Raw genomic sequence first — 287,097 nt, 5'->3', positions numbered from 1 at the left:
CACTGTGGACGACGGCGTCTCTTTACAGAAGGGCAGGCTGCTGGAGGGAACTTCCAACAAGCAGCTCTCATCCAGGATTGCTGGGTTCAGAGGAATGTGCATTTTAGGGTTTGGAGAAGACAGTTTGCACGGCGAGATTGTGGACCACGTTGCAATTACTTTTGAGGGGGTCAAGGTGGTCTTGTTCGGGGTCATCACCACTAACGAACTCTCTCCACCACTAGTATCCTTCCGAGGAGTGCCCACGGGCCAGCAGTGAGCATCCCCAATAGACACGCTGTTCTCCAGCAGGTCCGACCCCTGTAATAGGCACTTGAAGATCTCCCCCATCTGAGAGTCTGTGACTAAGTTAAAAGTCAAGCTAGATGCCTGCTGTTCAGTGAGGATTTCAAAGTCTGATTTATCCTGGACTGAGCTGTGGGACAGCCGGCGAACAAAGGTAGCCGATTTCTCTCCTGAGGAGGAATTCTTAGAATGGGAGAGAGCAGTCTTAGATGGAGAGTGAGAAGATGGCAAATCATGTGCTTCTGATGGCTGGTCATCTTCCTCCCTGTTCATTTTAAGGTTTTTTCCCCTACTGCCCAAGCCAGTCCTGTGTGGTGTGATAGTGGGAGGCTTGACTTTGTTCTGCACCCCTGACACATCCACCAAATCAACCTCAGCAGCCTTCTTCTTTAGCGTTGGCACCGTAGTCACAGGAGGTTTAGCTGCCACCTTGGAAACCTTTTTTTCTTTATTTCTCTCTACTTTGTTCTCGGTCTTAGAAAAATGCCTTACTTCTGCTGGATTACACAGACTTGTCAATGCTGTCTGGATTTCCCTGAACAAAAATTCAAACTGTTCTTCAACAAAAGTCCATAGCTTCTTCTTCAGGCTAGGTGACTGCTGTTCAAAAATGCGATTGACAATGCCATTATTTGAGATCTTACTCATAGTGACAGAAATTATGCGATTAAGTTTGGGTTTCAGAATGCTTTCTAGGCTGCAAAATTTGCTGAAGCTAACATTATTCACAAAGTCTGTAAAAGAACAGAGAGACATGTCAATAATGCTGGAGAATAACTTCTTTGGAAGATTCTTATGAAATTTCATGTACTTTTTTCTCAAATGGGTCTGAATCAACTTTAACATATCCATTACATCAGATATGGAGGAAGGATCGGTTTTGGGCAAAAGAGGCAGAACAGTTTTGTGCTTCTTATTTGAACTGGGGCTGTTATTAGGTGTGGAAGTCGTTTTGTTTTTCATTCCAGAATGGCCTTGTGAAATCGCTGCAGCCTTCTGGGCTTGTTTCTTGGCAAGTCTTGGAGACTTTGGGCTGGGCTGCATTTTACTGGCAGTCACAGTCTGGGTTTTTCGAAGCTGAGGACTGGGAATCACTGGGGGCTCCTCCTCCTCACTGTCACTCACGATTTCTCCCTCCTCCAGTTCGTTATCATCTTCGGAACGGGAAGAAGGTGAGGGCAGCGTCTGATTAGAGTCCGCGGGCGGGAATTGTGTAGAGCTGCAGTGAGGTTTCTCGTTCTCCTTATTCACATCCATTCTCCTCACTCCAGTTAATGATGAAAAGTCTTCTAAAGAAAAAAAATGTATATAAATATCAAGAAAGTGCCTGACTATATGACTAAATGTATAGCATTTTTATAATACATTCCTCAAAGCAAACACTCACAATAAACTGAATATCTAGCCAAACATTAGCACATTTATTATTATTTCTTTACATTAAAAAAATGTTACAGCACATAAAGCCTTCCTCCACTTGTGGGACATCACACATTTTAAAACAAATGGGACAACAGAACTGCATTTTAAAATTGACTGCAAATTTAATTGTAACTGAGTAATGTTGCTCATGCAGAGGAATGCATAATTATGCTCATTCATTATTTAACACCATATTCAATGTCTTTATTACATGTTTTAAATAATGCCATCTGACCAAGTCCACACAAAGCATCAGTCTTCCCATTGCTTGCAATATTACAGAGATGGCACATTTTGGCTGACAGGACATCTATATTTCCCTGACAGTGAACCTTTTCACTTTGATGCTCGGGCACCCACTGTCTGCCTGTTGAGCTGCACGTTAAGTGTGTTCCACCGACTGATGCGCAAGCCCAACTTGCAGGGTGATAAGGGGCAGCTGACGTCAAGTGCTTTGGAGGATGCAGCAATAAATAAGATTGGCAATTCCAAATTGTGAAAGAAGGGGGGAAAAGATTTTATAAAGGTTTTAATGCATACAGATTTACTTCATGTTTGCCTACTTTTCAAAAGCAAAACATTAAGAGCTTGCCCTTCAGTTTAATTTTAACAGACTACTGCAAAATCCGTATTTCCGAAACAACATTCATAAATAAAACGTGGCCCCTACCTTTGCTCAGACTTCTGACATGTTGGGCATTCCCAGAACAGTGAGGCAGGTTCTTCTTCACCGGTCGGATGGGGCTAGTGAGAGGGCTGATGGCTTCTGGAATGAGCTGGATGTTCTTCAGGGTCAGCATCATCGAGTCCTCGTCATGGGCAAGTGGAACCGAACTTGAAGGCTCTGTCCTGTTGTTCCATTCTTCATCTTCAGTGGAATCTGGCTCTGAAATGCAGCAATCCGGGGCAACCTGAAGAGACCCACTGCGGCCCTGCTCAGACTGCACAGTCTCGTCCCTGAACGTACTGCTCACCTTGGGCATCTCAGCGCTTTGTGGTGTTGTCAGGTTCCGGTTTGTCACAGATTTTTCAATATATTTTTCGGCCTCTGTGCTGGAAATCACTACTGTTTCCACAATACTAGGGACAACACTGTCGGTACTCTGAGAAACCACCTCTATACTAACAGTGCTAGACACAGCATCTGTGGACACATCACAAGCTTCTTCACCAGTTCGGTCACCCCTAGGATGCGTATTGACAGGAACAGAGGTGGCTGCATCTTGGCTAATGGACTCGGGCAGGACAGCAAGCCGAATCTTCTGGCACTCCAATTGGGCATTGTTGCCACTGTCAGGAGAACAATTTGCCACACAGACAATAGCTGGATCATGGGCCACAGACTCTACAGATTTAACTGACGGGGATTCACACTCCAAAGAGGTTCTCCCTTCACTGTTCGAGCTGCACATGTGGATGTCATCTGTCATTTGTACCGTGTGAACCACAGAAGCCCCAGTAAGGCCTTCTGTAGCACAATTTAGAGACTCTGTCAGCAGAGCTGTCATTACATCACCATCAACCATTTCTGATGTAGAGCCAGACCCCTGGCTGTCAATGGGCTCCTGTGATGCGGTAAGTTTGGAGCGCTGATCTACAGAGGCAGTTGGCAATTTACGGTCAGCACTTTGAAGGACTGTATTTTCATCTACAATGCTTTCTGAATCGCATTTTGTCTTCATGCTAGAAATGTGTGTCTTAATTAGACCTTCCTCCTTGCCCCGTTCATTTTCCTTTTCAACATTGTTAAGCTCTAGTCCTGGGAGTGGCCCTTGACCTTTTTCTGCCTCACAGATTTCAGAACTGTTTGCTGCTGGTGCTTCAAAAACCTCGTCCATTTCTTTAGAAATTTCATTACTGTCCAACTCATCGATCACACAAAATTCCTCTTCTAAATGAAACTGGCTGGTCTCCTCATGTGGACCTTCCGGAATATCTTCATACTGGCCACTTTCTTGTTCCTTGCATTCTGAGGACAGCCTTGATTTTTTAACTGGGGACAAAGTAAGATTGAGTGTTTCCATGAAACTTAACTTTCTATTTCGATTGCCTTCTTCAGGGAGGATTTTATCACCTGCTTCATGCCCTACTGAAGATTCTGGTTCCACACCATTATTCACTGGCACCTTAGCCAGGACTAGTGCAAGGTGTTGGGCCTGACCTTTTCTGGCCTCCTGACCTTTTTTGACCAGGTCACTGCAGTCAGCGGAAGTAGTTAAAGTGTTAGGAGTGGTTTGCGTGCCATTCTTTGAACAGACATTGCTCTGTAATACTTTGTCCTTTATCTCCTCAACTTTTCTGTTACTGTCCCTCAGCCTTTTATCGGTGTCTTTTCCTTTATTTCTCTCACAATCCGTGTTCTTATCTGTTACATAGCCTTTTCTTTCTCTGTTACAATTCCGCTCCTCTCGACTCCTCTCCTCTTTTCTGCAATGTTCTCTCATGGGACTTCCTGACCCCTTGTGGCTGGAAGCACTTGACTTGTTTGTGAGCCTGCCCTGGTCAGAGATGGAGTGCTTTCCTTCTCTGCCAAAGGACATAAGGGCATTTTGTTCACCCCTGTCCCGGCTATGACTGTGCCTGCTCTTGTGACTGCTGATCTTGGCTGGTGGCTCCATGTCTCTGGACCTGCTCTCTCGTCTGCTGCTCTTGGCTGATGGCTCCACTTCTCCGGACCTGCTCTCTCGACTGCTGCTCCTGGCTGATGGCTCCACTTCTCCGGACCTGCTCTCTCGACTGATGCCCTTAGCAGGTGGCTCTATGTCTCTGGACCTCATTTTTTGTGAGTGAGAACTGGAGGCTGTGCGGTATGAACCGCCTGTTGTTGGACTATGGTTCCTCTGATGTGGAGGGCTTTTGCCCCTCTCCAAATTCCTGTGAAGCTCTGAGTACGAGGCCTGGTGTCTGGCTCGGCTGGAGTTCATGCAATCCTTTTCAGACTGCTTGCTTTCTTTGCCAGACTTCTCCCTACTGTTCAATTTCTTTTCTTTGCTGGCATCCAAGGCACCACGATGGTCTTGGTGGTCCCCTACCTCAGAACGCTGGGACTTTCTGCTTTTGTCCAGGGAATTGACAGTTTGCATTCTAAAACCTTTAGGTTTGTCATTATTCTCCAGATATGATTTGCAAGTTTGCTGGATCAGACCCTTTTGTTTGGGAGTTTGTAGAATATTAGGATCTCTGTCGCTACTGGTAATATCTGAATCACTGAGACTATCAGGAACCCCAGAGTCAGTTCTTGTGGATCTTGAATTTTCAGAAGAGGCAGTTGTCACAAGAGAAGTAACCAGGGGTTCAGGGTGCAAGCTGACACTTCTGGCCTCTGTGTGAGGTTTAGGAAGTCCCTTTGGAACACCGTTCACCCTTGAGCGTTGATTTTCGGGCCGTGCAGCTGGATTATGGGTTGGCGCAGAATTCTGGCTGGAATCTTGGTTCCTCTGGAAATTATTCTGTGATCGAGTGAAAGATGGACAATATCCACCCCTTCCACCTCTGAAAATTGAAAAATAAAAACGTAAGTCCTCATTTACTTTGAATTAAAATCAATAACAGCTGTAGAAAACAAAAAATGTCAGCACTAAAATGCAGAACATAGAAATGCAAACGAAGTGCAGATCCATGGGGCACATTTTTAAAAATGGTTCATGCACATTTCATAAACATGTGTTAAAAAGAAACAAAAAAAACTTGCCTTTGAGTAAGCCTGCTTATCTCGTCATCCTTCCGCAAAATCTCCATCCGGGCAGTTTTAAAGAGAGCACATATGTTCTTCTTGAGACACATATTTTGTGTCTGCAAACTTGTGTTCTTGAAAGAAAACAAACAAAAATAAAACACACAGCAGGCCTAAAGAAAGTGCAAATTCATGAAACTCATTATGATGTCAGTTTCATATGAGAACGGATACATGAACAAGAGATCATTGGAAAGGGACGTACAATTATACAACGGCAATGGGCAGCTAGGATCAGAAACAGCTCAATGAACAATTTCAGGCTAATGGTTTCGTAAGAAATTCTGAAGCGTGGCAAACAAAGCTTGCTGTATTAGCCTCAACACACACACTCAGTGGATGCCCTTGGGAAATTTGGTTGTTCCAATGGCATAAGGAGCTCAAGACAAACATCATGTGACCCATACCAAAATTATTAGTAACTTTAATAACAGTGCACAAATTGGATTCTTAAGATAATTTGATGCTTTTCACCAGTTGTCACTGGAAAATAAGGAATTCTTTTTTTAAAATTTAATTCACTAAATGTTGAAATAAAGAATCAAAGACACACCTGCAGTTGAATTTGCTCTAGCTTTTGCAGCAATTCTTTCACATGGTTTTGTGCTGCATCCAATTTGGTCTTAAGCTGCAAATTAAAAGGGTTATATCCAGAGTTAAACCATAACCTCAATTAAATGGCACATAACCTAGCAACTTTCTATAACAAAATTATTTTTAATGCTCAAATACTCAATGAAAGCGAACATGTACAGAACCATTTATTTATAAGACATGAATGGTCAAATTAGATGAATGGGTCAGAAGTAATGTTACCACTAGCAAGGAAAATGCTAATATCACAAATAGGGGTGTCAGAAAATATTGATACACGTGAGTATCGCGATATTATGTTTTGTGATACTGTATCCATTCTCAAAAACGCTGTATCGATTTTTAATTAATAGTTTACATGCAAAGATTCCTGGCAGACAGTGGTTCATTTTGTGTTGTGTTTAAACCCCCGACCGCTAGACAGCAGTGTTGTAATCTATCTTCAGCCATTCCACTCTTATTCAGATTTTATGCATATGGTGGTGTGTTCTTTATACTATGACAGTTTTCCTAAAATTAGATTTAAAACATCGTAATATATCGCCTTGCTTACAGTATCGCAATATATTGAATCGTAAACCCTGTATCATGATACGTATCGCATCGCCAGATTCTTGCCAATACACAGCCCTAATCACAAACCTCATTGCAAGTAGCTTCTTTTTCCTGCTGCTCCTCTTTGATTATTTCTTCATATAAATCCATAGAATCTTTTAGTCTTCTAGGTGAGAAGGGTGTGCAAGATTTCTCTGAAACACAAAATAAAGCCTCAGTAGCCACTTCTTATTTGACCTGCAATATTAATTCTTGCTATCTTCCCTTTTTCTTGTGGGGGAATGGGAATGTACCCATTCTGTAACCCAATTACTCAGAAGAGAAGACGATGAATAAACTAGCACCATTGATCCATTGTTGGATTCAAATTAACCTGGTCAAGACCACAGTAATCTCACCCACATTTCTCCACACAATACTATACAACATTCACCTGCAGTTTGGCTGATCCTGGGACTGTTGTCCAGGCCAGAGTAAATATCCACCGAATCATCATCGTGGGCCACAGGAGATTCTGAAAGAGAAAATACTTGTGGGCTTTGCTTCATTTTCACCTGTTTCCATACTTGAATGTTAGTCCCGCCTATCACCAATGACTCTAGATCTTCAGTCCATTCCTCAGTGCAGCCATGGTGTGAAAATATACCACATCATACAGCAGAAAGATTGCCAATAATTTAATGTAATTTTATAGTACCTATTTTTCATGCCAGGTATTGCCATTACCACAGAACATTTCTATCCAAGGCATGGAAATTTGTTCAAGGAAACATTTCTTGAGAACATACACAAAAGTGAGTAAAGATTAAATGCTTAATGCCAACAGCATAAAGTAAAATAATTGTTTTTGAAATATGGCCACATCCGGTTCTACCCTAGAGCATGTACGTCAACTTGCTAGCTAACTGAGACATACAGAGGTAGATGTGATTATATTTTTAAATGAATAAGTTGACTTCATCAAGAAAATATGCAAAACAAACTAAATCAAAACTGACACCTCTCCCTCCTTTGTATTAAGTATTTATCACAGAAAGTGGTTCCTACTCACCCAAATGTCCAGAGCCAAGATCCCCATACATATGGTCCAAAAAGCCTTGCTCCATCTTACTCAGCACTCAAAAACAACCTTCCCAAAGTAGCTTCATTAGGAAAAACTGAAAATTGGTAGTCAGTGTTAGCCAGAAAGTGTTTGTTAGCTAGCTAGTCGTCACACCATACAAGTTCTGAAACTGAAGCTTTACAACACAAGATGATTGACCGCTAACTATAACTGATAGCATAAAGATAATGCCCACAGAATCACACAAAAATCATCAAATGCTATTTAGCTAGCCCTAGTGAAGTTAGGAAGATATGCCCAACCACACAGCATTATTAGCCAGCATGCTAGTTTTCTGTGGACAACTGAAGACATAACAAATCGAAAGGCAGACAGACATCTGGCTACTAATCCATATCAGATCAGACACTGCAAGTTACAACTTCCCTGCACTACCGACAGCAAGGGAGTTTGTTAGCCAGAAGATAAACAGAAGGCAGACAGAAGATAAACCTCGTCTTACCGGTTCTCGAACTCCATGTTGACAGTGTCCAATATAAGCTAAAACCAGCTAGCACATACTTCCTAAGGCCTAGCGTAATATAGTAAATAATGTGGTCTCCTTCCAATTCACATCAAGTAGCTAACGTTAATTTTAACAAAGCAAAGGTTGCACTAAAAGCACACGTATCAGCACATTACTTACCGTGTATGGTTAGGTCGGTCGTTCTGAACAATTATCCAACTCACTATCTAGGTTGTTCCCTTTCACCAAACTAGCAAAGAGACGCGCCAAGCCACCAGGACCTTCCCCAAAACAGGAAATAACGACATTTTCCCGCGGTCTCTGTGAGCGTAATGGTACTTCCGGAATTTTGATCATGCATCCACAATGAGGTTCCTGTTTGCAAGATTATACAATTTAAGATACACACAATGAACGGACCGTTTTAGAAAGCGAACTGTATAGCTGCATCATTGCTAATTGGAATCGACAGTCTATACGTGTTCGTAAAAAAACAAGCCATTATTGTGTAGACAGTTCATGAAGCATAGCTACATGCTGTCTCAGACTGAACATTACTACCAGCTATCTTGTATTTTCCTCAATTAAACTCCCTATTTTCAAGTAACTACATTGATTTCAAAGTTTGGGAAGCTAATTTAGTAGATAACACGCGTAAAATATCCACATGTAAATACGGAAAAAGGTTTTAAATGACTCCCAAGTCAAACAATTGTGTAATTTAAACTTTACCTAAAAGTAATGCAATTTGATTTTCATGTTAAAAATTAAACACATTATGCATGTACACTCTGAGAACCTCAGAATATCAGAAATGATTCAGCAGACATATGAACGGGTATCTATTTTTTATTATAACTATAAGGTAAGAACAGCAACGTAAGCATCTCCTAGAAAACTCAAGACTAGCGACACCGCTCACCGACCCGGAAGTGTTTCACTCATACCCACATGTGGACTGGTTGGGGTTTTAATAGTGACGGGAACGTGCTTGCTATGTTGTGATACAACCTAGAAAGGAAAGCTTTCATAGAAAGGGATGAAACCTGCGATCCCAACAACATAGTATATTACTGATAAGTACATACATAGCACAATTCAGGAATTTAGAAGGGAGCGATCTTGCTAAAACAACTAGATGGAAAATTTAGAACTGAATCTGTCATCACTGGGTATAATTGCCAGACATGTTGAAAAAAGTCGCAACGAACTGAGCAAGTATTTGGCTAAACAGGTAAGATTTGTTGAGCTATACTTTTCATTCATCGTACTAGTATTGGTGTAGAATGGTTTCGTCTTCTTTCGAAAGCAAGCAAGATTGCCAGCTGAAATATCTTATTACCTGTACAGTTGAACACGTATAATCGCATGCACAGTCCTGTTTGTTGCTAGAGCTCCTTAACTGGGAATATCTTGTCTCATAGTAAATGTATATTTCTGCCAGAGCAAACCTTTAAAATGGCAGAGAACACAACGGTTTTTCCTCAAGTGCTGTTGAGGTTAAAGTTAGCTACCTAAAGTATTTTTGTCAGAATGACAGGCCTTAACTGATAACTGACAAAGATGTATTGAAAAATTGTTGGGGAAAAACCTCCTTGGCTAAGGATTTGATACTCTTGACATATTATAGCTGTTTTTGGTGATTTCCAGGCCTATGTTCAGCATGTGAGGATTGTGGTGGACTGGAACTGAATTTGTTTTCTATCCCCTAACAGAAGCTAACTAACTTTTTAATTTTTGTCCCTCTTTAACGTATGGATGACCGTTTTTGTGTAGATATGGAGTCAACAGGATCGGCAGGCCATCCTCTCCTGTCTTGCTGAGCTGCTGTTGGAGAAAGACTACACCCTCCTGATCGCCCGTCACCTCAGGCCCCTGGTGCTGGACTTGCTGGAGAGAAACGCAGAGAGGATAAAAGCAGACAGTAGAATAAACCATGACCTTCATGAACGGCTATGCGTGGCTCTTAGCAAGCTCCTGAACATCAGCCCAGATGCACGGGTGTAAGTTCCAAGCCCCTCATGCATTCCGCACTGTTCCCTGGATCACAGTGCTGATTAGTTTGTTAACATTATAGATCAGAGCTGTCTGGTCCTGTTCCTGGAGATTTTGCCATCCTGTAAGTTTTCATTTCAACCCTAAGTTGGCACACATGATTGTGCTAATTAGCAGCTCAATAACACCTTAAGCTGTTGAATGAGGTGTGCTTTGTTAGGGTTGGAGTGAAAATCTACAGGACAGTAGAGCTCCAAGAAAAGGGTTGCCCTGTTATAGACACTTTATTTAAGAAATGGTGCTGTCTACAGAAGAGAGTCAGGGACAGTGTTTAATGGATATTACGTATTTTTAAATCAGTATTGTTAGGACCATTGACCAGTGTCTGAAAAACACTTTTGCTGATTCATTTTTGAATAATGATACTGGTGACTTTTTTTTCTTGTTAAACCTGATATTCAGATATACATGTTGAACGATAATTATGGAGTATACTCTATAATTAGTTTAGGTGCTATCTAACGGCCTCCTTATTTAACAGTTTGTTTGCCAAGGTTAAATCACGTCAATATTTAAATAATATTTGTGTTCTTTTTTTGTGGCTCTGACCTTCAGGTTTGCGTCGGAGTACTTCCGCAATGCCCCTCCGGCATTCCAGAGGCTTTTCTTCACCAGCGCCGAGGCTTCGTCCGTCCAGTATGGGCCCAGGCGCATGAAGCTGCGGGACCTGATGGGGGCCACCCTCCGCTTCCTGCGCAGCGACTGCGCCAAGTTCCGGGAGCTGTGGGACTGGAGCGCCTGCGTGTCCCAGCTGCTCACCAGCGACGTCATGGTCCGATGGTGAGCCAGCGTCTCCCCGCTCGCAGGCCACCAGGCTTCCTCCGGCCGAAGCTCGGCTCTCACAGTCAGAAGCCGAAAAGCCGGTAATGTTGTTTCGTTTTTTTTGTTTTTTCCCCTTTCAGGTACACGGCTCATTGTCTGGCACTGGTGTCTCACATGACGGACAATCAGAAAACCATCTTCCTGAGAAAAGTGCTGTCGAGTGAGGAGATCCTGCATCTTAAAATAAAGTATGTTTCTTGTTTCACTGGAAATTTTGTGTGAAAACGCATATGATGTTGCAATTTGATTTTGGTGTTTTCCCAATTCTACTAGCAATTTATACCATGTATTGCATCAACTTACTGCCTAATTCTTTTCCTGTATATGCAGTTGACCAGTTAACTTGACGTTAGTTAACTGCATATTAACTCTGGAAGTAATAACCTTTTGTGATGTGTTGAATCTTCAGGTCTCTTGAGGAAGAACAGCTGTTAGAAGTAGAAAAGGCTCTGGTGTTGGCCAATCAGGGCTCTGTGATGTGGCGTCAGGACAAGTGCAACAAGTTCACCAGGGGTCAGGTGGTGTCGGAGGACCTGTCCCAGAATGTTGTTGCGGTCTGTGGAGTGGTTTTGCCCAAGAAGATGCTCAAGCAGCAAGAGCCAGTAAGATGAAAGGATCAAATTAAATATGATCGTAGGACATGTTGTTTAAACAGTATGTGTAACTGGAAGTCCATTGTTCAAATTTGAACCATTCTGTCTGACTATAGTGCATCTCAAAGGATCTGGTGTTGGTGGACTCAACATGCCAGAACCTGCGTAGGCTGGCATTGGCTGTGTCATCTCAGAAGGCTGTGCTTCTGGAGGGGCCAATCGGATGTGGAAAGACTGCTCTGGTGGAGTATCTTGCTGCTGTGACAGGGCACGTGAAACCTCCAGAAATGTTGAAGGTTCAACTTGGTGACCAGACGGACAGCAAGGTAACAGGCAATGGTTTCATATTTATGATACTCTAAACATGTTATAATGTTCCATGTTTTCTGTGTAAACAGCATTTACAGGCTTTAAGAAGCATTTCTGATGATTTTCTGTGTCTGTTTAATGAAACCGAATTGTACCAGAATATTTATAATCTAGTTTGTGGAACTGTTGTTCAAAGACCCAGCATTTATCTTGTTTTATAGGTCCATAAATTTGACCTCTTAAAGGCAAAGACAAGATTTATTTACATCTAAATGAGCACTCTCTGTGAGGAGATTCAAACATCATCCTGCCACTCAGAACATGTATCATTCACTCCTGTTCTAAGTGCTCTCGTGCATCCCTTTTAATTAATATAATTAAATGTCATTTCAGATGTTGCTCGGGATGTATCGCTGTACAGACATTCCTGGGAAGTTTGTTTGGCAGCCTGGTACACTGACACAGGCTGTTTCCCGGGGTCACTGGATCCTGCTGGAAGATATTGACCATGCACCTTTAGATGTGGTGAGGATCTTCGCAACCAAAAAAAAACCTTTGAAATTGCCTTGGATTCTTCATAAGCAATTTTTAAAACTATGTTGATGATCTTTTAAGCACAGGCTGTGGAAGTATTTAGTACACAATAAATTCAGGAGCTGTGATGAATGTGAATCCAACAGGAATGCGTGGTAGGACTTACTGAGGTTTTTCCATGTTGCAGATATCTGTGTTGCTTCCTTTAATGGAGAACAGAAAGTTGATCATCCCGGGCCGGGAAGACTGTATTGAAGTGGCTCCAGGCTTTCAGTTCTTTGCCACAAGAAGGTGCGAGCATGAGAAGGATCTGAATGACAAATGACCGGTGCTCCACACTGGTGAAACATCTAAGCAGTCCCAAAATGCCTTGAGCCTTTGTACAATGTTGTGTGTGTAATGTGACATGTCTTATGCTTACCATGAAGGCTGCATGCAATGAGTATGCACATTGTTTTGTGCACAGAATGTTATAGATAATATCTGGCCTGAAATATAAATTATAAATTTGTCGAATACAGCTGCACACAAGCATACATCCTGTTTGTCGTCTACAGTTTTATTTCCTTCAGATTATTATGGTTTTAAAGCTACTATATGTAGTTTATTGTCTGTAGATTATAAGGTCTGTTAATTAAACTGTTTTGTTGCGTTTGTGTGCTGTACTGTACTTTCCTGTTCTTTCTTTACAGTGGGTCACTGATTAAGTTAAGTTGAACCAACAAAAATATTGAAAGTAATAATTAACATGTTTGCTGTGACATGGTGTCTTTGGTGTTTTAAGGTTGTTCTCCAGTGGTGGAGGCTGGTATAGGCCACAGAACACCCACGCCAATCTTTTGGACAAGTACTGGACCAAGCTGCAAATGGGAAACATGACCAGAGAGGAACTGAAGGAGGTGAGCCCACCAAGGGTTGCCCCCCAAAAAGGAACAAACCCAGAGCAGTGCCCTTGAGGTGTAATGTAATTGGCTCACTCTCACAGACTGATTTATGAGCGCTTGGGTTTCATTTTCTAGGTACTGCTAAAGAAGTATCCGAACCTAGCCGTGGTGGTGGAGCGTCTGCTTGACATCTACTGCCATCTGACGGGAGACAAACACCAGGCGACGGAGCTGGGCCTGCAGCGTAACCAAGGAAACCCGCAACAGCCCGAGGTGCACAGGGCGGAAGACGGGGCTGCAGGGCTGGAAGGGAGAGGGCTGTCCCTGAGGTAAGAACTCCGATCACTGGCACAGTGGGGGAAGGAACGTTACAAACCCTTTGCTGATTCACCAGTTAATCTTTTCATCTCGGCTCTGATGACAAACAGTCGTTGGCCATCAGCCTGGTATGTTGATTTGAAAGGAAACGGTGCCAAGGAGAATAAGTGTTTGGGATTAATATGTTCAGATTTCTATCACTCTTTATGACTCTTGGCAGCCTTTTGTATGTGTTTCTTCCATTGGTGAAATGACACAGCGACACCATCAGTATTTCATGCTGGGTCAAATAGGAGATGGAGTGCACTGCACACAATCACAGGGGTTAATATAAAACCTTGCCAATTTGCACCCACCCTCAGGCTTTTAATTAGCTTTCCAGTGGACGCTGGTAAAGTCAATGCTGAATTGATTGTACTGTACTCTGTTCCATGTCACATCAGGACAGCCATATTAGATAAAGCACAGGTCTGTGCCTACCAACTTGTGGAGGACCACTCTATGCGGTTAATGTACAGTCTGTCCTTTTGGGCGACTCATGAAGGTAGTACAACCGTTTTGTAGGCAAAGTTGCCCCATGGACCAAAAGTAATTGGCCACTGCTATTATGTGTTGCTGCCACTGGAACTGGCTCACTTGTCTTTATTGATGACTTGACTGCTGATGGCATGAAGTGAAGTATTTGTGTTTATTGTTTCATTTCAAATCCAATGTGCCGGAGTGGAGAGTCTCTGTCCAAATGCTTACAGACTGCGCTATACGTACACATGCATGCTCACACACACACACACACACCTGTAATGAATCATTCATAAGTTTCATTTTCTAAAAGCTGTCAGTCTGTGGCACTGTTTCCGTTCATCATTACAGAGAAGCCTTTTTATTATTTTTCTCCAAAGTGCAGAGCGGATTGTCTGTAATTACCTGTCTGGCTTCCTGCCATCATGAGTGAGCTTTGTGCTATTTCCAAACAGGGACTTACTGAAGTGGTGCGAGAGGATCACAAACAACTTCAGCAGCACTTCCTCCGCCACGGCGCACAACGTCTTCCTGGAGGTGAGGGTTGCCCGCGGGTGCAGCATCTGCTCCGTGCCTCTGTTTATCCAGTTAAAGGGAGGCTCCCGTTTTATCTCAAAATCATTGAGATCCACTGCCCGTTTCAATCAGGGCTGTTGGTGCGACTGTTTGCTCTCAATGAGGTCAGATTTCCCCTTCCACTTACAGTGCTGAGTGATTCGACCTTTCGGTGTTGGACACCTATGACTCTTTTTGTTTTTGGGGTAAAATATGTGTTTGTGCGTAATTATAAGGTGCTCGTGTTGACTTTAAGGCCCTGGATTGCTTCACCGCCATGCTGTCCAGTACAGAGAGCAGGCTGAGGATGGCGGAGGCTATCGGGAGCAGGCTGAACATCTCCAAAGAGAAGGTAGCTAACAGGCTGCAGTATATCTGAGTTGCTGTGGAGGAAGAAGCTGACCGGTAGCGGGTGCTAACGGGTGTGGTCTCTCTCTCTCCCTAAGGCCCAGCACTTCTGCCAGATGTACCTGCCCTGCATCGCCATGACGGAGACGGAGGCCACCGTGGGCAGGGCCAGCCTCAGCCGGAGACAGAACGAGGCAGTCCGGATCTGCACGTAAGCCCCCCTGCGACACACGCGTCCCTGGCTCTGAGCCAAAAATCGCTCGTGAGGCGATAGGCTTCCTGCCGGTGAACTGAATAAATATTTCATGGATCCTAAGCGGCTCACTGCCACTGAAAAGCACGAAACGTGCTTACGGGCTGTTTTTAAAAAAAAAAAAAAACGAGTATTGACCTTCAATTTTCAAAGGGTCAAAGGTTAACAGAACTTTTTTTTTTTTTAAGTACTTGTCATTACACTGAGGTAGAAGTAGAAATTGTGTGGTTCGAAAAAAGAGACTTATAGGGTTTACTTGAAATGAATCATTGAAAGAAAACCTAAAAGCATTGTTGAAGGTGGATAAAGTTTTAATGTTGTTGTAGTTGGCTGTTGTAGTCTGTGTTTTCGTAACGGGGGGCATGAGCGATGATGCGGCCTGTACCTCACACCGTCGCGTCTGTGTTCAGAGAGAGGCAGACGTTCGCGGCCACGCGGCCCTCCTCGGTGCTCCTGGAGCAGCTGGCCGTGTGTGTGAACAAGGGCGAGCCCATTCTGCTGGTGGGGGAGACGGGCACGGGAAAGACCTCCACCGTCCAGCACCTGGCCGGTCTCACAGGTGAGCGGCGAGCGAAACGCAGCGAAGCCGCGGCGCGTGCGGGTCGGTATCTCCCGCTGACCTCCCCTTCCCCATGTCCTCTCCGCAGGACACAGGCTGCGGGTGGTGAACATGAACCAGCAGAGCGACACGGCCGACCTCCTGGGAGGGTGAGTGGAGGGGAGGCCGTTTCCAGTCCGTCGAGCAGCGCAGATCTTTCGGCCCCAGAGAGCGAAATTAATTAAAAATGTCAATTAAGGACGTGCATAATAAGTACACAGCAAATGGATTGAAAACAAGTAACAGACATTGCGAATTTTGCCTCACAGTCATTGTTTAATTTGGAGAATACAAATGCGATTAGCGTTGAGGAAGAACAACCAATTTGACACAGCTGTCCAAATACTTTTGCATTTAACTGTATATATCCACTGGGGAAAAAGTACGTGCCATCATCTCCATTTAAAATGTCCCGTGTACCATCCGTTCATCTGTGCACACAACCAACTTCCATACAAAACAATCGATGCTGTGTCCTTCCCTTTAGCGATGCTCTTATTAAACTGTCTGTCCAGGAATATTGATATTTTACACCCCAGGTGAGTCTAGCTTTGTTAACCCCTTCTTCTTATGGTGAGGGAATCCACTGGAAGTATCTGTTGGTTTTGTGAACGTTGTTCCTTTCTTACTTTGACCACAGATAGGCAGTCCACTGGAAAGTAGCAGCTTGTTTTGTGAGAGGTGTTCCTTTCTTACCTTGACCGCAGGTATAAACCCGTGGATCACAAGCTGATCCTCCTGCCCCTCCGCGAGGCCTTCGAGGACCTGTTCTCCCAGACCTACTCCCGCAAGCAGAACGAGACCTTCCTGGGCCACGTGCAGACCTGCTTCAGGGGCAAGCGCTGGCAGGACCTTCTCAAGCTAATGGACCACGTGTGCAAGTCAGCCCTCACCAAGGAGCTGCAGAAGAAGCCCAACGGTACCGGACCCAACAATGTCTCTTCTCTCGACCATCTCATCTGTTGTGACGCAATATTTTTGTGGATTTTTTAAATGAATTATCTCTCTCTTTCTCTCGCTCTCCCTAAATCTCTCTCTCTCTCTCTCTCAAATTCAAATTCATATTGCTTTAGGGGAGGAAATACATATGTAAATATTACCAGAACATACAGAAGTCAATTAAAATGCATTTGTTTAGCATAATAATAATGAAAATGATTATGCACAAAACAAAAACAACACAATAACAATATGAATGTTGATAAGTATGAAAAATCTGTCTCTCTCTCTTTCTGTAGCAGCCTTTCTGAAAGAGCAGTGGGAGGCTCTGACCCTCAGACTGAGTCAGACCCAGCAGCAGATCAGAGCCAGTGAATCGGCGCTGGTCTTTGCCTTTGTGGAGGTAGGGAAAACCCCTGGTCCCTATTTCTGTGTCACCCCTGCGCCACGCTTTTAGCAGACCACGTGACTGACAGTGCGTTTATTCAAGGGAACGCTGGCGCAAGCAGTGAAGAGAGGGGAGTGGATTCTACTGGACGAGATCAACCTGGCCGCGGCCGAGACGCTGGAGTGCCTTAGCGGCCTCCTGGAGGGTACCGCCGGGTCCCTGGTGCTGCTGGACCGAGGAGACACAGGTCAGGCTCCCCGAGCGGACCGCAGTGACTCGACAACCTTCTGATGCCATTCAGTCGTATGGCAGCATTCTGCTGAGACTTCTCTTGTGTCTACAAGGTTCTTTCAGGATGAACGGGATGTTTAACTAAAGTAAATGCGGCATTTGTTTGCTCTTGTTGACTGTTGTCTCCTCCTTCTGTGTGCAGAGCCTCTCGTTCGTCACCCAGACTTCCGCCTGTTTGCCTGTATGAACCCAGCCACCGACGTGGGGAAGAGGAACCTGCCGCTGGGCATCAGGAACCGGTGAGTGCAGCTGCCTGGGCTACCAGGAGGGGGCAACGGTGCCGGATCTCCTCTCACGGTGGCGATCGCATCAAGTCCGCCCTGACATAGGAGTATGGGATTATCAGGGAACAATCAAACACTGCAGTGGCCTTTGAAAACTGTGGGTCTGTGGCTTGAGCTACGCAGTAAATAATTGACTGGAAAGTAATTATCCATCCTTAAGTGAGTTTGCCTCTAAATTAAACTGGAACCAATGAAGAATTGCTTGGTCGTTGGCATATCTTGTGTATGAAACTCTGTTTGAGAGGCATGTCAAGCACAGCTTAAGGCCAGGGCAGCGGTCCATCTCTCCTGCTGTGACCCTTATGAACTTCAGCGACTGTGGTTTCAAGAGATCTCCATGTGTTGTGGTCCCCAGGTTCACAGAGCTGTACGTGGAGGAGCTGGAAAACGAAGCCGACCTGAGGATCCTGGTGGCAGACTATCTGAGAGGCTTGAATATCCACAAGAGCTCTGTCAACGGGATAATAAGGTGAAGACTCTGTCTCCCCTTACTGCACTAGTGTGCTTTCTGTGTAAGCTAGGAGATTCAGCAAGACTTTCTGCTGCTTATTTTAGCTTTGCTTTATTTTTGTTTAACCTTTGTTCTCTTGCAGCTTCTACCTGTCTGTCCGCAAGGAGGCCCGGTCTCGGCTAACGGACGGAACCGGACACAAGCCACACTACAGCCTGCGGACCCTGTGCAGAGCCCTGAAGTACGCTGCCGCCAACCCCTGCCGCAGCGTCCAGCGGTCACTTTATGAGGTAGGCTACAGAAACCAGGGCTCCTCACAGGAGGCCAGTTTAAAGTCAGTGTTGTGCTGCTCAGTGTAGTGTTCCATAGATAGACAGTTTTGTGTAATTTCCGCTTTTGGCCGATTTATTTTCAGGGCTTTTGCCTGAGTTTTCTCACCCAGCTGGACCGAAGCTCCCACCCAGTAGTCCAGAAGCTCGTTTGTCAGTACATCTTGGAGGGAAACGTCAAATGTGTAAAGCAGGTATGTGGCTTTGATGCACTTGGCAAAGTGTAGTGCTGAAGCCGCCCCCGTCCTCCATTTTCCCTAGAATTCAAACTATTGCTTTGATTGGTCAACTCAATGATTGGTCTCTCTCTTCACTCCAGCCCCTTCCGGAGCCCCTAGGCCGCCCCTGTGTTCACATGGAGGGGTACTGGGTCTCCCAGGGGGAGATGGAGCCGGCTGTTGACCACAGTTACATCCTCACCCAGTCCGTGAAGCTCAACCTCCGTGATCTGGCCCGAGTGGTGTCCGCAGGGTAGGAAAAGGGTCTCCATCCATCCCTTTATCGCTGGGGTTTTCTCATTGGTCGACCGTCGCGTGCTTTGTCACCTCGCCGTCGCTCATCGTTCGTGTCTCTCTGCGGCAGTCGGGTCAACAGTTTATGGATTTTTACATTGTCACCGTTGCCGTTAACTATGAGTACGCCCATCAATAGTCCCAAATAAGTGGTCAATTGATCTTTGCCCTTTGTAATGAGGTGAACTCAGGGTGTTTGAGTGATAACTCTGGGTAATGAGCGATTTATTGAGTCTTCTTTCTGGCAGTCCTGCTTTTTGGTGACCTGCTGCCATTGGTTCCCCCCTCCAGGAACCACCCGGTGCTGATCCAAGGGGAGACGTCTGTTGGGAAGACCAGCCTGATCCGGTGGCTGGCAGCAGCCTCAGGAAACCAGTGCGTGAGGATCAACAACCACGAGCACACGGACATTCAGGAGTACATCGGCTGCTATGCTTCCGACAGCTCGGGGAAGCTGGGCTTCAGAGAAGGTGGCTGCTGCTTGCTTTCTGTTCTGCATTGGTCTCTACAGGCCTCGGTTGTTTGGTAGCCTCTAAAGGTGTAAATGTGTAGCTGTTGGGGAGCAAAAGCAAGTTTTTTGCCATAAAATTTTAAAATCTTTATTTCGCCCCATTTTCCAGGTTTATTCTTACCTCCAGAGTTCAGTCAGAACACTTTTTCAGTTGGAGCCTCCTCATTTTTGAGCTTCTTGCCTGTGGAGATAAAGTCCTGCTGTACTTACTCCACTTTTACGAAATCTCTAGAAATATGGTTGAGATCAATTTGGCGCTGTCATCATTATAACTGTCAGTCTTCTGTTTTCATACTCTATTTAGTCTAAATTCCATGTTCACAATTTAATTCACTATTGATAAAGTATGTGGATGACCTGACAAGGGAATACCAATGGAGATTAACTCTTGAGCTAAATATACATTTATGTGATTGCTGATATGTAGAGTGTTGTGTATTGTCCCTTTTAAGTAAATGAATAAATAATTAAATACCAACCTGGCAAGTGTAGTTAACAGGTACACATGCTGATTTTTGGGGGCATATTTGCCAATATTTGCCAACTAGTCGCATCAATTCAGTGTCTTGAGATCACTCCAGGTCTGGGTTCTGAGACCTGGATGATACTGAATGAACTGTGTTTCCTCTGGTAGGCGTTCTCATCGACGCCATGCGCAAAGGGTACTGGATCATCCTGGACGAGCTGAACCTGGCTCCCACTGACGTTCTGGAGGCCCTCAACAGACTGCTAGACGACAACAGAGAGCTCTTTATCGCCGAGACACAGGAAGTGGTCAAAGCTCACCCGAGATTCATGCTCTTTGCCACCCAGAATCCACCTGGTCTCTACGGAGGCAGAAAGGTATCTCTTATCCTCTTGAGTGGATAGTCTGAACCACCACAACAATCATGAATACCCAGATTAAATCAATGGTGGAAAATCAGGTCATACAGGGGAATCACACTATTGTGACACCGCACTGGGAAGATTTTTGCAAGAGCAGGGTTCACAGAGCTCTGTTCGTGGCCCGCAGGTGCTATCCAGAGCCTTCCGGAACCGCTTCGTGGAGCTGCACTTTGATGAGCTCCCCAGTGCAGAGCTGGAGCTCATTCTGCACAAGAGATGCAGCCTGCCCCCCTCCTACTGCACCAAGCTGGTCAAGGTCATGCAGGAGCTGCAAGTAAGTCCCGCCCCTTTATGACTCATACTGAAATCAGTCAGTCTAGCTGTTCGTCATTTTAACTTGCTTTTCCATTTACGCATACAAACTGTTTGTGTGTTTCGCAGTCACTGCGTAGGGGATCCACAGTGTTTGCTGGAAAGCATGGCTTCATAACCCTGAGAGACCTTTTCCGCTGGGCTGAGCGGTATCGGTTAGAGGAGCAGACGGACTCCTCCCACGATTGGCTGCAACACCTGGCCGACGACGGTGAGAACCAACTGGGCGATGGGACTTGGTCAAAGCCATAAGCTTACCTCTTCTCATATTTTAGCCATTCAGAGAGACTGGATGGAATGCAGTCTGTGAGCACAGAGAGACTGTATAAAAAGCACTTAATGCAAAGTTTATAACCAGATGAATAGTGATTGGAAAATAACTTGGTGTAGTTGTACACTAGGGATCTGATGCAGTTGATTTACTGTGCAAATAACCAGTGTGTTGACAGTTAGGCCCCCATGTGCTCCTCTCTGGCAGGCTACATGCTGCTGGTGGGCCGGGTGCGGAAGGAGGAGGAGGCGGCCACTATTCAGACCATCCTGGAGAAGCACTTCAAGAGGAAGGTCAACCCCGAGGCCCTGTTCTCCGAGGAACGTCTCGCCAAGCAGTTCAGTGAGTGAGCCCGCAGACTTCCGCTTGCTTTTTTTAACCTCGGCCTGGTTTTTTAAACACAAATAAGTCAGAGACAAGTCCAAAATAGAAAAAGCAGAAGCTTATGCAGGCAGTCATTGAAATGAGGTCCTTGACTTCAGCCTGGTTGTTATCAGTGCTGTGAGAAAGTGAATGCGTAATGAAAGTGTATTGATTGTACAGTAGATGGATATAGGTATCTGCAGTGCTGCCCAGCTGATTGATGGATGTCTCATACTGCAATTCGATATGATATAGGCATCTTCAATACTGTTCTGGTTTCTCTCCATCAAATGTAGTACCTTCTATAGATTGGCAGCATTTAACATGGTATCAATTGGTAGTCTGTGAGCTTAGTTCAATGCAGTCACTCTGTTGCCACAAGCCTCTATGACATCACCCTGGAATCGTGTGCATTATGTGATCGACAGGTCCCTTGTTTGCATGAATTTGATTGACAGGTCCTTTCGTGGAGAGCATGGACGACATGCCTGAGGAGTTCCGCCACGTGGTGTGGACGCAGAGCATGAGGAGGCTGGCGGTGCTGGTGGGACGGGCGCTGCGTTTCGGGGAGCCGGTCCTGCTGGTGGGAGACACCGGGTAAAGTTCTCCCCCATTCCTACTCTGACCCTGCCAGCATGGGGCATTCGTGGTGCAAATCTGGAGAAAGTGTAATCGACATTAACAGCGCTGTCATCCGCACAGGTGTGGCAAAACCACGATCTGCCAGTTATTTGCTGCCCTGGCGGGGCAGCAGTTCTTCTCCGTGAACTGCCACCTGCACATGGAGACGTCGGACTTCCTTGGGGGGCTGCGTCCCGTCAGACACAGGGGGACAGAAGAGGTACCTCACTTCTGCATCAGCTGGGGACCTCAGCAGGCATCTAGGGTTTTGGCAAACAGGGACTAAAAGCATTTATATATTAGCATTGTCGAGACCACCAACTCAAGTGAACATCTACGTTATATGTTCATTATCTGACTTTCTCCAGAGAATGTATAATTCATTTAAATATCCAGTTAGATACACAGGTTAAATGTTGTAGTTTACATTTGTAGAAGGCCCATTAAAATCCATTATGTGACTAAAATGTCAATAGCAAATAGTGAAATAGTGGACATGAAAAGGTCTCTGTTTTAGTAACCAGCTTTACTGAGGAAATTATACAGTGCAGTTTGCATGGATTTATGAAACTTCTGTCACGGTTTTACTCAGGCGGATTTTGAAGATGGGCGTCTGTTTGAGTGGCACGATGGCCCACTGGTGTTGGCAATGAAAGAGGAGGGCATTTTCCTGATGGATGAGATCTCGCTGGCAGACGACTCTGTGCTAGAGAGGCTCAACAGGTATGCATGTACACACTCACAGCTCTTATACAAATGTACACACACACACATGCACACACACACACACACACACACCAGCAGGCCCTCACACAGCACCCATTACACTCATAAACACCTGCAGGTAATACTATAGATACTTCTGTGTATTTTTGTCCAAGACTAATACCTGTAATACTGTATAATGTAATGGACTAAGGAACTAAGGTTGCTGCTCTAGGGAACATAGCTTTGTGTGCCTTCCTGACCTTTGACCTTGCTGTCTCTCTGCCATAGCGTCCTGGAAACGGAGAAGTCCTTGGTGCTGGCGGAGAAAGGCAGCGGGGAAGACGACGACGTGGAGCTCATCACCGCCGGCCCAAGCTTCCGTCTCCTGGCCACCATGAACCCGGGCGGGGACTTTGGGAAGAAAGAGGTGAGCATCGGTCCCACAGTGGAGCGCTACTTCTGTGCTGTTTGTGTAGTAAGGGTGGTTCTTGTGCTCCGCTGGGCCGAAACGGGTAACTGACTGGTGATTGTGTGTCCCCAGCTGTCGCCCGCGCTCAGGAACAGGTTCACTGAGATCTGGTGTCCCCAGAACAACGGCCGCAGTGACCTGCTGAAGATTATCCAGCACAACCTGAGACCTGGACTGTCCTTCGACCACCAGGACCACCAAGGTCTTTATCTCCTTATTTCGGTTTATAGCTAGAGCTTTAAGCTACTCTCACTGTATTTCTTTCTTTCTCTCTCTCACTTTATTTCTCTCTCTCTGTATGTGTGTGTATGTACATAGGTGTTTCACAGTTTACAGATGCACTAGATTGTGGCCTTCAACAAAGGCTGCGTTAGCTAAACTTACTTCCCCTAACCATTGTGGTGTGTACTGACCTTCAGTTTGGTTCTCCAGATCTATGATACCGTGTATCATTTTTATTAGCGTGCTATAATTTTACAAGAGTAGGTCGTTTGTCTTCGTGTTCATCTTTTTCCACGTGTCTGGGTAATCTGTGAGGTTGCATGTCAGCTCTCAGTCAGGACTGTATCAGTTCAGTCCACAACCACTGTTTTCCCTCCACTGGACACAGGCAGAGACATTGCTGAGCTCATGCTGGACTTCATCGACTGGCTGACCAGTGAGGACTTTGGGAATCGGTGCATCCTGAGCGTGCGGGACATCCTGTCGTGGGTGCACTTCATGAACCTGGTGTGCGAGCGGGACGAGGGGTCTCTCATGATGATGGAGGACGAAGAGGACGAGGAGGAGGAAGAGTGGGACCTCAGGCTGGACACAGTGACGGCTTTTGTGCATGCAGCCTGCCTGGTGTACGTCGATGGAATCGGCTCGGGTGAGTGAGCAAGCGTCCACATCAAGCATTCAGACTTTATTTTTTAAATTTCAAAATCAGTGAACCAACTGCTCCACTGTAAATTTTTTATTTATTACAGAAGTACCAGTACATTTTGCTGTATGTAATAATGATGAATATTCAGTGGGCTCAACTGCTTAAATTTGTTGATTGATTGTAGGATGAGAATGATTGACTGGAGATGGATGAACTCTCAGATGAATTATATTTCCTCAGCAGTGGCATAACGTTGTAATGGTTGTGCCTTCTTCTTGATTTCTCCACGCGGGGTGACAGGCACGACTGCGTCTGCAGCAGAAGTCTCCATTTTTGCTCGTCAGGAATGTCTGAGTTTCCTCAAGAAGAAACTGAGCAGAATCACCCACCTGGACGAGGAGATGATGGATGCCTTCAGGATATATGACACCAGCATGCCCAGGGAGCCACAGTGGGGGGAGGACTACTTTGGCATCGAACCTTTTTACATCCTGACAGGTGAGATGTCTACCTCAGCGAAATTTCAGATGTGACAGTTCTGCCTCAGTTTACATTGCAATGGAATTTCATGTGACAGAGGTTTACTGTTAAGCTGTCTAAAATGTATTCTCTCTGTTTTAGAGGATTTTTAAGCTATACTTTGCTCTACTGCACTAAACATGGTCCGCTATTTACGAGTACAATGCAACTTCATTATCACTTTATGAAATAAGTTTTGGAGGTGCAATTGGGTGGCGCTCTTTTTTTCTCGACAGGCCTTGAGTGTGAGGCCCAGAACCTGTCGGACTACGCCCTGGCAGCGGGCACCACAGCGGTGAATGCCCAGCGGCTCCTCCGTGCCCTGAAGCTTCAGCGGCCCGTGCTGCTGGAAGGGTCGCCCGGCGTGGGCAAGACCAGCCTGGTAGCCGCCTTGGCCAAAGCATCTGGCAACCACCTGGTCAGGATAAATCTCTCTGAGCAGACGGTACGTCTCCTATGAAAAGATTGTGGAACCACCTCCTGCTACACTGTGCTCATAAGAAGAGTGTTTGAATTTAGGGAAAACCAGACGTAAAATGGCTTATCTCAATATTCATATTACTACACCTTTTTCTCCTGGCAGGATGTGACTGACCTGTTTGGGACAGACCTACCGGTGGAAGGGGGGAAGGGGGGAGAGTTTTCATGGCGTGATGGGCCTCTTTTGGCTGGACTGAAGGCTGGCCACTGGATTGTCCTGGATGAGGTTGTTAATGTCATTTGTTAGCATGTTGTCTTGTGTACGTCTGTGGTTATACAGTTGAATTTAGCCTCTACGTCCACATGGGGAGGCTAAGAGGAAGGGTCTTGAATTAATGGTCTTGAATTAATATAATAGAATAAATTTAATTTGAATGCATTTCAGCTTCTACTCTGTGTTTGATGTACTCTCCCAGTACAGGGTTTGTTGCTTTGGTTTTGTCTTATTGCCGGTCCCTTAGAGGTTGGGGTTAAAACTTTGGTTTTAATGTGTTCACACCTGCAGTTGAATCTGGCCTCTCAGTCGGTGCTGGAGGGGTTGAATGCCTGCTTCGACCATCGAGCGGAGATCTACATCCCTGAGTTGGGCATGAGTTTCCAAGTGCAGCACGAGAAGACCAAGATCTTCGGGTGCCAGAACCCCTTCACCCAGGGCGGGGGTCGCAAGGGCCTTCCCAAGTCCTTCCTCAACAGGTTCACTCAGGTGGGGGAGGACAATGGCTTTTCAGTGTAATTCAGAGTACAGCTGTAGCTTCATCTTTACTCAGGAGTCTTGGTTTTGCGTTCCTCAGGTGTATGTGGACCAGCTCACATGCGAAGATATGGAATTCATTGCAGACTCCATTTTCCCTGCCATAGATGACCATATCATCTGTAAGATGGTGCAGTTCAACAACCAGGTAGGTAGAGCTTGCTCTTAGTTTGTTATTTACTTGACCCTTGCTAATGATCTCCCTAGAGAGGGTGGAGCTCTCGAGACACAATAAGCAGAGGACTTCCTACTCCCCTCAGCTAACTGAGTCTGTTTACCTGCCACTTATCAGCTTGTTGAGGAAGTGATCATGGAAAGAAGGTGGGGCCAGAAAGGAGGCCCCTGGGAGTTCAACCTGCGCGACATGTTCCGCTGGTGTCAGCTGATGCAGGTCGACCAATCCCCAGGGTTCTACAACCCGGGTCAGCATGTCGGCTTGGTGTATGCTGACCGAATGAGGACTGAGGCGGACAAGGCCCAGGTACCACCACGTCCAGCTGTCATGTCGATCACAAGACCTAAAAAAAACAGAGATAATAATTTATTTCCCTTTATTGTGCTGTGTCCTGTCAGTTAATCATGTAAAACTTCTTTTTTTTTATCTTCAGGTGTTGGCTGTGTTTAGGAAAGTGTTCGGTGAGGACTTTGAACCTTACACTGGATCTCGGCAGTTTCACATCACCCCTCTCAACCTACAGGTCAGTCAACTTAGAATTTTACAGTTTAGCATTTCATATTGGTTCCTAAATAAGATGCAATTAAAATGGACATACCATACAATCACACAGTGTAAATGGAACAGCATTGAACTTGCTAAATAGTACAGTGAGTGTTGTATGCTTTATTTTTCTCTCTCTTTCCCGCCCCCATTGCCCACAGGTGGGGTACTCGGTCCTTCCTCGTAGCGGGAGCCCCCCCGTGGCCCTGGACCCCCCGCTCTCGTTGACCCACCAGGCGCTGCGTCCGCTGGAGTCCCTGATGAAGTGCGTGGAGATGAGTTGGATGGCGGTGCTGGTGGGGCCCACCGCCAGCGGGAAGACCAGCCTGGTGCACCTCCTGGCCCTGCTAACCGGGCACCGCCTCAGGGTCATGGCCATGAACAGCGCCATGGATACCACCGAGCTTCTGGGAGGCTTCGAGCAGGTAATCACATGACGACTCAACCGTTTGAACTTGCCCTTTTGAACTTTGATATGAATTTACTGTTTGAAAACAGTGGAACTCTTGCCCATTTGTCGCTGTTTAAAAATATCATTGTACCTTGATTCTGAGTCAACCATGTCAATTGTGCTTGATTTTTTTTCCCCCTCAAATTTTTTGGACAGTTCGGAGTATTTTTAAAATGATATTGAGCATGGTTCTGGACCTTGTTCCTTTTCCAGGTGGACATCATGAGGCCATGGAAGCAGGTTATTGAGAGCGTGGACTACATGGTTGCTATGGTGACCCGACGAGGCTTGATGTCACTGGACGGAGCGCTCCAGGACACAGAGTTCCTGTTGAGAAACTGGAGCGTGTTCCAGAAGTGGCTGAAGGAGGAGGAGCGGGAGAGACCGGAAGGAGGGGTCAGCTTTGAGGCCGTCAACAAGTTGGAGGTCATCCTTGTCCTGCTTCAGAAACTCAACACCAAACTTAAGGTGTTCACAGGTAAACTGAACATCAAACACAAGGCGTTTTTAGGTACAAGTAGCCTCAACATCGAACTTCAATTGTTGTTTATAATAATAAGAAAAAGACTAAACTCTAAACACTTTGTCATGTTTGTTTGTATTCATTGTTTGTTTTATATTAGCTAAATATTGTGGTGATTAATAAGTTTCCTGGTGTTGTATCGGCTCTTATCTGAATTGTGTCCTGCAGACATGTCCAAGTTGCAGCTGGACTTCACACAGCTGAAAGAGAAGCATGCCCAGCTCCAGGATGGGTGGAGCCACGGTGGATTTGAGTGGCTGGACGGGATGCTGGTGCAGGCCCTGCAGGCCGGAGACTGGCTCCTCATGGACAACGCAAACTTCTGCAGGTGGGGGACAGCGTTGACCATCACGTCACTTCAGCGTTAAACCTGACCTGTGTTTGCCATACCAGCCAAAACCAGCCAGATGAACAAAATCACAGCACATAGTCCGAGAAGGGCTCAGGAGATCAAGGAGAGCTTGTATTGTTTGGCTGACTGGTGTATATATAATACATTTAGTCTTATGTGCATTTTTTTTCTTCAGTTGTCATGAGAAACATTATACTCATGCAGGTCCTTCGGTACAGTCGTGCGCATAGTGAGTGTGGGTGGCTTACAGTGTGTTCCATTCCTTTCCTCTTTCTCTGAAGTCCCTCTGTGCTGGACCGCCTGAACGCCCTGCTGGAGCCCGGAGGGACGCTTACCATCGGCGAGCGAGGGGTCATCGACGGCACGACCCCCAACATCACCCCGCACCCCAACTTCAGGTGGGCCCTTCCTGCCCTGACCACAACTCTGTTAGGAACATCTAAACGCTGGAAGTCCAAAACAATCCGAGGACATCCTTTTCATCCCGATACTGCTCCCGTTTTCCAGATTGTTCCTCACCATGGATCCCGTCCATGGCGAGATCTCCAGGGCCATGCGGAACCGGGGGGTGGAGATTTACGTCCCGGGGGAGCACGAGGGGACGTGTTGGGACGCCCTGGACCTGAAGACCCTGCTCCACACGGCGGGGGTGACGGGGGACTGCGTGTGCGACCTGCTGTCTGCCATTCACTCTGACATCAAAGCCAGCATCTGGGGTAAGGACCTCTAACGAGGGTGGACCTAACTGGCTACAAATACTGGCTGTTTTCATATTCAACAGAGCTAACAGGCTAAAACTAGTTATGAAGACAAACCAAGGAGGGAAAATGGAAATTAAGAAACAGTCTTGTGCATTTTGGTGGCTAGTGTGTCCTAAATGGCCTTGTTTCTCTGCAGATTCTCCAGTGTCCTCAGTATCATCGCTTCTTCACGTCGCTGCTCTGCTGTCAGGCCAGCTGGAGAGGGGGGTGGACCTGCCCAGCGCCCTGCAGCAAGCCTGCAGCGAGGTGTACTGTCTCAGCCAGCGCACTGCCGCCAGCCAGAAGGTACCTGCAAAAGGGATCTCCAGCACCCTTATCCCCACTGTGTACCTTTAGTCTTTAAAACATCAGTGTCAATGCTTCTTTCAACACTGGGGCCATTCCATATAACTATAGCACTACTTATATGTGTATCTGTAATCAACTTTTACTGATGCTGATGTTTCTTCACGTATTGATTGAGATTGGAATTCAGGGTTGTGTTTATCATGTGTCCATGGGGATATGAAAACCACGCCTCCATTCTATTCTGTGTTTGCAGGAAGCTCGCCAGATCCTCGAGAGGCACCTCTCCACGCTGGACTCTGCAGACTGGGGGAGCGAGCTGCTGTGCGCGGGGGTGTGGCCCGAAAGGGTCCCGTCCGCCCTGGTCTCCACCGAAGACTCCTGCTTCTCCATGGTCCTGCGGGACAGCCAGATCCTCTCCTACTGCCTCAACACCCTCAGCCTGGAGGGCAAGAGGTGAGTGGGAGGTCAAGGGCCAAGCTAACCGCTACGCTAACGCTAGAAAGGCTCAGGGAAGGGTGGTGGAACAGGTTCACCATCAGAAAGCACTCACTGGTACATTTTTGATGATGGCGAATGGCTAACGTGTTTTGTGGTTTGTGTTCAGGAGCCGACCGCTGACCCTGGGTGACCTCCAGAGGGCGCTGCAGGGCGGAGCGTCGCTTGAAGGTCACCTGTTTTCCGGGGGCAGCACAAAGGAAGGAGCCAGCGACGCTCTCCGCCTGCTCCCCACAGCCGTGAGGCTGCTGACTGAGAGGGCCTCCTACAGCGACTGGGTCCTCAGAACCAGCTGGCTGTCTCACCTGGCCAAGAGCTACAAACATGCACCAGGTCACCTTCCCTTTCTTCTTCTCTTCTTTAACCAGTATTTTGCTTGATTATTTGCATATATATATGAAATCCTTCGAAAGTGGTCTGTTCCATTTAGTGTTTATACAGAACCCATTTTGGGATTGTTGGTGCATATTGCTGACCAGAGGTGCATCTCCAATACTTATTTACTTTACTTCACTTCTTAAGGTGTAAAAATAATTTTGAGCCCCAGTTTCATCTACGTGCTCTCACTGATAATTGTATCCATCTGTATGTGAATGGCCAGAGGTGCCGTTGAATGAACAGATGAATGCGCATTTACATGTGTGCTGAGGTTGAGGCTTAGGTTAGCTCTCTTTCTCACAGACGCGGTGCTGGTGCACCTTGAGGCTGGCACCAGGGCCCTGAAGGCTGTGTTCAGCAGCAAGCTCAGTGTGAAGGGGAAGAACCTGACGGAGCTGCTGCAGCCGCACAGCACAGGTAACCACGCCCATTTTGTCGTTCCTCGGCACCACGGCCTGTATGCGATTCATAAGCCTCGACCGTAGGCTGAACCTTCCTGAAGGGGTTGTCTTGTCGCTGAAACCATCATCGGTGTTCACTTCTGTGTTCCGTTGGCAGATGACTATAGGATTCTGGTGGACATGCGGTGGAACAAACAGTACCTGGACATCCTGGCCAACACCTGCAGCTTTGAGGATGAGGAGAGGTACATGGAGTTCATGGAGGCTTTGAATGCCGTCGCAAACAGGTGGGTGTCTGCGCAGTTCTGAGGACTGCGGAAGGTTTCCATGGAAATTGCTTGAAGTTACTTGAATTTGCTTTAACGCACACTCTCCCTATGGCAGAATATCGCTACTGATGGACAGAGAAGAGCAGACCACCGTGGGCTGCGCGGCTGTGAAGATGGCGGCGCATAACAGTGCCCTGAGGCTGGCCACTGCCTTCTCTAAAGGTGCCCAACCACAGCTTGCCACTAGGGGCACACTACTGGGTTTAATGAGTGGTCACTAAATGGGTGAATAAGTTATAATTATAGTCATATAATTATACACAGGGACTATGGACATGGGTCACCTGCCGCACCCGGTGCTGGTCCACCTGCGCTCATTCTTCGACATGTGGGACTCCTTCGTGCTGCAGGCTGTGCAGACGGGCCAGCCCTACATCTCGGACCACCTCATGTTCGAGGTCAGGCTCTTTCCTTTCTTTTACTATGTTTCGTATCGCTGTGCCAGTTCCCACGCGGTTTTGAATGTACACACCTGTATGTACTGGGGCTGGTCCAGGCATTGATTCCCACTTGAAGGTCCAGGCATGGATTTCCAATAACATCCTCGTAATCTTCATCGCCAAGCTGCTTCTGAAGTTCTGAATATTCAGGGAAGATTGTTATTTATTAAACATGTATTTAACTGGGTTGTCCCAGTGATTTATGATTGACATCTTGTCCAAGTTAGCAAAAGGGTTACATTACATTTCATTTCATTTCAAACTGTGCCTAAGACAATACACTTTGTAATTTTAAAAGATCACACTAAATCATCTGAAGCAGTAACACTAAATACAGCATAATATACTGTAAAATTAATTTCCAACAAATTAGTTCTAACAGTCAATTTTTACTCTCAGCTCTGATCCAGCACCTAAAGAGCAAGTGCATCCATTGATTATGCAGCCACTTAACCATTAGGTCTGAACTGAATTGAATTTGACATGAATGCACCGTGTGCTCCAATGACATTCCAACCTCTTCCTGCCCCCCCAGATCCTGCAGCTTCTGCGATGGCGGGACCGTTTCTGGGACGTCTGTAACTCGCAGGCCCCGGACACCCGGGGGGTGTCGGTCCTCTCCCTGCACTGGCATTGGGTGCAGAAGCACCTCATATACAGACTGCCCCAGCTGCTGCTAGGAGACGGGAACTACGAGTACGTCACCCGCGCCCGAGGGCTATTCCTGCTTCTGACGTCTTTGTGTGCTTGAAGTGCTTATTGAGAACAAACGCAGGTTTTCACTCGTTTCCAATTAGCATTAGCCTTGAGGGATATAGGGGTATGTAGCGATATCCAAATATGAATATATTAGCTCAGGGGTATATAATAATGAGATTTTGTGTCAAAAGTCTTTGATCGTGCATCAGTCACTAGCAAAGCTGCAAGTTCTATGCATTCTTTTAGGCACTGAGGGTGGATAAAAGCCTTATAGCCCTCTTGTGTTAATATCCTTTCTGTGTTCTACTTTGTGCATATGCATTGAGTGACTGGGTCTGACTCTGAGGAGTTCTAATCCTGTGTTTCCATGGCAGTGGTCAGCAGGAGCTCCAGGCCGTCTCCACTGGTATCCAGAGCACCCTGTCCAGCTCTTCCTTCGTAGCGTCTGATCTGAAGGCTGTGCAGAAGGCTCTGGGAAAGCCGCTTCCATTTAAGGTAATGAGACGGCCTTCTGCTAGTGGACCGACCGTCTGCTGCGTTATCTCAGAAGCGCGGCTGACCCTCGTGAACGTCTGTCTCTCCTGCCCCACCAGCTGCAGTCCGTGGCCGAATGTGCTTCCCGGCTGAGGGTCCTGAGCGGGGCGCTAGACGTGACCAACCTCCGGCTGGACTGCACCTTGTCCCTGTGGAGGCAAGAGGTCCTCCGGATTCAGGGTGCTGCTCTGGGGATGGAGACCAAGGAAAGTCTGCTGGGAGCCTGGGGCCTTGTCCTGCAAGCCAACCACCAGCTGGAGCCAATGAACACGGGTATGTGAATATGTGGTCTCTAAATCCAAGCCATGATCAGTAAGCGATAAAGAATTAAAAAGCAGAGTTCACCTTAACGCTTGCTAAGCAGTGTCGAGTAATGCAAAGTGAAACGAAAGTTCAAAAGATGTTCTTTAGTTTCTTTAGTGCATTCAGTCATTCAGAAGAGAACCAAGGACCTTAGAATAGATACTGTTCATTTGGCTTATCCCTGTAGGTGATTAATAAACCTGCCATAAGACTACACTGTTCTCTTGGGATAGTTCATAACCTCATGAAACTCAACTGTGGTTGTGTTGTGATTAGCTTTTTACCTAATGACTCTTTGTTGTGGTTGTGTTGCGGTGTCTAACGGAACTCTGTGGTGGTCCTAGGTGTTTTGGAAAGGCTTGTTTCCTGTGTGGAGGAGCAGCAGGGTCACATGGTCTCCTGCGGCCTGCTGGAGCCTGACTCTGCGGTCTCGTTCTGCGGGGGGGACCCCGGGGACAGGCCCGTGCCTGGCCGGGACGCCCTGCTGAAACTGGGCCGCCGGGCGCAGCTGTGGCCCCTGCTGGAGGAGCTGGCTCTGCTGAACCATCTGAGGCTCACCGCCGACACGCTGCAGCTCTCAGCCCCGCACGGGTACGAAGGCCACGCCCACCCGCATGGTCCGCTGGCTTCCGTTGTCACTTAATCAATCAATCAAAGCGGTGGATTGCACCCTTAGCTCCCCTCACCAGGTTTCTTGGGTCTCAAACTACTGCTAATTTTATGGTGATTACAAAAGCCAGCGGAGACTGCAGCTTTCCAGCACCAGTGTTGAAAACTCATGTTCTAACTAAAAAGCTAACGTCTAGTTGAGCATGGTACTAAATGTTATGTCCAGTTAAACAAAAATTTTTAAAACCCTAAAAAGTATAGCTAACTGTAATCACACTTAATTATGAGCAGTACGTCCAGAGCTTGCTGTGACATTTATTCCACAATCTTTTGTTGGGTAGGAACAGCATTATTTAGTTCTGTCTGTTGCATTACACATTCTTTTGTGATTAAAAATGATTCACTTTTCACAGTTTCAGTCTGTTTTTAGCGTGCTGTGTTCTCTGGCTGGACTCTCATGTGTCCCTTCTCTCTCTCCCCAGGGAGAGACACCCCGAGGGGAGCCTGCGGAGGTCTCTGTCACAGCACCACCGCTTCTGTCTGCACTCCACCCCCATGAACGTCCGACAGCTCCAGGCCCTCTGGTACCTCCTGAGCAGCGAGAGGGTCAGTGGCTATCCTTCTCATTCTTATGCTGTTTAACTGTTCATTGTTTTTGTCACTTGCACATCTGCCCATGTTTGTTCGCTACACAATCACTTTCTTAGCAGCCATTTTTTAAATATTTGGGTTTGCAATTGTCTAATCTTCATTAGAAAAACCCTCACTCAAGGATACAGGAGAAGCAGTTCACCTGAGAGTACAATCATTTGGTCCAATGCCCGCTGGTTCGTCATATCCTGGCACTACAAGCATATTGAATTTTATATGTATGTTGTTAATGCTTATAGTCGCTGTGCTTCTAATGTCTGTAATTTAATTGACCTCCCAGCCAGCGGAGGAGCTGCAGTTTGTCTGGTGTGACCTGCTGTCCGAAGCCCTGGCAGCATTCTGGAGTGCCAGCGTGACCTCTGACCCCGAGCGCTGGCTGAAGTGGAACCCCCTGTGCCCTGAAGCGCCGAAGACCCAGCGGTCGCTGCTTGGCCCTGCAGACACGGTATGTGAACATGAGACTAGCATAGGTTATTTAAATGTCAAGGAGATAAAAGGCCCCAGGATGATGTATCTGACAGTCTGTGAATGAGGTAAAGACAACAGGTGGGCATGTTTTTTCTAATGAGTTCAGAAAATGCTGATTCAGCTGAGAACAACTGTATTTTTGTTTGTGTGTGTGTATGTGTGTATGTGTGTGTGTGTGTGCGTTCTTTTTAATTTGTCTGTGGAAGGACCAGTGGTTTTTGCGTGCGTTTGTGTAAATTCATGTGTTTGGGGTTGTCTCTGAGTATGAAAACATGAGCATGTCAGTGTGTGTGTCTCTCTTGCAGGGACCCGGTATGGTGAATCGGGCAGTGTGGTCCAGGTGTGTGATGGAGGTGCTGAGCAGTAATGAGGTGGGGGGGCGCTGGGACCCCGCTGGGGAGGCTCTGCTCTCCTCCTCGCGTGTCACTCTGGGGGAGTGGAGGGAGAGGACCAAACAGCTACAGGACCTCAGCGCCATTCTGTGGGACAACATGGCCATGCCTGCCCTGGCTGACTTCAGGTACGCTTCCTGAAAAACTCTGATGTTTCCAGCTTAAAAGGGATATTCTCACTAATACACGTACATGCACACACATACACACACAAACACACACCTACACACGCCACAGGTGTGTCTTGCTTTGAAATTATCCTGATAAAGGAAGGGTTATTTTGTGAATACTTTCAATGCATTATATAGATTCAATGCTACTGACAAATATGGAAAAGTATCACTTTTTTTAACTCACTACAGTACTCAAAACGTGAATACTAGAATAATAGAAACAAAAATTGTACATGAAAACAATTAGAAATAGACCAAAATGAGTCTAAATGAGGTGGCTGTGATATGTCCATAGTAGGTCCTTTAGAGAATAGTCCTCAGTGGACCTGCGCAGTAGCCTGTGTGTCGCTTCGTTGCAGGAGCACAGACCTGCGTCTGCAGGGCGTGGTGCTGCGCAGGCAGCTGCAGGCGCTGTCCGAGCTGCTCCCCCCGGGCCAGCAGGAGAGCTACGGCGAGAGCTGCGAGGCCCTGACCGGCGGCGGGGGGGGCGACGCCCCAGCGGCCGCCGCCGCCCGGGAGGTCCAGGTGGCGCTTGGCGACGGGCTGCCCGCCCACCTGCTGCCCGAAGGCTTTGTCCCCATGGCGACCACCTGCCTGCAGCAGTACGTGCAGAACCGCGACCGCGAGGAGGTGCAGCTGGCCCGGTCCGGCGTGTTCTGGGTCAACATGGGCCTGCTGCAGATCCAGGTGTGGAGCCCCCAGACCATCTTCGACCCGGCGGTGAAGCGAGCCTACAAACTGACCTACGCCCAGGAGGAGGTAGGTCATATTCCTGCCAAATGTGTCACATGACACTTCATTCTTTGCATCATTTCATGCACCTCTGAATTTACTGCGGGTTTTTATACTGTTGTTAAATTAAATATAATTCCAATAACAACATTGTGTTCCAGTGAGTAAAATCTGTATCTTTCAGTATCATGGCCACTTAGGTTGTCCTATCCATGTTCTCTCTATAACATTAAACCTGCACGCAGTTGCCACCTAGTGCTCATAGAAGGAAGTACGTGGTTGTGACTGGTTTTTTTGTGTATTCAGCTGGCCCTGCTGCAGGAGGAGTGGAAGGGGCGGAGTCTGTCTTCTCAGCTGCTGACGGGGGCGGAGCTGGAAGAAAGCAGCACCACTGATGGCTTCCAGCATCCTCGCATCAGGTGTGCGCCCTCGGAAAGCTGAATTACTATTGGTGCTTAAACTGTTCATGCTGAAACTGTACAGCATAAACTGTGTTTATATTATTAATGTTATTGCTTAGTACAAAACAGCCCTACCTTTCTAAACTTAGCGACTGTGAATTGAACGTTGCCAGGTGCACATCTATAGACCCGCCTCTCTCCCGTCGTCTTGGTTACAGGTACCTGTGGATCCGCATGCAGCAGGTGAAGGAGCAGATCGCCGAGCTGTCCCGGAAGCAGGCGTGCCGGCCCAGCGACCCGCAGTACGAGCGGCTCTACCAGGACCTGCAGCACTACCTGGGCAGCATAGGGCAGCCGGCCGCCGTCAAGGGCCTGCTCTCCCACCTGCTGAAGGCCCTCCCCGGGCCCGGCGCCAAATCCAGGTCGGGGATCCAGGGCCTGCTGAAGGAGGAGGCCGTGTGGCAGGCCTCGCAGCACCGCTTCGCGCAGCGGCTGGCGGAGGAGTACCCGCTGTACCCGGACGTGGTGGGGCCCCTGCGGACGGCCATCCTCCAGCTGCGCCACGGCATGAGGCTGGTGGCGTCCCAGCTGTCCGCCTCCCTGGCCTCCCTGGCCGGGTTCCCCAGGCTGGTCTCCTGCCTGCTGGCCTTCCCCACCCACGCGCCCGGCCTGCCCTCCTACCTGGCCCGCGCGGACCACCTCTGCTCCCGGCCCTGCCTGGACGTCCTGCGGGGCCTCAGGAAGCAGCTCCCTCAGGAGGAGCCCGACGGGGCGGTCCCCGAGCCCTCCAAGATGCTCCTCCTCGCCCTCCTCTACGTGAAGTGCCACGCCCTGTCCACGGGGCAGCTGGGACAGGACGCCCTCCAGCTCTTCAGGCACATCTGTCAGGTGGGCAGCTCCTTCATGCTTCGTTTACCGTGTTTCTGTTCCCCATTCATTTAATACACTTCATCTCAAATGCTACCCATTTTGGCATACAGTTGGCATAGACACGGTGTCCACGGTGATGGACGCCTTTGTATGCCAAGTGCTCAGGTGTATGCACATACGCTACTTGATATATTTGAATTCTTCGAATAAAATAGGCTTTTTAGGCCCAAAGAGGGTTTTCTGTGACAGCTGCTCAGGAGGTTTCCGGAAAATGAACCCATCTGCCTGACAGACGGACATGTCATTTTCTTTATGAACTGCCAGTTTCAGTGCTTTGGATATATGGGCATGGGTTCTCATGTGGTTTTGTGGTTCTTGATTAAGACAAAATGTCTGTGTGAGTTCTGAGGAGCAATCTTGAGGGAGAGCTGAACACTGGTGTTTGTCTGTTGGTGGATAGTGATATAATGGTGTTTAGGGCTGACAGTAGGGGTGGTAGCATAGATGGGATTTGTGGGTGTGGAGTGCGAGCCGATTGGCCTAATCTGTGGGGGTGTCGCTCAGGCGCTGGTGAACGAGTGGGACGAGCAGGAGCGGCGAGCGCAGGAGAGAGAGCGGCAGGAGGCCAGCCTGTACCGGAGCCGCAGCCGACAGCACGGGACGGGCCTGAGCGAGGAGGAGCAGGAGGAGAGGGACTTCAGACGCAGCTTCCCCCAATACGACAAGGTGCTGTCACACTACACCCCCCTCACACGCCCTCTCATTAGAGTATGACACTATGAAACGCCTCGACAAGGCAGCTCCTCTATACTCCAGTGTAACAAACTGGGACAAACTAAAAAAAATAGTATGCTGAAGCATTCCTGAAGTCGACTATTTTTTACTGAAGAACACTTGAAGAGTAATTAAAGTTTCTATCAAGTATACTTAGCATACTATTTCTGTCACATGGGGCTAACTCATATCATGATCCTCTGTTCCACAGCAATACAGGACACTGTAGCTTAATAATTCCATTAAGAGTAATTAATAACTTGCCATTATTCTAAATGTAGCAATGTTCACTTCATGCTTAATGAAAGTCAGGATGCCGCAGTAATGACCTTTGACCCCCGTCTCTGTCATCAGGACTTTGCTGACGTGACCTCCGAGCCCAGCCTGGAGCAGCCGGCGGCCGTGGGGGCCGCGGGGGAGGAGCCGGAGGCGGAGCCTGGGGAGGGCGGCTCACTGTCCCTGGCCTGCATGCACACAGTGGTGCAGGTCCACCAGCACCTCTGTCTGGGATTCTCCCGGTCGCTGTGGTACCATGGCAGCACTCCGGCCAATCACAGCAAAGATCACATAAGCGCACTGGTCTCATCCTATCAGATAACGGCTCCAGTGATAAAACGCTTCTATCACCTCCTGGGTATGTTTAAGTTTTCCCCTGTTACAATGATAGCTCTTTTATTTGAGTAATTGAGGCGATGTGAAGGACTATAAAATTTACTTTATTAGTGTAATTGGGCCTTTATCCAGGCTCAATTACTCTAGTGTGGATTATGGCAGCTGTAAAGGGAAGGTTACAGTGGGGTAATGAACCTCTCTTTGCCTTTTTCAGATCTGGGGTTGTAAATGCTAATGCCACCTAAATGCTAACTAAAACATTGACTCTGTGAGCGTTACCCCCTCTTCCCCTCAGATTCGGAGATGGACCAGCAGCTGGCGGGCACCCAGCTCTTCCTCAGTACCCTGCTGCAGAACACGGTTCGGGGCGGGGGGGCCCCGGACGCCCCGCGCCTGCAGAGCGACGGGCCCTACGACTTCTACCAGAACCCCAACATGAGCGAGGCCCGGCAGTGCTTGCCCGTCCTGGAGCAGCTGGGCGTGGCCGTGAGGCGGAGGCTGGAGGAGTGGCCTGATCACCCCGCCCTCACGCAGGTAAGAGAGGGCAGACGACGCACGACTCCTAGGGGATGGCCCTCCGGCTGACAAACAGAGTACTGAATGATCGGATTATTGAGCGCATAGACACTGGAGTAATAGGTGGCTGTTCATTATTTTGGTTGGTGTGTTATAAATTATGCATGCTTCATTCAGTGTTAAGCAGTTAAGCAGCAGGGAGTGCTAAGTAGTTGCAGATTGAGGAGTGTGTCTACCTGCTCTCTCACACATGTGCCTCACTGTGTGTGTGGGTGTGTGTTTGTGCGTGTGTGTGTTCCAGCTCACCGTGGTGATGGAGCGAATTCTGGCCTTCGGTCTCTCCAGCCCTCTGGCCAAGTTCCTCAACGGCTTGGAGATCCTTTTGAGCAAAGCACAGGTGAGGCCCACCTGTCCCTCTGCCACCACCCACCCTTCCCCCCTCGCCCACAGTTCTCACACACAGAGCCCTCTCTGTGTCACTCCTCCCCTAAACGGCTCCTTCTCTGGCCCGTCCACCACCTATCCCATCACCCCACACGCCCCCGACCTCCCCGTCTGAAGCATACCTCTGACACTGCTGTTCCGCTGCCTCAGGACTGGGAAAGCAACGCCAGCCGCTCCGTGTCTCTGAGGAAGGAGCTCGAACCCGTCACCCAGCTCATCATCCAGTGGCGCAAGCTGGAGCTCAAGTAAGAGCCACGACTGATTCTACCAAATCTCAATCTTTCCAAATATCAATATTTTCTTATTTCCCATTAATACTATATGACTGGAACATACATTCCAAAACAGATGACAACTAGCCGTATTAAGGGATTCATTGAACAGCGTGTGGCAAAGCGTCTGAGTGACTACACTCTCGTTGAGGTATTCCTAAGGTAAGCACTCCTACTAATTGTTTACATTGCTAATTGATTTGCCCTCTCTCTTGCAGCTGTTGGTCCAGCAGTCTGGACAATGTCCTGAAGCACCACACGGACAAGTCTATTAAACACTGGTTCTCCATCTACCAGCTGATTGAGAGACACCTGCAGGAGCACAACCCAGACACCATGACAGGCAATCTCCTCTTGTTTTACTATTCATATAACTGTGGAATGTCCTGGCCTAGCACTCCTAGAGAAACCTGATAACCCACGCAACATTGTTTTCTTTTTTAAATAAATGATTTTTTAAAATACAAATGAATTTGTTCATTTTAAGCACTTTGGGCAAACTTCAGCTGCTGCCAACCATGCTTTGAGCTGCATGTGTGACCGCGATGTCTGTGCTCTCCAGCAGAGGGCGATGTGGAGGACCTACCTCTGTCCTCCGTGTCCTCTACACTACAGGCCTTCATGGAGGGCTCCACCCTGGGAGAATTCCCCACCCGTCTGACCATGCTGCTCACATTCCACTGCCACCTGCTGCTGGCTCCCACAGCGGAAGGACGAGGTTGGCACCGACATCACTTCCTGTCTATCACCGCACAATAACACGCTTCCATGAAGTCTATCCTGCATGCGTTTTCTGAAGCATATTGAAGTTCTAAGGGGTTTTTTCTCCTTGTACAGCCTCTCTCTGCAGCCTCCTGTGGAATTTGTACAAGTACTACTCTCAGTTCTCAGAGAGCGTTCAGACTAAAATCACCCAGCTTCGACAGCCCATTGAGAAAGAACTCAAGGTAGGGGATCTTCAGCAGGGCGTTGAGTTTGCTGATGGACACGATTGCCTTTCTCCATTTCTTGAATTTTATATTTGCACATTTAAGTTGTATTTGTGAATATAATTCAGATTCACTCCCAAGAGTAGTTGTAACGTTCCTCTAAAAAAGCTGTTTGGAAGTAAATCACCGTCAGTCCCTCAGTCGTAGTGCTGGTGTAACTGGCTTGGTTAACTTTGTGTCTTTTTGCAGGACTTTGTGAAAATCTCTCGCTGGAACGATGTCAGTTTCTGGTCCATAAAGCAGTCCGTTGAAAAGACCCACAGGTGAGTTGACCTCAGGAAAACCAGTACGAGCATATCGACAACAAGTAAGCAAAAATGACTTACTCATAATGAGTAACTGTTCCACGTGTGCTCCTGACCCTTTCAGAACCCTCTTTAAGTTTGTGAAGAAGTTTGAGGCAGCCCTGAGCACCCCCTGTGCCCCTGCTCTGGTGGAGCAGGGCAGCAATGCCAGCCTGGACAGCGTGGATCCCCGCCCGGAGGAGACGCCTCTCCATAGAGTGCACCGTGCGCTGCAGAGCGCCCTCCCAGGGAGGGGCAGAGATCTGCAGGTATAGTCCTCACATAGGAAAATGCTAAAGGCTAAAGGCTAAGGAAGAACTGGTTCACTAGGATCACTGAAGGGAAATATTTTTGTAACTTTAAATTACCTGATTTAGCATGCTTCGCACTGACTTGCTACCGAGCCTTGATCTGATTTGTGAAGATGATCAAAGAAACTGAAACAGTAATTTGATAACTTGCTGAAGAAGCATAAAAGAGAGGTTTGTTTCCTTGCTCGAAGGTCCCCTCTAGGCAGTGCTTTGATAATGTTGGTGTGTGTGTGTGTGTGTTTCTGTGTATGTATGTCAGGTGGACGACCAACAGGAGGTCCCATCAGGGTTGGAGCCCTTGTCCCTGCAGGGCCGTCTGTCCTTCCTCACCAGGAGGATGAGGAAGATGTGTGTGCAACTGGTGAAGAAGGGCCCACTGCCTGAACTGTCTGAGGATCTGGACGAGTTCACTTGTAAGAAACAAGAGCTCTTTTTATTCCAGTTGGGAATTCCTGGATACATAATGAATGAATAATATGTTGTGTGGGAAACCTACGCACAAACTGCAATCAAAGAGTTCTAACTTGTTCTCATTTTTTTCCCCAAGCTGAAATCATCAAAAATGTTCAGGAACTCCAGAGCCTCACCATCAACCAATCAGCAGAGAAGGAGAAGCAGAAGTCAGAGGTCAAGCACATCCTCCAGCAGAAGCAGCGTGCCCTCTCTGACCTCTTCAAGATGCTCGCCCAGATCGGTGAGTTTTGGTAAAAAATCTTCACCGGTGCATGAACACTGCACTTCAGGAATCTGAATCTCATTGTCACAGTTCATCAGTTCATTCCTCTAATGACTGTGTGCTGGAGCACTTTCAAGAGTATTGGAACATGTAGAAAAGGGCTGGCTTTGGGGAAATTTCCAAAGAACCGTGTGCCTGTGGTGTGGATCTTATTACATGGCACTACACTCGATTGGTCGTGTCACTTCAGCACATAGGGGCTGTATGACAGTGATGTGGTGTTCCTGTACAGGTCTCTCGTACCGTAAAGGCCTGACCTGGATCCGAACGGCCGACCCCGAGGAGACGCTGTGTCTGCAACCGCTGGACCTGACCACCGCCCTGTCTGCGGTCCGAACCGAGGACGGGACAGAATCCGCGTAAGGGACAATCACTGTCTGACATAATCTATTTAACCCTAACTCTAATGTATCCAAATGATAGGCAGAGTTTGCGTGAGTATAGAATTTATTCATGTGGTTCCAGTAGTGCTTTTACCATTTTTCATTCTGGACAGTTATAAAAACATCATTAAAAAAATCATACTGTTTGAATATTTTTTAATATTTTTGGGCAATTGCCTAGATTTAAAAAATAAATAAATCTGTATGTAGGCTGTGATTGAAATGAAATTGACAGTATAACTAATCATCTGATTAATAATTAATTGTATGCATATCCTTTAAACATCATTGGAGAAACAGTTAGAGATTCGGCACTAATCCGATTGGAGTGGGAACCCCGGTTTAAAGTGCGTGTGCGTTCCCGTGGTTACAGGCTGTTTTCCGAAATGGCGGCGGCGTGGGACGGGTGTCAGAAGTACTTCTACAGGTCCTGGGCCCGGCGGTCAGCTCTGCAGACCGCACTCCAGACCGCTGCCAAGGTGACCGTTTGTACAATAAGCATGTGTGTTGTGTGACTGCATTCGATCCTGTGTTTGTGTGCGGTAGAACATGGTTGGGGCATAGTTAATTGTAGTTCTGTGTTGTATTCTCAGGTGCCTGCGTGTGGTAGAGTGCGATATTTCTGGGAGGATAGGTCTCTGTGTGTGTCACATTGTAAGAGTGAGGTGACCGTGTGTATTGTAGTCTCTAGGACTGTTTTTTATTGATATCTTTAGAAATCTGTGTTGTGTGCACTAGTCAGTACTGTGTGTGAGTGTCAGTACTCTGTGTGTCAGTACTGTGTGTTAGTGTCAGTACTCTGTGTGTCAGTACTGTGTGTTTTGTGTTTCAGGAGGTGGGCCTGGGGAACGTGGAGCGCTGTAGAGGCTTCTCCTCCCACCTCTTCAAGCTGCTGCTGAGACAGAGGAGGCACCTGGCCAAGCTCACAGAGCAGTGGGTCCAGCTCAGGTACGGCACTACCCCCCACTTCCATACACTCAGAGGGGAACTCTGTGCCCCCAGAGGCTGCCTAACACCACACCGTCTCTGCATTACCCCAAAACAGGAGGCTGATCCGCTGCATACAGGACGTTCAGTCCCACCTGGGTGGAGCCGGGGAGGGCGTGGCCACCCTGCCTCCCCAGGAGGCCCTGCTGGGCTGGACGGACAGGGCGGGGACGCTGGTCACCCAGTGCGCCGAGGCCCTGGAGCAGCTGTCCTGGGTGCTGCGGTGCCGTCCTGAGGGGGACGTCCCAGCCGAGGGGGCGGAGCGAGCGGAGGGGGCGGAGCCCACGCTCAGACACCCCACCCCCCTGGACCCGCAGTGCCAGCCGGCCGCGTGCCGGACGAGGTGGGGAGACCCGGGCTGGGCCCAGCTGACCCAGAGGGTGGCGGCGACGCTGACCCAAACCCAGGCCCTGAAGACGGAGCTGGACGGCCTCACGGCCATGTCTGGCCAGAAGACCCTGCAGACCTGGTGAGCCAATGGCCTGCATCACAAAGAATTAGCTTCAGCAATTTAGCATTGCTAATTCTCTTTAGAAAATCCCACCTACAAAATAATTGTTTTGTATTGATTTTGATAAATAATATATAGCACTTTTTGTGCCTTTCAGCTCAAGATGTTTAGCATTGATAAAGCTCGAAACAAAAGCCAGGAGAAGAGTTAAAATTGCAATTATAACAACTAGACTGAAAGGTTAAATAAAATTTAATTGCTTACATTGCAGTACAATACTTAGATTTAGCCAGTTGATACACGTTGAGATTAAAACTGTCCAGGAAGCCAGCATATAGAAGTGTAAAACACTCTAAATTAATATACGGCAATATATCAGGTAATGGATCAGTACTGCTACACACAACATGCAATCCAGTCTGTTGTCTAAAGTACAGAGATCGGACCTTGATTTTATTTTCTGTCTTGAACCCGGCCCTTCCCCCCCCCCCTCCTCTGCAGGACCCACTTCCGGGCGTGCAGCTCTGTCCTGGACCGGCTGGGCGCAGTCTCCGCCCTGATGCTGGAGGTAGAGCGCTTCTTCACCCCTCCCGCGCTGGCGGGGGCAGCAGGCGGCCACGCCCAGCCCGCCCTGGTCCGCAGCCTCCGGTACGTCCGGGGCGAGGTGGAGGCCAGCCTGGCGGAGTTCGGCACCTGGAAGAGAGAGACGCTCTCTCTGAGCCATGCCCGCAAAGGTGAGGGGGAGGGGCCACACGCACAGGGACTTACACACGCCCCTTACTGCAAGTTCATTCAAAAGGGCTGACTATGACGCAGCAGCATGTGGACCAGGCCATAGCAAACTGCTCGCTATCTGTTCCACATTGGAAGATATTTGGCCTGTATCCTGATTCAAGTCTTCATAAATATTCAAGTGTTCATAAATATATTGAAGCATACAACTTTACGAGTTAAGAAAAGAAAACACTCACAAAAATGTAAAAAAAAATTCTATTCCTCCTCTCAGATTTACCTAAGGACTTCTCCTCCGAGTTCTCTGCTCAGCTGGACAAGACGATCAACAGCGTGCTCTGTGCAGTACAGAGCCTGGTGAAGAGGAGGGACGGGCCCGAGGAGGAAGAGCAGGAGCAGTCAGCAGAGTCTAAGCCGGGTAAGGAACGCATTAGCGACAGGGTCGTGACTGTACTGGAGCCCGTGCCTCTCTTTCTGCATATCCACCGTTTGTGAACCCGCTCTCGTGTCTGACCCCTGCCATAGGGAGCCAGGAGGAGCCTGAGGACCTGCTGAAGACTGGTCACCTGACCAAGCTGCTGGAGGAGGAGCTGGGCGCGGAGGTGTCGTCGCTCTCTCTGCAGGAGGTCAGCGGGTCGCTGGAGCAGCTGCTGGAGAGTCTCCGAGCGCAGAGGGAGACCTGCTCCCCTCAGCAGATCCAGGTACAACATGGCAACCCGCCATCACCAGACTGTCAGAAGGGCCAGTGGAGGCTGTATGTATGTGTTTGCATCCAGGCAATGAACAGTAATGATCAGGGTCACAGGTTCATCAGGGTCACAGCTGATAGTAGTAGTCAAAACATTACAATACAGGCATTTAGCAGACGCTCTTACACAACTTTTACATAGCATTTACACTGCATCCATTTATACAGCTGGATATATACTGAAGCAATGCAGGTTAAGTACCTTGCACAAGGGTACAACCCATTATACTACACTGCTGCCCACAAAATCTCTGTTCCTAGATAAGAGACATAATACCAATAATAAATTTATTCAGTTAAACATGTGACATTGTCCTTATGTTACCATGACGGCATTGTCCTTTTATTATCCTGATGTCCTGACATTTGGCGCGATTGTTATTATTTGACGTTGCCCTGAGGACGTGACTCCGCCCATCACACGTGTCCTGTTCCCTCCCTGCAGGAGCTGGGTGGGGCCTGCCGGTCCCTGGTGCGTCTGCAGCCCATGCTGGGCGTGTACTCTGAGCTGGTGCGCTACTATGTGGCCGTGTCCCTGGGGGCCCACAGGAGCACGGGGAAGATGCTGTCTGTCCTGGCCAGCGTCTTCACAGAGCTGGCGCAGAAGGTAGGGCACTGCTGCCATCACCTCACACTGCTTCACTCTGATAAGCCCTGTTTACTGCAGCTAGTCAATCACAAGTGGAGAAGGACAGTGAAGTGATTTGGTGAGGGGTTGACATCATTCAGCATTCTCCTTTTTGTGGTTACTGGAAGCCCAAGACATATTTTTTGATTTTTTCAGTTTTCTTTATTTGGATATCCTATGGTTACAGCTTTTAAAATATTATTCCTCATCTTGTGAGTCTTCACAGTGTTGCTGTTTTCACAGGAAGTGACATCCCAGCCTCTGCTGTTTTTGTGGCACATACAACATTCCCCTGACACTCTCCCACGTCCTGTTTCCTGTTCCAGGGCTTCTGTCTGCCTCAGGAGCTCATGGAGGGCGGCGACGGCGAGGGCGCCACGCAGTTCCATGACTACGAGGGCGGCGGAATCGGAGAGGGCGAGGGGAGCAAAGACGTCAGCGACAAGATCGAGAACGAAGAGCAGGTGGGGCCCAATGGACGCTCAGAACGAGGCCTACGGGTTGACACAATGCGCTCCCATTTTCCTGCAGGCCGTGACCTAGTCCAGTGACGCTGGAGACTATATTACTTTACATTACAGTCACTATTTGTTTAGCAGATGCCTTTATTTAGCATGACTGACACAGCTTAGATTTGTACATGGGATCCACTATCCAGTTTTACAGTTGTCTTCCCCAAGAGTACGGTTGCAGTATCCTATTTCGGATTAGAGCCTGCAGGTGGAGGTAGGTCCCTAACCCTCATACTGCCTTTCCTGTATCTGAGCTTCTGATCTACGGTCTCTCCCAGGTGGAGGACACCTTCCAGGAAGGGCAGGAGAAGAAGGAGGAGGAGGAGGACAAGAGAGACGTCAAAGAGGAGGACAACGCCATCGAGATGTCGGAGGACTTTGACGGGAAGATGCACGACGGGGACAGGGAGCCCGGTTGGTCCATTTCTTAGTTCCATGAAAACCCCTCAACCAATGACGGTTTACAGTTTCTGATTTACATGCGTAGACTGGCGTTATTTGTTAAAGCCACTTCTGCACATTCACAGGGGAGGACGATGAGGAAGAATCCGACAAAGAGGATGAGGAGCTAGACAAGAAGATGGGCGACCTGGGCGAGGGTCAGACCGACAAGCTGGACGAGAGATTGTGGGGGGACGAAGACGACGAGGACAACGACCTCGAAGGCAGCGACAAGGAGGAGGAGTCGGGCCAAGGAATGGATGAGGTAAACCTATCTGAACTGGAGTTAATTTCCTTAAGGTCCTAGAAATTGAGAAAAGGGGACACTGTGAGAATTCATAATGCGGTGGATGGTTTTCAGGGGGAGTCGGAGCTGGTGGCCAAGGACGACAATCTGGGCGCAGGAGACCCCAACAAAGACGACAAGAAGAGGCAGAATAAAGACGAAGAGCAGGAAGAGGCCGAGGAGGGGAAGGAGAAGATCAACGAGCAGCTCGATGAGGTGCTGAGCTTTGTGCCCAAAACTGGGTTTGATATGCTGCATTAAGCATGTATGATATGGGGAAGGTGCTTCAGTAGAGTTACTGTTACTGTTACTGTTTTAGACCTCATTAACCGATGGAAGCAGGAGCCATATTTAAAAAGTATTTTTTTCTAAACACTTATATAATTTTCTAAGCTGCTTTGGATAAGAGCTTGAACTAAGTGATTGTAGTGTTATGTAATATGATATTAATTTCTTATTATAATTAGAAATGTTTAACTGAATTGTATCTGCAGGTGTGTGTTTGTGCAACAGGAACAATGGTGTGGTTAACTGCTGTGTTTTTGCCGTTTAGCGAGAGTTCGATGAGAACGAGGTGGACCCCTACCACGGCCAGCAGGACAAGAAGCCCGACCCTGAGGCAATAGACCTGCCGGAGGAACTCAAACTGGACCAGGAGGACGAGCAGGCCGGGGAAGAGGAAGGAGAGGGTGAGGGAAAATGGAGAAAGAGGGATGATTAGGAACGAGGAGGAGATTTGGGGTGGGTGGCTGAAAGGTAATGAGGCTGGAGGAAGATGATGATGATTATGAACATTTTGGTAGGCATTTATAAAAAATGTGCTGTGCATTTCAAAATATACTGTGAACGTAAGTTGCCTAATGGTAATTTTCTTCTTGGCTTGGTGCCCCAGAGGAAAATCCATTCGACATAGGGGAGAAGGCCATGGAGGTGGAGGACAAAGATGGAGGCGAAAAGGAGGGAGAGGAGGAGGGGGTGGAGGAGGTGGGAGAGGACCAGCAGGACGGCCAAGGTGAAGAACAGGACCCGGAGAAGGAGAAAGACGAGGAGGATGGAGGAGAACAGGAGGAGAAGGAGAACAACCAGCTAGAAACCGAAGACACAGCTGACAAAGACGAGCCCATGGAGGGCGAACAGGATGAACAGGACCAGGGTCACGAGGCTGGAAAAGAAGAAGACAGAGCCATTCCAACAGAGGAAGGCCTGCAGCCCAAGGTCTGTCCTGTTCTCATGCTACAACCACTAATACCGCCCACTGAGAAGAAATTAAAGCACACTTACTACTCAAAGACAAAATCATTCCAGTGTTCATGTTGGCTTTCTTCTCACTCTTAAATCGGTAGAACAGCACCTGTTAAAATCCTGAGACGGTTCCACCACTTTTCATCTGTGGAATCAATGAGTCCACATAAAGGTTTAATGCAGATCCCATTTCGCTGGTCTTCCTCCAGGAGGAGGATGAGGAAGGGGCGGGAGAGGACGAAGATCAGCCGGAGCCAATGGAGAGGAAGGAGCACGGTACGGACGGTCAGACGGGGGAGGAGAACATGCAGAGCGACACCGCCGTGGAGCTGGCTGGGTCCGCCTCAGAGAGAGACCAGGCTAAGGAGGTAGCGCCACTCTCCACACATGCCCCATCTCTCCCTCAGTGACACACTGTATTAGCATACAGAACTTAGCACGGATGCACTGAAGCTGGTGCTCTGGTTGCATTCTCTATAATGCACATGATATAGACACACTTTTTGTATTTGTATTTTAGTTTGTATTCCAGGTGCACTCCTCAGTAACGTAGTATGGTATGGATGCTTCTAGATGATATTCTCTGGTGTGTGTGTTTGTATGTAATGACGATGTAGCTACGTTAGTATGGTACTCTTGGTGTGATTCTCAGTGTTGTTGCTGTACTGAATTGGTATTGTTGGTCATGCTTTGGGCATCTTAGATAAGCTTTGTGTTTTGTGCCATTCAGGAGCATGGGAGCGGGGCAGCAGATGCCAGCCAATCAGAAGGGCACGAGTCTAAGCTGATGGCCCGAGTCTCCCTGCCGAGGCAGAGCCAGGGCAAGACGCAGGTAAGAGCCATCGCCGGTTACCACGGGAACGGCGCGAGCCACCAGGCCGCGAGCCGACGTGCGCTCACTCTCCGCCCCGGTCTTTTCAGAGCTTCAAGCGGAAGCCCGGCCAGGCGGACAACGAGCGGTCGACGGGCGACCGGAACGAGCGCGTCAGCAAGCGGCTGCGCACGGTGGAGAGCGGGGAGGACCGGCGGCAGGACCGCGACCAGGCCGACGCCCGGCAGGAGTCCGACCTGTACGAGCACATCAGGGAGGGGGATCAGGCCTACGACGCCCAGACATACGGTGAGCCCCAAAAAACGAGCCTCTGAGCAGGACCGTGGGCTCACGGGACCAGCCCAGCACTGCAGAATCTAGAACATTCTGGAATATGAGCCTAAATGGGCCTAAATATGACCTTTTCTTCTCCTCCACTTTCTTATATTTTTAATCTGTTAAAAGGCAAACTGTTAAACAGATGATTTTGGATTTATGGGACCAGCACTTCCCTTACTGGGTCTGGATATTTGTGCTGTGCTGTGCTGCGCTGTACTGTGCTATGCTGAGCTGTGCTCATTTTGTTCTTTATAAAATTGCTTGTCACAATTTTGTGCAATCATCACCAAAAATAGATGACTTGGGGAGACTTTGTGGCGCAGTGCGTAGGTACTGTACTGTACTGACTTAGGTACTGTACTGTGATTCCATCTCTTTCTCTGCTTTCCTCATCTGAATGCAAAAAAATACACAAGGGGAGAAAGCTAGTCTCCTTAACCACAAATAAATGAATAAACATGGATGACTGGCACAACATGGTGTGAGCATGTGCTGAGCTCCAGTATCGTCTGCTGACAGACGCTGCCAGTGCGGACCAACAGAAGGCTGCAGGGGCCCAGCAGGACGAAGATCAAGAGGAGGATGATGACGACATTGCTATGGACGCACAGGACGAAGAAGAGGACCTTGAGGCTGTGGACGCCAAGGAGCTGAAGCCAGAGCAGTTGGACTCCGCTAAATCCAAACAGAAAGGTAACCCATCATTAGAAAACCCAAACATTCAGAAATGCACCCCTATGCACGTGTGAGTGAGTTTTGGGCAGAGGTGGAAAATCCAGGGGTCAGAAAGTCAAAGTCCTGCCATGTGTTTCTTCCACCCATGAACCCGTTTGACCTCCTGGTTGAAGACTTGTGCAAATTAGTATATCCAAGTGATTGAAAGAAAATACTGAGGAGGACTTTTACTTTCTGAACTCTGAATTTTCCACCTATAATTTTGGGTGCAGAGTACTTGAGTGCGTATGTGCATACAGCGATTTCACAAACTTAATTTCCCAGGCCTGGAGAGAACAGAGCTGGAGCCTCAGAGACTGGGGGATGAAGATGAAGATGAGGACGAGGAGGAGAGGTCAGTGGGCAGGCGGGATAAGGGAGAAGATCGTCCTGAGAGGAGCTGGGAGTCCACCGTCCACACGGTACCTGAGCTGCTGATGGACACGCAGCAGGTAACCTTCCTGTGACTCTTCACACGCTGGACACCATGTCCTAAACTCTGAAACCTTTACCTGTCTACTGGTTCAATGAATAGGGGCTTAGAATGCCTGTCCTGATAGCATAATCTTTCGATATCAGTACTAAGGACTTTTAAAGGGGTATAAAACTTTTCTCCATTACCTCGGTGCTCAGCACCCTGGTGATGGATGGTGGGTGATGGATGGTGAGTCATTGGTCCTTCAGCTCGCTGTCCTCTGTTTCAGCCTCTGCCCAGAGACCCAGAGGAGCTGAGGAAGGAGCTGGAGCTGCAGCTGGAGGCCTGGCAGAGACAGACTCCCGGGGGACAGGAGGAGGTAAACCGCAACGTCATGGCAACACCAGCTTACTGCACAGGTGCTGGTAGTCAGTGTTAAAGAGCATTCAAACAGTCCTGAAGTAGCTGTTTATCAACTAACAGGCTTTGGATGCCATTCAAAATTTCACTGGGAAAAACTGTCACCAACCTACCCAGAAATGGAGGCTAATTGGACAGTTAGCCTAGCTAAAGGTGCAATCTGTGGATACAACACTATTTAATGCTCCCTAGATACATTATAGCTGCACCACAGACGATGTTTTGACCATTTCTCTTTTTATGAGCCATTTCCTCCTTGTACTGACTTTGGATGTGCGTATCACATGCGCTAATACAAAGAGTGTGAGAGCCCCACCAGCCTCCAGAGTGCATGTGATAGGCTGTGAGCCTCGCAGGACCGCTCCCTCTGTCTGACCTCTGACCTCTGACCCCAGGAGAGCGCAGCGGCCGCCATGTGGCAGCAGTACCAGCTGCTGACCTCGCCCCTGTCCCAGCAGCTGTGCGAGCAGCTCCGCCTCATCCTGGAGCCCACCCGGGCCTCCAAGCTCAAGTGAGCCCCGCCTTTCCCGCGAACTGCACACAGGATTCATACTGTTCACATGAGTGTATACGCTTTGGATTTACAAGTCCCTGAAATGTTACATAGATCAGTAGATCAGAATTCAGGGGATTCATACTGTTCACATGAGTGTCTACACTTTGGATTTCCAAGTCCCTGAATGTTACATAGATCAATAGCTCTTTCTTTCTATCACTCTTATTTAAGCTATATCCGTTCTATTCCAGTGTTGATAAATACTAAGGACATTGTGCCAAATTATCTCATATAATTCACTTTAGATGTGGTTGAGCCTGATCAGCTTTGGACTGAATATCTCTTGTGTTACCGTTATTGATTTTACTGCTGCTTGCGGTTGTCCTTTGCACTTGGTGTTGGTGGTTTGTTATTTGCAGCTGGTGTTGTTTTCCATAATGGCTTCGTTGGGGAAAAAAAGCATCTCCCAAAAGAATAAATGACACGTTGATTTGGTCAGTGGTGTGCCGCACGTCCGGTGATTATGTGGGGCCATGGCCGGGGTCATATATTTCCCGCGTCCCCACAGGGGCGACTTCCGCACCGGGAAGAGGCTGAACATGCGCAAGGTCATTCCCTACATCGCCAGCCAGTTCCGCAAGGACAAGATCTGGCTGAGGAGAACCAAACCCAGCAAGCGGGACTACCAGATCTGCCTGGCCGTGGATGACTCGTCCAGTATGATTGACAACCATTCAAAACAGGTATTTAACCTTTTTGACTTCAGTTTGGGACATGCCTATGAAGGACAAGTGTGAAAAATAGTGAAAATGCTGCCTTCAAATGGAAGACTGTCCCATAGGTCTTTGCGAATAAAACTGGGCAGTTAATATCTACAAACTAAGTGTTTGTAGATATTAACTGAATTGATCAAACACATGAACTGTTCAATGAAGTCAGAAATGCAGGGCTGGAGAACCCTGCTATATGGTGTTACACTGCATCCTGGATGGGATCCAATCAACTTGTGAAGTCAGTGGAGACAACTAATCTGCCTTATTTCTGTCTCTTGTGTGGAACAGATGGCTTTTGAGTCCCTGTCCGTCATCGTCAACGCTCTCACTCTTCTGGAGGTGGGGCAGGTGTCCGTGTGCAGGTGAGTGCCAAAGGACGGGAATCTCTAGGTGTCGTGGAAATGCAGGTAACAAATCAGTGAGCGAGCTAACAAAAGGGGGCGGGGCTTCTTTCCACCAGCTTTGGAGAGACTGTGCAGCTGCTACACCCCTTCCATCAGCAGTTCAATGACCAATCAGGAGCCAGAATACTGAGGCTGTGTCAGTTCCAGCAGAAGAAAACCAGAATAGCTCAGGTAATACTTTCTTTTCTTTTATGACCTGTTTTTTCATGTTTTTCATGTAACATTTCACAATTTCTACAAGTCTCAATATTTGTGTTCATATGACATTGTATAACAAGCAAGAGACACAGCATTCTGGTTGGGTGTCTAGTTCCTTGACTCCTCCTCTTCAAAACCATCTTAAAGGGCAGCACCTGTAATATTCAAGCCTTAACCCCAACTCTTTTGTGTCTTCTTCTCTTGCAGTTTTTGGAGAGCTCAGCCAACATGTTCGTTGCAGCTCGGCATCAGTCCTACGGCTCCAGCAGTTCAGGTGAGATGTGGGAAGGGTGAGGTGCTCTACGTCTAACTATAAAAGAATACAGTGAACAGGTCCCCTTGGCTCTACAGTGAACCAGCGTAGCGGAACTGCACACAAACTGTATTGTGTCTTACGGTGTTTACTCATGGGATCCGTGCCCTCCTTGTACCACCGATGCCCAACAAACAGGCCTTTTGGAGTTTCTGCGAGAGGTCAGGGAGTCGAAAGCTGAGGGAACAGTACCCCATTGAAAGCCAGTGGGGTTTGTGAATGGGGCGAAAGTAAAAAACTCCCTCTTTATAGCGTTGAAGCAGGAACCATAGAGTTCAGCGGGTATCAGGTCTCAGTCCCCCAGGCTCCTCGGCCTCCCCCCGCTGGCTGTCACCTGACGCGCGGGCTGGGAGAGCCGTCGGACGTCTGCGAAACCCGACCCCCCTTCTCTTTCTCCCGTCCGCAGAAACGGCGCAGCTGCTGCTCGTCGTGTCCGACGGGAGGGGGCTGTTCCTGGAGGGCAAGGAGCGCGTGACGGCCGCGGTGCAGGCGGCCCGACGCGCCAACGTCTTCGTCATCTTCGTGGTGCTCGACAACCCCAACTCAAGGGTGAGAACGCACAGGATAGAACATTGACCTGATATCGAACTTAGCATCGTTCATTGTATTGTTTTTTTTTTTTTTTTTCTTTCATTAAACTTCAGCGAATGAATTTGTGAATCATTGCATTTATATAGCACTTTTCCAGATGGTCAAAGTGCTTTACAGTGATGTGGTGGAACTCACCTCAACCACTACCAATGTATAGCACCCAACTAGGTGATCCACGGCAGCCATTTTGCGCCAGAACGCTTACCACACGTCAGCTGAGGTGGAGAGGGAGAAACATTGCGATTGTTTGCCACAGTTTCCCACACCGATAACCATACTATTCACACGGCTCATATTATATATTGTGCTACAGGACTCCATCCTGGACATCAAAGTGCCCATATTCAAGGGACCGGGAGAGATGCCAGAGATCCGCTCCTACATGGAGGAGTTTCCCTTCCCCTTCTACATCATCCTGCGGGACGTCAACACGCTTCCCGAAACCCTGAGCGACGCCCTGAGGCAGTGGTTCGAGCTCGTCACGGCGACGGACCAGTAGGACCGAAACGGGACCGCACAGGACTGAAACGGAACCGCACAGGACCGCACAACGTCACTCTGCTGCTAAGCCCTCCGGACAACGGAGGCTTCCGGAAAAGACCGGCCTCTCACTGTACATGTGCCTTTTTTCTTTCTAGCGTTTTATTAGTCATCGCAATTTGATAGCGACTTCCCGCGTCCTCCTCGTCTTCGAGAAGACGCGTTTCGTGTACGGTGTTTAAAAAAAAAGAAAGGAAGGAAAGAGGAAATAAATAAATAAACTGAAACTTGCATGTCTGAGCAGAGTGAAAAATGTGATCCGTTAAATGTGATGTCATCTCATCTCAGGGCTGGAAAGCAGCCCTGTGAGATCGGAACTGTTTGAATACCTCCTCCCCTGCAGTATTTCGTACATATTAGCAATCTTTTTAAAATGTAAAGTAGCTATTATGTTATGTACACATCCCATCTAAAGGTGAACTTAGATTACCTGCCAATAGAAGGATTTCCTGTTGTCGTTCAATTCAATTTTTTGCACAGCTATTTGCTGATATGACCCTTTTACCATGTTTGTGTGGCAAAGTTGCATGTTGCTATGGTCTTGATCCATTTAAACAGATTCAAAAAACGTGCCTTGAATAAAAGTGACGACTCATCATTTTCTGTAATCTGAAATTCTTAGCCCGATCAAAATTTTTTTTTTTTTGCATCGCTTATTTTGCCATGGAAAAAAATCAATATTTGCTGGACATTGAAGGCAATACCAAATAGACAAGTAAACATTAACAGGTCCCTATTGGAAGTCACACATGTATGATTCTCAGTATTGTTGGTTATTATTTTTAGAAAGTTGGATTGTCTGATGAGTTTTGTATTGTGAATACATGAATGGCTGTAACTTGCATTGGTAAAAGGATAGATAAGCATGGTAATTTGTTTCAAACACCTTTATGAAATGTACCCATGAATCCTGATGAAATGTAGATAAATGTTAAGAATAAAATCATTTTTGAATAGTGTTCTCGGAGTGCTGTCTTAATTGTTCCCAATCGAATCATAGCCCCAGGTTAAATTGGTCTGTTGCTAACCCTGTGCCGAAAAGTCGAAGCAAATTGCGCATGTCCACTTTTCCACCCCACTCCACAAGAGGGCGGTGTACCATTGTTAGTATGTGTGATGTTTAATATGTGACGCCAGTGAACTCTGTGACACAAGGTTAAATGATAGAGCTAGCAGACACGTTAAGTATTCTGTTGGGTAGGCTATCTAACGTTAGCTAGCTAATGCTATTTTTGGATGGCCTCCTCAAGGATACCCCCTGTAACATTAAGTCTCAAACAGGTAATTTAAACAGTACATTATTTATTTTAGTCAATGAAATGGGATACTTTAACTCAGTACAGCTAACTTAGCTTTATACCACTGGTAACCAACCCTGTTCCTGGAGATCTATCGTCCTGTAGGTTTTGATTTCAACTCTAATTCAACTAATTTTGTGTATCTGATTATACTAATACGCAGCTCAGTGAGATCTCTCGCTGTTGAATGAGTTGTGTTTTGTTAGGGCTGGAGTGAAATCCTACGGGATGTTAGATCTCCAGGTACAGGGTTGGCTACCACTGCTTTAGGTTGTATCGTTAGCTCCCTAGTTGACGAAAGACATGAGCTGACCAAATCGCTGGCAGGGATAAGTTATGTCGGATGTATCAGTAAGTTCGCTAGCTACCATTTTACTAGACGGCTAACATAGCTAAGCTAATATAATGTATACAATGATTTCAGTTTCTGCAGCGGCAGAAAGTGTTGGGACTGTACAGAACCATGCTGAGGACCATACGACAAGTGCCACACGAGCAAGATCGCAAATACCTGAGGGACTGGGCAAGAGAGGAGTTCAAGAGAAATAAAGGAGCCACAGATCAGGTATCATTATCTTAGGTACTTTCGCTTTACACAGAACGGCTAATGTTAGCGAAACAAAATACAAGGTCCTCTCTGTTGATGACTGCTTCTATAAATAATTGTAACGTTAATTGGTGGCAGTATTGCCATCTTCAGTGCGTTAGAATTAATTCAGATTGGAAAATATTAATTCAGGCTTGCACCAGCGTTTTTGTATCAGGATTTCGAGCATGCCATGTATCTACTACAGGTTACGAGTGACTTGTACGATGTGTACAGCTGTTATAGGTTTTCTGTGCGTTTGAATGTGGGGTTTTCTTAATGTCCACAGGATGCCATTCGCATGATGGTCACACAGGCAAACATGCACCTTCAGGATCTACAGAAATCTCTAGCGCTGGCCAGAAGCTAGCAACACTAACGGAGGGACTGAGAATCATCATCTCTTTTTGGGACTGGGGCCGTGTTGATGTCAAAATAACATTGAAGTTTTGGGACTCATTGGATTGGACTTTTCTTGCCCTGCATCCTAGACAAACTAGCATAACCCTTTAAGGGGTAAAACTTGTAGTTGAATGCACTTTAATTTACAAGCCTTTGTTGTTGCCTGTTCCTTATGGTAGCAAGCCTAGTTGTGTGCAGGACATGTTTTAGAAACTACGTAGGAAGTGAGAAAGGAGATTACAGCAAGTGAAACTGGTTGTTTCAAAATGCGTATTTTATTAAGACATCATGGGGTTATCTGTTTGTGGTTTTACACAATAAATTATACTTAATTTACAACCATGACCTGTTGTTTTCATACACAAAATGTTGACCATGTTGTGAGCTCAGCAAGCTTTTGACACAATATAAAGGTGAATCTGGTGATGAAAGCAGATGTTTAAAGGTGGCATCGTTTTGCCAAGAGATGTTTTAATGGCATGCCTATGTATTCTCAATTTTAGTCTCGCTAGTACTGTATATCAAATATTTTGAGAAATTTGGAGAATACAATTTAAAATATCTAATATTTTCATACAGAATGTGGATTCTTCATTGTGTAAACCATATGAATGACAGGTCTGTGTGCCAAATGAATTATATATGATAGTACAGCTATGGTCTTGTGGACATTTGCCACTGGAATGACAGCTTTACTGTAATGTTCTCCCTTTAAACTAACGTTCATGTAACATGGTTAAAACTTAAGTGGTAATGGCTGACTCTTACCTAATAGGCACTGCTCTGTATGAGATTGTGTGTGGTTGTATGCATTGACAGCTGGCAGAGACACTAACGTGGTTATTCGACACAGATCAATAATATAAAAGCAAACTGATGTTTTTTCCAGCCATTTATGCGTGCATCAGGATTTGCATCACCATGGCTAAATCGTATTTGTTAATATACACTGATAGTACACAGTTTCTAAAATTTCACCAAAAAAAAAAATCACAATATTGACACATAGCCAAAAGTAAGCCTTTAAATATTCTAAAACCTCTAGCAACATTGTCTTCTCACAAGTCCTTGGAGTCTCAAAGTTTAAAAAGGAGGCAATAATGTATAATTACTTCAGAAAAAGGCAGTGCATAGCTGTGAACATTATAAGTAATCTGGAAGTGTAGAAATGTTTTGAGAAAGTAACAGAATAAGGTACAAAAACATTAAATGAGGATGGATTTGGGCATTAACAGTGAAAGTGGCTGGTTGACCCTCGTGACAGTGAAACTTTCAGACATATTTCTTAACTGAGCAAACATTGCCAAAAACATTTTGGTGAATACACAGGGTAAAGGCCTGTCATAAAAAACAGTAATGTGAGGTGGAAGCAGGAGCTCCAGAGGAGGGAAAAATATGAAATGTTCTTTTGAATGTAATTACATGAGAATGGATTGTAATGGTCTTTTTTGCTTACAGTAGATGAACATCTTTTTTTATAATGCTCTGTTGCATACGTGATGACAGATATCTTGTTCTGATGGTGTAAACTAAACAGGAGTCCTCTGGCTAACTGGTTAACCAAGGATATCACTCCTGATTGTACTCTAGCTCATCCTGTAAACAGCTGCCCATTTGACCTCGCATATAACATATTTACACATACACATACTTCTGTACACAATCTGTACAAGCTTAAAAAACTGTTACAGAATAAGTTGTAATGGCAAGTAGACGGTGGGCTGGTATCACAAAGCAGGATTGCCGAGTTAGCTGGATAACTCCAGTGAGTAAAACCTGGAACAGCTCTTTTTTACTTCAGTCCATGTTCCAGATTTGAGAGGGTTCCAGTTTTTACTCTACTGAAAGAAAAACAGTAGTGTTTTTACCCTACTGAAGTAGTGTAGCTGCGAGCTAGTGTAGCTACTTCAGTGATCCTGCTTCGTGATACAGGCCCCAGCTTGTTAGCGCTGCCTGTGTTAGCTCTCCTCGTGCACACCGGTCCTGAGCAGCTGCAGCTGGGCCTCCAGGTAGCTGATCCGCTCCAGCAGCGCCGCCCGGTCCTGCTGGGCCTTCTGGTCCGCCTGCCACCGGGCCTCCTGGATCTTCCTCTCGTACCAGCGCTCCATCTGCGTGGAGACGGCCTCGAAGAAGTACTGCGTCACCTCCACCGCGTGCATGGCGTTCCGCTCCTGGGCGAAGGAGGGCTCCGCCGGCCGGTCCGCGAACACCTCCAGAGTGCGGGGGGCGCCCCCCTGCTGCCTGTCCCGCCTGCCCTTAGTCCTGCCCTGAGGCTGCTTTTTCTGGTGCCTGGCCCTGTCCCTCTCCCGACCGCGCTCGCGTTCGCGGTCTCTGTCCCGGTCGCGGTCGAGCCTGCCCCCGCAGCGCCTCTCCGTGGCGGGAGACAGGCTGCTGGCCCTGCTGGCTCTGCTTGTCCGACCCCGCCCCTGCCCCATCCCCGGGTCCAACAGGTCCATCCCCTGCAGTTCCTGGTCCAGGCTCCGGAGGTCAGCGAAGGCTTGCGCGCGGTCTTTGGGACGCACGACCAGTGGAGATGCCGGCAGGGACTTGGGAGGAGGGGTGGAGTGTTCTGGCACAATATGTCTGTCGTCTACATGGAAAACAACCCAACAAACAAGTGTAATGCACTGCGAAACAATATATGTAGTAATACATATGTAATACATTGCATATAATTAACATATTATAACGTACAGGAAGTTATCACATAGTACAAGAGTGCACCAAGGGCCATGTGGTGGGGCAGAATCTCATGAGAAAGGTGAACATGGACTGATTATGTCTTGTTTTAATCACAATCCAGATTGTGCCTAAGAGCATACATGACCTCACAATGACCTTGTTTGTGCGATTATGTAATATTTTACGTTAGTTACATAACACCGAAGGCGCACGGCCACAGACGGCTCTGCGTTTACGCACTCGCATGTGAAACGGTCCAGAATGGTGGTCGCGCGGCACGCCTACCTGGAGAGCTGTCCACCTGGACCACGAAGTAATGCTGGCCCGGGGCCTCCGCAGCAGGGGCCCCGTTGGCCGGGCCAGCGGGGGCCAGGGACGAGGCGCTCCCTGCGGAGAGAGGCGTGGGCAGCGCGGCCAGGCGCTCGAGGCTCCCCTCCGGGGCCACCTCGGTCCCATGCGGGGCCTGGCCTGGCTTGGGGTGCCGGCCGTCCCCGGTGAAACGCACCTCAATGTTTTGGATCTTGGACAAGCACCAGTTTTTCAGGTCGTTCACCACCGAGGCCTGCTTGAAGGACCAAGAAAGAGGGGAGAGGTTTAGCACCTAGCGGAACACAGAACAGCCTCAAATTGCACTCTTCCTACATGAATCATGAACATGAATTCAACAAAAATTTCAGTAGTGAAATCCTATGCTCTGTCTTTATAAATGTTACTCTGAATACCAATATAGTGTGCACAATGAATAATCTAGAGTATTCCTGTTACCAGACCTGGGTCAAATACATATTTGTTTTGAATTCAAATACTTTTCTACACTTTACTGATCTTGTCTAGTGTATTGGAACCAATGAAATACTCAATAGATCAATAGAGAACAGAAAAGTATTTGAATCCTAAACAAATACGTATTGGATCCAGGTCTGCCTGCTACCATACTGAATGTGCCCTGCTTTCTTTCAGATTAGAAATGATAATATAAATCTAGTGTTTTTTGGTCGCCTTGTACGAAACGCACGCATTTACTCAGTGGCTGTAACGTTACGGCTCACATTGACCTGTGTGAAGTGTCTGGTCCAGCGAAGGGGGATGCTGAGCAACAGTGCCGTGCGTTACCTGTCTCTTTTCTCCCTCCAGCCGCTCCAGCATGGCCCTCTGGTCGATTCGGTGGAGGCACTCGGTCCTCTCCGCCGACACCCTCTCCACCGTGATTTTATCCAGGGCTTTGATCTGGTGAAACCAGAGCAGTGTTAACACATCCAGAGCTCATTGGAACGACTTGTTTTAAAGCACTCCCTTGATTTAATGCAACAACCACTGCAAAATTGTAACCAAAGTGGCTTCATATTTTCAGATTCAGTCTGTTAAATTAGCATTTGCAATAGGCTTAAAACGAGTATGTAGCTCACATTCTTCTCTAATGTAAAAGTTGAGGCACCTGCACTGATGAATGAGACCTGTGCCGGAGACAGCGCCGTAGGTGTAGTAGTAACCGAGGTGACGAAAGGAGACTTTGTGTGTTTATTGACCGTACCTGATGCTTGCTCTTGCGGTCAAGCTCCCCCAGTTTGCTGTTCATCCTCTCCTGGACCGTGTGAATCTCCGACCGCATCTCCTCCTTGGTGGCCTCCAGCTGGTTCTCCAGCTTGGAGATGAGGGGCTCGCAGCGACAGCCGTTCAGCGGAGCCTGTGACAGGCGAGGGTTCACGTGAGAGGGGGGCACAAAGACACAACCACAGCGTCACCGCGCGGTCCGCCGTACGGTCACGGTCTACCCTGCGGTGACAGCCAGTGCTCACAGTCCATGCTCACCTGCATGATCTTGCCGTTCTTCCCGCGGTACAGCGTGTACAGCTGATAGGCCTTGTAGCAGTGAGGAGGTTGGGCCGGGGGAGCCGGCTGGGCGGAATTGTGCTGCTTGCCCTTCTTCCTGTGGGCGGCCTCACTGTGCTTGTTCTCTCTCTGGCACAGGGGTTCCGAGAGCGAGGGCTGCGATGACATCACAAAGTGGCACGTGACATCACTCCACCACGGCTGGTCAGTTCCATTTAAGTGCAGTCAATAAATGCATAAAACTCCCATACTGTGTTCTAAGGTGGTCTAATAATTGATTGAATTTCAATCCTGACAGAATGAAAATGAAATTTACCACAAGTTTGCTCCACCAGTAATCAAACTACATCAAGCCAATATCGGCTGTGAAATGAGACAGCTCCTTGATAGATAGCTATAAAGCTAAATCAATGGCTCGGTGACCTGATGTCCTCAACAACAGAGCACATCACCAGAGATGCTCGTGTGTTTTACCTTCTCCTTGTGTTTCTTCCTGTTCTTCTTGGCGGGGCTCTTTCCCGTGTTCTCCACAGGCTCTCTCGCGCGTTCGCCCTGTCTGCGGGCCACGTAGTCACTGCTGTGGGTGTCATCGGCCGCAGACACGCTCTCCTGTTGGAAACGCCCGCGGAAAATTCAGCCACATAAAAAAGAAAAATACAGTGATACATAATTACATATATTGCATATACTGCAAATGTGCACATTAGCCAATACACGGAGAAGTGTATTAATGTTATGTATTTTACTTCAATATACTGTAGTAAATTCCATTTCCATCAGGGGGTCACACTGAGTTTATTTTTCGTGTTCTGGCTGGGTCAGGTGACCCTGGAGGCTGATGCCTTACCTTGCTGGGCAGCATTTCGTCCCTGGGTACGGACTGCGCCCGACCCTCGGCTTTCCACTTGTCCCGTCGCTCCCTCACACTCCTGCCCCGGGTGAAGCTCTGAACCTGGTTAACGCGGGAAGAGGCACAAATGCATAATCCATGCCGTAAAACATGGCCGCCATTCTCGGTGGCTTAGAGTTTCCAGTTTAAAGATTAGCTTGACCAAAAATTCCTGACTGGCAGCCCCTTTAAAATATGGTTACTAGCATGCAAAACTCTGGACTAGTATCGTAAAACTAGAAATGGCAATAAAAACACTGCTGACAGTCCAGTACGGACCTGAGGGGCTTTAGCTAGGAGCAGAGCAACTTCAGGATTGTTGTGTTCTCTAGCCTGGTCCAGCGCAGTCTGACCAGCCTGTAAATGCACACACACATGCACACACAAAAACACAGTCATATGAGCAAGACAACCCTAAATCTTATTTGAAATGACATACAAAATCAAACACTACAAGCAGAATCTTCCTGTCCGAAACACTAGGCAGTCAACACAGCACAGCAGACACACAGACAACACATATATATCGCATAATTTCACAAACTCTATTTCATAGTTTGATTGAATAACTTTCAGTTAACATTTTGCCAAGACATATCCGTTCCACCTTTAGAGCTAAGAAATTTGGCACATTATAGAATGACAATGAGAAATATATAAACTGCCAACAGCCCTGATAAGCTGGCACAGGGTCTGTTTGTATTCCCGTCAATAATTAATCTCAGCAGTAGAGGAGAAAAAGGCTGATACTAGCCTCGCATGGTTTTAAAGGACTGTGTGATTCAGGACTGAATCACAAAGGTTTTCATGATTTGAGACATGTCAGCTCTTCAGCAAACAGGAGAAAGGACTGTAATGGACAGAAGACCAAAGCCTTAGCCATACTGCTAAATGTCAGCAGTACAGCTCCTCAGAACAAACTGAAATAAGCTCAAATGTAGCATACGCGCTGAGCCAAACTGCCAGGGGCACAGACTCTCCATCCAAGCGTGACTACAGCCGAACGCTAAACTTTAACAATCCAACCGCGGGCACTCACACTGTTCTTGACAGAGCTGTCAGTGCCAGCCTCCAGGAGGAGTCTGACCGTTTTCTTGTGGTTCAGGGAAGCAGCGATGTGGAGGGGCGTGTCTCCAGCCTATTCGAAACAACATCCAGCGTCCAATTACTGTTATTAGGGTCAGTCTTATCTGCGGTTTCATAATGTTGGTTTGTATAAACTTCAAAGGAACATGTTTAACCTGATAATGACAACAGTAATAGGTGATAATCAGTGTAAGTTAATAGACAGTTATGAAAACACTGATGTCAGCCTCATCATTTACATTTGCTTGTTTCTCCTGACTGAATGTGACTGAATATGAAATCACTTCACTGTTTTTTGAGTGAAAACAATTTTAAGCAAATTTAGAAGAATATAATTCCTGCTACTAATCATTTATAGAATATATAGAAAATAAATTTTCTACCAATAACATACATGCATATGAAGTCACATATTCCAAGCTAGGAATTATATTTGACCAAAATATTAAAAAATAATGCAGTAAAATTGTCCGTCTGGAATATATAATTGCGAAGATGCATTCTTTCAAATATATTTTGTTTATTTTTTTATATATATGAAATGTTTGTGCACATCAACTGGTTTTATATGGGTCTGGACACCACAATAAGGGCAGAGTGAATGGCACCATGTGGCAGCCATGTTCACTGACCTGATTCTTCTCATTGACAGAGCAGAAGGCGCCCAGGAGGATCCGGATCATGGCCACATGATTGTAGCGGGAGGCGACGTGCAAGCAGGTATCGCCCACCTAAAACAAACAAGTCACTATCACTGCTTGGACCAGCATCAGCGGCGACCCCGTCTATTGCGCTATACTGGAAACAAGACAAAACAGAGCCACCCGGGCCTCATTCCTTCTAGAGCATTCTTTTAACACTGTCAGCTTGAACAACAGGGAACCTTACACTACTGAGGAGCACCGGACCGAGGAGTATAATTAGATGCTTAATACTTAATCCTAATTGCCACTTGTTACCCTGGTGCGTCTTACAGAAAAGGGAAAGTCCTCAGCTGGTAGTTTAAACACCTGACCTTCCCTGGGAGCTGTGAAAATTCAATTTTTGCATGCTGGGTTGGCAGCATATCAATGTCAAGGATGTCCTGCTGCAGAATGAGCTTATGACAAGTTGTCCTGAGGCAGAGTTACAGATTTGTTTGTGGATTCCATTTACTATGGGCTTATGTTTACAGGAAAATTCATAAATGGAGTACGTGTACATTGCTTATCTGAATCATAATAACTGTACAAACACCAACTTGTATCAACATAGAACATCAATTACTGTATCTTTGAAATATCCTGTAATGTATATTTGGTAAAATGGATGTAGGGGAAACTCACATTATTCTTGCTGTCCGGCCTGGACCCCCCAAGCAGGAGCAGTCGTACGCTTTGAGCATGCCCATTCTGACAGGCCAGGTGGAGGGCGGTGTTACCCGCCTGACAGGGGGAGAGAATGGCAGTTATGACACTCCAAGAGTCACACATAAAGAGCTTAACTCAACACGTCAGCCCCACTGCTCTCCTTCTGCTCATGGGGCCTTTAGGTTCTGGGGTGCATTTTTGGTCACATGTATAATAAAATACACAGAAAAAGTACAGAGAAGAGTAAGAAGAGTCATTCTTATGTCCCAGGTCTTGACCAGCCACCTTATGAATACAGACACAATGTACTTTACATTGGTCTGAATAATATTAAGATATGCTGTTGTGTATAAATGACATTTAAATATTTATCATTTTTAAATACATGAATCAGATAAATTAAATCAGTTGCTGTATTTCGCAATATCATCTGTCAGCAGGTGCACAGCTGGTTATTATAAGCCAATTTCTCTCTGACACCAGAAAGACACACTTGGTAAATAAACTGTCAAGATACTGCTGCATGAGGAGGAGCTCTGTGGTTAAAAGTTGCTTTGTGCCAAGGGTGCGGCTGCGGCACTGGCAGGCACTGTCCTCCTCTGCCAGCCAGCTTCACTCTTCTCACACACCTGTAGCCAATCAGCTCGCTTAAGGGGCGGGATAAAAGGCAAAAGGTGGAGCACCTGACAAAAAGTGGTCTGTGTGCACTGTCTGAGGAGAAGCTATGGGAATGATCTTGGAAGGTTTGACAACCTGTCCTGCGTGAAGGCCTTTATTTTGAAACTGACCATGAGTAAGTCATCTCTTTTTTCTTGTATTATGTTCACATTCATTTAAGTTGGAAAGTCTCTTTTAGTGGCCTGGGATCTAGAGAGAACCCTGAAAGTTCAAGGTAGCCTTCAAACAAAAGTGTGTGCAGACTTGATTTTAGTTGACAGTACCATACATAAGTTTGCTCTGAGAATAGGCACCTTGAATCTCACCTTGTTTTTTGCATGGACGTTGGCTCCTGCCTTGACCAGCAGTTTGACGGACTGACTGAATCCATGCCAAGAGACCTCGTGCAAAGCAGTGTTGCCATCCTACAAAAGCAGTGAACTACATCATTCTCCCAATATCCTGGTTATCATGAACAATTTTCATAATGAATATTAGGGGAATCAGCAAGCCACATCCTCCAACTCATTAAGTAACATTCATCAGAAAGCATGTGTTTTCTGGCATACTGTCATACTATCATGAGGACACCTGATTCTAATGAGGTATTGAAGACGAGGCACAGTAGCTGGTATTTGCATGGAAGCTTATATCAATATTCCTTTAGAGGTAAAGATTATTTGACCACACTGAACCAGGCCAAAGTTATTTTTCAACATGGCTTTTGTAAAGCTGCTTCACTGTGATAACAGTTTACGTGTGTTATCATACTATCTCTGTGGCTGGCGTGTAGGTTCCATGTTTGTCTTGTCTCCTCTGTCCGCTACACCGCATCATGCTTGTTTGTTTTTAACGTTGCACTCGCCCTCTCCAGTGGGGCCCTATCTAACCTGACTGAAGCCCTCTCTTTCTCAACTTGTATTTACAGCACCTTTTGTGAAAACTGTCCGTGTCCTGTTCTGCACGTTATCTCTGCCGACGGTCGCAGCGTCCCGTGTTTACCTTGTCCTGTCGGTCCTGAGCGCACCCTTCCTGGATGAGAGCGGAAATGACATCACTGTTTCCCACCACCGCTGCACGGTGAAGTGCTGTCTGGTCACCCTGGCGAAACAACCACACGATGGCACGTTCGATCATGCCCTCCTTGTACAGTCAGCGCTTCCAGCTAAGCTAATCTGCAATGCTGGAGTCATGCATAATAATTGTTTCATTACAGGATGAGAAGTTTGCTTGATTAAAAATTAGAATTATCTTCGCTCAGTTACATTACTTAATAAACTGTAATATACAATAACTGCAATACATCCCTTACAAAAAAAACAACTGAATTTCAATTGTAATTGTAAAGATTGTAATTATTGGAGTATTACACAATATTTTGGGCACATTTTTTACAATATTATGGCAGTTATAATGCAGTATCACTACTTAATGTGCAGTACTCATGAAGTAGAACTCTTTTGTACTGCATTTTAACTGCCTTGTATTTTGGTTACACAACAGGAGGGCTGCCCAATCCTGCTCCTGGAGATCCACTGTGCTGTAGGTTTTCATTTCAAACCTAATTTCACCTGATTCTAGTCTCTCAATGAGATCTCCAGCTGATGAATGAGATGTGCTTTGTAATGGTTGGAATGAAAACCTATAGGACAGTAGATGTCCAGGACAGGACTGGGCAGACTGCACTACAGTATAACTGCAGTAGCTGCAGTACTTTCTTGTGAGGGATGCTTAATATATTCAGTGCCCAATAATGTTGAATTAATATCACCCTGATATAAAACTTAATTGACAAAAGAGTTTATACCATTTCCCACACATCAATAAGTACAGAACAGAAAGGTGCATTCATTCTAAAAATGAGAGCATAATAAGCCAAACATACAACAACATCCACCATTTTAATCTACTGACGATACACATAACGGAAATATTAGACAACTGCTCCTTCATGACAATCTACTACAACACAGACAGGGCCGTAACGAACAAGACTGTAACGTGTTTGTCACCAGCAGACAGTGGTTAAAACAAAGCTGCAGTGAGAGTCGGTTGTCCCTCAGGTCTCAGAACAGCCTTCATTTATGCAGAACCATAAATGATATTTCTGCAAGCAGACAAAATGATTTCCTGAAGAGGACACGGAGACTCCAGAGGGCCGGGTTAATGTAGGTAATGGCGGAAAGAATGGCACGTGCCAATTTCCAAGCAGAGCTTTGGCCGTTCGAAGCAAGGCAAGACAGTGCCCGGGACCAGAAACCATGCAGCAAGTGACGGAGGGAGGGAAGGAGGGAGGGAGGGAGGGACGAAGAGAAACGGTGTACAAAAGGAGTGATTTTACACTCGCTCAGGGTACGCTCTCTGACCTCCTTCAATCTCTCTGATCTTCTAGGCTCCCTCCTAGCCTTTCTCCAATGCAGTTCCCCAGCTCTCTCCTCCCCATTAAAGTTCAGAGGGGCCGAGGAGCCTGAGGGTGCAGTAGGGGCCGATTCGGGGCTCAGTGACCAGTCAGAGAAAATATTGGAGAGGCGGAGGGTTTGGGCGGCTGCTGTTGGAAGGGGTAACGTGAACCCCTGGGGGCTGGGCATTGGAGAGCTGGCTTCATGGAGCAGGCAGTCAAAATAATCCCACTCCAGGCCACTGGAGGTCATGATTCTACTAGCAAACCTTTCTTTAAGAAATGAAAGGGCGTCTGCAGGAAAACCACACTGCGATTACACAACGCACCAAATCTGTTTTGTTTCCTAAGCAGTTCTTGCACATTAAATAGTACATTTAACCACATTTAAGGATATCATTAAATAGCCTCCACATTTAAAGATATCATTAAATAGCCTCCACATTCGGCATTCCCATTAGCTTCATCATAAATATGAATATTCGTCTTTCTGTAGTCAAAGCAGTATTACAATTTTTCACAAAGTACAGGAAATGCTGAGGAAAACAGAACAATGGTCCATGTGATTCTTCCAGCTGGAATGTTAGTGAGAAACAAAGTGAAGAATAATCCCAAAAAAGAGGAAGGGTCCTCGTCCGTCACTTACATCGTCCTGAACGTCCAAGTCGCAGCCGGCCTTCAGCAGAATGCGCACGACCTCGATGTGACCTTTGTACGAGGCCAGGTGCAGGGGAGTGCGGCCGTACTGCGGACACAGAACACACGCGCGCGATTGGCAGGCTGTCACATCCGTCCGCACCTGCCCTAGCGTGCTAGCGGCGCAGCGAAGTCGCTAGGCTACGAGGCTAGGCATCACAATGTATGAGCGAGGTCAGCCCGGCAGGGCAGCCAGGCGCAATCTGTCAGCCCGCAAAATCCATTTGCATTATGAGTTAGATGTAAACAAACACGTTTAATCCGGGGTTGCAAAAAGGATGGGGAACCTTTTGTGGCCCAATGACACATCTGACCCCGAGAGATTGGCCCAGAGTATTGGGTAATCCCCAGATGGTAGAATTATTAAATTCAGAGCAGTTGTCCATTGCTATGGGGGGAAAAAACAAACCATAAAGTATTCATAAGTTTCAATTGTGTAATAACCATACACTATACACTCATTTGTATCCTCAGATATATACATACTGCATTACACATCATTTACCAAATTGGTTAAAGTTTTTACTTTAAAATGAATTTGCCAATCTCAGACTACATGCATACACTGCAGGTACATTTTAATAACAATCATGTCATGCATGCTGTGTTCTAATACAAAAGGCACAATCTAAATAAGTTCAAGTCAATCACAAGAGCCAAGTTAAATTTACAAAGAAATTCAGTCCACATATCTTGACAGCTTTGCCGGATAAATCTTTTAATGCCCCAGCTGGCACGATTATTAATGACATTCAGAGAATTTTGCTTCCTTCATACAGTACATAATGAAACTTAATGTCTGTATTGCGAACCAGCTCTGTCATGAACCCGTTTCCTAAAACACTGACTGCCACATTTAAACGCTGCTTGCTTAATTAATGCTGTGTAATCACGGCCTTGTCGTTTATCCAGGGGAGGAAACATGGTGGTAAAACCCATTATCACACTGCATGCACAGTATGAGCTTTCTCCTTGGAGTCCCAGCCCTGGAGTAGGGACTGATGCCGTTAGTGGGTGCAGCCCTGAAAGGCCGGCGTCGTGTTTCACTTGGCCCCGCCTGGAGAAGTGCCACAGACCCATTTCAGGTGAACCCATTCAGGGTGGCAGACCGCCGTCTCCCGGCAACCGCAGACGGCCGGGCATTCGGGACCGGAGAGCTGTGTCAGGCTGAGGCCCGCGTTTTTGGGTGACCTCCATCAATTCAGTTTCTGACACCCGCATTCACTTCCACTGACACCAACCCCCCCCTCCCCCATCTCCCTGCCTCACCGGTTGCCTGTTTCAAGCCCAAATTCTCTCCTCCTGTTCCTGGATATTAAGCATTCGTCAGGGATTTGGGCCAAAACCAACACATGAAATATGACTGAGTTTCCTGGCTGGATGCAGACGGGCGTGAAACGACTGAGTCTGACAGAGCAGGAGAGGAGAGCCGGCCGCTTCTTGAAAATCTCAACGTATTTAACCGTATTTAACATAACGACTGAGCAAACATGCTCTTACGCTTTGCGCACATATCCAATCCAAATCGAGTTAATCGTTTAGACTATAATCTTTCAGGTTAATGCTTTCATATTACGTGCATTAGTCCGGTCAAAAGAAGCAGAGCCTGTTTGAACCGGGGCGGTAGGCCTGTGTTGAGCGGTGTTTTGTGCAGGAGCGTGCTGAGGGAGTGTATTTATGCGGCTCTGAGAAGACCTCCCGTCTGATCTCCCCGTGTCACGTTTCAGTGCACAAGGACAAGGCCTGTGACTCAGTGAAAGAACGCAAAGATCCGAGTCAGATACCCAGGTCTGTGCGGACGGCTCTAGTTAATCTTCATTAAAGCCGTTCCTTTTCACACCTGTAGACAGCAGGCCGGGGCAACAGGAGATTTACTTCCTACAGCATCGGCAGGGTCAACTAAATCAAACAGCCGGCTCATTTTTTAAGAAGCTTAAAAGCACCCTACGGGTGACACCTCAGTATCAAATTCCAGCACCTCATAGATTTTCCCTATTCCTGTCTCAAGCAAAAAAAAAAAAAAAACGAAACAAAAAAATAATAAATCTCTGTCACTCGTCTCAAACTGTGAAAAGCAACAGTGCCATATAAATGGCATGGCACATTCCTGTCATTAGGATCCAATGTCATTTAATTGCAGTTGATCTTTCTGAATGAAGTCTTTTATGCTGGTTTATACTTGTTGTTCTCAAATGTCTGAATGGTTTATTTTCACTTATCTCTCTTTGTGTCGGGCTGCACATAAGGAAATGATTTTAAAAAATCAAGGCTATACAAGAAATGTCGTATTATATTCTAAAATTTAAAATGGCTGTATTAACAACATGCTTGTCATGCTTGTCAACATGTCAAAATGTGCTTAATATATGTCAAACATATATCAGTTCTTGCCATTACATACTTTTAATTCAAAGCTTATTCAGTAGGTGTGCACGATATCAAATTCCGGGGCCGATATCAATAACCCATATTTAACTGGCCATACTGGTCAATGCCAACGCTGATGCCAGTCTGCCCTGTTTTAAAGCACAAATACAAACTCCAGCCGAGTTTCCACATTCATGGAAGAAGTAGGTGAGCACAAATGTCAACTTATGAAGGGAAAATGCTGCAATGTTTATTTATACAACATAATATGTCAACTTGCATATTTTATTATTAAGCAGAGAGCATGAGTCTAGAGAGGTACAGTACTACTGAGGATAGCTTCTGCGATTGTTTCTGGAACATTTAACACCAAATGGATAGCAAACACTGTTTATATATACTGTTTATACTGGCTATATCCATTGCCCGCCATTTCCCCTCAGTATGAAGACGTTATTGTTTTGGTATGCAAGTAACTGAAGACATATATTTCTACCATTTTGCTGTTTCTTTGGTTTGACATCCATTGGCATGTTTGTGATTGTTTTTGGAACATTTAACACCAAATGGAAAGCAAACACTGTTCTGTAACATACTGGCTATATCCACTGCGCGCCATTTCCCCTAAGTATGAAGACGTTATTGTTTTTAAGAGAAGCTGCCCGCTTACCTTGGTGACGGCTACTTTGGCGCCCTTGTTGATGAGCTGCACCACATTGTCGGCGTGTCCTTTGTGGGACGCTACGAGGAGCCGTTCGGAGAGCGCATGGACCGCAGCCGCATCCTGCTGGCTCATGAATCAGAGCGGGGGAGGGGGGAACGTCTCCCAGATGTGCCGCGCCGAGGGAGGGGTGGGGGGACGGTTCCCGCGGAGACGGGCTACCTCATGTCCGTTGGAGACCGGGGGGACAGGGGTTCGGCCGGCTACAGCTCCCGAGCTCCCTGCTCCATGCCGTCCTCCGAATCAGCCCTGGAACAGAGCAGGAAGCGTGCGCCCGTCAGCGTCGGCCAAACAGGAAACAGCGACCAGAGGGGAAACAAACCGATGTGTCGTATCGCATCATCAATGCCCAGAGGATCCCCTGGATTGGGTCAATACTGGCAGGGCAGTGTACTAAAAGAGCCCAGGGCATGGGAACTTGACCTTATAAAGAAAAAGCCACCTTCTGGCTTAAAGGGAAGCTAGGGATGTTCTCTGAAAATGTATTGGCTGGTTAATTTATCACTTATTATACATGCATATCTAAGTAGGGCCTAAAGCACATTACTAATTTTGCCAGGAAAAGGGCAGTATTTTAAAATTAAAATTAAGAACCCATCAATTCAAAAGTATTACGTGCTTGATTTCCTAATAATTGGTTCATACAACAAAGCTGGCCTAGTTTAACTTTCCCATAGAACACATTTCCACTAAACGATCAAAGGCACTGTTATTAAATGGCTAATACTTCCTCATATAGATTGAAGACATATGCCCCCAGCACATGAGTATGCCATTGCTAACCATCTGTACGTGCACTGCATACTGATGCAGGCATTGTATGTTTCACATTGAAGCCATGCAAAAGCACATGCATCCAGTTGCAAGTCCAACTCTCAGCTTCCAAAACATTTCTAAGAACTGAATACTCCAAGAGTTGAATGTGAACTACACTTGATTCTTTTGAGCATGTCATGCTGTTTCTGTGCACTGATTTACTGTTGACTGTCATTCTTCTAAGAGCCCCTGAGACTTTTCTGTGGTATCCTACTGATGCATATTCCTAGCAATGAACAATGGCTATTGCTTCTTAGTAACGGCTGTCCAATGGTCAACAGGTACATTATTTTGAAGAACTAAACTTTACAATACACAGTCTGCACCAATCATGCAAAAAAGACATACTGCAAGTCTACAAGCTTCAAAACTTTATCTTTTTAGTTATGCACAAGGTTCAAGATTAAATTAAATTTAAATGTTTCTGACACCCGTATTATAAACATTTAAATGATGTGTTTCAATTGGCAAATTAGTGAAGGAAATGTCTTCGCAGACAGACTCATGAACACACTTCCAACCACAAGCAGGAAAGCCCTACCGCTGAGCGGGCATCTGTGGTTTGGCGGCTGACGGGTGGTCTAACCGCAGGCACGGTGACTCACAGGAAGAGGCCTACTTAACAGGATACTCTTACCCAAGCCTTCGCCTTCATTACGGCTCGTTAGATTAGTCAACCTGTCATCTTCCTGCTCACAGACACACTTCCCTGTCCCACACCCCGCCTTCACTTCTTTTAGATACTTTCACTGAATGATGCAGCTCGCTTGCTGTGCTAGGCACTGTTCTCAATCAATCAAAGCACGATGGGTTTGGCCTTTCAATTAAAGGGACATTATCAGTCAGAGGTTTACTTTTGGGGATTTTGTAAATATTATTTCAGTTTTAGTGTATGTTTATGATTGACCCAGACCCAGTAATAGCATATCACTGTCAGTTATTTGAAGCTGAAAAAATCTGAGCACATTATGAAGCCAGCCTCCTAAGTAAACCCAGAATAAAGGCTAACCATAACACCCCAACCATTCATGACAAATTGCACTCGGAGTGTGCAGTTTTTTTGTTGTATGCCGGTCACAAGATGGATTCAGTAGCTATCCAGAGACAAGTAGCCATAAATCACCTATGGTGCTGTATCTCTGCAAGTGACAGCCATAGAGTAACTCAAAGGAGTGACATAAGAGAGGCCCGGAACATTCCATAAAGCCCCCAACATTCTGAACTACAGCACACATTAGATAGCACACACCAGGCCAGATCTCAGAATGAGAGGGGTTTACCAAAAGTGCACCACATTGCTGAAATACCACACTCTGAAGTTTGTGCCAGCACCAGTGATTCCTACAGGGCCTGGGTAAAATGTCTTGGTCATTTCTCTCCTATTCTTCAAATGTCAATTGCGCCTCTCAATCAACCTGCCCGCAGTCAACCTGCTCAAGTTGTACATTAAGTGCCTTCTCATATCATATCTCTGCAGGGTCAACTTGTGGACTGTGGTGTAAAAACAAGCTGCAGTCTGACATCACGTTGTTCAGAGAATAGCACAAGATAGTCCGCGATGAGCATGGCTGGCTGCTACAATTTGGCATTCCAAATTAGGAGATGGGGGGGGGACAACTGGGTCTCATTTATTGAGTTAGTGTCAGGTCACTAATGACATTTCACTAATTAATTGAAATCAAACTGTTTCTTGTCTGGCACTGTGAACACTGACAGTAAAACTGACCGTGTGACCAGACGGTCTCACGTCGGAATGCTGGCCAGCATCACAGTGTTACTGACCTAAGTCTGAAAGGCTACTTTGGTTGTCATTAACAATACGTTCACTGTACGTCTGCTTATGACAGTGGCAGGGATGTTTTTGTAATGTCCTATGAATCATGCACCCTGGAGTGCTGTGAAGCTGCCAATTGAAGGCATAGTGCCAGACACATTATCATGATCTGTGGAAAGGAAACAGCATTCAGGGCATTTCGCTTCTGTGGAAAAGAGATCAAGAAAAAAAAGATTGTACTGTGTTGTATATGCACTGCCTTGTCCAGTGACGGAATTTATTTAAGAGAATTTCAGGTCACTGTCTTTGCTTTCACCTTATTTTTTTTGCATCTACAGTATGTATGTTAAACAAAAAGCACTAGGGTGTTGAGGACGAAATTTACATTGAAATGTAAATTTTAGAAGAACCAATCTGAAATCACACAGACTTACACAGAACCTTAACAGGTATAGCCTAATTGAAATATAAACAGAATACATATTTTGAGCTCAGGGATTTTAGTCCTACATTCTGGGAAAGTCACACATTTTAAAGCAGTGTTTCTGACAACTCTAAACTGGGTCCTTGCAACCACAACTGCAATTCCAGGATTTTAACAAGTTGATCATTTTCCTTAATTAGATGCTTTCCACATGTTGAGGTACTTATTTACCCTCTTAAGCCACATTATGTCATAAATAGCTATGCTTGCCATGAAGAATAAGTCCCATATTCACATTGTGCTTAATGCACTCTATTGCAAACTAAAATCTTTAACTGATCACATTAAAGTCTGAGCTGAATCAATGGGCTCCTAATTGGTGAAACTGTAGCCAGTAAACCTAACCGTTTGATAATGAAGAAATCAAAGACAAATTAATAATAACGAGAAAACCTGCATTGTTTAAGGAGCAAATTATGAAAGAACTTAAGCACCTGTTCAATAACCATAGCTGAGCAAATGGTTAGCTGCAACAAAACCCAGCATACACAGGGGTCCCTAGGTCTGAGTTTGAGAACCACTGTTTTAAAGGGAAATACCTGTCATACAGTCGTTAAAAACCTTCACACACTGTATGTTCTCACACAAGTCAGTACTTGTTCACAGTTAGTGCATTTCATGCCATTCTTCAAAGGGCGGATAATATTCCATTTGTTTATTTTGCACTGTAAATACTGTATAATCCATGGAATCCAGTCAGCTAATGACAAGTCAGCTAAGAGGAGGACAAATGTTTCTTTGACTGATGTCAATAGATGAAGGAAGGGGGATTTTTCACACCTTTACTCAGAGGGATGGCACCATCAGCACGAAATCTGTCTGTCAAAGTCTGTCCATTACACAACATACAATATAAACTGAGATATTGCAGTTCCCAGACAGTTACTTAAATTCCCAGTAGAGGACTTTCTGCCTTCTGTGGCAGGAGGCGCCAGGATGGCATGCGGCAATTAGGATTACTATGAGCTATCTAATTATACCTATGGTCCAATGCACATCAATAGTACACTCTTTCCTCTGCTTATTTCAAAGGGTTCCAATATCTGAGAACAAACGGTAATGAAAATGGATGTCCCCTAATCGGAAGGCAGACTTTGTACAGTATCACTAGTTTAGGACGGGTGCATGCAGCTGGGCCCCATCAAAGCAGTAGCACTTGAGAAGCAGGGTCTTGACACAGCACTCTGCAAAGCGAAGGATTCTGATAAGCACGCAGTGTCATATTGATGGGCTGTATATTCATAGATAACACTTCAGAAGCTCTGTCTGATCATGAAAAACCCTCAAAAATGTCAACCACGAGCCTTGAGCTCTCGGGAAAATTAGAACACTGAGCACTACTGGATTTGTGACGGGATTTTATCTCAAAGGGATTAAATTGCTTGCGTATTTACAGGGAAATAAAGCAAAACGGCAGCCGGGATAAAAGGCCTTAATTTGACCAGGACACGACAGGATGGCCGTGGCTCACGAAGTAGTCCTGTGTCGCAACGGGTGTGAAGGGACACGCTGGTGCTGCGCTTCCTCCTCCCCGTGTGCCTTAAACGAGGGTTCTCCCCAACCGGCCTCCTTACAATGCGTGTGCAGCGCCAATTAACAAGATTAAAGCGGGAGATTGCAACCGTATAATTCAGCACGCAGATTAACCCGCGGATCCCAAAGGGAGTCTTTAATCCTCATCCTATCGGATCCACTGAAAAGCCAAAGGACAGCAAGATTCTACACAAACAGCTACACCTCATGTTTTCATCCATTTTGGTTAATTTTTTCAGTATTCCAAGTCTATCGAGAAAACACTTGCATTCTGAGCTGTGGCTTAGTTTTCACACGCAGAATGAGGGTACAGCAGTGTTGCAGTACATACACCTGAAATACTTTGGGTCCTCGACAATAAAAACTACTATCAGCATCGCTGGGATTTTCACACTTCTTTTGCAGTTCTGTATATTCTTTGGCTCAATCTTTTCTGTTGCTGTCTACAGCTCATTTGTGAACAAGGAAACAGGACACGGACCACTGATCTGCACCTCTGACCCCAACAGATACTACAGCCACCCTGTTTTCACAGGAAATGAGCAGAATACTGAAAACAGCGCCTGGAATGATTTCCTGCAGAAACGCATTGTTTAGGTTGGAGATGAAATGTAAGAGTCATGTCCAATCAGGTCTCTGGAGTTTAAGCTACAGGGAAAACTACTGAACACATTTCTCATTTCTCCCTTTCATCTCTCACTCAAACACACACACACACACACAATAGCTATCTGCTATCTGTCCCATATCCTGTCAATATGTAGAGAAAAGGATTTATACGTTTATTGTGCTGGGAGCTGATTACAGATGAATTAAGAAACAGAATAATCAAATATTAAACCTACCAATATTCTGCTGAACTTCACTTGAAATCATGCAGTGTACATTTAAAATAGATTTATCAATTTTCCATTACCCATCAAATGCATTTCTGTACGATTTCTGTACTTTAAGTGACATCCATGTATAATACAGCATGAACTATTTGGTCATCTGGAGTTGCAGTTTGGTTATTTGGATGAATGACTGTTAATGCTTTGTTAATTCCATGTTATATTAAAACAAAACACTGGCAGGAGTGGATTACAGCAGCCATTCTGTCACAGTTGGATGAAGGCCTATTGAGGTCGTACAGGTTTATATTCTGAAACCCATTCATTTCAGCTAGAAGGCAATCCCACAAGTTAAAACACAAGAAGACGCTGATAATAAAAAATCTTCTTAAAAATAGAGTCATAATCTGTAGAACACCATCTTCTTTAACCAGATGTAGGAATCTCAACACACACGCGTACACGCATGCACGCACATACACGCATGCACAGACGTCATGATCCCTCTGGCCCTCCGTTTCAGTGCACCAACAGCATAAATAACTTTTTACAATGCTCCATCATGACAGAATTTTTAAGTACCTGCTAAATGCATCAACACCTTAATAACTCACAACTGAAAGTGTGAATATTTGCAATGATTTACCAAACACTACAAGTTACTAATTATTATAATCATATGCAGCAAATAAATGGAGGCAGAATACCTGATACAAATTATTCAGTTAAACTCTCTGCCATTAAGAATGTTATAAAGAGCATCACACAAAATACAAGGAGTGGCTATTTTTTGTAAAAAGTTTTACATTTTCCCAATCCCACAAACAGGTAGTGTCTTCCACACCTAGCAAATTTTCACGATTACTTAAATTCATACTTAAAGATCATCTTAATTAGGAGAACTAGCAAAGCTTGCACGTTTTATCCAGCTATGATGTTTTATATGCCTAAATGTTTACTGTAGCATTCAAGGTTAAGCTCCTTGCAAAAGGGAACAATGATATTGTAAGGTATTCAAACTTACAACCATCCAGATACACAATTTTCTTGTTTCAATGATAGTTTGGATAATGGGGTAGCCTAGCCATTCCTGTGCCTTTGTTTCACAACTGAAGAACCCCATACCCACAATGACATCTTTATCGTTTTCACCTATCAAGAACGCACAGTTCAAACAGCCCTGCAAAATCATGTGCAACAGGTGTGCAATGGTCAACTCAAGTAAGTGACACAGCAGAGTTACTAGCGTGACCCACCCGTATCTCATCCAGACAAAGAAATGGGCAAACATGGCTCCTTATCACAGGAGTAACTCAGAGAGACAAGCCACAGGCGTGTCAGAGTGGGAGTGTGCTTCTCTGGCCTCTCATAGGCTCCCATTTGTGGGATCTTGGGTGCCTCTGGAGCGCCCGAGCAAAACGAAAACAAGCCCAGGACAAAAAAAAGTGCATATTTTCAGGTCTCCTTGGAGACTTATTAACAAAACATTGTTACATTATCAGCAGCAGCAAAGCTAGCATTTTCAAACTTTCCAGCTGCCTACAATACAACAATTAAACAATCTTTTCAGGTGATTAATAAAATCATTTAAAAACATTTACAATAAAGATAATATTTACGGTTTTTAGGCACTCCGAGAATGGAAAGGTTAGAAGGAATGTTGCTTTTCTGAAGGACGTCTCTAATCAGCAGGAGAAATGAAAAACGGGGGAGGGAAATTCTTTCCTTTTCATTATTCTCGCTTTGAGGAATCCCCACCAGTGGTCTATGCGGCTAGATACACTCACACAAAAGAAGGCAAGCCAGGGCCTCTGGTGCAGCTAGGCAACAGGCCCTTTTGTGTATGCCTTCCCAGAAGTCCGACCTCCCCTCAGAGAAGGAAATGCCAGGGTCTCAGGCTCTACGGAGAGTGGATACCGGTCGAAGCTCGTTTTTCAAGAAAGGAAAATGAGCAGAAAGAAAAAACAGCCGTTCGAAACACGTCCACCGCTCCACTGGCTTGTCCAGTTATTAGTACAGATGCATGGCTGATGGGGGACAGGGAGCCACTCGAGGTGCACAACTTGCTTCACAGGGTCATGCACCTTATCAGAACGACCACCAGCAGGGGGTCCAAGAATAGGGGGTTGTCAACACAAATTCTGTTCCTTTACGTTCCCTTCACAATTCCATTCTTCAAGCCTTCACTGCAAATTAGAATAAATGACTTAGTCAACCTATCAGGGTACATTAAAAGAACACAAATAAAATGGGTCTTAAGGTTAAAGCTGGGTGTTGTAAAGATGGGGGTCAAAGTAACTTCTCCCTCCAGGATATAACCACACCTGGCCGTGTCAGTGTCCCATGAGGTCACCCTAAAGATAACAGAACAGACGGGATGTGGGATCTGGAGAGCTAGAATCTCAGGCTGGTCCACAGCATCTGAGGGGCGGGGCTTCCTCCCGTCAATCGCCACAGTCTAAGCGGTGTCCAGGGCCCTGCAAGAATGCGCTCTGGAGAAGCTCTCCCATTCCAGGGGGTAACTCAACCCATGTGTGGGGCACAACTGGAAGTCCGTTTCAGGACTGAGCAGGAGAATTTGGGGGATTTAAAGTTGTGTGGTAATTAAGCTTTCTGAATCTTGCGGTTCATCTTCTTCACTTCACATAATTTCATCAAGGATATAACTGGCGACTAGGTATAAGAATACACATGCATATAGGGCTACTTAACAATGATTATAGACTCCAGAAGATACTCGCTAAGGTATTTTAAAAGTAGCCTGATAAAGTTTTTTTCTGTTATATTGTGGTTAAAGCAGGATAATTACATTGCTACAAAAACTAAACAATGTACTTCTACACAGCAAAATGTCCAGTGTTAATTCAACTCTAACACAGTATAGACCATATGTATTCTGTAGGAGTTCATTTAACACTGAATAGTTTACTGTGTATCAAAGGCCACAGAAGACACATAATGATTATGAAGTTATTAATTGCTTCTAGGGATGAAAGTATAAAGAAGCGCATACTTCATACTACAGTGCAGGGAGTCCCATAGCCAATGGCTTAGAAAGCAAATAGCTGTTTTAAGTACCATGAAGCAAACATCCAAGGAAGTTGTCTGAAACTGAGTACAATATAGTTAGGGTCTTACTTAAGCCCCTGGGATGCTGAGTCATCATTAAGCGCCATGTTTACTTACAGTGGCAGTGAAAAAGGATTATGTTACAAGTTTACTGGGCTGATAAGTTTGTCGCTATGCTCTTATTGTAGGTCTGGTAAGAGAGAGAGCTGTAATGCTGTGTTTATGGATTCAAATGGGGGCCAGATAATAACATGTCAGAACAGAAATCCGTGTGTAGGTTACACCAAAGCCAACCACAGTTACCCCTAACCTGTCACATGTGCTTCACCAACAAAGAGCAGCATTTGCAGTGAAGCACTGTTCTGAAGAAGGACATGTTTACAGTCGCCAGAAGTTTTACATAAGAGGGCTGTCAAATACTTCATTGCACCTGGCACCTCATTGAATGGGAGTTGCCAAGATTGAAACTTGACTCCTACACCCTGATCATGGAAATGCTTGTTGAAAGCTGACAAATAGAATGTGGACCATTTAACTCTATAAATCAAATGACTTGCAATTCCAAACAAACAGATTATACCATGAACGTTGGCCAAACGCAAAGAAAAATGATGGAATGACACTAAATCAAAAACCAATAAAAAATTGACTCTTATCCAATTTGATATGAGTTCAGGAGGTATCCATAATGCATTCCTCCCTCTATAAAAGCCCTTATCTTTCGGGCTGTGCTGAGATGTGCCAGGTGGAGACCTAGCTGGGTCTGTCAAGCCTTCCTCTGCTTTCTATTGCAGCGTCTTGTACACTTTTAAATGGAAGGAGTGATGAACACGGTCATAGCCACATAAGCAAGAGCAGTGAGAAATGAAAGTTTGTAGCGTTCCCAACTTTCTGTCTCACATGCAAGCTAGCATGTCTGCCAAATCATCAAGCAAGCTAACATGAGAAATGCATCCATAGCTAACATTAAATCATTGCTTCGGGTAAGTATATTTTGCATTCAACCATTTGTCTTTAGAGCCATGCACTTTACATGACCTCCAACACATGCCCATAAGTCATAACAGCAAATTCTTATCATGCCCCTATATCGCCAGAGAGGATAAGAAAGAATGTAACCACAGGGCTAGCTGGTGTGTGCATATTAAGGGCACACAACACAAGTGGGAACTTCCTTCCTCAGGACCAGCCTTCTACACACCGCTGCAGGGGCTCTCTACCACACTGCAGTGAGGCCAGCCTGTGAGAAAACAGCAGGTTGCGTAAGAGACTCCATCATTATGAAATTTGCATGACGTCCTCCATTTGTAACCAAACCACACATGCACATGTATGCTTATTAGTGGTAGCCAGGTCAGGTCTAGCAGGTAGCGCACCGAACCGCTGATGGTAGGCTTCCTGTGATCTCCAGAAAGGAGATCCAGCTGTCTAATTAAGTCAGATTAGGGTGCTACAGTTTTGCCTTTACAGACCAGATGAGGCAATGTGATTTCAGATGTACACCTCCCAAAAATATAGCCTAATTAGTGTTGTAATGTGCTTTTAAAGGGGGGCTGGCGGATGAACATACGAGTGGAAAATGAACTCAAACAAACCAAATCTAAATGAACAAAGACCGAATCAGCAGCTGTGCTCTCTTTGTCAAGGGAACTCGGTACAGTCCATTTGGGAAATTGTACTGCATGAACAGGAAAAGGCTAGGTCTCAACTCTATCTCTCACGCAGGAAACGAAGCTCATGTGAGCTGAGTGATCGCAGTGTCACAAGCTTTAAATAGTTTAAATACAGAAACTACTGAACCTAGCTAACCATCCATGTTACAGCTGAACCTAACTAACCACCCATGTTACTGCTGAAGCTAGTGAACCACCCATGTTACAACTGAACCTAGTTAATCACCCATGTTTCTGTTTTTCTGTTAAGCAGTAGTGTATACGTAGTGACATTTCACTGTTCCTAACATGACTAATTTCCTCATTGTCAGTCAGCAGGGTGCGCATCTCAAGCAGCACAGGACGGGGTGCGTGCCTGATGGGTGTGAAATACAAATGAGAAAGGCAATCACTGCTTCTTCAAAGAAAGCAACACGCCATGGAATTTAAGCATAGAGACAAACTCTTTTTCACTGTTTATTTTCCCTCTACTGACAGAGGAGAGAACACAGACAATGAAGGTCTTGCCCTCAAAGTACACCTAGGCAAATGTAAGCTTGCACAATGTCCTCAACAATCCAAAATAAACACCCTGGTGTGTAAAAGTGTCTAGCTTGACATATCATTCATAAATCAGTATTATAATGAATATTTAAGTATAATCAAGTATCAGTCATCAGTATGATACCTTCAAATACAATTCCCAGAAAAGAGAATATTTCTTGCTTGGTGTCATTTTCATAATGCTGCTCAAAGTACTTTCATTAGAATTTTCTCGGTATTAACTGCCCGTTTCACATATGAATAATAAATAGGGCAACAAATGTCACAGCAAGAACTGCTTCCTGTACCCCGAGGTGGCAGTGTGTGGATGTGTCCCTCCGGCCCAGCCCATTGGTCAGAGGTATACAGGATACTGTGTCTGTGACCGGGCTGGCACTTAGGGCCAGACCTCCTGTCTCGTCATGTGACTGGTTTCCCTGGTTACCTCAGCCCAGGACACACCCTCCATTCTCTCTGCAGCAAGAATTTGGGGGTGATTGATGATAAATCTTTCATTAAGCACCATTGTGTGATACAGATGAGATCATCTGGGAAAAAATATCCAGGCGAATCAGGCAAATTAAACAGAGAGGCAGAGTGGCATTTCATTTGTGAAGATATCTCACACGTAAAAAGTTTGTTGCTTTTATGGAAAAGCGTTTGAACAACATTCAAAAACATATGTTGCATTATCCTTTGAGGTGACAATCATAACCCGCATCTACATTTTTCCATGATAATAACCACGAAATAAGCACTTCTTCCATTATTCCGTAGGTTACGTAATATAAGCACATCCGAAGATAAATACATACAAATGTTAAAAGTAGAACTAGAACTTCAACGTCAAAGGAGTATGTTGCATTTTTAAATGACAGCATGCTGAAAACATCTCAAAGAATCTGACTGCAATTAATTGAGATAATGTTCTCCAGCTTAATGAATGCTTTTCCAAAAGACAGGTTCTGTCTTCAGCTTTCATTGTGACAGGTCCAGCTGTGTGTGGCACCCAGTCTATAGCACAATCCTGGGCTGTGGCCAATCTAGTTACTATAATCATCAGCACTGAATGCATTGTCCAGAACCACTGAACAGAAAGGGCCCTTATGTTCCTCACAAAAAGAGCTTCCTTTAACTGATGTTCTAAAGCCACAGTACTGGGAATCCCTAACTACACACACACACACACACACACATGTGCATTCACACAAACATACAAACACACACACACACACACACACACACACACAGGCACACATGCACACACACAAACACATAGATGTGCATGCACACACATGAGCATGCACTCACACAAGCACACATACACACACATGTGCATGCTCACACAAGCACACACACACACTCACATGCATGCACACAAACATACACAAAAGAGGACTGAGAACCAAAGGTCTCCGTCCTGCTGACCAGTCTCAGGCAGCAACTGAATAACTAACCGAGGCCAGCAGCCGAGAGCAGCCCATCTTGCTTTTCCCCTGAAAAGAGCACCCCCCCCCCCCCCCCACACACACACACACACACACACAGTTCCCCCAGCCTACTAGGCTTTGTTCACTTTCTCTTTTCAGCCTCTTAAAAGGAGATGAAACACCAATATTTTCCCTTTTTTAAACACTCTGCGCTGAAACAGCGAAGGAAGAGCAGATGTGACCACACACTGAATGAGCAGATAGCCTGAGGACTGTGTGGAAGGACAAGCGTTTATTGTTTCTAAGCACCAATAAAAGAGGTTTACAGCTATAGCAAGGCACAAAAAAAATAGATTGAAGAAAAGCTCCTTTTATTGTACCACGGAGCTATTCAGTAGTCCCTTCAAAAGCTCACTAGGCAGTCTGGACAACAACTAATATGACTAATGGCCAAGTTAATGACTTGTGAAATTCTCCAATTATCACTCCTACTGATATGGATTAAAAAAGAATCAAAGTCTCTCCCAGAAAATTTGTGACTTTTACTTTATTCATGGTCTATTAAAAAATGTGGAGTACTCTTAATGCAAAAATAACAGACTGCAATCATTTGTAATTTGTTGTTTTTTAATAGTAGTGTAATGATTTTTTAAGGTGACAACGGCAATAGCTTGTTTAACTGTTTGACCTTTTACTACATCCAGTTATGGCTATGAAAATGTCTATTGTGTCTTCCCAGTGGAACTGTTGCAATTTTGTTCTCCTGACATTTTACACTTTTGCGAGTCAGTCTGGAAAACATCTTCTGTCAACTGGCAATAATGCAATGTACTGTACTGTAATAAAACAGATACAAATATAAAACTGTCTCCTGAAATCCCTCTCTTTAGCCTGACAGGCTACGCATCAGTGCACAAAGCTTCGCTTCCCATCCTGAAAGACAAAAGGCTCATCAGTGTTGTAATGCCTCTTATCTATGCTCGCATCTGAAGTCCTGGGAATCTTCAGACTGGGTTAAATGGGCCTCCTGCAGCAGGCGTCCATTAAAGGCCATAACTCCCCATTACACACCTGGTGCCCCCTGCACTCTCCCTCTGTCTGCCCTACTAATCAGCCCCAATGGGAATTTACCACACTTTCATATTGATGAGCCTGTCAATCACATACACAAACACAAACGGACACACACATACAGACACACACACACTCAAAATACAAAACATGCTGCAAAAGCATACACACAGTACACACACTCACAGCACACTGACACACAAAAAAACGCAGAGAAGCATACAAATGTAGGTACACAAATACCTAAAAAATGGTCACGCAAAAACACACACATAATATGCAACACATGCACAACATACACACAGCAAGGAAATGAAGATGTCCCTCTGGGTTTCTTCCTTCCCTGTGCACACTCTCACGTCATCACCTTTTCTGTGATCATCCCCTTCCCCTGGCTATTCCACACCGCGCTGTGATCTCTCTGTACATGTTCCAACGGTAAACGGCGGAGTAAAGGATTTCAACACAACTTAGGCTTGCTTGTCCAAGCTTCCGTGCCTCCTCCGGTCGGTACAGCGATGTAAGGGCGCACGGTAACTGCATTATGCGTAAACTGTTCACGCACACGGAGGTTTATGAAGAGCTGTCGTGACAGAACTACCTCTCTTTCAACTGATGGCATTTGACAAATCATGCGTTTATAATTTCATGCGAACCACCATAAAAAATCACATGGCAAATCATAACTTGAGGAGCTTAATAAGGCTTAAGAAAGGGAGATTAATTTTAAACAGAGAAAAAAAATATTTCTAAAAGAATGAATGTATGACTGATTTCACTCCACCCACCACCCATTCAGTATTTATTATTTATTATATTTATTATTACTGACACAGAATACCACGAAGATTATAAAATATTTAAGAGATATTTATAATGTTTTGACAGGGATAAATAGTATACAGATAATTCCTTATAAAGACCTCACAAGTGTTTGCCAGTTATTACGCAAAATTATCTGTATTTATTTGTTTTGTTTTTAATTAATAATTAAAGGTAAATCATTCCTGGTAATGTATTTATCATTTTGAAATCAATTCAACTGCAACTCTGTCCAAGAAGGCTATAGTCTTTAAATTCCGTTAAGCTTTCATTCACTTGGGAGTTTTTCACCAGGCTACAGGATTTTCAGATCATTATTCCCTCTTAACAACACTAATTATGCGCGACCTGTGATTGACTGACAGGAAGGTCAAAGCAAGATGTTCTCACAGTCCTCTGAGATGCCAAATTACCTACTATTTTTCCCTTTGATATTCCTGCATCTCAGAAAACCCTCTTTTCACACGGTCCCAACTCACTCAGAGAGTAACTCGTCACCGCAGGCGATTTACTGCAATGAAATCCCCAAATTGACTGAATGTCTGTCAGGTACACTTGGTCAAATTATTCACTACCGGTCCCCGAAGAATCAGACATATTGCTGGAAGAGGAATAGCCCGTCTAATTCTGAAAGGTCCATTCTCCGCATCCTTATCCGCGGAGATAAATTGTACATTGAGAGAGAAACCTCATGCATTCACAATACCATCGTCTTCCTATCTTCGAGCCTAATGATTAAAGTATCTAGAAAAAAACATCTAATTTATCAGGATCTTCATGTCGATAAAACAAATGAACAATAACATATAAACCGTTGTGTACTCAGAAGGGAATGTCTTTGGTTTTATTTTTTATTTTATTTTTTTGTTGCAATATCTATCTGGAACAGTAGTAGGCCTACTGCAAACTCGCGAAGAGCTCAATGGGAAAGATTTCACAAGTGCAACAATTAACTCATTGTAGTTTTGCAAATATACGATAACAGAATATTCTTGTACCAGAAGTATTTCATAAGCTAAATCGCTGTTGGCAGGCTCTGTCCAATTAGCTATACATTTCTCTTTCAGAAGTCTAATTCATTTGTCCAAGAAAGAAGAGACGTAGAGAAGTGAAAGCGTAGTTTTAAAAAAAAAAAAGGTCTACTTACGGAAGCATGTGAAATCTCAAACTTGAATCCGGTCAGGTTATCCAAGCAGTACGGCAGCGGGACACTTGCGCACACCATCGGACACTGACTACACGGAGTCAGCAAGTGGGAGCGTGGACAGCCGAAGTAAACAGCACAGCTCCCTTGCGGACCGACGGTTCCTATTTGCATGTGTATAGCTTCTGTGGCCGGGGCTGCCGGCAGAAAATAAGAGCTTCGTTCCAGCCCCCTCTCTCAGTTAAGTTTGTAGCTGCCTTGTCTGTTGTTACTACTCTGCTGGTGAGCGAGTGTTCCGGATTTTTCCGGCCAATTTGGATTTCCCATTCAGCCAGTCTTCACAGTCCGCTAGATGAAACAAAGTGATTTTAACGATTTAACAGATTACTGAAATGTTTTGAGCAATAAAAACCGAGTTCCCATGCTGAGTTATTAAAGGGGTAGGCTAATTCACTTTATGGGGTATTCTGATATTTGTATGTATGTATGTTTTAGACTGGCCCAAATGAAGGATATTAGGGACGTTTCAGATTACCTGCTTTACAATGGTAGGCATAAGGCCTTTCAGGGATGTGTGGTTTATAGCAAGAAAATTCACTTCAAGTAACTCCAAAGCAACTTTGCTGCAGAAAGTGAACTATCTCTTTAAGCTTCAGTCTACTGTTGAATTATTGGGAGATTGAAATTTAACCATTAACATTGCAGGCCACTGAATTATGTTATTTTATAAACATAAAAAAGCAATAAAGCAAAGTATTAAATTGATGCTCTAGCCTAGAAGTAGGCTTCGTGGGATTATTTCACTCCCGTCTTGACCTTATTTTTTAAGGGAGACAGAAGGTGAAGTAGACTACGAACGTAAAAGGGGTCAAAGGGTCCCCCCAAACCAAGAAACGCTGCCTTCATACACGCATTTGACGGGCTACTTGTCTTGTGCTTCCAGGCTCCTTTGACCCTTGAGCCCTTGTGTGTGAGTGCTTTCAGGTCAGTTTACTGGTGTTGAAGGTTTAGCATGGCGGTGGGAGAGAGCATTTCAACCACAGGGCTTGGCTGAGAGCCATGGGAATGTTTACATGCTCCCATACTCTATCAGCATACCTGAAGAATTCTTCCTTTTCAGCCAATGTCTGGCCCAGTCAATGCAACTCGAATAGTTAATGTCTTAATCTGCTTTTTATTTGAAGCTTGTATGGTTATACACTTTGTTGTACGTCGCTCTGGATAAGAGCGTCTGCCAAATGCCTGTAATGTAATGTAATGTAAGCTATAGATAGTGGCATTGGATGCATAACTCCTGCTTTTCAGATGCACAAAGCTGAACTAAAATTCTCAATTTTGAAAGCACAAATGGGGACTTTTAATTGTGGTTGTTGTTGATGTTTACATACTTGGAATCTTATTGCTCATTAGCACATGCAGAGGTTGTTTTTAAACACAAGCTAAGTGCACCTTTCTTTTTTTGTTGCAATTGATTGTTGGCTGTATCTACAAAAAAGCAGATGTTGTATTCAAGTGGTATGGTAGAATGTTCTTCAACATTCAAAAGTCAAAATTCCAAAACAGCTCTTGAACTGTACAATGAATGTTGCATCTGAAAAGCAGTTCCCTTGGCAAAACATTTTCCAAATTTCATGAGGCTATTAATTTTTTTTTACAACAAGATTACTGAGTTAACTGGATAACCGCACTAGTTAGAGTAAAGTAAAACAACTGTTTTTACTTCAGACCATTCCAGATTGGAGAGGGTTCTGGGTTTTACTCAGCGCAGTTATCCAGTTAACAAAGTAATCCAGCTTCATGAAACAGGGCCCCGCCCTTGTCCCATTAGCTAACGGTCACATGTTCTCAGTATGAGCGTACGCCCCAGGGGCGGGGATTTTTGTGGGGTGCCCTTTCTTAGGGCGTATCTGTGGAAACCTGGATGTGTCATTCCTCACTCTATTGTTTTTCGTCTTGACATGTTGGCAGATAAATACAATGACTTCCTTGAGGAGGGAATCTGATACTGCAGGAGAGGCACTCCAAATCTGAAACACTGATTCTGATCTGAGAATGAAAGCATATGTCATTATTGACTGTCTATGCCAGGGGTGTCCAGTCTTATCCGAAAAGACCTGATGTGGGTTTTTGTTTTAGCTTAGCACTACGACACCTGATTCAACAAATTAACTAATCATGGTTTTCAATCAAGACCTTGATTAGTAGAATCAGGTGTCTTAGTGCTGGGCTAAAGCAAAAACCTTCACCCACATTGGCCCTTGTCAGATAAAAATTGGACACCCCTGGTCTATACAGTAACTTGTGCAGCATGTGCATTAAACTAATTTGAAATTCTCTGTCATTTGTACCACTGCATACCATTTTTTCCAGGTAACAGAAATTGGCAATTGTTATGAGAATGTAAACGAATGTATTTTTATTTATGTAAATAACAAATTAATTCACATTATGTCTTTGTTTGGTGGAAATAAAGAAACCAACAGTCAAAAGCAGTAACTAAAAAACAGAACGATGCCGCATACATATATCATGGCACATGTTTATATCATGTTTCGCAAGGAATTCCAAGCGAAACTAACATGCCAATGTCAATGTCATTTTCAGTCTTGCTTTTTCTGGAGCTATTTGGCTGGATTGAACATGCCCGCTGACACACTTCAAATCAACATGTCAGTATAAACGTGTCCCGAAGCAAGATAAATAATCATCTTGTAGAAGGGCAAAGTAAAAGGGAAATTATAAATGTAACCTCACAACCTGCATTAGATTAGTCACTGTTGGGTGCTTAATTTGCATCGTACCTAAGACAGGAAAAAACAGACCTCTTCTGAGCAATGGAATGAGAAGCACTTTAACTCTGCCAGCTGCGACATACGTAAGGAAGAAGATCTAAAATAAGATTTTCATTAAGAGGATTGTACAGCACGCAAACATGCTGGTGTGGAATGCCGTGAACATGCAATGCAGCAAATTCAATGATACAATCTGTGCCTGCAGAAAATTAACTGCAGTCCTTTGTGTTGTATGTGATCTTGTTTGTTTGAATGGAACACAGCCATGGAGGGATAAATATAGGTGTTCAGATAAGACAAGGAAGCAATCTTTGATACGTTAGGGTGTCTTCACAGCAGTTACGGAGCTCTGGTTTTTAAGAAGACGTCCAGCTGCGAATAAGCCATGAATTTAACAGTATCGCGAATATAACAAACGGCAGGATCATCGTTCTGCTCATTCCAAGGCCATGTGCCAAGGAGTGCCACTGCAAACAAAGGACGAGTTCTGGAGAAGGGAACCCAACCCGTTCGATCGAGGTGAATCCAAAGAATAATGACAGTGCTATACACTCCAGCCCCCCCTAACATGCTATCATATGACCACCCCCCCTCCTCCAAATACGGAGAGGGCGGAATCTGAAAGGGGTGAGTAATGGGGAGGGGAGCCTCGTCTATGTCCTGGGGAAATGTCCAGCACCAGCAACATTACAGAGCGACAGCGGCGGCTATGAATGGAGGGGGCACCAGGCCGATAATATTACAGGAATCCGGTAAATTGCTGGAGATGGCTTCCGTGCGCAGCAGAGCAAAACAAATGTGCCCATCTGGGCCTGTGCCATTTTGGGCGGGGGACCAGACGTTGCCATCCGATACGGGGGAGGCGGGCGGGAGCGGCCGCACTCGGGCGCTCGGGGTTGGGTAAGGTTTCATCGGCAGAAACTGCATCGGGGGAAACGGCACATTTTTTGTGGGGGACGGCAGCTGCTCCCAGTGTGAACGCCTAAGAGAAGGCAGGCAGCGCTAGCCTCTCGGGCCCGGCGGGAGGACGGCTCCTCAGCGCTGTCCCTCCTAAGGCCCGGGGATGGCGGTAACCTGACCCCGCCGCGGCTCTGATTTCAGCGCTGACAGGGAGACGCGATTTTATGAGCCCCGTAGAGAGAGAGAGCGCTGCCCACAAGCCTTTCTCCGCAATGCGGGTGACGCGACCGCGCCGCGGCGCTTTGTCTCATGGTCCCTCGTGCTATCCCAGCATGCCTCTGTGGCCTTGTGCTGTAGGCTTTGCTTTGTCTGGACGCCTTTACCTTGAAGTGCAGCCATCTAGAACAGATAACACTACCAACTTCAGCAATAGTATGGTGATCAGTAAATCAAGAGCTGAAAGTTTGCTGGAATTAAGTGCACATCCCAGCTAACATTTGTTGGCTTCCGGAACATTCATATAAAGTTAGGGTAAACTTTCGCATTGTTAGTAATGCTAAAGAAATCTGCTTTTATTCAGAACACTCTTACTGGTAAAGTACATGATCTGTCTTCATGACTAAATGAAAGCCATCAGAGAACATTAGTAGTTGTATGAATGCTTAGCACATTTTTCTGTGACTTTGACAGAACTTGTTTGGAACAATACATATATTTAAGACTGGGGAACATTCTTGTCACCTCACAACCAACTGGGAATCTAAATGACATGTTCTCCAAGTGCTTTGTGTTAGCTGAGGTGGAAGTTCACCGGTGTCTTGACGACTGAAAAATTTGGGTTGTTGGAGGAGGACCAGCTTTAGCCCTATTATATGAACAGCCCCCAGGCAAAAAAACACCCTATTATTATGCTGAACGCTCAGTAGGTGACATCATCCTACTGACTTCATCCAAATCTAAGAGTTACAGCTGAAAGGTCACCACTCACTTCTCTATCAGTTAAAAGACATTATTTCTGCTCTGTGTTATGACCATAGATATACAATTTTCATGTTGGACGCATAGTTTTGATGAATATGTATATGCAAACCCTGCCTAACACGGAATTATGCTTGACTGCACACCAAGGGAACCGGACATTCAAGAAAACTTCAAACAACATCAACATCAAATCAAAGTAGCTTCTTTCATATCAAGACTATTTCTATCAAATATTTCTACTGGTTCTATAGGCTTGTAAACTGTCAGTTCAAATGTCTGACGCAGCAATTACGACAGCTGTTTGCAATCATGTTATTATCACCCTTTTTTACATAGTCAGAGGGGAATTTCAGAGGAGGATATTGGAAGCTGAATCATTGGCGTGGAATGTGCATGTTTCACCATGATTAGTGCTAAATTGGCTATAGTAATATGATTAAATGGATGCTTTGCATATCTAGTTGTTCTCACTGTGCATGCCTTGGCTTTTCACAACTAGTTTTACTATTGGTGGAATTTCTAATTTATAATGGTCTGTTTCACACAGCTTGTCCCTCTGTGCTGAGCAATGGCAATGACTCCATTAAAAGAACCATTACTGTCATTTCACTTCACAATCTCTAGGAGTATAGTAATGGACAAATTCCTAAGCTGTGAATTATCACAGTTTACCGTACCACCACTCAACTTAAATAATGTACTGCCATTAAGAAAGCTGTCATTCACATTTCATATTCTCACACACGTGCCCACGTGCGTGCGTACACACACATATGCACACATGCATGCTCGCAGACACACACGAACAAACACACACTATCAAAATCCTGTGCATTTCTACAAAATAGTTTCAGCTCACAATATGTTACACAATAAATAAAACAACTTGTTACAACAAAATACAGGCCAATGGCTTTTAAATAATTGCAGAGAATGCTTATTGAAACATGCAAAATATGCAATTCATCAAGTTTAATAAAACATTTTTCTCTGCGGTCCCAGTTCCTTGTAAGTGAGGATGGATGGACCAATATAAAATCACCACCAGTGCCAGGAACATAACTGAAATATGCCCCTGATATACAGCACTGAGTCCTTAATTCTCAACGGCCACTCTGGAGGACCTAAAATTCATGAATGTGATGATAGTAATACTATTGTCACATGATGTGCTTCAAAATGTATGCCACATAAATCTCCCTGTATCAATTCTGTGGCAGCAATACATAGTGCCTGAAGGAGCAATACGCACCTCAAAAGCTTTACAGAGAACATTTGAAATGTGATACCAGGTATTTACACTGACAGATGATAGCATTAAAAATAATTCTACAAAATGTTTGCCTTTTTGTCTCGATCTTAATCTTTTTCTTTTAAACCTCTATTGTAAGACTGATTTTGAAAAAAAAACTGTCCTTGTGTTTGGATGAGTTAACATTTAGATTGTGTTAAGGCATGAAAAATACAGGAAATCCCAAAATCAGAGTTAAAATGTGCACCAATAGCTGAATATAGGCTAACCCAATGTACAGTAGCACTGCAATGCTCAGCAACTGACATCAACCAGGTTCATTTTGCCGATGAAATTTCAGTTGTGAATGTTATTTTGATAGACATAAGTCACCACAAATGCATTTAATATTTTGCCTATTAGAGAGGAAGTCCGTTCCTGCTTCCGTACTTTCACTTTTAAAGATGATACCCTGACGCAAACACTCAATCAATATGACACTGTCCCGTCCCTGCAGATTGTGTCCTGACCACATGGTATAGCCCGGAGATCTGAGAGACCTGGGCAGGGCAGCTGACAGCAGAAAAAAACGCAAGATGGTGTAGAAACACAGGGGATCAAAGGCTGAACAGGCAGCGTTCCAATAAGCCCCCCCGCCCCCAACCAGCAAGCCCCTCTCCCATCTGTGGACACGACCTGCCTGCCGTATGCTGGGGTATGGAAGGTCATTCCAGTCACATCCTCATAGCTGGTTACAGGGCGAGTTTATCTAAACTGAACACGGCGATTGTTCTTTCAGGTGCTCTTTGTACATTGCACCTGCTTGTTCTTCATGTTTCAAAGGGATGGCAAAAATGCATTAAAAAGGAAAAAGCATAGTAATAAGTTGCATTAATTTGCTTACAGCACAGATCATTAGGTTTGTCCCAAAGGCCTTTTTGAGGACCACAGAAAACATGTGCGATATCAGAGCACAAAGTTAATATAAAAAATAAAACTGTGTTATCTGTAGCCTGAAAACCCAATTTAGTGTGTATGTGTGTGTGGGTGTGTGTGTGTACAGTAAAAGTTTTGATTGCAAAACAAAGGCTTAGTAGTAACAACATACACTGAGTGAATGTACATTTATCTCAACATTTGTGTTGACCTGTGTTGATACACAGCCGTCATTTCAAACTCCTCCAAGCCATCCCAACGTAATTAATTGCATTATTTCACAACAGGAATATGTCGACAATCCTGAGAAGGTTGCTTACGGCAAGAAAACATAAAGCAATTTGCAAATCTTAACTTGGCCACTGAACCATTAAAACAGTTACACAACAAAACAAAAAATAGACATAATTCAATGAAAGGCTGCCCGGAGAATAAAAATCAAGACGAACAACACTTTTCCTTCGAGGTAAGTCCTCGTTTATAGTAATAACCAACATTCATAGGCCTACAGTTGCAGATATTTATGAAAAAACAATCGGTACTAAAGTAATATGCAAGAAAGACTACAGAATGGGTCGTTGAAACGAATCGAGCGCTTGTACTTGGTTTCTGTTTTCCTAAGCATTTTCATTCACCTAATTCATTCACATTTACAGACTTGTTCAGCCCAGAAACCTTCCTTACGTTCAAGAGATAGGAGGTATCGGTCCCATGAGCCCAGATATTGCGCTGAATTATTGGTACATAAAACAGGTTAACCGTGTGCATTTTTCATGTTTAACACGATCGCGTTTCAATTTCTCATTACAGATGTGAATGCCAAAAAGGTGTATGTATTTTGTAAATAGTGTACAATTAGATACATACATATAGAAATATTTTAGCAAATCGGTTGGGTTTACTTTAAACGCCCCAACCAAAATATAAACTACTGCGTGTGTGCTCCATGCGCACAGGTGAAAACACATCGCATTTCACAGCAGCATCCAGCGTCTGACGCGATACTGATAAGACTATAGTTTAAGCTTTTCCCGATAGCTTTCGGTTTACACTCTTTCACATTTCAACCGCAAAACAAACCAGAGAAACTTACCTTGATTTAAGAATAGCGAATAGCAAACTCCACTATATTCCTTCGTAAGAAAAGGAAAGTCCAACTGAGCCCACCAGACAAGGAAATGTTGTATTTTAGAACTTGTATCATAAAGCGCCACCCGGTGGAGAATATGAGAACGTGTGTCATATTTTGTCGCATATTAAAAGTTGATACAGGTTGCCGGGGTCTATAGCCTATAGCGCAGTGTGGACACCTTTCAGTGTTCCCTAATAGTCTACGCAAATAAAGGATATAGAGATCGATTTCCTTGCAGATATTTATTAGCCTAATTGACACACAGACATGCAATTAACCAAGTTTCACTGGAACATATCCTTAAAATATTCTGTTGTTTTGTAATAATGTAAGAGGTAGCTATGTCTAAACATAATTTAAATATACAGGTTTTTGAGAGAAGATGAAAGAGAAGTGGTTTTATATTGCAAATCCAATAGTAAATGTGAAAAGATTTTTGGAGTTAAATAGTTGGGATGATGAGAAAATGTCCACAAACCAACAATATTCCAGTAATCCAAAAAAACTGGCTTTCTAGTGTTGGGTTTGCATAATGTTTTACATTTCAAAACAGTCCCAGTTTTGTCTCATATAATTATAAACCTCATGTAAACACTTTCTTGCAACCTCCATGTGCTATTTTAGTTTTGTGGAGCGACTAGAACATTGTTGGCCCATAAACATTTTCTTACCCATCTTTGGCCTTGATCCTGTAGCTCTTTCAAAATTGCTGTTGGCCTCACGAGGGGATTCCTTTCTTCCTTGTCTTGATGAGTTTCAAAGACCGACCTCTTCTAGGAGGTGTCCAGGAGATAAGATATGTCAACGAACTCCCCAGTGATTAACTTGTCGGTGCTTAAAGAGGTATTCAGAGACTTTAATATCATTCTTATCTGTGTATTCATGACTTCATCCCTAAATTGTTGAGAAGCTCCTCTGTCTTCATGGTAGAATCTTTGCTGGGAATCCATTGCCTTATTGAATGACCTTTCAAAGACAAATGTATTAATTTAGTTTGTTTTTCTAAAATCATGGGAACCACAGTTATTGCAAGCAGACAGAGACCATTCAACCGGATTTCATTTATCATGAAATGTGAATTTCAAGATATTTGCATCAAACCGGATTTAAGTTTATGATAGCAAAGGGTCTGACCATTTATGCAAACATCTGTGGTTACATTTCAAACTTTGAAGCAACAAAATGTGAAAGCTGTGAAGCTGTGCAGGGGACTTTTGCAAGCTGCTATAAATAAATCAGAAAAAAAGAAAATTGTTTTGAAAAATGGAAACACAACAGTGAAGGGTTCTGGAAGGTTCCTTCCATTATAGTGTTGAGCACAGTTTCCTGGCAAGCTTAAAAGCCAAGGCTGATGGCAGTCCTTACTTATTGGAACCGAGTGACCGTCCTCATCCCGCGTTAAAACCTTTAATTCCTGCAATCAGGGTATCTTTTAACATTACAATGCCTCTATCAACAGAGCATGCAAAGTTAACCAATGATTTGAGGAGTGTGACATGGATATTATCCATACATCATGGTCTTCTCAGTCACCAGATGTGAACCAAATCAGGCATTAATGGGATATTCCATAAAAATGCTTGAGCTAGCATTTTTTCCACTTCTAGGCATGAGCTAAATGACTTTCTCATTGAAGGGTGGTGTCATATTCCCCCTGCAGAATTCAAGACACTCATAGAATCTATACACACTCTACTACAACACATGGTGACCCAACACCCTCTTAAGTAACTTAAATGATAGATGATTCCATTGATGTTTCCATTTTTTGTTCACTTGTATGCTTGACATAATCTTGTGAGTAAGGTTTGGATCTGTGTTTGAGTTGTAGTTTCTGAGTGTGGGAATTCAATGAAATGACAATTATGTTCTGACACTTTTGAGGCACTGACCCCCGTCAGGAATCTTTGTCTGACTGACATTCCTCCTCTTGTCAAAGGTTTTGAGAATTCATTGGCCTCGAAGCAGACATTTCCGGTTGAGACAACATAGAATTAAGCAGCTTTCACAAAATATCAGGGACCATGCAGGAATATGTTTCATATGAAGTGATATTTTAAAGGGTCTCTGAAATAGTCTCCTATCTCTTTTATCTTACACTTTATCTTACACTGAATTCCGGTGTTGGTATAGCATAATATGTAATTGTAAAAAAATAAATAAATCAAAGTCATAGTTTCCTGAAGTGTCCACCAGGTGGGGTTCTGTTTCTGCAATATCCATCCATTCATTATTTATCCTGCTTATTCCTGGTCAGGGCCGCAGGGGGCAGGAACCTATCCCAGCATGCATTGGGTGAGAGGTAGGAATACACCCTGGAACACAATCCATCTCAGGGCACACACCTTTTGTTCATACACTCTTATGTACAGGCAATTTAGACTCTCCAATAAGCCTCCATTAAGGGGGGAAATCAGAGCACCCAGAGTAAATCCACAGAGATACAGGGAGAACCTGCAAACTCCACACAGAAAGGCCTTGGCTGGGATTCTAACCTGGGACCTTCTTTCTGTGAGTCAACAGTACTAATGCAGCATCATATCCCCCATTTCCACAATATATTTGTGAAAAATAGTACAAGGGCCAAAAAAGTCATGAAATATGCATCTGACAAGTTTTGAGAGTAAATATTACTTGTGTTTTTATTTATTCAGCCTTTGTTGCTAATCTTTGTCAAGGGTGCCAATGATTTAAAGACTATTTCTAATGGCCTGGTAAGGATCTGCAGATGTCAAAATCTGAGTTCCTGGTTGCAGGAGAAGCTAGTCTATATGAACAGCTGAGGTGCTGGGGGCAGTTTGTGGGGCACATTTTCCAGTGGAATGCAGACGCGGTTTGCGAAAGGTCCTGCTGAGGGCAGGGCGGGGCACTGGCCAGAAAATATGACAGAGGCTTGTTTACTTGGGAAAAGAATGTTCTAGGCAGTGTTCTTCAAAATCTTGAAACATAGTTATGACTCACGGGTAACAAACGGGTCACAAATGTGCTCTGATACCAACTGTAGGGAGGACAAGTGTATTGTTGTGAGTAGTTACATATTTAAACCAGCAGGTGTCAGCAGAATGCAATCCTCAGCAGTTTGGAATGCAGTCATCATGTGATAAGGGGAGCAAGGGAATTCTGCTTAAACTGTTTTAGCCTCTTTACATAATCTGAACTCTTACTGGAGGAGGGAAAATAGATGTTTGAATGTTGTAATTCTGCAGATTAAATGGGCACAGAGTTCCCTTTTCTAATTTTGTGATACATTTCATGAGGTAAATTTCATTCTGATATCTGACTTTGCATCTCAGTCTCAAAACCACTTATATTTCCTTCAAGCGAATTTAAGGGTGTATAAAGTCAATGGTTATATCGCTCAAATTCTCCCATATTTTTAATTCTCTTTTGTTGTATAAAAAAAAACAATTTAAAATAGAGTTTAATACAAATTCATAAAGAATGCAATAATTGTCTTATTTTCTAATTCAACAACTAATACTCTGGACCTCTTGATCACGCTAGCTTCTGCTTTACCATGAACTCTGGGGACATCAATGAGTGTGTATTGGTAGTCTATCAGATCAGAGTAAATGTATCTGCTGTACATGGTGTGACGTGTAGTCCGTAAGTCAGTGAGATGTGTTAAATCTTAGAGGAAAATACCATATTGCCCCTCCCATCATGGTTCCTGCTGTGCTCACTGGTCTATAGAGGGCAGCCAACACATTCTCTATATAATACTTGCAGTCTCAGTCGGATTACAACTGGATGCACATATGTAGAAAGCACTAAAGGGCAGCAAACAGCTATTTTAATACATTTAAAAGATTTGATCGCCATATGTGAAAAACAGCCCTAGCCATAACTGCCATCTCAAGCCAACACTCCATGAAAATAATGCATTATCCTAATATGCGGGTTGAAATGCACTGTAGTGTAGTGCTTTGCTTATATAAATCACTCATCCTTGCATTTCTGTTTTTTTTATGTTTTCAATTAGACAGATAAACTGTTAGCACTCCATGTGAAATACAGTGAAATGAGATCTTCTTCACATGCTATTGCCAGCTTAGATTTTTGATATTATTCAATGGGAGTGATTTGGGAGTGGCTGTCTGTAAACACACGTCATTTCAGAATTACCATTACTGTGGATGAGGTCAGGTAAGATAGACAGTAGCCTCACGGGCTTTCTTCTATGTTTTGAAATGAAGGAATGATTCTATTTAAGAATGATTGCATTTACTATTCGATTTAAGCAGAAATAGTACCTATACAGCACCTGCACATGCCACACACTGGTACCTGCTTACTCTGAAATGTGATGCCATATTATAATTGCAATCACAAAACACCACTCTGGTCTTTGTCATAGGGACAACAATTATTTTTCTTTACATTGCACCTGTAATTATACTGAATGTGCAAACATGCATCTATGTTAAATATAGGATTGATGCATTTAAACACATTGCAGCAAGTCGCATGCCTTAAGGAATCCGGAATTTTATGGATTCATGGCTTGTAGTGAGGGTGGTTCTGTTTGCAGTATCACTCAAAGCAGCATCACTGTGGTAGAAGTCCCAGCAGCAATACCTGACACAGCTCCGCTTCAGCATGAGAACGAAACAGCGCGCGCCTGCCCATCGACCGTTTATTCGTTCACTGTGGCTGTCAAAACGGCACAACCGAAAACAAAAAGGGGTAAATTTATGGCAGCAGTGAGGCAGGATGTGAACACCCTGCGTGCAGTCAGCTGGAAATTGAAACAAACAAGCTGCACAGGCTGTACACTAGAGATGTCGATCTGCGTCACGGCTACGATGCCGATCGATTTCAAGTCATGACTCGACGACTTTTCTACCTATAATAGATCAGTGTTTTGTACTCATCGAATTACCGAAGTCAAAAATGTCGTTCAAGAGGTTTTAGGTGTCCAAACTCTTGTCTTTCATTGTCTATTGGAGATATCATAAGTGATTAAATCCCTGTCTATTATCCTGTATCTGACAAAGTCAAAAACTATTTCCCAGAAATAGAGTGACAGCTCTGTTGTACCATGTTTCCAGGTCTTCCGTGTCCTCACCACTGTGCACCTGTCAGTCACAGTTACCTCAGAGTGTTTATTCCTAGTGCCTTTAGAATATCACCATTATAAATCATTAATTACCACATGTCCAGGGATCACAAATAGTGCTGACATTAAGTCAAAGGACACCATGTGTCATGCCATAATTATACACGGTACATTACATAACTTACAAATGTTACATCATTTTAAACACGATGGCTTTAGGAATATTTTTCACATCATTGTCTGTTCCAAGTGACTGAAAGTAGAATTAGGTCCTTTAGTTGCTTTTGCAAGGTTTCCTGTACAAAAGGAAAGATATGAAACAGAAAGGAATGATCACTGTAAGTGGGAGTCAGATGAACAACAACAACATCAAGGCCAGGTAGTCTAATCTATCTGTAAACACCAAGGTCTGAATGACACTCCAAGAGAGTTGCTGCATTGAGGTGTAGAGACAACATTTTTCTCAGCTCTGTTATAACCATTTGTCAGGTAAAGGTCCAAATAAGTTCCCATTGTCTGTGGATTGCATCAGTCATCTAAGGACAGACATCTCGGCCCACGTGCAGACAGCAGTCGGCACGCAGGAGAGCGTGCTGCGAATGCGCAGACACTGGGAGCTGTCCTGAATGCTCTCTGCTGTCTATCCTGGCTAGTGAGGACACAGGAACCCTGCACCGTCGAGGGCAGGCTGTCTGTCACGGGTGACAACATGACAGGGGATGGCAAAGGTGTGGGCTTTGCCCTCACCTTCAGACGAACTGAGCTGACAAACTGTCAACCTAACCACACATCCTGCCAGCCAAAAAAGTAAGAGGAAATGGTGTGTGAGCCCGAGAGAAAAAAAAAATCTGGGTTTTTGCTAAAATGTCGGAGGCTAATTTCATTTAAAAGGAAGATTAAAATGCTTCCTCCAGCATGAGAGGTTGAATGTGGGGCAGTGGACAGCTGGCTGTGTAGGCTCCAGCCTCTGGACAGCAAATGGGCTTCAAAGAGCAGGCTTTCCTCCATAATCCTATGTCAGCCATAGAGATACATCAGTAACAGGTGTTTCCCTCAAAATACACAATCCTGATTTGGCACAAACGAAAGGATGATATTTCACTGAATTCATTTTGGCCAATTAAAAAAGAATGCAAATGAAAACATATCCTTTGAATTTTACACACTAACCCAATAACTTTTGTAAACTGGATCGCAACATAAAATGTTTTCAACGTAAAAAATTTTACATAATCTAGGCCTACCATTAAAAGAGTTGATATCAAAATGAGGTCAAATTACTACAAACAGTATTGGCTATCTTAGCTCACACATATTAAACAAGCTCTATTCCAGTGTTGCCCAATGTTTCCTAAACTACTTCATGCAACTAGACCCAGTGTTGTCAAAGAGAAACATTTAGGCTACGCACCTTTTCTATTTAAACCATTATTATAGGTGCCTATTTTAATCTAATTTCGCGTAGTTTGTATAATTGCAATAATGTTATATTCTGAAGACAGAAGGTGCATACATCTGAGCGACAACAAAACGTGTCCTTGTTCTTGTTTTAAATAAAGTTTTGCCTTTCAAATAACTAGCTATGCTAGGCTCTCCAGTTCCTGTTTTCATTCTCATATGACAGTTTTCGTGCAAGCACTCTAAGGTGATTTGTTGCGGGACATTGGGCCATTAGCAAAACGAAACTAGGAGGTCCTTCCCAAAAGAAGTTTGTGCCACGTCAGGATATTGAAAGTGATATGACAGTCACTGAAATACGGCAGCAGGGGCGAAGTAAACAGTCTTGGTAACGGTCGTTTCCACAGCTTTGGCTTCATGCTGTAGGAACTATCACCGACGGAGAAAAACAAAAGCAAGCACATCATCATAGCTAGCTAGCTAGCTAGCATCAGTCAATGAAAGCACATATCTGTGCATTGGCGGACATCCGAGCGACCACAAATCTATCTGAATAGATATAAAATGGAGAATCAATACAATCTCAAGAGTCCCGGTAAGTTGTAAAGCCAGAGCTCTAACGTTTTCTCGTCGTCAGTTAAGTATATTAATCTAGCTAGCTAACCAGTGCAAATTTCGCCGTAACTGTCTGATTTGTTCAGTTTACAGTAGGAACGGATTACGACGTATTCACTTCCGTATTTTACCCACGCCTCGTATGATAATTTAATAGGAGTAGTGTTGGCTAGCTCTCTACCGTCTGTGGTGTATAGCTGCAACGACCTTGTAGGCTGAATCTAATTTGCATTTCAACCGTACTGTGTTATTTTAGTGCCGAAACTGAAAAGCATGCCCGAAAAATTCGCAGGGCTGTGTTGATGCAGTTCAGGTGTTCTGAATTTGACAATATCTCGCTAATGAATTACGACTAACCTACCCAACTGTGATCAATCGAGTGCTCTTTTGATGAGCAATATCCATTTTAGATTGGCTGTAGTCATTATTCAGCTGGTTGATATTGACATTAGCAGTGCGCCAAGCAACGTCTTTAGTACATGGCTATTTATTTATGTATTTATTTATTTAGTCCATGTCATTCGAACATTTTGCAATTACGACACAGGTGTGTTTTGGCATGTGTGGTATAAAGTTCATCGCTTCTTAAGATGTAAATATTAGGCTATTGCTTAATATTGGGTAACTAGTATGAGGTATGCAGGCACTGTGGATGCAGACTCGGACATAGCCTTGTACATTGGTATGTCTGTGTGTATGTATAGATTGAGTCCTCCAACTTACATCTGTTCATGCATGACTTGTGGGCTGCAATGTGGGGGAAAAGCAGCTGACTCTATTACATGCTTGCCTTTGGAGGAGAGTTAAAGTTCATTAAATCCAAAAGTCTTACTTGTAATTGATTCATTCGGAATCACCCAGAGATCTATGTCAGTGTTATGTCTGAAACAGGTCAGAGCTTTTGTACAGTAGGTTATATCCACATAATCTTCTTTCACGTGTTGCTCTAACATGGAATTACAGCCTATTTATAGGTATATGTATCATCAGTTCCCATGCACAGTACTTTGTGTCTTATAGATTGAGCTGCATGAACAGTGTTATGCAGTAATTGTTTACTGATGCTTTTTATAACATCTATGAAATACATGTACCATTGATCATTTGGTGTCCTATTTAGCAGCAACATTCTCCAGTAAGTCCGTTTGTTGAGTTAAAACCTGCAAAAATAGCCAGCTTTTTAGTCACGCACCAGTTATAGTTTTCAAATTTGATTTAAATTTACTCCAGTTAGAGAGGTAGATAAAACATCAGTCTTGTCCAGAACTTATTATTACATTGGTAAAACTGTAGCAGTTTTTTTCAGTCCAAAAAAAAAAAAAAATCAATAAGAATTTGACCCTGACAATCGCTCTTGGACACCTGTATTCTGGACACGCACTACCATAAAGCTTTCAGATGAAAAATTTCCCAAATGCCTCTTATCACAAGGTTACCAAGATAACAGCTGCCACAGCTGAAACAAGACAGTTTCAGCCTTCAACTGGAATCAGTTTGCCTTCCACGTGTTTGCACTTTGCAGTGCAGCTAGTTTCCATATATTTAGACTAACTACACAGTCCAGTTTTCTCAGTTTCTTCTCTTCACAGATGGCCTCGTATTTTCCTTCTAGAACATTTCTGGTTTATTTCCTCGCGTTTTGTTTTGTGCAGATTTCACTCATATGTATTTTTATATTGTTTGAATTATTGTCAAAAGATGTTCAAATAATGGTGCAGCTTCCTTCTGTTGTGGCACCCTTAAATATCCACAGTAGCCCACTGCTTGCATAGAAATGCACATTTCTAATTATCATTATGATAAAAATGATATGATTTTCTGTTACTGTATATCTTGTCATACCGATAATGCAAACAGTAAGCACTAGGTCACTCTGTTTTAAAAGATTTGCACGTTTGAAATTATAAACAAACGTTTGTGACCCAGACTGCCATTTATTGGATATACAGATGTTACTTTTAAACGTATATGTTTTAAGAACTCTTGTTTCATCATGCAGAAATGCTTTCAGCGACCACTAATCTATTCAGTGCAACATTGTGCAAAATGGCCGTATTAGATGTGCACACATATAGCTATGGGGGACAGGGCAAATGTAGATTCAGCATAGCGTTAGCCTTGGACCCCTGGAGGATGGAGAACTGAAGGCTTTGAGCAATAATCCCTTGAAAGTCAATGAAATGCATCTTTATGAACCCAGACAGGAAGTGCAGGTTGTAGACTCCCTTTTTAGGAAAAGGTGTGTGAGGTAGGTAGGTGTCCATTACATAATCGTGTCTCCCGGCCTGCAGGACTGGCCGTAAATAGTCTGCAGCAAGCACTAAAATGCGTTACGTAACGCGATTTAATGCCGGGACTCATAATCCCACCCGACCCCTTAGCGGGGTGGAGGGGGAGGGGAGTGGCGGGGGGGGGGGGGGTGTGGGGGGATGGGGCGGTGGGAGGGGGGGCGCTGGCCGAATCCCTCGATGCCAGAGGAGCTGGGGCCCATCTGGGTGCTCTGGCGTTTCCTGTCACTCTCGCTCATTGTTATCGCGAGGGGAGGGGGAGGGGGGAAACCGCGCTTTCTGAAAAGGGCTCCAAAAATAAATGAGCGTAGGGGCCACGCTGTCAGGGGGGATCAAGGCGTTTCCGCTGACCCCCGTCGGGGGAACCGGGCGGCTGTGATGTCGGACACCTCCTCCCATCGCCTCCGGTGGGCCCAGCTGTCTCTTCTCCTCAGCAGCACGGAGGTCCAGGGGCAGACCAATGCATTGCGTGTATGAAAGTCTGCTTTCATGCACCGCTGCATATGCAAGTATGGAGGCGCTAGCTCAAGTCTGCTCTGCACCACGATGGCTAGCAGAGTTCATTACAACTTCAGCTAAAACAGCTGAATTTTGTGAATTTCAGAAAAAATCTTTGCTTCTGCCTGGAGCAGGTTGAAATTAAAATAAGGGCCAAGATGTATTGTGTTTGTTCAAATTAGGCCTACACCATTTGTAAGGGTCCATTACAGTTTACAGAACATTAGGCATAAGCTTTGGGTAGGTCACATGACCCCACAGAAAAACAACTCAGCAAGTATTTTGACCATAAATTTAACCGTACAGATTGTCCCCATTGGATCTCGGTTAGAGTTGATTTAACACTGCTGAAGTTGATTTGACACAAGTCATTTTTCTGTGTCTGAAAGCCATTTGTCATTTTTATGCCAGGCTGCCAAGCAATGAATATCAGGCTTGCTGCAAGACCAAGCCGATTTCACCGCCCACGTCCGAAAAAGTGGAACAAACTCCTTAGGCTCTTGCAACAGCGGAGCCAAAGATGTTTGAGGCTTGCGTCTCATCAAAAGAATTGGGCGTTTAATCCCCAGACCGAATGAGTTTGACTGGAGGACACGAGGCCGAAACGTTAGAGTAGCTTCAGCGCCGAGCGCTCGCATCACTCATCGTTTACATAACCCTCCATTAAACCAGTCGTAGTATCGCAGAAGCGTACGTACATCAACCTGCCTGGAGTTGTGTTGTAATATTGGTAAATGTGCTTTATCTAAAGCTGCAGCAACGTACTGACAGAAATGCTACGTTTCAGTAAACCGCGTGCCTGAATATGTCAACAACAAGCAAACAAACCCAAATATGTCTCCCAGTAATGTCCTAGCTAAAAGAGATAACGATAACAACGGGGGATTTATAAACAAAACGTTCAGTTAGTGCGCAGTTTGTGTGCGAACTGTTTTCCCCGTGGATCTTTTGTGGATTGAATACAAAGGGAGATTTTTGAATTTTAGAGTTGGCATAAGGACATGGAGCGGGCCGTGTGTCGTCGCTGTAAATCCTCCCCGAAATGTTTCTTCCCCTAATTTTACTCCATGATTGTCACTGTTGTTCAGGGAAGATTAAAGTTGTCCAAATCCCGCTGAAAGCCCGGAGTTTATTCGGGATTTAACGCTTTGTCGCGCGCTAACCGTTCTAATCCAAGGTGCCGGGAAGAGATGCCTGTGGGGCAAATGCGCCGGGCCCAGCGGTACACGGCGGTGGGCTAGTTAGCGGCACAGCGGCCAATCGGAAAACAGAAGAAAATCGTGTAACAAAAGATTACGTTGAGGCAGTTCCAGGCAGACACGACTTGACTTGGAGATGTAAATACAACACAGAAGCATTGGCTATCAGTTTGACAGGCTTTAAGTCCTTTATAATTGCACTGGATGTGTGACTGACACTCCAAGTGGCGTGTATGTCTGTGAGTTCTTCAGCCGGCGCTGATCCACAGTAAAACCCAATCTTTTTAATACGTGTCATGATTACAAATATTTTGACTGTCTGTATAGCTTACATGTTTTGGAATCTAGGTGTAAACAAGCAGGTTTCAAGGTTTGAATTATGGTAGAAATCTGCCCTTCCAGTGCAGTTTGCCATCTGCAGTTTGTGTATTACTTTAGAATATTTTAGAAATGCAAAAATATGTCTATTTGGTTTTCTTGGTGGTAACAGAATGCATTCACGCATGATTTCACAAAACATTTTCTATTTCTGAATAGTAAAGCTCTAGGGAGGCTTGATAATATCAGAGTAATAACCTGCTTAATGATAAAGTAAGCAAGAAAATGAGAAACTTTTTTTTCATAAGTTTATGCCTGTGCAGTTCTGCTATGAATATGGAAACAGTCAAGTGTTGGTAATGGTTATTGACTTCGGCTGCAGAATCTTCTCAAGGTACATCCCTAAAAGGTAAATGTGCTGTACAGAACATATGGAAGTGGTTCAGTAGTACCATATATTCAAATTGTATATAGATCATTCAAGTATCCTATGAATAATGTAACACTAGTCATCTTCTAACTAAACACCGGTATGCCAGTTAATGTGAATCTTTTAGCCTAATTTTACAAAATAAGTGGTGGATGTTTTAGAAATGTAGCCCAAGATACTATCATGCTGTATGCTCAGTCTTTGCTTGTCTAAATGCTGCTATTTAATCTCTGAATCCACGTGAAATCTGATGTGAAAAAAATCCCATTTATTTTCTTGTCTATTGCATAGAGTAGAACATTACATAATCTATACCATGGGTATATAGAGCAAAAGGGAAATAAATCCTGTCTGTTTTCTTGCTACTGTTGTTTCCGTTGTGTGTACTGATATAATGGCTGTAACTGCGCGGTTCATTGTGCCGGGGGAAGGTTTTGCAGCGTTGCGCAGAGCCGTAGGGAGCACGCTCGCCTCCTCTGCACTGCGGCACGTGGAGCAGGGGCCCCGTAGCGGGGGTCCGCTCCGACGCCCGCCGGACACCGCTGCCCCACTTTGTCTAGCGCTTGGCCGGGGGGAGGGGGTGCACTAAGCTGTGGCAGAGGCTGTCAGGGCAGTTTACGCCGTCGCACAGCTACGCGGCCCAGCTGTCACCGAAGGGTAGAGGGCTTCTGTGGGCCAAGCACCATACATGCACAAAACACACATGCGTGCACACACACACACACACACGCACACGCACAAAACACACACACACACATTCACAAAACACACACACGCGCAAAACACAAGCACACGCACACACACACAAAACACACATGCGTGCACACACGCTCACACAAAACACACGGACATACACACATACACACAGGCTTAAAGGAAACTTGTCTTTCTCTTTCCACAGTGGTAATTCAGTGTTTTTCTCCCAGCTGGTAGTGTTGTAGTGAAAATGGAAAACTGGGCCCTGTGATCCCTCTGTGGCATTCTTGTAATACACTGAAGTCGACACCACAAATTAGGAAACTTACCTGAGTTGTAACTGTGCTTGTAAGTAGTCTAGTGTTTGTTGCCAGGATTACTTTTGGTAGTGGTTGTAGTAATTATTTCCCAAAAATATAGCTTGTACATCTAGGGCTAAATCTTTGCAGCAATATTGACATTTTGTCATCCAATATTTTAGTTGCTTTTTCTGTTGCATTGTCTGCTTACATGTAGCAGCTTTATTTTTCCCCCTTCTATACATTTTCATGTAAAATGAAAAGAAGCATTTTTTGTAAACTGTATACTGGCCGTGTGAAGGCTCTGAGCATTCAGCATGTTAAACAGGTGCCTCTGTGTTTAACATGACTAAAACAGGGCAGTTTTTATGAAACATCTGCTGAGGGAGCCTTCAGCATACTGATGACTCCTGAAACGGCCCCTGGCACTTGAGACAGGGCCGGACGTTCGCAGCCTCCGCCTCTCGACGTGACTCCAGTCTGCGGTTCCACATTTCGCAGATTCCGTCTCTTCCAGTCCTCGCTTGTTTGTTCGTTTCCACCTCGTTACACGCGGGGTTTCGGATAATTTCTCCCTTTCACAAGGGCACCCGAGATTTCCTGATACCGAGAGCTCTCGGGCAGGATCTGGCAGGGCACGTGTCCCAGGAGTTTCACAGCCTTTGAAGTCTTGTTTTCCGGGCAATTTTTCTGTGAGCTTGGTCTCAGTTAGGCGGGTCCAGTCCAGATTATGTCCTCCTCCAGATCAAATGCTGTTTCCACTTCAAACAGTTACACAGTTCTAACAGAGGTTCTCTCAGAGGTCCTGAATTATTCCTTCCCCCAAATCCATCAGTGGTCATTCCAGTTCAGTGTACTCCAGATTCACATAGCTGTTAGTTTCGATCGATGGAATTGTGTGTGAAGTTAGGCTTTCTATGCATACGCATTATGGTGGCTGCCTCTTGGTGTGTAACTTCAATTTCACCTTTTAATTTAAATCATTTTTAACCTGATAACTGAAGTGGCTGCCAATCTAATGGGGTAACACTGCTTTATCAGTGTTATAATAATAATAATGTGTATGTTGTTTTGTTTAATGGGTACTGGTGTACAGTGAAGAATAAACTGCAGTAGCTCCTATATATATATATATATATATATATATATATATATGTCTCTGTGAAACACTTTGTGAACTTGTTCTTGAAAAGTGCTATATGACTAAAGTTTAGTTACTTACTCGCCATCCTGCAGGCTTTATAGAGGTTACCTGTCCTTGCCAAAGAGAGATCTTTCCTCCAGTAGGTGCTGGTTTTGAAATCGTGCCGTTAGGCCTAAAGTGTTGAAAATGTTGAATCTATCTCAGAATTTCCCAGCCATCCCAGCTCCCTGGAGAAGCCCATATGTTGAGGTGTATTTGCATTCACAGAAGAGGTGAATTGGCTACCGGCTTACCCGGTGTGTTGGGCAGGACGCGTGCACCACAGGACAGCGCATATTCTGCTTTCCACCAGCCGTGTGCCTGAGTATAGGCCGTGCTTCTTTCTGAGCAGCGTGATGAGATTTGCATAGTTTCAGTGAGAATAAGCGTCTCGGGGGAGACTAGGCTAAATGTCTCATGTCTCCAGAGGGGGCTTGTGCATTTCCATATTAATGTGAAACTGACAGAGTCCCACAGCAGGTGGGACAGCAAGTTCTCAAATCCGCCTTCTCCTTCCTGCCAGTTTGTCGCACATCGCTCGAGATATCTAAGGGTGAGTTCGTCTCTTTCCAGCTAAGAATGCGCTATGCGCACGGAAATAAATCTTTAGGCTCGTTAGCTCAGCGCCGTAGCAACCTGTCCCCACGTACCTGTGCCAGCGCGTCCTGGACCAGCGGTCATTTCATAGAGACATGGCCCACGGCTTCTTTTGCGGGGGACCGGGAGGACCCAAAATATTGGACACTCAACCACCCCCGTCTGTGACCACTGCAGTGCCGGTCGAGTTAGAACTGCCAACCTGCTGAAGTCAAGGGGCACCGGAAAGAATGTGACGTGTCGTGCTCAGAGAGTAATTAACTGACTCAAACTTGTTTTTTGGCTTCAGGTCAGGTTTTTTTTGAGAGGCTGTCTGTTTGGAATGAGGTGGCAAACACCCACCCAGCCCCCTTTGCTCCCGTTCAGCCTGTCGGGTTATTCAGAGGTGCCTGTGTGGCGCTGACTGCTTCATGCTCCGTGACATTTCAGACCTCCTAACTGCGTGCCATCTGTACTGAAACCGTGCCGGGTGACCGTAGAAACGGGCGGCAAGGAGAAGAAATCGACCGTCGGGAGCTTGAAGTCGTGCGGTCCTGCCATCGACCGCGACGACCGTGTCGGACACGGAGCGGAACGGTTCCGCCGGCCGTCGGCTCCCATTAGCGTCCGCTCCCCAAACGCGCCGTTTTTTTCCTATCGAGGGAGAATCGCTTGGCCGGTCCCGTCGGCCGCTGACAGGCTGCGGACGGGCGGTCCGCTTGCGTCCGCTCGAGCGGAAAAAAAGCCCGTTTCGCGGTTAGTCGGTGGAGGTAAACTGCGCGCTCCGGAGCTGTCGGCTCGAATGAGGGCGCGGGGACGGGCGGCCACGTCTCCGCCAGCGGTGACAGCGTCTGTTTGTGTCCTTCTTTCCTGCGACCGCAGCGGTGAAGAGGCTGATGAAGGAGGCCGCCGAACTCAGGGACCCCACGGAGCATTACCACGCCCAGCCACTAGAGGTGAGTAGAGAGCGACTCAAGCAGGGGGGTTTGTAAGGGACTTAGTTACGTTATTTCTTAATTACATTCCCAGATACTGCAGGTGAGGTGGTGGGGGGGTTACACCACCATACCCAGCTACTGGAAATGAGGGGATGGGGGGCTATACTACCATACCCCACTACTGGAAATGAGGGGGTGGGGGGCTATACTACCATATCCATCTACGGGTGATGAAGGGGGGTATACTACCATACCCAGGTACTGTAGGTGGTCAGGTTTTTTTTTTTTGTCTGACCATTTTGTACCTGCAGGACAACCTGTTTGAGTGGCACTTCTCTGTGCGAGGCCCCCCTGACTCGGACTTCGATGGGGGGGTGTACCACGGCAGGATTGTGCTGCCGCCGGAGTACCCAATGAAGCCCCCCAGCATCATCTTGCTCACTGTAAGACCACCAGCTTTTCCGTGCTCTCTCATCCCCGCCCTGTTCTGTCACGGTCAGCCCCCATTACCAGCCTTGGCGTAACCGGTGTCACAATAAGGTTCCTGCTTTACTTGTCACTGTCATGTAGGATTTGGATCGTAATACTGTTTGCTCCTGTTTACTGGAAACCCTTGCACTCTCTCGCTTTTGCTCTCTCTCTCTCTCTCTCTCTCCGTCCTTACTGTCTCTCTCTGTCCTCTCTCCCTCTGTCTCTCCTTCTCTCTGTCTGTCTGTTTCTCTCTCTCCCTCTCTCTCTCTCGCTTCCTTGTTTTGGTTTCTCTCAATGTAATATTTTCACTTCTTTCAGCCCAACGGGAGATTTGAAGTTGGAAAGAAGATTTGCCTGAGCATATCTGGCCACCACCCTGAGACCTGGCAACCCTCTTGGAGCAGTATGTATCCCTGGAGCCGGGCTCTGATCCCTCTATCCATCCCTTCACAGCTCAGCAGCCCAGCTGAGTTTTAACCCTGCATCGCCACTCACTTCAGCTCAGCCATACAGACTTGACAAGCAAATGAGGATTCATACATATCAATATTGTTACAGAGAAAGACTAATGTAAGCCCGTTTATCTCAATGGGTCGCATGCTGTGCCTTCGCATTTAATTTATGTTTCAGCGTTTCAGCGGACACTTTTGTCCAGAGCACTGTACACAGATTACATTCTTACATACAATCCTTTTGTATCTCTGGGTGTTTACTGAAGCATTTCAGAGGATCAAACCCACTAGCTTTTGGCTTTAAGCCCAGTTCACATTTACTCCTACCTTCTTCCTGCTTTGGGAGGCTCGTTTCCCGCGTTTGGCCTTTCGATCCGACGGAGAATCGGATTTGTCTCGGCCACGCCTACCGGTGGAGAGAGCGTGTGCACCTGAGTTGTGTTGTCAAATCAGCCCGGGTGCTCGAAGGTGTGCTCCTCTCCACGGTACAAAGCCGAGAATGAGAGCACACACCAAGGGAGAGCGAGTCTGATGGATTGTCTGAGCACTGAGAGAACGGAGCTGAAAAGTGGAGGAGCTGCCCGGCTGAAAAGCTGGCCAGCGGAGACAAGCGGAGAGCTGTAAAGCTTCTGCCGCGTTCCATTTTTCTTTCTTTTTTCTTTGTTATTTTCGTTTGTTGTTTTTGCCCGGAATCCGTGTGGGGGAAGGTGGAACGCTTTTTGTTATTCTTTTTGTGTTGGTGAGGGTGTGCAAACTACTAGGGTCGTAGATATCTGTATGAAAAGTTCTTCATTTGTCTCAACAAGCTTGCTAGTAATGTATGAAATTTATTGCTCGCACAGATAATTTCCTACACTACGTGTTGCCTACACTGCAAAGGTGTAGATAGCTGACACTTTGAAGAGAAAGCTGGTTTGTTTCTTACTGTGTGGAATTTCAGTTTCTAGTTTATATCTTTTATACCAACGTACAAGCCTTGAGGAGTTGTTTTTGGCCGTAGAAAATGGAATGTGCTGGATTGAAGGAGAGAGTGTAAAGAAGGATGGAAACAAGAAGGATTATGCCATTTCAGACAAAATAAAAGGACTCGATAAGAGGAAACGTTTCTTAAATGTATCAGGGCCAGCTAAATGTACATGATTGGAAGGATCAAATGGAAAACAGAAAGTCCTTCCAGGGAATTAGTAATGAACTGTCCATACTGGTATCATGCTTTAGAGAGGGGGAAGGGATCACTGGGAGTAAACCCAGTGGAATTAAATACATGTTTCTGCTGTGAAATCAGATCCTTGGTTTTCAGTATGTATAAATCAAAGGGAAAATAAACCTTTTAAACTGTTTTTTTTTGTGTGCTACAGATACCCTTTGGGTAATGTAGTTCTTGATGTAATATCATCCGAGCTGGCATCGCTAAGCCTTTTCACTATCCAGGCTTTCATTGGTTGGAAGCGCAGTGCCAGATAATCAACAGCAGCTCTTTCACTGTCCAGGAACTGCTTGTGCACTTGCTGTTGATACACACGTCTTCAGTCTTTAAACACACATTACCCCACAGGGTAAATCCTCTCTGCGTCCGCCTCTTACAATAAGACATTCAAAGCAAATGTCATCGCTGCTGTCATGCACACACACACACACATATAAAACACCAGAGTAATAGTTAATTATGTACATGTATTCAGCCGGAATTGTTTGCAAAAACAAAACTAAAATTAAACCAAGACTGAAACTATTCAAAATTTGTCATTTTAATTTGCTAAAGCAGTGGTTCCCAAACCACTATATCCAAATAAACCACCCTCCTCTGAAAACTTGGCAGTGCAAGCATACACTTACCCTTGAGCATACTCCTTAAAAACACTCTGCTTGCTGATTGCATGACATCTAGAGAGTGGAGGTATGTTTGTTTAGGATGACTGCACCAGTTTATTGGTTTTATCGAACGTCGGAAGCGTAGGCTTATACGCAGTCATTGGGGGCAATTTCTTTTCTCAAGAAGGGTTGTTGTTGGAATCCGTGAAGTATAACCATGTTATTTTCCCCTACACTTCCCCTGATGTTGCATCAGCAAAACGAAAAGTGTACGCAAAATAAAATAATGAGTTATTTATTGCCGTTTTACTAGAGCATCAAGGGATGCGAGTTGTGATTTTTTTATATTTTTTTGCAACTATTTAGTTATTTACTTTCAGCACTGCGCAATGAGTCTTTCCTGCAGAAGATTTAAACAGCAAAAACTCTGCTTTGCCAGCTCCGGAATAAACCTCTTATGTTATCTCGACCTTAAAGGCTGCTAGAGAAAATGAAATATACATGTGAAATACTGTCCCGTACTATAAGCCCTGTAGTGTATTAGCGGTGGGTATTTCTTAATGGGTGAGAAGGTAGACCATACAAATCCAAACATTTCACAGGTCTTGTGGGTACAAACTGAGACTGGCGATGAAATGAGATACCAGATACAAAAAAATTAGTTGCACCATTAAACATGTTTTGGAAGCATTTAATATAGGAGTCATTTCCTTTGTTCACGAAGACAGGCTTGAAAAAACGCGAGCAAATTAAATAAATATGATACTGTCGCTGCATATTTCTGTGTGAGCTGTAAGGAAAGAGACTGATATCAGCACAGAGACACTGATATCTCTGGATGGTGATGTTGATATCTAAGCATGACAATGCTGATATCAAAATTCTCCTCCCCAAACAGATTGGAGAAATGTGTCTCTTGTCAAATAAGATTTTTAAGGGGAGTCACTCTTTGGGGTCAGACCGTATGGGAGGCTCTACAAATCCAGGCCTACACCAAGTTAATAAAAACCTGCTTACAGTTACGAAATGCAGGTAGTGGCCTAACTTGTCCAGCAATGTCATGTGAAGCAGCAAAATCACATTTTTTATATTTGATGTCTGTCTTCGTTTTGCCCGTTTCTCTTTCAGTCAGAACGGCGCTAATAGCGATCATCGGATTCATGCCAACCAAAGGCGAGGGGGCGATAGGATCCCTCGATTACACTCCAGAAGAGAGGAGAACTCTCGCCAAAAAGTAAGCTTCGTGAGAGGAATTCCTTTGGGGCTTCCTTCCTCCCTCTGCAGCGCGTTTGCTTTGTTTACAGGAAGTCGGGGGCGATGTGTTGCTCGAGGACGTGCAACTTAGCGAAACGTGTTGACGTGTATGAAAATACTTGCTAAAACATGCATTAATAAGTTGTCCTCCCGCCGGACTATAGCTGGACAGCTCGTCAATTAAAGGTTATTAATATCTGTGTCTTGTCTCACTCCCGCTAATGGATCTTTGGACTGTGTCTGTTGTCCTTTTGTGGGTTTTCGTCTGCTTGAGTCAAATGAGGAAAGTAGAAATGGTTACAGATAGAGATGTGGTGGAATGGAGGGATTTGTATATGGGATGAGAGTTGGTAGCCCCACGAACCGCACCACACCGCCTCCCAGTTTTAATCAATGTTTGGAGCGCTGTGTTTGCTGTTTTTGTAATAACCAAATTACTCATAAAAAATATAATCCAAATGAGTGTGTTTATTTAGCGCTCAATAGGGGGTGGTTTGCTAATGCATGCTCGAGTCCGTGATCTGTGGATTGAGTTGATGAAATTTCAGTTAAAAGAGATGGGATCTGAACGACTGTTTCATTAACACGTTGGGATGGAGTCTTTAATGACCGACTGTTTCATTAACACGGGAAGATTAGATGTGACAAGAGCAACGTGCCGCCTTCTATAAATAAGCCTTTGCTTGTCGTACTGATGAAAGTGTTTTTTTTTTTTTTTCGACAAAGACTGAGGCTTAGACAGAAATTGGCTTTGTTTTTGATCTCCTGTTTTTACGCCCCTGTTAATTGCAAGAGCCGTCACTCCATCAGAGCCTCCAGGACAATCTTAGTAAAGCTATAATGCCACACTTGTATGTTAATTCTGGCTCCCAACATCACATGCTTCAAACTGTTCCAAGATTGAAAAGAGCCGCTATCTCTTTCGACGCGGATGTCGATGCGGAGTTGCGGATTGAGCGTCCTGACGTCAATTCAATTGCCTTCGGAACGTTCGCCTTCTAGCACGCGAAGAGCCTTCGCTGTGTTTTCTGTAACACAGGCAGGAGCAGTTGCTGTATTTTCGCTGGCTGACGGCCGGTACTGTGGCCACGCGATCAGGGACGCCTGGTTCCACGGTGATAGGTTGCGGATTTCCGCGGCGAACGAGTTCCGCCGGCGGTTTTTTTTTCTGTTGTGCTTACCCAGTCTCTGTGCTAACCGCTGCCGTGCGCCCGATTCTCTGGGTAGATCAGATGGAGCGGAGCGGGGTCACGGCCCTTCTCTAGTCTCTGCTTACCCCCGGCTTCTTCACAGCAAAGCAATCAGGATAAATTCGCTACCCGGGAGATTTCAAGCCTCCAGTACAGTTCCACACACTGCGTTATTGCTAAACGATCAGAACACGGCACCGATTGATCTTGTAATAACTAAACAGCCCAACACAGACTGCTGTCTTTTTATGTTTTTTCATTTTATTTTATTCATCCTTTCATTTTATAAGGGTATCCCACCGATTAAACATTTTCAACGGGCAAAGTACAACACAGCCGGCTAAGCAACCCCATAACATAAAACGGTAAATAATTTGAACCGCGACATATACACGGTAGCATAAGCACAGTGGTTAAGTCATATCTAAGATCCTTTTTAATCTGGTTCTAATGCCAGATTAAACCTTGCTTAAAACATTGTCAGTGAGTAACAGTTTTAGGTAAATTAAATTGACCAAGGTCTATGATCTTCACTGGTGCAGACAGCCAGATATCGGTCTGCCATTACCTAAATTGCCGTCGTCTGCCTCTTGTATCACAGAGAGCAAATACACTGGATTTCCATATCTTGGAAACTGTACATGGTTGCACTGTCAAATTAAACATTTGTGTCAGCTACCTTGCTATAAAACCAGCAGGGCTTTTAAAAAAAATGTTTTATTCCAAAACCTAGATGGTTGCATTAATACCTTTGAGAATAGCAGCTGTAAAGCAGAGTGTAAACATTCTTCAGAAGTACAAAGAAGCCCCAAGCTGACAGAAGACGGGCGGGCAGGTGGGCGAATGAGAGCTGTAGGGCGGAGCTAGGGCAACCAAGCAGGCCTTTTGGCAAGCAAGGCGCGATTCGCGAATCTCATAGAGGAGCTTTTCACTCCCATGATGACGGACCCCTCTGTACCCCCCCCCCTCCCCCCCAGGTCTCAGGATTTCTGCTGCGAGGCGTGCGGGTGCACCATGCGCACTGCCCTGCTGACCCTCACCTCCAACAGCAACCCCAGCCAGGAGGACCGCGAGGCCAAAGAGCTCGCCCGACAGATAAGCTTCAAGGTGCACCTCAGATCCACCGGATTGCAGATCACTCAGCCATAAGAAAACACACAAAAATACCTTCCATGCCTAATACCTCTACTAAACAAACTGTGATGTCCTGGGCCAGTGGTTCCCAAACCTCTCCTCAGATATCCACTGCCGGATCCAGATATTTGATGTGTTCCATCTGAAGCAGTCCTGATAGAATGAATCAAGCTGCTGATTTTTCACACCAGGTGTGCTTGAGGTGGAACACATCTAATACCTGGTTCTTGCTGGGGGTACCCAAGGAGAGGTTTAGAAACCACGGTCCTGGGCCAAATCTAGCATCACAAAAAAACGAAGCTGAATGCATCAGCCTTAATGTCATTGTATTGACTATATTCACTATGCATAACGCAGGATGTTTCTTCCCGTTACTTAAGGAGATTTGATGAGAAAGGTTGTGGAATGAAGACAAAATAGTATGTTTGTGATGTTTGTGGCTGAAACATTAATCCCACCGCACTGCTGAAAGTTATTATTTGACGTTATGGATGCTCTGTGTGTTCCTGCAGGCGGAGTCCAGCTCGTCAAGTAAAGCCGGTCCGAGCCAAGGGGCCGCGTTCGACGCCCAGACGGACCCCCAAGCGGAGGCGTCTACCTCAGAGAGCCAGGACAGCGCCGAATCGGCCCAGCCCGAACAGGTGAGACCGCCCGCAAGGGGCAGACCAACGCAGGCGGGAAACAGACGTACTGTTACCCTGCCTCCCCTAAATCTTAACACTTACATCGACAAAGCAGGAGAGGCAACTGGCCGGTCCTCCATAACGTGCTCTGTGAAGCTCAGGCCTACAGGTTGAGGGCAGGCACTCGGAATGGAGTAACAGCAGAGTGAGCATGGGCAGCCGATGCTGCCCTATTGTGGAAGTGCTGCGTGGGTCGGTTGGGGCGGTCCGGTCCCTCCCCTCGGTGAAAAAGTCACCTGAGATGCCCTGCGCTCGGCCACTTCGGCCCCATTACGGTAAAAATTGTGCCGCGGGAGGATTTGGCCCCCGTTTTGGTCTGCGCTCCAGAGTGGAGAGATAAAAGGGGAGCTGTCGTTGGCCCCTGGGCTCACCTCAGCTTCAGTAAAGTGGCTCCGGCCTCGTTCCTGCTGGGGTTTAAAACACTTTTAACGGCTCCCTGGAGCTTGCGTGAGATGAAAGCCTGTCCGCGGCACGGGAGCCCAGGTTCAAATCCAGGCTGTGCCATTAATGCGCAAACCCTCCTGTCTGTGCGAGGGTGTAACGACAGGAGTAATGCAATCTTCCTGTCTGTGGCGAATGTGATTACAGTTAGAGATTACAGCATGCGTTTTTCTCTAAGCTCGCAGAAGGTGCTTTTTTATTTGGGGAAAAGTGTGTGTATAGGTTCATAAGTTGTTCAAAACGTTCAGGCAGTTAACTGGTTGTGTTTGGTAAGGCATTGGAATTGGAACCAAATGATGCTAACCCCAGCCTCAAGCTCACAAATTGGAGAGATTATAGGGGGTAAAGGATTTGGAATATACACTCTGTTCCCCACCCTGGGCTCTTATACAACATCCACATGATATCAGCTATGTGAGAATGTTTTGTATTGTAAATTATAAAAGAGTCACCCCAATGAATGGCGTGTGCCTAATATATTTTAAACCCCTTTTTAATGTGGAAAGACGAAGCGGGCTTTTGTGCGACTGCGGCTTTAAGAAGCTCGTCGGGTGCCCTGCCTCGAGCGCGGGCTTCGGAGCGGGCGTCAGGCCGGGGGATGAGTGGCGGAGTGGCGCTAAACCGCGACCGAATCCCGCGTAAAAATGGGTCAAGGTATCGGCCGGGGGCGGAGAAAGCGCCAGGGGAAAAAAAGGGAAAATCTCTCGCCATCTGCCACCCGTGCGGCGTGACGCCGGCCTCGCTCTCGCCGAGCGTCGTCCCGGGCGACGGGGCAGCGGGTCCGCCTCCCCCCAGCCGACCAATGGCACGTGGGCCTTCGCATCTCTGCCTCACCCCCCACCCCCCCAGCGGCTTTACTCTAATTAGGCTGAGTAAGGGTACTCTGCCTATATAATCCTGCATCTCCTATGCATTCATATCCCTGATAGCCGCAAAAAGCCATGTTTATTGTATATCCCCTGCAAAGGATCCACTGAAGCAGCTTCCAGAGCACGAGTCAACAGGTCAAAACTCACTGCTATTTTAGGAATCGGATGAACACGTCAGTGCATGATGGTTGTGCTTGCTGCGTTATAATGGAAGTTTAATAACAAGTAATACATATTCAAATATGCAAAAGATTTTGTAATATGAAAGATACTGCCTATGCGGTGCATTTGCATGCATTTGGGATTCCCATTTTTGTATCTGATATGGAATGCCCTGTATTAGCATATTAAAATGTTTTCTGTATTTGTTTATGTCCTCATACATGGGTTTTTTCTGAGCTCTTTACTGATATGCTAAATTGAAGGGAAGTTTCCCAAAAAGTGCAGATTGCCTGCATCAGCAGAGGCTTTTAAAATGAGCTCCTTTCTCACCCTGGCTCAGAAAATGCATCCAGAGGCTGTGTGCAGGAAATTAAAAGAGGATAAAGTGTGTGTGTGGGTGTATGCATGCATGTGTGTATTTGCATGCACATGTATACACTGTGTATATGCATTTTTGTGTCTGTGTAGAAGTGCGTGTGTTTGGCTGTTGATGTGTAGAGATGCGTGTGTCTGGCTGTTGGTGTGCCAAGATGTGTGTCTGGCTGTTGATGTGTTCAGAGATATGTGTGTCTGGCTGTTGGATGTCCAGAGACGCGTGTGATAGGCTGTTGATGTGCAGAGACGCGTGTGATTGGTTGCTGATGCCCCGGTTCCTCTCCTCCTCCAGGAGGAAGCGTCTCCGGCCCCCAGCGTGGAGGACGCGGCCCCGCCGGCCCCCAGCAGCCGGCCCCTCAGCCCCCGGCAGCGGCGTGCCCAGCAGCCCCGGCGGCCCGCCTTCCCGCAGTTCCCCCCCGCGCCACGCCCCCCGCCGGACGCCAGCCACACGGGCTCGGCCGTCCTGATCGTGGTCCTCACCCTGGCTCTGGCCGCCCTCATCTTTCGCCGCATCTACCTGGCCAACGAGTACAAATTCGACTACGAGCTGTGACAGCGTCCGACCCCTCGAAACCCCCCACTACCCACCCCGCTGCCTCATATGCCTCTTTTCCCATAGAGAGAACTGTCAAACAGTGGCCCCCAGGAACCAGACTGTTGGGCTTAGCTGAGTCCCCCCCCCCCCCCCCCCCCCTCCACACGCAAATACAGGGGCAAGGCCACGGTCAGTCTGTACTTACTGGTGAAGATGTGTTCCCCTGGAGATCACGGTCTAGCAGGAGAAAAACCTGCAGCGTGGGTGTGTAGCTATAGTAATACATTTTAAAAGAGAGCTGCGATCAGTCTCACACCAAACCCTGCTATAAAAAAAACAGTCTTGGCTTCATGTTCTCTTAATCTGTATTGTGTCTTTAAACCATGAGAAATGCCTGCTTTCAAATATGTTTTCGAAATATGGCTATAATGTAAAAAAAAAAAAAAAAAAAACTAAACGACAAAGGTGTTTGAATCGTAGAAGGTTGATTAGAATTATATATTTTACTTTTTGCTCTGTAATCAACAGAATAGAAATTTGTAAATTTACCATGTAAACCTGAAACGGCCATTGAAAATAATAAGCTGCATGGATCATCAATACCAGGTGTCCAGGCGCCTGTATTTCTCACAGTACATATTAGAAGCCTTAATCATCATGTCATTAAAGGTTGAATTTACTGTTGATATTGAAGGTCAAACACGTACGTACAGTAGGGAGAGTAGCTGATTAGCCTCGATCCAGTGTATTTATTTTTTTCTGAACTGTAGCTGAGGATTTTAATACAATGACAAAGGGAAGAATCATGAACTGCGCAACCATACCTTAAATCTGCCAGCAGTGGTCAGCAAATGTGTGAGGGCTGATTGAAAAACAAGAAACTACATTTCCAGCAAGCCCTGTTACAATGAAGATCGTACCAAATGGTGGTGGGGGGGGGGGGGATACCTGATGTCAAAGGGCATTTAAATCTGAACTGTCAACTTTCTCTGAAAATTTTCTGAACAATATTCAGTCATTGCAGTTTACAACTATTATATAGAACTAATGTTTCATTGCTGCATAAAAAGCCATTGGCGTGCAAATAGGTTTATTGTGCCTGTCCATGCCACATACAGATGTGTGCTGGATGCCTTGTCATGATTGTTCCAGCCTGCTCATGATTGAGCATGACCTGACGTTTTCTGGGAAGTAGACCACCCCTTGTCACATGGACAATGTTAACTGCTTCCCTCAGTATTGCCATTCATTGTCATTTCAGTGAAAACTGACTAAGGATTAGCAATGGCTCCACCAAATCTTACAACTGTAAACATCCCCCTCTCTCACACACACACACTCGCACACATACACACACAATACTTTCTATGTGGCTACTATGCTGTCAATCACAGACAAACATAAATACTGATAGTTGCCATTGCTCATAGGTTGTAGATGCACTTACTCATGTGTACAGTGACATACATATAAACACACAGTTGAGAATTGTAAGCACCAAATGTTGTTTTACCGTATTTTTGTCCATTGCAGAAATGGATGAAAAAGCACCATGTAACATTCCATAATTTTAGTGTATTGGACTGAAATTAAAATAACTGCAACCAATAATGCATTAGTTGTTGGTGGTTTATTATGGTGTTTGAAATGAAATATTACAGAATAATTAAAGCATTTGGTGATGTGTGATTTTGTTGTGTGCTTGCGTTCTTAGGCATTGTAAGCGGGATACATTTATTTAAATTACTAGATATAGCATTGAACGGTACTCCGTGAAAACTGGATATACTCCACAATTTATCTTTTGTTACATTACTCTATTGAGGTATATCAGATTCACTAATGTGCTATATTATCGTAATGAAATGATTATGGCTGCATGTTTGATGCCGTACTTAGATGAACATCCTGTATCCTTGTTTCGTTATCTCTCCTCCCTACAGTTCAAATACATTCGCTTTCATTCGAAAGTTGTTTAAAACCGGAGTACGTTACGTCAGTGCTTCTCCGTGAAGATGACCCGAAGAGTGGTCACTAGAAAGCCGAGCGAAGTCTATCAGTCAGAACGCATGGAAACAGCTGTACGATAGCTAACCAATCAGAGAACAAGTAAGACAAGCTGCTTGGCGTTGGAAACATATCAGTCGTGGATGTTTAATCAACCGGAATGTATTTTCTAATGACTGTTGCAGCGTTTGTGGTTCTTCGAACGAAAAGATGAATCACTGTTCAAAAAATTGCGAACCGGAACAAAGGGGGATTTCTAGACTCGTTCCCAGAGATTTAACTTTGTACGCATAATGCCTTATTTTACCAAACTGCTGTTTTTACTGTTTTGCCTGATGCTTATTGGAGAGTGTCGAAAGCATAGAGGAAGGAAAAGGAGGTGGACTGGACCCGTGGAAACTCACAAGCATGGCTCGTAAGTACTCGACTCGAGAACAATTCGATTTTTTACTTTTGTGTTCACTTATATTCATAAAGTATTGCGAATGATACCAGTTGCTGGATAGACTTTTTATTATTATTATTATTATTATTATTATTATATATATATATATATATACACACACAGAGAATGTATATTGGTACTTGTAGCTGCTTGTAGTTGCGTGCGTCATGGACATTGTTTACATTCTGAATATTAATAATGCACGCCATTTGTGGCTAATCTATAGGATCACGAAGTTACACATATGTGCAGCAGCTGTGATGAGGATGATATTTATTATCTTTTGTGATGCTAAATATTTTTAACGTCGAATTACATATTACGAATATGGAATGTTGTTTATAAAGGTTCGATTGTATGCATTAAGTTTATTGCTCACTTGAATGATGATGTCCTGGATATTTACTTTAGTTCAATCACATTTAATTTCGTACAGCTCTAGATTGGTGTGTCAGCTATAGCGTATTTCATAGAAACAATCAAGTTATAGCGGGTATACTTAAAAGCAGAGATAAATCACCATTCGATGCTTAAGGAAATGGTTAAGTGCTTCTTGGTTTGAGACAGAGATGTACATAGTCTCTGTGCTATACTGAGAACGAATGGGTTTAAAACCAACGCCTGACTTCAAAATATTATGAAGAATCCTAGGAAAAAAACATTTGGCAAAACAGTGAACGTTGCGCGTAATTCAGACGCGCGTAAAATCTGACAAAATTGCTAGGCAATGAAAGATCAAGGTGCAAGGAAAATGTAGTATGACAATACTTCCCTATGGCTGGCACTAGCCTAGTACACATGATCATGCTAAAACTGAGAAAAGCACTCAAATTATTTTTCGCATTATCTATCCTTTTATGAGCCGGCGTATTACGCAGTGATGCGTCCACCTTTTACTCAGCAAATGTGATCATTGTTTGAGTCATAAAAATATGGCTTGTGCTACTTCCATAATATTTTTAAGCAAGTAGACTCCAAAATGTAACACTTTAAAAGTTATGTATTACAATTTAATGGGCTTGTTTCATGCACTGTAACCGCCGCACTTCGGATATCCTTCTCTGAGCATTCTCTACTGAGCCCATAACCGTGATTCATGCTTATAGCTTTGAACGTGTTAGGCAGTTGTGATCCTGCAGGATTTCCATGTGCCAGGGGGTCCTTCATACATCTAGAGTTTGTATCTAGTTACCTCAGAGTAACGCCCTTGCTTTTTGAACCACGTCTCCAACTGTCTGACGGTGGACCATTTGCAGTCAGGCTTGGTAACTGAAGACTAGTCTCCCTGTGTCTATTGCATAGCCAGAATCAATTGCCATGTCACAGATACTGCAAGGCTTAGTACTGATATGAATTGTAGCTGATTTCCGGCGCCCAGGACTGTTCAAATTTCACTCGCCCTTTATTGGGGAAGGCTGCGTTCCATTAACACTGCCACACGCAATCATACTCCTCTGTTCCGTTCCATAGATCAAATAATATATTAACATCCGATGAATAAAATATATCTTATGTTATTGTACTATTTCATCAAAATATAAGAAACCACTTATTTTCCCATCACATGAAACTGCAGGCTTTTTCAGATGTGTGGTTTCATTATGCAATATGTAGTCAAATAATTAATTTGAGTTGTATTTATGTATTTATTTTGAATGTTTTCCAAAACACTATTTAGTACCACAAACTGGTTGTCTTTTTTACAGTACTTTATCAAAGAAGATGGTAGATGTGACCAAAACACGTAAAGTGAAGAAAGACCACCTACTTCGAGTAGACGACCATGATTTTACCATGAGGCCAGCATTTGCAGGTGAGGATCAAAGAGCAGTTCCCAAAAGAGAGATTAATAATTATAATTATATGTTCATCCAGAATAATGCTGAATGTACAACTGCATGTTTTATAACAGTGGCAGATTGTATAAATTGTGAATTTACAGTTACTTTATAATTATCCTGGAACATTGTTTGACACAATTACCTTCAATAAAAAAATGTACTTTAAAAACTTATGTAATGTGATGCAATATGTTTTTATGATGATTAAGTGTGCATAGGTATTGCGATTCTAGGTCACTGGACACATGTGTTTAAAAGATATCAACTGGTGCTGAAGTGGCAGTAAAAATGCTTCAGATGTGTGTATGTGGTTTGTGTATCAGGGAGCATCATGTACAACTGCTTCCAAAGCAAAACTATTTACTTATTTATTCAAATAACTTAATCTATGGTAGCTTTGAAAATACACGTTTCTGACAGTATTCTATAAAGTTGACTTGTAATATAAAATTCTTGAGATTAGAGCTGAATTACCCAACAATAAAGAACAGGCTGAGGGCAGGAATCCTATTTCACATAAAATAGGAACCTATTTCTGCCATATCTGTGTATTAATTATAACTTGGGCACATATGACTGGATCTGGGAATGGATGAATATGGAAATTGTACTGAATAATTTTTACAATTATAGTCAAAAAATTTTCAAAGTAGCGAATTAAGTTTTGATGAATGTCTGAATGTCATTTTCATAACTGGCTTACGGTATGATTCAAAAGGAACTGACACACCGTGTACTGTAACTAATGAAAGGTTTTCAACTGGACGCTCTTGGAATGTGAGATGAATTGTTGTTTTCTGCGGGGGTTCGCAGCCAAGTGGTAGAAAATAGTCTACACTCACGTCACGTGCACCCCTCTGAAGAGGTAAAGCTTGACTGAATGTAATGCTTAAGGGTTCAACAAATTGCTTTTGATTTGTTTCTCTCTTCTAAGTGATCAAGCTCTTGGGGCCAAACTTGGGGAAGAAAAACTAGGAAATTATATTTGCCTGGTGAAATTAATTGCTGTATATATTTCAAAAAGAAAAACTATAGCCTTAAGCCTGAGTGCAGCTTCCTTCCTATATTAAGGCATGCTCATTGTTAACTTTATACGTAGGTATATAAAATATAAGCGTGTTGTAAGTGTAGTGAGCACCGGCTGTTGTCAGCTTAGTCTTAAAAAAGAGGAAGCAGCGCATTTTCTACTTTGGAGGATAATTTATTTTAAGAACAAGAACCGTGTTTTAAAGAAACACAGAGTTCCATTTTGCCTTTTATATTTATGCTGAGAGCTCTTAACGTGTGCTTGTCTGGTCAATTACCGGAATGTCAGGCAAGAAGCTTTGCAAGCAAGTGGGCAAAAACTGTAGCAATGAGCAAGAGAGGCTGACAAGAAAAACCGTGAACTTGGGAAGTGCCAAAATTTAATTCATTTCTGACAGCTTGTTTCTGTCTTATCTGTCTTCTAAAAGCAGTCTACCGAGCCAGACATTTTTTACGGATTAATCGAATTTGCATTTTAGTAAAAGCCTGAATATTTTATTGATTTCCAAGAACATCCAAATAAGAAATGGCATCAGTGGGATTTCTTTTTCGGAGAGGGCGGCAGCATCTAATGCACTGGTGCAACCTTAATCTCAGCCGAGATAACTAATAGTGGATTTTGTTTGCTGCTAATCCTTGAAAGGGGGGATGCTCCGAGGTCATATGGTGTAATGGTGAGGGTTATTTATTCCCTCAAGCAGTATATCTCTTGCACTTGATGTGCCCCTGTGCTGGTATGACTGACACGAAGCCTTATTCGTGCTTTATTATTTCACTTTATATGGTAATTGAGGATGTCCTCTTTAGCTTTAGCTTTACCAAATATTACAAGTGCTTACTCTGAAATGTTTTTAGCAACCCATTATGTGATGAATATAGATGAGGACTGTGCACAGGTACAGTCAGGCCAAATAGAATTGGCATCGTACAAGTATCATAATTTATGAGCTTAAGGTACAGTTTATGACCATTGACCTGTGAGGTCTTTCAGGAACTTTGGGTCATGCACGCTGAGGTATAATGCGCTTTAATTTGGTGGCAGGCTCATTATTCATTTGTAATTTGTACTGCTGAGTGAAAAGAGTGCCGTGCCATCTTGCCATAGTTACTCAAAATATTAATAAGATAAATCTGAATTAGATTAGCATGATGTAACACCCTCAAAATACAAAACCTAAATCTTCAAAGGAATTTACTCATTTAAGTCAAATAATAATGAATACTTCATTAGTTTTTCTTTGTTCCATATGAATCTGTGATGCAGAGTGCATTTGCATGCCATTTGGAAACAGATATTTTGAAAATGAGAAAGCATTAGATGAAAACCTTTTTATTTTTTGTGTTTGACTTGCATAAGAAAGAGAGAGGAATTAGAAAGGAAAAGAAAGTTTTGTGGGCAAACTTTAAGTTGGCTTGAAAAAGCCAATGTTGAAATACGCACGCTAGCTTGCTAGGACTATAACAGAACACTAACTAATATTAGTTTGGGTTGAACTGGCATTGATGTTGCTAACGTTACTTGCCTTGCCAGAGATTTTGTCCATTAGAAGCTTTGCTAGAGAGATGATCTGTGTCTGTGGCAGCTGCAGATGCCGCTTATGACATTAGCTGCATGTTGTTCAGATTCTGAACATTCCATCAATGGTAATCAATGGGAACTTTTTCTATATAAAATTGTAAGCATATCACAAAATATTTGAGCTATTAACACAAAAATCACAAACAAAAAAGCTGTAGCAAGAGTAGCATACAAAAAATTGATGGGGAATATGAAGAAATAGAAGAACAATAAATTGGCTTTTTCAAGTCAGCTTAATTAAAAGAAGCATGCTGTGTGTGGTGTTTTGTATTTCACACTTTGGCAGTAACTACACACATTCCTATGATGAAGCCACAATTGAGAGCAGTCTCGGCACAGATTTGGGGAGGTGCAACAGTGCGTGCTTGCTGATGCACTGTTGCATATTGATCAAAAACTACAAAGCTATGTCCATGTATACAAGGCTCCATTTCATATTAAAATCAAAAGCTAATGGATCACCGGGTAATGGATCATGCCAGCTCAGACTGTGCCTGGCATCCCCAAAGGGTGGCACACATGAGAGGCAGTGATGCAGTTGGCTGGCTTATCTCTACTTCAGAGCCCATGACTATGTACACTGGAGTCTGGATGCACAAACTGTGCTAGTAGTTGACTCAGCTCAGCTGGTGGACAGTGAGCATCATCTTGTGTCCACTCTCCTGAATTGTTGAAGGACACAGGAGGCAACAAAACAGTCCTATGAACATTTCAGTGCATTCCAGTAACACAGAGGTGGATTCACCACACAGACTGGAAAGTGTACAGAAAATCCAGCGGTCTTGAAATGCTCTCTTTTTCCCTAAACTACGAGCAACAGATGTGGTACTCATGTAATCACACTGGAAATGAAAAGAAAAAGTATTCCTTAAATTGCAACCTAATCCCACAGCAAACTCCCTGACTGGGTAGGATAGCACCGCCCCCCCCACCCCCCCCCCACCCCCCACCCCCCCACAGGTGGTAGGTGCTTTGCCAAGTGGACCGAGCCCCAGCCGGATGTCCCCAGGAGCCAGGGTCAGGCCGGTTTTGGATATGGTAGATGGCATATGGTCCCTGTGTAGGGAGACAAGGCTCACAGCTGGCGCTGGGTTTTTGTTAATACCTTCTATTCCAGGTAACAGGGAAACTAATGAGAGGCTTAACCATTGATTACACAATCACATCTAAAGGCAGGTTCCATTACCGGACTTCACATTTTCATAGATATTAGGTAATAATAATAGAAAAACAGGAACACTAATACGCACTCTTGCCCATGTAATTACATCATACTTCTAAAAAGTGATTCTAAAATGATCAGAAGAATAATTAACTGTGTCTTATAGCACTTTTTGAGGATCTTAAAATGCTGTACAGTGATGGATTTTGGAAACTTCTGTGTAGCACTTACCTGGATGATGCATGGCAGCCATTTTGCAGGTCTCACAGTAGACATTTAAGTTAAGAGCATGTCCCTGTTTATGTCCTGAGACATTGGTTGTCTTCTAGGCAGAAAAGCCACTTACTGGGTATGTGAACAACACTTCTGACAATAACCAAGGATCAACTTGTTTTTAGCTGTTTGACTTTGGAAATCCACTACACAGCTCCTCCTGATTTACAGCTACGGGCAAAGGTGAACATAAGTTTTCAGGGTGTGTAAATATCTGAATAATCTTCCTCCTAGTTATTAACCCCACCCTTATGTCTACCTATCACCAGAACTCCAGCCATGAACCTAACCCCAAAACCCAGAGATGGCTCTTTGTGTAATCACTCCAGTTATGCTAAAGTCTCCTACATACTGTAAAGTCATGCTGAGCCATTTCCTATTTAACTAAAATGTAATTATTTAACTATGCAAATGTACTAATTTGTAACTACATTGTAATTACCTTGTTATAGTGCCTTGTTATCACCGTGTGACTGATGTAATGCTAAATTTCACTGTTCTTATTTCGGGAGGCGGGTTATATGAAGATTAAGGTTTTTTGATGTTGTTGCTGGTTTGGAAGAACAATGTATTTCACTGCACTAATTAACCCTATGTCAGTTTCTGCCAAAAGTCCCACTATCCTTAATTCCTGTTGCTAAGTTTATCAAGCTTTTACCTCTGAGGTCATCTTTCCATTTGAAATGATGGGAAAGATACAGGGCAGTAATCTAGAGTATAAAATTCCTGCAATCAATGTCATTGACGAGTATTCTATATCTGAAACCTGTATCAACTGATGAAGAACTGGAAAAAAGAATGTTTAAGCCGTGATAGCTACGTGTGTTTACTCATGGTCGTAATGTCGATCAAATCATCTTCAGAGTCTAATCCAGGGTTTGTATTTTCCTAGAAAACCTATGATTTGGTAAATGGAATATAAGGTAATCCAGCAATGATGTACGTTTACCTGGAGTCACTCTTACAAGTGCCCCATATGCAACATTTTGCCATTATTTGAAAAGTTTATGATGTTTTAACACTCTCCATGCTTTGAATTGAAAGCTTGACATGAATGGTGGAAGAAAACATTCTGATTGTGGGTCAGCTAGTCAATCAAAAGGATAAGAAATGGTGATTTGCGTTGTTAATATGATATATAATATGAGCAGTGCGTGACTTTTGATGTCTATTTTCCAGGCCCTGCCATTCCTGTTGGAGTAGATGTACAGGTGGAAAGCCTGGACAGTATTTCAGAAGTAGATATGGTAAGAGAATAATTTCCCGTTGAAACTAAATCTGATGCTTTCCTAAAAATGGCAAATTCTCTATTCCTATTTGTAGCAACTACAACAACGCAGTTGTCTGTAATTCAATTGCAGCACCTACAATTCAGAAATAAACAAAACAAACTTATGCTATTTTGTCTAGAACAGGGGTCCCCAGTCTTATACAAGAATGGCCAGTGATGGTACCAGTTTTTGTTGTAGCCCAGAACTGAAGTATCTGATTAAACAAATCAAAATCAAGACTGGACTGAAGATTGTGATAAGTTGATCTGTTGAATTTAATGTTTTAGTAGAGTTACCGCAAAAACCTCCAGCTCTTCTTAGTTAACATTCAGGACCCCTTGTCTCGAAGAACATTCAGAAACTAGATCAGAAAAGCATATATTAAGAATGTGTATTTTGTCCACACATTCAAACATGAAGTCATAGAATGTATAGAGCACTGGCTATCAATATTATTGTGTGGGTCATGTGGTCAAAATTTAGTGAAACAATTCCAATAAAATCTTCCCTGAAGTCAGACCTTCTATGATGTTGTGCACACTTGTGTTTCAGTTATATCAAATATAATTTTTCATTTACATACCAGCAAGTCATTTTGTGGTCATTTTAAAATATTACCTTTAAAATATTGGTCTAGGTCAAGTGATCAACCTAGGTCCTACAAGTAGTTTTTTAAACTCTCTTAACTCATCTCATCTGGTGTCATGGCTCTCAGCTGTTTGCTGATTTTAAGGTGAAAACATAAACCAGATGACTATGCCTCTCCAAGGCTAGGTTTTGCCGCCATTGATGTAGGTGTAGCCTTCGTCATTGTACATTTTATCATATAAATGTCACTGAAAATAGATTTCAATTTCTTTTCAAAAGCAATGAACCAATTTTTTCCATCAAGCGCATTCCTCCTTTTTTGTTTTTGTACTCGTTCATCAAATAACCTGATGATGATTACGATATTGCTTTATTATGTTAAAATTTATGGCCAGTGTTACATCTTTCATATTATGTAATGTGGTGAAAATAAAAGAGGGATGATGTACTTTAGGGATAGAGTGCGGTGTTGCAGAAAGGATTCATAAACCCAGTGGCAGAACAGAGAGAACTGAAATAGGAGGGATTATACTGATCTTTGTCGCTGACAGCGACCTATGACTTTCAGACTGCATTCGATTGGTCATCAGAAATGTGCCTTATCTGATGGGTATCTTTGCACATATGTTCTTTGCTCATGCTGACAGCACGTTTGATCATACACATCTCTAGTAATCCAGTAAGATGCAATATCCCAATAATCCCAACATGCAATGTCCCAAACTATGGATCTCTATGAGAAATGTAGAATATCAGCTACCCAGGTGCCTAATATGAAGCTAGGGCCTTTTTCATCTTGATGAATGAGAAGTGTATCTAGCAGAAGGCTTCTTTTTTTGCTTTGTGATGCAGGACTTCACCATGACGCTTTACCTCAGACACTACTGGAAGGACGAGCGCCTGTCCTTTCCTAGCAGCACGAATAAGAGCATGACCTTCGACGGTCGACTGGTGAAGAAGATTTGGGTGCCCGACGTGTTCTTCGTGCACTCAAAGAGGTCCTTCATTCACGACACCACAACGGACAACATCATGCTGAGGGTGTTTCCCGATGGCCACGTACTGTACAGTCTGAGGTGAGGACAATGCTGGCTCACCAGAAGTTACCTCAAAGTCCTTCGGCTGCTTCCTGACTGGTTGACCAATATGATGCTAAAAAAATAATTTAAATGTATTCTACAGTGAATGCATTTTTATTATGATCAGAGAAATGATGGATGTTGCCCATTAAAAAAAAGATTGTTGGTTGCTGCCCATTTTAAGCAAAATGTTTATGGATATGCAATTTCATCACAGATCTTTATATATTCAATGACAGTATATGAACACAAATGTAAAAGTAAATGAAGTGCATTTGCTTTAGATGCACTGGTTTTAAATGTGTGCTCTCTGTACATGTGTGGGGGCATTACCCATTTTAAGCAGTTAATACATTTTGGCCTGTTCACACCCTGGGCTGCTGCCTGTCCCAGACGCTTGGATGAGCTCTAAACCCATGAGTGATCCATACTTACACAGAGCTTGCATAATACATGTTTTAATACGCTTTTAATATTAATTGTGTGCATGTCTTTATTGGGGTTTCCTGTTTGACCATCTCACTATGACTGTTGACTGTTGCGCTTTGCTTTGTGTCTGCTGTGCTTAACATGCAGGGTCACTGTAACAGCCGCCTGTAACATGGACTTCAGCCGCTTTCCTTTAGACTCGCAGACCTGCACATTAGAGCTGGAAAGCTGTGAGTATCGTTCACATTCCTCACTGACACCGGTGAGAAACCTTTTGGGGGACATCTTGCGCTAATTGAGAATCTTTGCCGGTTGCCTTCAGATGCCTACACGGATGAAGACCTCATGCTGTACTGGAAGAGTGGTGACGAGTCACTGAGCACGGATGACAAGATTTCTCTGTCTCAGTTCCTCATTCAGAAGTTCCACACCACTTCCAGGCTCGCTTTCTACAGCAGCACAGGTACAGTTAGCTGTGGATGGTGTCCAGATTTCAGGATAATGGTCCAGGACTGAACACAAACAATTCCATGTATTGAGAAAACTGCCATTTGGATTGGCACAAAAATAAAACATGCTACATTAAAATTTCATGCTCAATAATTTCTCTAATTAAAGTAGCACTGCTTTTTATACAATGAATACCCTTGATATGTTTAATATGTCTCAGAAGAAAGAATATGTGAGAATAAGTAAAGATGACTGTGTGGTACTTGACCCTTTTCCTTTCTCCCTTGCTTTGCTCCCTCAGGATGGTACAATCGGCTCTACATCAACTTCACCCTGCGACGCCACATCTTCTTCTTCCTGCTGCAGACCTACTTTCCCGCCACGCTGATGGTCATGCTGTCCTGGGTCTCCTTCTGGATCGACCGCCGCGCGGTTCCTGCCAGAGTGTCGTTGGGTAAGGCTCAAAGTTCTTGATGGTTGCTTTTTTGAGTGACCGCTTCAGATGACCCCAGAGAGTCTGTGCTGATCAGAGGGGTGTGGTCATCGTCCTTCAGGTATCACCACGGTGCTCACCATGTCCACCATCATTACCGGGGTCAACGCTTCCATGCCCAGGGTCTCCTACATCAAGGCTGTGGACATTTACCTCTGGGTCAGCTTCGTGTTCGTATTTCTATCGGTGTTGGAATACGCCGCAGTCAACTACCTGACTACGGTGAAGGACGGAAAGGACCGGAAACTCAGAGAAAAGGCTAAAGAGCAGGTATGGATGCTATCACATCCCTTTCAGTATGCACTTCAGAGCACATGTTAGTATGTTATTTTATTTTAGAGATGAAGTGACAATTATCATATTACATTGTGAAATGTTAATTGTTAATTCAACTTAATCAGTATATTATATGAGCCCAACAGCGATCAAGTGTAAATCAATGAGCGAAATGTACTCTGTTAGAGTCGATTTAACTATCTTGCTGTGTCATTATGGCAAGAAGTAGCCTTGCTTTAAATGTATCATGTGAAGTAAAGCTTTGGATTTCAGTTTGATTTTCCCTCTGAGTCTTGGATCCTTGAAGTATTTAGCAGACAACTAGGTGCATGCAATCAAGTTAATCAGAATTAATCAGACAGATCTGATCAGTCTAATCACTAACTCAGACACATCTCCTCATACACATACTCTTTCACACTCTGCCACACTCAGAAACAAATACCTATTCTCTGTTCCCCACAGTCCCTGCCCTGCACCTGCGGGATGTCCCACACCAGGACCATGATGCTGGACGGGACATACAGCGAGGCGGACACCAACAGCCTGGCGGGGTACACGCAGGCGCCCATGGCTCCCGACGAGCCGGAGAAGCCGGAGCGCATGATGGTGCACCTGTCCCTGGACAGCGAGTCCAGCGCTGCCAAGAAGAAGGGCCTCCGCGGCTTCCGCATCATTAACAACACCCACGCCATCGACACCTACTCCCGCATGATCTTCCCCGGGGCTTACATCATCTTCAACCTCATCTACTGGTCCGTCTACTGCTGAGCCCTCGCCGCGATTGGCCGGATGTCCTCTGGGAAGGAGGGATGGGAGGAGAGGGAAGGGGAGGGGGAGGAGGATGATCTGATTGGCGGGACTCAAGGACAGTGGTCTTGCACTGCGCATTAGCTTAAGGGGCCTGTCGTTTTGTTGTTGGACCCCCTGATTAATTTCCTCCCAAGGGTCTTACTGAGGATTTCACTGACCTCCAGCTCAGTGTCTCCCAGTATCCTGCAATGAAGCTGCATACCGTTGGACTGGAACAAGACAGCATATTACTCTTTATTTATTTGCTTTGCACTCTGTGGGGTACTGCCATCTCTGCCAGTGCAGAACCAAGAAGGTGCAGGTCCATTAAGATGACAGACTAACATAAGTACCAGTTGACATGCTTTCTCAATGACTTTTCAAATCTTTGTTTCATGCTGTTTTATTTTCACTTTAACGCTAGCCATATTTGTTCAGACCATGCCATTTCCAAGTAATAGGTGCAGAATGCTTTGCGGTCAGCTTTGTCTCCAGGCAGACTCTTTAGCCTCACACCATCTCAGAATTTCATTTTGGGCATTGAAATCCTCCTGAAAGGTCAAGTGAATAGCTTTTTGGGTATGATCATAAGAAAAACCAAAGCAGCAGTAATGTGTTTGTATACTAACAGTTGTTATGTTTCATCGAGTGCCATGTCATATTTGAAAGGCTTCTGTCCTCCTGACCTGTCACCAAAATGCATGAAACACTGACACGGGGCAAATATAATATCATGCGTTTTGATATGGAAAGGTAGCCTTATAAAGCTGTGCTCAAAATTATTTAGGTGTGCATTCACCTGCAAACATCTGAAATAATTTACATCTTAATAATTTTGCTTGACATCAAAAATACAGAGACAGAGACAGGAAGTACAGTGAATCAGGGCGAAAGGCCGGAAAAAGTATGACAGGTTGATTTTGTGTGTTTTCCTTTTGCACTGCTCTCTAGACCTTTTCAATGAATGGTTTACAGTATCTAAGGAATGGCTGGATTTCCTCAAAGCACTATCAGTGTGTGGAAGGATTCTTAATAAAAACCTGTTGGTTTGATCATTCATGTATTTGTTTCTAGTGCCGTTAGACCCACGCCATCTTACCTTAATAAGTTGCAGAGACTGTACAGGGCTTATGAGGTGTTTTAGTATTTTATTCCAATGTCATGGTTAGCTTATTTGATTGTTCATTTCAGTAACATTTTACCTGAAGTGTAGCATTATTGAGCCTGCATAGGGCCAGCATGACTCTACACTTATGGTTTTGACATAACCAGTTGTCATGGCTTATGACAACTTGAAAACACAGCTTGTGAGCAATTAAGAGCATTTATGACATTCATATCTGCTGTGTCAACTGTAATGATGTCTTCATAGAAACTTAAGTGTTGAGAAAGTAATGCTACTTGCTGAAACATCACCAGGTTACATGCTAGATTGGTTAAATCCACAAAATGTCTCTGCAAAGACTGAGAGTGAAAAAGGCTGTTTGAGTTTTGAATATATACTGTACACCAGTTTGAACAGCCTTGCTGGTTTGAAACAGCCTTAACTATGTGTCATCTTTTAAAATTGGATATGTCTCAAGGTCAATTTATGAATTCACAGGCAACTGTATATAGTATTTTTCAGATAGTCTGCCATCTAGGTGGCAGTTAGTCAAACAATTCATATGTAGATAGCTGGACATATGAGTGGGGTCCACTGGATAGAGATACCCCACACATCCACACGCGTCTGTTTTTCGGGCTTTTCGCCCTGGTACTCATGGCCTGAGTCATTTTTCCTCTGCAAGCGTGTCAGTCTGTAGGGCTGCTATTATAGGCACACACACATACACACATAGGGGAGTCTTTAGGCACACCAAACACTTATTTTGGTCTAAGACCAGTTGTCGTTGCAAAAAATGTCAAGAATGTATGCTGTAAATACAGCTGTAATAAATAAGACACTGAGAAAATCCTATCCTTTCATTTTTGATCATCTCCAAACAACACTGACTGAAACTAATTGTCCCATAATGAGTTAGTGATTCTGAGTCATTGTGTTGTGTGTGTGTATGTGTGTGTGTGTGAGAGAGAGAGTTGGGGGAGATGAATGTGTGTGCACATTTGAGAAAGTTAAAATGCATATAAAAAGGAGACTTAGTGAACAATGCACATTTAATGCACACACTCAAATCACTGGATGGAAATGATACAGGTAACTATTTCTATTTTGTTTGGGTGGTGTTATGTGTTTTGAGAAATCTGTGATGACGGCATAATTATTTTGATGTCCCTTTTTCTGTAATCCAGATTTGAGAGAGTATTCAAAGCACACTTAATCCCCCCTCACTCCCCCCCCCCCCCCCCCCCCCCCCCCCCCAAAAAAAAGAAAAAACTAATAATAATTGTTTTTCTTGCAAACACTACTCCCCTGCACACAGCTACTGAATTTATCTGTCTTGGTCAGATTGCACCCACATTATTTAATTTGAACATATTTTCAGTATATTCCCCATCTGCAAAGTGCAGACATACTTCAGTAAAACACCATACATGTGTAATGATGTCAGTTTTACCTTTACACCAGAAAATACCAGATTTTAGCAGTTCAACAGTTGCAATGTGCTGTTTTCCCCACAGTGTAGTCTCCATACAAACAGTATTAGATCTATACCGTGTAGTTCAATTCATCAATAAATGAATAAAAATGTTTTCCTTCAAAAGTTTTCCCACGGGAAATCTTACACTGTCCCTCTCAAACAAAAGAAAAATGTGAACAAAAAGGAGCTTAAACAAAAAAGAATCCACCTAACCAAAGCATTTGCACAAATTACTCATCAATTTCTTATCTACTCTCATTTTTGATATCATGTGAATGAAAGCAATGAGCAAATTACTGATACAAATGCCACGCCATGCTCTCCGTCTGACAATCAACTGAACGGTCGTCATCAACTGACAGTTGGTTAGTACAGATTAACTCCTAATGAAGGGGGAGAGAGACGGGAGGGGGAAAAACGTTTATGTAATGTAATGCGTTTGGCTTTACATCAAGAGCTGCAATCTTCCACCCACCAAATCCAGATTAATTCTGCATGTGTGCATGGGGGGTGGGAGAGGGGGAAAAATCTGTTAGCTCTCAAAATTCACCACACAAAATGGCCTGTGCAGGACTCGATTATTTCAAATGTTTAACAGTTTCTTATTTGATAAATTACTGACTCGTTTTATGTTTTACTTGCAAATAAATGATGCAACCCAACAAAAAAGATGGCAAACATTAAATATGCTATTCACTTTTTTAAACACTCCATCAAACATAAAAGTGTACTTTTTTTAATAATAATTCTGTCTATGTTCAATATTAATTAAAGCTTTGACAGTTATGCAATTTCAAATGTCATGCCCTCAGCATGGCAGCATGTCCAAGTGACCAAGCGATCTCTATCTTCTTCAGGCAATCTTTCGGTGAATGCTGCTGACATTATTATGGTCAATACTCTGGCTTTGTCTAACATAACAGCCGAGGCTTTTTAAAAAAACATGATTTAACACTCTAGTTCCCTTCCTACATCTTATTAAATACAACTAAATGGACATCAATTAATTTCATGGGGAAAAAACAGAAATCTCTGCACAGTTTCCGATGATAAAACGTCTGATTATCTACCAAAAAAGAGATGAGTTTAAAAATTATTTTGCACGCTCTATCCGGAAATGACCAGATTCGCTAGCATTTTTCTTATTTGACAAATGTTTTTTGCTACATTCCTTTTAAAATACATTCCCTGCCCCCCAGCGGTCATATAGTGACAATGTTTCAGTTTTATAAAAATTCATATTAGCTCAAGTTTATATAGAGTTAACCTATTTTTTATTTTAAGGCTAATCAAACCGTCAATTATTGTTCGTTTGTTCAACATAATTTCACTATCAAATTTGGAGCTGCAGCAGTACGTGATGACGTCATGTGAACAGTAATGATATGCGAAAGCCCCGTGTAAGTGAAACATCAGATTTTAAAATACAGTGCCGTACGGGGGGTTGGGGTGTAGGAGGGCAGGCCGTTGATCAAAGGGTCACCAAGTCACCGACTTAATAATTGCAGTGTGCTAACAATAAACAGTGTGGCTTACCCAAAATTACGACAGACTTTCAAGTTATCATGAAGGACAACACTCCTTTTGAAGAAGAAAAAGAAACAATATCAACATATGAAAAGTTAACAAAATAAACTGAACAAAAAGCAAAGAACTTCAGTCGTCTTATGAAGCTTACGTTGTCAGGCCTGTTATCTTGGAGTGTTCATGGTACACCAAAAGGAAAACAATTATTTATATTTGGCAACTAAACCCAATAAAGTATTTCTAATAATATTATAAATGGTAATTGTAATGTCAATTACTGATATTTTTGGCAAATTTCTAGATTGCTCTGTAAATTTAAGGGACATGTTCTAATGCCAATTACAATATCCAAGGCCAGTAGTTTTCACACTCGATCCTGACTACCTACTGTGTACGCTAGTTTTCATTAATACCATAATTGCAACCTCTCAATAGTAATTAGCTGCTACTTGTTCCTAATTAGACCATTAATGTCGAGTGAAGGATGACCTTCTTATAGTCATATGTCTGAAATAGCTATGGTTGCAATGAAGAATAAATATTCCACATTCACACCACAGGACTTTTAATCTGTCAGATTAATTAATGCTTTGATGTCTGCAATGTTCTGTATGCCAAACGATTCCTTAAGAAAGAGGTTACTTTTTTATTTAATTCAATCAGAAATTTACAGGTGAAGTTATTCAGGTCCTAACTGTGGAAAGTGGGGCTCAGTGAAACTAAACTATTTGTGGAAAAACAAAAGTATCCAATGGCAGAGCAAATGGTAATAAGCCAAACCTACATTAAGTTAGAGTAAGTGAAAGTAGAAAATTATTTTAGCACTTAAACATAGGTTTTCAACAACCTTAATTGATCAAGATATTGGCTGTGACAAAAATCAGCGATCATAGCGGATCCCCAGAACCGAGTTTGAAAACCACTGTCCTTGGATTAAATTCATGATGTTGCTCATTGCAGTTTAGATTTCCACAGACAGATGGCAGCACTGACCCGTGTTTTAACAGAAGTTCTTTTTAGCGCTGGCCTCAGCAGGGTATGTGATGCAAAATACATTACATTACATTACATTACAGGCATTTAGCAGACGCTTTTATCCAGAGCGACGTACAACAAGTGCATCAGTTCATGGTGCAGAGGTGCAGAAAAACACACTAAAATACACTTTAATGCAGTGGTTCTCAAACTTGGTCCTGGGGGACCCCTGTGTATGCTGGTTTTCATTCCAACCTCAACAGCAATCCCAGAATTCTAACAAGCTGTTAATTTTTCTTAATTAGGTGCTTTTCATGTTTTAGAGCTGTGGTTCCAGAAAAGGGCCAGTGTGGATGCACACACCTGATCCTGATTCTACTAATCAAGTTGCTTAGCAATGACTCTAGTGATTGATTAGTAGAATCAGGTGTGTGCACCCACACTGGTCCTTTCTGGAACCCCAGCTCTAAAACATGAAAAGCACCTAATTAAGAAAAATTAACAGCTTGTTAAAATTCTGGGATTGCTGTTGAGGTTGGAATGAAAACCAGCATACACAGGGGTCCCCCAGGACCAAGTTTGAGAACCACTGCATTAATGGAACGCATTCATTGTGAAAGATACAGACAGGTGACAAATTAAAGGAAAAGCCTGAATAAATAAGTGGAGAAACATAACAAATGCAGATGCTTCAGTACAGGTGTACTGCATGATACAATTAAACAATTAACAGCCTATCATGCTCTGTGGCATGTATAACAATGCTGAGCAGGCCCAGTTCAAATTTTGGATCAAGATGTTAAGAGGAAAACTATTAAAGTGAATTTTAAAGAGGGTTCATTATTGGGGCACAGATAGTAAGCGCTACAGTCACAAAGATGGCTCAACTGATTATGTTTCAATAGGAACAGTGAGTAAAATGACATCTGCATTTAGATCCATGGGAAAGATATCAGTAAATTGGGTCGGAAATTGTGGTCAAAAGTGCACATTCAATGCTCATGAATTAGTGTTTTATGTAAGGAACTGAACAGCAGCTCTTCCTCAGGTGACTGAGAATGTTGATGCAAGATGTGATTAGACAATGTCAGCAAGACGTGTCTCTTGACACCTATATAGAGAGGGATATTATAGTAGGGTTGCAGTGCATAAACCCCTCATTACAAACTGAAATTAACATTTGAGAGTTCAGTGGTGCAAAAACCATGGCATTGGTCTGCAAAGATGTGGGAAAAAGTGATATGGTCAGATGAGTCATCCTTCACCATATTTTTGACAAGTGAACGAGTGCATGTGTGGCGTGCACCAAAAGAACGGTACAGGCCTGAATGCTTGACCCCTACAGTGAGGGGGTCCAGTGACTCTGTTATGCTGTGGGAGGCATTTTCCTGGCATGGGTTGAGTCCACTTGCCCCCTTAGAGGAAAGGGTCACTGCAAATCAATACAAAGTAATTCTGAGTGATCACCTTCATCCAATGAAAATCTTTCAGCTCAGCAACCACCACTGTCAGGAAGTAAGCTCATTAATTAAATCAGGTGCTGTAGCACAGTGTTGGAGCAAATACTACAGACACTACGGCCCACAGGACCCAGAGTTGAGTGGCGCTCCGTTATAATAGAGGTCCTGGAGGAGATCGGACTCAGTAAAGATGTAGAGCAGCTCAGTCTTGGTTCATTAAGCTTCAGGTGACAGCTGCTCATGCAGGATGAAATGTCACAAGGCAGACTGACACACATGAGTAAACCTGTGTGTCATTCAGAGACTGTAAAAAGGTCTCATTGTTCCATCTCCCTCTGTCTGTCTCACCCTCTCCCTGGGCCTATACCTCTGTCTCTCGTCAGGTTACCATATATGAATGTAGTCGGGACATGCTTGTTAGGCCAACCAACCCCACACAGTATGAACCCCCATACTCATAGCAGAGCCGTATCTAATTTCTTCAGATTTCATTATGGCATTACCAATTTACATGATCTGTAACTTACAATCATCTCGAGTACCGTTCCTCATTTATTTTGTAAGACTGCCATTGCTAGCTAGCGCAGTAGCCCATCCTCCCAAAGTGCTTTTGTCACAATGAGCTCAACTTATTGTAATTCTAAGTAGCTAAACCAATTAGATACGTTTTATTAATAACATCGCCATCATATTTACTTATTTTCGCTTTTCCAAAAGGAAAGTAAATTACGTTGCCTTTTCATTATTTAAAATTCTGATCGATTCAAATTATATTTCAGTTATTTGATTGGCGTTGAACGAACGTCACTAACCCTGCATGGCAACTGTCACATCCGCTGTTTTATTAGGATGGAACCATTTCTTTCGCGACAGATGCCTATGGCAGAAATGTGATTTAACTGGGCTTTAACCCCACGTCTTAAATGGTTGTCGATTATTGGCAGTTTCGTAGGCTAAAATTAGGATCGTTGTGCTATATATCCTTTGGCCATAAAAGTTATTTATTTGTCGGCATAAAATCAGGTAGTATTGCGAACCTGTGGCCCAACTACTTACGGTGTCAAATTTAATACCGAAAATTCAGACACCCTATAAAATGGCCGATTCGGGGGGGCGAGCGTTAGTATATATAGCCTCAATTCCATTTATGACGTAGGTACGCACCTTTATGACGATTCAATAGCCTGATACTTCGTCTATATAATAAATCATTTCGAGCAAGAATCTTAATTCTGGATAGGGAAGCTAGTGGTAAGCAGCTGCCGGTTGATGCTTCCTCGCGTTGAATTAACCAATCAATTAATTTTGACTAATTTGGTAGTTGTGGGAGCAGCGCCTGTGAATCGTCATGTCCGCCTCAGCTGGTATATTGTGGTCGAATGCCATTAGTAATGGCAAGAAGCCGATAATGGACGCGTGGTAGGCCTCCGGAGTTGGATTTTTATATCATTGGTGTTCGAAGAAAGGGCTCAGCGATTTTGAGCTATTATAAAATATAACGCTGCTCTTAGGCACCAGTTAACCTTGCTGCAAGTTCAGCAACACATTGCATTGGTTGACAGACAATTTAATAAATTGCTGCATCAGTTAGCTAACGTTATCCAACCAGCAGGCGACAACGAGCAAGGCACGCCTAGCTAACAGTAGGAAAATGGCAATGGCGATGCTCCACCACATTCTGAAATATAATTACATTTAAAACAAAAATCACATAATTGTTAACACAAAAATATGTGTTTAATGACCACACGCAATTTGTTTATTGGCAAGAATGTTGATTTTATGACGTACGTAGGTGTATTTATGACGATTCAATACCATGAGAACATGGTACAGTATTCTTCAAGATCATCTTAAAGAATCTTCATTCTGGAAAGAACAAGCGGTTGGTAAGTAGCTACCTCAAGTGGTAAGTACTCAAGCAAAGGTTTCAGGTAAGAACTTTTTTCAATGTCGATACTGACTAAAAAATAGCCTCAATAATTTCCACGCACTTGTTGGCAGCTAATTAATTTAAGTGTACACTGTAACAATATCGACAGAAAGGTTGATACTACTGTACCTACAGTGGTCAAAATATCAGAAAAAAAGTCATTTAACCAAACATACCAATATCTACCTGCAAATTGTCTGCAAATACAAATGTAACTTGCATAAAAAAGAAAAATAAAAAATATTCTTAATATCTCAAGTAGTAATCACACCTGAGAATAATGTCCAGTTTAGATTATACTCTTGGTTGAGAAAATAGAAAGGGTAAGATTTTTTTTTTTTTTTTTTTGTCTTCACTGAGCATTTCAATCCGGGCCTCTTAGAAATCTGTCCACTAGGGAAATTGCACCTGAGAATAATGTCCACTTCAGGTTATACTCCTGGGTAAGAATTAATGTAATTTTAAAAACAAAATGAAAAAAAAAATTGAAACATTTTAAAAAGTTTTATGAAAAGAAAAAATAATTATATTTATTCTTAGTGTCATCAGTGACCACTTCAACCCAGGACTCTTACATTTGTCCACGAGGAAAGTCACCCCTGAGAATAATGTCTGACTTAATTAACCTTGTAAAAACTAAATTGTAAAAACAATATAAAAAAATAGATACATAGGATAGCTTTGAAAAAACTGCATGTTTCTACCCGCAAACCATTTGGAAATACATGCAGTTTATAAGACTGTCCTCTGATGAGGGGGGTGGTGGTGGTGGGAACTTAATTTTTACAAAAAGAAAAAATTATTAAATCTATTCTTAGTGTCATCAGTGAGCAGTTTAACCCAGGCCTCTTAGATTTGTCCTTGAGGAAACTGGAGAATAATGGCCACTTCAGTTTTGACTCCTAGTTAAGAATATGGAATTAACATAAATGTAAAAAAAAATGCTTACAGTGTATAAGATCTTGTCCTCCTATGAGAGGGGGTGGTGATGGGAACTTAACTTTTACAAAAAGAAAAAATTATTATATCTATTCTTCGTGTCATCTCTTAGATTTGTCCTTGAGGAAATTCGAGAATAATGGCCACTTCAGGTTTGACTCCTAGTTAAGAATATATAATTAACATAAATGTAAAAAAAAAAAATGGTTACAGTGTATAAGATCTTGTCCTCCTATGAGAGGGGGTGGTGATGGGAACTTAACTTTTACAAAAAGAAAAAATAATTATTCTTAGTGTCATCAGTGAGCAGTTTAACCCAGGCCTCTTAGATTCATCCTTGAGGAAACTGGAGAATAATGGCCACTTCAGGTTTGACTCCTAGTTAAGAATATATAGTTAACATGAATGTAAAAAAAATAATTATATCCATTCTTCGTGTCATCTCTTAGATTTGTCCTTGAGGAAACTGGAGAATAATGGCCACTTCAGGTTTGACTCCTAGTTAAGTATATATAATTAACATAAATGTAAAAAAAAAATGGTTACAGTGTATGAGACCTTGTCCTCCTATGAGAGGTGGTGGGAACTTAATTTTTACAAAAAGAAAAAATTATTATTCTTAGTGTCATCAATGAGCAGTTTAACCCAGGCCTCTTAGATTTGTCCTTGAGGAAACTGGAGAATAATGGCCACTTCAGGTTTGACTCCTAGTTAAGAATATATAGTTAACATGAATGTGAAAAAAATGCTTGCAGTGTATAAGTAATTATTACTGAATTACACTGCAATAATTCAGTTTTACAGTGTATAAGACTGAATAGATACAAAATTTTGTATCTATTCAGTGTCATCAGTGAGCAGTTCAACCCAGGCCTCTAGGTTTGTCCTTGAGGAAACTCACACTTGAGAATAATGTCCACTTCAGGTTTTACTTCCTTGTTAAGAAAATAGAATTAACAAAATTGTAAAAACAATATGAATAAAATAGATCTTTTTCCAGATCCTTTTCCCAATTAAACTATCAGCTTCCTCCCTGTTTCCCCCACAGCCTCATCCCCGGTGTTGCAGCCAGAGTGTGCTTTTTTCATCTCCTGTTTTCAAGCTTAACCTGTTTCTAAAGTTTTACAACTCCCATTTTTATTAAATGAGCAAGTGGAAAAAGACTGCCAACTTTGGGCATTGCATGTTTTATACTAATGGCTCTTCCAAGTCAGTTAGGATATTAGCCTGTGAAACATACGAAACGTACCTACGTACCTAGCAGCATTAGTTAGCTAATGTTAGCTATTTTGGTACCCAAAATATAGCTAGATTGCAGGTGTTTAGTTTAGTTAAAGATACATATTACATACTTACTGTAATAGGCCTGCGGTTGGTTTGAAAAGTTTTAGAAGTGCCTCCCTCTATATGATGTGACCCAGCTAAAAGGGAGGTGTGATCTTCTGTCTACACACACACTGGATCACTTTGCACCAGAAATGCGAGGTTCCACCCAAAGGGAGGATGAGTTTGAGGTAAAACGGATTATCTGTTTAAAACTGTGACCAAGGTTAATCCAGAGAGCACAGCATTAGCTCTGGGGTCTATGGAGGGCTCGGTAATACAGCTCTCAGTGGTCTGCTGTTTTAGAGGGCTTGACTTTACCCCAACAGTTTATTGTAATGGGTTGGTTCAGTTGTACCATAACTCTGGGACATTTTGGAACACACAAGACTCTCTTTATTGGAAAAAACCTGAATGAATTTGATTGTGCAACTGAGTTTATGCAAAGTGATAAGAAGTTTTTGTGTTAACAAAGTCTTAAGCTTTTACAGGTTTTCTAGGTTCAAGGATCCATGATGACCTGGCCAGTCCTATGAGGTAAAACTCAGCCCTTGACCGCCTACCAGTGACCAGGGGGATGGCTGTTTGACCATGTGATAATAAAGAGGACCAATGACAGCAAGAGTATCTGAGTGATGTGCTAGTAACCTCTCCTCAGTATACAAGAGCCAGTCTACGACTTGTAAAGAGTTAAATTGGACAGAAGTCGATGGCTACACTGGAGTGAAATAGAAGCAGAATACTACAACCGAGAAACAAATATAACAAAAGTATCTGAGTGATGTGCTAGTAACCTCTCCTCAGTATACAAGAGCCAGTCTACGACTCGTAAAGAGTTAAACTGGACAGAAGTCGATGGCTACACTGGAGTGAAATAGCAGGAAGCTACAACCGAGAAACAAATATAACAAAAGTATCTGAGTGATGTGCTAGTAACCTCTCCTCAGTATACAAGAGCCAGTCTACGACTCGTAAAGAGTTAAACTGGACAGAAGTCGATGGCTACACTGTAGTGAAATAGAAGCAGAAAACTACAACCGAGAAACAAATATAACAAAAGTATCTGAGTGATGTGCTAGTAACCTCTCCTCAGTATACAAGAGCCAGTCTACGACTCGTAAAGAGTTAAACTGGACAGAAGTCGATGGCTACACTGTAGTGAAATAGAAGCAGAAAACTACAACCGAGAAACAAATATAACAAAAGTATCTGAGTGATGTGCTAGTAACCTCTCCTCAGTATACAAGAGCCAGTCTACGACTCATAAAGAGTTAAACTGGACAGAAGTCGATGGCTACACTGGAGTGAAATAGCAGGAAGCTACAACCGAGAAACAAATATAACAAAAGTATCTGAGTGATGTGCTAGTAACCTCTCCTCAGTATACAAGAGCCAGTCTACGACTCGTAAAGAGTTAAACTGGACAGAAGTCGATGACTGCAAAGTTTGTGAAATACGTGGAAGCCAGTGAGATACAATTGTTCTTGTCACATGGATTGCACGATTTCCCAAAACTGTAAATTATATGTGGGTGTGTTTTCGAAGGCACAAAGGGGGGACTAGTTAAGTGGAAAATTGTAGAAGAAATCAGAAATAATATTAATTTTTGATTAGTTTACCATTAGTTAAATTATTAGACAAATAAGTGATCACTTAATGATTAAGCTCTGATTGAGGTGAAATACTTTACTGTTTAGTTATCGATACATATATTATACATACCGTACTTGGCCTGCGATTGCTTTGGGAAGTTTTAGTAGTGTCTCAGTAAGTTGTGACCCTGAGTCATCTTTGCCCTCCCTGAGTGTGATATGATGTAGCTTTTTGCTTTACTGTATAAAAGAAAGCTGCTTTGTCTGTGTGCAGAGTTTCTGCTTAACTGTTTTTGTGTCTCATGAAATACTACTTTGTTATGACTTAGGATTTTATGGTTGTTTGTCTTTCTGTGTAATGAGAATCTTACGATTTTGATTAAAATCTATTTTGTCTTACCAAGAGGTCTCCGAGTCTCAATCTGGATCAGTTTGTTCATTTGAACGTTCATTCAGGTCCGCTGTATCAGAATGAGTTGCACTGGATATGTAGATAACTCTCACCAAAACTATATGGATGGATGGATGGATAGATAGCACTTGTGGCTAAGTGGAAATACAGCTTTATTTTATCTTTGGGTGAACTCTCTCTCTCTCTCAATTTTTTCAAATTCAATTTGCTTTATTGGCAGGATAACTACAGTCATATTGCCAAAGCACCACATGTAAGACACAGAAGCATGGAAACCACATAACTTGTAACAAGCATGACCCACACTACTATAATAATAATAACAACAAGAATAAACAACTCTCTCTCTCTCTTAATCTGTTAACTAGACAGTAGTGCATGAAAATCCCAGGACAGCAGTTGTTTCTCAGATACTAAAACCACCATGCCTGGCACCAACAATCCCACAGACCAAGTTGCTCACGTGTCTTGCCCATTCTAATGTTTGCTTGAACAAACACTAAACCTCCACCATATCTGGATGCTTTACTGAGTTGCAGCCACATCATGATTCGCTGTTTGTAGAAGCAGGCTATTTGTGTTAATGAGCAGGTGTACCTACTGCAGGCTCTTTTAGGTACTTCTTAGCAACTGTAACCAGCTTGTTTTTGCATCTAATGGTTTCCAAGTTGGAGTGTAGCTTCTGTAGTTATGTTTTTTATATGTTTTCTGTGGACAGTAGTCACTGACATATTCACATCTTCCGCCTGAAGAGTGTGTCTGATCTGTTGGACAGATGTTCGGGAATTTTTCTTCATTATGGTGAAAATTCATCAGTCATGAACTGTAGAGGTCTTCCTTGGCTTATCAGGCCTTTTGCGATTACTGAGCTCACCAGTGCTCTCTTTCTTTTTAATGATGTTTCAAGTACTTGATTTTGGTAGGCTTAAGGTGTGGTCTATCCAGGTTTTTAAATAGTTGTTATTCCATTGTTTTTGAATTGTTATTGAAAATCTTCAGTGTTATTGCACTTGTGCATTTACATTTAAAACAGATGTTTACGTTGTGTCGCATAATAAAAAAAGAAACTTTATGCAGTTGTCCTATGCAAATAAATTTTGGTGGCATAAAAAATTGTTTCATATGTAATATGGATATTGCCTTTGTTTTAATTTTAATTTACCTGATCAGAAGAGGTGGTGGAAAATGCCTGCAGGTATACCACCATGGACCCTGTTTCTGCTGAATGGCTGCAGATAAGCAAGTTTGGGCTTGGTTAGTACTTGAAAAGGTGACCAAAAATAAATAGCTGCTAGAAGTAGTGTTGGTGCACCAGCAGGGGGCAATGTTCCCTCTGGTCAAATAATCCCCAATGCAGCGAATGGGACACTGTGCTGTAGGAGACACTGTCTTTGGTCTTCAGCTATATCACAGTAATCCATGGTCTCATTTACAGTGAAATCATGGTATATAATTGTCATTTAATTGTAACTTACTGTGAATATGTTACAGTAAAGTATTGTGAAACTTACTGTAAAAGTACTGCAACCAGTAGCCAGTAATTTATTGTAAATATATATTATATAAATGTATTTAAATAGGTTTTTTTTAAAAACTGTACATCTCAATGGTATACATTCAGGTGCCTTTATAAGTATGGATAGCATAAAGCATTATTTATCTTTAACAAAGTGGCTGTCTAATCTATTTTGAGATATTCAGAGCATTAGGCCTTGTTTTCAGTTGATATTGTATGTAATGGGAATATTAGTAGGATGGGAGGCAATAGTCGTATTTGGCTGCAGAAAGGGGTATTTCAGAATCTCAATCTATTTTCAGATGTTAGCTCCAGTTTTTAGTGAGATGGTATGGATGATATTACCAATAAATCTAAAAAAATATCCAAAAGAAATGGACAGTTAAGCTATTTTTGTAGAGAGTAGGTGTTCATTAATTATTTTGGAATTATATTTGGAAGTATTATGTTTCAGTTAGGTTTTTTCCGGGTACTCTTTTCGGGTTTTCTCCCACTGTCCAAAGACATGCAGGTAGGCTAATCGGAGGCTGTAGGTATGCCCATAGGTATGAATGCGATAGTGAATGTTGTGAATGTTGTGTGTGCAGGCCTATGCCCTGCGATTTTGTTTTATTCCTCCATAAACTTTGGTAAAATATATTTTTAATTTGCTCAGGTGATAAAGATGTTTTTGTTTGTTTTTCAGTTTCACACGCAATTTTGCCTTAGTTTACAAATTTGTAGAGCTTCGTGTTTTGAGTATTGGCACGTTATTGTATTATGCTGCATTAAGCTTATGTATAAAAACATTATAAAATTTATTTCCCAACATTTCTTATTTTAAAAAAATATTGTGAGTTTTTTTCTGTTCCCAAATTCGTTTTATTTGCGGACAATACCAATTTACAGGCTTATAGGCTACCGAAAAGTTACTGAAGCGTTGTAAAAGGTTCAGTGACCTCTGTACCAAGTGGGTTGTTAAATGTATTTGCGTCCTTCAGCAGTAGACAGATGCATCAGTTTTTATGGAGATAATTAATTTCCGGTACCCTATCTTTGGTGGCTAACCACCAAATATTACATTAACATTTGGAGAAATCTAAGTTCAGAAGTATCAAGAAATCCTCCTATAACCTCACCTTGTGAGAGCGAATCTACTCTCAGCCATTGTGAAATCGGTCCGCGCGATGCACATATCTGTCTGCGGAGAGAAAATCCGTGCCATCTGACGTTGAAGGATTTATGGGTTTATGCGAAATTGCTTTCCCCACTGTGTAGATTAAATACCGTGGGATGTTTTGTGTGCTGTGTCCGTAAAGCCGTGCATTGTTGAGCACCGACAAAGACCACGATGTTCAAAGAAGGCGCAGAGCTTCTTGCTTAGCTTTTATTGTTTTTGGGAGATTTGACTGTTGGATTGTAGGCACCTCGAATCCGACTCGACTGGAGTGTGTGCACCATGCAGACGGATGTCTTGCTGTTGATCTGTGTCTGTGTGCTAGGTGCTGCTGGAAGATCGGTTCATCACAGGGGGCAGATGTTCGAAAATTACAGCCAAACAAGGTAATATAGAAAAACTTATATCTATACTGCTATGGATACTAATGCTATGTTAAACTATGACTTGCAGCCATAGTATAGGAACAAATTTGAGACATTTCGTATGAGCAGTAATGGCGTCAATTGGTATGTGCCTCAGATTTTAAGGCTTAATCAGTCTTTATCTTACTCTTCAGGATGAATAAATTTAAAATAATTTTCTGGGTTGTTTTTGAGACCTTGGGTAGGTACCAACTGAGATAGATTGAAATGCTTGATCTTAATGTGCAGCTGTGATGGCGTGATGACTAATTATCTAAATTATCTCATTTTCTAAAATTACAGTGTGCACCTAAAAATGACATTTTTAACCAATTTCATTTGAAACACTACTTAATCTGATTGATAGATTAATTAATTTACGCTTCCATTTTCAATAATGAGTACTGAACATCCACATGGCAAGCGTGAGGTTGGGCAGATTAGTCACCTGGGCTGACTTGTAGCACGAATATATTGTATGACAGCTGTTTATTTCCTTCAGTCTTATTCATTTTGTCTTATACATCCTGAGGAATGCGGCCTGTTAAAATTTTTTCGTATTGACTCGTTAGGGTCATCATTGGCTTATACTGTATGTTGTCTTGTAAAAACATTTTTTTACATTGTTTATTGATTTGAAATTTGCAGTCATGTTTTTTTTTTGATATCCTGTCAATAACTATGATATGGTATCCAGAAATGTCCTGACAGTCCCACACCCCCACACATATCTGTAAGCTGCCCCCCAGAAATAGTGTTGATCTCGTTTTTGCACGCTCAGTGGATTTGCAGTATACATTTAGGATCATTATGGAATACTGGGTGAATTTTATGCACTTAATACCCCAAATGCCACATCTGTAATGTAATCTTGTCTCATTTGGAGATTATACTAGTATACATGTAGAATACAGATCTCACTCCACTAAAAGTCTTATATTGCTGTTCCTTGTCCTAGTCTGTAAAATGGCCTAGGTAACTAAGAATTTTACACCGGGCCAGTGTAAAAAATAAAGGTATTTGTGGGGTAACAATAAACAAAAATGGCTAAATTCCATCCATCCATCCATCCATCTTCTACACCATTTACTCCTGGTTGGGGTTGCAGCATGCAGTGAGTATGGCCCGTCGGGATTCAATGCATAAGAGTCACAAAACAGCCCAGATCATCAGGATAAAAACAGATGGCGGTGGTTTCGCCTGCATCAGCTGCCAACATGTGGTGGAAGTTTTATGTTTTATGGAATAGGCCTACTCATGTTTCCCATATTTTGTCCACCCTTTAGTCAGTTCTTGGGTCAGTCAACAGTCATTGCTTTTATTTTTTTAAATAACGAATGATGCTTTTTTAATGATGCTGTAATACTAATAATAAAAGTACTATTTCAAGATTACATTTTTGCCACGGGGCATCACAGCAGTGCTGTAAATAGATGGTTACCGTGTTTGAAGGTATTGTGTCCAGCCCTCTGCAACCCTGAAACCCTTTAATGGTTGCTGTGCCAACATAAAGGCTTCTCACTGGAGATTAGAATTTGTAATCCAATGAACCCAAAATTGAGCCAACATAAAAAGTGCATTGTAATCAGTTACTTACAATGTTGTAGTTGGAGGAGTGTTAAATTTTTTCCAGAGTACATATTTCTGATTTCATGAAAGCTTCAGAAGGGGAAAGTTAAGACTCCTTGGTGTGGAAAACTATCATAACAGTGTAAGAGATTTATGCTATGTTGGCACCGGATTGATATAGGGTGTGGTGTTGAAAGTATGTGGTGAAATTACATAACCCCTAATTCCAGTGTGTTAATGTTCTGTTTGGCGTGTTGTCATTATTATTTCAGGGGCTATGGCAGGTGTTTAAGATGATTTGAAAGCAACATAATGCAATCCCAATGCAATTAACAGAGATCTATCACAGTCTACATTGGCAGCAGGGTCGGGGAATAACGGAATTGCATGTAGCAGGAATAGACTTTCAGAACACTGAAATTCTGAGACTGTTTTTCCCATTTTATATAAATGGAAAATGATGGTAAATGGACTGCATTTATATAGCGCTTTTATCCAAAGCGCTTTACAATTGATGCCTCTCACTCACCAGAGCAGTTCGGGGTTAGGTGTCTTGCTCAGGGACACTTCGACACGCCCAGGGCAGGGATCGAACCGGCAACCCTCCGACTGCTAGACAACCGTTCTTACGTCCTGAGCTATGTCGCCCCAATGAGTAGTCGTGCTGCAGCATTTGTCTTGTTGCAGAGTTGCTTGCTTTGCATTGTATAAGTGATGGGTGCAAGATCATCTTTATGATTAGTTCAAGCACGCTAACACTATAAAAGCACAAAGGGGAAAAAACTGTGGAATTACTGTCAATATTCGGGAAAAATAGGAAAATGAGAATACCTGAACATACATATATCAGTTTATTACATTTTGTAAACATTACCTTCACATTTAATATTCATATTTCTACTTTTTAATGGGTGTGTATTTTGTGAGCAACTGTTTTATTGTTCTTCTGGACCAGAACATTTTTGGACCATTCATCCAATATATGTCCTTTCAGCTTTAAACTTCATAATTGCCGAATGTCGCTTGGACCATGCTAATTACTGCTTGCGGTTTTTGGGAGAGTTGCAATGCACAGCCCCTGAGAACTCCAACAGTATTATACTGAGAAGTATATCCCTATCACAACATCTTCATTATATTAAACTATTTTTCTCATTGTCATTCCATATTATTTGGGTGTTATTTGTTTTGTAATATTTGGGAGGGTTGTAATCCCCTTATCCCCCTAATAAAATACACCCTTTGAATAGAAGTTCATTTTTACCTTACTTGTCCTCCTTCTAAAAGAAGGTTCTTACCTCATCTTCTCATGAGCAGAAGGAGGTATGGCTTTGGTTTCAAAACTTCAGCAAAGCAAAACCTAATGCCATCTCTGTAAAAGGAGATTAAGGGAAAAGAAACCCCCTTGTATACCCAAGGATACCTAAAACTGCTCTGTGTGACTGACAGCTCTTGACTGTTCCATAGAGTTCCAGTTCCCACTGACCTTGTCAGCTCCGATTTATCAGATGCATAAAGGGTCCCTGCACAGATAGTTTCTAAGTTGCAACATTACACGTCCCAAATTTCTATCCTTCCCTGACCAGAATAGATTCTGAAGACCATGGAAATGGGCTTGCCCTCAAAGAGGCATCGGTGAGACTTGCACTATAATACAGACTGTTCATTTGGCTGTCACTTACCTTTCAAAGAAGGCAAAATTGCTTCACCCTTTTACCCACAGTGCAAGATTCTGAGAGAGCCTGGTGGAGGTCAGTGCATTTTGTATGAAAACCAAACCAGCAGGCCTTTGCCAGGCAGCAATTAAAACAGACATAGTAAACGTATATAAAATTAAACTTATTACTTGTTTCTTCCTAAATTACTCTTAATTGTTAATATTAATACATCAACTGATTCACTATCACTGGAGGAACCCCTTAGTCCTTCTCTTGGGTAGATGTTGAGGGGGGATGTGATCATATTTTAATAGCCAAAACCAATATACATGTCAAACTACTGATTACAAACTATAAAAACAACATAATCGGTAACATGAAGGTAAAAGTTTTGGAAAAGTGAACGAAAACTGTTAAAAATTAAGATTCTATTTCTTTAGAGGCAGCCCCTATCGGCCATGGCCTAGGCAACGCAGAAGAAGGGCAGCACATTTAGTGATTTAGTGATTTGTTGTGCACAGACAGGTAGCATTGGGAGCATGGCAGAAGGGACCCAGTCATTCTGACTGGGCTGAGCACCAGCTGCTACAGCTGACAGACAGTGTCAGGTGCAGCCCTCTGTTCCTGCCAAGTGTTCTTCACAGGAAATCATATTAGTTTCATGTCTGGAACCAGTGCAAGACCACCTTGGGGACTGCAGTGTGATAAGGCTGACATAATATGTCTCAGAGGAGAACGTGTTTGTCTCCACGCCCCTCATTTGATAGCAGAGGTTACGGCAATGAGCGAGCGCTGATTCCCTTACAAAAAAATCGCATGTGAATCAATATGAACATTTTCACATGTGAATTAATATGTTCACATGTGACATGTGTTAAATTCACATGTGAAGTTGTGATTTTCACATGTGAAACGCCAATTTCACATGTGATTTTTTTTGTAAAAAGAAAATGTCACATAACTGACTTTAAAATGTGAACTCCAGTTTTCACGTGAAAACAAAAGACCTTTTTTCCACTTTCATCTTATAAGTGGATTTATTTTGTAGTTCACATGGGTACTCTTCACATGTTGGGTTGTTAATGTGTAATGTTGTAAATAAATAATTGAGCAAAATAAAAATTGAGTTAAGGAAAAACGATGGTGGTTAATTTGAATATGTCTGCATTACTGTTTGATCTTTGCTTATTGTCTACAAGTAGCTAACTCTTCTGAATAAAGCCCCCTGGTTGTTGTACAATTCTAGATGGCTCAGACATACTCAATCAAAGCAGTTCATTATGGTATTTTCAAGATGGTATGGATAATGGCCACACATAGGCACTCGCAATGGGGTGATATTACACTGTTTCCTGGGGTTTAGTAAAGAAGACTTCCCAGGTATCCCCTCTGCGTTAGCGGATTTGGTCAGCGCATGGGCAAAAATCCCTGCATGCTAACAGAACTCAGTCACCTATAATCTCTTTTGACCTTGCAGGATATTATCATAATTAAAGTGGAGCCAGTGTGGTCTGAATGGTAATATCAGTGCTACTCTGTCTTTGAAAGGACACAGAATGTTTATGCAGGTGTTACCCAAGCGATTTGGGGAAACATTTCTGTAAGTCAATTGTCCTGCTGACTGTTGCCAATGCAGGTCGGCAAATACTGAGTAAGCAGAAATAACAGTGTACAGTGAAACCTAAGAAAAATAGTATTTAGAGAACTAAGAAAGCACTTGCCAAATGAATAAATGTACATGTAGATCAGCTGCAGTGGTCTGTATTTGCTAAGTAGCATGCTGCATCATTTCTATGCTTATTGAGGCATTATTGTACCATAATTAAAGGTTATTTCCATAAAAGTAAATTGTTATTACATTGATGCTACTCATAGTGAAATCAAAAATGTATCACCCACTTTAAACATTTGATAGCTGTACCTCTCTGCACAGATGAAAGACGAAAGATAATCCTGGCAACTGTAGGCATTCTCTACTATTGGCTGGTGTATAATGCGTAATTCTTTTAATACACTTATACTTCTGTGCTTTTACTTATCTGAAGCTTTAATTTTAGCCTCTTCGCAATGTACACTGGATTGATTTACGGCTGAGATTGGATTTTTTGAACCTACCAAACTCCATGAAAGCACAAATCATATGAAACCATAATCTGAAGACATGGCTTTGGGGTTTAGTGAGTAATGAAATCCATATGTATGAGAATAAGTCTCTTTTCACCGGAACATACTGTACGGAAAATATATTGTGATCTTTCTAAACCATATTGCTTTTTAAAAATAAATCTAAACAGGTGATTGGTCTCAGCTTGACAGTATTATGTTTTTTTAAAAGGAGAGGTGAATATACACATTAACACACACTAACAGATATTAAGTATTTCTGAAAAATATGTGAAATGTCTGTTTTTGAGATCCTGACAAGCCCCCCCCCCCCCCCAAAAAATGTATCACAATGCATAGCTGTGATGGATTATGAGACCTGGCTACAGCAGTCTTTCAATTGGATGATCTTCCAGTCATATAAACACTTTCTTTTTTTAAATTCTGGTATAATCGCATACACTTCATTTTCATTTTGATGTAAATGCAAGTACCTGTAAAGCACAAAACAGTTGTGTATGACTTTGATGTAATTTATTTTGTGCTCCATAATAAGAAATAGCAAGCACAGGAAAACAAAAAGTGCTGGCATATTCCAGCCATCTTGACGATTCATGTTTTTGTCTTTTTTTCTTGAGCAGATCAAGAAGAGAAACACAAAGGGAGGGAGAGGGCGGTCACAAATCCGGCAGGTGAGTCAAATGAATCTAACTCTGTCATCCAGAATTCATTAAAAGCTTGAACGAAAATCTGATGCGTGCTTTCTGAACAGGATCAGGCAGTCTCTCGGAAAAGGGGAAAGAAAGCACATCTGGACAGTGGAAATGCTATTCCTATTGATCACAGAGCGATACACACAGTTTCTCAATACAGTCTTTTTAGGATAGGGCGTACAAGTCTGGAATTCTTGGTTTTGGTTTTTCAGAAGGTGGTTAGCATGTGTACTTAGTTTTTTGTATAATGCTGGAAGTAAATATCCCTGAATAAAAAAATGTTCAGGAGTCAATACAGTATTCCCACAGATGTTTTGGTATCTCTGCTTTTATTACATCAACTTTTTGTTCCAGGCTTTTGTCAAGACTATTGCTTTTGAAGCAGTTGCCCTTTGCATATTGTCAGACTTAATATTGTCATCCTGATAATTTACAATAAGAAGACAGCCACGTAGAGCCAGAAGAATAACTTTGCACCGTGACTAATCTACAATGTCAGAGTAAAGCCTACAAAGTTTGTTTTCATGAAGCAACAAAGTGGTGAACTGTTCCTTTTTAGCAATGGAACACCTGTGGAAACGAAGACCATTATTAACTGACTGAACATTCACTTCTTGTTTCAGAAAGTTGCCTTGCTCCTTAAAACGAATGCCATGTTTTTCTTCCCTTTAGCCCTATCCTGAAAAGAAGTCCGGATATAACAAAGGCTTACATGACGAAATCCGAACAGCTGCTCAGAGTAGATGATCATGACTTCACCATGAGACCTGGGTTTGGAGGTGAGGCTATTCAGCTGTGTAATTCATTTTTTAATTAAAGCAAAACTGCCTTGCTTTAAAAGATTATTTTGCGAAGACTTTAACCATTACCTTGTTGGGGCTTCCATGCAGTTTCAGTCTAAAGTAAAATTTTTATAGGAGACATGTCTTTGCTGGTGACTTTGAATATTTACTAGCTCACAAACACCAATTTGATTTCTGTCACATCTGTCTGCAGGGGAGTGCATCGAACATATGCTAATAATGTGAATTTTGAATGTGTTTTTAGACAGGATGGTCATTAATGGTAAAATAATCTGGATTGGTGGAGGTCTGAGTTTGTGCAAGACTCTCCTGACCAGAGTAAGTGCAGTGTGACATTTTAAAAAGTCATTACATAATTACAGAGGGATTACGCTGCTTTGGTTTGGGGAGTAATTGCACACCAGCATCAGTCTCAGCCTCAGATCTGCACCCAAGTCCTTGGCACCCATATTCTCCGGCAGTCTTGTATCCAAAAGATATAACTTGTAAAAATACTAATTGTCTTGATTTCCGTGAAAATATATTGAAATGGGGAGAGGGACTTGTCTGCCAGTTAAATTAGATATAAAAAATCCACTTGTGTGCACGCATGCATGCAAACAAACACACACACTCACACACACACACACACCCATCTGCTTTCCTGAACAGTCTGTCTCCATGAGACCGTGCTATCGTGGTCACATGACCACCGGCCCACTGCTGTAGTCCATGAGCAGATTGCTGTGGTATCTAATCTCAGTCAGAAGTCTGTGTGCGATCTGACCTGAGGTGACTGTTTAAGTTCTTTCCAGGAGCTCGGGTTGTAAAATGCTTGATTTGCGGCAGCATGCAAACATTGCTGGTGATAATGAGCATGCTGCACATAATCATGAATTTTAAAATGTATCTGTGTCAAAGATGTTATACGGGGATTTGGTCGTGGCTTTGTGGAGCTAGGCATTATGGGATACAAAGCAGCTCTGTATGATATGGAGGATTAGTGACAGCATTAATGTATAACCTACATGTAGATTCAGCCCTCATGTAACACAGTGAAGGGGAAAAGAAAAGGTGCGGCAGAAACTCAAAATGTGTTTTTTGTGGATCTCTTTTGTACATTTCAGCTAACAACTTTGTTCTCCAAGGCATCCTCTCTTAACTATTTCTTCAAATATCCTTTTCTTTCCAGGACCTGCCATTCCAGTTGGCGTAGATGTTCAGGTTGAAAGTCTTGACACAATTTCTGAAGTTGACATGGTAAGTGATCTGATGTGAATTTGGATTTTTGTGCTTTTTAGACAAAATAGCACCGAATTTAAAGCTGGGTCTTCACTGTGACAGCTCAGTAAATCAAATCATGTTTAGTAAATGCATGCATGATTATTGTGATTATGTTGTTAACTTACAGTCAGTTGTATTTACACACAGACTTCAGAGCTTGAATAACATGTGCAATAACTGTGCAGATTTATGAATGACATGCATAACATTGAAAACAGTGTAATTTGTATTACATGAATAGAAATACAGGAACATATTTGGTTAGATACATTTTTTCCTGAATAACATGGTCACAACTGACCATCTTATACAGGAAATGATTCTAATTGAACTAAAGTAAACCTAACTTTGAGTTAAATTAAATATTATATTATATTAACATGGGTAATGTTAATTTACATTATAATGTAACAATGTATAACAATGTTATAATGTACATTTAAAATACCTATGTTGATATAATAGCATGTCTTCAGAATGCTGTATAGTATTGAACTTATATAATTTCACTTAATGGTTACAGTTTCCCTAAATGTGAATGCATACCTTCTTGCTTGCTCTGAGATAAGTTAAGACCACCAGAGTGAATGTAGTACAGGGCGGACAAATGCTAAGAACTGGCCATATTATATAACACAGAGGTGTGAACTGCCAAAAATACTCAGAGAGCACCTACTGTACATGGAATTAAGAATAGCTCAGATGCCCTGTATCTCAATGTCTGTTCGTGAGTCAGATTTAGCTATCTATAACCCATGTAAGCCTATGCAAATTTAATGCATTGAAACCTGATTGCCCTGTTCTGCAGTTTAGCAGGGGGGCAGGAGACAGCTGCAGTAGTGATAAAGAGATTTGCTTGTGTGTGTGTGCCTGTGTGTGCGTGTGTGCATGTGCGTGTGCGTGTCAGGACTTCACCATGACCCTGTACCTGCGACACTACTGGAAGGATGAACGCCTGTCCTTTCCCAGCAACACAAACCAGAGCATGACCTTCGATGGGCGGTTGGTCAGGAAAATCTGGGTGCCTGACATGTTCTTTGTCCACTCCAAGAGGTCCTTCATTCATGACACCACCACAGACAATGTCATGCTTCGCGTTTTCCCTGATGGCAAGGTTCTCTACAGCCTGAGGTAATCAGCGTGGGGGATGGGGGTGAGGGTGACCTCATCACAAGGTCACAGTTTGTGCACCCCTATGACATTTGTCCAAAGGTCTTAAGATTGGCTCAGTGCAAGACAGCCTTATTGCTGAATAAGCACACGCTGTATGAGGGCCAAAACTTTGTCTGTGTACGAGCAGACAAGCAGTATTACTGAAAATAAAAATATAGGATGTCTGATTTTGCTTAATCTGATCGACATTCTAACATTACTCTTAAAAAGCTTGAATCTCTTCAATGTATGTAAGAATAAACTGTAAACCTTTCCTTTTTATTCTCAATGCACATGAGAATACTCCCAAACAAGAGCACTGCTAGTTAGGTCAGGACTAAAAGGCCTATTGAGAAAGGAGCCATATCAGCTTTAACCAGGCCCAGGGATTTACTGCATGTAAGGTTAATTTACCTACAGGGTGAGGTGGTGCCAAAAGGTAGCAGCATAATTTTTACTGGCCAAAACCCAAAAGAATATTAGTTATCTTCTTTAATATCATGTCATTTATTTTAAAGTAAGTCCAAAACTTTACTGTCGTAATTAAGACATTAAAATATATAGGCTTCTCTAAAAATAAATTTGGGGAATATTTGTAAAATTGGTATGGAAAGATGGAGTAGCTCATCACTCCCCCCGTTGAATAGAAGCACACACTGCATGGACTGATGGACAGATTTGTTTTGATTTGTCTCAATTGGGAAGTGACCTTCAGCCAAGGCTTTTCATCTGCAGACAAAGAAGGTTTTCTGCCCCACGGAAGGGGAATTGTGTGTTGCATGAAAATCTTAGTCCGTGAATAATCCAAACCATGGCTTAGATTATGGGATGTTGTAATGGCAAGGATATACAGTCTGGGGGTATATCCCACTGAGGAGAGTGGCAATCTGATCAGAGGGGTGTAATCTCTGGGGTGGGCCTGGGGATTTGTCCAGCTGGAGCAGACTGTGGGCGCTTGATCTTCTAACCCCCTTGTGTGTGAACTGTTTTGTCTCCTTTTCAGAAATCTGTACATACAGAGCGAGATTATCTTCCCTTGTTGTTCCTCATTCGTTGAGCAGAGCAGTGTAAAAGCTCCGCAAATCTTCTTTGCAACCGCATCGATTGTCTTCAGTGCCCGGGATTTATCTGAAATGTGATACGACGCACAGTAGTTTGTATTATTCCTTTGCGTCTGCTTTTCCAATTGGGTCATGTGATTTATATCTTGTACTGGGATTGGGAGCTAAGTGTATATCATGACTGATGAGCCACGGAAACTCATACACAAGAACTAAATCCAAACCCGTTAGTTACCGTTGATACAGTGTCTGTGCTGCCTGCGTGCGTTTCAGTCCACTGGTCACTAATGCTGCCATGTCCTCCAAGGGTCACAGTGACTTCCATGTGCAACATGGACCTGAGCCGCTTCCCATTGGACACACAGACCTGCTCCCTGGAGATTGAGAGCTGTGAGTTTCTTTCATGGCCGACATTTGCCGCCTGCCCCAAGTTCTTTACTTTAATGCCCCAGCTTCTTATCGTAATGTCTTAAGGTTCTTACCTTAATATCAATGTTAAAGTGTGCTGGCTTTTTTGTGCCCAAGGAGGCGAAAGTCGTGTGTGACGGCTGTGTTTCAGATGCGTACACGGAGGACGACCTGATGCTCTACTGGAAAAAAGGCAACGAATCCCTGAAGACCGATGAAAAGATCTCACTCTCCCAGTTTCTCATCCAGAAGTTCCACACTACCACGAAGCTGGCGTTCTACAGCAGCACAGGTACTGCCGAGCAATGCCCGACGTGCCCAGGCGGCTTCTTCTTCCAACCGAAACCTGACTGTGCAGACAGTGTGTATGCAGATTGACTTCCTGTGTTTGGAATGTTCCCACTTGCGCTCACTGCTGTCTTCTCCTCCCTCAGGATGGTACAATCGGCTCTACATCACCTTCACCCTGCGACGGCACATCTTCTTCTTCCTGCTGCAGACCTACTTTCCCGCCACGCTGATGGTCATGCTGTCCTGGGTCTCCTTCTGGATCGACCGCCGCGCGGTTCCTGCCAGGGTTCCTTTGGGTAGGGTGGAGCTCACTGTTCATGCAAACAGGCTTTGGTGGACAGTAGAGAGAGCACCAAACAGCGGGTGTTAGCTCTGTCAGAGATGGTGGAACTGTACTCTCGTTGTGGCTTCTATGCACTTTTGGGGTGTGGGTATTGTGTTATTTAAAACACAGGAAATGGGATGAAGAGTATGCTTTAAATGTTGAATGTGATGAGACATCTTGATGCTAAAGGTCTTTGAATGTATTAATCAGAGGGGTGTGGTCATCCTCCTCCAGGTATCACCACGGTGCTCACCATGTCCACCATCATTACCGGGGTCAACGCTTCCATGCCCAGGGTCTCCTACATCAAAGCCGTGGACATTTACCTCTGGGTCAGCTTCGTGTTCGTATTTCTATCAGTGATAGAGTACGCCGCAGTCAACTACCTGACCACAGTGCAGGAGCGCAAGGAGAGGAAGCTGAGAGACAGGGTAAGAGATTTGGAATGAGCCTTTGCATACTCATGTGCACTTGCCACCAACCGACAAAGGGGCCAGGTAAATTAAATACTCTCAAACCCCTCTGATTTCATTGAAGCAGCACGTATACTATAGACCATGAAAAGAAAATTTGGGCTTTTGATTTGTAATCAGAGCAATGTGCATTTAACACTTGTGTTCAACATCCAGTAGACACAGGCATTTATTGACATCATCTTTTTTGATGAAAGATACATACGTCATTTATCAGGTTTTCCTGATTATTGGAAATACTCCTTTTACTACTAAAATCTGTTCACAGTTCAGAGGCCTCAGGCCTGAACCGTTAGACTCTTCAATGAAACACTTACTTTATGCCCGAGCTATCAGCTTGTAAAAAGAGCCGAAACAGATATTGAGCAGAGGAAAAGCTTTCTCGCCGTTGTTAATTTCGCTGTAATTTGCCCGACCCCGCTTCCCGCCTGCAGCTCCCTTGCACCTGCGGCATGCCGCACCCCTCCGCCCTGATGCACAGCAGCTACAGCGACGTGGACGTCAACACCACGGGGAACTACAGCATGCCGGAGGAGAACGGCGACAAGCGCGAGAGGATCCTGGTGCAGCTGGCGCTGGCCGACGATCGGACGGGGGTGGTGGGGAAGAGCCCCCGGAGCTACGCCAGCGTGTGGATCGACACGCACGCCATAGACAAGTACTCTCGGGTCATCTTCCCCGGTGCGTACACCCTCTTCAACATCATCTACTGGTCCATCTACTCATAACACATCGCCTCGTTCGGCCCAAGATGCTCCAGCAAACCAAGACCATGTACTTGGGATACAAGTTAAGAATCTTGTTTTTTTTTAAACTCAGTCTTGATAATGCTACATTTGTACCCTTGTGTATGTTTGGAAGAGTTTTGCGCTGTAAATTCTCGAAATGAAAGGGAGGAAATGGCATTTTACATGAAAGATTTGATTCATTTGATCTTTTTATTAATAGTATTTGATCGGTTTAACTTGGTGTGAAGCAGATGGTGTATTTCAGAGATCATGTGCTGGTATTCATGGGTATGGATATGGGTATGAAATGCCGAAATCTTGTGTATAATAGTTGTTTTAGTGAATCTTTCTATTAATTTATTGTTTTTAATATTACTTTTTTATTTGGATGATATAATTGACTATTATAGTCATATCATTTCAGCACCATTTTACATGATGTTAACTTCAAAGAGAAAAATAATTCATACTCATAATAAAAAAAACACATTTTCATCAAAATCAGGCTCAAACATTAAAACATGACTTTTATGTTGACGTTAAGAATTAGACTTGCATTTATTTCATGACACACTGTCAATGAATATGGAACATAGAAACATAACAAGTCAGCAAATCACAGTATTCTTCTCTGCATTGCAAATAATTTCGCTTGAACCTGAACACTTGAACAACTCTCAGCTTTGCACCAAGCCATGGAGTAAAACATGTGAGTTGATGTGATGAATCAAGCAAAATTTAACACGTAAACTATGCAAGTCAAATATGTCACATGTTTTATTATTTAAGATGATGTATGCAATGCTAGTCATATTTATGTTCTGAAAGTTTATTACTTGCTGACACTAATTCATCAGCACAGTTTTTTTTTACAAATACCTCTCTATAATCCTATTTTTTCTTCAAAATTTTATTTTTTCACAAACTTAAGAAAAATAATTCTGAATAAGCTTGAATAAGTGAATAAGTGTTTAACTAAACACGACACATCTTTTGATCAAAACTGACTGACTGAGCTACTGTACTGTTTAAAGAAAGTTTTTTAAAACCATTCATTCAATCATTACACACCAGTCACCAAATAAGCACAAGACACCTGTTTCAAAGTGGCTATTTTCATGGATAAGACCAAAAATCTATTTGCGTAATGGAAGCTCAAAACTATTATCTCAAAACTGGATATACTGGAAATCTTTCATTTATTGTGCATGGCAAATTCATGCATTCATAGTCAATATGCATTCTGCTAGTCTGACAGAATTCAGATTTCCCAAAAACACATTGCATTTTTTGTTGGAAACGATAAGCTCCCTTGAGGATACTTAAGGAATTACTGCCTTGTCTTTCTCCACAGTACATTATTGAAGAACCCTGTTATGTTTAGCAGGCCTAATTACTGTCTGTATGGGGCCATATGATGAGATAAATATGTAAATCAAGAATAATCTTACCTACACATTTTTGTTTATCATTTTTTAAAAATATGCGTGGAGATCATGTGCCCATTATTGAATACATGTTACATTAAGCCATTTTTGATACTTTTTTTAACAAGTCACTTTTTTAGTTTTTCTGTGCAATATATACCAAGTAAAAACATTTTATTTTAACAGTTTGACAGTTTGTATCATGTTGTGGCTGTATTATAGAGACATTCATTCCATAGAACAGTAGCGTTGTGCTTAGTTTCCTACTTTTCTATACAACGTACTGTTAAAGACACCAGAGGATAAAAACAGCAAATAAAACCAGTAACTGGCAAGAACTATTTGTATGCAGTTTTCTTCACCTGGCATTGGTAAATGACAAAACTAACCAGCCTGAACACCGACAGGAAAAAAAGAGACTTTTTATAGTTGATTGCCCAAACACCATCATCTAGGAAAAATGTGGGAAAAGCTACAAAAATATGTAAACATAATTAGAGTTATATGAGTCCTACTCTGAAAAATATGTTACTGGGAAAACCTCTCAAACATGAGCTTAACTGAAAACAGGTTCTAAAACATTCTTCATGCAAATCAGGGAAATTCAGATAAGTTATGGTTTCAAGGGCAGCATCCTGTGAGACTAACACATTAGCACAGACCACCTGTAAAGACTTGGAAAAATGAAATCAAGCAAAATGGTTTTTTTTTTGCAATGCTTTATTAAAAGATAGCATTCAATTAATAGTGTTATCATTCAACGGTATAGCTTAATGAAACATTACATTCTACCTGAACAGTTTTTACATTGCCTGTACAAACACACAAGCGCTTATACCCACTTGAGTGGTAGTACCATGAGTTTCAACCATCCAATAAGTCCTACCATCCTGTCAACATTGTATTTATGACCTCGCTGGGTGCTGCTGAAACATGGGGTGACTGTGATAATCTATATATATATATATATATTTCTTTTTTTTTTTTTTTTAGCAGATGCTATTATTCAGGGTGCTTATATTTTATTGTGAAATATTGTACCCCCATTACAGGCTTGCACAAATGTTAGCATAGCGGTTTTGCACCCCTCCAAAAGACTTACAGTACTGGCACAAATTATAGAAACATTGCATTTCTAAACAAGCTTGTTTGACGATTAATGCAATATTTGGCAACAATTTCTCTTTTTGTCATAAATGTAATATGTAATATCAACATAAAACAAAAGTGAAAAAATAATAAGCATTTTTGTTAAAAAAAAAAACTACTATATATTAGCTCATAGTAGTTCACACCAACATAATGTATATTACTGGAAATTTTAGCATGGACAGGTATTTATTTGTCCTGTATTCTACATAAAATTATAACACACAAAAAAAATCGCTTGTATATGTTATTTCAAATTACCGATGGTCACATAATGTCATTACTACTCATGGTCAAGAAGATAACAGCAATAGGCTACATTTTCACAGATGAAAATGGCTCTGAAAAACAACAACAGAAGAAAGGGCACAGATCAGTTGTAAAAGTACTAAACTTCTTCAATCACAGTGCCAGTGCCAGTACCGTATACTACATATGATAATTTGGTTTTCAAACCTCACTGAGCTGCCTGGCAAGTATACCTGCAGAGCTGCAACAGATATGGAAGGACAGAAATACAGAGGTCGGAATTAAATGAACATTTGTCCTTAATTTTAGAGATACGGCGATATATCGGCCAATGATCGGCATCTGCTGATTAACTAGCAATTTGCACCACCCCATATAATCGGAAATCAGTATCGGCCAGAAAATTTCATTCATTTCGGTGCATCCCTACTTAATTTTCACACAAAATTCAAAGCGTAGTGTTGATTTTTTTTTTTTGTCACATTTTGCCGATTTTGCAGAAGTTGGCACTGAAAAGGAGTAGGGCCTGCACGTGCTTGCGAGCGAATCTGGTTGTGAGGACAGAGTGGTCTTACTGAGAATGGAACGAGCCGAGGGGCGGGGGGTGTGCATGTGGAGTGCCGTGGCGGACGGTGCCGCTGCCGCTGCCGCTGCCACTGCCGCTGCCGCTTCAGCGCAGCCCGGCCGCCCCCCCGCAGTGCTTCGGCTGGGGGCCTTCTCCGCTCTCCCTCCTCTTCCTCTCCCTCTCCTCCTTCAGCACAGCCTCGCTGAACTCCTCCCGAACCCGCTGCAGCATTCCGGGGCAGAACAGCACGTCCAGGGCGGTCATGGCCAGGGCCTTGGCCGTCCGCAGGGTGTAGAACTGGGCATTCTCAGCTCCTGCAGCATTTAGGAAACACCACCTTTAACATCTACGAGTCGCCACCTCAGAGGACAAACTTTACAAGGAAAAAACACGGAACACTTTCAAAGAGTAAGGCCGTGAAATGTGTTTTGATTGGTCAATTCTACATAAAGTTGCCATGTACTATAGGCCAGCGCTACTGAACTCCAAGTCCTGCGGGCCATAGTGTCCTCACAAATGTGCTCCAACCATGCACTACACCATACGATCTCATTAATCTACCTCCCTGGTTCAGGAAGTAAGCTGGTGGTGTAGTATACAGTTGAAGCAAATACCTGCAAATATTGCAGCATGCAGGACCTGAAGTTGAGTAACCCTCCTATAGACTATGGTTCCTATTTTTTTGGATGAAAGACTACACCCTTTAGAGAGCTTATTGGTTATGCCAGTGGAGTTTGGCAGAAAAACGGACGCATCTGTTCTGTGTCTAAACATACCAGCTGCAACAGTATACTCCTCAGTGTGATTCAGGGCCTCAGAGCCAATGTAGAAGTAGGGGTGGATCCCAGGAACGACATAAGTCACATTTCCAAAATCGGTGGAGCCTGCGGGAGATCGCACAAGATTTTAGCTGTCACTCTACTCAGCTTTTGTCTTAAAAAAGAAAGCAACCTGAAAGCAAAAACATAACATGAGAAAATGACTCCATCCTCGTGGCTGGTTGTATTCAGACATTTTAAAGGATGTGCACTGTTCATGCCTGAGGGATACAGCATCCCCGTGGGTTCCCTTTTCATTACACCTAACACCAGTTCCTCTTACAATCAGTCTCTTTTCCATTGAAATAACATGAACTAACTGCTCAGGCAGACACTGCAGTAAAATATGCTTGCCTTGCAGTGAACGCGTCACAGCCAGGAAGCTTGCACCAGACACAGTCCCAGGGATTTGTCTCACAATAGCTAGAGTATCCACTGAGACATTTCAGGCTGCAGCCTCTCTTTCCATTTTGGCTGCGGCTGCTGAAAATGTCCATATGTGACCCGAGTGCGCACGGGAAGGCAAAGCGCCCCCTCATGGCAGCATGTTGTAACCACTGACCTAAATATTTCCTTGCAGCAGGTGCAAGCTGTGCACCAATTACCACGTGTTCTCTCGTGCCAGTGCAACTCATCTGAAACTCGAGACCGATGGCCCTGCAGTAGTACTGTAAACACATTTTTCAAATGGTTGTATCCGCTTTCTTGTTGTCGTACGAGCGGGGAAGAAGCGCCCGACGGTTTCCTCTTACCTGAGGACATCGTCAACACCTCCGGGTCTGTGGTGAAGTCAATACCCAGGGCCTCTCCGTTCTTCTGGTACAGCCCGTCCAGGGTGGTGTTACGGAGGATATTATGGTACTCGTGCTTGGCATACTGCATCTCCACCTACAGAAAGCAGCGGAGAAGAAGAGGAACGGCTTTATTTTTTATAGCTCACCTCGTTTTGCTGAATTTGTTGACTGGTCAATGGTCATTCATGGGGGATATACCATGTATACCACGTATGTATATTTCTAAAAAGTGGTAAAACTGCATATTACATACCGAATACACATATGTGTATAGTATTACCAGTGGTCACGAGATTATAATATTGTGATTTTATATTTTCCATCCAGCACTTCAGGCATACCTGGCAACCAGTTGCCATGGCGGCAGATCTGAAGCACATCTCTGCCTTGGTTCTGATGACTGGCAGGTCGTAACGCTTGGGGGCGCGAAGGTAGAACTCCAGCTCAGAGTAGGCTGGGATGATGTTGGGCTTTACCCCACCATGCTTAATGATACCTACAGTACAGAATCACATGGGAGAGCTCTTGGATTTCTGGTATTTATACGTGTATATGCTTATATATTTTGACATTTGTTAAGTTAAATACTTTTTTCAGAGAAAAACAAAGTAAGTGTTAGGGATGAGGCAAGATTAGCACTATGCTTAGGAGCTTGGGAAAGGGTTAGTTTAGCACAAGGGTTAGTCTTTGATGTTGAACAGTCCAATGTGGTTTTTAATGCGTAATGACTCCCAAACAGGTTAATTTGATGCACTAATGTGTGACTTCCAAACAGGTAAGTTTGTAGCAAAGTCCACTGTACTGCACAATGGAAAACACGTTATCATTACATTACATTTATTTGGCTGACGCTTTTATCCACAGCGACGCGCAATAAGTGCATACCAAAGGTCAGCGGAACAACTGCGAAGCACAGGTTCGATAAGGTACAAGATCGAATCTGAATTAATCATTACCACAGTTTAATCGCCTTAAAATACTGTTTCAGTGCTGCAGCGAGCTCGTGCCAACTCTACGCTGCCCAGCTGGTGATGGCCTCACCGTGGAGCCTCCAGTCGGGCTTCAGCTGCTGCCTGAGCACAGAGAGGTTGTTGTAAGCCAGGACAGCTGCGTCCAGCGCGTTGACCCCCTCCCAGGGGTAGGCGGCGGCGTGCGAGGCCTTCCCGTGGTACTTCACCGTCACGCTGAAAATAAAACAGGGGAGGGGGGCGGTGCCCCGACGCTGCGGGGTTATTCTGAGACAGGTTACTCCGGACTCCTCGAGCCTCGCAAACACACGGCCATAAACGCCAATACGTGTCGAGCCCTCGCCGATGATTAGCTCACTGGGCAGCTCCCCTTACTCTGTCAGAGCGCTATGTTTGGACTCAACCCACACTTCTCCTAAATTTGACTTGAAATGAAATTAGCGTGAAAGCTTTTCTATACAATCAAAGCCCGGCAAGTTAGTTTTGGTCACTGTTGAAGTCCTCAAACTGTGATTGTTGATTGAATCCAGGCCTTATTGGTGGGGTAGGTTTAAAGCCATTAAAACTGAAAACCTTTACTTGTTATACTTGTGGAATTTTGTCACCTAGAATAATGAGACATATTAAACAGGCAACAAATAATATGGGCCCAAATCATTCTACAGCAGTGGTCTCCAACCCTGGTCCTGGAGAGCTACAGGGTCTGCTGGTTTTCATAGTGACTCTGCACTTCATGAATCAATTAGAGCAGATGATTCCGCAGTTAACTCAACTCACCTGGTGTCTTGGGTCTCAATTGGGTGCTGATTTTAAGGTGAAAACAAAAACCAGCAGACCCTGTAGCTCTCCAGGACCAGGGATGGAGACCACTGTTCTACAGAGTTGCACATTAACAGATGATCAATGATACTCTGGAATTTCCTATCATTTTAAAAACTTGTCAAATCCATCTGTCATCTGCATACTTACACCTTAAAACTGCAAACTATTTTCTAGAATAATTTGCAACCATGTAAATGAGGATTTTGTTTTCAAAGTCCAAGCCATTTTGTGTTCATCCGGAAAAGATTTGCCCATTATCAATCCATTCTCAGATTGTCACAGGCAGAGGGAAGTGGTACCTTCCACAAGCAAGTTGCTCAAATAGACTGGTATAAACTTAGAACTGTAATTGTTAAGGCAGTAATACAGTATGAATGGAGCTCATAGTTTCTGTCTATGAATGGCTCTTTGACTTCAGAATGTTCTAGATGATATGTTGCCTCCACCTATGGCTGCATTTCAAGCAAACAGACCAATAATCCTGTTCTCTAAAAATAAACCCATCAGTGTAGCACTGGGATACTCTGGACTGGTGTACATGGTGTTATAGCAACACTGTTACCAGGGTCATGTCTATGCTGAGCTGTGTGGAGCAATTTATGCTTTTACTATTGCACCAGCTGGGTGCAAGTATTGCCAGCAGCAAGCAAATGACATGAATTCAGAATTTAACCAACTTTGCTTTTAACAAAAACTTGAAAATAAATTTAGCATAGCTTACTCTGTTCACTTGGGTTCTTCCCAAGAACAATAAATAAGCCAGTATTCTTTGTTTTCCATTTTATAAAACATGGCCAGAATCATCTGTTACATTTTTATTACATTTCTACATACACTTAAATCCCTGAGTATGTTTAATATATCCCAAGTTCAAAGTGGAAGCCAATATTTGTGATCAGTGTGATGATGCACACTTACTCGTGCTCAGCCACATCAGGGAGGTAAGGGGCATCCTCCTGGGAAGGGTGGGCCATGAACACCACGTCCATTCCCTCGAAGGCCCTAGCCTGAATCAAGTCGATCTTGCCCCCGCCGACCTCCTCTGCGGGGGTTCCCAGCACCGTCACCTAGAGAAAGAAGACAGGAGGGCGTTCAGTCACTTAGGTATGGGGAGGCTCGCTCTTCGAATGCCGTGCCCCTCTAAAGTAGTCTCTTTATGAACTTCTACTGAGAGCTACAGTATAGAAGTCATTACTGCATACATGCTGTCTCTATATACATACAGGTCCTAGCCACTCCAGGAAGAATGTCCATTCTCCTCATTAAAAAGTTAACATTAGACTTAGAGAATGAGACATTTCGATGGTCATAGATTCAAATCCGCTGCGGTCTTAATGAAGTCCCAAAATCTGAATTTCTTCCTTAGTAATATCCTACTGTGTGACTAGATAGTGTAAGATGTACTTTATGTTACTAAGTAACGTGCAGGACAAATTACAAATACCTATAATGTTTGCTTTGAAGTTGCGAGGTTGTGCACCTCTCCATGGACGTGACGCAGCAGAAAATGAATGCGCACTCAAAATCTTAAGTCAGCCACACAAATCCTGTTTGTGTTCCTGTTCCACTAAAGCACACATCCCTTCCAAAAGTGGTTTCAATGTCATTACATACATATTGACACATATATATGTAGTTAATAAGTTATTTTATATGTAACTTAATATATATAACCCACGGTTGTAACTACCAGTACTCCTGTTTGTAGCTACAATGATGTGTATTGTTTACTATATCAAACAGTATGTTGGTTAGTTCTGATACATACTGTATGATGTCAGTACAGACGTGATCATAACAGCCCTCAATTACAGTTTTGAGGGAAAGACTGCACATCACTGTAATCTAAGTCTAACCTCAGGTAACATAAATTTTACAGTGAAACCATCAATGAGAAACCTGATGTCTGGGATGACATCATTCCCAACTGACTTTTAACGTATTTATTCTTTTGAAAGAAACAATCGACAGAAAAATGTGCTTAAAAATCACTTACATTGCAATTAATGCATTTTATATTTACTGCCAGTACTGATGCTGCCAAGATCAACTGTCACATTGCCTTAATGTAAAAGCAGTGATATGGAGAGTTGACAATAAATAAGTTGACCATGAATAAGACTGCAGTACTCTGCTCTAGACACTGTGACGTTTTCAGTATAAATGTTTTACAAGCTCTCCTACAATAATAACCACAGGGGTTTAACCTTTGAACAAATGCACAAAATGATAACTAGATTAGTGAGGTATGATGTAGAAGAATGACAAACAAACCAGTTGGCTGCACAAAATCTAACTACATTTTACCCGTTTGAAGGTACCACAATCCAAAAATATTATAACGCAAAAGCTCATTAGTCAAACCCTACTAACATACTCGCAATACGCTACAATGCAGTGTGTGCAGTACTATTATTTGTCTGCCCCCTCATTTTAAATTGACATCATATGAATGCAACAATCCGCTGTTCCAAACATGGAATGACGATGAAACAACTTTAAAAGAGCTCTCTATGTGATGGTGTTTTTGACTCTATAGACTGCTAAGATGCATGACAGAACCTTCACAGCGTTGCGCTTTAGGACTACAGCTGAAGGCAAGATGCCCCAACCCGATCGTCAGAAGCTTGCAGTCTTCCCCCTAGAGAAAAGCCTTGTTCAGGCAAATAAAAAGCTTGTTCAAGTCAAGATGAACAAAACAAAACTAGTTATATTGTGGCATGAATGGTTAATGTATAGCCTACTTAGCTTCTGTAATTTTGCAATTCAAAATAATACAAAATTCAATCCTGTGACTCAATCCACTTCAACGAAGGACAAAAGTGTGTTCTTTTAGGATTAAAAAGTATGCTCTCTGGAAAATAAGGAAAGTTCACTTAACAAATGCTATACGTAGATTTTCGATAGAAACGCTATACATGCAAATAAAGCCTTACTGTAACGTAACGCTTCAGGGAAAGAATTGGGCAGAAGAATTTAAAGATTACAACGTACTTTATGGTGTTATACAGGCTACTAGATACAATAATTAACTGGAAAAAATTGTCCACACATCTTACCTTGATGCGCACAGGACAATCCGATATACTTTCCAGCAAACCCTTCAGGCCGAGGGCTGCTGCAGCACCCACTTCTGCGATAAGGTTATGTCCGCATGCATGTCCAATTCCGGGCAATGCATCGTATTCACAAAGCATACCAACATTAACAATGACATCGCCCTCTTTGCCACCAACGGGTCCCCAAGTCGCCCGAAATGCTGTTTCCAGTTTGTAGTGACTCTCTACTGTCCATCCCTGTTCGTCAGTGAAGAAGCGTACAAGTCTGTCGTGTGACAGTTTTTCCTCATAAGCAAGCTCTGAACAGTTCCATATGTCTTTACTAAGAGCATTGAGCTTATCCTTGGCTTCGTCTATATAGCCACCGGCTTTTTGTTTCCACTGTCGTAGTTTTTCTTGAGATACGCCACTGAACTGTGCTGCCATGGTCAACAGTCAACCGCAGCGAAAGTGTTCGCAGTCGTAAATTACTAGAAGCAGTCTTTATCTGCGAGATTTCTTGACAGAAGCTGTTGATGTTAAGTTGTTATTTCTCACGTAAAGCAGTTAAATATCTACAAAGGGAAGCGTGCACGCAATATATCTTAGCTATACAATAGGAAATAATGTTTATGGTAAGGAGGAAATGTATATCTTGTTAAAAGTAGGTAGTCAATGAATGTCAGCAGTTATCTGTTTACAAAGGCATAAACTTCATCTTCCTAGGTGTTTCGCAAAGGATTCACTGGCTGTACCCTACGAAATACCGCGGTGCAATGCTTCCTGGAATGTGCACGGTCTGTATTTACGACCCCAACCACATGCTGCCATACGCAATGCAGTATGGTTAAGGGAGTTGACGACGTAAAGCAGCACTGCAGGAGTGTTACGTTCAGAACTACAAGTTCATGGAAGCCATTCTCGATATTTCTACTCGCGACTAGTTGAATGTATCTGTGAAGTTGCGCAAAGGTGTTTGTTTATTGTAGCTGCAATCTAATTCGGTACTGTGAAAAAAATATTAACGTTCCCAGAATTTGACGAACCTTCCTAAAAGAACGGGCGTATTTATGTATATAGCCAAGGACTATTTTGCACCACCTGAATTATACTCATAATAAATGTGTATAACTAATGCAACGGTTATTCCCCCCTTACTATCTACACGTCGTTCCACAGAACGTACTATACCGTCCTTTATTGACAATAATAATAATAATCGAAATGTTTTGCCTATATGGATTCGTACATGGAAAATGACATACAGCCAATGAAAGAATATTATGAATTTATAATCTTACCACTACACTATAGGATTGGTATACATTTTCAGCTTTCACACAAGGATCTTTTTCGGTCACATTTTTTCTCAGAATATCAGACCTGGATTTTAAGCCAAACCTTTATTGATCTTTTTGGGCATTACAGTCTTGGAGTTGTTTATTAATGCTGAATTAACCACTAAAAAGTGTCTATTTGTGTATGTGTGTGTGTGTGTGTGTGTTTTCCTGTTTTTTTTTTTTTAATGTTACATTATGGAAATATTTTACAAGAGTTTTTCTTTTCGGCATAATAAATATAATATATAATAAATGTAATACCAACATGAAAAATAAAACAATTAGCATTTGTGTTAAAGAAGTAATAAAACCATTACCTGTTCCTAAATGTATTTGTTCATACCTATACAACTGTGCAGTCTAACGTATCTTTTTTTTTTTAAATGTTATAATCAGCTTGAACATGTATTTCTTTATCCAGCAATTTTCTACATAACGTGATCATTTTCATGCAAATATAACCTTTTTTTGGCTCGTACACTTTACACAAATTATTGAAGGTCACATAAATGTAATTTGTACTTGTGGTCATGAAGATAACTGTTTTGAATACATTTATTCAGATGGATTATTAAATGGCTCTGAGAAATGACAACAGAAGAAAGGGCACAGATAATCTTTTAAAAAATAGTATTACATTTTTTTGAGCATATAGTTTCCATAATGTGTGCCAGTACTGTATGTATATGTATATATCAATGTATGTATGCATGTTTGGGTAAGCACCAGGGGATGCTGTTTTTCAATAATCTACCATAACCATGCAAACAGTGGCACTTCATTTCATGAAAACAAACAACTGTTTATGTTTACTTTGTTGAGCTTCATTGCACTGCATACATGAACTACACTGAGAAGGCATGGATAAATTTCGCTTAGCATTGCTTAGCGTACACACACACACACACACACACATATATATATATATATGTATATATGCAGTGAGCTCCATAATGTTTGGGACAAAAACATGTAGTTTCTTGATTTGGTTCTGTACTATGTTAGATTTGTAATCAAACAATTCACATACGGTTAAAGTGCAGATTCTCAGCTTTTATAAAGGTCATTGTTATACATTTTGGTTTCACCACATAGGCATTACATCACTTTTTATACGTCTTTTGCATGAGATGTACACCCTTCTGTGAATATTTTTAATCTGAACCAAATGTTTCCTCAGAAAGAAATACGATAGTTTCAAACACCTCCGGGTTTTGTAAACACGTTGCAAATTACTATTCTGTCCAGCAGGGGGCATTCGGGAGCTGTTTGTTTGAATTTTCCTTCAGTGATCAGACCAGGGTTTTGTGTTTTCCTGTCAATCAAAGACTTAAAAGAACACCCCAAAAACCAGCATACCTGACTGCAGGACTGTAGTTTGACACCTGTGGGCCAGATGCATACACTATAGTACCAGGGTAGCTCCTGTGCGTACTTCAAGAATTGCTACAAATGCACAATTTTCAAACAATACTACCAAATCTGGTTCCATGGGAGTACAGATGGTTATGTAATCATCCTTCAGAAATAAAATATCAGAAATAATGTTTACTTCAATATGAGTAGTGAACCCTTCAAACTATATGTTGAAATGATGAAAAACCAGTCGAAATGAACTAGAAGCAAGTCTGAATTCCGACAAATCATACCTGTTTGAGGTTGAGGAGTGACTTAATTTTTAAATATTTCTTAATATACAGTAAAATGTTGTAGGGCAAATCTTGCACCACAGACACACGGCTGGATGCCGTGCAACATTCCAAAAATATCTTATTCCTTAATTTCACAGTAAACCAATTGAAACTCTGGATCATACGTTTACAATGTAATGTTACTACAGTCACTGATATAGGACTGCAGACACCATGGGAGACTAAAATGTGGCCTTTGATACAACCACTTGCTCACATTACGCAGTTAAATATGCTGCAACAAGTACCTCCTTCCTCTTGACATATGGGTGTGTGTGTGTGTATATATATATAGAGAGAGAGAACGGTAGAGAGGGAATACATATGAATGTTAAAAGGAGATGCTGGGGAGGTGCGATAATTTAGGAGGTGCACGACTGCTATTTGGTGAGCAGAAATATCCTTTGTCTTCATTCATCTTTTTTTCATTTGTACAGACTTGAACGCTGAAACAAAATGAACATTTAAAGAAAAACAGACACAGCATGTTGGGGTGGTCAAATAGGTTTTAATTTCAATTTATTTGGGGGGTTTGTGTATATGCATACGTAATGCATCCACATGAACATACACAAACCACACAGCTTTCCAATTATTATATGGGATATAAGCATTCTTCTTTTAGAGATTTTTTTAAAACTGGAATGTTTAATAAAACCATTGTTGCAACAAAAGTTACTTATTTTTGGTACTGAATTATCTTTTCTCCATCTGCGCAGTTCAACTAGATGAAAAAATAGCTGCCTGTCTTTTTTATATTTGGTGGGGAGGGGGTGTTCAATATAAATGAGCCTCAGTCAATTTTAGAAAATACTTTTGTGGACACTGTTATTGATAACACTCTATTTGTCAAATTTCTCCTGTTATTACATGGATCTCACTGTTTTTTACATGGAAAAATAGCGCCAGTTTACAACAACAAAAAAATGTATAATAATTTAAAGATTTTTTTTTTCTCCAGGCAGTTTCATCCGTGATCAAGGATTCTTGATTTTTTTGAGACGTTCACATTGTCGCTTCAGCTTTTTGGACTCCCCTGAGACTGCCGCATGGAGCGTGGGGATTCACTGCAGTGCATTCAGGCGATAGCAGCCATTCATAGTGGCCCGGGGTTCACAAAACCACGGGGGCCACAATTTGCTGTAAGCTCTAAACTCAAGAACTTGTGTTGGTTTTCACTCATGTGCAAATGTGTAAGAAAGACAGCCGTTTCTTACTTTGTGCGCCCTGATGGGTATTGCTGTCTAGCGATGGAACAGTATATAAAGTGCACCAACTCATGGTGTACGTGTTTAGCTTCAGTAACAAAACTATACTTTTTGTTAAAATAACATGAAAAATATACACAAATATTACATGTTTTTACAATATTTACATTTCACACAAGTTCATTAAAAATTCATTTAAACGCACCAAGGCCGCTGTTCCGCACAAATGCATAAAAATCTAACTACAGTCCAAAAACGAAACTTTATGTTGCAACATGGTTTGTTTCCAGTCGTCTTCAATTGTTCTTCAGAGCCAATTTTCAACAAGATGTATTTTTTTTACCGATTCCAATTTTTTAACATATGACTTCCTAAACCGAATTCATGGCATTGCCTGGACCTTCAGCAGAGTCTTTAAATGGACAGTCATTTGCTCTCGACTGTTATCGGAATGTACGGGGGCTTTCTCTCCCATCCAATGGCTGGGCGGCTTTGGCAGAACACTGGGGGAAGGAGGTTCGCTGAACTTTGCTCCAGCGTAGGTCTTCTCGCCGTCTTTGAGGTTTTCTTCCGTAGGCTCGGCTGGGCTCACATTCACAATAGTGACACTGCCAGTCAGGTTCAAAGGCTTTTTTCCCCCTCTGCGGTAGAGCTCGAGGGGCGACGAAGGCTTCTGGCGGCAGCTGTTGTCGTTTCTCTTGCCTGATGGAACGCTACCAAGTGCATTACTGTGCTTGTTCTTCTGGCAGCGAACATTCAGGTTCTGGCCAGTATGTTCGTGCTTATTGAAGCTATGTAGGGGCTGGCCACCTGGCTGAGACGCCTTTTCACCTCTCCCAGTCTTTGTCTTCAGCAGCTGAAAAGAATCGAGAAAGAAAACGTAGAATTCAATTACTTTCACAGTTGCAATGATTGTATTTGTGACAAAGACGTTTTAGTATTGTAACACTGATTTCACCATAACAAATAACATGCTTGATCATGTAGTGCCATGAAACCTATTTGGAGAGTTCTGTGGATCTACATTTACTAAATGTTGCGTTTCTGGGCGCACCGGTCAGCTGTATGGTCTGTTATGCAAACACAGACGAATTGGCACGTAGCCATCGTCACTGAATGCCTTCATGAAGAACAGCCTCTTCCGCACGTTCGCCCAGGATAAACCAGCCTCCGAAAACACGCCTCCCTACTTTCTGCGCAGAAGACTGGTAGAACACCGCAGTATTTGCTGTTGCCAGGTGCAAAGCCCAAGTTCTATTGGTTCAGCCAGACGTCGTCATATTTTCCACCGTTGAGGCATACAAACTTGTCCAGTTTCCGCCTTCATCTGACGCTGGTATGCTAGCTAACCCAGTGCACTACATAATGTAGACTGTGATAACCACATTTGTTGACTGTGTTTATCAAATCTAACATAGCTAGTTAACTGGCGTTATTTCTTTAGTTTAACACTGCCTGATAGCTATAGCCAACTGACCCAATTCTCCTTTTCTGTGAGAACAGAAGCCCCAATTCGTTCTTCAATGTTTCATTTACCGTAATGTTGCTGAAGAATGTTTAGTTAACGTTCAGCTGGACGTATAAAATGTACGTGTACTTCCAATGTGCTAGATTTTATGCCAGAGAATGAAGATACAATTACAGAGCTGGATGTTACCTATATATTGGAAGGTAAACAGCTTGCTAACCAGATACGCTTACCGTCGGTGCGTTATTACGTAATTACACACCTTGTTGTCAAAACGCTAAGAAAAGCGAAATACAACCAATGACAAATCCACCCATCTATTCTCGTCGCTATCCACACAAAGTATATTTGTAGTATGCTAGCGTTACTTTAGTCGATTAATCGCCACGTTATATATTCAGAATATTTTGGGAAAATTACCTCTTTCTTGGCTCCCTGTTTGAGGTGGTGGAGTGTTAATACCGTGGTCTGTGAACGAGTAGCAGCAGTCTCTGCGCTTGACGATACAGGGGGTTTTGATCCGGCTACAACCGTGTTGTTGTTGATGTCTGTGAAGCGTGTGGGGTTGCTCCTTAGCACACCGGGGTGTTTTGGATGTTGCTGTGGGCAGTGATGGTGTCGCCCCTGCAAACCCGCTGGAGACGAACGGAATCTCCTGCCTCCTTTCTTCAGTAGAACTTGCCTTGTTTTGTTCAGACTGGCCCCTGCATGATGCGATGTCAAACCCGAGGGCTTGTTGTTCTTGATATTGTCGAGGTTTGATTCGATACGCTGAATGAGTGTTTCCCCAAGCATGACTGCAATGTCGTTATGAGAGAATAATACATTGACTAATGCGAAATGAAATTTAGTTAACTGGCTATCGTCACTTGACAATCGATAACCAAATTCAGGAGTCCCTTGCACCAGAGTTCACGTTAACGCAGCTAACCAAAAGCTGCGCAGTCTTCCAATCTTCTTTCAAGTTGGTCTACTTCGGGTGTCCAGAGATTCAGGTGTTACCGTCGGTTACTGGGAGAGTGATTCTCAAAGTTTTGAGATGGCGCAGGAAAGTGCATGAAAATGGCGCAGCAGCCACTTCCTGGTTGTGAGCAGAGGAGAAACACACGCCCCCAATTCCACACAAAGGGGAATGGAGAACGAGAAAATAGTTAGGAAATGATATTTCCTTTATCGTAATCCAGGTTTTATATTAATATTAATATCAAATAAAAAAAGCAAAAGTTAACTCGGTAGGTTATGTTGCGAAAGAAAGTTTTTTTCCCCCGAAACGTTGGCTGAAGATCTTTTTGCTAACGTTACTTGGCTAGCTAGTAATTTGTCGACGAAAAACAGATGTGTCTTGATTTATACTTCTTCAAATTTCCCCTCTTGTGGACTGTGTTCGTCAAAATTAATCTAAAAAAACACGATATTATATCCTTTCGAAGTTGGAATGGCCGTTTACTCTGCTTCTACTTCCCAGGCTGAAATAGATAAAATACCAAAGGAAATTGGTGAGCAGTCACAAAGACGACGGATTTGGTATCAAGAGCTCGAGAACGACTAAGCCAATCACAGTGTACAAGAAATTACGCGCCTCCCATATTTTGTAAACGTCATTAAATCTCCATACGTAAGGGTTAGGTACTTTCCAGACTTGGTACAGTATCGGTAAGAAAGAATTGTGCAATTGTCATCGACGTATAATGATGTAATATGTATATTACCCCAAAAGTTCCAATACAGACATGTTGTGTATGCTTAGACAAGTTTAGTACATGAGTATATCAGTTGTCCTGAACATATTTTCTGAGGGTATCATCATTCAACCAATTTCATATTACGCACACTCCTTTACGTTTTGTGTCGATGTGCAAAAACGTACGGTGACCGTTGCATTAGCCGCATACGCCCACATGTTGCCTTGACGTCTAATATTATTGTATTGCATTCACATATCCTACTGGGGATATGTCATATAATGTACAAGTTAACATTTTAGTAACCGGAAATTAGGAAATGTACAACACTGGGTGACGTAAACATTAAAAAAACAAGACCGAAGATAAAGTATACAGGACGTCCAACATTTTTGCCGTTCAATATTTCCTTCTCAAATTCGTAATGTTTTGTCTTGTTGCTGCCAATGTCCTCCTTGCTAACATTAGTATTCAGAGCACACAATGGATCTAGCAGCAGGGAGGTCATGCTGTTTCTGCATCTCTGTTCTTGCTCTGCTTGCCTGGTTGGATAAGGCAATGAAAATCTGCTAGGCAACAGCTGCTGTCTGTGTTGCTGGGGGAAAATCTCATCACATGAGTTAGTGTCCTTCCATGTGATTGGCTCACATGGTAGGATGCAAACAAAGATTTTTGTTATATTTATTTATTATTTTTATGTAACTTCAACAAACAAGAGATACAGCTGTCTTATATTGATGCTGCATATGTGTATACAATTTACATTCGTTTCACAATATTAGATAATGGGGACACAAATGAGACTGAATAAACTGCCTTAAATTATGGATCTGCCAGATGACTTGAAATGTGATAACATACCAATAAAGATGTAGCTATCAGTCAAGCATGATGATCCTTGATCCCATAAAAAGTGTGACACCAGACTATGGCAACCTTGATGTAAGAGCATAGAACTCAGAGGAAATGGCTTGTGTAAATACATTCCAAAAGCTGTGGTGCAGCATGAGTTCTCCCTCATCACTGTAAAGCACTGAGAATCTGGAAAAGTGCTGTATCAACGCAATTTCTCATTAATTAATTAATTAATTCATTCATTCATTCATCCATTTTTCCACAGATTAAAATATTTTTATTATTTTTTTAAGTTTAAAGCATTTGGTGGATAATGATGTCCACATTATTGTGTCACATTTAAAAAATTGGTTTATTTTGATTTTCATCCATTATTCATTTACTTTGTATTGCTGGACTTGCTCATTGTAAGATTTTGATTCTAATGTTGGGACTGTCTAATGGGTGACTGCAAATGTGAATGGTGGCTGATGCATACATGCAAGACGGCAGGTATGTATTAATATCTTCCAAGGAAGTCAGTGTTGCTTTTCTGTATTCGTTTTTATTTCTTTCCCATTGACAATGCATCCATTTATTACATTGAACAAATTTAATTTTGCCTACATGACTACCTATATTTTGAAGGCATATTTGAAAATTGTTTTGCATAGGTAGCATCAAAATTAGTTACCCAACATTTTGCATCACAAAACTGCTCAGCCCAAAAACAAATGCTCCCTCCTCTACAGCAGGCATGATACTGAAAGTAGTCTTTTTTCGCGGTGAAATGGCCAATTTACGAAAGGAAAACGTATTTAACAGATAACAATATAATGCTGTAACATGCCCTTACCATGTCATAAAGCCTAGCAATAAAAATACGAGTTACCACATTTAAAATAAGACCGCGATGTCCCCTTTGTGACCGCTTGATGTCAGACTTTTGATACCATCTAGCGGTACTTTTCAGTCATTGCAAGCATTGCACGGTAGAGCAGTGCACTCTGGGGAAAAAGTGGAGAATTTGATTGTAGTTCATTCATGGACACTGCGGTGGGTCCTTAGGAAAACGGGGGAGTTTGCTTAGATTTTAGTACACTGAACTTCCTGTAGTTAAACATCGACCTGGAAACCTTGCGTGACCACACTGGAACAGGGTGGGAACCCCAGGAGTCGTTTACATTAGTCTGCCTTATTTTAAGGCCCAGGAGCCGCGGATCACAGGAGTACAACAGCCCGCCATAGAGGGGGGCTCCTGGGGACGTCTCACCAATGCAGTGCTGATCGGTTGGGCAAGCTTTCGAAATTCGTGGATACAGTACTTTCGCTGTGAGAACAGTTTTCAGGGACGATGTCACACTCCGGGGCTCCACCTCGGTGGCGTAATTGTCCAAGAAGGGGTCAACCTGTGGCAGGTGAGTAAATTGTACATAGCGTTAGCCAGTATTGACATGAGAAAGCTAACACCAGCAAGCTTTTGTGGCGTAGCTAGCGAACGGTAGTGCTAGCTACCCAGAGGTGAATGTGCGAACCCGGATTTGCAAAGTATCTAGTCAAGCTAACGTTAGCATGTTAGCTAGTATTGTTTTTACGACGTGATGTGTGCATATGTGTTGAGCGGTTAAGTGCACATAACGGCGAGCGATCTGAGACATTTCAGGTCATTCCAAATGGAAGGGTCAATAATATGCAGTCGGTCGCGCACATTTTGAATAGGTAGTAATGGTCGCTAAGTAGCTAACGCTAGCCTTGAAGCTGATGTTAGCCAGCTAAGCTAGCTCGCTATATGCGTCACGTGTCATAATAAATGTAGCTAATGTTGACTAGCTATTCATGTTTAACTATGGAAACTGTTTTGAAAACATGACATGCAGGATAAGCCTCCAGTGTTGTGTGAATGTATGCAGGAGACGTGCAAAAAGGGTCGGATTAGATTACAGTCAACGTCACTCGATACGTTCTGAGTCATTGACACGAACGATGCTTGCTAATTTTGTTCGACGATGAGTCTTAGGCAATGTAGATGGCAAAGTAACGGTCGAATATTATAGCAAATTGTTTACAACAACGGAGAACTCTCAAAAATAAACATAAAGGAAAACATGCAAGAGTTGATCTTGATGGTTGTACAAGCGATACAACATGTGGCCGGCTAGCTAGCTAAAGCAAGTTTTCTGGCCGCTGAAAAATGACGTTTTGTTTACATTGTGTCACCCAGTGAAACTAAAGCCACTTACTCGCCAGAAAGCATACCCAGATATTTTGTTGTAATTTCAGCCACGAATGAACTGTATATGCATATAATTATGAAATTCTTTCTTGTGAATTTACACTTAATGTGCATATAGTTTTCTATGTGGTAATGGTGACAGGGTTGTACGTTAACTGACTGGTTAATCTAATTTCTTAGGTAAATTCTTGCCAATGAAAACAATGTTGGGCCCAAATTATGATGAACTGGTACCTGAGGAATGCCGGTTCCACCCCAGTATGTTGTCCAATTATCTGAAGAGTCTGAAGGTAAATCAGTATATAGTTGAAACAGCATTGTTTCCTGGGAATTTAAATGTTCAATGATACTTAAAAAAAAAACCTTGTATACAGTTTAAATACTCTGTAACCATAGGCCAGTATTTTATTGTCAGTGAATGTATTTACTAAGCAGATAACATTTTCATAAGTTAGGCCTTTAAGTTGTTTTACGTCAGCGTATTCTGTAACCCATAAGATACAGCTTGACTTTGTTGATTGGACAAACAATGGACGTATACATATAGAGAATAGGTATCAAGCTACTGTAGTCTAAATCTAATGGGGATATAATATTGTTTTGTCTTTAATTACTATGTGGTGGGGCCTCCAAAATGCACTTCCTGTGGTAGCTGCAGTGGATTTCAGTTTATTGGCTTGTAATGCTACAATTATGTTGTACTTTCAGGTCAGAATGGGATTGCTCATCGATTTAACGAACACAACCCGATTTTATGACCGAAATGAAATCGAGAAAGAAGGGATCAAATACGTCAAACTTCAGTGTAAAGGGTAAGCATTTCTGTAGTGAATTAGGTCAGGATGCTGCAGTGTGTTATCGACAGGTTTGGGGACCTTGTGTTTAAAAATACATTTTGTTGGGGTATTCTAACTATTTTCAAATAACACTGGAGAAACAATTAAATTTTGTAAGAATATTCTCCCATAATAATAATAATAATAATAATAATTATAATGTCTTCCCAAATGCTTTTCTCCAGATGCTATTTGAAATATTTCAAATCCTGAAGTATTACAAGTATTTTCAAATTGAGGTATTTCAAAGCTGATCCTCTGGCTTTCTGGAAAAGGTGTAGCAGTTCCTACCTGGCATTTAGCAAGTTAACAACCGAGTACCTTCATGTGCCTGTATCCAATGCTCCTGTGAAGCCTTCCCTTTTCAGTGTTGAATCCAGCAGCTGGGCACAGTTACCCCAGGCCTGGGCATATCAAGGCTTGATTGGGCCTTATGCTTTTTCCCACATTACTTCAAACTTAACGCTGGCTACAGGCAGGGTTAAGTATAGCTTAACACCCTTACCTGAGGTCCACTGGCCGTCTCGATCATTCAGCAGGCAGAGAGGGCTAAGGGTGGGGCTATGGGATAGAGCCGGATTATTGTTGCTTCCGTGCCAGAGCTTTCTCCCAAATTGTTTTTGCCGCTTTACCATGGTGTAATCTAGTTTTCTTTTGATGTGCAGGCACGGTGAATGTCCATCTACAGAGACCACGGAGATGTTCATCCGGGTGTGTGAACACTTCATTGAAAAGACCCCCACTGAACTAATCGGTAAGGGCAGCGACTCTTTCAAGTTTTTATCTGAAAGTGACAATGCCACTTCCTGTGTTCTGGGTTTTGGGGTCTTTATTATATTGTTGTTCAGTTCATTGGCCAAATGTATTATTTTGCATATTATTTTTTTAGTGCATGGAAAAGGTTTGAAGGGTTTATGAACTAAATTAGGCAGTGATGTGCAAAGGTGGAATGAGTTCCAGTAACTTTCAAGAGCTGCAGTTCAAATTGCCTCCTCAAGTACATGTGCAACAATTTGGAATTCAATAACTTGTTAAATTACACCTGCCACAATTTCGGCATTCAACGACACAGGGCAACTTAGCTTTTACATGCACTGTCCTTGATGTATAACAATGTATAATTATAATGACAGAGGCTTAGGGGCAAATTGAATGCATCTACAACATATTATGCGGATAACCTGTCTCAGTCTTGAAGTTGCCACTGGACTGGTGAGTTAATTTGAGAGGAGTGAAACAGGCTAGACGTTTATGCAGAGCACTTTCTACTTTAGCAGGCAAAACATTCTGTCAGTTCATATGTATTGTAAGCCGCTTTGACCTTGCATGAAATCCATTTAATAAAATCACTTTTAAATGATAGAAGATAGGCATGCTTCACACAGCTGAATTCAAAGGTTATACAGATGGGGAAATTATACAGCATGGATTTATTAACTGCCAGTGTCTGTTGCATATGACTTTGTTGTATATCTTTAGCCCTGCTGCTCTCGGTTGGGCTGTACTGGATTTGTATTTGAATGCTCCTTTTGTTCAAGATTTAAAAATGAGAAAAACATCCCTTGCTTTGAACTTGCATGTGTGGGAATGGATTCTTGACTTTTGGGAATAGATAGATACCACAGATGATTTATGTATCAGTTAATGTGCTGTAGAGAACTGGAGGCCCTCTGCGTGAGTAGGGCCGTTGTGTGTGCTGCCACCTTGTGGTGACAGTGAGACTGGCAGATACAACCTCATCAGGATCTAGTTCAGTGATGCCCAATCATGTGCCATTGAGGGCTAAGAGTATGAAGGCTTTCATTCAAACCGATCATTACACCTGCTGATTTCACTAATTATCACACCTTCAACCTGAGAGGAAGAACTAATCAGTGAAATCAGGTGAAGTGATTGGTTGGAATGAAAACCTGCATACTCTCGCCCCTCCATGGCACATGATTGGGCACCACTGATCTAGATGAAAGCATCCATAGATCCTGGGAGTTTATCTCCAGTTAATATATGAATGTAATTACTGTCAAGTCTCGCTGGTGAAAGTGTGTATGTGTAAATTAAACACAGGGGATTGTGTTTATGCGATTATTCTTTGTGAGAGATTGTGTATGAACTGAGATATGACACAATACGTAGTTTAAATCTATGTCCTCATTGCACAGGGAACAAATTAAGACTTAAATTTATATGATTGCTTTCTATATTTTAACGTGTTGCATTTCAGTTTCACATATATAGGATAGATTTATGAACTGAGATATTGCACAGTATAAATATAGAGTTTAAATGTATGCCCTCATTGTAAAATGAATAAAATAATGCCTACATTTATATGAATGCTTTTTAAATTTTAACCTGTTGTATCTAAGTTTCATATTTCTTTAATATTTTTAAGGCACTTCTTACAAATACCTACAAAATATAGAAGCCTGTTTTCCTATTTGTTTTGACAAACAAGACTTTTTTAACAATGTGAAATGGGGCTTTTTATGCAGATACTCTAAGTGCAGAGTTCCTGTTGATAATGAACAGTTCATGAATTATTCCTCCTAGCTGCTAGAAAAGGTGTCAGCTTGCAAGTGGAGTGTGACATTATGATAGAGAAGCAAGCCGTTTTGGCAGTGCGGCGTTAGCTAATTTTCTAGCTACCTAGAAATTCATTATATATTGTCTTTGAGTAATTATCTTCTGGAGATAATTACGAAAGTCTTATTCTACAATGATCTCCATAATGTTTTTTTTTGGCTTTGTATTCCACAATTTTAGATTTGTAATCAAACAATTCTTATGGTTAAAGTGCACATTCCCAACTTTTATTTAAGGGTATTTTTTAAATACACGTTGGTTTCACTATGTCAAAATTAGAGCCCTTTTTATGCATGGTCCCCCTATTTCAGGGCATAAATCAGTCATGTTTAATACTGTGTCACATATCCTTTGCATGCAATGCCTGCTTGAAGTCTGTGACTATAGACATCAGGTGCTGAGTATCTTTCTGATGATGCTTTGCCAGGCCTGTGCTGCAGCCATCTTCAGCTCCTGCTTGTTTCAAGGGCTAGTTGCCTTAAGTTTTCTCTTGAGCATAATAAACTCATGTTCAATTGGATTCAGTTCAGGTGAATGACCTAGCCAGTCAAGAATTTTCCTGTTTTTGGCTTTAAAAAACTCCATTGTTGCTTTAGCAGTGTGTTTGGGATCACTAATGTAGGATGAAGTGCTGTCCAATGGAGCATTAGGCTGAACTTTAGCAGATGAGATGCTTCTGTATGCTTAAGAATTCATTCTCCTGGTGCTATCAGCAGTTACATCATCAGTGAAGACAAGTGAGCCAGTACTTGTGGCTGCCATACATGCCCATGACCTTCACATCCCCTCCACCATGTTTCACTGATGAGGGGGGGTGCTTTGCATCTTGGGTAGTTCCTTTTGACCTCCACACTTTGCTCTTGCCATCAGTCTAATACAAGTGAATCTTTGTCTCATCTGTTTATGATATCATTTTCCAGAACTCTGAAGGCTCTTTTAGGTACTTCTTGGCAAACTGTAACCTGGCCATCCTGTTTTTGCAGCTAACTAGTGGTTTGGTCTTGCAGTGTAACTTCTGTATTTCTGTTCGTGAAGTCTTCTGCAGACAGTAGTCATTGACAAATCTACGCCTGCCTCCTGAAGAGTTTTCTGATCTGTCAGACAGGTGTTTCAGAGTTTTCTTCGTTATGGTGAGAATTCTTTGGCCACCAACTGTAAAGGTCTTCCTTGGCCTACCAGACCCTTTGCAATGACTGAATTCACCAGTGCTCTCTTTCTTCTTAATGATGTTCCAAACAGTTGATTTAGTTAAGACTAAAGTTTGGCCTATGTCTGTGAAATATTTATCAGCCTATGGCTTCCTATTAATCATAATGGCTTCCTTGACTTTCATTGGCACAATTCTGGTCCTACTGTTTACAGACGTCAATAACAGACTCCAGAGGATATCAAAAGCCTAGAATTAAGAGTAGCTACTGAAAGCTCCCTTATACCTGCACTAAGGAGGCAATTTAACACACCTGAATAATCAGAAACACCTGTGAAGCTATTTGTCCAAAACATTATGGTGGCCTGAAATAGGGGAGACTATGTTCAAAATGTGCTGTAATTTCTATGTGTGAAACCAAAATGTATAAAAATATCATTTAATAACAGCAGAGTAACTGCACTTTAACAACATGTGATTTGTTTCTTTACAAATCTAAATCTGTGGAGTACAGAGCTAAATAAAGACAAAAATGCCTTTGTCCCAAACATTATGGAGCTCACTGCGGGTGTGTGTGTGTGTGTGTGTGTGTGTGTGTGTGTGTCTGTGTCTGTTGTGCTTCCATGTATTTTTCATCAATTTGAACAGTGCAGTGTTTGTTTATAAAACAAAGATATTTCCACATTTGCAAGGACTAACAGGTACCACATATTCAAATAAATGAAAATCCATTAAAAAAACAGAGGTGTGAGCATCTCTGCGAATGCTTCCCTTTGAAATGAAGGAGAATTCATTCTGCTTTACTGAACAACATTGGCTAATTGAGAGAATCAGGCAGTGAAACGTCTTTCCACACGGACATCTATATTTTCCTTTTTACAAGGCGCACTGATAATGCTTGGTGCATCAGACACCTTCTTTAGTTCTATTTATTTCCCCCCCTTTGAAAACAACTCTAAGTGCCTTTGGAAATGCATTGAAGTAATTAGACGTCCTTTAATGGGTAAGCAGGGTCCATATATTTCCATGTAGCCGCTTGTTAGCAGTTTTTCTGTTGCTCTGGAGTTAATCAGCAGACCAAAGTGAAGATAGAATGTCACAGCTTGCCTATAAAGGCTGCTCTTTGCAGCAAAACCAGAGTGCCGCAAGTACACGTTATGTAACATGCAAATAAGAGTAGCATGTGCCGCACGCATTGAATAATGCTTCTCCTGACGGGCGGGAACGCCAGCTTTGTTGGTCTGTAACAGGGGAACGACGGAACGAAACATTGTTTTTGTTCCAGCCGCATTGTTGTTGTTGCCGGCACGTCTTCCCCCCTTCCTCCGCGGGCTTTTACGAAGCCTTTCCCCGGCGCTGGCGCTAATGCTCTGAGTGCTTATTGATCTGTGTCAGTCTGAGCCCTTTGACCGTGCGGCGAGATGCGCCTCGGCGAGCTCTGCTGCTTTCGCTGTTCGTTGCAACTGAAATATCCACTTTGAGGGCCGGCGTCTGTAGTTATTAGGCAGGGTACAGTGACCGTGCTAAAGGGACATTAGGACCGTATTTAGGCTAGAGAGCACATCCCTTCAGCTCTTTAACCAGCCCGGACGAGAGCCTCATAAAACACTGTTATCATATTGTTGTCATTATGTGTGATACAAGGAAATTATACCGCCCTCATTCATGTGGACGCAAATTTACGCCATTTAGACACGGTGCGTAATTAATTTGACTTGATGGCAGGATTTTCTTTGGAAAAGCGTGAACGTTGTGTCGAGCACTAGGTGGAGCTAGAGTAACACTGCAAGTGTGTGTGTGTGCGTGTGTGTGTACATCGTGAATGCTTGTTATTCTGGGCAAATCTTCATCCCGCTGAAACGAGAGGCTTTTGTAGCCCCATTTTTCATATATTGCTCGACTGTCAAAGTATAAAAATGGGAAAAATATATTTGAAACCCTCTCTATATCAATACAAGAACAATAATATAAAATAATTACATTTTTTTTCTTTATTTCAACATGGAAGGCATGGAAAACAAGATGAAATTAAAAAATCAGCCAAAGAAACGGTGACTTCCAAGAGACGAGGTCAGGGGTTTATTCCGCAGACGCAGCCAGAAAGAACTGTACGCGGTCACCAGCGACCTGTGGGTTTATCACAGCTCCTTCGAGTACCTTCACTGTGGGTTAAAGGAACAGTCAAAGCAAAGAAAGACTGGAGTTGAGGGTGGCAGTATGTCAGATGTCTGCGGGCTGGGCGCTGGACGGGAGGTGACTCCGGTCCATTTCTGCACCCAGGGGAGGGCGGGGGCGCGGCGGGGCGCCGGAGCTCACAGACGGGAGGACGGAAAGCCACAAATCCTCCGTATCGCCGCCGAGCAGGAGTAAAACTCCCGGGAGCGTAAAGGTAAAGGCCGCGGCAAAGCCGTTCGCCGCAGCCTCCCGATAGCTGGCGGCGCGGGGTTTACGGCGCTTTGTCACCGGGCAGCCGTGCGGCTTCTGCTCAGCCCGCCAGCCGGAGAAGGTGTGGGGAAACGGGAGTGAACCGCGCGCGGCTTCACGTTGGGCTTCAGACCGGCGGCTCGTTAACGCAGTCCTTCGGCTGGAGCCTCGGTTTTTCTGCCGAAAAAGTTTCTTTGGTTTTTTCCGTTCTACCGTGACATTTTCGTTCCGATTTCGTAAGTTTCGCCGCCTCGGAATTCAGCCGGGACAACTTCAGCCTCGGGCTCCGCGTATTTTTTTTTTTTCTCCACGTCTAAATTTGTCGCGCGCATCGGCGGAGCTAAAAATGAACGCCGAGGGGAGGAATCATCAACACCCGCCCACCTGAATCAGACGGGCATTGATAAAAAAAAATCATGAGAAGGACATGAATAAACGATGAGGCGGGGAAGGCGAAACGCGGTGCGTAGGCTACGGGCGTCATCGCTCGCTGAGCCGGCTGCGAAGCGCAGATGCTCGGAGGGCCCGGCGCGCTTCTCGCCCGGCGCGCTAGCCTCGGTTAGCTCGCCGCTAACGAACTCCGCGGCTCTCTGTCTCAGAAAGCTGTGGCGAGAGCGGCGGAGACGCAGGCGCTCCTTCCTTCCTTTAACGGCGACCCGGGGCTTACGCGCGTCCTGCTTGTCACCGTCTCGTTCGCCCGAGCGCGGGCGTCGCCGACCGCCGCCATTTTGGAAAACCGGCATCTCGGCGAGCGCTGTTCCCCTGCACGCGCGCTGTAACCCGGCAGGCCTGTAGATGGCGCTCTCCCTGTGAGAGCGGTGCCTCGTAATCCCTGGAGCTGTGCGTCTGTGTGCTGGAAGCAGACACTGACTGGTGCTCTGGGCACTCTGTGTGGCTCCTGTACATCACAGGCTCATTCAGCCCTGGGGGAGAATACATGAATTTCATTACAAAGCCCCCCCCACCCCCACCCCGCCTAGCTTAACAGCGCAGGTCTCAGAAGTGTAACACTGTAAATGAGCCACCAGGGATGTGACGAGGGGCTTTTTTTTCCCCACCATAAAAAAAAAGAAATTGGGAATGATGACTTGTGCCCCTCCCCCCGCCGCGCCCCTCCCCTCCCCTCAGCCCGCGGCTCGGCCGGCTTTGAACTCGGACGCCTGCCGCGGGGAGCAGGGCGGCGCGACAATGCGGAAAGGGTGCGTACCGCTGCCGGCCACCAGGGGGAGTGCCAGGCGCGGCCAGCCGAGGCGCCGCGCGGAACCCGGGCCGCTGCTCGCCTGCCGGGGCGAGGCGAGGGGCGAAACAAAAGACCGCTCCTCGTCGCCGGGGCGGCCGACCGAACGGGGGGCTCTGCCGGGCTTTGTTCTCCCGCCTTTTCCGGTCGTTTCCGTAAGACGCGGCGGTCGGCGGAACTGCGGGCGGTCGACCGGGCCCTTCACTTCACGGTCCGGTTTGGCGTGGATTAATTGCCCCCGATTTGTCTGCGCCGCTCCTTTAGAGACCGTTTGAACTTCAGTCGAGCACTTGAAGCCTCTGCGTTCGTCGCGGGCCCGAGACTCATCACAGCCGGTGCGGCGGCTGCGCTGAATGTAAATGAGGGAGCCGTAGCTAGGATACCGGAATATGAACTCCATTCATTAGGGTTGAAAGACCGAGTAACCTTTCGCAAAGGCGACATTATAATTTGAGGGCGACGATCACAGGTGTCCCCTTAAGACGCGGGTTCGTATCTGCTTAGCGCCCTCTGTTTTCCCGCTGACCCCACCCCCCCACCCTCCTTCCTCACCCACTCCATCCCCACTCCGACCTCGCCCTCGCCTACAGGCATCCGCAGACTGTCAGTTGCCATCGGCGATAGATCCTCCAATCAGCGGAGCTCTCCCGTTGTACTTCTCCTGCAGGTTTCAGCCGCAGTACATCTTGTGCGAATTTGCCATAGCGGTGACTCGAGAGTCACGATTACCCATTCAGCACGAGGGAGAAAGAAAGCAGTAGAGCTGTTAGAGCTAATGAATAACACTTGGGCTCTTATTCGAATGTTACCGTCTGCGTAGCCTCGAGACACAGTTTCACAATCAGTGCACAACTGCAACAATATACAAACACTTGCAAATCCACTGCACCACACCTCCGAAAATACACTCACACGTCACAGTATATTCCTACGAAAATACACAAATGTGTCTCCACACATCTCAAAATACTCATTTTGTACACACCGCAAAAAACATGAAGACATGATGTACGCTTGTTTATGCGTACCTACTTGTTTATGCATACCTACAAGAGCACACACGCGCATGCATGCACTTGTGTGCCTGCGCACATGCACACACACTCACAAATGTATGCAGACTCAAACGCACATACACGCACTCACTCACACATACATATACGCACGCACGCACGCACGCACGCACGCACGCACACTCACTCACACAGACACTCACTCACACCACACACACACACACACACACACACACACACACTCTCTCTCTCTCTCACACACACACACACACACTCACTCACTGTCACTAAATAATCACTGTCCAACAGATGGCGCAGCCGCACGTAGCACGTAGCTGCAAGGGTGTTTATTAGCGATTACCCAAAGCAAACATTCGTGCAACAAAACCAACAAAAATCAAAACAGCAGGAACAAAGCAGGGCATTGAGTTCAGGCACCCTACCACCTACCCTATAGCTCTGCCTGACCCACATTGCCCCCTACAGAGAACCAGAGCCCCTCTTCATTAGATAGCTCCTCCCTCACAGACAATGCCAATTCCTCATTTTAACTCACTGGCCTGGTTCATACCATCCACAATTTCTACCCTTGTATCATTATAATTTTTCTAAATTCATTCTCGCACGCTGTCTCACATACGTCCGCACACACACAAACACACACACACATTCATTCACGCTTGCACACACACACACACACACACACACACACACACACACTCTCTCTCTCACACACGTACACACACAGAGCTTTGTTCTCTCTGATTCCTCTGCCCTTTGCTCCCGCAGGTGTCCACTGCACGCACGGCTTCAACCGGACCGGCTTTCTGATCTGCGCCTACCTGGTGGAGAAGTTGGACTGGAGGTAGGAGCGGTTGGAAAAGTTGCGGTCGGGATTGCGTTGCCAGTCAACCAACGACGCATCGGTGGGCGTGTCCGCCCTGGCCCGGTCCCGAGCTCATTGATATTTCAGACGAGCCGGGCCGTGTCAGATAATGCATCTGCGTCGGAGCCACGTCCGCACGTTCTGCTCGATAATAAACGGGCAGGACCCCGGACGCGTCCCCCCCCCACACATTGCAAATGGCGGTCTGCATCGCCCCGGGGGAGCGGTAGACGAGAAAAATCCCGCTCCGCCCGTTGAAGGAGAGAAACTGTGGACAGATATTGAGCGGCCAAGGCTGCGTGTAATTCACAGGAAATGATGAAAGCGCGTGTGCCTTTCGGCCCGCGCCGCGGCCGACGCTGCCCCTTTCAGCCGAGTGCGCGTTCCCGCCGTCCTCGGCGACTGTCTGTAACTTCGGCCTCCCTACGGCAAACAAACGAACGCGAAAAATCGATGAACGTTTATTTAAAAAAAAATCTACCTGCACAATATCCCGAGCTGCTGCTTATACTAAACGCTAATGGGAAAAAGGGCACGGTCTGTTCAACCTTATTAATATAGACACTTGAGTCTATCGATGCACTGTTATAAGGGCTCAGCGCTGGAGTTTGCTAATCCTGCTGTATGGCACATGGCAATTTTCAGGTTTTACGCTCAAAGCTTGAAATCAGTTGTCTGTGCTGCTTGCGGTTAGCTGCCATACGTGTAATATATGCTTGCCTGAAGGCTACTGCTAAGCAGTGACGGCCTGGCGTAGTTGTTGAAAGGGAGGCCTCCGGGGGGAGTTTAAGCGCTGGTCGTGTCGCCGCGTCATTCTGCTACCGAGTCTTAGGGACGCCGAGTTGCTGCCTGAAGGAGTGTTGTGTAGGCCTGTAGGGGGCGGTGTTCTTTCTGGACCAACCGAATGGCCTTCGTTTTTGAAGCTGACTTCCTGGTCTTGTTGAGAGGCGTTGCTCACTAGCGCCAGTGGGGTTGGCCCCAGTATAGCTGTTTCAGCCACCCGTTTCAATGTAAGTCAGTGGTACCAATAAGGTCAAGATACAAAGTCAGTAATTTGTGTGTTACGTGTATTCACAGTAGGTGTTTTTTTTTTTGTCAAGTGTCTCCCCATTGTTTTGTTAAGTTATTTGGTCATTTTAGCAATATTTTAATATTTAGTGGACGAATCAGGGAAGGTTAGCATCACTGCCCGTTATTTGGGTTGGGCGGTATTATTGCTACGTGCTTATTGGGCGACCCCCACCCGGCCCGGACCACATGACCTTATAAGGGTCCTCCCTTTTCCCTGCTTCGCAGTCTATGGCTCCGGTTTGTACAGCGGGGCGACACGAAAACCGCAGTTTCAGAACGCTGTTCACAAGCCCGTTTGGGTGACATCATTTTGTCTGTATTTTTCTGTAGTCTGCGGGACCAGCCAATGGCCCCCGGCGCTCTGGGAAATGATGTCTTCCCGATGAAACGCTAAACCGAGGCCCCGACTCACCAGGGTCATTACAGATCCAGTCGCGCTTGCTGCTGAGACCAGGGGGATTCCCTGGTGTCCTGGCCGAATTCCCAACCTGACTCTCACAATCCGGCCATTTAATAACCCCCCCCGCCCCCCTTTTTAATTGGCTTAATATAGTCCCTCCCTCCCCTCTGTAGTTGATCTATGTGGAGCGCTCTGGGGGCCAAATTATGGCTGTGCAGCGCCAAGGTTATATCTCACCTGCGCTGTGAGACGTCAGGGGGAGGATGAACCGCGCTATATGAAGGCCATCCATTGTCTTAAAAATGATTATTAGCGTTATTATAACCGCATGTGCGTGTTGTACATCATCGGTGCCGCGTATCCAAAAAAAAGCACTTTTTCAGAAAATGAGAGAAATGCCTCAAGGCTAAATTGCATTAGCCGCGCTTCGGCTTGGCGGGGTTTTCAATTAACTCCATAAATCGCCGAGCGGCGAAGCGGCGACAGGCGCTCACGTTCGGTCTCCTCTGCCCGTCCCGCAGCGTGGAGGCCGCGGTGGCCGCCTTCGCCCAGGCCCGGGCGCCGGGAATCTACAAGGGCGACTACCTGAAGGAGCTGTTCCGTCGCTACGGCGACGTGGAGGACGCGCCCGCCCCGCCCCAGCTCCCCGACTGGTGCTTCGATGAGGACGAGGACAGGGAGGAGGACGACGACGGCGGTGGCGGCGGCGGCGGCGGAGGCGGCGGAGGCGGAGGCGGTGGTGACCGTGGCGACCGCGTCAACGTCATCGGGCAGGACTCCGGGCCCAGCTCCTCGGCGACCGGGCCGGGAAAGAAGAAGAAAGAGCGGCTTAAGATGGTGAGCCCGGGCGCCCGGGGAGGCGGAGGGAATTATGGGACATCCCAGGGTCCCTCCTGCTCGCTGAGAGCGGTGCCTCGGCCCATCTGCTCCTGTGTTATCACGAGGCTACGTTTCGTTTTTTCGGGGGAATTATATGTTAATGACTGCAGATGAAATCTTGGCAAAGAGGAGTCCGCATGCTGTCCCTGTGCACACACACGCACGCACACACACACACACACACGCACCCACACACACACACACACAGTCTTTGCGCATCCAGTGACAGCCAGACTCAAGAGCATAATTGCGGTTACATGGCCTCCCCGTTCAGTGCAGCCCATTAAGCGTATGAATATTCCCCTAATAAGAATAATTAAATTACCACACGCGCGTCTCGTTAGCGAGCGCGCGGAGGCACGGAAACAACGATTGCGGCGAAGCGGTGAGTTTGAGCAACAGTGTGGGTTTTTCATATTTATGAGCTGTTTAAAGCCCCCGTGTCCTGATTAGGAAATTTGCATGCTTGTTAACGGAGGCCTTGGAAAAGGGCGCCCTGAGAGATGGAGGGAAAGACAAGGAAGCGTTTGTCTCCATAACGACCGAGTGTGCGCCTTTCCACCCCCCCCCCCCCCCCCCCGCCTCTCCTCAGGGTGCCATTTTTTTGGAGGGCGTCTCGGTGAAAGGCGTCACGCAGGTCACCACTCAACCCAAGCTCGGGGAGATCCAGAGGAGGTGCCAAGAGTTCGCCGAATGGGAGAAGTGAGCAAATCCCGCCTTTTTTTTTTTTTTTTTTTTTAAACACCCCAGCCAATCAGGGAACTGCGCCCGTGTTTCACGTAGCGCTCCTTAAGAACGGAGATGTCGCAGGGCGCCGCTCAGAGAGCGTGCCGTCTAGACTAGACGATTGGTCGTTTAACTCAGAACAGCAATGATGACATCATCTGCGGAAAGCACCCCAGAATTATAACAGCACAATAGAAGCAATGAGATTGTAAAAATGAATCTTTGTTTAAAGAAAAAAAAAGAAAATCCTTGCTTGATTCTTCATTCTTTAAAACTCACTGAGGGAATTACCTCTCAGCGCAGCCTGTTATTCAAAATAATTACATTCATTTACTAAATGACATTTTGAATCGTTTTGTCTTTCGTCTCTTTTAACCAGCTGCAAAGAGGTCTCTCGCCCGAGACGAGAGAAAGTTTGGGCGCTGATTGCCGATCGATTAGGCGATTGATTGGCTTGTTAGTCTGGTGAAATGAACGGACGCGATCGTCCTCGCGCTGTTGTTCGCGTCTCACGCCCCTTTAGATCACAGACCAGTGGCGTGGGGCACGCGGTCACTGAAACGCCTCCGCGCCACAGCAGAGGGTAGCGCACCGAGACACTGGGTGAACTGCTTGTCAAAGGAGCGTTTTCTCTGTAGTGCAAAGACGGTCTGAGGAAGCTAAGCTCAGACGCGGGCTTTTGTTTGTTGTGTTCTCAGCTGTAGCAGTTAGCTGGCTTAGGAGGTCAGTTTTGCTTGCGGGGGAGTCTAGAGCTACGTGCTCGGAAGAGCTGATGAAGGATCTTCGTGGTATCTGGCACAAGGAGAAGCTCGGCCAATGGGAGAAGTGAGGAATAAGCGGGAGCCCGTTAGCCTGCTTCTTGTAACTGGCTAACAGCAGAAATGCCTCCCATTACCATAATTAAGCCCGTACAACGGGTGCTAGAGGGGCCATTCATCAATAGAGGCCGAAGAAATTGGTTTCAAATCTCAGTTTGAATATCAAGAGGCCATGGTCTGAATTAAATTGTAAATCATTACAGAATTTCAGGCCCGAGGGTGTAGAATTCCTTGCTGCCTCCTTCAGCTTGTGACATTTGTGGTTCCCGCTGGAAGCCCGTTGTCTGAGACTGGGGAAATTATGATTTTAGGGAGCAGTGAGCGTGCTCAGATTGGACTGGGTCAATGCTTCATAGACAGGGGCGGAATGTCTGCTGTGTGTGCACAGAACGTCGAGACAATCTTTTTGTGAGAGGCGTACATTGTGAAAATAAAAACAAATTGTTTTTCCTCCTGCATAGCAACAGCTGTTTTCCACTGGACAAGCAAGCAACACCACAAAGATGTGGTTACACAACCTTATCAGTGCAGTTGGAATAACAGTTTGATGTGATACACCCCTGTGGTCATGTGACAGGGGCTCCAATGCTGTGGTCATGTGACGGGGGCTCTCCAGATAGCTATATGTTGTATATTACTATATACCTAGACTAACCATATGGTCATCTCTGTATTCATAACATTGAGAGTTCTGCCTTCCTTATGTTGACTTTGACTCTGACTCATTCCAACCTGATGCATCTTCTGAAATTTGCAGTAGAGTTTCAAAGGGTGTTCATATCACCGGAAACTCCTGTTGGTAAACGGAGCCTCCTGTTGTTAAGAAAAACAGAAGACAGAAGGGGAACGTAAGAGTGGACCATCTGGCCAGTCTATAGTAGTATCTGTGGTGATACAACCGTGGTCATGTGACGGGGCCTTTCCGAGGTAATGATGTCAGTGACACACAAAAAAGGGCCCTCTGAGTTGAAAATGCCATCGTCATGTGACAGGTGATACCTGTGCGGTAATATGATGGGGGCTCTGAGCTGAAAAGGCCATGGTCATGTGACTGGAGTTCTCTAAAGGTGATACAAGTGCAGTCATGTGATGGGGGCTCAGATGAAAATGGCATGGCTCTCTGAGGCGATGATGCTGTGGTCACGTGACAGGAAGTCTCTGAGGTGACTCCGCCGTGCTGCGTTCTCAGAACCGTGTTTTTCTGTGCGTTCCAGGTCTGGGTTCCCGGGCGCGCAGCCGGTGTCCATGGACAGGAGGAACCTGCAGTTTCTGGAGCAGAAAGCCTACAAGGTCAGCTGGAAGGCTGACGGCACCCGGTGAGTTGGCAAAAAAAAAAAAAACTGATTAAAATCATTTTATCTGTTTGCAAAACGGACCGAGAAACCTCAGTGATTTAACCTGGGCGTCTACGGTCCCTGGCATCCCACAATCCATTTTCCCCATTTTGGCTGCTCTTCAACCCGGATTCCCCAACGGAATCACTCCCCTATTTTTCCATTATCTTTCACTGTTATACCAATATAGAATTGTCCCTTTGTTGAATGGACAGTTGCAATTCCCTTCATCATCAATAACCCTCTACGGTTCAAATTGGCTCGGAAGGGGGAAGGGGGAAGGTGGGGGGGTGAACGTGTTTAGAGACTGGGCTGGATTAGCCCCGCCCGCCCCCTGCCCCCCCGCCCCCGCGCTTAGCCAAGCGCGCCTTGAGGAACGCTCAAAGTTTCGGTCCGCCCACGCCCCCTCCCCCCCCTCCGCTTTCCTACACTCCCCGCGGTAAGTAATCTACGGCTTCATTGGGCAGAGGATGTGAGCGGCATGACAAAAGCGTCCCGCCGCCTCCCCCTTCCGCCTCTCATTCCGCCGAGGTTGGGGGGCTGCGGCGAGACGCCGGAGCGGGGATTCGAGGAGGGGGAGACCGCGGAGCGGCGTCGCGGGCCACCTCCGGCGAGCGCCACGCCTCGCGGCGCGCGGGCGGCGAGAGGGCCCTTCCCTCAGAAACGCCGCCGCGCTCCCGAGCCCGTCCCTTTCGGCTCTGAAGCTTCGACAGGCTCGCGTCTTCATCCGCGGCCTCATTTGAATTACTAATGCGTTCCCCGGGTGGTGGGCGGTGGGGTGTCGCGAGTCTCCTTTTCGCTCTTCCCCTTCGGTATGGAAACGGCTCGATGACTAATGAATGCGTTCTGCGTGTAGGTAAGCTATACCTGAGTTCTCGGTGCGTCGGTCCAGAGCCCAGACTAGTCACGCACAAGTGGGCTGGTTTATGTTCTGTTGTCTTCAGAACGTCGGAAATTGCCCATTGGTGTTCGCCACACAGCGCGTTTCGCACGTATCGGCTATCAGCACTGCAGGTTGTTCACTTAAGTGCCGGGATAATGGCGAGACGGTATATCTCTCTCTGAGAGAGAGAGAGACAGGAGGTAACGGCGCTTGAAGTTGAATGAAGGAAGTCTGGGCAGAGCGGCCTGGGTCACGGTGACTTCACCCGACGCTAACGCTAGCCGGAGCCCGGTTTTTCCGAAACGCCCGATCTCGCGCGGGAGAGATTGCGGTGATTACTGGGGCGAGGTGGGGAACGGGGCGAGGTGAGCTCGTAAAGAGCGATGATAAAAGACAAAGTGGGCGAACGCGCTGCCCGTTAAAGGCGTTTTAATGGACGGATGAGAGGCCGTCCGATGTGCAGCGGGTATATTGGAGAGTGAGGCGCTGCAAAGCAGAGACGTTGACGTCCTGAGTACCACTCTGCAGCAGGAAGTAGCACACATCCAAATCTGGACCGCATGTCTCTTTAATGTCTTTCTACGATGTTTCTTCAGCTCTTAGAGGGCTAGCACAGTCTTTATATTTAGCTCTGATATATATAAAGTGCACTCATTTCTGTAATGTGGTTGTTATACTTTTGTCATTACCAGAACCACGGTTTCTTATTTTGTTGTACACCACGGAGCAACTTCACACAATCTGGGGGGGGGGGGGGGGGGGGGGGGGGGGGGGGGGGGGGGGGGGGGGGGGGGGGGGGGGCGGGGGGGGGAGACTGAGCTTATTTATTTTCTCAATCGTGCGGATTACGTGGGTTTGTACCGTAAAAGAAAAGTTTCACTCTTGCGACGTTCCGTGATCATCGGTAACTTGAAGTAATGAACCACCATTTTGGCTCACAATAGAACAGTAGCCATACAGGAAACTTTCAACAAGTTTGTCTTGGAGGGAAACACTGTGCATCTACTAAGTTTAACCGGTCTATTCTTATGAATCGTCTCTGCTCGATAGAATGCCTGACCTAAGGTGATCACACACCGCATTCTCATTAAAAGAAATTCTGTCAGATGTAGCCAGCTCCCGAGAGGGTTTTTTTTTTTAAACGTGACTTTGTCGAGTGCGATAGATATGACAACATCGTCTCAGTCTATCCGGGTTATCTCAGTCACATCACAGCGCTTTTGCTGGATGAGCCATTCGCAGGTTGTGTTATTTTATACCCCCCCCCCCCCACCTCCCCAATTCCTTCACTGTCAGGAGTGTTCCCAACAGTACCCAGAGTCACATTCCGTCCTGTTCCAGTCTCACAGCGCGTAAAAATAATAACGTTGCGGCCATTTTAAATTCCGGCGGTCCGCCATAACGCTTTTTATACCCTGCGCAGGAGTAAATATTTAATGAAGGCGCTCGTTTGTTTGAGATTTTTACATACTAATGAAGCGATTAGATCGGAGGCTCTGACGTGTACGCCAGGCCATAGCAGAGCCAGCCAGCGAACGGCCACAGATGGCTACACAGGCAGGGCGCGGTTTGACCCTGTCGAATGGAAAGGACCCTTGAACATTCGGGCGTTGAATTCATCATCGTTATTATTATTTGAACATGGTACGATACGTCCTCTCTCGGGATGTCATATAAATAGATATAGGTATTAGAGGTGACTTGTGAGAACACGGCCCCCCCCCTCTGTCGCCCGTAATAAACGGCAATATGCCTAATGCAAATATCAGCGAGGGGGGGGGGGGAGGTTCCAAAACCCCGGAGAGAGGAATTATTAAGAAAACGAAGCTAAGAAACCGAGATGTTTGCGTTGATTCTGAAGACGGTGAATATCGAAGGTGAGCAGGAGCAGTGCGGGGAGCATTAGGCCTCAGATGGGGCGGAGACAGAAAAACAGTTGATCACAAAAAAAGAAAAAAGGTGGGGTGGGGACAGAACCCTGAATAATAGCGCACAGTCGTAAGGACTCCACGGTCATTAGCATTCCTTTTGAGACTTAGAAGAGCGTTTTGTTTCAGAGACAGTTTTGTTGTTTTTCTTTTGTTGGTTTCAATCTTATTTCTCTATTTGGGGGTATTGTTAGTCTTCCCTGTTATTTTCCCAAAGTTAATTGCTATTCTGTTTGCATTGTTTTGATATTGTCAGTTCTGAAATATTCTCTGAGGGTAGAAATTTGTGTGTCTCTGCGTGTGTGTGTGTGTGTGTGGGTTTGTTGGTCTATATGTGTAGTTAGTAGCGCATCTATGAGAATTTCTGGTAGTAATACTGTACATATGCGCTGCATGGTACATGTCCTGGTCACTGAACCGGTGGACCTGGCGTCTCCCCCATCTCCATGCGGCCGGTGTGGAAAGCGAGCCCTGTGCCTCACGAGCGCTACCTAACCGCAGTCCGAGAGGCCGGGAATCCACCGGATTAGATTTTTTTTCCATCGCAGAAAACGGCAGGAAAGCCGCCCCGGATCTTTCTAGAAGGAAGGCGATGCGCTCGTTACGCGTCGAAAGCGGCTCCCCCCCCCCCGGTCACGTTGAGCGTGGGCGTGCCCGCAGCGCCGGCCCGGCCGCCCACCGCTCTCTCTCCCCCTTCCCTCCCATGAAAACCCCCGCGCGAGCCGCGCTCCTTCTCCATCTGATCCTCCGGCGCGTCTCCTCTGATGATGTTTAGAGAGAAAAAAAAACAGAAGGAAGAGAACCCTAGAGGGGAAGCGCGGTGTTTTCATAACGCCGCCTGCGCCGTTCTTTCTCATTTGCGGGGAGTTTCATAAAAGCGGCGTCTTGTTCAGCTGGATTACCTTTTTGTATTTTCATTTTTTTTTTTTTTTTTTTACCCTTTACTTCAAAGTGGTTTTGTCATGAGCTCATACATCGTATCGGTTTTTCTCTGCGTTGGTGTGTGTGTGAGTTTCTTAAAAACATTGTATTCTTGCAACAACAAGACAAATGCTGGATAATAGCTCATAGTGGCGGCTTGGATGCTTGCGTCCAGTCGATCTCTGATATTGAAGAGAGGGACCTGTCTCATTTGGGAGTCCAGAATGATCTTCCTGCATAAACACGTTTTACACACCCTCTGTTACTTGTGGTTTAGCACGTACTCTCTTGAATTCCTCTTCGACGTCGCTGTTCAGTGCGCAGGCACAAATCGTTGGTGAAGCCATTAGGTTTCCCATATATGCATCCATTTCAAAGCGTGTTTCTGACTGGCCCAAAGCCGTGACTGTGTAGCCGTGATTCGTCAGAATAAGGTTTTCACAGCACTGAAATAATCTATTGGTTCAGCTGTTCTTACAACTAAAAAGTATATCAAGTTAACACCCTCTGTCAGATGCAGTAATTTTCATTCAATGGTACATTGCTCAGAAACTTTCACTTAACATATTGCTAGTGCTATCCAGCTCTGCAGCTACTTACTCGATGTAATTATCTTGTCAGTTGTTCATTGCAAAATCATTAACTCTTTCGAAATATTAGGTCATCATTGTTCTGCTTAGTAACGGTTCACGTCTGAGTAGAGGAACATTGCTATGTTGCTGGTCGTTTTCGAAACACGCAGTTTATAACTAATAAGATGTTTAGCTTAGCCATTAACTTTTATTTTGTGAACTCCCAGTAAATAGTCTTTGCCATTTTGTTGGATTTTCGCTGTGCACACCATTGGTTTTTCAGTGGGCCTTCTTTTTATGCGACCAAATTTATGATGGTTCACATTAGCTGAAAATGGAAACCTACCCAACTAGGAAGTTAGCGTAGTGGTGTGTACTACTGCTGTAAATTGCTGTAAAGAGTGCTAACAACAGAACGCCCACTGGATGCAGACTTTAGTAATAATCATCACTCTATGATAAAATACTACTCAGTATAGCCTATGTTTATGGTCTCTATTTTTTCATTTGTCACGGATATGTATAAATGAATTGGCCATTTGAGTTAAATTAAGCATTTCAGCTTTCTTGAAAAACAGAGAATGTAGGACACAAATAGTTTGTTGCCAAACCTATAATTTATCACTGTAGAAAAATGGAAGTGGAAATTGGAAGTGGACTGGAAGTTAACGAGATCTTGAAAGGTGCCAATCATTTAACTGTCTTATTTGAATAATATTTATATGCCCTTAATTTTCCCCATCGCGTCAACGCTTTTTAAAAATAACCGCACCGCGACTGGAGACAAGTCTGACTGCGACTCCGGGAACACGACCCTTGTTGTTGCCGTGGCAACAGCGAACGCAGCCTGAGGCGGAACGCATTGACATGCGGGTGTCATGGTCACCTGAAGGTTGCACCTGCAGTAGCTCCCCCCCCCCCCCCAGGAGGAGGTGGACATATGGGTGAACGCACAGGGGGGAGGTGATGACACCTCTCCCGTCCCCGTGCGGCGAATCGATGGGCCTGGGCTCCCTTCTCTGTGGATAATTAGCCGGCGCAGCCTGACATGCCTTTCATATCCCATATATCCCGGCTCCTCCGCGCCTCTCCCCTCCTTTCAAACAAACAGGTGGCAATCAGTTTGTATTTTCCGCCGTGGGTTTCTTCCATTGCAGACCTCAGGTTTTCTGATTATTGAGAAGCTTCTGTCATTAACCTCAGGGAACTTTCTGCGTGCAAATTGTCTTAATGTTACAGACTTTTAAAGAGCTGGCGCGTCACAGCTGTTTGCTGTGATTTTCTTGATTAGAGCGCGTCGCCGTCCTGCGGCCAGACGGCCTGCAGGTATTTGTTTATCTCCCGAAAGCCGGTCCCGACGGCATCAGCCGCGCTTTCGATCGCTCGACGCTTCTCGCGGCTACGTCCTCGGACCCCGGCAACCTGAATGCGATACGCTTTTTTTTTTTTTTTTTTTTAAACTTCCTGGCGTTTGATTTCTCAGAACGCATGTCTTGTATGCCCCCTGTAGTCATATCAGCTACATATGCGGGCGTGACGTAAGGGGGAACATATCATTTGAACTGAAGGAATAAAGGAATAAATGCATTAATGGGGTATTTAAAGTTCATGGAGCGTTGGCGGATTCGGTTCTGCTTCCACGACGGGTTGGGAGATTGACGCACTTAACGCCCTGTGGGATCTCATCGCCGTGGAGATCTTAAGCTTCTTACCACCGCCCAGGGTTGGGTGGGGGGGGGGTGGTTGTTCCAAAGAGCAACTGTGCCTCGCTTCCACTCTACAAAGCAGATGTCACCTGGTGATGTCATGGCCTTCTAAAGTTAACCTTCTTCCGCCGGGGGTCCGCTGTTCATCTTTTCTCTCCCTCCCGTTCCTTTGAATGTTGGAGCAGCATACGAATCAGAAAACCCTTTGGGTTCCTCTCAAATGGGCCTTAAATGACTCACCGTGGTTTCGCCATTACCCAGGTTGTAAGTTTTATGGCAGAATTGGGCTTTTTGAATTTGCATCCTTTGAAGGTTGCGAGAAGTTCAGAATATGCAGAATGGCTTTGAGCACTGACTGCAGGAACGGGCAGCATGTTGAGGATATATATATATATATATTTTATTATTAGAATCTGTGTTGGCCTTGGGTTTAATGCAGGTAATGAGCCTTGCATCTACCTTTGAGAGACACATTCTCGGAAGTTTGTCCACATTAAGAGCACGCATACATTTCTAGAACATTACCTTCTGTCTGAAGGACATTGTGTTTTTGGCAGGCCGAACATTTTTCCTTCATCTTTATTTCCCTGTTTTATGTTTATGACTGGAAGCACGTCGGTCGTATTATAAAAGCAATTTAAAAGATAATGGAACGACGTGTCGGTGTGATCTTTTGCAAAATAGAATTTTCCTCTTTCTGAAAACCTCAATTATTTATGAAATACGATTTTTCAGGTGGAGATGTGTCCGTGTGCTGTTTGTTGTTGCGATAATGCCAGAATTATTCATATAATTATGTATTGTCGCGTGTGCGCACGCATGTGCGTACATGCCTTGGGGAATGAATGGGATGTGAAATTAAAAGCCTTTGTTTCAGTGGAGAGACACACCTATCAGTATACGGTGTGCACGGGAGGTCTGTGTACTGTTAAAGGGGAATTTTCAGAAATTTCTTGGAACGTGGACAGCGAGCAGCTACGATGCAGACGCACTTGCAGCGTGTAATTAGGAGCACTTACGGTTTGAGACGGTCTGGTATATTTGGCCGTTAGACGGTCTGGTCATGTAGGAGAAAACTGGGACACGGTCCCATCCGAATACCGATTATCCGCGCATGAATTCCGCGGATGAACCAGCTGTAATATCTGGCCAGATAAGTCATCTCTTAAGGACAATAACAGGTGCTGTATTATTTTCATAAATCAAGCGTGTAATTAAAGCCAGGCATTGAGCGCACGCCATTGTAATTGGTTCATTATGTATCATGTTTTGAAGTTGCATATGCTCCTATTAATGAGATTAGTTCCCTTTTTAATCTTGCTAATGGTTACAGTGCGTCTGAAAGACTGCGACAGTGGTTAGTAAGTGGTCCGGTCCTATAGGGGGGAGTTAAATTATGCTAATTTACGCTTAAGAGATGAGATTATAACAAATTTTGAAGACGCAAGTGGTAGGTGTTATGAGGCACCGGCTAGTATTTACGGTAGAAGAGGCAGCTTTGCATACAGGCTGAACTGCAAGTGTTCTGGGAAAGTGCTCACCATCCCCCCACTGTCTCTGTGGATCTTCTCAGCTCAGAATGCGTTCAGCTTGTGAGAGCAGTGAAATTGGTTTGATTCAATGCATTTTTCTCAAAGGCATCCTATCATTTTCCCAGAACACACCCACCCACACACCCACACACACACACACACCAAAGTTACAGGCAAACACTTTGCAATGTCATTCCTTTGTGCAATTATTCAGGTCACTCAAACAAAGGACAATGTGTGTCCACATCTTCTTTTCCCTGTGACCCTGACGGAAAGAATGCAATACACTGCGTGATGTGGGAAAACACTTAATGGCAATTCTGTTTGACTACCATTTAATGGGTAAGCGGCAGTTATTATAAAAAATGGACTACACCAGCCAAAGTTGTCCTATTTTATGATTCACAACATCAATAAACATAATTTTATTGAAATAAAAGCAAGAAATAAACCCTGAAAGATCAAATCACGTGGTATCACTTGGTATGAATCTGGGCAAGATGGCTAAAAATCGAATTTCCCTAGAAGCACTCTGGTTGCTGGCTTTGGGAAGAATCCTCTCACTCTGATCTCCTCTGGCTAAAACCTGAACGGCTGTATTGCGGTAGTCTGTCAGGATCAGCAATTATGTCTCGTACTGACTCGTCTGAGTCACTGATAATGTCCTTTGATTCAGAATCAAATATTTCAATGCTGTCCATTTCTGCCATCTTTTCAACTTGAAGGTATAATAGCAGAGCTTATCATGTCCGCCTATTATGTCACGCATCACAGAAGTCATTTTCTGGCGTAGCTTTAGGTGTTTCTGTCAGGAAGGGATCAATTTGTCAATTTTTTAGCCATATTAACAACAATTTCAGCTTAATTAAATGTAAAACCACTGGTCCAATATCTTTGGGGGATGCCGTTATGTCGTGCTCACCCTTTAAAGGTTTTTCAGTTTACAGATCTATCTGTTGCCATGCATGGATATAAATATCTTATTGGTTTGAATGGCAGTTTAGTGTCAAAATATGACCTGAGTAGCTGCTGTTGGGATGTGTTCTTGAATTTATGGATTGGGTTAAGATTTGTACATTGAAGGTAACGTGGACTGTGAATAGCAGAAATCCCATCCCGAAGTCCTGGAGGTTTAAATTTCTCTATGAACTCTGAAGCGTCCTTCATTTTCTCAAACTAGACTAGAGAACCTAATTTCTCACTGAAGCCAATGGGCCTCTACAGATGCCTTACCTGTTTTAGTTTGAATGACAGAAGCTGTCTAGGCCTGTCTCCATACTCATAATAAACCTGCTTTTTCTTAAGGAGAAAAAAACATTTGACTGTTGGTTGTTTAAATATGGATTGAAAGTGCCTAGCTCTTACCACCACTTGCTGCTGTTTTTCCACTTTATCCAAATGGGAAATTCCATTTTTCAAATGAGCAACCTTCCTGTTGCCTTTCCTATGAAGGGTAGAAGTCCAGCACCTGAGCCAGATGGCCCACTTGAGTCTGGATTTTGACAGTCGAGTACGAACTGAGATCCAAGATGGACACGCAGTGTGTCCCATATCAGTACTTGGTTATGACCCAATAAATTAGGAGTGCTTTCAAGTGGATCTCTGCTGTTTCGATATAAAGCCATGAATGGGATGTTGTCCATCTTCAGGGGTGGAATATTGCTTTGTTGTTTTTCCCCAGAGATTGTCACACAGGAACAGTGTAGGAAGTTTCCTGTGCAGGCGGCCAGAGTTTTAAGTGCAAATCAGGACAATGGGGCAGATTAAGATGACAGCTGGAAAAATTAAATAAATAAACTTCAATTGCTGGCTGTTATTGTTTCGAAAAAGTCCCTCTCTGAAGGGAAACGAGGGCGAGTTACAGGCAAATGTGCGATTCCTTTCGCTCGATAGATTTCGGAGACGCCTCTGCGTCGGTGCTCGGGGAGGCCTGGCATTCTCGACGGCATTCGGCTGAAAACGTCCGGGTTCAGCCCGAGGGTTTGTCCGCGCTCGGGAGCAGCGAGCCCGAGAAGTAACGGGTTCGACACGGAGGTCGTTTTTTTTTTTTTTTTTTTTTTTTTTTGCTTGCTTGGCGGCGCAGGAACCCTGGGACCAGAAGTATTGATGCATGAAATAATTTGCGCGTGGCAGACATTCGGCTTCTGCCTGCGTGACTGTGCCCTTTTTATTTCCCTCATGGGTTTCTCGGGCTTTTCATAACCGTGGCGTGCGGCTCCCCTAAAGCCAGCACAGATGGAGGCTCTGACGTTATTTTCCAATACCTCTCCAAGACGAGGCTCAATATCTGTAGATTTTCGCAGATTAACTTAGGTCATTTTTATTTTTTTATTTTTTATTTTTTTTACGGTCGCCTGGCGAAGGCGCTGGCTGGGTGCTTTTCTATCGGCACTCTGGCGGCTCAGTAGAGGAAAAACAGAATTGCTAGCCTACGCAGGGTATCCTTCGGTCAGGACAGACCGCGGCGCCGTGGGCGTTAAACTGTCGCATGCGAGCCTTTCGTGGAAGACGCGGTGCTAAGAGTTCCAAAATAGTAGCGTGATATTCGCTGACAGGTTCACGTATCACAATAAGAGCCTTTTTTTTTCTAATACGATATCTACGTGTGCCTCTGTTCTTGATGCTTGCGTGACCTCATGCATATGCATATTGCTTAGATAAGCATGTTTGGAAGGTTTTCCTGAGGGCCTGTACATTTTCCATTGAAAGCAGTATGTCTTGTGAAGTGCAAATGGGTATTTTTGAGCATTGAAAAGTCTGAATTAAAGAAAGTTATTACACTGCATCCAAGGCAATGTTGTACCTTAAAATGATATCCAACAACTGTACATGTTCATACTCAATCATTGCATTCATGTTTTTCACAGACAAACTCTTAACATCTTCAAGAAATGTATGATTGTATTGCATTCAGTTTCCATAACATCAGTGAAGGTTTTTACATTTCGTTAGGACTATAAATAGGAAAAATAAAAGTTGGTCTGAAATGGTGTGCATGTCAACAACACAGCATGAAGCAAGACGGAATGTTTGGTTGATGTTTCATTTATATCAACAAAATTTACTTAAAACCTTCTGTCTGTTTTACTTGTGTGAAGCAATGAAAGTAATTGGATAAAGTAATTGGATAGTTACAAGCCCAGGTGATTTCACTGGGTACCAGTTTAAAACGAGACAACGGCCTTTGATTATTTGAAAGCGGTTTTACTTTTTTTCCCACTTGATCCACTCTATATCACGCTGTGAAAAATGTCCTTGTCCTGTAAATATGTGCTGGGAAGATGTGCTCATTTGAGTGTGACTAAACCTGAGCTCTTTTTGAAGTAGGAAGCGTGCGCATGCCCGGACAAAGATCTGTAAAATACGAAATGGAAAACGCGATCGGAATAATTCTGTATTCGTGATCGCCGGTCCTGGGTTGTGCTCGGCGGAACAGTAGAACTGCGAGATCGTGATATCTTCTGTCCTTTGGTATTGCGCAGAGAACCTGAGCAATGTTGTTATTGCTCTTTGCAAGCATAAAAACAGAAGATAAACACTGCGGCTGAAATTACGAGCCGGTCGGCTCAGACCGAGCGGTTAGAATACCTCGGAAAGAGGCTGAAGTGATCTCTCTCGAGGTCCTGCCAGAGAGCGATTGATCGACCCCCCCCCCCCCCCCCCCCCCCCCCCTCGCAGCCCACGGAAAGGAGAGACATTTGAGGCCGATTGATGTTCCAGCTTTCGAGCGTCACGCTTATCTCAAGCCCCGCAGTCTACCAGGACTTTGATGTCCTTTTCACAATCTTTGTCTTTTCCACTTTGCTGTTAAATCACTTGTGAAATATTGGATCTCAATGAGAAGGGCTATTTTTTTATTTTTTTTTTGGTTAACTGCATATCGGGTCCTGTCGGGATCGTAATGTGAGCGTTGCGGCCGCCGCGCTTCAAATCTCTTTCGCGGGTCTGACGTTTCCATGGCTGCAGGATTTGTGGCCTTCCTTGACCTCGCCAGTTCCTCGCCCGTAAAACGTCCTTCCGTCGCATAACAAAACCCGCAAATATTTATTAACCGCAGCGCGGTGTTTTACGGTGAGCCTATCATCCGTCGGGTTTGCCGCTCTGATTTTATTGTACGGTCGTATATCTGCCACGCTTACCCAAGCTTGGAATATGATTACAAATTTGGACGTGTTGCGATAAGAGCTACGCCCTTTACTTCGGAAAAGGCACTGTGTCAGTATGTGGGTGTTAATGTACAGGCTTGGCGTTTCCACAGCATAATTCTAATTGACCACCTAGCTGAGTTATGTCAGCGGATTCTGCAGTAATGATGAAAAGCTAAATTCGGTCCGGACCGGCAGAAGAGAGGGGATCCTCGTCATGCTCTTCTTCCCAGCGGAGTTGAAGCCTTCACAATACCTCCTCATACATCATTAGGGCCAGAGTGCTTCTGGAGAGGTCCGTGGACGACCGGCCCCTTAAAGACGGCGATCAAGGGGCCGCCGCTCCTCGGGCGAGTCTTCTTTGTTCGGAGACGTGCGAGGGGGGGGGGGATGTAGCGCCTCGCCTTCAAAGATCTCAAAGCGCTGTGCCGTGAATAGCGAGCTACCCCGCCCGCGCCCCCCCCCCCCCCCCCCCCCGCCCCATTGGCGTCTGCCCAAACGCAGCCCCCGCCTCTACGATGCACGCCAGCCTGATTGCAGGCCGCCTCCCCACGCCCCAGCCAGAAATGGACAGGACGCCATTACGCAGCCAATTAAACCACAGGGATCCATTTTTCCGATCTCCGGGAAAAATATTAATAAGTAAAAACCTGCCTCTCCGTCAGCAGGTCTCTAGTTTTTACGACGGGAGGAGGCTCTCTGCTTTTGATGCCTCCAATCTCCGTTTTCCGCGACGGCGGCGATTTTACGGCGCGGTTTCTCCCGGCGAAAGGCTTCGCTTTTCCGGGCGCTGACGTGGGCGGGCGGGTGGGCAGCGTGGCCAGAGCCGCTTCCAAATGAAATCAACGCCCCGCCCCTGCCCGACCCCCCCCGCCCTCCCTTCCCCTCCCCCCGACCCTTCGCAGCCCAGCTCATTGTTACTCCATCAAAGCGAAATGCCCCTCTTATCGAATCCGCAGGTCAGCGAGGCGGCGGCGGCGGGCCGGCTTTCGCCTCGGCGGCCGCGCCCGGACCCCCCCTCCGGCGCAATCAGTCAGGCGCCTCCGCGCGCGATAGCGGCCGCCGCGAACGTTGGGCCGCGCGTCGTAATCGCCGGGGCCTAGGAGCCGCTGATCCGGGGCTTGTCCCCCTGCCTCCATATCGATCCCGGGTCCCCATTGTGGGAAAAGGAGGGGGGAGGGTGGGGGTGGGCGGGCTGCTATATCAGCCTATCACAAAGAGCCGGGCCAGTCTGGAGTCAGTTCAAGGTCACCTTCCCTTCCTCTCGACTGCGCCGCGATGAAGATGTTTTATTAACTGATGTAGAGCCAATCTAGATGTGCCCGATGCCGTGTCTTCCTCGCTGTCGCCGAACTGTGTACGACTCCGTAAAGCCGCCCGGGAAGTGCCTGATTGCGATCATTGTGTGATCATCTGTTAAATTGGTGTATTATCATACCCGGCACATTTGCGCGTGTGTGCGTGTGTGTGTGGTGCTGGAACTGCAGTGGCTTGTCATGCACAGAGGACATCGCAGCATTTTAGACTTTTCCAGAACGGTAGACAGACTTTTTAATCCATCCAGACGCAAGCACTTCCTAACTCAGGGGTCACGCTTTCTTCATACGCAGTAGCCCCCGTGGTGAGCTAGCGCTAATCTTGCAGGGAATAGCCCCTCGGTGCCCTTTAACACCCTGCTCACCTCGAACCCGCCTCCCGGCCTCGTCTCCGCCGACGGCAGGGCCGTCTCCTCCCCCTCCCCCTCCCCCTCCCCCTCCCCCTCAGGACCTGCCGCCGTTCGCCTCCCGTAACGTTATTTCATGCCTCTCCGGCTCCAAATCTCTCGCAGGACTCGTTGCTTAGTGAACCTGCAGCCAGCATAGATCACATTTCCCCCCCCTCCCCCTCCCCCCTCCCCCCTCCTCCACTTTCAGTCGAGTTTAAGCAGTCCTTCGCTGTTTTTCCTGAACGATTCTCGTTCGCCTTTGAAGACGACGTTTGCTTGGCTCTTTTTTAAGTTTTTTTCCCACCTCCGAATCCTGGCGTAGTCCTACGGCGGGCAGCTAAACGATCGTTCGTCCTCTCATCCGACCCGGCAGCTTCTCCCGCCGACGCCGGAAGCGCCACGCGCCACGTTAAACGCCACGCGCGTCCTTAGCGCTCGTTTTGATAGCGCTCGCCTCCCGCCGGGCAGCCTGCCACCGCGCTAATTTCCGCGGCGCGGAGAGAGCGTCTGCAATTAGGGACGCGCGGCGGCGCTGCGCGGAAGTGACGCGAGTAATTAGCGCTGGTGTTCCACGGCGCGTTGATTAAAGCAATCAACCTTAGGTAACGAGAGAATGGGAAGACCGGAGCTAGCGCTGAACGGGGCATTAACGCGCCGTGCTTTGTTGGGGGATAAGAGGATGCGCGCATGCACAGCACTCTTGTCAGGGTAAAGAGTTTTGGGTGTCTAAAAAAGTTTTGGGTGCATAGAAATGTGAAATACCTCACAAGAGCTGCTTTTTTTTTCCACAGCGAGTAAATGATATTCTCGGGTTATAAAATATTTCTGTCAGGGTTTCTTCTTGCGTAAACACAGATTGCAGACAGAACGCGTTCGCCTGAACCAATGGACAGCGCTTAGGATTCAGAGCAGGAACTCTTCGGCGGCGAGGATTGGGCGACGTCTGCTGTCTTCATGGGATTTTTTCTTTCTTCCCCTCTCTGTCGCAGGTGATGCGACTGTCGGGTCTCCAATCTCGAGCCTTTTTTTTTTTTTTAATGGGAGCACGTCTTCCCGACTGCCTGTGAGCAGAATTGAACATCCACACAAACCTCTCTTATCTGCAGAACTTTCATAAAGTGGAAAGCGCCGGTCGTAAGTGTGCGGAAGGCGCCTGTGGGGACCTGATTCCGGGGTGCTTCTGAGTGCGTTTCGGCGGGGCGCGATTGAACAGATTCTATCGACGCGCTGGATTCCTCGGCTCTGCATTCTTCACCTCGAGCGTTCGGTTTCCATACCGATGAAGTCAAAGCGTTCCGATTCGCTTGCTCTTGTCGGTTTTCCGCGGAGGGACGCGCTCAAGGACGAAACCAGCGGTAGTGGATGTTCTGTCCAGTGACAATGGGCGTTCTGTCGATTTCCACGTTTATTTTTATAAAGCGTTGGAAGCACCTGTTGCCAACCGGAACCCCCGTGTAGTTAGGGAGCAGTAGTGACAGGAGGAGCTCGGGAATTGGACTTCACGATGTCTGATGGTCCCGTGTGACCCAGATTTGGCCGAGCGCAGGTGGCGACACTATTCCCTCTCCGGGTCTGACCCTCCCAAAGTTGGCGGGAGGGCCGCCGTGGGCCTCTAATGACTTCCCTTCCCCCCCTCACGTCGGTCACAAATCCCTCTCAATTCAGGAGCTCCTCGTGGGATCTACCACTGTGTCCTGCAGCTTGGCTAGCGGCTAAGAGATCGAACCCCCCCCCCCCCCCCCGGTGACCCCTCCCACAATGTCAGGCCCTGAGTGCAGTTCAGATGAGCCCCGAAGGTAAATGTTATATAACAGCCTCATCTTCCCGGCCTCTAAATGGCTACGGAGAGCGAGCTCTAGTATGCCTCTGGGCCTCGGGACCAGAGAGAACCCATCTGACATCCGCTCTTCTGGGCGCGCTGCGCGTTGCTGCCGCAGCTTGCCGCGCGCAAGCTCTCCTCCGCGGTCGGTTAGCAGTGCGCCCTCTCGACGGCCTGTCGTGAACCCGGAGTCGTCGGCCGCGAACGTCGCGAGGCGTTTTCGCTTAGTCTTTTTTTTGAGGAGGCGGAGGATTTGCTCGCGTTTCGAAGCGTCGGAATTCTGCCGTGCGAGCGGGGAGCAGACGCGCGTACCGAGTGGACGGGTGCTCTCTGCAGCTTCGCGAACCGCGACCCGCCTTTTCCGATTGACGTTTGCATCCTGGCTCGAGGAGTTTCATTGGATGCGCGATGTTTTCTTACTCCACATTCTAAGACTAAGGCCCCGTCGATTAAGATCAATTGCTCAGTTATCAGTTTTGTTTTTATATCTTTTAACTTTATATTTTTTTTAAAGCAAGCCGGCTGCATTGATTTTTGTTTGCTTTGAAAATCTCCTGGTGTGCATATATGATCACAAACGACCTCCTCTTTCCCTGGAACGAAAAGGCCGATTCGAATCATAACTTTCTGAGACTTGCAAATTCAAAGCTTTCTGCTGTGTTGCTGGAAACGGTTTTATTGCCGGTGTTAACTTCAAGCAGGAGATGATGCAAGTGTACTGTTGCGATAATCATGTTTATACGTGTGATAGAGGACGGTCGTTAGCTCTGCCCTGAGGGTAAAAAGGCTGTGCTCTTCTCTCGCAGGTACATGATGCTGATCAATGGGCTAAAGGAGGTCTACATGATTGACAGGGACAACTCGGTCTTCCACATAGATAACCTGGAGTTCCCCGTCCGGAAGGAACCTCAACATCATCTCACCAACACGTTACTGGATGGGGTAAGCTCACAGTTCTTCTTTTTTTTTTCTTCTTTTTTTACTTCGTTCAATATGCCACACCCATGAGATCAGCTTCCTACCTGCAGGCGATTGGCTGAGATCGTCTGTCAAATTATCAAGCGCTGTGGGAGTCCGGTACAACATCTCTGACAGTGGGACCTCTTATGTACCAGCAACTGTCTGATAGGTTAGCAGAGACTGATCCATATTCATCCATTTCCTGTCTCCCAAAGACATATCCTCATATATATAGCATAGTCATGGGAGAATCACTGACTTGAGTTTTTAAAGTCTTTGGCTGCCTTTTGGTATCCCATAATTACTAATGTATCAGAAAAAGATACAGATCAGAGGAGATATTGGAAGAGTTTTCTGTTTCTGTTTGTTGAACGTGTTGAAGAGAGACTTTGAGCTGGTTGGTTCTCGGTTCGCTTACGAGGAGGCCGTCATCGGGATTCGCTGCAACTTTTATCTGACGAGGCGCGCTTTACTGCCGCTTGGCCTGCCCCGCGAGCACCACGCCGCGCTTTCGGATTTTGGGGGGGGTAAAAAAAAAAAAAGAAAACGGTGACTCATTAAAGAGAGTCAGAAAAGCGTGAATCTTCAATCTCTTTACGCCCCGCGGAATCCGAGCCGGCTGCGCCGCTACGTTTTTATGCAAATCTTGACATTTGAAACCAATTTTTTTTTCTTTCTTTTCTTTTTTTTTTTTTTCCGGAGTCATTTCTGGGAGTCATTTTTTTTTTTGTATTCAGTCAAGAGCGCGCTTTAATGTGTGGCAGGCGAAGGCGAAGGCGAGGGCGAGGCACCGCCCCGAAAGCGTTTCAGAAACATCTGTTGTCGTCCGCGTTCATTATTCTACGGGACCGCGCGGTTTCTCCTCCCCCCCCCCCCCCCCACCCCGGGGTGCTTTTTTCTTTTCGCAGTCAGCACCTTGTAATGATGTTTCAGCCCGCTGTTAAAATTAGTCTGCTGAGGTGGGTAGCACCTATGAGGACTTCATCTGTCTGCGGGGTCAGGATGTAGTCCTTCCGTGGAAGTCATTATCGCTCTGCCGAAGTAAGGAGGGGAGAATGAAAGGGCCACCGGAGAGAGCCGAAGGGGAGGGCCAAATTGAATGCTTCTTTTTCACGTCGAGCTATTTCCGCTACCCTGGCTCGGCGGCTACCTGCTCAGCTCTGATTTACGGACGGGGAAATGGCTTCTTTTGTGGCGAGCCAAAATCTTATGATATTGTGTCAGCGGTATAAAAGTGGGAAACGTGCTTGAATTATTGAGGCGCCGGAGCGGGTGGAGGTGCAGGAGTTTTTATCGAGGCGCGCAGACCTCTCTGAAACCTGTCTGTCTGCTCCCTGTGGCCCTGTTCCCCAGCAGAGTCTGGAGCAAGCTTCCCTACCGTTAGTCCTTTTTGGGTCGCTCTGTGTCCCTCAGTGCAGTCATACCTGGAACAGTAGGTAGCCTGTTACCTGCCTAGGGACAACAGATGAAATTTAGCTTGATAGCTAATTCTGGGACAGCAAAGTGGCTGCCCACTGTCCCTATCAAAGAAATCAATGAATGAACAGTAGGAGTGCGCTCGAGATCTGTAGCCTGTGCGCTGTTGACAGGTAGCCTGGAGAAGCCAGAATAAGGTTACCAAACTGGCTTGGTCAACGTAATGGTTACCAAGTCTTCCCCCAGTAATTCATCCCCCAGCCCAATAATTCCCTCGCTACCTGAGCTCTAATAATTCCCTCCATCCAAACTAACGTGTGTCGAAAGTTCTGTTCCAAAATGGCTGCCGCTCCTCACCCAGGTGGGTGCTGTACTTTGATGTGCTTGAGGTGAGATTTCACCCTATTCGCTCTGAATCACTTTGAAGGTAGGAAGCTTTAGTGTGCGGGTTGATGGAGTCGTTGTCCCACTTCTTTTTAGAAGTCTGGCTGGCTATCCCGGAAACCAAGGATTATGGGATCATACTCGAAGTTGGACACTAACGTCATACTTCTGAGTCGGGTCCTTTAATGCAGCGAATCCAAAATCAATGAGGGTGCAGGCCAGAACTATTTATGAATCACTGTTTCTGTTCTACCTGTCAGCATAACCTGTCTGCATTGAAACGGATGATTATTTGACAAGAATTCGAGGCAGATGAAAATGATCAAAGTTTATGAGCGTTGGTTCATAGTTTCTGGAATTCAGAGAGCCAATGATTTCCAAAGATTAACCCAGCTGGCTCATTTGATAAAATATGCGTTCTGTTCTTGCCTCACTTACGTAAGATCTCTCTTCAGGTCAGTCAAAGACGGTGCATCTTCACTCAAACTGTTCAGTTTTATTTTCCCCCTTGACCAGAAACACGTTCAAATGAAAGTGAGTTTCGGTGCCGTTGCTGTGAACTTCAGCGGAGGGTCGCGTTCCTTTCAGGCTTCGTTGGCGGCACGTTCTGGGCCTGCTTCGAATTTGCGATAAGCCTCCACCCCCTCCCTCCCTCTCTCTCGGTTCTGCTGTGAGGAGCTCTGCTCCTCTGGCAGGCGGGGGGCGGCCTAATCTTTGGCCCCCATTAGGGGCCCGCTCTTGAAGCTGGAGCCAGATCTGAAGCCCCGCTCCCTGGGAGCAGGTGCGCTGGCTTTGTTCTCCTGGCTTTCTCTCTCACCGTTCATTTTTTTTTTTTTTTGTTTTGTTTTTTTTTAATATTTTCTTTTTTTAATACCTTGTTCCGAAGGATCAAAACTCCGTAAATTTTTCGGAAAAAAATCGCAGCGGGATCGTTTTAATCCGTCACTTTTGGACGCGGGCCTTCGGTGGCAGCCGAAATGAGCTTTTTATTCTTCATTTAGCCGGTCCCCTCCTTTTGCTTATTCACGCGTGCCGCGCATAAATCTCGAGTGATTGCTTTTTTTGGGGTGAAGTTCCCTTTACATGTTGATCACAGAGCACAGGTGTTATTTAGCATTTTAATCTCCAAAGCTTTTACCGTTCAGTATAGTTCACTTGGGCATGTATAATTTGTTAATGCAATCTTTTAGAAGTTTACTGCTTTTAATTGCGCGATAAATTAATGGGTGGTGGGGGGGGTGCATTCTATCTGTTGAATTCCTCTGTGGGGGTGTGGGGGGTGCATTCTATCTGTTGAATTCCTCGGTGGGGGTGGGTGGGGGGGGGTGCGTTCTATCTGTTGAATTCCTCGGTGGGGGTGTGGGGTGGGGGGGGCGTTCTATCTGTTGAATTCCTCGGTGGGGGTGGGTGGGGGGGGGTGCGTCTGGGCTGCAGCCTTGTCGGTCGTCGCGATTTTCATTTTGGGTTCGCTAATGCAGAAATGATTAATGCTTCCCAGCCGTTTTTTAAAAAGCCAATAACCCGCACTGCGTTTCAGACTTAACCTCTCTCGCTCATGGCAGTGCTTTAACCACAGCGCTGCCTTATTCTTTTCCCTCAGACTGTGGAGCTCAATATTTATCTCCCTGACAGAGTAAATATATCAAACTGTCACGGTTTAATAATCCTAGAAGTAAGTGATCTATAGAAGGATGACCAACTGACTTAAGATCTAGATGTTTGGCTGTGTCCTCCCTCCCAACCAACAGAAGCCGTTAGACACTGAGCGATGTCCCAGACTTGGGCAGTTTAAACACACCTGATTTTTTTTTTTCCACAGTGACAGTTGTGAATAATAGATAAAAGCTCTTTGTCTGTGTCCCTCCACACCCCCCCCCCCCCACCCCCCCTTCTCTGATCTTACCTCAGGCTCCTGCACTCTTTAGAGATACAGCAGAAAATTTGCATGGCACCACCGGCCTTATTGGAAGTGCCAAAATGTGCAGCTGCTCTCGTCTGATTGGCGTGTAATGAGGTTGTTCGGCCGCTCTGGTCTGAATGGAATTTTTTTTTTTTTCATGTAGAATGCTCGGCTCCTCTGGCCTGATTGGAGCTTTGTGGGAATGCTTAGCTCCTCAGATCTGATTGGAATTCTCTTACAAAGCTCGGCTACTCTGATCTGATTGAAGTTCTTCTAGAATGCTCCGCTGTACTGGTGTGATTGGAGCTTTGTGATAAAGCTTGGCCCCGCACCCCCAATTGGTGCTTTGTGAACGACGCTGGCCTCCCAGGCTCCAGTTCGCGCTTTGTGCGAACGCTCGGCTCCTCCGGCCTGATTGGAGGTTTTCGTGGAACGCTCGGCTACTCTGGTCTGATTGGAGCCCCGCTCACGTTCCGCGGTGGCCGCTCGCGCGCGGTCACGTGACTCACGGCGTCTCTTCTCCTCCCTCCTGCAGGAGATGATCATCGACAAGGTGAACGGACAGCCGGTTCCTCGCTACCTGATCTACGACATCATTAAGATCAACGTGAGTAACGCAGTTTCGCCCTTTTTCCGTGAAACTGAGACACCCTGATTGCGCTTCTGATTATCACGCCTCTGCCTGCGTATGAATGCTGAGTAGGTTTCCAGTGCAGATGTTGGCTTTGTGAGAACTCTGTCACCTGTTTCATCAGTGATGTCTCGGACTAGTTAGCAGAGCTTTCCCCAACCCGCTGACATCATCGCTGTCCTCCTAGAGTGTCCTGCGGTGAGAAAAACAACCCAAGAAGCTCATTTAAAAATGTACTAATTCAAAAATGTTACTCCGGTCTCGGACTGGAGCCCTGCAGCGATTTATTGTGAATAAAACTGTTGACCATCTTCACAGGGACCTTAAAACGATAACCGCTCCCAAAGTCAGAAAAAAGTGGAGGGAACGCGGTCCTTTTAGGAAACCCGTGTCACGGCTTGGTGCTCTGTGTGGCGGCGAGCTTAGGTAACCCATATCGTGATGTCATGGGGAGCCCGTATCGTGACGTCGTGCACCGTTCTGAGCCCGGCGGCGAGCTCAGGGAACCCGTATCGCGACGCCGCGCCCGAGTCCCGCGGAGCGCCCATCGAGTCGCCGCTCCCCTCCGCTGAGTTTCGGCCGCACGACCAGACGGAGCGGCCCGAAAGCGCCGCGCGCTGGCGCCCGCCCAGACGGGCAGGGTGGCGCCTCCTCCTCCTGCTGGCGCGCGGAGACGCGGCCCAGACGCGCCGCGGCCAGCCGGGAGCCGATCCGCGGCGCCCGGCCTCTCTCCTCCTCAGCCGGCCCAGATCGGCCGTCCCCGGGCCCGTCTCGCTGCCTCTGAGGCGTGCCGGGCCGAGCTAGCGGCGGCTCCAGCGGGCGTGAGCCGGGCCCGCTCTGGCTTTCCAAACGGAGATGCGCTGTCGGCTTCGACAGATGCCGCACTAAGTTCTATGCGGAAAATGAATCGAGGAAACGGTGCGAAGGCTGGGATGAAAATGCGGCGCCCGCGCCTCCTGTCTCCGGCCGTTTGGCGCGCCGAGATGCCCGGCTGTAGAGGCGGTCCTGGGGGGCCCGGCAGAGAGATGGGCGGGGGTGAGCTCTGGAGCCCCGATATCCAGGCACTGAAAAGGGAATCGTGAACAATATGAACTGGCTGCGTTGCCCAGTGAAACAATAAGAGTAACAGGGAGAACAGTCCTAGGCCTCACGGCTCTGAGTGGCCAACCTGGTAGAGTCAGCACGGTGGAACCACCGAAGAAGTACTCAGCGCAGAGATTTATGGACAGGAGTTCACCGCCTCCTCATTAGACGCTTGCGAACGTACTTCCTTTAATGTCGACGGCGAAGTTCGCCGCGCACAGTCGCGGTGCGCGCGTGACATCCAATCATAGCGCCGCAATGTAAATATCAGCCCTGAGTAATACTTTAGCTGCGACTTTTAGCCGAACGTGCCTTCGCCATGGTAACAGAGGGGAGAAAAAAGACGAGGAAAATGTGACACGAGAACAGCAGTCATTTTTTTCCCCAAGGAGGAGTAAGACATTTGCGGAGTATCTTCTTGTCAGCCACGGGGATAAGGGACAAGTGTAAGATAAGATGTCATTAACTCAAAGACTAAAAAGAAATGGATATAGATATATATTGATATGTGCTTAATGAGAAGATAATGACAAAAGGCAGGCAGGGCTGTTTTTCAGAGCTCCAAGAGGGAGTCTGGAGGAGTTTAATGTCAAATGTTCAGGTTAATAGCGGATGGCCTGTCATCTGCTGAGCACCCGTGTTAATAGCACGCTACTCTGTTTACCGTCGCCTTTCTGGAAACTCTGAACCGAAACAAATCATTAGCAATTTGGTTTTCATTTAGTGCGATGGCGATAATTATATAGCGGAGTCGGAGCAGAGCTTAATTGTGCAAGTACGCTAATTGAACATTCACCGCGTTCGCGTTTTACGTCGGGCTAATCTCCATCACCGGTATTTTGTCGCTCCGCGGTGATTGGAGGGTGTTTAATAGGGTATTCATGTTTTCCTGAAAGGCTTGACAGAAATAAGCAGGGAAGCCATAAAAAGTGAAATTGGTGTTTTACGTCTCTGATGACACGCCGCTCGGTGTCGGACGGCCGCCGCGATGAATTATTCCCTCTGAAATGAGCGGCCTCCGCGGGCGTCCACTCGCTCGCCTGATTAAAAAATGACGGACTCGGCTTGTTTTTAACCGCCGCTATTGTTGGCGGTCCGCCCCCCGCCCCACCACACCATCGCACGGGAGATTGAGCCGCTCGGTACAGGCCTCGAGGGTGCGCTGACGAGCCCGTTATCTATCCCGTCCGTCGCCCCGCCCATCGCGGCAGGAAGGCGGGACCGGCCTAGACGTCGCCCAGGTGGGAGGAGACACAGCGGCGGTGACTCCTCCCCCCACACCAACTCCCCGCCCCTCCCCTTGGAAGCACGATCCCATGTCCTGCGTGGATGTTGCTGGAGAAGAGCCGGGGGAGGGGAGGGGGACGGGACACGGGACACGCCCGGGGGGAGCGGGTCGCCCCTGCGGAGGAAGAACAGCGGCTCCCTGGCGTCACTCCGACACTAACAAAGCAGGCACCTGCTCCCGCCGCGACCGCGAGGACCCGCCGCCGCTCGCCCGCGCGGCTGCCGCCCCGGGGCTCCACCTCCTCCTCCTCCCTCCGCTGGCCGCTCCCCTCGCCCCCTTGCGCCCCAAACCCAGCTGGAACACCTCGTTAAGCGGAGGCTTCCGCCCCCGCCGCGGCTAAGGCGGTCACGCCTCTAATTGCGCCCGTTCTTCAACCGCGGCGCTCGGGCGCTCGATGGCGCTCTCCCCCCCCCCCACCCCCAGACGCCGAAGGCCGCGTTCCCGGCGACGCCTCGGAGGAAACCGGCTTCCGTTTCGGCTGACGAAAGCGCGCCGTCGGTCGACGTCAAAGGGTCTGGTTTTTTTTTTCCGCCCGGAAACGGCCTCCCCCTATCGTATCGCGCGCGTTAGCGCCGCTATCAGCCGCCGAGCGTCGGCCAGGGCCCGCGGCTCTTCGCCTTTATGACATCATCGGCGAAGGCTGGCATCCACCGGCTTATTTATTTATGCGTTGGACAGGATATAATTGTTTCACCCCCTGAATTGCTTTTTAATGGAACGCCGTTATCTTGAGCTCTCAGCGATCGATCGGGCTTTTATGCTCTATTTCTTCTCGTCCGCGTCGACGTCAGGAGAATTTCCGTCAAAAAAAAACGCAGACGTCGCGCAAATCCATTAGGCACCGGGATTTCTGGGATCCCGTTAATGTACGGGTCAGTAATGGGGGGAGCGGTGAAGATGGAGATAACGATTAATCTGAATATGAAAACCAGCCTGCGTGTGTGTGTGTGTGTGTGTGTGTGTGTGTGCGTGTGCGTGCGTGCTTGGGCGTGCTGGGGAAACTAAATTTATAAATCGAAAATCATTGAACATCTAAATGAGTCTGGCTCGGCCAAGCAGGAGTCCGTGCAGTGACACTGTGAGTGTGAAAGTGTGAGCACTAATCAGATTTCATTTGAAGTAAGCAGTGATGCCTGCGCTCCAGTCCGGTGCTTGGAGAGACCCACTCCGCTTACGTCCTCGTGGTGATGCACTGCACCTTCAGTCTTATCCAGAGTTATCCAGTGCCTCCGGCCCCCAGCTGTTCCGCGTCCTCCAAGAATAGAGCCTCGGCGAATCCGGGGAGGGTTGGTCACGTGACCGCCTCCCCTATGGGACCATCCCCCCCCCCTCCCCCCTCCCCTCCCCTCACGCTGTCGGAGCAGATGGGTAGCGAAAACAGAGACAGGCTCGCGTCCACCGTAGGACCGTCTGCCGAGCTCCACCGCGCAGCTGGCCGGCGTCGGCGAGAGTTCCGTTCCGCTCCGCTCCGAACCCGGACCCCCGAGCCCCGGTCCAGCTCCAGTTCGGCGTTCTCCGCCCGCCGCGCACGGAAAAAAGCGCGTAGTGGCGAAAATGACCCCGGGGCCGGGGCGAAGACGGAGTGCTGATGAATTATAGATCGCGCGGTCTGTGCAGGGCGTGCGGAGTGAGAGAGCGTGCCGCTCGGCTTCTGCGGCTAAAGTGCTTTCCTCTGTAAAAATAAGACCGTTTCAGCCAAGATGGCGGGGGTAGCGGGGAGGGCACGAACACCGGGAAGCAACGGCTGTCCGGACGCACGAGGGGCTCTCGCAACGTGTGCGCCGTTACTTTGGAAACAGCCGAAATCGCTACGAGTAAAATCACCTGCTCAGTGCGCTGCAGGACGCACGCGGTAACAATGCGACAGTGTCATGCGAAGTCATGTGCCGGCACAGCAGGTGCAATAGCGAGCCCCCTCCGTTTCCCTCCGTGTGCATGGAGGCCCGTTTCCGTGCTGGAACTGCGCGCGTGTGTTTTTCCGTGTACGCGCGCATGCGTGAGACCGCGGCTGCGAAGACGTCCGAACTGTGAAATCCGCCGTTGTTGTTATGTTTCGTATCGTGTTGCCGAGGCTCTGGAAAGGTGGCGCCGCGGCAGTCGGGTTCCGTCCGCACGCGCTCACACGTTGTTTTCGCCGCGCTGCCTCCCTCGGTAGCCGCCATTTTCTTCCCCTTCCCCCGGCGCATCAAGTTGTCAATGGCTGAGCTGTCTCCGAGCAGACCTTATGTAACGCGCCAAATTGCGATTTTTTTTTTTTCATCCTTCCTTCTGCATCTCGCGCTCCGGGGAGGCTTTTCACTTCATCCGCCCCGAGCCCGCGCGTGTTGGCGTGTACTATTTCTGCACCGGCAAAAAACCGCCATTTTGGACGAGCTCTTCATTATCTACACTTCCTGTTTCATCCAATTAGAACGCCAGCCGTAAATACATTCTGCCGCGTGACTGGCTTGTGTCAGCGTGGGCTTAATGGAATTACCCTGGATCGCAATTTGATTTCTTAATTAGTTTATTTCCTGTATTTTATTTATTTATTTATTTTTTTAGATTTCGCATTCTCTTATGGAGGTCTTGCATAATGCATTTGAACCTGATGCGACCTCCATTTTGGTTTTACCCTTGTGGGATTAGCAGGCTTCGGAAGCCAGCGGAACCTTTAAAACGGGGCTGTAAAATCATATTCGGGAGCAGAACCATGAAGGTAAAGCCTGCTTTTTAATGTTCTGTATCCCAGCCGCGCAGCCTGCCTCGCATACAAAGTTTCCACCGGGCGCGAACTCGAGCACCGAAATACGGACAAAGACGCAAAGGAGCTCACAAACTCCGAGAAGGAGTTCGCTTCTTGCGGAGGACGATTCGAAGCAGCGGCCCAACCTCAGGAGGGAGGAGGGGGGGGTACGGCTGTTCGTCAGAATTTCGGAGTTCGTCAGAGTGCTCTTGACACACGGCAGATGGTGCGAAATTTGTCGGGCCGGTGGCGAAGTCCGTTGTCCACTAAATGGCACGCACAACCGAACAAATGGTTCCTCAGATGGCCTATTCAGCTCGTTGCCCCCCCCCCCCCTCCCCTCCCCTAATTGCGCCACCCCCTCACTCTTTTCCACTGTTAAACCAGACAGACGCACAGAACAGGGGTTATTAATAGACTCTGAACAAATTGCTTGAGGCAGGGGCGGTCTCATTTCCCCCGTCCGTGCCCATCCCTCATCACGATTAGGTCATCTCCGAAAACACAGTCGTGTTTTTTTTTTTTTTTTTTTTTTTTTTTTTTTTACTCTTCTCCGGCCGGTGTTTCAGAAAGCCCGTGGCTCAGAGAAACCAATAGCCGTCAGCCTCCGCACCAGCTCGATAAAGCGTCTGGGCTGTGTGTGTGTGTGTATCGCTGACTGTAGAATACGGCTCGTCAGCAAGGACCCCCGTAATCGATGGGGCAGACGAAAGGGAATCGCAGAAGCAAAAGACCTCCCAAGCCCAGGACCGCAACTGATGATTAATCAAGGCGATCGAGACGTAGGACTGCTTGATCTAGCACGGCTCTCGCGTGAGCCATTGATTAAATTTCACGCTCGCTAAAAGGAGGAGTCTCGGCCCGCCCGGGGGGGGGGGGGGGTCTCTGGGGCCTTCCGACGCAGGCCTAGAGCTTTTCTAATCTGAATTCCCGGAGTCATTCCTCTACACCCACATACTTCTGAGCCCTCAGCCCTGTTTTCGGTTCCTACGTCCTTCGTTTCTGGAATGTAGGGGACTGAGGCAGTGTCACATTCAGAAAACTCTGGGGGTTCCCGTCCTTGAGTTCCGTATTTGTTCTAAACCCTCAGAACAAAACGGCCGTGCTTACCCTTCTCTCTGGAGCATTTCTGCAAGTTCCGTTTCATTTGGAATCTTTTTTGGACGTCTGGTCCGGTATGTTAAATGTTTTCTACCATGATTAATTCTTTGTGAGCTGCCCTGATGGGTTGAGACGGAACTTCCCAGTGCAGCTTCGCTGAGGAGATGGGGAGGTCCAAGGCCCAAGGCCCAAGGCCCATTGGATGCACTGCTGTATAATAGTTCTAAATACATTTTTAATGAGAATTCCATTTTATGAATGCACGTGTCTGTAAATCTGCTTCATACATTTATTTTCTTTCCCCCATAAATCCCCCAAGAAATACTTATTTTGAGTAGTCTTAGCAAGATTTTTCTAATCTCATAATAAGATTAAATGATTAAAAATAACGCATGATATGACACAGGTTCAGTTTTTTTCTCCAATTCCCTGGCTGTATTTGGCCATTTCATACAAGTTGATTGAGGGAAGTTGCGAGATGAAGCGTTTTCTTCCACCATAAAACGGTTTTACAGAATGTATAAATTGAGATCTCTTTGTGTCGTATCGTTTTATTGTCTTTTGCTAATCGAGTGTGAAGCCATATAGGGCTAGTAGTTTGCCAAGTTTGGTCTCCTTTAGTGCTAAACAATAAGTTTTATGATCCCTGAACCTGTAGACCCGGAGGGATCTTATGGGATTATGAAAGCCATTGAGCCATTTATTTTTAATGCGATATGCGTTCTCGGTGCATAATTGACTTTTGGCAGTACGTTGATTCCCTCATCGATGTGTACTGCCTTATATGAGTTCCTGTAAAGATTCGGGAGATTTGAGACTGTCCAGGTTGATTTCTCTCATAGTTTAAAACCCTTCACTTCAAGCAAGTTTTCATTACCCTTGTCAAGCAATTGAAGTTCCCGTCTTGCCTCCAAGTTGACCTTGCACCCTTGGAATTTTCCAGAGGAATCCGCAACATTAGACAGTGCCTGCCTTGATCGTTTCACCCCCCCAGTAGATATGAAATGATGTCATCTGCGCATAATGCCAGTGTATGGAATTTCCCACTGTTCCCCTCGGTAAGGATACATTACCTTATTTTCAGCACTGTGTGAGGGTTGTATAAAGGGTGTGCTGGGAATATGAAACTGGCAGTTGGCAGCACCGAGCCTGGGCAGGTGATTTGACATTTATAGATGTACAAGTTTTCCCCAGCCTGTCTTGAAAAACTTCAAATTGTAAGGCTTGATTTTTTTTTTTTTTTTTGCTTCTGGCCAATTTTTATATATATATATTTTCCTCAGTGTTCCCTGTCTTTTACTTACATATTTCAGCAAGCATTACCTTTTTAAATATCGTTATTAAAGAGAATACGTTATGCCGATAAAACGCAAAAAAAAGCACAAAACCTCACGCTTAAATATTTTACTGAAGAGTTCACAGACCGAACTCATCGGAAGTAGATTGAATGTACTCGAGAGTTCTGGACGTTGCCAGTGGAAAAGGAACCTAATCCAGAGTGTTTGATCAGTCAGCTTTCATTTGCTCTTTTATGACAAAGACCTTTGAGAATTGAAATTGCGTTCCGAACACATCCGCTTTCATTACCGCCCCAGTAGATCTTTATAAAAACCCCCTTCCAGCCCGGGGAGCTCCCCGCCATCCCATTGTTCGCCGTCCGTAAACACGCCCGCCGCTTTCGGGGGGGGGGGGGGGGGGGGGGGGGGGGGGGAGGGGGACGACGGGGGGGGCCGACGTCTTAGCCCTCACGTCCGCCGCGCAGGTGCCGGGGTCCGGCGGCCGAACCCGAGGCCTCTTTTGTGCTTCCTCTCCCAGGGCGTGGCGCCGGGGGGGGGCGGGGGCGGGGGCGGGGGCGAGCGCCGGGGGCGTTTTTTTCCGGGGCTTGGAAAGGTTTCTCGTCCACCCTCGGCTCTTCCGTCGCGTAAATCAAAGGAGCCGGCGGCGGCTGTGAGACCGGACGAGCGCTCGGGGATAAACAAGCGCACTAAAGAGCACGCCATTCCCTCTTTCCCTTTTTTTTCCCCCATGTTTTTCTCTCTCTTAGTTTGTCACGTACGTGGGGAGGGCCCTCGCCTCTCTCTCTCTCTCCCCCTCTCTCTCTCTCTCTCTTTTCTTTTTTGAGCTCGATTTTCCGCACAGCTGAAGGCAGGGTATCGATTCTGACACCGGGCCCGGACGCCTCGTCTCCCCAGCCACTCCAAGGCTGCGGCTCACGCCCCCACACACGGCTCCGGGCTCGAGGAGTGCCTTTGTGTGTCAAGGCAAGATGTGCGAGGCCCAGGCTGTCAGCGGATCATTATTTCCTTTCTTTTTTTAAGGAACGGGGCGGGGGAGCTCGTGACTGAGGCCATTCCGGGGTAGGGTCTCTATCGTGGGCCGGGGACTCGGCTGGAGATTCCATGCTCTGCTGTTGATTTTAATTTTTTCCTCCATCTTGGCACTCGAACAATCGATTGTTACACTCCGTATTAGATCAAAGGCGTTTCGCAACGGTATCGGGAGCCTGGGAAGACAGCGGGAAAAACAGCGTAGTCCAGGCTGCTAGGATGTGTTCTGAGAAGTAAATCCACCGCAGGGGGGGGTTTTTTTTTTCTTCTGCTACTCCAGTCCCAGCGTGTGACTGTCAGTCACGAGTTTGATGCCCGGGTAGGACGGCGATGTTTCCTTTTTTAAGCACCTGCTCTTTATCGCAGTTTGTTCCCGCACAAACACCGGCTGCACAAGCCGCGCGCGAGGCGGTTATCGTCGCGAGCAGGCGGCGAGTCTTCCCTCCGAGAAAATAGCGGTTAGCCTACCGACACGCGCGCTCGCGGAGCAGCGGAAAATTGCCTCCGATAACAAAAATTAAAAGTGAGGCGCGAACTCGAAAAAGGTCAAGCGTGCGTGAAAGTTTCCTGTTTTTGCGAACACAATATTTAACCACCTTATTAGCGCTTTCCAGTGGCCACAAACAAATTTTGGAGAAGATACTTTCCGTCCCTGTGGTGGTAATTATATAAGCCTTTGGTATTCAGCTGAGTCTATCCAGTCGACCTCCGGGAGCTGAATCTCCAAATTGGAGCCTTGCACACCTGAACGGTCATACGCCCTCAGACCGGTCCCCTCTGCATTCAGAAATCAACAGTATATATTAGAATAATTTGAATAATTGCCCTGCGCATAGAGGTCTGTGCAGGACTGGTTTTCACGTCCCGCGTCCCCCCCGCAACCGGAACATTAAATTTTACTCTCGCCCACGCCCGCCCCACCCCCCGGCCTTAATCATTACCCAGCCTACCGTTCCGATAGCATGGTTCTGTTCCATAACGACATGTTTCTCCAACAGGAAAACGCCTTTATTCAGCATAATGAAGTGGGCTATTGCCTATTAAACAAAACAAGACAGGCTGTCTGGTGTAGAAATAAAAATGGACCTTGATATGTTTTTCAATAGCTGAACTTAACCGAGCATGTTTGAAGAATAAGAGACGAATCTGAACGTTCTCAGGCTATTAAACTAGCACGCCTTTTTTACTTTTTAATATCCGGCCACCAGTTTGATCGATTGAAACAGTTTGACCCTTGACCCTTCATAATAGTGCATGGGCTAGGCTTACATGACGTCAGATTCCTGATATGCCCTTCTTATGGCCTCTGTACGTTAGCTCTTTTGAACATTTGTCTCAGCTAACAAATGGGAGTTACTTCCCAGCTCCATCGACAACAATAGAAAAGCATTTCCAAATGTCGGACTTCCCCTTTGGATTTCTGGTGACTGTATATAGGCTACTGACCATGTGACAACTGATGGATTTGATTAAAGTGACTGACTGATGATTGGCTGCCTGATGTGCATGCCTTTTATTCACTGGCTGGAAAGTAAGCGTTCTGGGAAAACCATGAATTAACACCTTTTTACAACTAAGCTGTTTTAGATGTTCGAAACATGGTTTAGTAAATTTTTACATTAATTAAATACCAAATCATTTTGGGACGCTGGGACCCACAGCTTTTTTTTTACTGACCACCCACTCTCACCCGCAGTAGGCTAAATATTTTCCGTTACCACACAAATCACCGCCCACGGGACCCACGAGAATCCCGCCCCAGTGCAGGCCATCCTGAGCACACATTGGCTGCCCTCGCTTTGACAGGAAGTCACGTTCGCTCGCGTCGGAGCGGACAGCGCCGACAGCCGTCAGACACTCGGGGTCCGTCACGTCCGTCGCCGTCTGCCTTTTTACGGTTTCGTAACTAGCTCCAGGTGCCTCCGGATGAAGTACGGCCCAGCTTCTGGCAAGGCGCGGTTAACGATGTTAACGATGATGATGATGTACGCATTATGCCCCGCGCGCTTTTTTGTCTGCGCCGCCAGCGCTCTGCTCGGGTTAATCGAGCGAGTTCTGAAATTTTAGAAAATTAGAGTACCTCCGCCCGGGAAGGATTGGAGAGGGAGAGGTCCGTCAGGTTTACTCTCGCTATTAATAGCACGTCATAGTCCTTTTCCAACTGTCTGAATTTTGGGCAAAAACAGACGTTTTGCAGGGCTGTTGTGCTCCTCAACTCATTTCCATGCCTGTTGGTTTACTGTGGTCATTATATGGCGGATTACTTTCTCAATGTGACAGACCAAAGGGGGTGGTGGGATACGTCTTGTGGTGGAAGGTGGTTGAGAGCGTCCTCCCTTTCTGTGAAAGGCTCTCCTTCATGCGCCGCCGGCCGCGGGGAACCGGCGGATTGACAGAGGAGCGCAGCGGGCTCCGGTCGGGGCTGAGTAAACGCGGTCCTGTTAACCGAGACGCGCCGAGTCCGCCGCCTGCCAGGAGGGCCGCGGGGTAATTACAGGGCCAGGCCGCGGTCCTCGCGGCCGCAGCAGCGCGAGCTAATTACGCCGCCAGTCAGCCAGCTGGAGGAAACGATCTCCGAGGAGCGTCGTGAGACAAACAGGAGGTCCAGGTATTAAGAGGGACCTGTTGCTATGGCGACTCACTCCAAGCATATTTTTTCTGAAAGGGAGGGAGAGGGGGGTGGGGGGTGGGGGTGGTGGGGGGTGGGGGGGAATGCCCATTACCTGGACAGCTTTTAACAGTCTGTCTGCACCTCTTAAAATATAAGATCGCGGGAAGCTCATAGGCAGACATGCTCGAATTGTCGCTCAGTTGCATGGTTGCCATGGCAGCGCACGGCCATGTAATGAGAAATAACAAAGGGGGTCTCTAGCGGAAAGTGTACCCATAATGGAGGCTTAATTGTAGGATCCCATCTGCATTGGTTAAGTGAAGGCCAGGTCTTTTTATGTTGTTTTTTCGTGGCAGCTGTGCTGTGTCCTGCTGAAGGGACATTATCAACACTGGCACGATCGAGCCGTAATGGCTCCAAAATGGCCGCATTTCACTAATGGCTCAGAAACCTTTTGATTTTGGTTAATGGAGTAGGTGTCTGTAATTGTCTTCGTGGTTGTTTTTCAGGGTCAGCCCGTGGGCCAGTGCAATTTTAACATCCGCCTGCTGTGCATCGAGAAAGAGATCATCTTCCCCCGGCAGGAGAAGATGAAAAACGGACAGATCGACAAAACCAAGGAGCCCTTCAGCGTCAGGAACAAGCCGTTCTTCGACATCCACGCGTCCCGAAAGGTAACCCGGCCCCCGACGCCTCCCCCCCCCAGTTCGTTCGAGATCGCCGTACCTTTCGCCTCTGACATCACCGCCTCGGGAGCCAATCGCAACGCTCCCCCCGGTTCCGAACTCATTAAAATTCAGCGCCGGCGCCTCGGAAAAACCCGTGGGTTTGGAACTAATTATATTTGCTGTTGAATTTTTAAAGACGTCGGTCAATTTAACTCACTCCACAATGGTCGCGAGCCAAGGCTTAATCAAAATATTGACCCAGCTGCAAATAGAATCATTTGTAAATCCGAGAGGTCTCTCGTCACGTCACTCTATCTGCCATCAGTTGCAATCGGTGTCATTTTCCAGTTATCAACGGAGCGTATTTTCACATATCACACATATCCCACCCATTCCGCTCATCAGATCCACATAATGGCAGCTCTCAGCCTGCTGCTGGTATCCTAATTGGTCTGATACAGCAGTGTCTCTATGAGCCGCTAAATATTTAATGAGCCTATTCTCATGCTAATAGTATTTTATTAGAAATGTATTATTAATCTCAGGCTTTTTTTTTTATCAGGTTTTTTTACATTAGCATGTTACAGTTCTCTTATTTGAACAACGGTATATTGTCAGACGCTTGAATAGGCCGCTTTGTTGTTCTCGAGATTTCAAGATTAGTCGTCTGATCTAAGGAAGAATCCCCCTCAGGTTTCAGTCTGTAGTCTATTATTGAAAGTGGCCTTTTTCCCCCCAAGTGCTATCAGTTAATCAGCATTGATAATGCAAAAAAAAAAAAAGATTAAAAAAAAAATGATCAAAAGTTCAATCAAAATGGAAGCTTTTTTTTTTCTTTTTTTAGAAATAATTGTTATTCTCTAATATTCAAAAAAAAAAATCCAGTTGCTAGGAAAATTGATGCATTCAGCTTTGCGTAACATGCGATTGGTGCTTCCTGCCATCTGAGAGTTAAATCCTGCAATCTTCGCTGCTTCAGATCACATTAATTATCCGGCAATGGTACGGATAATCTCACGGAAAGATTTAAAGACAGAGATTATGTTGTGTTGTGAGCCTGTGTTGTTCATTCACTTCACGGGGAAAAAAAGTCTTCGCTGTCCTATCTTTTACAGACACTTATAAATCTTATAAATCGGTTTGACCGAAGTCATAGGAACCACCCCTCATAATGGATGAATTGAAGGGCATGTCTCCAGCGAGAACAGTATAATTGTCAAGCAATTCGAATGATCTACTTTGTGTTCGTGTCATCCGGAATTGCTGTGCATTCAGGCAAGTGCTTCTCATATCCAAGCTGTCATGGCTGTTTGCAGCCGTTCATGTGGGCTGGGCAGTTCATATCGTATCTCACAGCACATCACTGGGCTCTTTGTAATTCAGTTTTTCCTTTTTTCTTTTTTCATTCTTAAACTTGAACAATCCCATTACCTCCGTTTAACCTCAAGACCCCCCCCACCTCCCATCCCCCATAAGACCATTACAGCACACTGTCCCTGTTGTCGCGGGATTTCGAAGATATTCTTGAAGTGAAGTCACCAAAACAATAAGCCCTCCTTCTCTGCATGGCCATTGTGTGTTCCATAGCCATCTGTTCGCCGTATAGGGAAATCTCTGTTTAAGGCTGGAGGGGGGAGTGGGAAAACGTGAATAACTTTTATTCATTGAGATCCGGGGGGGGGTGGGGGGGGGGGGCTTGTACTCAAACGCGATTGCCGGAAATTCCTACAGAGACACTCCAGAGTTATCTGAGAGCCTTTTGTCTGTCTCTGGACTGCTGTCTTGTGTTAGCCGCATTAAAGTACCAAATTCATTCTTTTCTTCGGCGCTAAATTCCCACAGTCTGATTCAGGCGCCTTTTGAAAGCCTCAGTGAGATTTTTGCATCTAATTGTAAGCTCTCAATCCACTTTAGCTCGCGCTCTGTGGCGCTTTGCGGTGAAATGCGGCTTTCTCCCCGTTCCAAAAAACGCCAAATTCGCTTTGTAGTTTTTTTTGCCACCTTGCTACTTAAGGGCTCGTGCCATTTTGTAAACAGCCTGCAGTGGCAGGGTGTGAAAGTGGCCGTCTGCTGGAGGTGTCGGCAGGGGAGGAGGCTAGGTTTGTGCCCCCCTTGGCAGCATTTCCCCCCCCCCCCCGATCACGTCGCGGCTTCTGCGCGGATGAACACGTCAGTCCAAACTAGCGCCACGGAGGCGTTCGCCTCTCCTGTGTCCGTGCGTCCGCGGCGCAGCCGTTCCGCGAGCATCAGCGTAATGCCCGTAATTAAACTGCGCCCGCATAATTAAGCTCGGTCGGTGACCTGGCTGAAGTATATTACCGCAAATGCTTCGCTTAAAACAGCTTAATGCTACGTAGTCTCTTTTTTTTTTTTTTACCAGCAACGCTGCAGCAAAGATCTAGAACACAGCCGAGCCACCAGCTACCACAAAACACAGCACAGGGCGTAGCTTTTATTTCTGTGTTGCTACTTTAAAATTTCAACAGTGGCAGTTTTTTAATGCTGGCCACAGGGCCTGTCGGAGGGCACATACATTTTTTTTTTTGTTTTGTCTTTTTGTTTTCTTTAGAAAATATATCCATCCCATCCCTACAGGGTTCTTTAAAATTTCAGTAAGGCCCACAGCAGCACGCTGAATCTCCAGCGGTCTGCCACCGATTCAGTTCTCCTCTGCAGTCTCTCTGGCCAGGCACATGGTGCTGCCGTATCCGAGGACTGCACACCCAGCACATGCACGCACGCCACAGGATTCGCTACGGAGAAACAAGGTTGGAAGTATCCCACCAACTGGAGTCCTCTCTCTGATAAACTTATTATAAGACTCCCAGCCACTGAATCCAGGCTACGGGAGGGCGAGCCGCGCTGTTGCGCTAAGTACCAGCGGCCTAGCAGTGCGCCACTCAGGAGGGCCACGCCTGCGGTTTCCGGGTCGATCGAGGGAGAGTGTTGACGGGCTAAGTTGGGTTTTCGAAAGAAAACAGTCCACTCGGGCGCCCTACTCTGGTCTGCCCACCACAGGAAGCGAGCGAGTCGTGAATCACTCTTCCGGGGCAGGAGGGGGAACTCGAGCTAGAACACTGAGAGCGTGAGTGGACTGGGTGCGAACAGAACCGAGTGGAAATAAGCGGGATCCCGTCGACCCGAACATCCGGCGGTGAGGTGGGTGTCATTTCTGTTACGCAGAATCGCATCACACTTCGGTGGCCCGTGACAACCGCTCCGACACAGAGCAAAACAAAAACCCAAAAAACATTTTGTGTGTGTGTGTGCGTGTGAGAGAGAGAGTGAGAGAGATAGATCGTGACGGAAAGAACTGCTGCATGAAATTAATTTCTCGAATGCTTAATTCATGTTTACCGTGGAACTTTTAGTCATTTGTCTCCTCTCTTAAATGGTTGCGTAATAGGCCCATTTATTAATGGCTGATAATATCTGTTTTTTTTTTTTTGTTTTTTTGGCTACAGATCATTACAGCAAAATTTGTTTTCAAAACCCAGACTGCCATTGCAGTATCATTATGGGATGTCCTTGTCTTTGGCAGACATGAACGATTCTGATTTTGATTCGGCCGTCTTGTTATTCATTTCTGCGTGCGTCTGAGCCTCCATGACCCGAGTGTTAATGCTAATCATAACGTCCATGTTCTATGTTGCTATCAGGTGTAATTATCCTGATTTTAATGAGCGGTTTAATGATGAGATGTTGAGGTAATGTTTCCCAATGCGCCGCGCTGGTTTAACCATGTTAAGCCAGTTAATCCTCCCAAGGCCTGGCCAGTTTGACAGACCCCTGTTACAGGTGCAGGGCATTGCCTTCTTATTTGTTATTTATATTTCAGGCACACGCCCGCCCTCATCCCCACCGCCACCACCCTCCTGCGCGGTCTCATTGATTTAGGACTTTTTTTCTCCTCGATTCTCAAAGAAAAGAAAATTGCTTTCAGATAAGAGAGCCGTAAGTGCTTTGTGTTTTGTTAGTGTGGGAGAGCGAGGGGTGTGTGCCTGTGTGTGTAATGATTAACCTTCATTTTCGCGCGGAGCAGTCATCATTCGGCATTAAAGTTTGATTTTTAAGCAGATGCATCTTCTGAAACGAATTTCCTGTAGCGCTCTCTCTCTCTCGCAATTGCGCAATTCTGGCTATTCGGGGAGAATCGCGGCGGCCTTGGTGAGCCCGGTGTGGAGCCGCGTCGGCCACGCGCTCGCGGGAGAGGCGTGCGGTCTCATCCCGAACCCCGCGTTTACGCCGCCGCGGGCAGACGCAGAATCCGCCATTTCGGGCAGTGCCCTCTCCGCGCTCTTCGCCCAGGCGCCTCTGCTCGCCGTTAGCGAACGTTCGCTTTTCTTTCGGGTACCGTCTGTGGCGTTTCGCCGGCACGCTAAACCGCCGCTAACGTTCGCTAACGTTTGCTAACGGCCTTTGCCCAACTGACAGGGTGTAGAGCGGGGCGACGCTGTAGCTAGCAGATTTTGGGGAAAGGTAATAATAAACCCCCCCCCCCCCCCCCGTAGCTTAGATGATTTAACCCCTTAAGGTGTAAGATCACAGATATGCGATTAGAATGTTCTAACGCTGATGTAACAATCACTAATGGTAATAGAAAGCAACGGCATTCTGGAACGCTGGCTTAGAATTTTGAAGAAAAGAAAAAAAAACATTCTAGAAAGCCTGCTCTTCAGAGGGTTAAGATTCTGGCAGGGCCGGGGGGTGAGAGAACGGGTGGGTGGGTGGAGGTCTGTTCCTGAACGGTAGCGGCTGTGATGAGGTGCTAAGTGCGGCAGGCCCTGCTGCGAATCTCGGGGAGGCTTCTGCATCTGCGCGCCATCCTGTGCCCACAGCAAGCCCAGGCAGGCGGTATTTCACACGGGAAGCTTTGACGTTCTTCGAAGAAAAAAAAAAAAAGGTCCCTTCTCGCAGTCGACGTACTGTAGCGCGCACCGAGCGCGCATCGAATCGCCTGTCGCTCGGTTGGCTAACATCGCCCGTTTAACATTTTGCCCACGGTACCCTCTTTCCCAGTGGAAAAAAATGCAATGTCAGGGTTTTTTGAGCCATTTTGAAGGCTTGAGTTAAATGTACTTATTTGTGCAAGTGTAAATCCACTGAACGGAGCTGTAGTCCGGAACGTTCTGAGGCCGACTCGGGTTTGAGACGGCGAGACTTCATCGCGCGGTCGCGGCCGGGTCAATGCCTCATCGCCGCGGGCGACCGCTATCTCGCTGCTCATCTCCAAACGCAGAGACGGGACACGCTCGGGATCTGGTACGACGGATGCTACATCGTATCGTATTTCGTTTGGAGCGTAACCCGAAATGCTCCTGCGGCAGGAAGTCTCGGTTACTGGCGGGGCGTCGCTCGCGAAAGGGCGGGGTAGACTTTCCTCGCAGGGAGGCCGAGCGGAGAAAAGCGGAGCCTCGTTGGACAGCAGGTCTCATTAGCACGCCGGCGCCAGTCTGGAGTCTTATCCCTCTCTCCGCGAGCTGTGACAAGCCATTCACTCCACCCCCCCCCCCCCCCCCCCCCCAGAACGGTCCCCAGGGAGGGGGGAGGAGGAGGAGGAGGAGGAGAGGGGGGAGCAGAGCCGGGAGTCCCAGCAGGGCGCCCACGTTCTGGAACGTTCCGCCGCGTCCCAGCGGGAGTCCGGGAGCGCTAGGAGCTCCAGGAGGAAGGCCTTCTGTCAAGCCAGACTGGGAGGGTCGCACCTCGACAGCCCGCGCGCGGCCTCATTGGGTTTCAATTCCACCTGTGCAATCCGGCAACGCGCCTCCTCTCTTCCGCTCCGCCCCGCGGTCGCACGAAACGCCTCATTAACCAGCCGCAAATTCCCCGCGGACGTTTTGTCCCCCCCCCCCCCCCCCAGCATATATTTCGCAAGTTGTAATCAACTTCTTCTTCTTTTTTTTCCCCCCTCCTCCTTGTCTTCTTTTTTCTCTGCTCTCACGCACGGTGTTATTTATTTATCTCTTTATTCGACGAGCTGAGGGAGTAACCGGAAAGATTAATATTGACGGGATGAAGTTACCTGCTCTGTCCGAAATTAAAACGGGAGGCGCGAGGACTGATTCCTCGAATGGCGTCGCCGGAACAGTGGCGGCGTGGAAATGAAAATCGAACGCGTGCGGGGACGGTTTCCTTTGAAGTCGCACCTTCAATAGAGCTAATAAGGGCTCCCTCAGTGAGACTGAGAAGGCATTACTGTGTCTCGGGCAAATAATGGTAATTTACCAGGGTAGGAATGCAAATGGCAGACATATTTGAGTCCACAATGTGCTAATTAAGTCTGTGAATGTCATATTCACACGCATTAGCTCATACCCTCCAGAGTAGCGTTTCCTCTTCCTATCCCACTAAATAGGGGTTTTTTCCCCCCCCTCTTGGCTCCGTGTCTTCGGCGCGGGGTGCGCTAACTAACGTTAAGAAGGGCGCGTGCTGATCTGGATGGCTCTGTGGCATCTGTATTTTTTACTGTGCACTCGAAGCTAATGGGATTAAACTAATTTTATGCGCTAATGTGAAGAATTTTTTTATGTGATTTTTCATGCGGAAAAATGGCGGGACAATAACTCGGCATATTCGGAGTGCGATCATGTTCACTTTGACTACCCTTCAGGTTTGCTGAATTATAGCGTCGTGACACAACACGGACCCTGCGAAAGGGCGGTACTGAAAACGGTACGGCCCGGTCACTCAAATCACGGTCCTCGAGGGCCGAGAACTGCTGGTTTTCCACCCTCCCATTGCCTGGAAGTCCGGTGTGAAGACGGCCTTTCCACTCAGCAGCACTAATTGTTCACTTTATGACCTGGGAGGAAAGAAAACCAGGGGCGGATTTGGATCCGGGTGCCGGATTTCTGCACCCGTGCTGTGAAGGGAAACGGCTACGTCGGCGGATTTGTGCGCACCTCAGTGCAGGCCCTGAGGCCTTCCGATCAGTCCCACCCGCCGCCCCGACTTGGTGTGGGGAACCTGAGCCTCCCTCAGCTGAGCTGGCTGTTTCTCATCTGTCAGAAGCTCCCCAGAATGCCGGCGTTGGTTCGGCATTTCAGACACCGCCCCATCAGTTGTCCGTGGTGCAGAACCCGGGCTCTTGTTTGGGGCTTTAGATGCCACCGCGTCAGTTATCCGCAGAGCAGAACCCGGGTGCTTGTTTTGCACTTGAGGTGCTACCTCATCAGTTATCTGTGGTTCAGAATTCGGGTACCCTTTTTGGCACTTCAGATGTCACCCCGTCAGTTATCCGTGGTTGCCGCCTGACTCATGCCCCCCCCCCCCCCCGTCCTGCCGCACTGTTCCTCTGCGCGGGGCCTCAGTTCAGAGATCAGCGAGTCTCTCCCCAGACAGGAGCGATGAGCCCTGAGATGCGGCTGCACGGCGAGGCCCCTTCTGGCCCGTCAGTCTCCGCACCCGACGGTCGCCGCCTCCTCCTCTGTTTTAATCACCTCTGCGCTGCCGCTGCCCCGAAATGTCAGCCAGGCGTGCGTTTCCGCGGAGACGCACGCGCGAGCCCTCTCGAAGGAAAACTTGGCGACGGCGCCGAGGCCCTTGACCACACCCCCCGCCGCTAACCGCTCCCCGCCGCGAGGAGACGCGGCCCGCTTGTCCGAGATACGATCTCGCGTGGCCCCCGGCGGGCCGTCGACGGGCGGGCGGGCGGGCGGTCAGGCGGGAGCTGCCACCCCGCGGCGAAGGGATCGATGGGAGGAGGTCAGGCGAAGCCGCTTCCCGCCACCAGCGGGAGTCCCTCGAGCCGACACGGCGGACGTCGCTGTCACCGGTGCCAGCGGGGAAGGGGTCAGCAGAACTCGGGAGAAGGACCGAAGCGAGCCCAGAGGCGTCTCCCCGGGGGGGGTGGGGGGGGGACCTGTCTTTGGGCACACAATGGCCGCCGCGAGAGAGCAGGTCGCATCACAGAATTGAATTTGCAATTGAGAATTGAATCGATCCGTCCGTCCTATGAATGCTCGGCTCCCCGAGGTGAGCCAGGAGAGAAACCGTGAATCGATGAAGCGGCTCAGGGCTTAAAAAAATATATAATAATAACAATAATGATCAAGTAAATCGCACGCCTGTGAAAAGAATAGAATCGGTCGGTGAGCCAGTTTTTCTTGTACTTTTTTTCCGAGCGAACGCGCCGGGGCTATCGAGGCGCTTCTGAGCAGCCCGGCGTTTTTACAGCCGGTGCTTTATCCTCTCCTCTGGGAAGGAACGAATATGGGAGCACAACAGAAGATTGATCGCGGTAATGTGCTTAATGTGCATCCCGGACCAGCTGTCCAGAGGTGGCACAGCAGGTGCGGTTTTCGAACCTCCGTTTCCTCCCGTCTCCATGGCGAGCACCCGGCTGCCGTCTCCTTCCCTCTCGGCCCCTATGGCCGCGGTGACAAATCGCCGTGGCAGCCGGCTCGGTATTTTGGTTTAATTCTGATTTATCACCCGCGAGAGCGGCGTTGCTTTATATTCCTGCAGCGTGACGCCTCGTTTCTGTTTTTTTATTTTAGCCATATTTCATCCCTTCTTTTTCCTTTTTTTGTCCTTATTTGGCCATTATATGGAGCCTGGTGCTATCGGCGCGTCGTCATTTGTCAGTTTAGAGGGGGAGGGGTGGGGGTGGGGCGGGGGGGGGGGGTACTTAGTTGCTGCACTTCATTCTGCAGTCCTCCAGCTGACCTAGCACGTTAGCACGTCCGCGAGCTACGTCGAGGACCGCGGGCGCCCGGTCAACCGGAGAAACCGGGCCTCGCGCCTTGAGTCGTGCCAGAACGCGGCCGCCTGGAAAACGCTCAGCTGCGTCGAGGGACGCTAGCGCTCGAGCCGGGGGCCCCACCCAGAAGACCGAGCGCGGCGACGCTAACCGTCTCCCCGTCGTCCGGCGTGAGCCGGGCTCGGAAGTCTGGGCCGTATTTTCTGACGCGGGCGGTGAAATTATCCGTGACGCGCCGGGGCCTCGGGGGCCGGCCTGCATCCGCGGAATATCGATAGCGTTCCTCTCGTTCCGTCAAGCACGCGCGCCTAGAGTTTCGCGGGTAATGGGCTGCGGCTTTCGGGGGGAGAAAATACGGCCGCTCCCGAAACGTAATACCCCTCCCGGCAAAGGGAGAAAAAAAATAAAATCACAGGTATATGGAACAATGAGACCGTGCAGAAAGCGCAGCGGCAATTTAGCCCCTTCCCGCACAAAACAAATGGACAACCCCTCGGCTAATCTGCAGGCTGCAAACAACCTGCAGCGGCTTTTTTTACATTTCCTTTCAGAAACGGAGCGCTGTGATCTTCACGAGCGCGCCGCTGATGAAGTGCCGTACTGAAGCCCGGCGCCGCTCGTGTGCCACGTGATTAAAAGGTTCTGCGTTTCTGTAACGTACGACGAGCCCGCTGCTGGGGCGAGAGCTGTGCTGTTCGGTTTCCCCGGCTCTTCTGTCTAGATCTGAAAGTATCCAGGCCTTATAGGAAAAAAAAAAATATGATTTGAAATAAACGAAATGAAAATATCCTGCCAGAGCGTCTTTTCAGAGGGAAAGGCTTGCGGTCGACCGAATCACGCTGTGATGAGCCAGTCACCTTTTTTAACTCTCCGCTTTGTGAGACTGAAAAAGGTGGAATCGTAATCTCACAGACGAAGGAAATTTGCAGAGAGGTTTTATGTACTTGAGTCAAAACCAATCTGCAAGAAGGGAGATGGCCCAGTGAGTACGGTTGGCTTCGAACCTTCAGGCCAGAAGGCTTTCTGAGGGGAGAGGGAGGCGGGGGGGAGAGTGGGGGGTTTATGAGGCACGGACAGCCTGCAGTGAGGTGTTGGACCCAGTGCTGATGGAGCACAACAGTATTCTCTAATGGGCTGTATCACTTCTCAGTCCTCACTGAAAAACACGCATATGCACACACACACATACACACTCACATTTCACAGGTGTAACCTGTTTGTTTTCTTATTCTGCCCTTTTTTCAAGTCCAAGCGCCGCTGGCATTTCGAGAAGTGTCCCTGGTACATGGGAATCGTCCCCAGAGTTAATGCTCTGTTTGGAGATTCTGGGTTCGTTTGAGGGGAACACTTGTCAGGAAGTTAAAGGGACTGAAGCGCTCAGGCTTTCCCCGTGCCCAATGCGCCTCTTTTGACCGACGGATCGCAGAGGAGCGGGCGTTCCCGCCATTTATCCCCGAACGACAGGAGCACCTCGCTGTCCGTCATACAGCAAATAACCAATAACCATACAGCTCTGTTTATCTATGTATTCGAGGTTCAAACTGAGCGGTTTAAAAGTAAACCGTTTCTCTCTCCGTGTCTAAGCCGGCGCTTTCACCACAGCGGCAGCAGGCTGGGCTCCTGTTACTATGGAGTGGCGCGGGCAGATTGCCTGGCTTCGTCCGAATCCCTTCTGGAGCGGCTCTCGGCTCCGCGGCGGCCAGGAGCCGCCTAACGGGAGATCTGTCGTTTACTACGTCCGCCTTCTCTTTTTTTTTTTTCCGCGGGCGTCCTCCCCCTTCCAGCCCTCGCGCGAATAACCGCTCTCTGAGCCGGTCGTAAAAAAAAAAAAAAAAACTCATCCCGGTAAGCGTAGCGTCACGGCGCGCGCGCCGCGTCCGCTCGCCGTTTGCCGACGTCCTCGGCCTCGCTCCGGCGCCGTGCGTTCCTTGCCCGTTTCCAAACCCCCCTCGTACCGTTACCGAATCTGCATTGTCTGTTCCTCCCCACCCCCACCCCCCCCGTGACATCATCGAGCGAGAGGGTAGGTTTTTTGCGCCTTCCGCGATTGGCCGCGTTCCCGCGGCTGTCTTCGCCGGCGCCCGTGCGTTCGTCTGTTGCCGGAGCGCCCACGCTCCCAAATCCCGGTTACGTGCGCAAAAAACGCTGGGGTTCACCGGTTAGTCAGTCTCTGCCTCCTCACACCAAGCCAAAGTGGTCTTTAGACAGACCGTGGCTATACAGCTAACTGTTAGATTAAGGAGGGCTCGATTGTTACAGTGACAGCTACAGTTGGTGGTTCGATGCCTGCGTTTCCTCCTTTTCTTTTGTTAATGGGGACAGTGGCCCGTGTGTGCATAGCACCTGTGCTACCTTTTTGAATTATAGAAATGTATAGACAATGTTATGAAAATGTGTAGCCAATGTTATAGAAATGTATAGCCAATATTCTATGGATAGAAAGTTGAGAGTACTGCAGTCTCCTTTTTTTTCTCTGCACATTTCTCCATACCTCGCCTACCTTTGCTTTCTCTGCAGTGTAGATTAGAACAGAGTTTTCAGCTGGACTTCCTGTTTAAAAACATTCATCTGTAAAAATTCATAAACTGCTCGTGTTTGAATGTTTTCCCCCCTTCACCGTCGAGCTCTTGTCTTGTAAATAATGCACGGCCCCAAAAAGGCTCAAAACAACAAAATGTGTTACCGTGTAAGGAGAGCTTTCTGGCGCGTGTCATCTGACACCGCCTCGCTGGGGGAAAACTGCGTATCTCGGGCCTTGTCGTTGCCCAGGTAATCATTTATACATTCTTTTCCCCTCTGAATTTCTGTCGATATCCTAATTGTCTCCCTAATGGAACACAGCCATTGTGTTTCCTGTGCCGCAGGCCAAAGGAGGGAGTGGGAGGGGGGGGCGGGGAGTGGGGAGTGAGGGGGGCGGGTTTCTCTCCCTGTGTTAAAAGGTTTATATCTGAAACAAGAACACTGCAGGGGGGGGGGGGGGGGGGGGGGCTGGGAGGTGGGGGGAATCTGAACCACAGGGCTTGGGGAGGGGGGCGGGGGGGAGTTTCTTCCTGAAATTCGCCCGGGGAGAGGCGGGTGCTTTGGCTCGTGTAATCGACTGTTTCCCCTCTCCATCTTAGTGCTGTAGGAATATGGCATCCTCAGGGGCGCGAACGCAGGCACCTTGCATCACTCACATCTCTACCGCAATGCCCTGAGAGGCGGGAACCTTTGACTGTTACCAGAAAACAAAAAAATGTTGCTTTTCGGTCCATAGATTTTCTGTGAATCTCACCAGACGCCCTGTCAGCATTTCTAAGGCAGGATCCTTTGGATCAGTTCCTATTTTCCGTTGTAAAAGTATGTGTATGTGTAGTTTCTGGCCGCACCGCAACAGCGGGGCCAGCCCTACAAACGCGAATGTCTGTGAGTGACTGAGTGATGAAGCTACACCATTGGTCGGCCGAGTTATGAAGTTACACCATTGGTCGGCCGGATCACGTGCCTTAGGTCCAGCCATATACTAGGTTTCCTAGTCTCGTTTATCTCTTCTCCAGTATATTGGAATTCAAATTAACTGCTAACAAGTGCTGTGAGTGACCTGGAGAGCGGCTTGCGATTCCCCACCACGTCCGTCTCAGAAATCTGAAATCGTTAATTTTTTTTTGCACTGATTGCTGGGAAGGCCTAATGTATGCAGCGGACCCCCAAGAAAATCCTTTCGCTGGAGACGCGCGCGTCAGTAATAATTGTGTTTCGCAGGCTCCCAGACTGACGCAGCCACGGTCAATTTACCCTTCAAGATAATTAGCCCTGCCCACCTACGGCTCGTCACAATCCTTTTGTTCGCCCGACAGTCGCCGTTGAGGGGAGGCCTTCCAATTAAAAAACGCAATAAGCCGCTGTTCCTCCTAACGACAGCGTTTGCGCGAGGCGCGCGACATTAGCGCTAACAGAGGCCTGTTCCATAGTTTGCTCATAAATGTTTTTTTTTTTTGTTGTTGTTTTTTTTTTTTCTTTCCCCCGCCTGCCATGAAATTGTTTGCCGGAAATATGAGAGTCGGAGCCCGAGAGGCACGGCGAGATCGACCGGGCATCGTGTCGGGGATAATGGGGTTCGCCTCGTCGGAACCGGGTCCGCTTTCTTTTTCAGACCGCGGGCTCGTTACGTCCAGAGCGCCGCCCGCGCGCGAGCGCCTCCGACAGGCGGCCGCGCCGGTGAGATCCGCGTCCCCCCGGCGTCCCGAAACGCGGCGGCGGTCCATCGGGGGCCCCCCTGACGCTTATTGGCAGCCTCTTAATCGCGTCGCTTAAACGGGAGAGAGCGCCTGTCTGCGCTGCCCGGCTCCAGAGCGCGTTCTCTCGGGCTAATAAGTGTCCGAAGTCTCTTCTGACATCGTGAAAACCCGGCATCGATTGCCGGTGCGTTGGTTCGCCCAGTCTGCGCTCGGAATTATCCGGATTAACGAGTGGCGGTGGGGGGCGACGGCGGTGGTAAATGGCCGTCGTTATTTTTATTAATCGTCATATTATGGTCATAATTAGCGCGCCTCACAGCAAGAAGGTCCTGGGTTTGAATCCCAGCCTGGGCGCGGGAGTTTGCATGTTCTCCCCGTGTCCGCGTGGGTTTCCTACAGGTACTCCGGTTTCCCCCCACAGTCCAAAGGCATGCTGGTAGGCTAACTGAAGGCTTTAAATTTCCCATAGGCATGAGTGTGAGAGTGAATGGTCTGTGTGTGCCATGTGATAGATTGGCGGCCTGTCCAGGGTGTATTCCTGCCCAATGGACGCTGGGATAGGCTCCAGCACCCCCCAGTGACCCTGCCCAGGATAAGCAGGTATAGATAACGGATGGATGGATGGATGAATGGTCATAATTTTAGCTGTACGAAAGGTACTTCCTCATAGTGCAGTTGTTATGAAGGCATTCGGGGGATCTGCAGAACTGAATTTGGCAGATTCAACTATCAAGTTTGGCAGCACAGTCGTGCCCGCCTGTGGTAACTCATTTTAAATGGCGACTGTCTTAGCTCATGCAACAGCTTCATTTACTCGTGCTTTGCTATGGTACTGCATCAAACAGTCTGCAGAGTCTGATCCCGTCCAATCCAATAATGAACGAAGCTTTGATTTTTGTTTTACTTTGAACGAGTGAAAACCAATCTCATGAATGATTTATAATGGAATGCGTTTTCGTCGGGGTTCGGTCCGATGAATTGAACGTCTGTTAAAAAATTTTTCCACGTTGCTCAAGGCTACAGACGCACACAAACAAAGCTAGTGTGTATTCGACTGTGCTTTCTTCCATTAGACGCATAGCCAACGCCAGTAATTTCTCCTTTGGAGAGATTGTCCAGCCGTATTAATGGTGCCCAGCTAGCATACAGTATGTCCGTCTTTAAGGGACAGTGTAAGCACGGTAGCAGTTTGCTACGAAAGACTGACTGCATAACTGATTAATCTTTCAGGGACTGATAAATAATATGTCGAAATAAAAAAAAAATAAAAACGATATAATTAATTCCAGGATGCGCAGGCCATAATCAGTCGTGATTATGGCTGAAATCACGGTAATGGGCCTCCAGGAGAGAGATTTACTGCAGGAGTCTAAAGCACGGGGAGTTCAGCAAGGTCTTCTTTGATTAATACATTTATTTAGATAATGGCACGCCAGACTGTGAAACTCCTCTTCTCTTTATCCACTTCCCATTTCGCATTCTGTCTCGCCGTTGTGTTAAAGCACTGAAGCGAAATACCAGACAATTAACCAATAAAAAAAGGGTTGAGTTTTTTTTTTTTTAGGGAATGGCCCAATATTGAAAACGTCGTACGCCTGACAACATAACCTTGAACCGTTTGGGGGTGCTCGGATGTAATCTCCGGGTAGATATGCGAAATGACCGTGCGGTGCTGTTCATACAGCACGTCTCCCTTTTTATTTTGATGATGTATGTTACAGAGATGGTATTCCATCTTCCCCCCCTGGTCCACCTGCATTAATTGGCCATATGAATTTGAGTTTGAGGAATGCATTGCCTCGAGTGGTTTTACTGAACGCCGTATTTATACAACAGCACATGATATGTCCCTCCTGGAAGGCAGGCATTATCATTCGTCAACATGCACGGTGGCAGTAACTAGGGGGAAAAGAACCGTGTGACTCGAGGTACTGCATGTTCACACCTTTCTTGCCTGCAGGTTCTGATTTTTCATCCGGAACAGGCTGACGATACACGGATTGGAGTAGCCAGTCTCTTCAGTCCCGGAAAAACTCATTAGAAGAGCGTCCAGTGTTGGGTTTCAGGTTTATAGCATTTACAGGAAGCCATGTCCTGACCTCTGTCTGATTTGTGTTACAGCTGACATGGGAAAGCTGCTAGGTTGTACTATATCTCTCCTGGAGCTCTGTAACGCTAAAGAACGTAAGCAACATGTCACTGGGAAGATTAGGAGGTTGGCCACCCTCTTGGGTATCCAAGCAGGCTGTAGGCTGGTACTGTTTCAATGTGATGAATTGGCCCTCTTCCTGTCGGCCTTTACGGGTAAATTCAGCCTCTCGGTGTTTGGAACGTAACCTGCCTGAAAATGGTCTTGTGTTGCCAGTTGGATTTTGAATAAAAATCGGTGCGTGTCATCTAAAGTAATCCCAAAGAGACACAACTGTTTTGCTCTTTGCGCTCGTCCGCGCCACCATTAGTAATCTCCGTCTAAAACCCAGAGCAGATTGAAGGTATGTGAGCGTTTGGAGTGCTCGCCTATAATGGGAGATGACAGAGCGATGGCGTGTGTGATGGCAGGGGGGGTGGGGGGGTGGGTGGGGGGGGGGGGGGGGTGTTGTTTTGCCATTTGATTAGCAGGCTGTGTAGGTGCCTGACGTACGTGGGAGACTGTACTGATTCAGCCTTCAATAAAACGCTCGGAGAGAAAAAACGGGTCCGCGGGCTTGCGTCAAACTGTCAGTCATGATCACGCATTGATCGCTCGCTGTTTTCATCCGTCCTCCCAGAAAGCCATCTGTTCCGCCTTCCTGAAACGTCTCACTTCGCAACGACATTTCTTTTTTTTTTTCCCCCCCATCTTGCTTTTTGTTTTTGTTGTCTTTGTTAGTTTCTTTTTTCTTTTCTTTTCATCATTTGCTCATTTGCTCTGTGTTTCTTTCTTTTTGTTTTTCAGCTCCTGGAAGGCAGCTTCACCTCCCAGGTCAGCCACGAGGTGGACGGACTCATCTTCCAGCCCATCGGGGTAAGTGCGTGAGGTCACCAGAGCTCAGACACGACTTGTTAGAACTCGTTCAGCACCTCAAAAAAAAAAACAACTGTCACTTTCCACGTTTCACAGTCACGTTTCAGCCGCATTGATATTCAAAGTGTAACGATGGCGGCGGCTCACTGTGTCCTTGGTGTCCTTGGCACGCCCTGCTTTTTTATCGCTGCGCCGAAAAATTGGGGGTTCCCCTTTTCCTCGGTCTCTATCTCTCTGCCCCCAAGTCCCCCCCCACCCCCCCACCCCCACTAGTTCACCCGTGATCTGAGCTCTGGCTTTGCTACCGCTGCGTAGCCCCGTGTTCTCAACCTGGCCCGAGCGCTTCGCAAGAAACCAAGCGGTGGAGTTTTTCTGTCCCTGCGACAGCCGCATCAGTATTCCCCTCACGTTCGCGGGAGGAAGCCGGGCCTTTTTTTCGCTCGATTGCGGAGCCGGGCGTCCGCGTTTGACACCCAGGCCGCGCGATAAGAACGACCGCGGCGGCTGAGCCGTTGTTTTTTTTTTTCTTTCGCCGGAGCGGAAATGGACCGCGGATACCGCTCGGCTGCTCCTCGCCGGTCTCTCTCTGCGGTTTTGGAGGACGGCTGCTCTTATCTGCTCGATTAATCCCCACTTTATGTCTCCATCCTCCAAATCACCGAGGGCCGGGCTTTATTATTTCCACTGGCCTCTATTGATTCGGTCCCTTTGTGCCGTAAATAGCCGTTATTTACGTAACGCGAAATTTGGAGGTGAATTAAGCATGTGATGGAAAATAGGTTTTTCACAATGCGATAACAATAGGGAAGTATTCCGTTATCGTTCAGGGGAGGTAATCTATGAAATGGTAATATCGAACGCAATAAAAACGTGCACTGAGGCAGTGAACATGAATAGTTATGAGTCGAAAAGTTTTGTTTTAACTTTCTCTTCCGGCACTTTTGGTATTCATGAACTATATATAAGCCGCGGTTCGAGGCTTGAAAAAAACCGGAGCATTCCATGCCGGGCTTGAAAGGTCAAAAGGAAAAATTACAAATTATATTCGAATCCCACTGCGAGTGAGTGAACTGAAGCCGGTACAGGTGAGACGTGTTTAAAAAAAAAACTGAGCAACTGAGTTTCAGATAGAAGGGATTTGTCAAACACATCTCTGTTGCTGAAACACGGCAGAATTTTTAATGGAGTTTTGATGAGGAAACCGATTCTGTAGAGTTAGCTGGAGCGTGTGGCCAATTTATTTTGATATTTAATTAAAGAATTCCAACACTACTACACTCTCAGTGCTAATATTTGCTAGAATAGAGCTTTTTTCCCTAGAGCGAATTGGCCAGTTGTAAGCAGGTAAAGGTATTCGAGAGTTGTTGTTTCTCTCTTGGATTATTTTGCAAAAAACATATCTTGTACAGGTGGTGCATTCATATTCATATTACAAGATCTGTTCCACATACCTGCTGTTTTTAAGAAATGTAGTTTTATCATTAGGTTGAGGTTTGTGGAGCTTTCAATGAGAAGATAGATTCTCTTGTCCTAATGGGAGCCTGTCAGCACATCAGAGACAGTGAACTCTAAACTAACCTCTTATGAACGGTGATGGTTTATGAAAGATATATGAGATACAGTTGCGAAGGAGTTATATGTGTAATGGAAAGAATATAATGGACTGCGTTATTGATTTTTAAAGGTTATGGAAAGATATTTTTGCGCGTATTTATTTATTTATAAGAACTTGCCCCCTTGATTAAAAATTCCCCTTCATTTTAGGTGAGGGATGCCATGCTGTTGCTCTGGCTAAGATCAGTAAATAATATTGGGTCAAACAGAGTAGATTAAAAATCGGGATGACAGATTATTACCAGACGCTGTACGTGCGAAGTGTAGCGGAGGCCTGACAGGGAGAGCGCGATGATGGATGGAAATAAGCGAATACCCAGGCGGTATGCACTTCCGGGGCTTCACCTCTGTCACTCAGACGGAACGATTTACGGCGTCGCTTGGCGTTTTTGACGGAGTAGATCTCGCCGCCTCGTCCCCGGAAAGTGTGTAGCCGGTGTGCAATGCGACCGTCCATTTGCTCGTTCGCGTGTGGTGTCAGGTTCTCATATGCGTTCTGAAACGGGTCTCCAAAGTCTCCAGACCGAGACGGATCAATGGCACTTTTGGGCAATTGGCAAAGTGATTTCAGAGACATCGTGCTCGTTTGAGCGATTAAAATAATTACTCTTGGGTGCCTAGCGATCCTTTGAAAGATTCAGTCGCACAGAATTCTTCAAAGCGGGCGGTCTCTGTGATTGTTCTTCCCTTGATCAATGCATGTGATTGAGTGTAATTTGATATAACTGTGCAGCGAGGGACCCCGGGGTCTGGCCAGGCTTAGAAGTTTCAGTTCTCTGCTTCTCAGTTTGCAGTAGCAAATAAAATTGCCACCGCGCGCTGGATCCCAAATCTTACTTTCCCATCCTTGATATTTTCCCTCCCATCTCCAGTTACATTGTTTTACGATGGGAAGTTCTGGTTCCTGGTGGAAGAAAATCTGCCACTGCTGCAGCACATCTTATCTCTTTAGCTAATTGACTGGCAAGGTGTAATTACCCAGAAATTAATTACCGGTTGCAATGAGAAATAAAGGAAGAAGGCTTAAAAGGATTTGCCAAAACAGTTTTCTTAGCTGCAGTTAAGATCAGCTCCAGGTAATGAAACTGGAAAAAAATCAAAGATGTATGACCTGAGAGAGTCTTCAATTAGTGCGGTTTAAGTTTGAGGGGAGGTTGAGATTAATACAGTCAGTTTTTTAAGACGTGCATTACTCTTCCAATCGTCCCAGATTGTGTTGACTAACTCTTGATGCTTCAAAACCTACTCAATTCCTCTGAGGTTGATCACACATATACTTTTGGTCGGTTATTACAATCAGATCTTAGGTCTGAATTTGGTGCAGGACGTGCTTATGAGTTGAATAATGGACTTGATTTGGATGCTGGGAATACTCTGCTCATTTGGATAATGGACCTGATTTGAGTATAGAGCATACTCGGGCCATTCCGATAATGAACCTGATTTGGGTTTAGGGTATACTCAGTACATTTTGGACAGTATACCCCAACTGTATAGAATTAACCCTGGCCGTCTTGGGTGTATCCAGACCTCATTCAGTGTAGGGTGGACAAACGTGTCCCCACATAGAAGGACAGTTTGTCATCTTAATCGCTAGGCGCTAAGAATGTGCGTTTGATGCATAAACAGCTTTTTGCATTACTGGCAGACAAATTGAGTAGCAGGTTAACCACCACCTGTCAATGTCGAATTCAGCGCTGTCTGTTCGCTCAGTTTTAATCAGTTATCCAGTTTTTTTTTTTTTTCACAAAATGACACCCAATGCTTTGGTACATTTGTTTACCGCAATGTGTCACTTGGGAAGCCTTGTCTTTTCCTCTCCTGACAAAAAAGAATTGAAAGTTGCTTCTCTGTACTCCTGGGTTTTTTTTACAATGACGATCGGAGCCGGTCTCTGAAGTAGCGAAAGCTCCACAGATGTCTGTTAATAGCAGGTACCACAAGAAATATGCAAATTCAGGCTTGGGCAGTCATAATGCATTCTACTTTATATGCAACAAAAATGACTGCTGTTTAAGAGCGGGTTCTTTTTCAGGCTAACAGATAGATTTATGCGTCATTTGAATTGTTAATTTCGCAGGCGGCGCCTGCTTCCTCTTGCAGCTGCTTGCGACGGTAGTCGTGCGTTTCTCTTTTTTAAGCCCTTGGCCCCCAGTTTTCTTTTTCTCTATTTCAGGAATGGGGTTGGCTGGTTTGAGGGGTCGTCAGATGGTGTTTGCAGACAGCACTTTTTTTTTTATGGCTAATGTTTTAAACGCCACATCATCCCGATTTTATTTTTGTTTTCTCTTGCAGTTTTATTATTTAAATATGACTTGGTGTTTAATCTGAGTAAGAAAACTTGTAAGATCGTCATACTTGTTCAAGCGTGCCTGTTTATTAGTCACCGGAATTACTGCAAAAGATGTTTTATAATCGTCTAATTATATAAACCAGTTTGAACTGGGATTCCTGCTGATTCTTTTTTAATAATAAATGCTGCTTGGGATATTTTTGCCAACAAAACCCACCAGCTGGTGTTCTCTGTTGAGGGGGGACAAAAACCAGGAGGGGGCAATTCTTAAACATCGACCCTCCCAGTGAATTCAACAAACATTCAGCCTTGAAAAGTATTTTCCCCTTCCTGATTTCCTCTATTATTGCGTATTTGTCTCACTGAATGGTTTCAGATCTTTAGGCAAAATGTAATATTAGACAAAGGGAACAAGAGTAAACGCAGGACACATTTTAAAAAATGATTATGTCTGTCACGTTGTGGAGAAATTTTAAATGGGTCGTTCGAGCATGAACCACTCATTTCAGGTCTTGTCACAGCACCTCTACTGGGCTACTCCAAAGTTTGATTTTGTTTCTTTTCAGCCATTCGGATGTGGACTTGTTTTTGTGTTTTGGATCATTGTCTTGCTACATAAGCCAGTTATGCTTCAGCTTCAGCTTCAGCTCTCAGGCAAATGACCGGACCTTCTCCTTAAGGATTTTCTGGTACAGAGCCAAATTCATGGTTCCTTCAGTAATGGAGAGTCAACCAGGTCCAGAGACAGCAAAGAATCTCCACACCATCACACTACCACCACCATATTTTACTGTTGCTGTGATATTCTTACTGTGAGATGCTGTATTTGCTTTACGTCAGACATAATGGGATCTGTGTCATCCAAAAAGTTCCACTTTTGACTCATCACTTTTGATTCACGAAACATTATCCCAAAAGGCTTGGGGATCATCCAGGTGCTTTTTTGCAAATATGAGACCAGCATTGATATTTGTCTTGGTTAACAGTGGCTTCTGTTATGCTACTCTCCCATGAACCCCATTTTTGTCTTTTTCTTATTGTGGAGTCATGAACAGTGACCTTAGCTGAGGGTAGAGAGGTGGTACAGAAGTTTCTCCACTGTTCCAAGTGTTCTTGATTTGGAGATAATGGTTCTCACTGTTCAGTCCCAGACCCCTAGAAATGGCTTTGTAACCCTTTCCAGATTGATACATTTCAACAACTTTTTTTCCTCATCATCTCTGGAATTCCCTTTGATTGTGGAATAGTGTGCTTGTAGAAACTTTGTGGTGACTACTTTATTCTGATTGTAAGGTTCAGTTTGAGTGAAGTTAAGATTCAACAGGGCCAGTTTTTATCAAACCTAGCTGTGTTCAATCAGCTGAATGTAATTTTCAGTTAAATTTGACTAATTGGTTCATTGAGTTTACTTACTTTTTCACATATGGGTGCTTGATCACTTTTTTTCATTCTAATAATTGAAATAACAATATGATAAATGTGCTGTGTTTCCCTTTGTCTAATATTACATTTTGTCTAAAGATCTGAAACCATTCAGCGTGACCCATATGCAATAACAGAGGAACTCAGGAAGGGGGAAAGTGCGTCTTCACAACGCCTTAGCCCTGGGTTGCCTTCAGAACTATTGAGCCGTAATCGGCCTCGTAAGCTTTAACTGAAGCCCTGCGTCTCCGGGAGCGGTGGGGGAATTAGCCTGTTCCCTGGAAGCTAATCAGCTCCCTGCAGGGTGTTGAGCAGGCTTTAATGCACGCTGGCCTCCTGGACGTGTTTGAGTGAATGTTTTCACCTGCCACAAACTGCCTATCTCAGCAGGACAGAATTCCGGCACTTTTCCCCTCCCGCACTAACTATAGGCCTGCACTGGCACAGGATGTGAGAATATTGTGTGGAGGGCACTTTTATAATATCTTTATAAAGATCTTTTGCATGTTCTACGTATAAGAAATATATGTGAAGTATTTTTATTTTTTTTTAAAGTTGGTGAAATGTTGCCAGACTCAAGGTTGTGTTTTTCCCCAACCCTAGAAAAATTCAGATAATGCGCGGAAGAACTTGTTGTCCCGGATTCGCACCGGTGTTGAAGCTGTTTAATTCGAGACTGCGGCGGAGCAGAGGCATTTGTTCTGGCGCGTGCATATTAATGAATGAAATCTCCCATTTGTCAGCAACGATAATCCTCTCAAAGAAGGACCTCGCTCTGCGGTTTTAATTAAAATCTGGAAGCGGGTTGAAATGCTTTCTGACTGGGATTAGGCTCGCAGTTTTCCGTTCGGCGGCTTTTGGGGGGGGGGGGGGGGGGGGGGCGGCGATGTTCCTGCGATCGTTTTCGAGGAGGGCCCTTCTCGAAGGTGTCCTCTGCGGTGTCGGTCACAGTTACGGGGGAACGGGCAGGCCTAATGGCCCTCACAGCTGGCAGCTGGACGAGGGGGGGCCGACGTGTTGCCACTCGAAGCCGTTCCGCGCCACATAACAAGGAGCGATAAAATCAAGGCTCTACCCAAGGAGCCACTCTGTCCGCTCTCTTTGTCAGAGCCGTCCGCCGCGCGGTCGGCTAGCGCGGAGGTACCCGCGCGCGAACTCGTGCGCTCGCGATCCTTATCGCGTAGCAAAACCCCCCCCCCCCCCCCCCCCCTCGGCGTTTTATTTAACGTACACCCTCGCAGCGTGAGTCATGCTCTCGGTCCCCGCGGTCTTCATCGTACGCTACCGCGTACATGCGTGTGCACGCTACCGCCAGTTAGCCACGGCGCTGGGGCTTACCTCTACTCTGCATTTAGACAGCCTTTTAATCCATGCAAATCTCCCCCGCCCCGTATCACAATAATTCAAATAAATTACCAATCAGCTTTTTTTTTTTTTTAAAGATGATTCTCATAATGTTTCCTTCTATAAGGGGTACGGCTGAAAGCTCAGATATGAATTGCGGCATGGGTAGGTGGATATACACGTAAATATGTACGCACGTGTGCGTGCGCATCACACACACACACACACACACACACACGTGCACACACAAGCACACGTGCAGTGTATTCCAATTATCGCAGCTGTGCCTGCTGAACTTAATTTGCCCCGTGCTTTTCGCCACGCCTTGTCCGTCTGAGCTGTGAGGAGGCGGGTGACAGCTCCTGACAGGCAGAGCTGACGCAAACGGCGGGCTGGAGCACAGGTGCCGGCACGGACCGCGCCATTAATCCGCGGCGCGGGGGGGTCCGAGGGCTCGACCCCTGACCCCGGAGGAGCGAGGTACGGGGAAAACACCGGGGGGGCGGAGGAAGAAACGGCACGGCTGCGTTTCGCCTTGGCGACAACGAGCTCTCGCCGCCGAAACGGCCTTAACCGCGAACCCAAACGGCCGCGAGAACAGCTTCCGTGTGCTCAGCAGTACGCACGCAGCCGTGTGTCCGCACTGCGCCGAACGTAGCGCTCAGCGCACCGCTCGCGCGAGTGGAACCCGCACCCCGCGGACGCGTTGGGGGGCTTTCGCTCGAATCCGAGGCGCCGAGAAAGATCAGGCTGCGATAATGAGTCCTGCCGACTCTTCGGCCGAGCGTTTTCGCCAGGGATAAGGAAGCCGTCGCACCTTCGGCGAGGGGGGGGGATGGGGGGCGCTCCGCTGGGACGGGGGGGAGGGAGAGAGGGAGAGAGGATTTCGTCGGCGCACCTGGCTCGCGGCGTCAGGCGAGCCCGGTGTGGAAAGAATCGTGTTTGTCCCTCGTTTAAAAATCCCCAAACGAGCCGGAGTCAACAGGATTAGAATGTAATGGAAATGATACGCCGCGTGTCAGCGCTGATTTCCCTCGTTTGAACTCGAGTCCCGAGCTCCGGCGCGGCGCTCTCCGACCGCACTAAACACGCTCGCTCTTTCTCAGAGGCGAGCGAGCGCAGGAGAGGCAGAGATGAATTATATCAAAGTGTGCAGGCTCCGTGATGAGCTCATCGCTCATTGTCCTCAGTCGACTATTCTGGCCTTGTGTGCCATGATGAAATTGGCAGTAATATATTCTTTTCTTGCGCAAAATAGAAAAAGCAAACAAGATTAGTGCCCCACAGCTTTTGATACTCATTACCAGATTTCCCAGTAATTTGACTGGTAGCCTCCCTGCCATCAGTACATAATGAGACTGGGGCAGCTGCAGACATTATCAGTTGATACGGAACAATAGATTATATCAATGGTTCTTATCTGGCAGATTTTCTCCAGAGCCAATCAGCACTCCCACTCGTCCCTTTGCACCATGTCTGCAGCCATAACAACAGTGGTCCCTGGAGACTCGATTTAGTCAGCTCCATGTGCCCTGGAATGGGACTTGTTGTCCAAATATTTGTGGGTCAGGCGTAAAGCAGAAGCAGAATGATGACCAAAGAAAAGTTTAGAAAGATCCAAGGAGTCCAAGACTGCCTCTCCAAGGACTGGCTGGGCTTGTTTTAATGCAAATCGTGGGCTAAAATGTGAATTTTGAGATGTGCAGAATGCACTCTCATCCTTGTTATGTTTATGTATTTTGTGCGCACAGCGATAGGCTAAGATGGTCTTTGATGGACGCTGTGGATTTATGGGTAATCGTTAATGAACACATTGTGTCCTTGGGACATGTTTTTCACAGCAAAAAAGGGAAAGAAAATTCACTGATTAATCAACAAACAGCAGGTCACTGGTACAGATGGTTGGGTAGTCAGAGAACATTCCAGATGGCGGTCTTTGTAAAAAAAATAAATAAATAAATTTGAAAAGGAAAAAACCCAACTTCAGGGCTTATACTGTACAATATTTTATTTTTAATGTTTTTAGACTGAAAAATGAAGGTGGAGGAGAAGAAATTTCCCAGAGACCTACCACTGTTGCCACTCACAGAGAGCGCAATTTAGATTTTTACTGCAGGAGTCTCATTTTCCGACATTTAAAATGTTAGGCTTTTCTGTAGGTATCAGCACAAGCACAGTCGAACACATTAGCTTGCAATGGAGGGAAAAGCAAGATAGCTTCAAATAAATAACTTTTGTTTACCCTATTATCGGAAATTAACAGCCTCGATAAAGAAGGTATTTGCCTCCAGAAATCGAAACAACAGCTTTTTTGGTCTATAAAGGGGGGGGCGGGGGGGGTGATTGGACCCATCCAGATTACTTGACAAAAGGTGTCTTTAGAAAGAAGTCTGTGAGGCACCGTGAGTCTTTTTGCTTTAAGATCTGGAAAGATGCCCTTGCCTTGGCACCGAAAGCACTTCCTCCTGACCAGATTGGTCTGGCCCGGTCAGGCAAGGTAAGTAAACACACACAGGCTGCCTTTCCTTCAGCACGGCCCGCAAACAGCAATTTGAGTTCAGGAGCGATGCCGTCTGGCCTCCGTGAGGCACGTGGCAAAAAAACCCAACCGGAACATTCCGGAATATCTCCGGTGTGGGATTGTATTATTCGGGGTGCCTCTGCCACGATTTCCGTGGGAGTTTCTTTGTGTTTGTTCTAGCATCGCCGCGCTAATTGATATCAGGATTGAAATTTTTATGTTGAATGTGTTATTTATAATGTCACGGTGCAATTTAACCGTCCTCGAGAATAAACTGGGAGCGTGTCTTTTGAGACCGTGCTGGCTGTGTGGGCTCTGCTGTGTTGAAACTGTGCGCTCATATTCTTGCACTTTGCTTGTACTCGTGCTTTACTTGCACGAGGAACATCTAGAGCATAGGAGTATATTCTGATTAGAACAGACTGTTCGGTCCATCCCGGCTCATCGTTTACCTGTGGACTGGAGAGCCTCCAGCGCTGTATCAAGCCTACAGTACCCTTGTGCATCTCAAGGATCTTGGCCTCTACCGTGGGGCCCAATGAGCCGTTTCGCTTATTGAAACACCGTGAACGCGCTCCCTGAAATCATCGCGGAGTTTAACTCGTTTGTTTTACCGGCGGGACTCGACCTCGGACTTTGGCGGTGCTCGTTTGAAGTCCGAGGTTTTATTTTCCGCGGGACCCAAAAGCGTCTTCCCTGCTGTGCCGTATCCACCGGGTGGCCCGAGGAATTGGGGAATTAGCGCCCGACCTCAGCGTGGCGCCCGGACGCTTTCTATTTGGGCGGAACGCGCGCTTCTGAAATCCTGACGACGCCTCCCATTATCCTGTTCACTGTGAAGTGTAACCCTGACATATTGCCGAGCCCAGCACTATTCCCTCACCACTGTGGCAAAAAGCCCAAAGGAACGGCTCCTCCCGGATTGATATGAAGCTAGCTCGCGTTTTTGTTCCTTTTCTATCTTTTTAAAAATCTTTTTGTATCTTTTTTTTTTTTTTTAAATCAAAAGCCACGACTTCATGACATCTTGATCTCTTTCGTGAAAGCGATTATGAGTTATAATAACTTAAACGGAGAGGTAATTAAACCGGGGAATTGTCTGCCCGCCGTTCTGCGGAGATAATGTTGTGTGTTCCACGGAAGGATCGTTTGCAAGCAGCGTACATTCAGAACGACCTTCTTTCCCAGTGTAGAGAATAAACACGGCTGACCTCTCCGTGTCACAGAGGGGCGCGTAATGGAGAACGGGGGGCAGCGTTTATGTTAAAGCTATCATTTTACCTCTGTCTGAGGCTGAAAATGAATTGCCGCTTTTCTGGGACAGCTCGGAGAAAAGCAGCGCACCTTTGATTAACCTTAACGTCGTGCAGGTGTACGGATTTGTGCTCCGAGTTTTGTTCCAGGCAGTGTTGCTTTAATGCTCTTGGTCCTCCCCCCCCCCCATACCAAGCGCCTTCTCTGGGATTTATGTCCTCATAATAGCCCCACCCAAGGCGGCCTTTATATATCTTCCGAGCACAAAAAGCCGCGGAAAGCCGCTCCCCTGAAGCCCTGCCTGGCACCGGGTTTATTCGGGAGCACTTTAGATTTACCGCGTGCTTATTTTTGTTTATTTCGCGAGGAGGCGCGTCTACCTCGCGGCCGCGGAGCCCTCGCCGAGTTCCGGGGCCCCTCCCCTTCGGGCTGAGTCACGGAGACGGCGAGCTCCGGGCGGTACTCGTCGGCCAAGAAAGGCGGCGAAGGATTCTCTCTCTCGCGTTTGTCCGTCCGTCCGTCCGTCCGTCCGTCCGTCCACCGCGCGCCTCTCTGTTGGGCGAGAGCTGCCTCTCGGGCAGCCCCCCCCCCCCCACCCCCCAAACTCAGCGGCGTCTGCAGGTGGCCTTTGCCCTGCAGGCACGCCTCTCTCTCTCCCGCGGACGGCCGTGAATGCCTATTGTTGCGACGCTCGGCGGTAATGAAAGAACGGAGCGTGAAAACCTCCCGCCCACGCTTCGGGGGGGCGTGGGGGGGGGGGGGGGGGAGATATACGGGGGGCGCTCCTGCTGCCCTTTGCGGTTTTATTAAGGTTCAGCCACTGGCTCGATTCAGGAGTTCAGGAGATGTGAAAGAATCAAAGATGAAACCGAAACCCTATCAGAACTGCAACTTCATCTCCGAGTAATGCAACTTTTATGGGGTGCATTTCAGGGTGCATGTGAGAGTCCACTGTGTGCTACTATGTGAGCGAATGAATAAAATGTTCTCTGCCAGCATCCAGCTGAAGAACAGGGATAGTTCAAAAATAGACTGCCGTATTTTTGCTGTAGAAGCATACTGGGATCCGTAAGTCGCTCTGGGTGAGGGCATCTGTTAAGTGATTGTAATGTAATGGGATAAAACCACTAAATGGCCCCTTGCTTTTCCTATCCTTGATTGACAGGAGCCTTGATTATCAGCAGACGGAAAACATCCATGCGTATTAATTGAGGAATTAAATCAGTCTGAGAGATTTAGATCGAGCACGTCGATCCAGTCGTTTCATTATTTTCCCGATGTTTTAATAGCCTGCTGATAAGGATCTAACTTTTAGATTGGAATACTATAAAAAAAAAAAAAGAAGAACATCTTGGGCCAGCTCTGGAACACTTGCTGAAAGCGCCAACAGGTGACACATTACTCAGTGAACAGATTTTCCGCAGAACATATTTCGCTCGCTAGCTTCGATGACGTCCGCTCGGTTGTTGTTTAAAGGGATCGGGGAAAAAACAATTGCGGCAATTGCGCATAGTACCGAGCTTTAAAAACTCGTTGTGTGTGCGTAAGGCTGTCGACAGGAAAGCAGTTTCGTTCTAACAAAAAGTCCTTCCACCTCATTTAGCCTAACCGTATGATATACGCATTGACTGCGGCGGCGTGGCCCACATTAGTATTTCTGGGTTTCGGCAGAAGGTTAATTACAGATTCATTTTAATTTGCCTCGGCGAGGAACAGCCATTTCCGCGGGGACGGCGGGCAATTCGCTACCGGCAGAAGGACGGCGCTTTCGAACGCTCGAGTCCGTGACTGGTTTCCTAACGCTTTTCCCCCTCGATAGCAGCCGAGCAAAACCCGGTCCCTGAAGAGAAGGCTTTCCCTCTGCAGTAGCCGTCCTGTGTTGTTCCGTGTCTTCCGTATTGACTCTCATTTCTTCGGTTTTCCGAAACAACGGCATTTAGCTTTTTCACGTTCTACGGCGCGCCACTGCTACCGATATGCTCTCTTCCGCTACACTTCTCGGCCTCTGACGTATCGGACCAGCTACACTGCTGTTCGTTTTTCGTACGAGACTTTGCACCTCTTATTAGCAGATATTTAATATCATCTTTAGCACTTGATAATAACTAACAAAGTGCAAGGCCAATGCTGACTCCATTCTCCCCCTTCAGCGCCACCCTCAGACCTGGTGGATGGTCGGGTTTTCTTCGGTTCGGTCGGGCCGACGCGGTCGAGTCTGTGTTTCTGATTTCTTAGCTTAAGAGAGAGAGAGCGCCTGCCTGCGGGATAGAGTAATTTGTGAAGGTCCCTTCAGACCAGTGGCTTGGCTGAAGTGTTTACAATGGAAAATACAGCTTGTGAATATTTTATCTCATGGTAATGCGAATGCCTGGTGATTTGGCCTCGACGCAAGCGCAAAGGAAGGAAATGCCACAGGCTGCACTGTTGGGTCGGCCATTTTGTTGCCAAATGGAACTTGCGCTCTGGGTACCTTCCGGTCAATGTAAAAATATTACTTTTATGGTTATCTGCTCCTTTCTGGCTACCTATGCGGCGATAAGTGACACACTGACCAGCGTAAGCGCGGCCGACGCCCGTTTCCGCCTCGGCGCCCCAGCGGGCGGCGGGGCCGTCCCAGGGGAAGCCCCGGCAAACGGGCAGAGGATTCGGCCCACGGGGGGAGAGGTCCGGAGAGCCAGGAGACCCATCCATCCGCGGAACGCACCCCCCTCCCCCGAGCGGCCCGCTGCCTGCCGCAGGAAAGATAAGGGTTTGCATGCAGAAGCGTCACCCTGTCAGAATACACTGTGTCCTTTATGTAAACAAGCTCAGGAGAGCGGAGAGCAGCTGGTTTGTGTGTGGCATGCAGCTCTTGTGTGAAGAGAGGGGGTTTGGATCGTGCGCTCTGGCAGCGGGTAGTCATCCCTGTGCATTTGACAGCTGGCTATCAGGATGAGTCTCGGTGTTTAATTATCACAGCGTTCAGTACAATAGCACGACAATCTCAAAAAAGATAATGAAGTTCAAAATGCAGTATATTCAACATATTTTCTGTGTCTACCGGTATTTCTTGCATTTTACGTACGTTGCGTGTCTGTGTGTCCGATAAAATTTCTCCTCAGACACGAAAATGTGAGTTATGAAAGGGTTTTTTCTCTCTCTCCTTTTTTCCGATGTTTGGAGAGGCCTGTCAGTCAGACATTCATTAGCAGAGCTCAGCGTGGGGGGGGGGGGTTCTGCAAGGCACCGCATCCCGTACCGCGTCCCCCCCCCCACACACACACACGTTTCAGCTCTGCTCTCAGCAGTGCTCTGGAGCTGATCCACCTATTCCCACTGACTCCCATTGGGCTGAGCGGTGTTACCGGGCAACCTGCCCATCATCCTATTGGCTCATCCTCTTCCACCTCCTCACGAACAAAAAAAGAAAAAAAAAGACAGGCTGATTGTATGTTGCTTATTTTACAATCAATATGTGCCAGAGGACTGATATTCATGTTACACATAAGACATCTAAATAACTAGTGTTGACAGTTCAACTATTTTTTAACGATCTGATGGTAACTTGGATGGGAGATTGTGTGTTGTAAATATTTTATATGTAATCCTGTGCGATTAGATTGTTGAAATGTATTTGTAGTACTGTGTAATGTTCACAGTATGTGTCCGCATTTCCATCTTGGTGCCTGACGCGCTTTGAAGGCAAATCAAGGATCAGTATTCAGTGGCGAAAATAATCTCGGGTCGTGCTTGCAGTAGGTGGCTGTCACTTTGAAACACAAGCAGGGAAATCAAATGAATATATTCAGCAAATGAATGCGTGTAATCAGACTGAAGCAGTGTGAGCTTCCCTGATGACCCGGATCCCAAAAGTGACAGCACTGCCGTATGTGTGCCATCGTGTTATATAGGCTTGCGAAGGGAAGGTGGACTTCAGGGAGCTTTTGTGGTCCTGGTCATCCCATTGTATCACTACAGACTGTCTGTGAGACTAGACTGTACTACGTATAGGCTGTATCTTCGTCTTCACAATATATGAATAACATTTTTTATATAAGTATTTCTTATGCTAAGGATGACATAACGGCAACGTGAAGTATAGGATGACATAAGACCGACATTAAGTATTCATCACAGCCCATGACTCAGTATCCCTTATGTGAATTATTAGCCTTCAAATGGCTGCGCCAGTGAGCAGTCTGATGATTGTACACTCAGTAACAGACTGCTGTGGCGCTTCTAATTTCACAGTGCATTCATGTGGCAAGCTTGGGGCAGGAGGTGTATTGTTTAAATCATTTTAAGTTTGTCCTTCATTGTTTATTATATGCTATATCGCATAAACACACATGATGAATAGTTATGTCACTCTGGTAGTAGCTGTGCATATGTTATGCTGGCATAATGAATATAATGTTAATATTACGCAGTACCAAAAATGTGATATTTTCAACTTTTTCCGGATATTTTCTGTTTGTATTTTTTGTTGTAAGAAGCTCTTGTACATGCTATACATCAGGACTTTAGCAGTGATATTGGCAGGCTATGCTATACTAGCTCCTCTCCTGTGTGTTTCACGCAAACTCTGCCACCTCCAGGGTGCTAAAGTTAATGCCTTTCCATGGGCATGTGTGTTTTTTCCCCTCTTCATACGTGATGTCTTCTCTCCTCTGAGTGGCTTAGGCTCCCCATGTGACACACTGGAGCCAATCAGACGATGAGCGATAGCACCGTGCGCGCTAAGATGAAAGCAGCACATGCCCTGCTCTTTGGCCTTAGCACGTGGACTTCGTGGTCCAGCGCGGTCCCGTTCTTTTCTGAGAAACGAGGCCGTGCAGGTCATCGTACTGATGGCTGGAAAGGCCGGTGCACAGCATTTCAGCCATTATCTGCTGCACCCCTGAGCACACACATTCTTCAAAGCATCTCTTAACCAGGAAGCTGTACGTAACCAGCATGTTTGCTTGTTAGTCCGTAAAGTGGGAAATTCATTGAAGAGTACAGTCAGAAAGAAGCTGAAACTTTTTTTGTCTTTATGAAACGATCACTGATGGTGTGTTTCTCTTGCTTAAAAACCCCTGTCTGGCTATAAGAGATGAGGTTAGCTCCACTATTCACTTGGCCGTGTACAGACCTGACATGGACCTCTTTCCCAAACTATGCATGCAGGATCTTAGTCAACTGTCAAGAATGACCCTTTAAAAGCTGAGCCAATTAGAGAGAGCGTGAGTGTGCAACTTCTTCCGGATGCAAAGTCACTGTGGCAGAAAAGGCAGCACTGTCATCTTTCACTATCCAAAATAAAAAGAAAAGTTTGACCTTTTCTGAAAAATGTATATAATTACTTTTGCAGGGCTTGTACATAGACACTCACATGGAAACACAAGCAGGTGGTCTGCTTCGTATTTTAAATAATTATGTTTAGAAAAAGGGAAACCCTGTTTTCAAGTATACAGTTCACTTGATTCCAGTTAAATGTAAAAAGCAGTCTCACTGCTTTGTTTTGTTTTAATTGCAGCCTTCACATCTGTTTGTAATTTGCGAAATGTGGACAAAGTGTGAGGATTTTTTTATATTTAGTTTTTTTTTTTTTTGAACCTCGGATTTGTAAGGTGTAAAGAAGCAAGCTTCCAGAGCGTGTATTTTCTTCTTTTCGCACGGACTCAGAGAGGATTCAGAAAAGGACAGGTTGTGCCAGGTTTGTGCCTGTCTGTGCCTTGTGCGGAAGGAAGGTAATTAGCTGAGAAGGTTTTGACGGAGGTGGCTGGCTGTATGTAGCGGGCTGGAGACACAGAAAGAGAACTGAGCAGAACCACCGTTGTGCCACGGTGCTCTTGAACGGTTACAGTTTGTTTTTGCCTCCCTGTGAAAGAAATAGGCTTTTGTTTGACAGGCCCTGTGTGCCGCTGTGCTCATGGGAACTTAATTGACTTACGACTTTCAAAGCACAGAGGCTGTAAGATCTCAATTCAATATGAAAGCAGCCATTTTATATTTCTCAATTGCAGTCGCAACATCAGTGGCAGGCAATGAAACCTGTATGATTCGGCCGCACAGGATTTAATATTTATGAATTTTGACGAGTTTAATCCGTGCAATGTGCAGAATTTATCCTCTGAATACCAGCTACTGTTCAATGGCAATTGTAATGGTTGCTTAGGCTGTTTGAAACAAGGGAGCCAAAATGAAAACGCTGACTGGGAACAGATTGTTTTTAATAAAAGATGTTGTTTTCCAAACTGTTTGCCAGCATGTTCTGTAGGCTTATCACCATGTTAAAACTCCTGAAGGGGGGAAAAAAACAAGTTGATTTAAAAGCACTTTGAGTTGCCTGGTGTTTTAAATAATGAATCATATTTTTGTAGGATTTGGCATTGAATTCATCGTACCAAAAGATTATTTTGTGTATTTTTTTCCAGCGCCTCAATCTCATCACCATGGCAAAATTCCTAAAACAGGTTGTTGATTTAAGAAAAATCGATGGTTCTTTGGTTGCTAGGTTATGGGTGATGTAAAGGAAATATTCCCTGATGCCTGGATACAAGCATTCCTCACACTGAGATGTTAGAAATTTGAGGGGTTTTTTGTGTGTGTTTGTTTTTTTTTTTAATCTGCAATGTCTTGAAATGAAATTTCTGCTCTCCGTGACAGAATTAAATTATGTATTTTGGTCCCAGGCAAGTAAGCTTTTGTTTCATGCATTTGTCCCTAAGCAAACTGATTTATAGATCTCTTTCAGTTAGCCTGTCATGCGGTAATCTTATTTGAATCATTTTTAGTTTTAATGTCCGTCGGTCATTCACCCTTGAAAGTAGGTAGGCTTGAATCAAGGTTTCGATTCACCAAAGATGGCGACAGGCTATTGAGCGCATCTTCTCGGATTTCATTGGCTGAAAGCTGCTTTTTCCCATTTTCGGTGCAGGACCCAGCGAGACACGGCCATTTCTTTTTGTGCGGTGGCCGCCGTTTGCCACACAGGTCATCCAGAAGCACCGAGGAAAGCACTTTGCCAAAAACTTCTGCCGCTGCTTTAAATACGGACTTTTGTACGTCGCACATTAATTTTTTTCGTATAAAATAAAAGGTGTTTTGTTACTGAAGGCCTTGATGTCTGGAAGGTTTTTTTTTTTTTGCAGTGCGCAGACAGCCTCCTTCCTCTGTTTCTGACAGTGATGCGGAGTGAATATCTGAAGGTTCTTGGCTCCACAGTAATGCTGTCCATAAAGCATTTTAATAATGCCCCGCAGTCCAGTCCAGATGGAACTTTAGCTGCAGTCTCACGCACAAACATTTGGCGGGGAGCACTCCACTGTACCCTCAGACAAGCAGCCATTCTGTAGCCTGACTGAGGGGTTTGTCTACAATACCGGACAGACAGAACTGTTAACCCCCTGAGTCTTCATCCAGTCTGAGAGCTGTGTGTTCTAATGTATTTGGACAGTTGTGCCTCATGTATTTGGGCCAGAATGCCAGTACAATACAGTTTTTCTGTTCTGATGTGTTTGGACAGTAGATCATGTCTTTGGAGGATGGGTGTGTGCGGTTTGTGTTTTTGGTGCATCGGTGTGTGTATAGCTGGTAATGCGTTTGGGCTTGTCACGAGTTTGTCAGGTTATGTGCTTGGAATACTCGCTGTATATGTGTGTGTGTGTTTGTGTTTGTGTGTGTGTGGGAGAGAGAGAGATTATGTATTATTCAGTTGTGTGTGTGTGTGTTTGTCTCTGTCTGAGCAGTGTGTTTACTGGATATGTGTTTCTTTAGAGATATGTATGCTGAAGCAGTCTGCTTGTCTATCTGCAGAAGTACAAGCCTGGGCGATGTGATGATATTCTCAAGTGGAAGCCCCCTAGCCTCAACTCGGTGGACTTCCGCCTCAAGATTGCCAAAGTGGGCGGAGAAGGGTGAGTCATCAGCACCTTGGAAAGGCACTGCCTGGACCTTCTAAGAATATGAACATGAAGGTCTCTCTGTGTTCCTTGAATCAGACATCAAAATGCATATCAAAGTAGGCTGAATCTCCTCACATGTTATATTGAATATGTTTTGTAACAGAAATATACAGCCCACATTTTTAGAACTGGCTGTCACATAAGCAATGTTTGAGTAACTTTCGATTAACTTCTCAATAACTGAAAAAACAGAATGGGTCTTTTTTTTAAAAAGCTGTCCATGTCAGCCATGAAATGTCATAGTTGTAACCTGCTGTAATAAGGATTTGCTGTGTCAGGGTTTATGTAAAGTCACCAGATAAGAGAGAATACCGATTTGGTTTCCCAGAATTCTCTGAGGTGTTGAAGGGGATTTACACAGGGATCTCTGATCCTGGCGAAGGAACCGAAGAAAGGCCTCCTCCTTCGCTCCTCATTAAAATCCAAGTCACACACAATCAACATTCGCCCGTAACTTTGACGCACGCACGACCAAATGCATGTCCTTCCCCCCTCTCCCCCAACCCCCCATAATTGTCAACTCTCACAATTCAGAGTGTTTTGGGTAACGTGTTTGAAGAGGGCAGTGGGCGCAGTTGGGTAAATACCGCCCAAGAAGCCGCAGCCGTCCTTTGTCGGAGACGCCGCCCCTCCGCAGCCGAGCACCCGCTGTACCGGCCGCCGTGCCCGCGGCGGCGGCGAGAGAGCGCACTGTGGGTGGAGCGGCCATTGTGCCTTCCTCTCCCTTGTTTTTGAGATGACAGCGAAAGCGGCTCCAAGGTTGTCCTCGCATTGAGAGCCGGGTTAACTTTCAATGCGCTCTACCTACCGGAGGGGAACTGAAAGAGAAGGTTATTAAATCTGCCTTTGTCCCTGAGAAAGATGCGGGACCGAGTGAATGGTTGTTTTTTCTCTCTCTCTCTCTCTCTCTCTCTCTCTCTCCCCTGCCCACGCGTTGCGGCCTTCAGTCCATCTCCCTCTTGCTGAATGCCTCGGAAACCTCTTGTTCTCTCGGTTTTTTTCGTTATTTCTATAGAGCAGAGTGAAGAGCGAGAGGCGAGTTGCCTATTTCCAGAAAAGAACTTGAGGCAGGCCCCTGCTTCGGGAATGTACTGTAGGAGATTTTCCACTGACCCGCGTTAAATACTTTGACCGCTCCTGCTTTTGTCTCACTGATGAAGTAGTGGGACACACGCTTTTTACTACAAGACCTCCCAACAGTTCTCTGGTAAACCTTTCGTACTTCACTAATTTCCCTTTGGGTAATAAATAGTCTTTGGCTTGTTGTTTGTCTGTGTTGTGTAATAGGGAGCCAGTTCAATAGCTTTTCTTGTTTACTCTAAAACTTGCTCCAGATCGAGTTGGAGCGCTAAGAGTTCCTGTCTGCCTCCACTTTGCATACAGTGCGTGTGCACCAGATTTTCTTTTATGTTTTTATGTTCTTTAAATGCGTATAGAAAGTCCTACCCATCTCTTTGTTGTACTTCATATCTCAACAGCTTGTAAAGTAGGTCCAAAACCCCACTTAAGTGAACATTTATTGAAACCATGATATTCAATTCTTTGGAGCATAAGGTCACTGTTCTGTAATGGAATGGCGTCTTGTCAAAGGGGCACCTTAGATGTGATATGTTGTGCTACGCCGGTTTTTTCTGAATTTCCCATTCAACGAGTAGCACAGCTTAGAGCGTCGCTGATACGGGTACACAGAATGCATCTGATACGGAAAGCTGGACTGCGCCTTTTTTTTTTTTTCGAAAGTTCTTACCGCTGTCCAAACTTTGCAGTTCAGACGAGGTGCCGAAGCCCGGGCCAGACTGCCGCAGTAATTCCGTCGAGCCGAACCCGAAGTCGGCTCGCGCGAGCGACTGGCCACAGGCGATACCGATATTTCACCTTTATCAGCCGTTCGGCAGGATTCAAATGAGAGCGCCCCTCGATCCGCTCGCACCGCGTTCTCGACGCGTGCCAGCCAATCGCGCGGCACTGCAGAGCACCCTGCTGGGGGTGAGATCTGTCCATTCACTCCAGACAGGAGCCTACCTGTCCTGCTTTTGTGCTCACCCCCCCCCCCCCCCCCCCCCCCACCCTTCAAAATGACTGTTTTGCATATAAATTGAACTGGCCGTAATGTCGAGTGGCCTGAGACCCCAGAAAACCCCCCCCCACCCCGCCCTCCTGTGGGTCTATTGCCAATGCGCCATTGTCGCCTCTTGAGGAGACGACTTTCCTTGCTTGACAGCTGCAGATTTTCTTTGTTTGGCAACGCTGCGCAGCTCGCTCTGATTAGCACAGCTTGCACCGGTTAGCGCAGCTCACACCAACAAGCGCAGCTCGCACTGGTTAGCACAACTCACACCGATTAGCAAAGCTCACACCAGTTAGCGCCGCTTGCACCGATTAGCGCAGCTCGCACCAGTTAGCACAGCTCGCACCGATTAGCGCAGCTCGCACCGATTAGCACAGCTCGCACCGGTTAGCACAGCTCATACGGTTAGCGCAGCTCGCACCGATTAGCACAGCTTGCACCGGTTAGCGCAGCTCGCACCGATTAGCACAGCTCGCACCGGTTAGCACAGCTCATACGGTTAGCGCAGCTCACACCGGTTAGCGCAGCTCGCACCGATTAGCGCAGCTCGCACCGATTGGCAAAGCTCGCACCGGTTAGCGCAGCTCACACCGGTTAGCACAGCTCACACCGGTTAGCGCAGCTCACACCGATTAGCACAGCTCGCACCGGTTAGCACAGCTCATACGGTTAGCGCAGCTCACACCGGTTAGCGCAGCTCGCACCGATTAGCGCAGCTCGCACCGATTGGCAAAGCTCGCACCGGTTAGCGCAGCTCACACCGGTTAGCGCAGCTCACACCGGTTAGCGCAGCTTGCACCGATTAGCCCAGCTCGCTCTGTATTTAATGCGTTCGACCTCAGCTTCGCTGGGAATAGGCCCTCTTGCTTTTGGATTGACTCGTGTCAGCTATTGTTTTGCCATTTTCACAAATTCCCCACAAGGGCCCGTTGAGCGATTCCGGTAAGCAGTGCGTGGAAACTGAAGCCTGCCGGCTGAAGAGTTACCCTGCGGATTAATGGCCCGGCCTGCTGAAGTCTGTGCACGCTCAATAAAAAGCATTTCAGGATCTATTAGTGGCAGTGGGGCTCTTCCTGCTCTAAAGAAGGCTTCAGTTCGGTTGCCTCAATGCGAGTTCAATTGAAACGCCGCGGCAGTGCCGGGAGGGCAGAGCCGTTTCGACGGTTATTTTTACCAGCACAGGAAAGGCAGCATTGTGCACCGGCCACCATCCGTCCCCCCCTGGTCATTACAGAGGAAGGAGGAAGAGGAGTCACCTCGTAATGAAGGCTCTTCAGCCGCCTGTCTGAGGATAAAGAGGGCTTTCGCGCGGCACGGCGGGTGCGGGAGAGGACGCCCACCTGCCGGCGGACGCGGGCCCGCGGCTATTAGCGCGTCAGCCCCCAACCCCTCATTTCCTCGAGTGCGCACCGCGCTCATTAAGCCGGGAAACAGGAAGCGCGCGTCGCGTAAACACCGGCGAGCGAAGGCTCGGGGAGCGGGGAGAACGCGAATGGGGCCGCGGGGCGACAGTACGCCTGCTCTGGCCCCCCCCACCCCCCCCCACCCCAGTCACTTTGCCTCACTTTGGCAGAGCGGCGCATAATCTCCCAGCATGCCCGTGAGCTAGTGGAAACAGAACAACAGCAACCAGAAAAAAAGGAGCCCGGCCGGCGGCCGTCTGGCTTGTTACGCCTGAAAGAGCGTTTTGTGATGCTGAAGCGGGCCCCGTTTGATTCCCCGTGCCGTAATTACACCCCCCGCCCCCGCCCCCCCCTCCGCTTTGGCGGTGTAAACGTTCACGAGCCCCAGCCTGTGCAGCTCGACCAGCCGTGAACGGCTTTAAGCTGCGTTTCCGGCGTTTCGGCGGTCGGCGAACGGGGGGCCCGGCCCGGATCACCGAATCACCCTAAATTCCCTCTAACGGCTAAATTGCGTTCTCTCTAAAGCGGCTTACGCCACACGCGCGAGCGCCGCGCCCGCCAGTCAGTCGTAGCCGAACCGCTCCCATTAAAACGGCTGCGGATGAGCTCCTCTGCATTGGAAGCGAACGCGGTGCGGGCCAGACGCGCCAGTACCGTTAGCGGTGTGGCTAACGGTTAGGAAACCAGGCTAACGGTAGACGGAAACGCTGCGAGTTTGACTCCCAGCTGCGGCGTTGTCGTCCTATCCCCCCCCCCCCCGGAGCGAGGTACTTGACCTGATTTTGCTGCAGTAAAAATACCCAGCCGTATAAATCAACATTTGCATGATAAAAATGGTGTCTGAGTAAGTCGCCACGGATAAGAGCGTCTTCAAATGCTGAAGTGCAAATGTGCGTCTGATTTTGTGTAGAGGATTAAATGATTTTGTAAATACACGGAACAAATGGTGATCAGATGACACTCAAGTGACAGGAAGTGGAACCGCAGGTTGTCGGCTGGAAAGATAGGACACGGAATTGTCATTTTTAAACCGTCGCCTTCGTCCCGTTAGATTTTTCAAATGTCATCAAGGCTTGTGGCCGCTTTGAGATAACGACCGGCAAATTAGTAAAATGGCAAGTTCTGATCGCTGATTAAAAGACGCCCGAATTTGTGAATGAAGTTTTCCACTATGGAGAACAGAGACTAAAGTGGACACTTTTGTGTCGTAGAGAATGGGATTTCCAGCAGATACAATGTGTTCCAGCGACGTGTTCTGCCTCCGCAATTTCGAGTTCATGAGCTAGCACAACCCCCCTCGTAAGTGAGCTGTGTCAATATCTCCCAAGCTATGAATTATGAATGAAATCTATCTTTCTGGCACTGCGCGGGTGTGTTCTATTGAGTTCACGTCATTTTAAGACTGACTAATTTAGCGTTAATTTTTCATTGGACAATGTTTAGAGGCTGCAGCCTGTTAGCGAAACCCGTAATATTTTCGGTGCGAGGGCTGTTTCGACACGAATACGGGACAGGAACACTTCCGAGATGCGGAGGGGATCGATAATTGTCAGAGAGATGAGAGATAAGGTACCGGGGAGCCGGGAGCGTGTTTCTAAATAACTACCACCATACGGGAGAAGAATAAATAATAAAGTTTGTTGTGAAGGGATTGCAAGGAGCTGGTTCATCCATAGGGCTTTTCTACGAGGGCAATTTTTAATAAGATGGCAATATCATTAATATACCAGTAATATTAATATTCATATACACAAGCTTGACTGATTCAAAATGACTGAAGCAGAACACAGCTGTATAACATGTGTAGCCTATTGGAAAAGCCATCTGAGGAAGGGGATGTAAGGGGATGTCAGACGCACGCGAGCAAAACGCTGTTCCGTTTCTGTACACGAGGCGTAAAGAGGCGCCTGGTAGCGGGTGTTCGGCAGGGCGGGGCCGGGGCGGGGCTTGCTGACGGACACCTGTTTGGGCGGGGCTTGCTGACGGACACCCCTCCCCCCCGTTTGTTTTTCCGCAGGTTGCTGACGCAGACGGTCGGACTGCTCTACGTCGGCGGCTACGACAGGCCCTTCGCGCAGATGAAGGTGAGACGCGCGCGTCGGACTCCGTTGAACTCCGCCCCCGCCCCCCCCCGGTTTCCGCTCGCGGGCAATTACGCGAGGGGCCGACGAGGGCCCCGCCCGCTCCCCCGCGTTATTATTCAAATGGGATTCGGCTGCTGAGCAGCGACAATCAAATGAACAGCAGCACGGGCCAGACTGCACACACACGCTCGCCACTCCAGCCCCAGCAAACAAATTGGGTGCTCTTGCAAAGGTCAAGTCGTTTTTTGCGCAGACATAAAAGATTCTATACCCGCATTGTACTGAAGTGGTGAACTTCCGATTGTCAGCAGCGTATTAATATTGAAAATACAATACGTTTTGTTGCGTCACTTTTTTCCGGTCTGCCATTTGGTCTGCTCTTTCGCTTACCATGAAAATGTGAGAGAACTGTTAATTGCATGCGTCAGATTGAGCGTGTAAGGTTCCGGTGGAAAAACTTTTTTTTTTTTTTTTTTTTTTTGTTTAACCTGCTTTGTTAGTGTACTAAGCCACATCGTATTTTTCAGAAATTTTTACGAGGTGTCAGACCCAGTTTATGGAAGCTTGAGTGTGCGCTCCATATTTTGCCCAAGGCTTTGTGCCCGATTAATTAATTCAATAAAACGTGTCATTTTTTATTTAACATATTTATCAAGTGGCATATTAAAAAAAAAAAAAAAATTGTTCATATTTTCTGACCGGTTCCCAATTTTATGACCTGTTCCCAAAATACATAAATGCCTTATTATTTTCGAGAATGTATAATGAGTAGTAATTAGTTGGTTCTGGGGAATATCTATTAGGGAAACATTGCACAGATGTGGTGCTGGTGGAATTGATTCTGACGTTCCTGATTTAATTACAGCAGCAGTGCTGTGTTAGTGGCTCATGCATTTTCAACGAGGAGCAGACATTCGTGGAGTCGATGCAGCTGTTCAATTCTGGTCATGCGTGCTGCGGCTGTTAAAAAAAGGACATTCGGTTAGCTGGCCGTCGGGTTCTTTTGACTCCCCATAGGAAGTGCTGATCAAGATGACTTTGCAGTGCCCCGGAAAAGTACGGTGTTAAACGCTTTCTCACCCAATTACTTTTATATTAGGGAAATCAATTGTGCGGACACAAGCACGTGCGCTCGATTTTTCTTCCCTCATTTTCCTCATTCTCTCTCTCTCTGTCTCTCTTGCTATCTCTTTTCCTCCCTCTTCCTCACTCCCTCCCTCTCTCTCTCTCTTTCCCTCCTTCCCTCTCTCTCTCTCTCCCCACGACAAAGTGAAAATCGTGCGGCTGCACTCGCGGCGGCTTCTAGGCCGCTCACATTCTGTTCCGCGCCCGCGACAAGGTCGCGCATTACCGCCGATATCAGCGTCGCCGTCGCCCGCGCAGGTTTCCAAGACGACGCGGCGCGCCGCAGACTCTTCGGCCGGGTCTTCCTCGCCGAGAGCAGGTTCCATCGACGGGGCCGCGAAATATTTCCCGTTACGTATAGGCTTTATGCACCAGGCTGCTGGAGCCCTCTGACTTTACAGTGAGAGCAGTCAGTGGTGCCGTGGCAGTGGAGGGTCTCTGGTGTTCGAGAGCATGCGTCAGAAAGTCAGGCTTTCATCTGCATTCTTCTCTTTTAATGTCCTCCCACCCACACCCCCACCTCCCTTTAGGAGGGTCCCTTTATTCTGCAGGATAGAATCATCAACTGCGCGTATATAGGAAGAGCCTTGATGTAAGAATAGCATGTGGATATATGAATCCCTCTGATACTCCCCATCCGTCTCTACCCTCCCCCTCCCACTTTATCTCCAAGGCAGTATCAGATACAAGCGGCACCTGACGAATCGCTTGTACGCGCTGATGGATAAAGAGGGAATAAAAATGGAGTGGGGGTAGCGCGTTTAATCAATCATCCGCATCCTTTTAGTTGTTTATTTTTGTTTTTTTTTTTTCTTCTCACGCTGCATTTTCCCGACGGGTCAGCTGAAAGGATCGGTCCGCCGCCATTTTGGTGCGTTCACTTCCTCGCCCGTTTCAACTCGTCCCCCGGGCTGTGAACAACGAGACAAAGAGAGCGTGCACGACGTGCGGTTCTGGAGCGCGTGCGTTCCCCGATCAGCAGGAGACCCGTTTCCTGTGCGTGAGCGTATATACAGCGTGGCGCTCAGTTCAGCGCCGCACCCTGGCGTGTCACTGTTCGCCGTGAAGCGGGAAGTACGCGCTTCCCCCTCATCGCTCCCTCTCGTTCCGCCGTGTCTGCCGGACGGTTCCGCCTTTGAGCACTTACTCAGACTCCCCCTGCCGCGGACGTCGCACGGCATTAGGGGAAATGTAGGATTAGGTCGTTGGTCGATCCGTCGGCTCGTGATATGTTATGTATTTTTGGTGCGCGTGGTTTCCCTGGGGTGCGTTTTCATTTTGACTACAACGAAATGAAGCTCCGCGAGAGCCGGAGAAACTGTATCGATCATTTCCGAACCGCCTCCCGCCCCGTGTCCTTTAATTATCGCGCGCGGTGCCAGGTTTCGCCGTGCTAATGCCTGCGATAAGGAAAGGCGCCATTTTAATCTTGAAAGAGAAGGATCCAAAATGGCTTTTATCAGTACAGTATTACATTTCCATACAGTTTAGCGCCCCCACTTATTAAGACGTCCGCTGAAGCCGGATTGCTACTGCCGCGGCCGCTGCCAGACTCGCCTCACCGTACCCCGAGACGGCGGAAGACCTCAGGCTCATTGCGCCGCCCGAACCCCTCTTTGTCGCCGGACGTCGTTTCGTCCGGCCCGACAAAAAAGGGGACGGAATGAACGGAACGAATCTTTAACGAACCGACGTCAAACCTTCCTTCCTTTTCCTGTCGGCGGATCAAAGGTGGCGGCTCGACTAGCCGCCGCTAAGGCGCGGCTCGGACGCGCGGTGGGATCCGTGTGCTCGTGGCGGGCTAATTGCTAGCGATGCCCAGGAACATAATGTATTCTCAGCGCCGCTCGGCGGGAGGGTGTTTATGTGCGTGTTATCTGCTAAGTGGAGACTCGATGTGCTCTGTAAAATCAAGGTTGAGGTGCTCCCCGTAGAGTTCAGATACGGGGAAGCGAGGCTAATAAGGGAGCCTTCCCACTCTCTCTCCCTCTGCGGAGCGATCAGACGGAGGGAGCGCCGGCGAGGGCGTCCGGTCTGCCTGGTAATTGCGGCAGCAGAAAAACAGCGAAGCTCGGCCCTCCGACGTCATTTGTTTTTATTTTCGCTTTTCAAACGCTAACTGAAAAACGGGCGAGCTCGTTCCGCCGACCGCACGAACCGCTTCGCACCCCAGAAGCCCGGAGAAGGTCATCGGTCTGGAACGTTTTTCTGACGTTTTTCGGGGAATCTGACGTTTTTCGGGGAGGTCGAGGGAGTGGCGGTCTGCGTTTAAAGTCTCGTGATCCTCGGTTGCGTCGTCTCGACGTTGTGTGAGCGTAAAAGCGCGGTTTCGGGGGGCCGCCCTCCCGGGCGTCGCCGAGCGAGAGCAACGGGCGCGGCGGGACCCGCTCTTGGCATTTGGGGCAGGAGCGTCGAGCCCCCCCCCGTGATTTTCGGTCGCCAGGTGAAAACGCGCTCGCCGTCAATCGGGGCTCTCGCCGTCAGGAGAGCGTAGCCTAGCGCCGCGCTCCGGATTTTTCTCCCGCCGCCGCTATCCGCCATCTTGCATCTTGCCAGGCACTGACGAGCAGATTTGTGGACTGCGGCCAACTACAGAAAGGCTAACGCTATCATGCGCGGGGGCTGCTGGGTTTTCATGTCTTTTATGAGGGAAAAAATAGAAATAAAAAAAACTCCCCCGCCTCAGGAGATGAAAGTCAGGGATGAATACACCGTCCTCGACAGAACCCCGCCCCCCCACCCCCGGCGCAGAGCAGTGCGCTTCCCCAAACCTCCCCTTTTGGATGAAAATCAAAGCGCTAAATTACATTTCAGGACGGGATTGCCCCCTCTTCCCCCCCCACACTCCCAGTGCGTTTGTGTTCACCAGTGCGGAGACGCTTCTGTGGCGGCGTTCACCAAAACCCGGACCCGGGAGAGCGAACGGAATGGATTCACTGAGTGAGATGAACAGTGGAGAACCGATTCACGGGTTCTATCGAAGAATGCCGGTGTAACTCTGGGATACGGTCCACAGAGGGACCGTAATGTGGAGGGGAGCTATGTATTGAGGTTGTCCTCAGAGGGTACTCCTGTGGGTGCAGTGCCCACAGCTGGCTTGCCTGGCCAAGCACATCTTAATACGCCGCGGTTGGGGCAGGCAGAAGGGGGCCAGCTGGCCCTGCATTGTGGAGAACGCCACAGCGGCCCTCCTCTGCAGGGCACTACAGACTGCCTTGTGTTATTGAAGTTCGCCCCAAAGTACCAGACGACGCTCTGGAGGGTCTGGGCCAGGCGTCACTCAGAAAGTTAAACGAGAGATGGCCGGAAGTGAGAGAGAAATGCGGTTCTGCAAATTACTGGGGCTGACAGAATGTTTGTCCTGTCATTTATTTATTTATTTGTTTTGTAAATTACAGCAGAATCTCTTCTTACATTTTGGTTTTTATCCTTTCTTTCTGTCTGCAGAACGGTTTGTAAAAAAAAAGGTTATTTGTCTGCAGTAAAAGATTATGTGAAGTCAATGTTCTGCTGCTTCTGAAGAGCCAAGGTCCTTCGCAAATAACATGAATACCAAGCTACTGGCCGTGACTGGGTTGCTCTGGAGTGACAGTTGCCATGGAGTGCTTGACTGAAGGACGCCTCATTGGCTGGCACCGTGGACCGCAGACTGACAAACAGCATGTGACCTTCTCTGGGACATGCTCTGTACATCACTTGCATCTGAATGGGCCTGTACTGAAACCGACCAATCGGCTCCGTCGGTCAGATAGTCCAAAGCATAATGACCTTCTCCAAGTGCTGCACAGCAAAACTGAAATGCCACATGCATCACTTATGGATCTAAACTGCACTAAACAAGCAGTGCGTAGCGTGGAACCAGTACTGATAGATCTTTATAGTCTGGCAGCCGACTTGTTTTAGTTTGGCCGATCAGGTTCTTATCAAGCCAGCTCGGTGCAAATGTGAAGCCAGTAAGACACAGTGGTGGCCCTCCATCTGTTTCCACACAGAACCGAAGATCGCAGCGATAGATGTGATTGGCAGTTTAAGCTGGTCTGGATTCGGACAACCGGCTGCTGAATCTAGGGCATAATGAAGTGGATTTAGGCGGATTATGTACCGAGTATCGGCCTTACGTGACAAGCGGAATCTCGCGAGCAGCTGGGAAGGGATCGAGCAGCCAAACAACAAACGGAATATTCCGCCGTGGCCGCCGCTCGTCCAACAACTCGCCTGTCAGTTTTTTTTGCTAACGTTTCGCTAACGGTATATTTCTGCCTCTTGTTTTGTTTTCAAAGCACTGTGTTTTACTCGGCGGCCCCTTAATTAAGAGTATGCATGTTTACGTTTATCGTATTTTTAGAATCATATAAAAATATCACTTATCCAAACCTTGGGTAAGTGCTTGTTTTTAGTAGGCATACCAATTAAATACTACACAGGAGACTTACTGAGTAATCCTTGGTACATCTAACCAAGCAGTTTTTTTTTCAATTATTTATTTTTTCTTAGTTTAAACTCAAATTTCCTGGAAACTAGGTCAATTCTCCTAGGGATGCGATCTGATCACATTTCAGCCAGCGGGGCTTCACACCTTCGATGAACCTGTTTCTTTAAGACGGGACCGATGTGCAATTTGCCCCTTATTTCCACTGAGAGCAGAGTGAATACAATTGCTTGAGATTTACAGCTCAGGCAAGCCTGTTTTTCTGTCTCCCTTCAAGTGCTCGCATTGTCTGCACCGTAGACCAGTCGGTGGTCAGATTGTACGACTAGATTCTTTTCATGTCCAAAATTCTCAAGTATCCGTAAACCAGGGGTGCCGCACTAAGGTCCTGGAGGGCCACAGTGTCTGCAAGTATTTGTGGTTTCCTTCCAGTCGGCGGTCAGTTAAGGCCTTGAGAACAAGATGTGCGGAATCTTTAGCCAATCGGCGACTCCAATGGTTCGCTGGCGCTCGGTCGCACCGAATACCAGCAGACAGCGTAGCCCTCCAGGACAAGGAGCGCACGCAGAGATTGTACTTCAGGCTCTCATTATGATTTTCTGTGTTCTTCCTCTGCTAAATATTTTAGAGTGAGCCTTGATGGGCTGCCACATTAAGCGAAACAGATGGGTCGTATTTCTGAAGCGGTTCGTTTTTCCTGCTTCATACGAACGTTCCCTCTCCTCCTCGTCCCCGCCCCCTCTCTCTCGCGCAGGTGACCAAGGACCTGAAGCAGTACGACAACAAAATCATAGAGTGCACCTTTGTCAGCAACACCTGGGTCTTCATGAGGCAAAGGGTGGACAAGAGCTTCCCGAACGCCTATGATACGGCCATGGGTAAGAGTCTGCAGCTGCTCTGTCTGTATTAAAATCTCTAGAATCTTCTTATCTATGCAACGGAAGAAGAGAATGTGAACACTGGTTATACTGACGGCAGAGTTACTTTCTATGACTTTCTAACTGTGTCTCTCTGTATGCGTTGCCTGGACCATTTTGCCTTGGTTGGGTTGTGAGACGTACCAAACTCAACGTTCCCACATTTACGTGCAGAAAATAAGTTGATTTAATGAGTCTGAAGTACGTATTCTGCATTCACTGCTTCAAGCTGTTTTAAAAAAAAAAAAAAATACATTCACATTCTGACTCGGAAAAGTTAAGTTCTTTAGAACTTTATCTCCACCAATCCCAATTCCAGCTAACCACATGCAAATCCAACTGGAAGTGCAGGCGCTTATCTTAAAGTCATTTTTCAGAAAAAAACCACAGCTTACAAAAGCTTTTTAGACAGATTCTACAGCTTAATTTGTTTCTTGTCCATATTTCTCCAGTACCCTTACACCTTCAGGAATTGCCCAGACTACAGATTTTTAGAATCGCCGTTTAAAAAAAATACTTTCATTTATATTTGACAGATACCCAGGGCAACATCAATGGCTGTCATGGGAAGATATAGCCAAGGCAGAACAGCAAGAGCTGTTAAAACTGATCTATGTGGTCACTTCTGGCACTACGATCTTTACTTCACTCTAGTGTGTTTCTTTTGCACCTCTGCACCTTGAAGTAATGCACTTGTTGTACGTCGCTCTGGATAAGAGCGTCTGCTAAATGCCTGTAATGTAATGTAAAAACACACTGTAACATAGCCAACAAGCATAAACTTAAAATATAAGCAAAATATCTTTTGCATAGATAGTGTAGAGTAACATTCAGCCTAAAACCTACCTTTGAAAGAAACCTTACCTCGTATGATGTTCACATGGTGCCAGATCACTGAGTGCAGTGCTATCGTGCACCCTACTCATTGTAGCTAAGAGTCTATATAGTCTATATTAACTACATTACACAATATCAGATTCCATTTAGGGACTGGAGTGGTCAGGTGCTGTTTACCAAGTGAAGAGTGAGCAGGTAGGTTTTTTTAGTCGTCGTTTGTTGCTCATCGTCTGGCTGAAGTAGGCACTGACCGAATAGCAATCTCAGCCAAGTCGTTTCCAGGTGGTGTTGGCTGATGAATGTCACCCTTGACAGTGTTTCTGTGATTAAGGGCCCGGTCCTCTTTGTTGGGGACGACTCGGACCAGGAGGTCGTTTAGCCCCAGGAAGCGCTCATCATCGCATCTGTGGTAACTTCCTGTTGTCCCCCTCCCCTCCCACCCCCCACCCCCAACCCTTCACCAGCTGTGTGCAACAGCATCCAGCATCCGGTCACGAAGGAAATCCTCTTTGAGTTCCTGGACCGCTGTGCCCTGGGGGCCCAGGGACAGACCCGCAAGCGCCCCCCGGACCCAGACGCGGAGCTCATGCCGCCGCCGCCTCCAAAGAGACCCAACCGGGCCATACCATAGCGCATCTCAAAGAGAGGGGTGCGCGGGGGGGGGGGGTCGAGATGAACAGTGCCAGTGTGAAAAGAGGTCTATCTTTACTGGGGAGTAATCGAATCTCCTTTGCTCCATACACCGCCCCCCCCCCCCCCCCCAGCCCTCCCCAGGAAAACGGACATTTTACAACCCCTGAATCCCAGGCCAATTGTTTATATGCCTGTTAGAGGCCCTAGTTATTATTTAAAGAGGTGAGACCAACATGCATTGATCTTGTTAGATATCCTGTTGACAATTACCCCCTGCTTTAATTACCGTAGCGTGTTCTTATTAAAGATAATAGATGATGATGAACATTGTTTTTTTATTTATTTCTTTTTTGATTTCTTTTTTAATCTTACCGAACTGCACCATTGTTTGTAGAAAAACAGCATCTCTTGTAACTGAAAAAGCTCCAGTCTATGCAGAACTTGTAAATCCTGTTTTTTTTTTTTTGTATTTTTTATTTTATTTTGTTTTTTAAGTGTCAGGTGGAGTGATGTCTGTTGGGAAGGAGAAACACTGTCATTTAATGATCCTATCTCGCAGTGAAGAAAAGTAATTTTCTCATGATAATGTTTATTAGAGCAGAGAATTCTCCCATGAAATGCAGTTAGACACCTGGAGTCACATAGGCCTACATCATATTCATCAAGCTTTTTCACAGTACATTGCGTTCTGTTTGTGGCAGTTTGTGTGTATATGTCTGAGAGAGGGAACTTCCTTCACTCTGATCGGTTTTTCATTTGCAATAATTCCAATTATCTTGCAGCCGCCAAGGTCGCACTTGGTGGAAGTACGGATTTGTTTTATACGTGTATAAATCCTTCCGATTGACCTCTGACCCAGTTTTATATCGCTTACTTTTATTAACCTCACCCTGACAGGGTTGCGATTGACTTCTTTTGTCTGTCTGTCTGTGTGTCTGTCTGTCTGCATCAAGAGTGCAGTAATGAAATTTTACCAATAGGAGTTGAGGTTGCATCAAAGGGGCGAGGGTCTGCAGTCTGTGATTGCACTTGTCAAGAATGTTACTGCTCCATATGCGGTCTCCGACCTTTCACAGAGTTCAGTTATTATTATTTTCTTAAGAATGTTTCTCCTGCATTTTTGTTGTTTGATGTGAAACATTAAAGCAATACGTTTCCAGTTTAGCTCGATCTCAGTTTTGTACGGCCTGTTCCACGGGAAAAACATAGATGTGGGGAAACCATGTTTTATACTGTAACACCAACCAACGTGTATAATAGCCATTCCCATTCACCACCAGTGCTGAAGATTTATGACAGCAGTTGAGCCCCTGATCGACCAGAGAAATGAGTAGGTGACATTGAAAATGTGTAATTTATGTCCCATTATTAGTTGCTGCGCCTGACAGATTATACAGTGACTGAATAGCTCTATTGACAGCAGCCTCCGCCAATCATCCTGACAGGTAATATTTGCTGTGCGTGTTTGCTCACGCAGTTTTGTGTGCGTGGGAAGATGTCTGCTTTGTGTATGAAATTTGAGCTCGCGCAACTTTCTGGAAGTCCTTCTGGTCTCCATCCAGGATACAGTGGCTATGAAAGTAACACTGAGCCACCATATTCCTGTACTGGCCGATTATGAAAGCTTGCGATCGTTATCGCAGTATTTTTTCCCCCACCTTTTGTGGCTCTGTGCACTCGTTTGCTTCGCTGGACTCTTCCCTTCTCCGTCCCCGAAAGTTCTGAAGAGAGCCCGACACCAGTGTCACTCATGAAAGACCTATCCGTGCTCTGCTTTCACAGAAGCGGACTACCACATCTGTCCGTCAAAGTGTTACCATGGAGAGCACAGATGCAGGGGAACTGAGCTGCCTGGCAGGGCTGCTGTCATGACCTCATCCGCCAGTGTGGCGCAGATTAGCGCTAACGCTCCCGGATATGTTAGGCACGGGCCCTGGGTGTCTGCAAGCTGGGTCTGAGCTCTGGCCTCTGATCACACACTGTGTAATGGCCTGTGTGAGGGCCTCAGCCTTCAGTGCGTGGTGTGGAGATGTGATTATGGAACCGCACACCCCAGAGTCCCTGGCGGTCGAGTTCACGAGTTCACTGGCACTTGGTATGATTAATTCCTGTTTCTCATTGTATTCTGTGTGTGTGCATGTTCATATCTGCAGAGATTTAAGCACATAAATCAGTCATTCTGGTGTGATGCATTATATATACTGGGAGCAGCGAGGTTAACCATAGGATGAGGAACTTTAATACACTCCCAGATCTTTCTACTGAGTTTCTACTGAGTATTATTTCCAACTATTTAAAATTTTTCTTTTGAAACCAGCTCCATTTAAGTGGAGGCAACCTTTGAATGAGAAATAGCATGGATCATTCATGCAAACATGAGGTCAAAGAATTTCTGTTGGACTTTTTTTTCTTTTTCTTTCTTCTTCTTGCCATATAAACTCTCCTCAAGGTTCTCCATTTTAAAAGTAAGTAATGCTTTTGATTGAAGTTAGACGAATGGCACTTCAGCCCAGTGAAATATCTCAAAATGTCCGTCTCACTGGTCGTTGGGTAACGGTCAAGGGTAGGTCTGTTTGCCTGCAGCCAGACCTCGTCTGTGTAGTACTGGCTGTGCCAGTCTGCCCTAGGTTTTACAATACCGCGGTCACCCCACCCCCCTCCAGCTGTGGCTTGTAGGGTTTCCGCAGGGCTAGGAGCCCGCAGCTGCATGGGGGCGTGGCCTTGGGATTGGCGGGTGGGAAGGAAGAGCCCGAGACACAGTCCGCAGAACGTGGCTCTGGAGACCGACCCCCGGTTTAGGGGGCCCGCAGCACCGATGCATACGACCCCCCGGGGGCTCGTTGGCGGTTTACGCGGCTTGCTGAACGAATGGGGCGCGACCCCCAAAGCCCACTCGCTTTCGCGCCCCTGTTAGTGTGTGCAAAACAGAGGAAGTGGCTGAAAGATTCTGTCAGACCCTCCCTCTCCCTCCATCCCCTCTGCAACGTTCTTTTAAAGATGGCCAGCTGGGAAGGGGGGGGTGGGGGGTGGAAGTTCCACCACAATGGAAGTAGTTTCACTGCCATAATTTGTATTTAATGAGGAACCATGATGACCAGCATTACTGCATGCCATTACTTTTGATCTGTTACATTTTTTTAAAATCCCTTAATCCACGGCAGGTACTATTCAACCATGATTTTGTATAATGTTTTTTGTAAAGTTATAATGTGCTTTGGTTGGACTAGATGTCCAATCTTCACTGTTGCTGAAGCACATTTCTTTCGTTCTTTTTAACTGTACACAGGAATTAAAATTGTCTGGTGTAAAAGGGCAGGTAAAATTACTTTTTCAGGACAAAGGAGACCAATTTCAGACTGCCCTGAGCAATTAATGTATTAGTGGAAGATAGTGAAATAGTGTTGTGTTTAGAATGAGTTAAACGTAATAAGATGACTGCACGTGCACACACATGCACACACACTCACACGCACGCACACACACACACACACACACACAAAGGTGGATCCAAGAACTGGGTTATGCCAAAAAGAAGAAACTGGTCTTTGGAGATAACGGGCAAAAAAAAGCAATAGCAGTGTTTGCATAATCCCACCACTCTTTACGGTATATAAAACAAGAAGCACTTTGTGATCTTCATGGCCGCAATAAGCCAGCTGCCGAAGCAGCAGCTCGAAACAGAGATTCAGACATTCTCCCCGAGGCCTAATGCGCTGGTAATGGCGGCAGGAGATGCAGACTACTGTGTTCTGTGTGGCGTGACTCAGTTGATGAGTTTATGAAGAGGACTCCGGTGACACGCTGATGAGCCCGTGGCGTTACGGAGAGCCGCGTACGCGGAGCACCCTGAGAGCTGCTGGGTTTCGGCGTGCTTGTACGTCATTGGTCTACAGTCCCCGCGTGCTGCCCCTGCACTCCCAGCCCTTACACTGCACCCCTTCCGCTTTGACCTGTGTCTGGCGACCTTTTGACCCCGTCCTGTTTACGTTGCCCTATCGGTTCTGCCCACAGTCTTTTGCCTTGTCAGTCTGGTGTTGTGTCTATCTGGGAGGGAGAGGGGGCTGGGGCTGGGGCTGGGGGGGTGGGGGGGGGGGGGCAGAGGGACCGTGTGTACACACCGCTTTCAGCCCCTGCCTGAGCGTAAATTGAATGAAGCGCTAAAAGAAGTGGGTGTCAGCAGGTGTTTTGTGCCTGCCTCCCCTGCGATCTATGGAGAAAACGAGGACAGCAGATTGTGTCTGTAGATAACTCCGGGCTGGGTTATTGGAAAACACGGCAGCTTTCTCGAGGTCCCAAAAGCGGCGTAAAAGCAGAATATTTCGCGTTCTTCAATTTTGCGGTGGTGTTTGGTTGTGCTCTGGAAGATTAAACCCACACAAAAATGGTTGATTATACCAGTGCGTTGATCTGCCTTGTAGGTACATTCTGTTTGTTTCTGTTGTGTATACATTTTCTTCCCTCTACTTCACCATACAGATTCAGATTTGCACATAATTGTTGACCTTTTCCAGAACACCTGAAATGAATTTCAAATTCCATCAGCGGTTTATGCATCTGCCGTAATCCTCATTGTGAGTCTCGCATCTATTCTGCTCCGTTAATATAATAGCGCTGCTATTTGGAGTATGTGTCTAGCTACATATTGCAAATGTCAGGAAGCTGCAGTTCATTCAATTTCTGGAATGTTCCTCATGTATTTGAAGGGTGATTTCTGAATCGTTTCAGCACTGCATTTGCTACATTTATTATCTTTTTTTTCAAACTCACCAGTGGAGTGGGTGTTGGATACAGCAACATGCATTTGACTGATTTAACTGAAACTACATACTCAAGGTAGCTTGTTATATGGAGAGATATAATTGGAGTAGGAGTCTGAAAACATTTTAGCTGCATTTAAGGTTAACAAGTTAAGAGCTGTGTTCGTAATTGTCCAGTTGTGACATTTAGGATTGCGGCAAAGTGTTTGTGGAAAATGCCTAAGGAACGCCGGTTTGGTTCAAGCGGTACAAAGACGGAAACCAAGTACCGTCCCATCTGACAGGCATTCAATGAAGTGAATTTAATTTTGAGGTAATATTGAAAGGGTACTAAGCCGAAGTCTTGCTTGTTTGTTTGTGGATAAATGTGGCCTTTCAGAATTGCTTGAGGGACACGGGGACAGGGGGAGGAGGCTGTAGGCCGATGTGTGCGCTGAACCAGAACTTGAGACATCATATCGCTCAAAATCAATATCGCTTTGACACATCCCTCATTTCACCCAGTGTGGGATTCGGAGGGATTTTGCCACTAAAATACTTCTCGGGACGAGATTACATATAACCCATGGCCAATTTGTCCAGCCCCCTGTCTCCTTCCCATCTTCTTGCCCATACCGAGTGAAACGTTCCCCGCTGTCTCCCAGAAGTGCTGCTCGATTGGCCAAGGTTGTCTCTCTGAGTCATTCTGGGCAATGCAAATGCCAAAATGGTGGTGCCTGGAGCTCCCAGCAGGAATGAGGTCTGAGAAGAGGAAAAATAATAACAAGAAACCCGAACTCAAACGGATCATCTGAACTTGCTTTGTTACAGTTGAGATCATCCAGTCATGAAACTTAAATGGCCTTTTCTGATTAAAATCCTTCCTCTTATGAAGTCTCTCCAGACACTGTCATCAGTATTGCCATCTGAAAGATCAGTTGGTGGGGTGGCATTCTTCCTCTCCACGGACGATGGTGTTGGTTCACAGTCATGCATATTATCCATCACCTTGCCATCCATTTAAATGAATGAAAGACTTTTATTTTATACAGACAAAGCCAGCAAGCTCTTAAGTCACTGAGAGAAAATACAGGTTGAAAAACCGAGTATGGACCCAAATCTCTGTACTCTAGTATGAGAGTATTTGAAGGATCCTGTTTTTTCAATAACGCGTATAATGAGGTATAAATACTCTGCACAAATCAGCTAGAAAGATACATACTAATAAAAAACTATAATACTGTGGAGTTCTATGTCAGTAGTGCAACTACTATAGTATACTGCAATAAAATAACACATTTGGAATTTGGATCATTTGTTATAAATTGGCAACCAATTGTATTTGTATGGTCCCCTTAACAAAGGAATTGTCATAGGGTGGAAGTGTGCAAACCAATGCAATTTATTGAAAATATGCAAAGCAATAATATGTACAGATCAAGGCAGCTCTAGACACTACAATGATATAGTGGCCTATAATATAGATAACCACTGAATACCAAGCAATATTCTGTAATTTTCAGAAATGGTGAAACAAAAACAAAACAAAACAAATGTTTTTGAGGAAAGTGGCATATAAATTGTGTTTTGGTGATTTTATGAAGAAGATTACCGTCTTTTGTCCTCGGCTGTGTCTCACTTTGACTCATTTTGTCTGCATTAAATCTATGAGGCTGTCAAACAAATGGCTCCAAATTTGCTGTGGGCTGCCTTTTATGATATCCTAAGAAGTCCCTTGCTTCCTGCTATCCTGACATGTGGTGCAGAAGGTTGAATTTTCTTCTGCATACCTTTCACTCGTCAGCAGACGACGGCCTTTACCTGTCTCAGGCTATGTACGAGCATTTGCCGTCAAGTAATTCCGTCAAACCATTCGAGTTAATCGTGACATGCATGGTACGTGGGTCAGTGCTCATCTGGAATGGCTGATCACAGATCCTAGACTTGCGTACTGATCTGAAAAAACCTTTCTGTGGTAAAGTGAGCAAGACAGCCTATCCTGTGAAACCTAGCAAGGGGGTAAATCATTTCCAAAATCAGAGAGACAGATGCGTTAAATCTTAAATAATGAGAATAAAAACAAACTTATTAACTATTATTATTAACTATAAATATCACGAATGGTAGCGTATTTAGAATATCTAGAATCAGTATCATGGTTGAATATCTCACCATCATTATGACTCAGTCCAGAGTCATGTGGTCTCTTTTGCAGAGAGGGGTGGCAGCCATTGCATTGGAGGCCTGGGCACAGGCTGCACCAGCAGGCGGTCTGTGAAGGGTGGCAGGCTCCGCCCCCTCTCCGTACCCCACAGCCCCGCTTTGGGAGCGCTCCTCGTCCCGTGGGGTGCGTCTGATCCGCGGTCGATGGCGGCCTTTGTTTCGGGGACACCGCTGGGGCCTGTGACAGCTCGGCTCGCAGTGGTGCTCTCTTCCAAGGCAGTGCGGTTTCCAAATGAAAGGCTTAAAAGAACAGCACATCAAAAGGCCACAGAAGAGAGCAGATCCGTGTCCAGTGCTGCTTCGCGGAAAAAGGGCTGCCTTGATTTGCACACTGCCGACCGTGTGTGAGCATGTTTGCAGAATAACTTTCAATATCATTACAGAGTACTTGTAACATAGTACTGCCAACAATGTACTGTTCACATAATCATCCATTTCTCTGGTCATGGAACAACATAGAGATTGTATGTATTTGTACCACAATACAAATGTACAAAGAAGTGGTTCCAGACCAAAATTCAGTCCAGTGTTTCTTTGTGGAAAAGGGCTGCTGTGATTTGCACACTGCCGACCGTGTGTGAGCATGTTTCCAGAATAACTTTCAATATCATTACAGAGTACTTGTAACATAGTACTGCCAACAATGTGCTGTTCACATAATCATCCATTTCTTTGGTCATGGAACAACATAAAGATTGTATGTATTTGTACCACAAGACAAATGTACAGAGAGGTGGTTCCAGACCGAAATGCATTACTTTTTTGTAAATTATTGCTTTTCTTCCAACTCTGAGATGGTGTTCCCAGGAGAAGTTCAGGTGTTCATTTGCCTTGCTTTAGTGTTGTACAGCACAAGATAGCAAATTGTAATTCGAGAGAGCATCACAGGAAGCAAGCAAACAGAATTTTACTGCATAGTGCTGATAGTAAAAATTGTAATTTAGCTATAAATATGAACATCTATAATAAACTGCACACTGCCTGGAACAAGAATAAATAGAATAACTAATTAGTCGCACCTTTAATTACCGTTGCAGTTCTACTTCCTGCCAAATGCATATTCTGACAAATGTATTATACAAAACTCTGTGTCCTAATAGGGATTTTGACCTAAGTTCACCTCAGTATTGCCCTCGACCGCATTAATCTGTGCCCTTGAACCTAATATCCCAGCAAAACCTATTACGTCTGATAGCCAGGGAGGTGATTTAATGTAGGGTGGCTTGGAGAGATGTCCCCCAGGTATAGTGACTGGCTCTGTGAGTCAGGGGTTAGGGAGTGACACCTCTTTCAGTCACTTCGCATATCAAAAAAGATGAAAGTAAAGAGTGTTGCTAAGGTAGTTGTGCAACAGATGATGTTTTTGCTGGCGAGGGAACAAAATTGAGAGGATTGGCTGCAAAGCGAAGCGAGAGAAAGAAAACAAACAGGCGACCGTGGTACTATCTACATTCTGTGCATGCGACTAGTTTGAGAATCAATATTTTTCATCTGCCGGCATAGGCTAAGACATTTATCATTGTCAGTACCACATGATATACTTGGTCAATCTATCTCTCTGTATGCGCATATATATTGTTACATCATTAAAAGATGCTTTAAGGACTACCTGTGGGGGGAATAATATTTTTCTATCAGTCTGAAGTTATTTTCTCAGAGAAGTTAGAGGTTACCTACAGCAAAAAAAAACCCACCACAGCACAGAACATAAAACATGGTGTTTATTTCACAAGCCTTACTCATCTCTTTGTATGTAGGTCTTCAAAGACAAGCAGTCAGGCGGTTCGCTGTGCTTTCCCCTTGACTCATAAGAGTTCAAGTAGACTTGCATACAAATACAGTATTCTCACACGCACCATCCAAAGGAACCTACTGGTGGATGAGCTACTGTAGTTCTGTTTTCCCAAATCAAACTTTTACCATCAGCACTGACAATGCTGAGAAGGAATAAAAAAGTGACTCGGCTGAAAAGGAAATTTAAAACTTTTAAAATTTTATACAAAAACTTGAATAGTGAACATCTCCAAATACTTTGGAAAGACCAGACAGCGACGATTGACAAAAAAAACATAATTATTGAAATGCACTACTGTTTCCCTGACACCTTTAAGTGCCAAGAACTGAAATTATTTGCGGCGGTACTTCATTGATTATTCATTTGCTTTGTGGGCTTCGCAAGGCTATACAATTTCTTTTTGAGGAGACAAATAAGACAACATAGAGAACTGGACTTCTTAATGTGGGGCTGCGTGTCGAACGCTTCCCTGAGAACGGACTGCAGAAAAATCTGGATCACCTGTGAGTCAGCGACCTCACTCACTGCTTCACGCTTGCCAGAAAGTAACAGATACATTCAGAAATGTCAAACTGCCCACCTTCCTTCTTAGGTGGAAAGAAATCACTATGTTAGCTTGGGAAAACATGAGGCGGTGAGTATGTCACCAGTGATGGAAACCAAACAAATAACATGTAATGATTTATCATAGCTGTTACAGAAATAGCCACTGATTAGGATTATTGGAAGTAATTCTACCATAGTCTTAATAATGCAGATTTTAAAAAATATTTTATTGCAGTTGGTCTCATTTTAAGGAGTGTCCCCTGGTGGTTGAGGATGAGTGACATTACCCAAAAACATTCTGTCTATTATAGTATTATTAACTAAATAAATCTCCTTAGATGACAATGGAGTATAAATGTGTCCTCGTGGTAGCAAACAGTTCATTCCATCACCAGGGAGAAACTCTTTTGATTTAGCATGTAAAGAACAAAAAAGATCCCACGTGGTTGTAATTCTTTCTGCTTCTAGGCGTACGTACTTCTCGAATCGTGAATCCATCGGGTCCTCTGGACCTCCGGAATTTTCTCCGCGCCTGCGAGGTTCGCTCGTGTTTGTGGCTTTGACTGCGGCGCATCAATATCGCACATGATACGGGCCTTGTTGCCATGACAGCGGGGCTGGATGTCGGCGGCCCGTGTGGCGCCTGAGCCGCGCGGAGGCTGCTGATGTCTTGCTGGAGAATGCTTTTGCGCCGTCGTAATTTCGGCGCCTCTGGCTCCCGGGCCCCGCTGAGAGGGCCGCGCGGAAGGCCGCGTGCGCCGGAGGTGCCCGG

General features: G+C 45.4%; 10 protein-coding genes across 18 annotated transcripts in view; 6 read left to right on the top strand and 4 right to left on the bottom strand.

Annotated features, from left to right (window-relative positions):
• casp8ap2 (caspase 8 associated protein 2) overlaps positions 1–8,489 on the bottom strand; it is an 11,710-nt gene extending 3,221 nt beyond the window's left edge. Inside the window, exons 1-8 of one of the 2 annotated variants that reach the window (XM_035423331.1) lie at positions 8,338–8,489; positions 7,641–7,746; positions 7,023–7,103; positions 6,677–6,783; positions 5,994–6,068; positions 5,399–5,514; positions 2,378–5,199; positions 1–1,574 (exon numbers count right to left, since the gene is read on the bottom strand). The exon at positions 1–1,574 is cut by the window's left edge and continues 1,004 nt beyond it. In XM_035423331.1, coding sequence (XP_035279222.1) covers positions 1–1,574; positions 2,378–5,199; positions 5,399–5,514; positions 5,994–6,068; positions 6,677–6,783; positions 7,023–7,103; positions 7,641–7,695 — 4,830 coding nt within the window. In that variant the 5' untranslated portion in view covers positions 7,696–7,746; positions 8,338–8,489. The remainder of the gene's footprint in view (positions 1,575–2,377; positions 5,200–5,398; positions 5,515–5,993; positions 6,069–6,676; positions 6,784–7,022; positions 7,104–7,640; positions 7,747–8,337) is intronic. The other variant, XM_035423332.1, reaches the window with a different exon arrangement.
• Positions 8,490–9,098: 609 nt separating this feature from the next.
• On the top strand, positions 9,099–55,189 carry mdn1 (midasin AAA ATPase 1). Of its 3 annotated transcripts, none has more exons than XM_035423330.1 (102): positions 9,099–9,391; positions 9,934–10,160; positions 10,768–10,992; positions 11,115–11,222; positions 11,444–11,636; positions 11,744–11,953; positions 12,330–12,461; positions 12,658–12,761; positions 13,255–13,369; positions 13,490–13,683; positions 14,647–14,728; positions 15,003–15,098; positions 15,193–15,305; positions 15,758–15,906; positions 15,995–16,055; positions 16,653–16,864; positions 17,187–17,287; positions 17,375–17,519; positions 17,706–17,802; positions 18,203–18,316; positions 18,441–18,588; positions 18,714–18,821; positions 18,947–19,098; positions 19,431–19,609; positions 20,285–20,493; positions 20,666–20,812; positions 20,920–21,061; positions 21,329–21,463; positions 21,943–22,081; positions 22,187–22,325; positions 22,698–22,828; positions 23,102–23,240; positions 23,355–23,484; positions 23,893–24,153; positions 24,451–24,648; positions 24,906–25,114; positions 25,253–25,375; positions 25,655–25,852; positions 25,941–26,048; positions 26,193–26,381; positions 26,509–26,598; positions 26,780–27,043; positions 27,283–27,547; positions 27,761–27,920; positions 28,226–28,342; positions 28,452–28,660; positions 28,842–28,990; positions 29,247–29,446; positions 29,598–29,821; positions 30,170–30,283; positions 30,425–30,554; positions 30,652–30,758; positions 30,861–30,994; positions 31,572–31,732; positions 32,110–32,230; positions 32,329–32,542; positions 32,917–33,163; positions 33,664–33,787; positions 34,113–34,277; positions 34,606–34,820; positions 35,225–35,624; positions 35,904–36,016; positions 36,217–36,886; positions 37,433–37,594; positions 37,997–38,276; positions 38,550–38,788; positions 39,072–39,167; positions 39,365–39,459; positions 39,705–39,829; positions 40,049–40,204; positions 40,324–40,433; positions 40,665–40,738; positions 40,845–41,028; positions 41,330–41,483; positions 41,618–41,764; positions 42,039–42,165; positions 42,563–42,668; positions 43,022–43,137; positions 43,235–43,645; positions 44,129–44,361; positions 44,634–44,777; positions 44,885–45,060; positions 45,553–45,714; positions 46,062–46,199; positions 46,526–46,661; positions 46,775–46,953; positions 47,050–47,190; positions 47,528–47,663; positions 47,867–48,189; positions 48,426–48,584; positions 48,947–49,048; positions 49,138–49,336; positions 49,886–50,059; positions 50,366–50,532; positions 50,785–50,874; positions 51,311–51,426; positions 51,980–52,154; positions 52,473–52,546; positions 52,645–52,759; positions 52,994–53,060; positions 53,506–53,648; positions 54,004–55,189. In XM_035423330.1, the coding sequence occupies exons 1-102, from the start codon at positions 9,296–9,298 to the stop codon at positions 54,187–54,189; spliced, it is 16,668 nt and encodes a 5,555-aa protein (XP_035279221.1). In that variant the 5' UTR covers positions 9,099–9,295; the 3' UTR covers positions 54,190–55,189. The 3 variants fall into 3 exon arrangements, with proteins under 3 accessions (XP_035279221.1, XP_035279218.1, XP_035279219.1); XM_035423327.1 differs by having other exon boundaries at positions 17,184–17,287; XM_035423328.1 differs by having other exon boundaries at positions 9,296–9,391; positions 17,184–17,287; positions 40,052–40,204.
• Positions 55,190–55,363: 174 nt separating this feature from the next.
• Positions 55,364–56,855, top strand: lyrm2 (LYR motif containing 2). The gene is made up of 3 exons (XM_035423998.1): positions 55,364–55,511; positions 55,953–56,093; positions 56,404–56,855. The coding sequence occupies exons 1-3, from the start codon at positions 55,467–55,469 to the stop codon at positions 56,482–56,484; spliced, it is 267 nt and encodes an 88-aa protein (XP_035279889.1). The 5' UTR covers positions 55,364–55,466; the 3' UTR covers positions 56,485–56,855.
• On the bottom strand, positions 56,773–94,389 carry ankrd6b (ankyrin repeat domain 6b). 6 transcript variants are annotated; one of them, XM_035423994.1, is made up of 16 exons: positions 94,296–94,389; positions 71,141–71,440; positions 68,054–68,152; positions 66,012–66,110; positions 65,336–65,434; positions 64,329–64,427; positions 63,636–63,734; positions 62,957–63,055; positions 62,197–62,274; positions 61,876–61,980; positions 61,503–61,637; positions 61,008–61,184; positions 60,730–60,882; positions 60,312–60,425; positions 59,484–59,763; positions 56,773–59,106 (listed from the first exon to the last, which is right to left on the bottom strand). In XM_035423994.1, exons 2-16 carry the CDS (start codon positions 71,264–71,266, stop codon positions 58,475–58,477), a joined length of 2,394 nt encoding a protein of 797 aa, XP_035279885.1. In that variant the 5' UTR covers positions 71,267–71,440; positions 94,296–94,389; the 3' UTR covers positions 56,773–58,474. The 6 variants fall into 6 exon arrangements, with proteins under 6 accessions (XP_035279885.1, XP_035279888.1, XP_035279886.1 ...); XM_035423997.1 differs by having other exon boundaries at positions 59,484–59,760; XM_035423995.1 differs by lacking the exon at positions 94,296–94,389 and adding an exon at positions 86,366–86,612.
• Positions 94,390–100,972: 6,583 nt separating this feature from the next.
• On the top strand, positions 100,973–120,820 carry ube2j1 (ubiquitin-conjugating enzyme E2, J1). Its single transcript, XM_035422701.1, has 8 exons — positions 100,973–101,386; positions 109,776–109,849; positions 110,143–110,274; positions 110,621–110,705; positions 113,695–113,800; positions 115,988–116,117; positions 116,657–116,785; positions 118,967–120,820. Exons 1-8 carry the CDS (start codon positions 101,356–101,358, stop codon positions 119,225–119,227), a joined length of 948 nt encoding a protein of 315 aa, XP_035278592.1. The 5' UTR covers positions 100,973–101,355; the 3' UTR covers positions 119,228–120,820.
• Positions 120,821–121,002: 182 nt separating this feature from the next.
• Positions 121,003–134,875, top strand: LOC118230025 (gamma-aminobutyric acid receptor subunit rho-2-like). The gene is made up of 9 exons (XM_035422700.1): positions 121,003–121,631; positions 123,368–123,474; positions 128,722–128,789; positions 130,254–130,477; positions 131,057–131,139; positions 131,232–131,372; positions 131,661–131,813; positions 131,914–132,122; positions 132,594–134,875. Exons 1-9 carry the CDS (start codon positions 121,510–121,512, stop codon positions 132,897–132,899), a joined length of 1,413 nt encoding a protein of 470 aa, XP_035278591.1. The 5' UTR covers positions 121,003–121,509; the 3' UTR covers positions 132,900–134,875.
• Positions 134,876–148,617: 13,742 nt separating this feature from the next.
• On the top strand, positions 148,618–163,952 carry LOC118230529 (gamma-aminobutyric acid receptor subunit rho-1-like). Its single transcript, XM_035423627.1, has 10 exons — positions 148,618–148,721; positions 154,711–154,761; positions 155,455–155,561; positions 156,757–156,824; positions 157,756–157,979; positions 159,369–159,451; positions 159,621–159,761; positions 159,904–160,056; positions 160,320–160,516; positions 160,993–163,952. Exons 1-10 carry the CDS (start codon positions 148,618–148,620, stop codon positions 161,284–161,286), a joined length of 1,422 nt encoding a protein of 473 aa, XP_035279518.1. The 3' UTR covers positions 161,287–163,952.
• Positions 163,953–164,508: 556 nt separating this feature from the next.
• On the bottom strand, positions 164,509–171,918 carry LOC118230530 (peptidase M20 domain-containing protein 2-like). The gene is made up of 7 exons (XM_035423628.1): positions 171,138–171,918; positions 168,997–169,145; positions 167,330–167,472; positions 166,630–166,784; positions 166,247–166,382; positions 165,453–165,560; positions 164,509–164,990 (listed from the first exon to the last, which is right to left on the bottom strand). Exons 1-7 carry the CDS (start codon positions 171,561–171,563, stop codon positions 164,782–164,784), a joined length of 1,326 nt encoding a protein of 441 aa, XP_035279519.1. The 5' UTR covers positions 171,564–171,918; the 3' UTR covers positions 164,509–164,781.
• A 2,717-nt stretch (positions 171,919–174,635) lies between these two features.
• On the bottom strand, positions 174,636–178,367 carry pnrc1 (proline-rich nuclear receptor coactivator 1). The gene is made up of 2 exons (XM_035423341.1): positions 177,244–178,367; positions 174,636–176,211 (listed from the first exon to the last, which is right to left on the bottom strand). Exons 1-2 carry the CDS (start codon positions 177,616–177,618, stop codon positions 175,738–175,740), a joined length of 849 nt encoding a protein of 282 aa, XP_035279232.1. The 5' UTR covers positions 177,619–178,367; the 3' UTR covers positions 174,636–175,737.
• A 1,548-nt stretch (positions 178,368–179,915) lies between these two features.
• On the top strand, positions 179,916–278,189 carry rngtt (RNA guanylyltransferase and 5'-phosphatase). The gene is made up of 16 exons (XM_035423607.1): positions 179,916–180,757; positions 181,753–181,862; positions 182,281–182,384; positions 183,074–183,162; positions 191,602–191,677; positions 193,691–194,006; positions 194,641–194,750; positions 196,807–196,908; positions 212,944–213,079; positions 217,333–217,404; positions 229,073–229,237; positions 245,085–245,153; positions 263,381–263,481; positions 269,018–269,084; positions 275,393–275,516; positions 276,857–278,189. Exons 1-16 carry the CDS (start codon positions 180,694–180,696, stop codon positions 277,021–277,023), a joined length of 1,872 nt encoding a protein of 623 aa, XP_035279498.1. The 5' UTR covers positions 179,916–180,693; the 3' UTR covers positions 277,024–278,189.
• Positions 278,190–287,097: the final 8,908 nt, after the last annotated feature.

This window comes from Anguilla anguilla, chromosome 6, assembly GCF_013347855.1.
Source record: "Anguilla anguilla isolate fAngAng1 chromosome 6, fAngAng1.pri, whole genome shotgun sequence".
NCBI lineage: Eukaryota > Metazoa > Chordata > Actinopteri > Anguilliformes > Anguillidae > Anguilla > Anguilla anguilla.
Note: the sequence above shows the minus strand (reverse complement) of the source record. Positions and strands in the feature narration are given on the sequence as shown.

Bases quoted from the DNA above. Each gene is read 5' to 3' on its own strand.
- mdn1 (XM_035423327.1), top strand. From the start codon at position 9,296: ATGGAAAATTTAGAACTGAATCTGTCATCACTGGGTATAATTGCCAGA. The intron at 41,765-42,038 runs GTGAGTTTTGGT...GTTCCTGTACAG, and splicing joins CAAGATGCTCGCCCAGATCG to GTCTCTCGTACCGTAAAGGC. The intron at 53,649-54,003 runs GTGAGAACGCAC...ATTGTGCTACAG, and splicing joins TCGACAACCCCAACTCAAGG to GACTCCATCCTGGACATCAA.
- LOC118230529 (XM_035423627.1), top strand. From the start codon at position 148,618: ATGCAGACGGATGTCTTGCTGTTGATCTGTGTCTGTGTGCTAGGTGCT. The intron at 155,562-156,756 runs GTGAGGCTATTC...TTTTCTTTCCAG, and splicing joins CATGAGACCTGGGTTTGGAG to GACCTGCCATTCCAGTTGGC. The intron at 159,452-159,620 runs GTGAGTTTCTTT...GCTGTGTTTCAG, and splicing joins CTCCCTGGAGATTGAGAGCT to ATGCGTACACGGAGGACGAC.
- rngtt (XM_035423607.1), top strand. From the start codon at position 180,694: ATGTCACACTCCGGGGCTCCACCTCGGTGGCGTAATTGTCCAAGAAGG. The intron at 183,163-191,601 runs GTAAGGGCAGCG...TTGCTCCCGCAG, and splicing joins GACCCCCACTGAACTAATCG to GTGTCCACTGCACGCACGGC. The intron at 229,238-245,084 runs GTAACCCGGCCC...TTTGTTTTTCAG, and splicing joins ACATCCACGCGTCCCGAAAG to CTCCTGGAAGGCAGCTTCAC.
- pnrc1 (XM_035423341.1), bottom strand. From the start codon at position 177,618: ATGCTTGGGGAAACACTCATTCAGCGTATCGAATCAAACCTCGACAAT. The intron at 176,212-177,243 runs GTAATTTTCCCA...GATTCTTTTCAG, and splicing joins AACAGGGAGCCAAGAAAGAG to CTGCTGAAGACAAAGACTGG.
- ube2j1 (XM_035422701.1), top strand. From the start codon at position 101,356: ATGGAGAATCAATACAATCTCAAGAGTCCCG. The intron at 110,706-113,694 runs GTATGTATCCCT...TTTCTCTTTCAG, and splicing joins CTGGCAACCCTCTTGGAGCA to TCAGAACGGCGCTAATAGCG. The intron at 113,801-115,987 runs GTAAGCTTCGTG...CCTCCCCCCCAG, and splicing joins AGGAGAACTCTCGCCAAAAA to GTCTCAGGATTTCTGCTGCG.
- LOC118230530 (XM_035423628.1), bottom strand. From the start codon at position 171,563: ATGGCAGCACAGTTCAGTGGCGTATCTCAAGAAAAACTACGACAGTGG. The intron at 167,473-168,996 runs GTAAGTGTGCAT...TTTTATTTTCAG, and splicing joins CCTGATGTGGCTGAGCACGA to CGTGACGGTGAAGTACCACG. The intron at 166,785-167,329 runs GTGAGGCCATCA...TCTGTACTGTAG, and splicing joins GCCCGACTGGAGGCTCCACG to GTATCATTAAGCATGGTGGG.
- ankrd6b (XM_035423992.1), bottom strand. From the start codon at position 67,660: ATGACCTCCAGTGGCCTGGAGTGGGATTATTTTGACTGCCTGCTCCAT. The intron at 66,111-67,375 runs GTCAGAGAGCGT...TTGTTTCGCCAG, and splicing joins GATCAGAGAGATTGAAGGAG to GGTGACCAGACAGCACTTCA. The intron at 63,056-63,635 runs GTCAGTGAACAT...TGTTTCGAATAG, and splicing joins CTGTCAATGAGAAGAATCAG to GCTGGAGACACGCCCCTCCA.
- LOC118230025 (XM_035422700.1), top strand. From the start codon at position 121,510: ATGCCTTATTTTACCAAACTGCTGTTTTTACTGTTTTGCCTGATGCTT. The intron at 131,373-131,660 runs GTACAGTTAGCT...TTGCTCCCTCAG, and splicing joins CGCTTTCTACAGCAGCACAG to GATGGTACAATCGGCTCTAC. The intron at 131,814-131,913 runs GTAAGGCTCAAA...ATCGTCCTTCAG, and splicing joins TCCTGCCAGAGTGTCGTTGG to GTATCACCACGGTGCTCACC.
- lyrm2 (XM_035423998.1), top strand. From the start codon at position 55,467: ATGGCCTCCTCAAGGATACCCCCTGTAACATTAAGTCTCAAACAG. The intron at 55,512-55,952 runs GTAATTTAAACA...CAATGATTTCAG, and splicing joins TAACATTAAGTCTCAAACAG to TTTCTGCAGCGGCAGAAAGT. The intron at 56,094-56,403 runs GTATCATTATCT...TAATGTCCACAG, and splicing joins ATAAAGGAGCCACAGATCAG to GATGCCATTCGCATGATGGT.